The following is a 288,358-nucleotide window of genomic DNA, read 5'->3' on the forward strand; positions in this document are numbered from 1 at the left end:
GCCGCGGTCCGCGAGACCCACAGGAAGTGAGTCACGACACCTCCTACTACAGGCACCGAGCTCGCAGACAGAGGTGCGGACCGACCCTCCTGCCTCGCACACGCGCGCACGCCACCGTGGGCGCCTTGGCCCCGGAGGTGTGGGACAACCTGCCCTCGGCGCGCTAGCCTGGTGCCCGCTGCCCCGGCAGGTGTGGGACCTACGAGGTGTGCAGCACCCTCTTCCTACGCCAAGCTGCCGGCCCGCCGTCTACTCCGCCCTCAGCTCCACACGCCTCAGCCTAAACGCAAGGAGCGCACAGAACTGCTCTACAATTGCTCATTTCGCGCTGTGTGTGACACCTGCTCATCACCTCTGTGCCCAGAGATGTACCAGACAGATCGGTTACAGCCCGAAGTCACTGCTGCACTGTGGAAGTGCCTAACACCCAGCTGCAACAGCCAAAGAACACGGAGGGAGTGGGGCGGCTTAATAACACCTTAAAACTCGTTAAAACTAGCGGTCAGCCCACCAGGCACACACAAGCATCTCGCACTACATGGCACGACAGAGCTGAGACTGCTGTGCCCTCATTACTTAACACTGTATAGAACTTACTAGGAGCCCACATCGACACCAGGTGCTTAGTTCCTCTTAAGAACCCTATGAAATGGGTGCTATTACCTTTATTGTTGATGGATAAAGAAATTGAGACCCAGAGAAATTAAAGAATCTGCTCGCCATTAGATAAAGTCTAGAGAAGCCCAGACTCATCACAGGCAGTCTGGCTCCAGACTTCATACATTTAATGCCTTTTCTACCTCACTAAGCAATTCCAGAACAATACGTGGTAATAAGTAACATTTAGAGCATGCCTAGTTAGCCCTATGTGGCAGCCCCAAATAATGTCTATACAGTGGTTTTTTTTTTTTTTTTAACCTGCAGTTAATTGCTACGTAGTCCAAAGATGTGCTCTAAGAAATGAACCCTTGTCACTGCTGATGGGATTGTATAGGTGTGGTCACTATACACAATACAAAGAGGCTTCAAAGATAGAAATACCCATATGATCCATCAATGACACTTTTGGGTATATATCCAAAAATTTGAAGGCAGGGTTTGAAGACATGTTAGCACCCCACTATGCACTGCCACACTACCCACGATATCGAGAGATGAAAGCAGCCCATATGTCACTGACAGATGTATGGATAAAGAAAATATGGTATGTACTTAAAATGGAATATAAGCATTTAAAAATTAGGAAACTGTGTCATATGCTACAATATGGATGAAAGTTGACATTATCCTAGGTGAAACAAGTCAGTTAAGTACAAAAGAACAAACACTAAATGATTCCACTTGTGAAAAATGTAGCACAGTCAAAATCATGGGAACAATACTGGTTGCTAGGGAGCTAGAGGAAAAGATGGGGAGTTGATATTCAATGCATATAGTTTTATTTTTATAATAGGAAGAAGTTCTAGAGATCTGTAGTACACAATTTAAATAGTTAACATTACTGAACTGCACTTTTTAAATTTTTTTTTTTTTTTTTTTTTGGTACCAGGGATCGAACTCATCACCTTCCACTTGCCAGGGCAGGCGCTTACACCGCTAAGCTAAACTCTGTACTTTAAAAGTAATTAAAAGTAAATATATTATGTAGGGGTTTTTAACCATAATCAACTTTTTATTAAAAATCACACAGTTGCCTTTATTTCTATTTTGGGGGGTATGATATGGATTAAACACAAGGCCTCATGCACACCAGGTAAGCACTCTGCCACTGAGCTATATTTTCAGGTCTTTTAAAAATTATTTATTTATTTATTTGGAGATAGTCTTATTGTGTGGTTCAAGCAGGCTGGCCTTGAACTATAGTGATTCTTATGCCTAAGCCTCTCAAGTGCTGGGGTTATAGGTGCTTGCCACCATACCAGGCTGTTACAAATTTTTTAAATGATGCAGGTCTCCAGCTATCATGGGTTAGGGTACCTTGTACAATTTAACTCTCCCACTTTGTTCAATTGTATTATAACTAATGATATAGGCAATTCTAATAGAGATAGCGGGAGGCATTATGGTAACCATTGTTGATCACCTTGTATTATGTTTTTACATTATTTTGTCCACCCTTTTGACTTGACCGATTCTGTTCTGTTATGTCACATTTGGTTTTACTCTCTTCCAAAAAAGCAATAAGAACTGTGGGAGCAATGAAACCCAAAATGTGTAATAGTCATTGTACAAAAGAGAGGAAAAGAAAGTGCTCTAAACTATATAACTGCATGTATATTTAAGTGTATAAGATATAAAATGATATCACAGAGTTTTATTGGATCATTGAACAGAACTGTTTGCAGTATCATTGTAGGAATATCCACTCTACAAGCTTTAATTTTGTGACTTGAACAATTAATTCTAAGATGGCAATATGTAATCCATTAACTAGTGATTTCCTACTGTTCATTTTTTTTCCTCTGTAAATCTATATAACTTGTACCCTTTCACTGTTTTTTTTTTCTTCTTTTCTCCTTAAATAAAATAAAATTTAAAAAAAAAAAGCTATTTAGGGCCAGGGATTTAGCTCAGCAGCATATGTGCCTGCCTTGCAAGTGTGAGGTCATGGTACCAGGTTTGGTCCCTGTTACCAAGAAAAAAAAAAGCTGTTTATAACTATTGTAGGGCAATTTAATCTGCCTTCATAATTTTTCATACCTAACATTCTATCCACAATGATCTAATTTGCAAAAAAACAAAACTGAACAAAAGCCAAGAGGGAGCAAAGAACAATAGAAAAACGCACACATGAAGCAGACATCATAATATTACATAACAGCCTTTAGTTATGATTAGTAATATTCAAGAATATGAATAGAATTGAGAATTTCACTAGAAAACTGATCTTCAAAAAAAGAAACTGAGCCATTAGGGGAATACAAATAAAAATTGTAAACAGAAACCACTCTAAACCACTCTATAACCACTAAGATACTTATAATCAAAAAGGCAGTAAAAAGCATTGGTGAAGATGTAAACAATCAGAACCCACATTTAGTGCCAGTGGGATACTTTGGAAAATAGACTGATTGTAATGGATTAAAAACTAGTGTTCAACCTAACACTAGCTGAATTACATCAGCATAGTTCTGAGCGCAGATGGTCTACCTGAGGAAAATTGCCGGCATAAATAGTCACGGAGAACCAGAGCTAGGCAGTGTGGGTTTCTCTGAGTATTGGTATGTTGAGCCATTGGTTCTCCTGAAGGAGCTCGACATGACTAGCTTCCCCAGTGTGAGTTCAACGAGTCATCGGAGGAGCTTGGACCTTGTTGCTGAGAGTGGCTATAGTTCACTTTGGGGTAGCTCTGATCCCTCATTGACCATCACTTCCTGGCTCCCAAAGGGAAGATGTGTGCTGTTTAATCTTTAGAAGAAACTCATCACACTGGCTTTCTAAGAAGGCATGTATTCGTCTGTTGTTATCATTGGAGGAGCTCAGGACCTCCACGTTGCTGAGGATGGCTGTAGTGCTTTTCAGGGCAGCCTAGGTCCTGGTTTTGAGTGTGACTTCTTAGCTCCAGTGTGGAACCCTCAACCTACTAGCACAGCTCCTTCACCCTACTGGGCATAGACTTTCTAGCTCTCTCTGCTGACCTTTGGGGCCCTCCCAGTATGGATCCATAAAACAGACTGGCGTGAGTCCTTCTTGTAGGTTCTAGACTTCCAGCTGGACTCCTGGGAGGCATTGTCATGGGTTCAGGGTTTTCATCTGGACTCTTGCAGAACACTGCTGTGGCATCCAGGCCCTTGGGTGAATATTCTAGGTCTTCAGTATTGTGGACAGATTTCCTGCAACTTTCTTACTCTGGGTGACCATCATAAAATAATATTATAAGTTCTGTGTCCTGATTCTAATTATCTCCTCACAACCCCTGACTACAACACTGATAGTTCCTGAAAGTTTTAAACAAAATTACCTTATAACCTAGCAAATGTATCTCCACATTTATAACCAAGAGAAATGAACACATTAGCACAAAAAGTTATACATTAGTGTCACAAGAGCATGATTCATAATAGCCAAAAAGTGAAAACAACCCAAAATGTCTACCAACTTATGAATGGGTAAAATGTGATATATACAAATGATGGAATATTAGTTGACAATAAAAAGGAATAACAGGGATTATTGTGATTTTTATTATTGACTTTCTCCTTATAGTTTTTTTTTCTGCTATGTTCCTATGCTGGCGTTGAATTCTTGGATTCAAGTGATCCTCCTGCCTCAGTCTCTTGAGTACCTGGGGACAACATATGTCCCCACATGCCAGACTACTGTTACATCGTTTTGGTGTTAGAGCTTGTATCCAGGGCCTTGAAAATGCTAATCAAGTGCTCGACCAGTGAGTTATATACAAACCCAAAAGTTTCTTATTTGTTCTTGCATCCTCTTTCTAAAAAGCTACTTTCAAGGAGAGTTCAAAAGGAGAAAAATTTGGAGTGTCCATCAGGTGAGTCATTTATAATGAGGTGCAATCAAAACACATAAAACACAAGATTCTTGTTTCTTCCTAGGAAGACACAGAGATGCTGACAGCAAATCAGGAGGTGGCAGGGAAATCAAGCAATGGTGGGAGTGGGGGGAACAGAGGGAGAGAGAGAAGGAGAGAAGGAAAATTTGTAGGACTCTGCATTTATTAAACTCCATGGTTATTATCTCTTGGCTTTCTTGAGGGAGTTATAAGCTGGCTAATTTAAATAAAACATTTGCAAAGGGAGTGGACTTATTCACAGGACTCACACTGGTGCTGACCGTCAAGTTTTATCAGCAACTGTGAGATGCACTGGGTTTTGGGTCACAGGCAGAAGAACAAGTGGACTATATTGTTGCAAACAACCACATAAGGAAAGAAAGTTTGAACTAGGGTACAATGGGGCATCACATAATGTGTCAGGCCCACAAATGGATTGAGGCAGCAACTATAATAAATTAATTACACTGGCACAATGCACAACATGGATGAACCTTGAAAACATTAAATGAAGAAGGCAGACACAAAAGCTCATATGTGATTCCATTTATATGAAATGGTCAGAATAGGCAAATCAATAGCAAGACAATGTTCTTTTATACACTTGTAAATAGGATGCATACTGCAATTAGTTGAAGCACATTATGATGTTGCTATGGATAACGTATCTGGAAAGCTGGCTAACAAAATGAGACTTTGTTTCACTTAGTATCTGTTAGGCAGTTTATTAGATGATTTCTTTAAAATGTGCATGGATTTTAAAGTATATAAAAATTCAAATTATCATTACAATTTTCATTAGTATACAATCCAGAACTAAAAAATTGTAAACAAATTGACCTTATTTTACTGGAGAAGCGGTTTTGTAAAGAACCACTAATTTTACTGCTTGACCGTAATTTGTTGTGTGTAATGCATAATTTTCCTGAAAGGAGGCAGGATGAGATATAAGGCCAAGAGGGCAAAGCCCTCAAACTACAGAAACAAAATGTCTTAGAATTCCACTTAATGAAGCCTATGTTTGGCTAGTTATTTTAATTATAATTTCAAGTCTTATAGATACAGAAAATCTATTTTTTTAGAACCAACATTCATATCCTTATCATACAATAGGGAAGACAAAAAATGTTAAGATTTTTAATTGTTGAGCTTTTTTACTTTTAATACCACAGCAGTCCGCCTTTTTGTTTTTTCTTCACAGTCTGGGATGCATCTGACTCATTAACTTCTCCAATTTGATTGCTAGAGCCATGTTTCCTTTAATCTTCAATTTTCCTGACATAAATGCCATTGTTGGTTTTAGTTTCCCTACAATGAGAAAATGAGAGAACAGAATGTAACTATTACTGGCCTAAAGGATGTCCAACTTCAAGAACTGCACTGTAAAAATAATCTCCCTGAGTTACATAAATCTCAAGGATAGAAATTTCAAGCATTTTATATCAGCCTAAGAATTCCAATTCCTAGACTTAGATGTTAACAAAGCAGTTACAATACAATAAAATAAATGTGGCCTTCAAATGAGTTCTCATGAACTATTTTTCAGTTAATTTCCAATCTATTATAGTTCATTTAGCAAAAAACCACTTCAAGTTTAAATTCAAGAAATTAAATACTGTAAATGTATAAGATATTTTTAAATTCAAAATATACAATACATTCAAAGTATACAATTCATTCAACATATACAATATAGACATAAAAGATGTTAGCATTATGTATATTTAAGTGTGTAAAATAGAAAACCATACTACTAAGTTTTTGTTGGATCACTGAACAGAACTGTTTGCAATCTCACTGTTTGAATGTCCACTTTGTATGCTTTAATTTTGTAACTTGAACAACTATATCTAAGATGATAACATGTAATCTATTAACTAGTGATTTCTTACTGTTTATTTTTTTGAACTTCTGAATTACTTGTACCCTTTTACTGTTTTTTTCTCTTTTAATAAAAAAATTTTTAAAAAGATGTTAGCATTATTTCAACCACAGATATGTTGCAATGTAAAAAATACAAGCATGAAAATAGAACCCTAGTAATGAAATAATTAAAAACATTAGATCCAGGGGAAAAGGGATCTACAGCTCTTATTTAACCCAGGATCTGTTCAGAGTCTGGCATATAGTAGAATTCATGGGAAGGCTGAAGCTCATGGAGGTTTCTTCTTCCCAGGATCACATAGTTGTATATGGTGGTGCTTCTGTTCAGAGCCAGCTGTGCCTGGCTCTCAAAACTCTCTGTCTTATACCAATATACGTGTGTGTGTGTGTGTGTGTGTGTGTGTGTGTGTGTGTAGAGAAAGGGAGAGAGAGACAGGGAGACAGAGACAGAGAGAGCGCAAAGTAAATGAAAAAGAAATTAAAAATTTCAGGGCCAGGGATATAGCTCAGTGGCAGATGCCTGCCTGGCAAATGTGAGGTCATGAGTTCAATTTCCAGTAACAAAAAAAAATGTTTTTTCAAAATCCATGTCTTCAGAGATAAAGGAAGATCAAGAAGAGACTGCAGGAGGAGAAAGGGATAGGAGAAGCACAAAGAAGGACAGTCAGAGGAGGGGGTAAAGAAGAGAAGAGGAAAAGGGGAAAGTGGAGAAGCAGTAAGAGAGAACTACTGGGGGCTGGGGATTTAGCTCAGCGGCATAAGCGCCTGCCTTGCAAGCAGGCAGTTGTGAGTTCGATCCCTGGTATTGATAAGAAGGAAAAAGACAAAAAAAAAAAAAAAAAAGAGAGAGAACTACTGGAGTAGAGTGAGGAAGAAAAAGGAGGAAGTGACAGAAGAAAACAATCAGAAAATAAGAATAAGCTCTTGGAAATTAAAATTTTGGTTCACAAGATCAAAGTTCAATAGTAAGTCAATCTCCCAGAAAGCAAACAAAGTTATACGAAGAGATATGTGGTAGGAGAAATATCAATTAAATCAGATCTCAATTTTTCATCAGAAAGTGAGGGAAAAAACTTGAGAGGTCTATCAAACAAATAACATTTCTAGGACCCATCAAGTACCCAGGAAAACCCTATTAACTACTGATTTCTTACTGTATATTTTTTTCTTGAAATTCTGTATTACTTGTACCCTTTTACTGCTTTGTTTATGTCCTTTCTTTTTTCTCTTTAAATTAAAAAAAAACATGTGCGCACACACACACACACACACACACACACACACACAACCATACCACCTGTAGCATTGTAAAATTTCAAAACACCACAGACAAAGAGGATTCTGATTCCAAAGGATTTTGAAAAGACCAGGCTTAGATACAAAAGAAGCATGGGATCAAATTCTCAATTGTAATGTTTTCTCCTTCTCAGTTGTAACCTAAAGATGAAGCAATGGCTTCAAAACTGATGGAAAGTGAACTTCAACTGAGTAATCTCTAGTGAGTCAAATAATCACAAGTGTTGATACAGGCTGAGCCTGGTAGTGCAGGCCTGTAATCCCAACACTCTAGGAGGCTGAAGCAAGAGGATGCCAAGTTTGAGCTCAGCTTGCACAATTTAGCAAGACCCAATCTGTTGCAAAATGAAAAATAAAAAGGGCTGGAGATACAGCCTTGTGCAAGGACCTTGTGTCCAATACCCAATACCAAAAAAACAAAATAAAACAAAAGTTCATAGAATAAAATATAGCTTCAAAGACAAATTGTCCCCAATATATCCTTTCTCGTGCAACTACTGGAGAATGGATACCAACAAAATGAAATGTAAACCACACAAGAAGACAAAAGAGCCAGGAAAAAGATTCAACATGAATAGAGTCCAGGTATTCCCAGGATCACAGCTGCATACTCCACTGGAGGAACAACCAGTTTAGGTTATAACTCAAAGGCAAAGGGTTCTAGGAAAAAAGTGAACAACACTGATACATTTGACAAAAGGCAAAACTGCATCAAGAACCTGTGAGATTACAGGAAGACTCTGCTAAGCATTATGGGCCAAGTGTTTGTGGGTCCCCCCCAACTCATCTCCACGCCCTAACCCCACAGTGTGATATCAGAGTTGCAGCCTTTGGGGAGTACTTAGGTTCTGATGAACACATGAGGATAGGCTCTCCAAGATGGGATTAGTGTCCTTACAGAAAGAGACAGTAACAGTTTGATGCCACTTTAATACAGTCACAATGCTGTGTACAACCACTACCTTTAAACACTGCCTATAAAAAAATCCATACAGTATGTGATCTTTTGTGTCTGGCTTCTTTCAAAAGAATGCCAGGCCACATGGTAATTCTGTATTTAGCTTTACCCATACATTTACAGGTATGACTGAACTTGTACCAAAGGTCAACAGATCTTCAACAAGGGTGCCAGGTGCCAGGACCACTCAATGAGGGAAAGAACAATGTATTCAACAAAAAGCACTGCCACTACTGGGTCTTTTGCACAGAAAGAAATTGGACCTCCTACTCATACTATATACAGAAATGAGCTCAAAATAGGTCACAAATCTAAATGTAAAAGCTAAAACTAGTCTTTTACAGGAAAATATGGGGCAAACTTTATAATCTTGAGTTTGGCAAAGATTCTCAGATATAACACTAAAAGCAACAACAGAAAAAATAGTAAATTAGACTCCAACAAAATAAAAAATGTATTTGCTTCAAAATGTTCAAAATGGGCCTGGGGTGCTTGCTAGGTAAGCACAAAGTCCTCAGTTTAATTCCCAGTACCAAGGAAAAAAAAAAAAATCATCAGTGAACTGAAAAGAGAACCCATAAAAATTAAAGTATTTGCAAGTCATTTTATCTGGAAATACAAAAGAATTCTTAAAACTCATTAACAGACAACCTTGTTAAAAATGAGAAAAAGATTGGATCTCCAAGGAAATTATATATGTGACCAATAAGCACATAAAAAAATCCAGAATCATTAACTGTTAGGGAAACGCAAATCAGAGCTACAGGATATCATTTCATATCCATCACAATGGCAGTTAACTTTAAAAAATCACAAAATGGAAAGTTGATAATTGCTGGTGATGGCAAGAATATGGAAAAACATCGACACCCTAGTAAACAGTTTGGCAATTCTCCTAACTTAAAAAGAGAATTATGGAGCTGGGCATGGTGGCAATGTATGCATGTAGGAGGCTGAGACAGGGGGACCACTGTGAGTTCAAAGCCAGTCTGAGGGCCAGGGACTTAGCTCAGCAGCTCAAGCGCTTGCCTCATAAGTGCAAGGTCATGAGTTTGATCCCTGGTACTGGGAGAAAAAAAAAAAACAGCCAGTCTGAGCAACATAGTGAGTTCAAGGCCAGTTTGAACTACATAACAAGACCCTCTCTCAAAAACAAAAATAAAAATAAAAATGCTTAAATTGAAGTAGGATAAAAGAAATAAAAACTAGATAAGCAGGAAACAAAGATAATTAAGATTAAAAAAAAAAAAAGAGGGAGAGAGAATTACCATATCACCTAGCAATTCTACTGCTAGGTAGAAATCTAAATAAAAACAAATGTCCATACAGAAACTTACATATAAATGTCTGCAGGAGCATTATTCATAACAGGAAATCAGAAGAAACAAACTAAACAGTTCATCCACAGACAAATGGATAAAAGTATGGTATATGCAAGCATGGAATTTTATTCAGCCATAAAAAGCAGGGAAATGCAAACCAAAACTACACTGAGATTTCATCTCACCCCAGTCAGAATGGCTGTTAAGAACAGAAAAAACAGGGCCAGGGATTTAGCTTAGTGGCTCAAGTGCTTGCCTGATAAGTTTGCGGTAGTGAGTTTGATCCCTGGTACCCCCCCAAAAAAATACATATATATATATACAAAAAAAACAGTAAATGCTGGTGAGGTTGTGAGGAAAAAGGAACCAGTCTACACTGCTGATAGGAATGTAAATTAGTACAGCCACTATGGAAATCAGTATGGTGGTTCCTCAAAAAACTAAAATCCAGCTACACCTCCCCTTGGTATATACCCGAGCAATTAAAGTCAGCATATTTAAGGATACCTGCATATCCATGGTTACTGCAGCACAATTCACAATAGTCACAATATGGAACCAGTTAAAAGGTCCATCAATAAATAAATGGATATAGAAAATTACACACACACACACACACACACACACACACACACACACACACACACAATGGAGTATTGTTCAGCAACAAGGAAGAATGAAAGTCTGTCATTTGCAAGAAAGTAGATGGATCTCAAGACCATGATGTTTACCAAAATAAGCCAGATTCAGAAAGACAAATATTCTCCCTAATCCATGGATTCTAAAAAAGATGACAAGAAAGTCCAAGAAAGTCTATTGTTAGACAAGAGGAAAACAGCAAGAGGGAGAGCAGGTTAAGGATGGGTAACAGGAAGAACAGGAATGAGCAAATCTATTAGACACACCAAAACCTCTCCCAAATCAGGGAACCAGGGGGAGGATGGGGCAAGAAGTGATGGAGGGCAGGTGAAAATTGTGAATGTAAATTATACCCTGATAAAACTATTAGAAACAAAGCTACTGATATATAACAAGATACTTAATTAGTAATTTAAAATCTTCCCACAAAATAATCCCACCTCACCAGGTATGGTGACCCATGTCTGAAGCCCTTGTACTCTAAAAGGCTGAGCAGAAAAATCACAAATGCAAGCCCAAACAGGGCAATTTAGTGAAACTATTTTTCAGAAAATAAACAAAAAAGGGAAGATACCTCAATATGAAGGCCTTGGGTTCAACCTCAGTTCCACCGAAAGCAAAAAAACAAAAACAAAAACAAAAAACCCACCCTCCAGCTCCAAATGGCTTCATTGCCTAATTCATAAGATCCTAAATCAATATCAAAAATTAACTGTATGCATGTACAGCAGGAACAAGTAATTCAAAAATGAAGACAATAATTTCATTTATAATAGCACAAAAAAGAATGAATTACTTAGGGAAAGGTATCAACTATAACATGAAAAAATGACAAATCAGGGTTTACAAAAACAAAAAGCTTTTAAACAGGAAGCAGTGTTCTCCTGTGCACCAGCAGCAGTCAAGGCAGCAGGGAGAGAACCTGGTAGCAGTGCACGGGCAGGGAGAGAAGGTCCCCCTACCCCCACCCCAAACCACTAGCCGATTTGGAGGAACACAGGCTGAGATGATAGCAACTGAAGTAAAGAAAGTAATGCTTGTACTGTTTGATTGACTTTACAGACCTAAAGTCATAAGTCTGAGCATCTATTTAGAGGATAACAATATACAGTGTAATAACTTATGGATTTCCTACTGTCTTGTTTTTGAAGTCCAATATCGTTCTCATTGTTTTGTTTCATTCCCTTTAAAAATAAAAAATAATTTAAAAAACCATTCATGTAGAAAAATGTTTATAATACAAAACATACCACTAAGAAATGAAAAAAGCAAGCCAAGGACTGGGAGGAAAATTCTAAGTCACATATCTAATAAAGAACATGCATTCATTCAGAATTTATAAAGAATCTTACCACACAGTAATAGTAAGATCATCTTAATCTCTTTTATAACACCATAATAAAAACAACTCAATTTAAAATCAGCAAAAGCTTTGAACAAACATTTCACCAAATGTAAACAGATACCAACATGAAACACCACTCTGTACCCAGTAGAATGGTGTAATAAAAGACAATCGTAGTAATGGGGAGGCTGCAGAGAAACCAGGAACCCTCCCATATTGCTACTGGAACTGTTAAAGTGGTCCAGCCACATTAGCAAAGTTTGATAGTTTCTTTTTAAAAAATCAGCTTTTGGGGCTGAGGATTTAGCTCAGTGGCATAAGCACCTGCCTGGCAAGCATGAGGTCATGAGTTCGATGTCTGGTACCACAAAAAAAAAAAAAAAAAAAAAATCAGCTTTTGGCTGATTAGGGATAGGGTGACATAGGATGGAAAGAGGGATCTACTGCCAAAAGCGTTTTTTGGTGTAATGAAAACATTCTCAAACTGACTGTAGAAATGGTCAGCCAACTCTAAAAATCTATTAAACATCACAATTATAATGATGTATTTCATGGTATATAAATTATGATTCAATAATACTGCTTTTAAAAAACTCCAAACATAGCTCTGTAGATGTATACAGATATACATTCCTCAGATAAAGTATCTTGTACAACTTACTTTCTTTTAGGGGGGATATAAGGAAGGATGGGGTGTTTTGTTTTTTTTTTAGAAATGGACTGGCTTTCACTATGTAGTCCATGGTGGTCTTGAACTACTGGACTCAAGTGGTCCTCTTCCTGCTGAGTGGCTGGGAATACAAGCACATGTCACTACACCCAGCTACAACTGATTTCTGTCTCACTGCTTAACCACACAGTGGCCTCTACTGGCCAAAATGAGATTATTAACATTTGATTACTAGTTGTTTTATGTAAGTATTTATAATGTAACACTATAGAAATAAAAATAAAATGGCTCCATTTTATGAAAAGAGAATTCTTAGGTTATAAGGTTTAATAATTACCCACGTAAAAGAAAGCAGAAAAGATAAATAGCAAGAATGAAAGGATGTAAAAAACAAACTTGTTCCCAACCTAAATTGTTGGTGCAACGTAACACCTTATAATAATATGTTTGTTTTTTATTGTTGTTTTGTTTTTGTTTTTGGTACCAGGGATCAAACTCATAACCTTGTGCTTGCCAGGCAAGCACTTGTGCCACTGAGCTATACCCCTAGCCCTTGATAACATGTGTTTTAAAAAAATTCATAGCTGGCTAACCTCTCCTATCACATTCACAGAAAGATGTAGGGGCTGGGGATTTAGCTCAGCAGCATAAGCGCCTGCCTTGCAAGCAGGCAGTTGTGAGTTCAATCCCTGGTACCAATAAAAAGGAAAAAGACAGAAAAAAAAAAAAAAAAAAAGATGTAAGGGGAAAGCTCATTATTTCAAGGTTATACTATGTAAGTAAGAAGCCATTGAAGCCAATATGGTTATGTACCCCTTCCTGTATTCACAGTCTCAGAAAGCTCAGGCAGGAGGATTGTGAGTTCAAGGCCAGCCTAGGCAGAGTACATAGTAGTTTGAGATCAGGCAGGAGGACATAATAAGAATCTGTCTCTAATAAAACAAAAAAAGCTGGGCACGGTGACACATGCCTTCAACCCCAGCAGTTTGGGAGACTAAGCCCAGGAGGATTAGGAATTCGAGCCCAGTCCGAGCAAATTTAGTGACTTAGAAAACTCGATCTCACAAACATTTAAAGGAGGTGGGGAGGGAATGTAGGCTGGTATGAAGGCCCTGGCACCATCCAAAAAAAAAGTCATGATTCACCTTTAGACATCAAAAAAGCATGACAAAATCATTAGTTTTGAAGTTGGCTTGGATTCAAATCTTTGCTCCCAAATTTACTATTCACTATCAGATTTTGGGTTTATTGTTTAATTAATCAAAGTCAGTCTCTACTTCTATGGAAAAAATATCGCAAAGAAATTCTACATGTACTGTTTAACCCACAGCCATCATACATAAATATTAGAAACAACTGCTATCATATCAGTTAGAAGTTGACAATAATTTTAACATGCCTTTTTTTTTTTTTTTTTTGTCTTTTTGAGACAAGGTGTTGCTATGCAGTTCAGGCTGGGCTTGAGCTTACTTTGTACCCCAGGCTGGTCTTGAACTTGCAAGGATCCTCCTGCCTCAGCCTGCTATGGTGCTGGGATTACAGGCACGTGCCACCACACCTGGCTTAACATGACCTTTAAATTTAAAAAGTATAGGATTCATATTCACTAAGCATTTGTTGAACATTTTTGTGTCTGAAGTAGTCTAACTCTATGAATAGTTTTTGAAACACTAAACAAACTACTAAAAATGATTTAAAAGGTTACTATTAATATTGAAAAATGTTGTAATATATGATGTGAAAAAAACTGTCAAACACTAGGAATAGTATGGTCTTATTTTTATAAGCACACATGCATATTTATATACATGCATACACACAAATACATGAATATGTTAAAATTAATTGATGATCATCGATTAGTCATCTTTCAGTGTTACAAAAAATTTTTTTTCTTTTTTCTTAAGTACGATTCCCAATTCCTGTACAATAACTATTTAACATTACTGCAAAAAGTGGAAAATTAAACTTTGATCATTATGGGTATCACATAAAATTGATTGTGAAAGAATGTAGGTTACTAGCATCCTTCATTAGAATTGGAAAGCAAGGCTCGGCACAGAATACACTGTGGTCTTATCTGGCAAGATTAAAACAACATATGAATAATATTTATGACTCACTACATAAGAGATTCTTTAGATCATAATATAATATGTAAGTTTCGAGTACTGCTGCTGATTTTTCAGAATTTATCTTAATTAACTTACCAAATGTAGTAGTGCCCTAAAAGTAGAAAATAAGGCAAATTGTCCTTAAAATTTTTCTGGCATTGTTAGGGGAAAATGGAAAGAGGAGAATGTTAAGCAAAAGGTTCTCTGGGTCAGGGTTCCACAGAAGGCAGAGATGCTGGGCCACGGCACAGAGCTGAGAGCTCCAGCATTTCCTATGACAACAGCCAGCAAGGCTGAAGTACGACTTTATTCTCAATAAGGTAGCTACTTCTGACTCCTGTGCCTCTGGTGTTACTGGAAAAAAGGTTTCTCTAGCCTCTAGGATGAAGGAATCTTTTTTTTTTTTGTACCAGGAATCAAACTCAGGACCTCGCGCTTGCCAGGCAGGAGCCATGCTACTGAGCTACATCCCCAGTCCCCCCTTTTTTTTAAGCAGAGTCTTATTATATAGCCCACGCTGGTCTTGAACTCACAGCAATTCTCCTGCTTCAGCCTCCCAGGTGCTGGGATCATGGGCATGTGTCACCATGCCCGCTTAGGAGTCCTTTGAATTATCTGTTTCCAAAATTTTATTATTAGCATCTCAGTTATGAAAAAAATTTTTGACATCTACTTTCCACTGGTTGGATGAGGAAGAAGTGGCAGAAGAGGCACAATAAGAACACTTATCCCAAGACTATAGGCTCTTCAACATAAAGAGCTGCTAAGATGCATTAGGGAAAGGAGGAAGCAAAATATCAGAACTAAATTTTCCCTGAACAACAAGCGAACTAATAAAACTGCAAACTTACCTGAAAACATTTTGACAAAATCATCAGTAGACATACTCATCACCACATCTGCCTGGTCAGAGGGCTTCCCATGTCCAACATTCCCACCCTTGCTTTTCAAGTCAAGAAACCATGTGCCACCATCTTTACCTGCGGGAGACAGAGAAGCACGTGTAACAATTACTACAGCTAAGATTATCTTCGAAAACGCTGTCTCCCAGGTTAAAACCCTCAGGCTTCCATCCATCAAAGTCCGCAAGTATTTACTAAGCACATATTCCCGGGACTGTGCTAGATTCTGATCCCTCCATAATAAGAGAAATGTAGTTTTTCTCACAAAACAGGAGATGGAAGGTAAAGCAAGAGCATACTAATAAAAGGTCAGGTGCCTAGAATAGTGAAATTCATAAAGACAGAAAGAAAAACAGTAGTTACTAAGGTCTGGGGGCAGGAGGGGTGGGGATACAACTTCAGTTTGGGGTGATGAAAAATTCTAGAGATGGATAGTGGTGATGACCACACAATAATGTAAATGCACTTAATGCTACTGAGCTGTATTATTAGAAATAGTTAGAATAGCAATTTTATGCACGTTTTATCATAATAAATTAAGTTACCTGGGATGTAGCTCAGTGGTAGCTCAGCCACCACTTGCTAGAGCACTTGCCTAGCATGTGCAAAGCCTGCGATTCGATCCTCATACCATAAAAAAATGAAGCTGGAAAAAAAAGTCAAGCAGAACATGATGGTACACACCTGTAATCCCAGCACTCTGGGAGGCCGTGGCAGGAGGAGTGCCCAGGTAAACCTCAGCCCAGGCAATTTAGCAACTTAAATGAGAGCCTGTCTCAAAAAATAAATAAATAAATAAATAAAAAGCCCAGGGATGTAGCTAAGTGGAAAGGCCCTGGGTTCAATGCCCATTCCATAGTGACAGATGGGTAGAAAGATCGATATATAAAGCGAGAAACACAGACAGACAGACAAGCTGAAAGTGCAGCTCAGTAGCAGCTGCCCAATCACTTGCTAAAGCACACATTTATGTGCAGTAGAGCACCTACCTAACACTTGCAAGGCCTAAATTTGATCCCTGAATTATGAAAACTTAACTAAATAAGTTAAAAAAAAACTGGGCCTAGAAAAGCCCAGTCAAAGCTGTGCTTTCAAAGTTAAGTAAGAATTAGCTAGATGAACTAGGAAGAGGGCAAATATTCCAGGCAATGGGAACTCAGGATATTCAAAATAAAAAGCAAAATCAAGAGTGCATGCAGCATGTGTGAGGAACTGAGAAAAGTACTGTAAGACTGAGGTCAAAAGGGAGCAGGCAGTGACATCAGAGGAGCTCAGGAGGCATCTAGGCGCAGAGCACAGTGAGCCCGGGAATGGACTTACTGACTGCATCCTGTAGGAGGCACCATGGACCGAGAGTGATGGAATACAGTTTGCATTTTAAATAAATTATCTTACCTGGAACGTAGATAATATACTGGGGAGTGCAGTATATGCCAATTTCATGGAGTTAAGAAATGCCTAGCAGATTAGTAAGCATACTCCTGGGTGGGTCTGGGTTGGCCCTAAGTTAGGAACTTGGGACTCTCCATGGCCCCTTACTCATTCCTTTGTGGCATGGCTCTCTTGTTCTGCTTCCCAACCACCGTGGACTAAACATCTTGGCTATGCTATCCTTGACCACCATGAGGTTTCTGCCTTGGAGCCTGCTGACCATGACTGAATCTCCTGAAACTATGACCTAAATTAAACCTTTAAGCTGTTGGTGTCAGCAACAGGGAAGCTGACTAACAGGGAGAGGGATCAAGAGGATGTGCAAGGCTAGAAAGGGTGGTGATGGGGTAAACTAGGAGCTTGAGAATGTATGTGTGTGGATCAGGGAGAAGAAAAATGGGCACATTTGAGAGAGAATTTCAAAACAGAATCACAAGCCCGGGTGACTGATTTGAATATGCAGAAGAAAGGTAGGAAGGGTGCATAGCAATGATCTGCTATTTTTCAGCTTAGAAAACTGGGTAAGTATGGGCAGTTTCTTTACTGAGAGAGGACTTCTGAAGAACAGCAGATTTAACAGGTAGGGAATGGTGAGTTGTTCTAGAGATTTTTCAGCTGGAAGCTTTAGGACAGCCAAGTAAAAATGTCAAATGAAGTCTAAACTACATATATGGTTACATAATTAATCAGTTCAGATGGTCACTGAAGCTACACAAATGGTTGTGGACTCCTAAAGAAAGTCTGAGCAGTGTAGAGTGCTAAGACATCAACCTGAAGACACCATGGAGGAGAAGGATCATGCAAAGGAGACCAAGAAAGCACAGCCAAGGGCCAAGAAGGACACGGGGAGGCTACCAACAAAGAAGCCAAAACAAGGGGGCATTTCCAGAAGGAAGGAGTGGTCAACAGGCTCAGACACTGCAGAGTGGTCACCGCAGAAATGACAAATACCCATTAGTGTCATATAAGACACTGGAGAAAGCACAATTTATTTATTTAATTTAATTAATTTTTTTTTTTTTTGAGTACTATGGATTGAACTCAGGGTCTTTTACCAAGCCACATCCCCAGTCCTGGGTTTTTTTTTTTTTTCAATTATTATAAAATTTTCAAACAGTCTTGTCACTAAGTTGCCCAGGTTGAGCTCAAACTTGTGAATTTTCTGCCTGACTGAGCAACAGGAAAGCTGACTGATCAGTGCCCAGGAGTGATAAATTATCCTTTTACACTACTTATCAGGATACATATCATGATGCACCGTGCCTTTCTATATATTCTCTCTCCATTACACACAAGTATGCTGAAGAGTGCAGAATTTTTGTTTGTTTGTTTGTCTTTGTAGTATGGAGAACTGAACCCAAGGTCTTCATACTGAGCTGCATCCCCAACCTTTCTCTTTTAAAAAACTTTTAAATTTTTCAGTCAGGATCTCATTAAGTTGCCCTGGCCAAACTCAAACTTGTGATCCTTCTGCGTTAGCCTTCCAGAGTGTTAGGATGACAGGTATGCACCACCATACCTGGCTCTAAGAAGTCATTTAACACCGGGAATACTATACGCCTGTTTATAGGCACCAGCCTGAACTTCACATCAGTACTTATTTGCCATTCTCAAATGTCTCCTTCCTGGACTCCTGGATATAGCCAGTTATCCAAGTGATTACTACCAGAGACTGATTTTCTTCAAAAAGCCACATCCCACTTTGTTTCTTTTTCTTTTTTCTTTTTTTGTCTTTCTCATTTTTATCGGTACCAGGGATCAAACTCATGACTGCCTGCTTGCAAGGCAGGCACTTATGCCACTGAGCTAAATCCCCACCCCCCCACACTTTGTTTCTTAAAAGCCCATATTATCAGACACAATCCGTACCTGACAGTTCAAACTGATAGATGGCTTGCGTGGCTTGAACAACATCATCATTGAGAGCATTCTTAACAATTCTAAATGTTTCTTCCACAGCTCCAGAATGTGGCTTTGCTTGTGGCTGTGATTTCTCTTCTTTTGATTCTGGAATAGCACCTGTGAAATATTACTCACGTAAGTAGCTTAAGACCATAGCAGTGTAAAGACACAGAATTAATTAATTAGCAAACAAATAGGCCATTAAATAGACTGTAAACATGAAAGACTAAATACTTTAAATGCATTAAGTGGCACCTAAAAGTACAGATCAAACTGATAGAACAATGGCCAAACATACCAGTTATGACTATAAAGGTAAATGGCTTGTAAAAAGCTAACTTTCAGATTAGGTTACAAAAAAGAATCAAAATAAAACCACTGCTAAACAATACAATGCTTGCAATAACCAGACCTAAACAAAACTACTGGCATCATCCTTTTAAATCCTTTCTAAATTCTGAAAACAAGTCAGAAAGCGAGGAGGCTGAGGCAGGGAGATCACTGAAGTTCAAAGCCAGCCTGGGGTACATACTGAGTTGAAGGCCAGCATGACCTGTATAGCAAGATCTTATCTTTAAAAACTAAAAGCAGACAAACAAACAAAAACCAAAAACATAGGGGCTAGGAATTTAGCTCAGCAGCATAAGCGCCTGCCTTACAAGTGCATGGTTGTGAGTTCAATCCCCGGTACTGGGAGAAAAAAAAAAAAAAACATAAACAAGTGAGAAAATAAGACCTTGAAATCAGAAAAGATGGAGCTCCAAATATCAACTTGGAATCAGTAGAGGTAAAGTGGAGATGGAGACTGAATCAACAGCCAAGTGAATTTTGCAATCACTTTGCCTCCAAATTAAATTCATTTGCCTAATGCCTTAACCGATATATTGACCTGTACCCTCTCATCAGAGGTGAGAAATGTTTTCCAAGTGTAGCTCATGCGAACACCAAAGACAGCTGCTCAGAAAGAGATGTGTAGAAGAGTCTGAACCTCACAAGCTCAGTTTCCTCTCCCCTTCTTACTTCAATAGTGCTTCCCAGTGGATAAAGAGAGACGCCAAACTGTCGTGTCCACAAGCTTCTCCATCTGAAAACCCCAGGCCAGAGGAATGCAAGGTACCTAATAACATTTTTAACTTGAATCAATTTAACTCACTGGTTATAACAAGTCTGCATATGGTTAGCCAAGGGACAGGATAGCAATTCATAGGACTCTTCTCCCCTATCATGCTACTGTTTCCTTATGTAGTCTCTGTTCCTTTATTTCTTCGCCTAGAATTGCATAGGGAATTCTTTGGAGTTGTTCCCAGAAATGGATAAGAACAAATTCACTAATCAAATTAATGCAAGGCCAATCTTTCCCTCTAGATTAAAAGTTATCACTCCATCTATTTCCCAACTCAAATTAGACCCTGCCATCCTGTCCAATACAACTAATCCAATGTTAATTTATGAATCTAACTGATGACATAAGATACCCCGTAAGCATAATGAATAGAAACTTGCCAAGTATGATGGCACAGTCCTGTAATTCCAGCTACTTAAGAGGCTGAGACAGGAGGATCAGAAGTTTGAGGCTGGCCTGGGCAACTTAGACCCTCTCTCAAAATAAAGAGCTGCAGATGTAGATTAGTGATAGAGTGCCTGTCTAGCATGCACATAGACCAGGATTCAATCTCTAGCACTTCAAAAATAAACAAATGAATATAAACTGCTTTCCATTATGATGTTTATGGAGACAAAAACAATCCCTGTCTTCTTGACTCCAACTAGATATTACTGATGAAATCTTTAAGACATAATGAAACAAAGAAGATATACCATTTTGAAGCTTTTGGCTGACTTTACTTTTTAACTTAGGAAAATGTACTTTTATTAGCTACAGCCAGGTCAAACCACTTCTGCATCACCCAAGGCATGCACTGATTTTTACTGATATACAACATACTCATGGAGACAGAGATCATAAGTGTACAACTCAGTAATTTATCAGAAGGCAAGAACACTGTATCACCACCACCTATGTCAAGAAGGAAAGCCGTATAGGTCCTTAAAAGTCCACTCCATGCACTGACCTATTTTCTGACACTATATATTCATTCTGTCTCATTTTTACTTTCAAATAAATTAAAGCAAAGGCATAGTTTTTACTCATTTTATGCCTGACAAGCCTTTGCAAACTCTTCCCAAAAAATTCAAGAAAAGGGAACAACACCTCCTAATTCATTATGAGGCCAGGATCACCAAGAGACCAAACTGACAAAGACAACACAAGAAAACTGTCTAGTGTAGACAGACCATTCAGAAATGATATGTAAAATTAAATCAAGAAATGGTAGGTACTATTACAAAAGAGAGCAGGAACTGGGATAGGAGACTATTGCAGATAAGGTGGTCATCTGGAACAGACAATGATTAAACTATATAAGGCTCAGTACGTAGATACATGCATGTAAAGACACATTTATCCTATGATTTGAAAACATTTTGTTAATAGCTTCCCATACATTTGAAAAGGTTTCCCCTGTACCTCAATGAAACAGCTAAAACTGTATACTTTTGTAGGTAAAACTCTTTCCATGTATCCTTGAAAATAAACAACTTTGCAAATGTACTGAAGGGTCTGTGACTGAGGGACACTGATGCAATCTACTTTTTGTTTTTTATTTTTTGAGGTAAGGTCTCACTATGTATCCCAGGCTGGCCTCAAACTATCAATACCCCTGCACTGGGATCCAAAATATTGAGATTATAGGTGTTACAGGTGTATATCACCATGCACAACTGATCTTGTTATTTAGAAACCAAAGACATTTGCCAAGAGATAAACTGTATAATTTTAAAAATTGAGATATTTATCTTTGTATGTTTGTATGTATAAATGTTGAGGATGGAACCCAGAGCCTTGTGCATGCTAGGCAAGCATTCTACTATTAAACTACATCTTAAACTGTGTATTTCAATAGTAAAAGGGCAGTGAACAAGGTAATCAGTATTGTTAGAAGCATATAAATCTAGATGGAAATTTACTACTATGGATTAGAAGCCTTAAAATGTCTTTCCCTTTGGCCAGGCATGGTGGTACATACCTGTAATCCCAGCATTTGGGAGGCAGAGGCATGAGTATCCCCAGGGGTTTGAGGTCAGCCTGGGTTACATAGTGAGTTCAAGGCCAGTCTGACCTACATAGCAAGACCTTCTCTTGAAAAACAAAAAAGTCTTTCTCATTGCGTAATTATCTACTTATTATGCTTCACAGTAAGAAAATCATGTAAGAGCAAAAACTAATGCATTTATAAAACAAAACAATTAAAAATCACTAAATAAATATATTCAGGAGATTAAGTTATCTTTTCACCAGGTCGTTTTTGAAGACACGGAAAATACTCAAAATATTATTAAAAGCAAAAAGGCAGTCTATGCAATTAAATGCAATATGTATGCTAGCAAAATACTTACTTGTAGTTGTGAATTTTAAGTTATATTTGCAGGGCTGGGGGTTTAGCTCAGCGGCGTAAGTGCCTACTTGACAAATGCGAGGTTGTGAGTTCAATCCCCGGCACCAAAAAAAAAACCACAAAAAAAGTTATATTTGCAAAGAAAAAAGTGATTAGACAGAAATACATCCAAATATAAAACAGTGTTTTTAGATTTTTTTAGATAGTGACTACTCTTTTTCTGTTAAAAATTATTGAAGCCAGGCATGGTAGCACATGCCTGTAACACCAACTAATTCAGTGGCTGAGGCAAAAAGATCACAATTCAACTTTAGTATGAGTAATTACCAAGACTTTATTTCAGAAAAAAAAAAAATGAAAAGGGCCAGGGGTGTAGCTAAGTGCAAGGCGCTGGACTCAAAGCCTACTACTGCAAAAAAACAAACCAAAACAAGAAAAATTTTTTAAAACACTCACAAAGGTAACAAATACAAAATATATAGAAATTGGTTTCCCCCTTTTTATTTATAACTTGTCTTGTTCCAGAAAGCATTTGTAAATTTTGTTTAATTAAACACAATTTGAGAATTAATTAAAAGGCCGGGCATGGTAACACTTGGGAGGCTGAGGCAGAAGGACTGCTAGGAGTTTGAGATCAGCCTGGACTACATAGTGAGACCAATGTCAGCCTGGCATTTTGAGACATAGTAAGAACCATCTCAAAAAATAAAATAAAATAAAAAAGAATGAATTAAAATAAAAAGGACTGAGATGTAGCTCAATGGCACAGTGCTTGCCTAGCATGTGCAAAAGCCTACATTCAATGCCCAATACACTAAAAAAGAAAGAAAGAGACAGGTTTTTTAAATGGCAACTGGAATGCTCAGCAATTCACCCAAGGTCAACGCTGCAGAAATTTAAATCCATGGGACCTGGGGATTTAGCTCAGCAGCTTAAGCACTTGCCTTGCAAGTGTGTGGTCGTGAGTTCAATCCCTGGTACCAATAAAAAAGAAAAAGACAAAAAAAAAAAAAAAAAGAAAGAAAGAAATTTAAATCCAGGCAGTCTGACTGCAAAGTCTGTGATTTTATCCACTCAGTAATGGCTCCTCCACATTCTTTCTGTATCTTGTTGTTTAATTCTTATATAGTCAACATAAAGGTAGGACACAGAACCAAGATCTGAACTCACATAATGTCCCAAGGAAGGGTAGCAAAGACACAGCCTTCCTCTGTGTTTTTGTGAGGAAGGAATGTGTTCAAATTTAGTGGTTACACTTAAGATAAAACTACATTTGTCATATAAGTAAATGCTGCCATCCCTCCTTTAATGGTAGGTGACAACTCTAGGTGACTTGTATATTAAACAAGATATATCATCTCTATTGTTTGGAGTGTCAAAAAAATTGCAGCAAAAACATGAGTTTAGCCCTGAAAGACATTTGCCAAGAGATAAACTGCATTATTTATCAGATGGAGTGTTTAGAGATATGCATAAAGATTTGGTATAAGGGAATGAAGCTTCAAGAGACACAAACCAATCTGTAATACATTTGAAAGGTGTAGTACGCTACAGACACGTAAGCCTGAATGAGAAAGAGACACTTATAGTATTTCAATAATCTAAAAAGGAAAAGATATATGACTAACAGCCCCTAACAGTGTCTCTCCTTAACTTCACTCTAAATAAATATGAAAATGTACTAGAAAAGAGCTGGGGGTGTAGCTCAGTGGTAGACCACTTGTCTAGCATATACAAGGCCTTGGGTCAGATTCAACACTGAAAAGAAAAAAACCTACTTAACAGAAACACAAACATCAAACATTATCTAGACTGATATATAATCTATTGCTCAAACCTAGGAAGACATTAGCAACTAAGATACACAGACTCAACCCTAAACATACAGGCCTGCTTATGCTTTGCCTCATGAAAGATCTCAAGAGGAGGAATAGTTCTGCCCACCTAAACCAACTGGAAAGGACTCACAGTTTTAATCACTGGCCAAGCATCTGGGCTGTACCATCTGCAGGACTATGCACTGCCCCTCTTCTGGTTTATAGGTGCTGCCTTTCAAGAAAGACTCTGTATTCATCTTTATTTTCATATTTCAAATCCCAGGTTCAAAGCTTGAAGCTTTCAAGTAAGAGCAGGGTCAGACAGTTGAGCCCCTTGCTAGAGCCTTCTAGGAAGCACATGTTCCAGAGCACAGCTGATACAAGACGCGCGAGGAGGAGCCTGCGCAGCAGGGATACTGGAGCGAGGAGTCTGGGCAGAGGAGGGAAAGCAGTCCCCATGTCATGCCAGCCTTGTATACTGGCACTGGCTACATGCCTACCAGGTACCACGTTAGCTCAGAGAAAGCATTTCCAACAGGTGGACAGGGAGCAGAGCCTGAAGCAACCTTAATATCCCTGGCATTTCACCACCCTGGCTTTAGAGGTCGCCTAGTAAGAGCATGGATTAATAGGGAGGAAACATAATCCAGCGGGGAAAATAATATAGCACAAGGGTAACAGAAGAAAAGTCGATCTCTAAAAATAATTTACTGTGAAAACTTTAAGGCCTCCTCCACATAAAAGCTAGATGATTACAGTGTGTGGCTTTTGACTGTAACAAATATACCCTGCCGGTGGAGGATGCTGACGTGAGGCTGCGCATTGTATGCGGAGTTATCTGGGTACCTTCCTTTCAATTTGTTGTGAACCTAAAGCTGCTCTAGAAAATCAAGCCTTCAGAAAACACTACACAAAACAGCTGCAGAAAGTCATACAACTGGCCGAGATGGGATGGGGAGATAACAAGATAAAGTGAAAAGGAAAGGTGAGTTGAGAAACAAAAGCACAATAGTGAAATTAAAAATTAAAAGACTATGGAACAGAAAGTGAAGTGTAGAAAATCTTGTCAGATTGTTCTCTGCTGAGCACAAACTTGACAAGGTTTTCCAGGACAAAAAAAAATCATGGCAGAATAAGAGGTGGTACTAACTGCCGGGGAAGGAAGAAAGGCCGCCAAGTGAAGAAGTATTTCTGAGGATAACACAGGACCGATGGAACAGAGACACTAAAACTACCACAAAAGAAGGAAGGCAAGACAGTGAGATGGCAAGAAAGCAAGGAAGAGGAAGGGAAGAGAGCAGAAGGGCAGGGCAGGAGAAAAGGAGGGGAGAGAAGGGAAGACTCCACAGTGTGTTTCAGTGCTGCGTGGAGATGGAGGAAATACTGAAGGAAATGAAAATATTGTTACTTCCCTTCTAAGTATCTTCCTGAAAGAGTTAAAGACATTATATTACAGTTACACGTGCACAACCATGTTTAGAGCAGCATAGTTCTTAACAGCTAAATCTTGGATGTAGCCTGTATATCCATCAACAGATGAATGGATAAAGAAAATGTGACATTTCTATGCAATGCAGTGCTATTCTGCCATAGAAAAGGATAAATGTGTGTTATTTCTAGCAAAATGAATTGAGGCCATAAGGTGAAATCAATCAGACACACAAGCTTAAATATCACATAGTTGAGAGAGCCAACAGATCCACCTCTGCCTGCCAGCCACCACCACCAAAAGGCTTCTTCCTGCAGACAGCCAGCGGAGCAGGGACACGCAGCCAGGCAAGCCCTACCACCTGTAGGCCACCACTGGTGGCTCTTGCTTCCATAGGGCATCCATCACCCACCAGGAGTATCAGACAAACACACCCCTGTGTGCTTGCCACCATCACGCGAGTCCTAGTGTAAACACACAGACTGAGAGAAGCAGCCCCACCTTTTTGCACCCCTGGTGATTAGGGAAGCCCCAGTGTAGTTGCACAGGTCTGGAGAAGTCCTCCCCATCCCCTGCTATAAATCTGGGATCAGAGGAACTCAGGTGCCTGCCCCATCCCCTACACTGCTGAGGGGCTGCCAAAGTGGGAAGTGCTCACAACCAACTTGTTAGGAGGAACCCAGGAGAATGTCAAGATGAAGGAGCAAAGGCAATCTCAGACCTTCAGCCCACACAGAACAAGTCTGGGAGACACAGTCATGGAAGTTACACATCTGAAATCTCTGGGAGGGCAGGAACTGAAGCAAAGAAGCAACTTCATGAGATTGTAAAAGCAACCAAATCAGAAATAATGTTTCAGGTAAAAGAAGAAATCACAAACATAATGAGAGAACTGCTCAGCATATCTAAAGAAGACATAAATAGAAAAGAGGAGCACAGGAAAATGATGGAAAGCTTGAATGAATATAGAAAGGAATTACAATGCATGAAAACAGGTTCAAAGAGATATCCAGGAAATTAAAAAATCAATTGAAAGCTGGCAAAACCACTTGAGGACACTGAAGACAGACATTCAAACTTTGAAAATAGGATTGCAGCTAGCAACCATGAAAGGAAAGATCTCTTTAAAATAACAAGGAATCAAAAATTAACAATTCAACAGCTGTAAGATGATGCAAAGAAGCATAACATAAGAGTGAAGAAGCAGGGGTCAACACAAATGAATTAGAAGGTCATTTACAGAAGTAATAGCAGAAAACCTCCCAGACATGGGAAAAGGAGCTGGCATGCATATAAATGAGGCATATAGGACTCCAACTAGCTATAAACGAAGTAAATCTACACCCAGACATAGAATAATCAAGATCCCAGAAATTCAACACAAGAACAGAATATTAAAAAAGCTGTTAGAGAAAAGAAACAGATCACCTATAAAGGAAAACCAATCAGAATCATGGCAAACTTGTCAACACAAATCAAGAAGAGTTTGGAGTGAAGTGTTTCAAATCCTGAAAGAAGAAAATTTCCAACCCAGATTGATGTACCCTCTAAAACTATCTCTCAAAATTGATGGAAAAATGAGATACTTTCATGATAAAGAACAACAGAAGGAATTCATGACCACCAAACCAACCCTACAGAAAGTGCTGAAGGATATTCTAGAGAGAGATAAAGATGACCATGGTTCCAGGAACAGCAGCAGAGGAGGAAGCCAAACAAGACAGGCAGTTGAATGAAGGGGAAAAGTGGAGGGCCGATAGCATGGCAGAGACAAACCAATGTATGCTGGTTATACCATTAATGTAGATGGCCTCAATTCAGCAATAAAAAGAAACAGGAAGAATGGATCAAGAAACAAGATCCATTGGTATACTGTATATACGAAACACATTTAACTGGAAAGGAAATTCATAGACTGAAAAATCAAAGGAGAGAAAACAACTGTTCTATGTAACAGGAAACCAGAAAAAAAGCAAGGGTAACTTGCCTATCAACCGCAGAATGCATAAGAAAGATGTGGTATTTCCATGCAGTGGAAAACTATCCAGCTATAAAGTACAATAATCTTGAGGCTCTTATAGGTAAATGGATGCCACTGGAGATCATGTTCATGGGTGAAACAGTTTGAACTCATACACATGAACCCTCGTATAAACAACAGAAAGAATTAATGGGATCCAAAAAGCATTAACAAACATTGTAAAAGTGATAGGGGAGGATACACCTAGGAGTGGAAGGTAGTAACTACTATTAATTTCTTATTGTCTTGTCTTGAACTCTTGTATTCTTTTCACAATTTTGTTAGGTTTGGCCTTGTTCTGCCTTATTTTGTTAGATTTTACTTTGACGGTATGGACAGCTATTTTGAACATAATGGTATGGTAATCATGGTTGGTTTCCTATTATCTTGTTTGGAAGTCTTATGCTCTCATTTGTTTGTTTAATTAGTTTTATTCTGTTTTGGTTTGTTTGATTTTATTACATTTGATGGTATGAACAGCAGTTTTGAAAAAAATGAGACATTATGGCAGCCATTGCTGATTTCCTATCATCTTGTTTTAAAGTCCTATAATGCTTTTATTCTTTTGTTTTGATGGGTTCTATTGTGTTTCATTTCATTTTATTATGTGATAGTATGGACAATTATTTTGAAGAAAATGTGGTATTATGGTAGCTATTGTTCATTTCCTGTTATCTGGTTTTGAAGTTCTGTAATGCTTTCATTATTTTCATTGGTTTTATATTGTTTTGTTATGTTTGATATTCTTGTGTGTGAAAGTATAGGCAACTATTTCAAAGAAAATAAGAGACATTATGGTAGCCACTGTTGATATCCTGTTGTCTTGTTTTGAATTCCTGTGTTGCTTGCATTGTTTTGTTCTGACTTACTTTATTCTGTTTTTTTCTTTAAAATTAAAAAAAACTTTTAAAAAAATCATATAGTTTCTCTTGTATGAGATACCCAAAATACAAAAAGCAAAATAAAAGACAGGTAACAAGAAATAGAGAGATTTTTTTGCAAAAGGGAAGGAGTTCAAGAAACAGAAGGGAAGAGGCAAGGAGGGGAAGGGAAAGGGATGGAAATAATTGAAATGTGTTATGTATGTGCCAAATCCTCATGAGGAATGTAGTCATTATTTACTGCAAACATATACTAATAAAAACAAATAAGTAAATATAGAAAATAATCATTAAGCTAAAACCATGTACATAGTTTACAATAATTATATATATCCACTATGAATTAACCTACACAGAACAAATTCCAGAAAAGGTACAATCTAATGTTAACAGGGATTACTATAAGTAACGAGTGCAACAGAAAGGTGAATTCTCCCATTTTAGAAATGAAGGCTACACAATAACCTCTGAGAGGTAAACTCTAAAGTGAACATTATGGATCCGTATATGGACACAAAAAGTCACCTGAAAGACACATGGTAAAAAGACCTAAGTTAATAATACCGATAAAAATGAAAAAGACAAAAAAAAAAAAAGACCTAAGTTAGATCCCAGGCCAGCTATAATGGACTACAGCCTGTGTGTATAATCAACTACATCTATAAAAGATTACTACTAATGTTGCTGAACCCAGAAAGAACAGAACAAAACAAAGCTAGAAAGATACAGTGAAGATTAGCATGGCCCTTGTACAAGGATGACATACAAATTCATGAAGCATGCCACATTTTTATACTTAAAAAAAAGAATTAAATGCTTTCTCCAGCATTATGTGAGGAAGTCAGGAAAAGAATTTGAGGGTTTTGACCTTAAAGGTTAGAGGAAAGAGCATTCTTTGTGCGGCAGTGGCTAAGGGCAAAATCATTTCTGTCAGAGCCTTGCACCAGCAAATACTTACCTCACATTTTACTTATTCAAGTCCTCTTATTTTGATTCCTTGGTCATGAAATAACCTCCTGATTGTGATTGTGTCCCCTGTGTAATTATGCCCAAAGGGAAACAATGCGCTGATTATAGCAACTACAGACTCTGTTCATAAGATGGCAACTCCTTGTTATGAATTAATAAGTGGGGTTACTAGACAAAATAATAATGCTAGGTCAAAGGCTTTTCAGTTTTGGGGTGTTAGAGAATCTCTTTAAGCATACCAGTTGGAATCAGAGAAAGAAGTTTAAATCTTGGTTCTGTATTGTCGGACCTCAAGTATTAAAAATAGCGTATGCGTCAAATCAGCACAGTATTTGACAGAGTAGGTACCCAATAAGTATTTGTTGAATAAACAAAATGAAGACACATAATCAACAAGTGGTTCTTATTTAAATCTTGGATTTTTTTTTTTTTTTTTTTGTATTTTTACCGGTACCAGGGATCGAACTCACGACCACAGGCTTGCAAGGCAGGCGCTTATGCTGCTGAGTTACATCCCCAGCCCCGGAAGTCTTGGAATTTAAATGAGCTCATTTCATGTATGTCTTTCTCCAAAAGATAGACCTTATCTTAGACTACTAAGCAAAAATCATGATTCAGGGCTCATCAACCTTAAAGATCATACCCTTAAAGACTTTATAAGATCTCTAGGTAATCTCTAGGTAATAAGAAGCTTTTGGAAAAAAAAAAAAAAAAAAAAAAAGACTGGCAAGCTTGTTTGTATTTTTCTGGTTTTCATACTCTGATATATCCAAATGGGAACTGAGTCAAAGATCTAATTTTTAAAGAGGTATCTCTGAATGGCGGGATTGGGAGTTACTATTTTCCTTCTATGGTTTTCAAAATTTTGTAAAATGCTATTACACAAAAGAAAAGTTGCTCTTTTGATTAATTTTTTTAAAAAAACCACCACAAAAAATTGAGCAAAAAAAAAAAAAAACAGACACAGAAAAGAAAAGGGGCCAGAGACTTAGCTCAGTGGCATAGCACCTGCCTGGCAAGCACAAGGTCTTGAGTTTGATTCCTGGTACCAACAGAAAAAGAAAAAGAAAAAGAAAAAAAGATATGACTAAACAGGAAATAAGCAATGGCACTAAAGTGCCTTTTGATCAGGTGCTGTAGATTTGCTAAAAATATAAAGGAATTTGTTCTTACATTCTCTATCAGCCTTCTTTAAAAAAATCTACATTCACGTATGAGGTTCATAGACTCTTTAAGATAAAAAAACAAAGTAAAGGTCCTGAAGAAAGCCATTCTTGTTAGTGACCATGAGAGCAATTCTTCCCATCAATGTTCAGTTCTTTGAACATCTTTCGGGAAGCCCCTGGCATGAGGCCAGAACAAAAGGACTAAAATGCATACTCCAGACCAATTCAAGAGGCTGTTGTTTCTGAGTTACAGAAACTAAAGAAAGTAAAAGCCTCCTTAAAGTTAATTCCTCTATGAAGTAGTCACACAGCACAGTGAAAACTGTTAGGTGTACTTAGATGCGATGTACTTTTCCTCAAAATAAAATGACCTATCAATGTGAAATGCCTAAAGACAGTGTGTTAAGAAAAATAAAACTTGAATCGACAATTATTTTTTTAAAAAACCAAAATATCAGTTAAGTATTATGGTGCATATTAGTAATTTTAGCACTTGGAAGACTGAGGCAAAAGGGCTGAAAATTCAAGGCCAGCCCAGGCTACAAAACAAGAACCTAAGCCACGACTACATTAAGAACTTTTTACTGGTAGACAAATAATCTTTGTTTTTTGTTCTTGTTTTGTTTTGTTTTTGCTAGAACTGAGAAGTCACATAACTTGTGACTCTGTAATTTAGTTAAATTACAAAATGGTTTAGAAGCAGAAGTAGAAATGTGACTGTCATGTGATCAACTTTATGTTTTGGGAGAAATATATAAGTTATGATCTGTATTTTCTTACATAAAATATGGCTTACTACCTGGCATGCCTATAATCTCAGCACTCATGAGGCTGAGGCAGAAGGATCACTACCAGTTCGAGGGCAGCCTGGGCTACAAGGTGAGTTCAAGGCAAACTTGAGCTGCACAGAGAAGCCCTGTCTCAAAACAAAGAAAAAAAAGTGTGTGCATATGTGTGTGTGTGTGTATTTTACATCTTACCCTGTGATTCCCTTTTCTTCATCTCTGCATCTGGATGTTCATCTAAGAAGAAATCTGGTATCAAAGGATGGCCTGAAAAATTGACCCCAAAATAATCAGGTTAACAAAAAAGCAGTAATACACTAAGATTTTAATATCTGTTAAATAAACACTATGTGTGTTCTTAAAAACATAGTGTTTATTTAACAGATATTAAAATCTTAGAACAATGGAAAAGGTCCCCAGAACTGTCAAGCTGCTTATTAAATTAATTTCCCTGTGACTCAGTTAACCTCTTCTCCTATGACAAACTTCATCTTCAAAATTTAATTTTTAAAAATCATCTGTTATAAACTAGCTGAGAAGCACACACCTATAATCCCAGCACTCTGGCAATCTGTGGAAAGAGGACTGCAAATCGGAGCCCAGCCTTGGCTTCCTTTCGGCTAACAGCTATGGCTAAAAAAACTAATTACCTTTCACAAGATAAGCCAGCCTCTTGCCACTGAGTTACATTTCCAGCATTTTTTTTTTTTAAAACACAAGATCTTGCTAAATTGCCCAAGGTGATCTCAAATTTATAATTTTTATACTTCAGGCTCCCAAGTGGTGGGATTACAGACCCTGCGTGATGCTACTTAATTAATTAACCAGCTAGTTAATTACCTTACCATGACACTGATACCTTTAAGACACACGTATGTTGGGAGATCTGAAGGCCACAAAACCTCCAAAACTGGCATAAAATCTCTTTAAAGGTTAAACAAACTTCTGGAGGGCAGCAATAAATCGATACTTGTTATAGCCTTGTATCACAGTACTTGGATCATATTAAGTCTTCCATACTAAGAATGACTGTTAAATACATCACATTTTAAATTTTCTGTATAATGATTTAGTGGCCCCAAAACCTAAAGCAATGATTACAGTGTACCAAGGCCCCAGAAGAACTGAGTCTGGTTTTGGTTCTGCCATTTATTAGCCATCTGCTCTTAGACAAAGGCTTTTATCTCGCTGGACCTATTTTTCCACTTGCAATGTTAACTGATAAATATTGTGTGCACACTGTGTGTTTGAGTACCATCCAAACACATTGTATAGGTTTTCACACACGGTTCTAACAGAAATCCTATGTGGAAATTAACGTTCCCTTAATTTTACAATTAGGAAATTGGGGCTCATAGTCACAGGCATGAGCAACAGAGCTGAAATTGAACCTGACTTGTTTTCTACCCCATTCCATGTTCTTAATCACTTAAGACGGTATTACTTACCTTATAGGACTGCTACAAAGATTAAATAATCTTTAGTACAACAATGTAATTGCCATTTGTGGCTATAATACCTGTTGTTTAGGATGCACTGTATTTTACTTATTAATTCATTTATTTACTCTTAATTTTTATTTTTAGGGACAAGGTCTCACTATACAGTCCAGGCAGGGCCCCGATTTCCTGGGCTCAAGCTATCTTTCTTACTTAGCCTTCTGAGTGCCATGACTAGGGTTACAAGCTACTTGGCTAATACCTAGCTAAGAATACATGATACTTTTTATATGAAGTACAAATCTATATCATCATCATCCTCTGCAATTTCAGAGGAAGTTATTTTGACCAGGGGCATTTTCTAGAAACTTCTCAAGTCATACTACAGAAGACAGGTCTTGCTCATGCATTTTAATCATGTCATCAAACTAAGAGACTACACTCAAGGATGAACAACTGGAATGAAGCTATAATCTTAAAGTTTTTTGTAAATAGCCTACTATTGTATCATTATATCTAAATAAATAAAATCATTGCTTTGATTTTTAAAAGCTCAATTTTAAAAACCAATTTTCATTTCTGGCTCCAAAATTTGGAAATGGCTAATGACAGATGATCTCCAACTGTATACCACTTCAAAAGCTCTCAGCTTGGGGCTGAGGATTTAGCTCAGTGGCATAAGCACCTGCCAATTCCCGGTACCAATTTAAAAAAAAAAAAAAGCACTCAACTTTTGTTTGTTCTTTCTCTCTTAAATAGTGTTGATATGGAGCCAGGGATGGTGGCACATGCCTGTAATCCCAGCACCACGGGGGCTGAGCCAAAACTATCACCACAAGTTAGAGGCCAGCCTGAGCTACATAGTGAATTCAAGGCCAGGCTGAATTGCACAGCAAGACTCTGTCCAAAAAAAAAAGTTAATCTGAACTCTATAGCAAGACCCTGTCTCAAAAAACAAAGCTAGTGTTGGTGTATGGTTTTCCCTTCAATGGAAAGATGGTTTTTACTTTTTTTTTTTGTACCAGGGATCGAACTCATGTTCATGTGCTTTCTAGGCAGGTGCTTATACCATTGAGCTAAATCCCCAGCCATGGAAAGATGGTTTTTAAAGAACATATTCCTTTTATAATCATACAAACACACAGACATAGTCAATGAAGAAAATGTAGGAAAATACATCACTACTTTCAAACACAGTAAGCTTTACCTGGTTTAACTGCATAGACATCAAAATTTTTTATTCCTTCTTCTTTTAAGATAATTTCATCAATAACAAAGTTGCCAGTAAAGCTTTTGGGCTTTTTAAAAATGGAATATGCAGCATCTGCAATTATCTCCGCTTTTCTACATTGGCTTTCAACACCTGATCCTCCCAGCATGTCCATAGCAGCAGTGTGTATGGCTGTAGAGAAAACACACACACACACAACCCCAAATTAAACAAGATGACTATAGAGGTAACAAGCAAGTCTTACTCTTCAATTTCCAGATGATGAAAACAAAGTCCACAAAGCTTACAGGGTTTACTAAATGTTCTACAGGGAGAATTCCCTTACTCTATGTAATGCTGCCTTATACATAATTCCTTCATGAGAATCCCAGCAAAACTAAGACTTCTGATTTAGAATGTTCAAGAGTACAGACAGTGTTCTTAAGAGTCAAGAAAGCCAGTATGGTATAATGAAAAAGGCAGTGAATTAAAAAGCAATAGAGTGGGATTTTTGTATCAGCCATACCATGACTTCTAGTAAGCCACTTTAACATCTTCAGACCTCAGTTTCCTATCTTTAAAATGTAGGGCTTCCTTTCTCAAGTTTATTGTACCTTGTTCCCCTGTATTAGAAAACAGAGACCATTTTTCTTGTTCATCACTGTATTCCCAGCATCTAAAACGAACAAGGCATCATAATCATGCAATAAATAAGGAAAGGGCATTTTTAAATTCAGTAACACTGGTTTGTAGAAAGTACTAGAAAATATGAATTAAAGGAAAAATTTAGCTGATTTTTGTACCAGGAATTGAACCCTCAGTCCAAAAGGGAAAATTTTTAAATTATTATTCTTTGATCCAGAGATAAAACAATGCAAATATTTGCAAACAATTCTCATCATTTTAGGTGCACTTTTTTGAGGTGGGTTCTTGCAGTGTTGCCCAGGCTGGCTCCATACCTTCTGGGCTCAAGCAGTCTTCTTGTCTCAGACGCCTTAGTAGCTGGGCTTTTAGGCTCATGCCACTGGCAAGGTATAGACACATTTTAAATTGTTTCTCATATGAAATAACTTGAAACTGCATGATCAATGGAACATTAATTATACACTGTCAAACTAATATCTCAATTTATTAATAAAGCATCAAAATCCTTTTATTACAATGCACTTTAGGTTTCAGTTTCTAGTAATTGCAATAAAATTACTCTTTATCCCATTTTTAACAAATCATTTAAAATTGGTACAGCCTAGAATATTTGTAGCTTTCAAAAAACATTTGTAGCTTTTAAGACCTATTGGCCCTTTTTTATCCTACAAAATTACTGAGCACTTACCATAAGCCAGGCACTAGAACACATATTGGGGGCAAAGCAGTAGACAAAACAGACCTAAATCCTTTACCTTCATGGAATTTACATCTATTTCAAGGAATGCCCAACTAACTTCAGGAATTTCTTAAAAGCACTCAGTTATTTTATCATACAACTAAAATTCCTTACTAATAATTAATCTTTTTACTTAACCAACAGTCTAAGAAGTAATCATTCTTGAAGTGATACCTTATTAATAAAAAAGAGGGGCTAACATTCATTAAGTGTACTTTGTGCAGGGCAGGTTGTTACACCCTTCACATGCATTATCTGAATTAATTCTGAAAACCCATGAAGTAGGTACTGTTATTTTCATTTTGCAGACAGAAGTATTCAGGCACAGAAATAAGTGTTAGATACTTGTCCAAGACCACACGTGCTGGAATTCAGATACCCAGCAGTCTGATAGATTCAGGTTTTCATCTACCATGCAATAATGGTTCACACATCATTTACCAACATTCTTGGAGTTCAGTTATTGTATCACTGCCATAAACTATACCACTTTTTCTGTAAATATTTCAAGACAGTCCACTTTGAGATGATATGCGTAAGTGTATACACTCTTAGTCTAACTGTGGTGTGGTGATCCTTAACAACTCTAAATTAGAGGTCTAAAGAGTATAATGTCACAAGGCATACAGTGGTGGATACCTGTAATCTCTGTTACCTGGGAGGCTGAGACAGGAAGACTCCAAGTTTGAGGACAGTCTTAGCAACTCAGTGAGATGTTCTCTCAAAATAAAATTTTTCAAAAGGGCTGGATGTATCTTGATGGTAGAGCATTTGCCTAGCATATCTGAGGCCCTTCATTTAATCCCCATCACAGGAAAGAGGGAGAGAAGGAGGGATTCACATACACATAAATACATGCTGCATGTGTGTGTATGTGTAGAATATTAGAACAAAAAAATGGTTCCTCAGACAATCTATTATTACTTTTAGAGTCTTTCTAAGTAAGACACAAAGAATATACAAATAGATGTTCAAAATTAAGAGATGAGCCATAGAGATATGCTCAAAACCTCAAGATTTTGCAATGCCAACAGGCTAGTCAGATTATAAAAACTGCTATATTTTTCTAGGGAAAAAAATGCATAAGATTTGTCATGAACAGAACACAGAAGGCTTGGACCATAAGTATCACAAAAGTGATCTTAAATTTGGGTCTTAGTAAGGAATAATTGGGAAGACATCTAAGAGTTTGCAACCTTCCTGATTAGAAGTTACTCAAAACATTTTTTTTTTTTCCTTTTTGAGACAGGGTCTTGCTCTGTAGACCTTTAACTCACTATGTTGCCCAGGCTGATCCTGAATTCACAGCGATCCTCCTGTCTCAGCTCCTCAACTCTTGGGATTATAGGGGTATGCTACCACACTCAGCCAATAAGAGTCTTAAAACCAATCAAAGATTTCCTTCTATTAGCACAGGATGTGCACTTCAGGCTTAAGACATCAGCCTGACTTCAACACCTCCCAGCCCCTACTAAGCACTCACTGAACCAGTAACAGTCCTGATTATAAAGTATATTGTTACTTAATGTACCACCACGGAAACAAGAGCTGCCAGCTAAACTACAACACATCATTAACCAGGAGATGCACAGTGACATTAGAGATGTAAAGCATTTAAATGTAAGAGTTGTAAAAATGTAAAACATGGGCATCTCACAATCAATGAAATAAGGTATACACTGCTGTTTAACCTAAACAGTGACTGCGTCCCTTGAAAAACAAGGCACTTTGTTTTGATTTTCGGCCCAAGAGAGGAGGGAGGCCAGCTGCCATCCTGCCTCCTCATTTTTCTAGGTAAACCTAGTTCTCACATTTATTTCTAATGTAGCCCAGGTGTCCAAAGATGGCAGAGAACTGTGATACTCTCATGACTTTTCCCTCTGCTGCCATTACCAAATCAGCAGCTGCCCTTCCCAAATTCCACACCTCAGCCCACATAAACTCCACCCTCAAGTGGTCCTTCCTGTTTCTGCCACACACTTTACTTCCAGGCCAGTGAAGAGAGACGAAAGGGGCAGCCAATGTTCTGAGTGACAGCCATCATTTCTACCCTGCCCTGAACTGCAGCGGAAATGATGAAATGGGTCTTATGGTAGAAAACATATATTACATGGCATCTATTCTGTTAAATTCAGTGACTCTCCTTTTCCTTGAAAGGCACTCATATTGGGAGATTAGTTCTAGCTCCAGCTAACATAGTCTTCTATACAGTCCAGGAGGAGGAAATGCTTGTTTTCAAAAATAGAAACCTCACCAACAGCCCAGTGCTTGGATACGCCCTCAAATCCATTTTCACTCTTCCATTTTCACTGTCTCCCTCATGAATAATGAAATAAGTTAGCTAGCTTCTCTGTCTCTCCTCTCTCCAATCTTATAGACCATCTAACAGTCAACGCCAGATTAAATATCCTAAACCTCATCAACAATCATATCACTTTATTGGTCCTATTTGTTCCTCTGTTTGATATTACTCTTTAGCTTTTAAAATTCTTTAAGGGGTTCTTCCCTAACTATAGGTTAAAATTCAGCCCCCTAGAGCAAGGATGCAGCTTCGCGGTAGAATGCCTAAATTCCATCCCAGCATACCAGAAGAAACTCAACAGCTGAAAGTTAGAAAACAAGACCTGAGGCCTAGCTGAGTGTGACAGTGCATGCCTGGAAGCCCATCCCTGTAGCAGAGTCAGGCGGAAGGATCACAAATCTGAGCTCTGCCTGGGCAACTCAGCAAGACCCTGTCACAAAACAAAATAATAAAAAGAGACAGGAGACGTAGCTTAATGCAAAAGCCCTGGTTTCAATTCTCACATAACAAGAAAAGAGAAAAAAAGAAGAAAAACAAAAAAAGAAGAACATAAAGTGTAGCTCCTTCATCTCCTCCTGTCCACCCAACATTCCAGTAAACCTGAACTACTAGACTTGCTTAAATTCAACGCAAAACAACAGCACCGCCATCATATCATATCTAAATGTCGTCAAACTCAGGAATTTCAACAAATGCACATATAGGAGTGTCTGTGCTGCACCCTTTTGTGTATTGTCCCCTCTGCCAAGGAATGTTCCAGATTTTCTTCTTGATAACTCCAAAACTCCCTTGAGATCTTATTTCATTTGCATGCCTTCTTTTGAAAATCTCCTTTGCTAAGCCTGAAACCTGAGCTACCTGGCCCTCTTGCTATGTTTCAAAAGCATCCTGTATGTAATTTACCATCTTATGCACCACAAGGAATATGACTGTAAATTCAATTTATTTTGTCATAAGTTTAGGACTAAATCATATCACTGGTTCCAAGATATCTAGTAAACCTTCCAAAGTGAACCTCTCAAAGCTAAAGCAAAGACCTACACAGTAAGTTGATTTCTCCTGACAATCTTGATGGCATCTTCTGTATTCCTTGCCACATAGTGTTCCCCTTAATATAAGCTTTGTTCAGAATACTCATTTCAGAGTTGGACAGAAGATAATCCTACAGCACACTCATTCACTCATTCTCCCATTCCTTTATTCATTCATCAAATCTGAATTGAGTATTTACAATGACAATAATAAAATGAACAAAGAAGACATTGCCCCTATCCTCAAGAAGTTTTTGTTCTATCAAGGAGTAATAAACATCCATAACTATAAATTAATACTTTAACCACATAGTGAAACCCTGTCTCAAAAAAAAAGTATACAAAATAAAAATAAAATGTTAAGTGATGTATATGAGGTGTAGGACTATTAAACCATTGCCAAACCCCTATCTTATAAGAACTATTAGCATTTGACACATTCGATTACTCCTCTTCCTCCTTGAAACACTTTCTTCAAGTGGCTTTCAAGACATCACCTCTTGAGACCCAAGCCTTTCCCCATGAGTCAGCGCCAGTCATAGACTGCAGGGCAAGAAAATAAGGATTCAATAGGAAGCAAGCCCTCCCTACAAACCAGCACCATGCCTGGGCCACTGCAGGTGAGGAGGCAGCCAGATCCAGCCCCTTCCAGTGCTCAGGTTGGCAAACAAGAGCCAATCCTCCATCCCCTTCCCCGCCCCCATAAGTGATGAGCTGATTCAGAGAAACACAGGCTGCAATGATAGCTATTGAGGTGAAGTATAATTTGAGGTTTGTGGTGTTTTGGTATTTCACTGACCTTGCAGGTTTAGGGACAGTGGTCTGATCATCTATTCAGAGGATAGCAGTACACTGTGTGGCATCTATGGGGGATTTCTTTCTGAAGGTAGCAGCCATTGTTAATTCCCTATTATTTTGTTTTGAAGCCCCATATCATTTTCATTGTTTTGTTGCATTGGGTTTTGTTCTGTTTTGTTTTGTTATATCCAATGGCATGAGCAGCTATTTCAAAGATAGCAAGACATATTATGGTAGCCATTTTGCATTTACTATTGTCTTGTTTTGAAGTCCTTTATTGCATTCATTGGTTTTCTAATTGGTTATATTCTGTTCTGTTCTGTCTGATTTTTACTATATCTGAAGGTATCTGAAACTATTTTGAAGACAACAAGAGGCATTATGGTAACTATTGTTGATTTGGTATTGTTTTGAAGTCCTGTATCAGTTCACTGGTTTGTTTTGATTGGTTTTATTCTGTTTTATTTTCCTTGGTTTTATCCTCTTTAAAAAAAAAAAAAAAAGACATCACACTCTTTGGGTTCTTTCCATCTTACTTGCCTATTCAGTTTACCTTCTCTTCCAAACTTTTTAATGTTACAATGGCCAATGGCCTTTCCTCTTCTGTGTACTCCTTGGATAGTACTGTCTAGCCCACGGTTTCATACGCCATCTATCTGCTGTAAACCCACAACTATTTATCTCTGACCCCAGATTCATAAGCCCAGCTGCCTGTCTCCCTGCATGCCCAAACACAATACCCCAAACTGTAGTCTTATTCTCCCCATCTGCCTTATCTACAGTTTTCCCTACCTCAGTTCCTACAAGCCCACTGTTGTAGTCACTCAAACAAAATCTTGGAGTCCCCTTTGTTTCTGTCTCTCACAACCCAAATCCAACCTATCAGCAGATCCTGATTCAGCACGTGACTACTTTCCACCACCTTTACTGCCAACATCCCAGCCACAGCCACCAACATCTGTGCTAGGTTACTGCAGCAGCCTCCAAATGCTTTTTCTTTTGCCCCCAAAAATATAGGCTCAGCACAGCAGCCAGAGAGACCCTTCTCAATATCTGTGCTTGATCAAGTCCCCTATCTACTCAAAATTCACCAATAATTCCTCATTTCACTCAGAATAAGTGGCAAAGACCAAGTCCTGACAAGGATCTACACCATTTCCTCATAGACATTCTCCTCTTTTCCTGCTACTCTCCCCTTGCTCCAGCAACAATGGCTTCTCTCTGCTCTTTGATTCTGCCAGATATGATCATCTACAGAACCTTGACACTGGCTACTTCCTCTGCCTTTTATGCTTTTCTCTCAAATAACCTGTGACTAACAGGCACCTAACACATTTTGTTGAATGAATAACATCTAAAATTCTTATGGCTAGGCTTTTTCTAACTTTGTTACCCCAGGATCCCAAAAACTTACAGGTTAGGGGAGCAGATGCAAGTGGAAAAGACAAACTACAAACAAAGGTAACAAACTCTCACATTGCTCATGCTAAATGGGAAACTTGGTGAGGGTAAGGATGGCATCACCTTCATCACAATACCTCCATCAAGCACACTATTATTTATTTGCTGAAGGAACAGGAATTGAATGCAGAGACACAATGCAGGGGACTATGTCTGACACGACAGTCTCAATTCATGTTTGGAAAATCAATGACCAGAAAGGGGCAAGTAACAAAAAAGAGGGAAGGCACTGTGCTGGAACTTAAGCTTCCTCAGCAGCCTCCTTTTCTAACTCTCTCAACAGTAATAAGAGTGGCAGCTGGGGTGGGGAAAGGAGACTGACAAAGTCTAAGGAAGAGAGAAAAAAGAAAGGAGGAGGTACAGTGAAGTGTGAGCTACCAAAGTTTTTGACTGTGACTCACATAATAAGCAACATTTTTTGCCAACATGATTAAAAATACATAAATATACACAACTTACAAACACAAATGTCACTTATATAACATATATAAAACTAAAGTTTATGGAACAATACTGATAAGTATGATGTACTGCAGTATTTTCCCTTTTCTTTTTGGGAGCACTTGAGATTGAATCCAGATCCTTTGCACTGAGCTACATTTCCAGGCTATTTTTAAATTATCTTTTGTTTTGTAACAGAGTCTAAGTCAATATGTTGCCTAAGATAGGCTCAAACTTATGATCCTCCTGCCTCCTAGAGTGCTGGGAAGTAATATTTTCAATTCTATTTCATTGGCACACATCTGCAATCCCAGCTACCCAGGAAGCTGAGGCAGGAGGATCATAAAATTTAAGGCCAATCTGAGCAATAGTGCTAAAATTTAAAAAAAAAAATTTTTTTAAAGATTACAAATTTAGCTCAGTAGTAGAGGACTCGCCCAGTATGTACAAGGTGCTGAGTTCAATCTCCAGTACATCTGGGCATGATGATACATGCCGGTAATACCAGCACTCAGGAGGCTGAGGCAGGAAGATGCATGTTTGAAGCCAACCTGGGCTATAAAAGGAGTTCAAGACTTGAGCTTCATGGTGAAACCCTCTCTCCAAAAGACAAGACAAACAAAAAATTCTCCAAGACAGGTTTTTTGCCTTGGTTATTTTTATCTCATTGCTAGAACAAAATACCTGTCACTCAAATTTTTTTCTAGGGATCACACTCATGACCGCACATGGCAGGCAGGCACTTACTCTGCTGAGTTCCTGTGACCCAAATTTAAAAGAGGAAAAGGTGGGGCTGGGGATTTAGCTCAGCGGCATAAGCGCCTGCCTTGCAAGCAGGCAGTCGTGAGTTCAATCCCTGGTACCGATAAAAACGAAAAAGACAAAAAAATAAAAAAAATAAAAGAGGAAAAGGTTATTCAGCTTACAGTTTGTGGAAGTTTCAGGCTGTAATCAGCTGGCTCCAAGGCAGGGTGGCACATGGCACAAGGTCAACACTCCAAGCAGCAGAAGACAGCAAAAGCAACAAGAGCAGAAAGACTCTGTCCCTTATAAGGTATGTGGACTACCTGCCCCAGAGAGGGTGCAGCACTCATACACATAATCACAGTGCTGGACCATGAATCAATCACAAACTCTAGAAGCCCATCTCTGAAAAGTGCTTCCATGACTGCACAAGGCTTTGGGGGCATCCAGACACAAACCATAACAGGAAGGAAGAGAATGGGAGAACGAACTCTGTCTGCCACCTATAAAAGCAATTTCACAATACACCAAATTGATATCATAACTCTCTGAATTGACTTTATAATTCATCAGTGAGTCCTCACACAAAGTCTGAAAACTATTAGAGAAGCACCTTTTCACTCTCATTTTTTTTTTTTTTTTACCATTACAAAGAATAGCATTCCTCAGAAAATCTTTGAAGAATTATGCCTGTTACAGAAATAGGGAAACAATCAACAAAGCATGGTTCTGGGTCCACAGTGGGACAGGGAAGGAAGGAGTCTTGGTCAAACTGTAGGAGGAAGGAATTAAGCAAATTGACTCCTAGCATCCTTAGAAGAAAAGAAAAGATAATTCTGGAGGACTGGTCACAACCACGAAATATTCCTACGGATCACTGCAGCAACACACCTTGGTGCTCTGTAAATTCCCGTCCCCAGCTTTTGCTTCCCCAGCTTCTACAGAATAGGTGGTAGATCTTCCTGTACAGCTTGTAGCTGAGAAAATCCTTCCACCCAATACAGAAAAATGGGAAGCAAACATGAAAAGATATCCTTTACTTCTTCCCAAACCAGAACTCTGGGTATTCACACTACTCTATGCAGCAGTTCAGTTTAAGGGTACCCTCAAGTAGGGTGGGGAGTGTGGCTCAGTGACAAGGCATATGCTCAGCATGTCTCAGGCCCAGGGTTCAATTCTTAGTCCTCAACCCTCAAAATAATCTACACAAAGAGAAAACAAAAATAGAAAAAATAAGCAAAAAAGGAAAAAGCAGAGTAACCCCAAGAATATAATACTCTGCATAAATCCTCAATTAAGTGTGCTCTTAAAGGTGGGCATGGGGGCACATGCCTGAAATTCCTGTGCACAGGGACAGGAGGATTGCCACCAAGTTCAAGGCCATTCTGAACTACATAGAGACTTGTCTCCAAAACACAAAACAACAACATGCTTTTTAAAGGCTCATTTCTACCAAACCAGTTGAACACTAGATGAAAAAGTCAAACATGTATCCCTGGTACCCTGCACAATGTCTGACACATGGTAATTGCCTGTTGGGTGGATTGAAAACTGATGGTCATCTTAAACACCAGCTGAACTGAATCAGCATAGTGTTGAGTGTATGGCCCACCTCAGGAGTGTTACCAGCATAAAAAGGAGGCCTGCAGAGGAAAAGTAGTGCTAGTGTTGTTGTTTGGAGCTGTTGGCTCTTTTGGAGTTACTGGTTCTTCTGGAGGAGCCTGTCACGCTGGTTCCCAATACAAACTGGGTTGTTTTCATTATCAGAGGAGCTCAGGACCTTGTCGTTGCTGAGAATGGCTGTGGTTCTCTTTGAAGAAGCTCTGGTCCTTACTTTGAGCATTGCTTCCTGGCTCCAGAGGGTAAGATGTGTGATGCCCAGTCTCACGAGAAGCTTGTCACTCTGGATTCTTGATATGAACTCGGTTGTTATGATCACTGGAGGAACTTGGGACTTCACTCTTGCTGAGGATGGTGGTGGTACTTTTCAGGGGAGCTCTGGTCCTTACTTTGAGTGTTGCTTCCTGGCTCTTGTGCAGAACTCTCAGCCTTCTAGCACAGATCCTTCATCCCACTGGCGCAGACTTTCTAGCTCCCACTGTGGACCTTTGGGCCTTTTGAGTATTGATCCATGAAACAGACTTCATGAGTCATTGTTGTGGGCTTCAGGCCTCCAGTTGAACTAGTGGGAGGCTTTGTTGTGGGCTCTAGGTCTTTAGCTGAACTCATGCAGGATACTGCCATGGGATCCAGGCCCTTGGCTAGATTCTCTAGGTCTTTAGTGTGTGGAGAGATTTCCTGCACTTTTTTGTATTTGACTCTTTGAGTGGTTATTATAAAATATGTATCCTGTATGTAACTGTTTTCCTTGCAATCCCTGACTATAACACCACCCAACAAACATCTATTACATGATGAATAAATAAGTTAAATAGTGCCAAAAGGAAGAAAAATGAGAATAAGTAATACACTAATAAAAAGAGTCCTCAGAGGACACAGAAAAATGTTATGTGACATGGCTGGGAGATAAGCAAAACCCTGAGTGACAGAAATCTCATGACAGATGAGCTGGTTTTTCAAGGAAATAAGTGGCAGAGAGAAAAATATTGAGTATTAACTACTTTAGATTAAAAACACTTAAGAGACGTAGTGAACCAATTCAATGTGAAGAATTTGTTTAGATCCCAATCTGAATAAACCAACTCTGAAGAAACAACCTTTGAGAAAATCTGAACACTGATTATATATTTGGGGATGTTAAGGAACTAATATTAATTTTTTTGATATGATAATGATTTTATGGTTTACTTTTTAAACAGTCCTTACCATTTAAAGACATATTAAAATATACACAAATGAAATGATAGTATGACTGACATTTGCTTTAATATAATCCTGTAGAGGAAGAGAGGGCTGGAAACACAGGCTAGGTGGGTACTCTCTACTTGTATACATGTTCGTGTTTTATGTTTGAAATGTTTCTGCTGGGGATTTAGCTCAGCGGCACAAGCACCTGCCTGGCAAGCGGGAGGTCATGAGTTCGATCCCTGGTACCATTAAAAAAAAGAAGAAATGTTTCATAATTAAAAGTTTAAAACTGTAGCTAGGTGTATGGTTTTAATTCCAGCACTCTGGAGGCTAAGGCAGAATCACTGAGTTTGAGGCCAGCCTGTGTTTCATAATGAGTTGAAGGCCGGCCTGGAATACACAGTGAGATCCTGTCTGAGAAAACAAAACAAAACAAAACAAATTTAAAAATATGTAATAAAGGCCTTAACTTCCAACTCTGTATAAGGAGAAACTAGGCCCAGAGTAGTATTAGCGACACACAACTGAGAACACTATGAATAATAAAGAAGCTTTTAAAGACTAGCAACATTTGGACATTAAAAAAAAAAATCTGTTCTATCACTTCTTTACCCTAACTAAATTACATCGACATGTGAGAATCAAGAGGACAGTCAACTGGGTTCATAAGAAAATTAAAACAAAATGTAATTCTTGGAGCACAAAAGCCTAAAGGCTGTCACAGAAGACAGAAACTGAGTTAATTATTAGAATCAAATAGATTTTAAATTTTACAATCAAACATCTTAATAGGTAATACTGATTTAGTATCATCTTGTTTTGAAGTCTCATCTAGCTTTTGTTCTTCTGTCTCCAATGGTCTAAATAGGTTGTATCTTATTGGATTTTATTATGTACGATAGTATAAGCAAAAACCTTTTGAAGACAAGGAGATTATACAGAAACCATTGTTCATTTTCTGTTAGTCGATTCTAAATACTCTGTAATGCTGTCATTCTCTTAAATGGTTTTACATTGTTTTGATATACTTAATGCTACAGTATACGAAGTTGTACTCAAGGATTTCAAGGAAAGAGACAATATGGTGACTACTTTTAGGTCAGGATTATCTGGTGGTGAAAGACTATTCTGCTTAAATGGTTATGTTTTGATCTGCATTGTTTCGCTGTTATGCCCTCTTTTATCTCAATCTCCACTCCATTATTTACTTTTTTATTTTTTATCCTTTTAATTAAAGGAAAAAAAATAGCAGGTTATATTATAGTATACTTTGACTTTCCATTATCTCGATTTAAAGCCCTGTATTACTCTCATTTTGACTGATGTTCCCCTATTCTGTTTTGCTGGATAGTATCAGGTTCGAAAGTTTAGGCATCAGCTGTGAAGATAATGAGATTCATTATAACACCCATTCTCGTTGACTTTTATCTACTTTTGAAGACCTACAATGTCTCCAATGTTTTGGTTTTGTCGGTTTTATTCTTTACTGTTTTGTTCAATTGTATTATAACTAATGATATAGGCAATTCTATTAGAGATAGCGGGAGGCATTATGGTAACCATTGTTGATCACCTTGTATTATGTTTTTATATTATCTATTATGTCCACCCTTTTGACTTGACCGATTCTGTTCTGTTATGTCACATTTGGTTTTACTCTCTTCCAAAAAAGCAATAAGAACCGTGGGAGCAATGAAACCCAAAATGTGTAATAGTCATTGTACAAAAGAGAGGAAAAGAAAGTGCTCTAAACTATATAACTGCATGTATATTTAAGTGTATAAGATAGAAAATGATATCACAGAGTTTTATTGGATCATTGAACAGAACTGTTTGCAGTATCATTGTTGGAATGTCCACTTTACAAGCAATTATTTCTAAGATGACAATATGTAATCCATTAACTAGTGATTTCCTACTGTTTATTTTTTTTTCTGTAAATCTGTATAACTTGTACCCTTTCTCTGCTTTTTTTTTCTTTTCTCCTTAAATAAAATTAAAAAAAAAAAGAAAAAAAAATTTACAATCAAGACTCACGCACTTGAAGAGCACCTAGGTAGACTATTTCTCTGATTGTATCATAATCATGGTTTACTTGTCCTACTAAAATGTTAAATCACTAAGGGTAGAAACAATGTGTTTTTTTTTTTTTTTAACTCTTCAATGGTTCTAGGTGTGAGCTATAACCTCAAAGCAAGTATTTTTAACTTTAATAACCATAAAAAACTCACATGTAGGCTATATGGTGGTTCAGAATGAAAGCTACCAACTTATTAAGCTTACTTGTAGATATTACATTAAAAATGTCAGCCAATCAAGTAAGATCTTTATGCTATAATTATTACAGTAATCCTAATGCAACATCATATAATAGAGAGGAAGCAAGAACTGAAGTAAAAACAAAACAGCAAAGAAAGTGCACCAATGTAAAGATGAAACAAAAGCATTTCCATTGCAGCCAAAAACACATAACAAACATGCCTGTTATTACTGTTACTATTCAACACCACTCCAAAAGTATGCTAAGTTAGTAAGAAACAGGAAAAGATTTCAATATGTATGGAAAGGGCAGAGGTACACTATGTTTTTGTTCTTGAGATTGGGGCTCACCATGCTGCCCAGGCTTGCCTCAAACTCCTGGACTCAAATGATCCTCCTGCTTCAGCCTCCCACATAGCTAGAACTAGAGCCAAGTACTAAACCACCTCTCCCAGCTACAACCTTCACTTTTTGTAATAAACTTTCAACTTGAAAAGAGACTGAGACCCTTTTAAAAACTGTCAAATACTAATGAAAGATTTTTGCTGGTATAGTTGTAAAGATACATAGTTTTATATATACCTTAATAACAAATTTGAAAATATATTGAAAACAATAAAAATATATAATGCCTAGTAATACATTTAATAGCAAATACAGGAGTTTAGCAAAGATGGAGGATAGATAAGAGCACAATACAGAAGCTCTCTGCGACAGACAACTCAGATGTCAAAATTAAACATTATGGGGAGGCCCGGACACAGGAGATGGATCCTCTCAACCCAGGAAGAAACTAATCGGGGAAAAAAACCTGGTCAAACTTGCAGTCCCAGGGCTACTATTGGAACAGCTAAGATTCGGTGCTTTCGCTGCAGTGCCTAAACTCCCACGGCTGCCACTCATTGAGCCACCTGAATTCCTGCCTCTTCGACTCGCTGGAACTGCAGTCGCACTGAAGTTGGGGTCGGCAAGCCCAACAGAGAACAGAGCCAGCAAGGTACCTGCATCGACCTGCAGTGAGTGCTGGAAATAACACCCTTCCACTGGAAAGGGGTGACCAACTAGACAACATATTGAAACTGGGCAGGATGGGCAGGAACAAGGAACAGCAGTGACTTCAGTCAGTTGTTCCCTTCCCAGGCGAGACTGGTGGCATATGCTTGGCCTGGGTCATGTCCCTGGCTGAGACAAATAAGTTATCCCAAACCAATTCCCTACACACAGCACACACTAACACAGTGAAGGCCATCGCAGGTTGACTGACCTGGAGGGGAGGGGACAGCATACGCTGCCCCTGTTTGCACCTCAATAGCACACTGAAGTGGGCAAAAATCCCTAGCCAGCCACTTCGGAAGAACCATAACCAACAAGGAAAGGGACTGGGACTTCTTCTATACGCCTGTATGGAAGAAACCAAAACCATGACAAAAAGAAAAAACAAGAAAAAGTTCCCAGGTCCCAGCCCTGAGAACCTTGATCTAGGAGAGGTAATACAAAAGAGACTGAGGGCAGCAAACATGCAATACCAGACACGGCATCAATGGACATAAAGAGATATCTTCGGGACTTCATAGACAAGCTCAAAACTGAAATATTTACTCAAGGAAAGCAAGATATAACTAGATTCATAAAAGAAATGCTAAGCGCCTCTCAAGAAGACACCGATGGAAGAAGGGAGGAACGCAAAAAAGAGAGAAACATTTGATGAAGAATTTAAAGAAAACATAGAATACATGAAGCAGGTTCAAAGAGATTACCAGGAAATAAAAAACTCCATTAAAAGCTAGCAAAACTGCTTGAAAGAAACTAAGGATAGACTATCAAAACTTGAAGACAGGTTTGCAATGTGTGATCATGAAAGGAAAAATTTCTTAATAACAAGGAAACAGGCAGTAACAATTCAAAGGCTAGAAGATGACAAGAGGATCTATAACAAGAATAAAGAATGTGAATGAAGAAGCAGGGGTACAAACTACAAAGGCTATTCACAAAAATAATTAAAGAAAACTTCCCAAGCATAGGAAAAGGAAATGATATTCAGATGTATGAGGCATATAGAACTCCAGCCACCTACAAACTAAAACAGAGCCACACCCAGACATATAATAATCAATAATCAGAAATTCAATATAAGAACAGAATATTAAAAACCATCAGAGAAAAGAAACAGATCACCTATAAAGAAAAACCCATCAAAATCACAGCAGACTTCTCAACACAGACCATCAAATCAAGAAGATCTTGGAGCAAGGTATTCCAAGACTTGAAAGAAAATACACTCCATCCCAGATTGATGTACCCTGCAAAACTGTCTCTAAAATTAATGGAGAAACAAGATGCTTCCAAGACAAAGAGGAACAGGGGGAATTCGCAACCACCAATCCAACCCTACAGAGAATACTGAAGGACATTTTAGAGAGAGAGAAAAGTACCAGAATTCCAGGAACAGTGGCAGAGAGGCCTCACTGAATGGAGCAGAAAGTGGAATGAAGGAGAAAAGCAGACAACTAATGGCAGAAAAAGAGCACAACAGAAATGAGGCAGAGAAGTTTGGATATAATCTCTAATACAGATGGCCTTGATACACTAAAAACAAAAGAGAGAGAGAGAGAGAGAGAGAGAGAGAGAGAGAGAGAGAGAGAAACACAGGCAGAGTAGATCAGGAGGTAGGGTCCACCAAGATGCTCCTTATAGGAAATATAATTAACCTGAAATGGGTTTACGGACCGAAAATCAAATATGACAAAACAATGCTCTAGTGACAGAGAACCAAAGAGTAATAGCGGCAACTCGACCAGCACCTGAAGACAGGTTGGAAAGACAGGCTTTAATAGGTAAAGGAATATAACTTGAGATCAAGTCCAGGAGGGAGAAGGTTGGCAAACACTTAGGAGGTAAATAGCAGGTTGCCCCCCCCCCCAATCTAAAAACTGAGGGAGGTGGTGAGACCCAAAAATGCACAGTACACCTTGGAGGAGTGAAAGGGGAGAAATAGTTTTAAAAAAGAAGACAGAGGATATTGTTAATAGTGTACCAGGATTTAAAACCCACATTACTTATACCTGTCTGCTTAGATCGATTATGTTCTGTCCCAGTTTGTCTACTTGCTCTAGATCTGAGGGCACAGAGAGGTATGCCAAAAATAATAGATATAGCACAGTAATCATCCTTTAATTTCCTATTAACTTAATCTGGAGCCCTGTATAATTTATACTGTTTTACCACAACTGATCATAGTTAAATCTGGTTTGTTTGATTGCTGTTTGGTATCGACAGATTTTATTCAAAACTGTTATGATTGATAGTATCAAGTCTGAGAGTATAGGCAACTATACTGAAGATGACAAGATTCACTATGATACCCATTCTGGTGTGATTATTACCTTTTTTGAAGTTTTACACTATCTACAAAGTTTTGTTTTTATTAATATTGTTATGTACTGCTGTATTCAATTACACTATGTCTGATGATACAGACAAATCTATTGAAGATAACAAGAGACAACACAGTAACCATTGTAGAACACCTTGTGCAGTGGTTTTATCTGACTTTTTCATTTCATGTGTTTATAGGAATATGTTTTGTTTTGTCTTGCTTTGTTTTGTTTCTCTCTCTAATATAGGAAGGATAGAAATACATGTTGAGACTCATGCATGTGTAGAACTATAAACAGTTTATGAGAACTGATCTTATAACGCTTGATGCAATGAATAACTACTTTGAAGAAAAAGAGACACTACAGTACTCAGTGCTGATCCCGCAGTGTCATGATGTGAAATCCAGCAATACTATTATTCTTTGTTCAGAGTGATTTTAGCCTGCTTTTGTTTGTTTAATCTTAACATAAATGAAGATATGGATAACTGCATGTATGTTTAAGTGTATAGGATTGATAACCATATTACTAAGTTTTTGTTGGATAGTTGAACAGAACTGTTTGCAGTCTCGCTGTTTGAATCCCCACTTTGTACGCTTCACTTTTATAACCTGAGCAACTATTTGTAAGAGGACAATATGTAATCATCAACTAGTGATTTCTTACTGTTTATTTTTTCTTTGAAAGTATGTATTATTTCTACCCTTTTCTGTTTTGTTTAATCTTTCTTTAAATAAAATTAAAAAAATAACAAATACACAGGATCACTCTTCTGCTTTTAAAAATACAATGAATTAGGTACCCCTAAAGGGATACATTATTACAGCCAAACTATAAATAAACAAGAAACATTTTTTAAAGCCTTCCTGGACTCTCAAAAACTCTGGGGAAATCTACTGCTGGAAGGTAGAACAGAAGAGATGAAAGAGACAGCACATTAAAGCAAGGAAAAAAAGAAACCAAGGGTGGACGTTTCAGAAAGACAGAAATACCAGCATAGATGATATAACTACCTATACAGAAAACCCAAAAGGATCTACAGATAAACTATTACATCAATTAAAAGGTTTATAAAAGTAGTTGTATATTATTTTAAAACCCAAAAGCATTTCTATAACCAAACCCAAACAGAAATGTAATATTTTTACCAATGAGCATGGTGGCTGCTCCAAGGTGAGACTGTTCAATTGCCCATACTAGCCCTTAAAAATTCAGTGACTTCTCATCTCTTTCTCCCCAGTTTCAAGATTATATAAAAAGGGTTTATTGTGTTTGGCTAGAGATTAATAGTAAAGCTTTCTCTTTATCTTTTCTGTGTCAAGAGTTTATGCTGGATATGGTTTGTATGGTTACAGTCCCGGAGCTCTGAGAGGCTGAGGTAGAAGGATCAAAAATTCAAGTCCACTCTGGGTAATTTAACAACTTAAGTTACTTTGTAAGATTCTGCTTCAAAACAAAAATAAAAATAAAAAAGAGGTGAGGATGTAGCCCAGTCCGAAGGCCCTGAGTTCAATCCCCAGTACCACTGAGGGGTTCTTACTTGGAATCTGTGGTGGACTGACAACTGGTGGGCAACTTGTAACACCCAGCTGGACTGATCATTGTGGTGCTGGATGTGAAGGGCCCACCTGAGGACTGTTGCCAACACAAAAAGGAGAACTGGAGAGGAAGAAGTGTTATTCTCCTGTTGTCACTGGTTCTCCTGAAGAAGCTGATAGAGCTTCTTTCCTGATGTGAACTGGGCTGTTCTCTCCTCAGAAAAGCCTGGGTCATGATGTCACTGAGAATGGCTTGTGGTTCACTTTAGGGGAGCTCTGGTCCTTACGTTGAACATTGCTTCCTGGTTCCAGAGGGGAAGATGTATGATGCTCAATCTCCAGGAAATACTTGTCACGCTTGCTTCCTGATATGAACTCAGCTGTTATCATCGGAGGAGCTCAGGACCTTCTTGACGCTGAGGATGGCTGTGGTACTTTACAGGGGAGCTCTGGTCCATATTTTGAGTGTCACTTCCTGGTGCTTCAGTGCAGAACCCCCTCTGCCTACTGGTACAGATCCTTCATCCCACTGGCAGAGACTTTCTAGCTTCCACTGCTGAATTTGGGGCCTTCCCAGTGCAGATCCGTGAAACAGACTTACATGTCTCTGGGCCTGGGCTCTGGGCCTCCAGTTGGACTCTAGATCTTCAGCTGAACTCATGCAGGATATTCCCATGGGATCCAGGCCCTCGGCTGGAATCTCTAGGTCTTTAGTATATAGACAGATTTCCTACACTTTTTTGTACTTGACTCTTTGGGTGACTATTATAAAATAATTCTATAAATTATGTGTCCTTAGGGCCGGGGATTTAGCTCAGTGGCACAATTGCCTGCCTGGCAAGTGTGAGGTCGTGAGTTCGATTCCCACTATGCCAGAAAAAAAAAATTATGTGTCCTTATTAAACTGTTTTCCTTGCAAACCCTAAGACAGTATCTATGCTTCATGTTCTCAGTTATACTAGCATAATTCATTTACATGCAAGCATACCTTTTGCAAGGTTATTCCACATATCACTATGTCCTCTCCTCTTCATCTCTAAGCCCTATTTTGAAATGACTGTTCTGATAGGGTATATCACTAATCAAGTGAGATAGCGTACCCTTCTGTCTTCCTTCAGTAAACATTATCTTGGCAGAGTTGCTTCCAATCAGTAATACAGTGATGTTATTCCCTGCTTCCAGTTCCTGGCCCTGGAGATAAAAGTGCTGGTCCTTTTTTTTGTAAGAGATATCCTGCTTGAACAGCTGGTTTTGTAAGAGATATCCTGCTTGGCAGCTTTTCTTTTCATCCTTGAAATTCTGAGATTCTCACCCCTCCCCATAAATTTAGCCTCAAATTTTGTAAATCTTTCAATTCCCTTTTCAGTCCAAGGAAACTGTTTTCAATTTTAATTTTCTATCATTATTCCTTCTGCATCATGCTGTTTTTCCAGTCTTCTTCCTGGGGTTCCTGAAATTTGCATGCAAATTTTCCTGGACATGTCCTCTAAGTCTCTCCTTTTTCTTCAGCAAGCTTCTGCTCTTGAGATATTTCTTACACTTGAATTTCCCAGCTGTTTATTCAGGCATTAATAATAAACAATCAGTCCTTCAACTCCACACATTTATTTTTTAAATCTAGTTTTAGTTCCAAAAAGCATTTTTCATATTATAATTCAATCTCTTATGTAATTATTGGCTTGAAAAAAGGTGTTTTCTGTTTCTTTCCAGTTTTATTTTACTTTTGTTTGTTTAGTTTTTGTTCTTTTGAGACAGTGTTACAGGCAGCTGAGCCAGTTAGAAATATTATAGACAGACATGGCTAGGCCCTTGAGGGAGCAGCCACAGAGGACCAGGTATCTGATGACCTTGGAGGGGACACAGACCTCTTGCTGTGGGCCACATCTCAAAACAGAAGGCAAAACAAATGCAAACACATTCTTAAGTATAAACCTTAGGGATTAAATCTGGATCACCGTGAGAAGCCAAGAGTTACCATCCCAGTCTCCTATAGGAGGGGTCACTGATCTCTAAGAATGCCCACTTCCTACATGACTTGATTTCCCATTTGTCCCCAACTTAATCAATTTTACCTAAACTATTAATCTTATTGGCTAACTATAGTTATATCCCACCTTATGCCCATCTGCCTTGTGAGTTCCCAGTCTTCCCCCACCTTGAACCCATGGTTTTATTCTATAAAAGTCCCTGGAAAAGACAGACTCTTGGGCAACCCGCTCGGGACCCCCTTTTGTCTCTCTTCAAACAGAAGCTTTCTCTCAACAAATATGCTCTACTCTTCCCCTCCGTTGTTCCTAAAATTCATTCTTTGATTTTAGAGAATACAAGCTCGAGGACATAGTAAGTTGGGAATCAACAGGGTCTTGCTATGTAGTCCAGGCGGGCCTTGAACTCACCATGCAGCTTAAACTGGCCTTGAACTTGGTAACAATTCTCCTGCCTCAGTCTCCTGAGTGCTGGGATTACAGGTATGAGCCACCACACCTAGCGAGAATTTTGTTTTACTGAAGGCTACAATTCTGAGGATTTTTTATTCTTTCTGTATTTTACATAGGTCCTCTTACATGCCCTGCAGTATTTCTTTGACTGAGTAAGGTTCTGTTCATCCATGAGCACTTTAGATGATGCCAGCCCTGCCAAAGTAGTAAAGGCAACTCTCTGCTCCATGGACACTTAATGTGTCAACTCTCCCATCATGGAATCCTTTTGGGGACATATCTCCTTACTCTCCTCACTGTCTAAGGGAGAAGACATACTCATCTTATCTACTGAGCCACGCTACTTAGGTCCTCTGATCTCCAAGGTCCAAATCCTTCCAAGGAACTTCCAAGAACCTATCCTCCTCAACTGATGATGGATTACAGTTATTCAAAAGTGCACTGGAGATGGGCGTGGTGGTGCACATCTGTAATCCAGCACTTGGGAGGATGAAACACAAGAATTGCCACAAGTTTAAGGTCAGGTAGGGCCACATAGTGAGTTCAAGACTAGCAGGAACTACACAGTGAGAGCCTGTCTCAAGAAAATGAGAAAACAAACAAAATGCATTTGATACATTTAACCTGCCAATCACCATAGCTTTGCCTAGCCGATTTTAAATGTGCTCAGAAAATAAGACATTAGGCTCTGGTTGGGCAAAATCATCTAATACAAAACCTATTTTATGACAAAATGTACAGACCCAGATGGCATTTTATAAACACGCTGACATGCAAAACCACAAAACACAATATCCAAAAGGCGCAGACAACACAGTACACTGTGGAGCATTGGTCATTACTCTTTGATTCCATGGCTGGCTGGAAGCTGTGGCTCGCTGCCAACCTCCAGCATCATGAGAGAATGTGCTATGTAACTGCTAGCCTACGAGAAGAGCAAAGTTCCAGGGCTTCACTGTTCCTATCACGGTTACTGGCACAAGTGTTACCTGTGTTCTTTAAATCAGAGCTGGAAGATGACTGACAAGGCTCTTATGCCACAGGGTAAAATATCTTGAGTGTTTTACAACAGAAAGACTGAAGTTACTGCCGACAGTCTACTCATGCCTGCCCTACACCACACTCAAGGGACCGGTTAGGAGTATCAAAGACAGGGCTGGAAGTGTAGCTCAGGGCAAGTGCACTTGCCTCGCATGGTGAAGGCCCTCAACTGCATCCTCAGCCTTGGTACAGAAGAAGCCAAAGAAAACAAATGCAAACCAAATAAATCAGATTTTTAGAAGAACATACCTGTTTTAGGCCATAAGGCATTGACTGCAATTTCACCTTTAAATTCTTCTGCCATTCCTAGCACACACATAGACATACCATACTTGGCAATAGTATAAGCTGAAAGAAACCATAAAGAATAATAATTTGAGAAACAAATTAATTTGTGAATAGAAATAACCAACTTCTTTCCTTTATGATCTTCTCCTGGACATATTTTTGAGAATTCACTTTAATAACATAAAAAGCACAAAATGTTAATTTTTAAAAGTGTTAAGAAGTTTTTATGGAAGTAATTGGATAGGCATGAGCCAGTTTTTCATAATCTGATATTTGATTAAAAGAAAAAGTAATAAACTTTCATTTTCTTAATACTATGGTAATAAATTATACTATTGTTTCCTCATCTGTTTTTTTCTTTATATTTTAAAGAATGAAAGCTGATTCCCAACACCACAGAATAAAATAGAATGAAACTGATTATTTAAAGAAACTACTTTAAATAAAATCCTGTAGCTCAGTAAAATCTTTAGCTCACTAGTAGTGTATGTGTTTGGTAAGCACAAAGGTCCTAAGTTTAATCCCCAGTACCACATATATAAGTAAAGAAGTAAATATATAAACAGCAACACAACAACAAATCAGGCATGGTAGTGCGTTCTTGTAATCCTGGCTGAGGTAGAAAGATTGCAAATTTGAAGCCAGTCTAGGCACTTAGTGAGACATGTCTAAAAATGGAATAAAAAAGGGCTCCAATTCTTGAAGAGCGCTTGCCTAGCAAATGCAAGGGCCAAGTACCACTGAAACTTCTTTCAGTGTTGTTTAGTAGGTTCCCATTGCGAGCACCTTTCCAAATGGCTGGTGAATTATACTGAAATAAGAAGTATTTGATACAAAGATTTTAAAGGAAGTACCTATACATTAATCTTATTACTTAACCATATTTGCCTTACTTAAATCGTTAGTTTGCAGTGAAAAATAAAATATTTCATGGATAATTTTTAACCAACTTCATTAAAGACTAAATTACATGTCATAAAACCCACCCACTAGGACATTAAAGAGCTTTCTGAAATGATGAAAATCCCTATCTTAATTTGCATAATAGTTACACAAGTATTGTACATATTTATAAAAATTCATTACACTGAACCATTAACATCTGTGCATTATATTGAAAGTAAGTTATACCTTAATTTTTAATTACTAGAAAATGATTGTTTTCAATTTCCAAATTTTACTTACAGAAAATTCAATACTGTCCACTGTGTGTAGACTGTGATTATATAAAGATATACTGATTTAATTCAAAACAAATTAAAAGGACAAAGCATCTCCTCATCCTACTACCTACCACAGTGCTGTTTGAACCACACTGGATTTAAATTCAGTGGTGGGCTGAGATTAAGGATATGAGCAATTTTACTCTTTTTCAAAAAAGGAACACATGCTTTAGATCTGAAAGTAAAAGCAAACATAAGTCAAGTTAATACCTTTCTAAGAATATCTTCCCATTTCTAAATCATAGTTTAAATTACCCCTCCAGAGTAAAAAACTTCCTCTGGTAATCAAGAGTACATATTGTTTACTTTTGTTTGTACAGGACCTTTTTTTTTTTGTGGTACCGGAAATCAAACTCAGGACCTTGCGCTTTCCAGGCAAGCGCTTACGCCACTGAGCTAAATCCCCAGCCCAGGACTTTTGTTTTTTTAGAATGAAGATAGGAAAAGCAACTAACGTAAACACTTTGAAACTCTACTCAATGGCCTGACTGTAAAAAATCAAATCCTTGATAGATCAGCATTATGCCCAACCAAGGTCATCCTCAACTGTAACAGTTCCCAATTCTCCCTCCCCCGCACTCCCAGAACTTTAAGGAATAGTTAAGGTACCAGTCGGTTAGTGCTGTGCTAAAGAACATGAGTGTTCAAGACAGAAATGGGTTCAAATCTTGCTTCTGCTCCTTCATGTGACCTTGGGCAAATTTTATAACATTTTTATTCTCAGTTTTCTCCACTATAAATGTTGGTAATACCCACTACCATCGAGAGTTGGCCAAAGGACTAACATGGAACAATACAGATGAGATACTTAGGACAGTGCATATACTAAACATGAAATCAACTATTGCTGCCATAGTACCACATCTGCTGATTTATTTCACCTCCTTAGACACAGTACTCACAGAACTCCAGAACTGCAATTTAGTAACGTAACTCTCCATACATTCCCAAATTTAATTTTCACCAATACAAAATCCAGTACACCTTTAGGAACAATATATAATTTTATTTCTTTAAAACTGCTCATAAAGATTGGTAATGTATTTTATAAAAGATTTGTGTCCAACATTTTTAAAAATTGTAAGTATTAAATAATACCTTATAACAAAATAACACACTATCCCTTAAACACTTCATACCTATATTTCACTCTCAACTAGGACAACTAGAACTTTAGTCTCTTCCTCCTTCAAGTCAGTTTTATTTCTAAATGTACACCATTTAGATTAACAATTCCAACATCTTTTCATGCTTACAAACAAAATACAATCAATATAGGTTTTTGTACTTATTTTTTTTTATCTCCAAACATGCCTCACCTCTACCAGAGTGGACAGCAGAGGGGCAAGCAACGCTACAGTTGATTTTTATTAAAACAGTGAACTTGCACACTCAAAGCATCAACAGGAAATAAAATGAATGTGTTCCAAACACTGAGACCATATTTTATACTCCAAGGGAAGAACTTATTTCAGTTACAATATAAACATGAGCTTTCCCTGGATGTACAGGCAAAAGCTTCCTATTTGCACTTAAGCCAGTCTGGCCCTCAGCTTCCCTCATATCAAGTGTGTTTTTCAAAGCAACAAGCAAGTCTTTTTCTATTTTATTGAAAACCTTTAGCACCTCACTTAGACACAAATACCTTCAGCTGAGTTAGCTGAGTTTCCTGAATAGACCTTTAAACTGTACTGCTGATTTGACTCACATTTGCTTACAAGCAGGTTAGTTCTCTAAGAATACACTGTGCCATTCTCCCCCACAACTCTTCTTCATGACTCACGTAAGGTAGGTGCCTCTGGTGTTCACATTCATCATCAAATCCACCTTCTTCGTAGGTGTATCCATTGTGTTGGTCAAACTAATAGCACTGGCATTGTTCACCAAAATGTCAATTCCTGTTACCAAAGTAATCAATTTGATTTTAAATATGTGAGACTTTTTTCACACATATTCACAAGCAAAAGCATTCACTCTATTTCATGGAAATTTCAGTGGATTCATAAATAATTCTTTTATACATGACTGACCAATACACCAACACAAGCCTTAGTAGCTGTCTCTAAATAGTACCTACAGCTGGGTATGTTTGCACATGCCTACACCAGTACTCAGGAGGCTGAGGTAGAAGGATCACTGAGAGTGAGTTCAAGGCCAGCCAGGGCAATTTAGCAATTTAGGAAGATCCTGTCTCAAAATATATACAATATATATATATATATATATATATATATATATATTTCAAAATATATATTATATATATTTATTTGGTACTAGGAATCAAACTCAGGACCTTACGCTTGGTAGGCAAGCACTGTGCGGCTGAGCTATATCACTGGTCCTAAAAAATTCTTAAAAAGGGCTGAGAATGTACCTCAGATCTTGTATGTTTTCTAGCACAGTGGAGATGTAGACAATCAACACAGTGCCACAGGAAACTCCAGAGAGCCAGCTTCCACCCTGTCTCTTACTCCTGTCTTCCCTCCCTATCTTCACAAACCTTAAGTCAAATTCCTCCCAGTATGTCTCCAAGGCCCAGAGCCCTCCCATATACACACTACTGGTCTCATGTTCCCTCAAGGCCCATCTCTTAACAGAAGTGGTCCTTTTTGATCTCGGGGAACTGGAAAAGGAGAATGATCTTGAGTTTTAATAACAGATAAATGATCAAAATAAACGGATTCTGTTTTAGTGACTCACAGACACACACAAAGTAAGTCTACAATAATTACAATTTCTGTATATTCTATCCAATTCCTACCTCTATGCAATTTATCTTGTTTATATTTATATGTGTAGTGAGACAATATTAAGTGAAAATGATTGTGGGGAAAGGAAATGGATTTATAAATCCCAGATAGAGGTTCTGCCTACCCAAAACACTGCTGTGCGGAGGCTCCTAGGTGAAACCATCCTGACAGGGGGTAACACTTTCACCTGAGGACTTAAGACTGAGAAGGAAGGCGACTGCATCAAACTCGAAACCACTGGGCAAGATAGCAGTGAGATCCCAGCCCTTGGGAGGCTGAGGCAAGAGGATTGCTGCAAGTTTCAGGCCAGCCTGGGCTTCATGGTGAGTTCAAGGCCTGAACTACATAGCAAGACACTGTCTCAAAACACCGTAAAAAGAAAAACAAAAAGATAGCAGTGAGATTCACCTCAAAGTGAAAATAACACATCTCTAGAAATTCAAAGAACCATACCGTCAAAGATAGGGAGTTCCGATGAATTTGTTGAGGTTTCCCTGCAAAGATCAGGGAATTACTGATCATCATACTGGGAAGAAAGGAAGATGTGACTGAAGTTTATCAGAAACAAATGGCACACTGAACAGTTTATAGACATTCTTTTTATTATTTTTCTTTTCCTTCAATTCTTGTTTTTTTTAAAAAATACTTCTTTTGTAATGTGGCATCCAAAATGAAAATAAAAACTTGTACCCCCTCTTTTTAAAACACTGCATAATTTATGTGTTCAAACCTCAGTTCCCTTATGTTGCCCTCCTCTTTTTGGGTTGGTGGTTTTTTTTGTGTGTCTTTTTTGAGATGGGGTCTCGCTATGCAGTTCAGGCTGGCCTTGAGCTCACTTTGTAGCCCAGGCTGGTTTCAGACTCCCAACAATCCTCCCACCTCAGCCTCCCAAGTGTTGGAATTACAGGCATGAGCGCCACATCTGGCTTGCCCTTCCCTTTTAAAAAATCACAGGCGCACAGACAGGCCACAGTTTCCCGGGGCAGGGGTGAGGCCTATGTGACAACGGTCACATTTTCCAATCATGGTAAGTCACCTTCAGTTAGCAGGCAGCACTGGGCAAAAGAAAGAACTAAACTATGTCGACTACGAGGAATGACAAATTCTCCTCTTAATTCCTCCCTGAAAATGAACAGGGAAACTGATTAAGTAAAATCCTAATTGGCACCAACTGACCACTTTTCTAGTAGGTGAAGTCATTTCCAATAAAAGGCCCTGAACTTGAGTACAATTTCTGCTTTGTCTCCCATATTTATGGTCTTCTCAGTAGAAAATAAACAAACAAACAAACAAACAAAAACAATGTTGCAGCTTCTCTCCTTTTCTCACAAGGGAAAAATTACAGGGTAAGAGTAGGGATTTAAAGGAGGGGGTCCCCCTTGTGGCAAAAATCTGTATTTACCACCGCATTCTGCAGTGGGATCACACATGACCTTATTTTCCACTGGTCAGTGTCCCTCACATCAGACATGTGCATAGACCCCTGGAACATTATGGAGGGACAGTGCTGATGGTTGGGGCACACTGGACACACCTGGGTGCCTTCTTATAATACCAGCAAACTTAGCTCAAACTCAACACTTCCCTTCTAGAAGCTTATGAACTAATGAGAGGAGAAAAGAGAAAGACTACGATCTAAAGTAGCACAAGACAAAGATCAAAGAAATGATTTGGAAATTCAGAGGGAGACTACGCTGCTGATTATTTGGCACAGTAAGGGAGAAGGCTCTGTGGAGATGAGCTGTCAAGAGAAAGGATTTTAACTGCAGAGAAAGGAGAATTTCAGACAAAGAGGAAACGAAAAAGTTAAAGAGAAATTTTTGAGGTACGCAGACAGAAGAAAACTATTTTAGCAGCAGCAAGGAGGTAATGTAAGCGTACAGAACAACGAACTAAAAAAAGCCCTTTGATAACAGTGTGAAGTATTTGCATGCTAATAAAGTATCTGCATGTCACCCAATACAATATCAAAAGTCACCAGCTAGTGTTTACATTAATTAAAAAGATGCAAGCAAACCACTAGATGTATGTTATTATTAAGATCCTAGCTTTATTTTAAGTGGTAGGATAGATTATCCAAATTATTTTTAACAATTAAAAAAAGGCTATCACATGGATTTAAACCATGCATCTAAAAGAGCAAATATTTCTTTCTGACCATATTCCAAAATACCAAAATACTATTATATTATATAAATAATATTTAATAAATAACTATTATATAAATCCATTATATCAAAATATAGATATAAAAATTACTGCCCAGGGGACCACAAAAATATTAAAAGTTGTCAGTAATGCCTACTTTTTCATGATTTTTACTTTCCACAGTTTTAATTATTTGCTGTCCACATCCACCTGAAAACATTAAATAGAAAATTCCAGAAATAAACAATTCATGCTTAGAGCTGCCTGTCATTCTGAGTGACAAGATGAAATCTCCACCCATCCACAACCTGAACCATCCCTTTGTGTAATGTATACACATGTTACAGTTTAGATCTAAAATGCCCCCAAGCCTCCCATGTGCAGAGGTGGGGCTTTGCAGAAGGTGACTGAATTATGAGGGTCTAAACTCCATAAGTGGATAAACCAGTGATAAGATCATAATTTCACAGCATTATTAGCTGATAAGCTGGGCGCAGTGGCACACACGTATAATTTTGGCGCTCGAGAGGCTGAGGCAGGAGGATCGCTGTGAGTTGGAGGCCAGCCTGGGCTACATGGTGTGTTCAAGGCCAGCCTGAACTACATAGTGAGACTCTTTCTCAAAATAAAACAATAACAACAAAAAACGAGGTGATGGCAGTGATACCAACTCAGGAGTTGGGACCTAGTTGCAGGGAGTAGGCCATAAGGACTGAAGATTCTGGTCCCTGGCCCCTTCCTCTCAGGTCTTTCCCTCTCTGCTCCCTGGCCTCCATGTGGTGAGCAGCACTCCTGGGTTGGGATCTTCTGCCATGATACTTCTGCTTTGCCACAGACCTAAGAGCAACCAGCCAACCAGGGACTGAAATCTTTAAGACGGTTGAGTCAAAACAAATCTTTCCTCCTTTAAATTGTTTGTCTTGGGTATTTGGTCACAGTAATGAAAACCAAACATAACTTTATTCCCCTGTGAGTCAGTCTGGGTCATCAGGCCGTTACGTATCATAGCACTTGTGTTCAAGTAACCCTTACTGTACTTACTAAATGTAAGTAAAACATTTACACACTAAGTGTAAATAAAATAAAAGTAGTGATGCTGGCATTTAGATATGCCACAAAGAACTTGCTATAAGTAATTCTGGGGGCAGGGTAGGGGATAGGGTCTCCTTATGTAGCTCAGGCTGGCCTCAAACTTGCAGTTATCCTCGTGCCTCAGCCTCCCAAGTGCTGGGATTACAGGTGTGCCTCACTACACCTGGCAGCTTCCTGTAAGTAAAAACGTAAAGGTTTTCAGCCTAAGAAAAGAAAAATACTGTTCTGCTGAACCTGCCACGGTCTATAGTAAGAGTGAATCTTCTATAAATGAACCTGTGGAAAACGAAACGCAGGCTACATGGATGTGTGTCATGACAGAGTTCTAACCACATCACCCAGCTAGCTGAATAAAACTTGCTTGTTTCTTGAATCTCAAAAAAAAAAAAAAAAAAAAAAAAAACCCAGAAAGTAAGAAAGTCAGACATGTATGCTGGCATCAGTTATTTACCTTCAACTTCAGGTTACAAGAGAGATGGGCAGCTATTTCAAAGATAATAAGATATATTACGGTAGCCATTGTTGATTTTCTATTATCCTGTTTTGAGGTCCTGTATCAATCACTTTCATCATTTTGTCTTGACTGGCTTTATTCTGTTTTATTTTGTTTGATTTTATCCTCTTTAAAATACAATACATTTAGCCAGGCATAGTGGCTCATGCCTATAATCCCAGCACTCGGGAGGCTGAGGCAGAAGGATCATTGGGAGCTCGAGACCAGCCTGGGCTACAAAGTGAGCTCAAGGCCAGCATAGTGAGACCCTGTCTCAAAAAAAAAAGTAAATAAATAAATAAAATTTTAAAATTTTTTAAAAAAGAGAGGGAGTGACAACAGTCATCTAAGTCACATATCACTACTGAATATTACTGCTCTATTTTATGATATGTTATTAGTGTTAGTCTTTTATTGTGTCTGATTTATAAATTGAACTTTATCACAAGTATGTTTGTATAGGAAAAGACATATTGTGTACACTGGCACCTCACTTTACAAATTTAATTCTTTATACAATTCTCTGAAACTAAAATCATGGCAAGAATTAAATTTGTCAACCAAAATACCCCTGCATATTGTTATGGTTCACATCTAAGATGTCCTCCCCAAAAGTCCCATGTGTTCAGAGACAGAACTTCTGCTACCTCCAAATTTCTCGACTGCTTTCTGCACTGCACTGGTGATTTGCTGTTCATCTCGCACATCCACAATGCATGGCAAGGCTTTTCCTCCAGCTGCTTCAACTACAAAAGGTAAACAAACAAAAAGCATTAAAGCATTCAGATATTATACCTTCCATCCTGATATAACAGGCATTTTCAGAAAATCAATATAAATGGCTTATAATTACTAGTGATTTCAACACACAGGACAGATTGGCTACATACAGCTTTCCACTAGTTATGTCAACTCTATTTTTTAAAAAAGGGGGGCGGGTGGAGCCAGGCATGGTGGCTCATGCCTATAATCTCAGCACCTGGGAGGCTGAGGGAGGAGGACAGCTATGAGTTCAAAGACAGTCAAGGCTACATAGTGAGTTCAAGGCCAGTCTGAACTACATGGTGAGAGCCTGTCTCAAAAAACCAAAAAATAAAAAAGCAGAGTACTGCAAAAAAATTCTATTAAAAAAGCTATAAAAAGACAATTAAAAGTGTTTTATTACAGAAAAAATTGTAAAGTACATGAAAATACAAAGAATAGTTTAAAAACGATCCCTAATCTATATTTGGTGACTCTTTCTGGTTTGGTTTTGTTTGTTTTATTTTGTTGTAGTACCAGAGATTGGGCCCAAGGCCTTCACACTGATCTACCTCCCAGTCCTGTTTATTTGGAGACAATCTCACTTAGTCACTGAGTTACCCAAACTGGAGTTGAACTTTTGGTGTTTCTGCCTCAGCCTGCCAGAGTTCTAGGATTATAACTGTGTACTGCTGCACCCAGCTAACTGTTACAGTTCTAGGGATTTATCTTCTCCTTGCATTTTATTTTTTGTATTTTGTGTATTTTGTGTTTGCATTTTAAAATAACCCTCAACATCATTTCACTCATAAACATTTCATGTACATTTCTCTAATATAGCCACAATGTTACTAACATGACTAATAAAGCTAGCAATATTAACTAATGTTGATTTTTTTTTTTTTTTTTTGGTACTGGGGATCGAACTCATGACCTCACATTTGCCAGGCAGGTGCTTATGCCACTGAGCTAAATCCCCAGCCCTTCCTGTTGAAATTTTAAGCCCTTTCTCCTGGTCTAGTGTAATGCCTTAAATATAAAATAATTACTCATCGATTGAAAATATTAAAATAATGACTTGTGAAGTGTGTATATTAAATATGCTTTTCCAAAACGTTCATGCACACCCAAAACTGTCTCCTCTCCACTTCCACTCATCTCCCTCCTACCCCAGAAGCAACACCCTCCTGAGCATCACTTTCAACTAGTGTCCCTCCTATCACTTAAAAGTGTCAGAAAAGCAACTCCTACACTTATGTAACAAAATGAACACTTTTTAAAACAAGATGAATACTTCTTTAATAGTAGCTTTCAAATAAGCATTTTGGTGCAAATAAGACCAAACTGGAAAATAAACTTCAGCAGTAATTATTAGCTGGTCATTATTATGGTGATGGCCAGGATCATGCAAAAAATTGTACCTCATTGTTCTCTAGTCAATGGCTACTCAGTAATGACAAGGAAGGCAAGGATAGGTTGATCAGGAACAGCAATTTTGATCTGTAGTTAGGTCTTATTTTCACGGAAACACAGGTAGTCCAAATTCAACTCTCAGCAAGTTATGTATCGAAGCCACTGTAAGGACATTTTATGAAATGGAGATGGTTACACTCACTCTCTTCAGCAGCAGTGTAGATGGTGCCTGCAAGTTTGGGGTGTGTCTGAGCTGTCTTGGCAGCAATGACAATATTTGCTCCATCCTTTGCAGCTTTCAGTGCAATTGCTTTGCCAATGCCACGGCTCGCACCAGTGATGAAAATCGTACATCCTGCTAGTCTCCTACAACAGAGCAGAAAAGTATTAGAGACCTCAATGCTTCCTTTACTCATCAGTGTCAGGACATTATGCACGCTTTCATAATATCCATGGTTGCTCTTCTGTGAGATTTTCTTCCCCACACATAATCACTACTTTCCTACTACACAAGGACTTATAAATTATTCATGACAATTGCAGTTGGCCAGTATTTTTTTGTCTTTTTCTTTTTTATTGGTACCAGGGATTGAACTCACGACCACACACTTGCAAAGCAGGCGCTTATGCCACTGAGCTAAATCCCCAGCGCCAGTTGGCCAATATTTTTGAGCTCTGGCAAATCAAATCTGCTTAAAAACAAAGCAAAAATTTTTTCTGCTGGGTGGTACTGGGGATTGAATCCAAGGCCTTCACATGCACCCACAACCTCAGTACTTTTTTTTTTTTTGAACTTGGATCCTCTGAGTGCTGCCTTCTAGAGTACTGGAATTACCACCAGACCAAATAACAAGGCTTAATCTTTGGTAAAATTATGTATGAATTTATCATATTCTTTAATACTTTTCAAGTTTTCTACAATAAATACGTAAGATTCAAATCATTTAAAAATTAAGTAAGTGCTCAGTAGATGCTCACAAGCCAGATATGGCGGTGCATGTCTGTAACCTCAGCACTTACTTGGGAAGCTGAAGCAGGAGGATCACTGTAAGTTCAAGGCTATCCTGAACTACAGAGGGAGATCCTGCCTAAAAACAAACAAACAAACAAACAAAAACAAAACAAAACAAAAAAACACCCCAGATAGACAGATGACCCCACAGTAGCAAGGATGGAAATCCAAGTGTCCATCAACTAATAAGTCAACATAACACAGTATACTTTTACACTGGAAGACTGTTCAGCAGTACAAGGAAAAAAACCAGATACATGGTACAACATGGATGAACCAAACATGTCTCACTAAATGAAAAAAAGCAGCCACAAAGAACCACATGTTACAGAGCCACATGATCAGTAGTTGCCTAGAGCTGGGAATGGGAGGCGATGGGAGTCAGCAGCTGAGGGGTGGGGGCTTCTTTCTGCAATGTTGAAAATGTTTTAAAGTTGGTTGTGGCTAGACACAGTAGTGCATGACTGTAATCCCAACTACAAAGAAGGCTAAGACAAGAGTACCACAAGTTCAAGGCCAGCCTAGGCACTTTAAGAGAGACCCTGAATCCCCACCAATAAAAATAAAATAAAATAGACTAGGAATGTGGCTCAGTGGTAGAGCTTTTGCCCATCACGTGTGAGATCCTAGATTCAATCCCCAATACTGCCCCCCTCCACACACACACAGTGGTAACAGTGGTAACAATTTTAGTGATTTTTTTTTTCTTTTTTTAGACAGGGTCTCATCTCAAACTTACTATGTAGCCCAGGCTGGCCAAGGTGATCCTCTTGCCTCCGCCTCCCAAAATGCTGGGATTATAGGTGTGTACTACCATGCCCAGCTTGGTGAATGATAGAGTTATTTCCAAAAGATGAAAAATATTAACAAAAGATGAGAAATATAAAATAAAAAGCGGCCTTTATTCTGAGAACACGGAGAGAGATGACCGGCAACCCCACCGCTGGCGTCCGGCAATCTCTCCCCCGGACACGTGGCGTGGGGGCCTGTAAATAGCCTCGGTTTGGGGTGGAACCTAAGGCGGGCATTAGGGATACACAGGTAGCCCATTGGTCCTAGGTTTGGCGCCATATGTAAATTCCCAGGGGCGGGAAGATGGCATCACAGGTAACTTCCTAGGGGCAGGGCAAGATGGGGCTTCCTGCTTCCGGTTGTGGCTTTCCTGGCTACAGTGTCCTGTCTGGGCCAAACCTTTCAGTGAATATATTAAAAGCCAATATAACATTGTCTGTTTTCAGTAAGTGAATTGGTTGGTGTATAAATGGTATCTCAGTAAAGTCGTTAACCCACAAACCTAGAAGGCTCAACAAAGATCTGAGGGTTGATCAGACATATTCTTTGACTCAAATACACAGGAAACTCGTGCAATACCCTGTAACCACTTCATCCTTTATATTCATCTTAACTTCAAACTGTCTGCTTAGCTGTTAAGTGAGAAGGAAATCAGGGAGGGGAGCACACTTTTGTGTTCACTTTCCAAGGGCAAATATTTTTATATATTTATATTTGCTTAAGGAGAAGGATGAGAAAATGACAACAACAAAGAGAAAAAAAGCAATCAACAGTCAACTTTGCTAACAAAAGAACAGAAGGCTCTTGGCAAGACCTGGAGGATTATACTCCTGAGGCAGGATATCAGAAGCAAAGGGAGAAGCAGTTTTAAAACAAGGAATAATAACCACTTTGGGAAGAAGAAAGAAAAATTAAGATGGGGGAAGGGACAGAGAGGTAGGGACTATTTACGGTGAAATAGCAAACTTACAAAAAGCATGTAAAATGAATGTGTAAACAATAAAGCTTACGAAACAAAATCAAAATGAGCAGTGAGGCCAGGAAACCACTACTCCAGAAGTCATTCACCTTTTCCTCTCCAGCTCTATACACCCTCCTGCTTCCAGTCCACAAAGTAAAAACTAACTTAAACAGCACTGTTTATTCCCTTGTTTTATATTATTACTAATACTTGTGTTTTTATGCCTAAACTAAGGTCAGCAAACTAGGGCCTGGATGCCAAGTCTGACCCTGCCCAGGATTTCAGAAGAAGCACAGACCTTCTGAAAATCTAACTTCAGATTTCTAGTTTCCAGAACTATGGAAGAGAATAAATCTGTTATAGGATGCTCAGTTTGCAGTACAGTAGTTTGTTACAGCAGCCTAGGAAACTATTACACAATTCCTTTACCTCCAAAATAGATTTCCATTCTTCTCAGTTCAAGTAGACCTTGTATTACAAAAAGTATCCTATTAATTTTTTTCTTTCGATCTTTTTGAGACAGAGTCTTGCTATGCAGTTCAGGATGGCCTTGAGCTCTCTTTGTAGTCCAGGTTGGTCTTGAACTCAGAACAATCCTTCTGCCTCAGCTTCTGGAGCGCTAAGATTACAGGCATGTGCTGCCATAGCCAGCTAGTAGCCTATTATTTTGAATATCAACAACACAGAATTATGGGCACTGGTTTTCCTCTCTTCTTATATAAGTACTTGTATCTCCAATTTTGCTTCTTGGCTCACAGAGCCAAATATTTACTACATGGCCCTTTATAGAAGAATGCTATAGCCATGTTCTAAACAGTATATTGTTTAGGTTTTACCTAACTTTTTAATATCTTCTTCCCCTTATCTGATAATTCTGAACAAGACAAAATTGATATTATTGGGCTGACATAAATATAAGGTAATTTTGCTAAAAATAGAAAGCTGTTAAGCTCTGAAGAGAAATAAATTCTCAAGTGTATGGAGTTCTAGTTGCTGGTCTACAAATCAGTCCATGAAATATAGCAGAAACAGTTCAAAAGATCAGGCATTAATTTCATCAGGATTTATAACTCCCTGGAAGAATTCTAAAAGGGAAATTACTTTGACATTTTGTGGATCACAATGGAAATGTTCTATGTAATTATTAATATACGTCACATCCCTAAATGCTTAGTTCTACACACTGTGGCCTAAGGGATATGCATATACCATTGGATTATTACAAATCCAATTTAGAAAGCTCTTAGACAGTTCACATTTAACTAGAATAATGGCCTTTTTTTTTCTTTTGGGTCTTTTTTCCTTTTATCAGTACCGGGGATCAAACTCACAACTGCCTGCTTGCAAGGCAGGCACTTATGCCTGCTGAGCTAAATCCCCAGGCCTGAACAATGGCCTTTTATAGGTCTTTAGAGTTGTCTTCTCTGAAAAGCCCAACCAACCTCTGCCTTTTTCTGTTTGTTCTGGATTTGTTGTAGAGTTTTTTTTATTTGTTTTATATCTTTTTTATTACTGCATTCTAATTATACAGGTTAATGGGTCTCATTTTAGTTTTGCCTAATTTTGAGCTTTATATATATGATCATTCAGTACACATTATTCTAGGATTTGCTTCTTTTCAAACAACTCTGTTGGTTCAAGTAAGTATACTTATTTTATTTTTATTATTATATTATATGAGATTTCACCTATGAACATGCTATATTCTACATGTATGAATTTGGGGATGGTTTCCAGATGTGTGTTCTGTTATGTATGACACTGCTATAAATATTGCTATACCCATCTTCCAGGCACATAAGCAGGAGTTTCTAGTGTACAACACATATCAACTAGTCAAACTTAAAGCTTATCATACATTTGAGTCACAGATAATCATAAATTATTTGATATTTCTTCTATCAAGAGGAGGAGTATGTTTTTCCTTCCTTCCGAGTCTGGAGTAGCTTTACAGTTTTCTTTTTTCTTTTTTGTCTTTTTATTTTTTTTGCGGTCCCAGGGATTGAACTGATGACCTTCCACTTGCCGGGCAGGCACTTATGCCGCTGAGCTAAATCCCCAGCCCCAGTTTTCTATTTTCTGAAACAACGTGATAAAAGAGGCATTCTTGGACTTGAAAACCATAAAATAGCTGGCAGTCCCCACCTGCCCTCTCTCCGAAGCCTGATGCTATGCTGCACAGAAGTGGATCCACTACTAAATGATGAGTGACCATATGGAGAGAAACCCTAGAGGGTTGAGAAGAGCTATTCAGACACTTTAGCCAAGCTCCTAACTAAATGCAGCCACACTATCTGACCTCATAGTACGCAGAGCAAAAAACTCGGGCAACTCAAAGAATTGTGGATAATTACCGTCATTTTGCTTTAAGTATTAGTCTTTTTTTTCCTGGTACTGAGGATTCAACCAGCAGCCAAACACTATCACTGAGCTACAACTCCACCCCTTTTATTTTTGAGACAGTCTTACCAAATTTCCCAGGCTGGCCTGGAAAACTTCTAATCCTTCCTCAGCCTCAGCTGCCTAAGCAGCAAGGATTGTAAGTGTGCACCATATCCTACTTGGGAGAGCTAGTCCTGGTAAGTGACAGAGTAAATAATTTCAATTTGTTCTTCTTCAAGAGGTTTTTGAATATACTTGAACCTCTACTTTTTCATATATAATCAATTTATCTAGCTGTATGAACAAAATTAGTTAAGATTTTGATAGAAATTATATTGAATCTATAATTCAATTTAGGAAGAACTGGCATCTTTATGACATGGTCTAACCCATGAACATGATACTACCTCTATTTGGGTCTTTACCACCTTTTCAATACAATTGTGTAATTTCCTTTGGAAGGGTATTGTACATCTTTTGTTAGCTTTATTCCTGAATACTTGATTGTTTTTGATGTGCTTCAACTTTTGATCTGTAAATAAATTCAAACTTAATGAATAAGAATAGGACAAAGAATACTTGTACACATCCTTTACTTAGATGCACATGGGGTCAATATTAACTCAGCAGCACAACACCTGCCTGGCAAGCACAAGGTCATGAGGTCAATTCTTGGTACAAAAAAAAAAAAAAAAAAAAAAAAGATGAGCAGTGCATGGTAGCACTTGCCTATAATCTCAGCACCAATGAGGCTGAGACAGAAAGCTACCTAGTGAGCTCAAAATTTAAAAAAAAAAAAAAAAAAAAAGAGTAAGCTGAATGTATCATGGTCCATCACAGAGTTACAACATTGAAACAGTAATTATTTGTATCTAATAATTCATCAGCATTTTGTTAAATAACCCAATAATGCTCTTTAGAGCAATTTTTGCTTTCCAGTACAGTACAGGATCCACATTAGGATCAGAAATGCATTTGTTTCGCATATCTCTTTAGTCTCCTTTATCATTTTTACAGCATCTCTTGTCTCTTAGAATGTTGACTTTTGAAAACTACGGTCCCCCCTTTCATGTGATACTGTGTCTTCCTTAGTGTATCACCTCAGGCCTGCCTGCACTCACTGAGTAATTACTATTCTTTCCCTTGCAACAAATAAATAATTGGTATAAATAGAATCCTATTACTTTAAATTAATTGTGAAACTGTCAAGTATACTTAAAAATAATATAGTAAATTCTGTTTATTCAACAATTATCAAATTTTTGGAAGCAAATCCCAAATGTCATACAGTTTCACCTATGAATATTCCAGTATTTACAGGCTTAATAGATAAATTTTTAACACAATGTCATTATACCTAAAAAAAAGTATAATTCTTTAGTAGCATCCAATGCATGTCCATATTTAAATTTTCATAACATTTTCAGTAATGTTTTACTGATCTAATCTCGATCCAATAAGGATCTTGCATTGCACTTGTTAAACCTTGTAAATTACTTTAATCTGCATCAAATCTCCTTCTATTCTTTATGCCACTTACTTGCTGAAAGTTATAGATCATTTGCCCTGTAGCAGAGTCCACATTTAGGATTTTGAACTCACTTTTATTGCTATGTACTATATTTCTACACATTTCTGTATTTGTTGCAGATTTTTGCAAGAAATTATTTGTAGAAACCTAAATTACTTTCCTTCATGACTTTTTTGGGGGAGAGTTACCAGGAACCAAACTCAGGACCTTGTGCTTGCCAGGTGGGCATTGCACCACTGAGCTAAATCCCCAGCCCTGCTTCTCTATTAAGAATTTAGGTATACACTATCTTCATTTTCCATGTAGGATAATGAGACCTAAAAATAATGATACAATCTTATTCCATTAAAATCTATATTTTTATGTATAATTTACTTCAATCAGAAGAGAAGTATTGCCAGATAGAAAGCCTAAAATGCAGTAAGATATGAAAACCAAAGAGACTGGTAAATACAGAATCTAAAAAAAGGTACAATAATAGTAAAATAATGCTTGTGGAGTCAAAAGCATTAAAATTAAAAATATATTGTTACAATATATTTTAACTCCAGTGTTTAAGTAGTTTAACTTTTTAAATCCTTGACTTGTTTGGAAGAATGGCAAATTATATTTATTTTAGATAATGGTAAATTATGCACATGTAATAGAATGTCTAAATTAAAAGGCTAGCATTTTAGGTTGGTGGGAGATTATGGTGCTTAGTATGCAAGAGAATCTGGGTTTAATAACACCACAGTAATAATTTTTTTAAAAATTCTAGGTTAAACAATTGATAAGTAGAAATCCCAGACCTGGACAGTTTTGCTAACAAGGATAGGATCCGGACAGTGATAATGACATTTTGAAAAAGAAGGGCTCGGGGCTGGGGATTTAGCTCAGTGGCATAAGCGCCTGCCTTCCAAGTGTGGTCGTGAGTTTGATCCCTGGTACTGATGGGGGGGGGGAGAGGGGGAGAAGGGCTCTGTAAAGCCAGGTTAGAGAATTTTTTAAAAATTTTTTTAAATTTTAAAAAATAATCTCCTGGATCTCTCACCAATCAGTCAAATCCCTCTGAAGAGGTACAGACAGATCACATGATTAAAATTACTACAAAATGGGTGTTAGAGGCACACACGTGTAATCCCAGCATTCTTGGGAGGCTGAGGAAGGATAATACAAATTCAAACCCTGACTGGGCAATTTAGGGAGATCCTGCTTCAAAAGAAAACAACATAAAAAAGCTCAATGTAAAGGCCCTGAATTCAACCCATAGTAGTAACCAACCCCCAACCACAAATTACTTAAACTATTTCTAGGTCACCGGTTTAGTATGTAGTTGAATTTATTTTGTTACCATTCAATTTTAGTTTTTCTATCCCCTCATCTTTGGTAAAGGAAATTATAAAATATACATAGTTTAAAATTCAAAACCTTGTAATGATGTATACTCAGAGAACTTATTACGTGGCCTAAGCAGGTTTTGAACTTGCAGCAATCCTTCTGCCTCAGCCTCCTGAGTGCTGAGATTATAGGCATAAACCACCACACTTGCTGAGGAGTCCCTTCTTGGGGATAGTGAATCCTTTGCTTACTGTTAGAAATCCTATTATATGCTAAACTCTTTTTACGTATAGGATTCTATTTCTGGGCTTTGCTCTGTTACTTCAATTTATTCATGCACCAGATACTAAACTAATTTTAATTACTCTGGTTTTTAAAAATATTTTAATACTGTATCAGAGAAAAGTAGCTCCTGCCCCATTTGTATTATTTTTTGAATTTTTTTCTGTTTATTTTGGGTATTTATTTTTTCACATGAACTTTAGCATAGTTTGTGTAGTTTTTTTAAAAAACTGTTTTTCTTTTCAAAAATGGTTAAAAATTTTATCACATTTTCTCTGATTTTCAAGTGCTAGAGAAGTTGAGTAAATTAGACTTTAGGTTTTCATTACATTTGCAAGCACCCATCATCTTGAGGGGGAGAGAACTCTGGATGCCTTCTCTGAAGTGCCCTTGTCACGGACATCCTGCTCTGCTGCTTGTAGCACGTCTGGCTGCCTTTGCCATTCTTGCGCCAGTGACCGAGCCTTTGGCCCACTGGGAATCAGTCCAGCTATGTCACAAGTAAAGGATTACGACCTCTTAAAACAATAATTGGGACATTTTCATGTGAGCACTTTCATTAAAAATCACTTTAATATTTCTATATACTGCTTTTTAAATACTGAAAAGAGAAAATCACACACATAGAATGCATTTTACATATAATATATGTCTGCATACTTTTGAGAAAACAGATACAAAAGGGCAAACTAAAATTTAATGAAGCCAGGCCAGGTGTGGTGATGCAGAGCTATAATCCCAGCACTCGGGAGGCTGAGGCAGGAGGATTGCTGCGAGTTTGAGGCCAACCTGGGCTACAATGTAAGGCCAGCCTGAAATACAAACAGAGACCCTGTCTCAAAAAAAAAAGGCAGAGGGGTGGAATATTCAATGTTTCTGAGACAACAGGACAGTCAATTGAACCAACATGAACTGGACTCCCTAACTCACTTCCTATACAAATGATAAAATCATATATAATATATATATACCTATATATGTATATATATATATATATACCCATTTGCATACACACAGAATATATATATATTTATATATATGAAGTATATACATGTATGTGTATATATGGTGGCCCATATGTATACATATGTGTGTGTATGGCCATATATATACTGTGTAGCCCAATTTGGCCTCAAACTCTGTGAGCTCAAGGCCAGCCTGAAATATATATGTGGTGAGACTATCTCAAAAAAAACCAAATAAATAAATAATAAAAATAAATATAGGGGTTGGGGTTTAGCTCAGTGGTAGACCACTTACACAGTATGTGTGAATTCCAGGGTTCAATCTCTAGCACCACGAAAATTAATTAATAATAAATTTAGTGTAAAACCATAAAAGTACTAGAAAATCAATTTTAAAATGTCATGCTTTAACATGATCATCCTGGGTTGTCCCAAAAACACAAAAGCCTTAAAAGAACAGTAATTCTAACTTCATAAAAATACATGTCTTTATGTTAAACAAATAGTGGCATCAAAATCAATATGTGATTTTTAAAACTGAGATAACACGAGAAAATATTAGTAACACCTATGATAAAGAACACATTTTTTTAAATATACAAGTTCTCAGAGAGTCATCATAAATCCCACTGGTTAAACCAAGCAAATAAAAAGATATACAGACAGCCTTAAGCCACGTTTTCTCAACCTCTGGACTGCTGACATTTGGACTATACAACAGGAATGCCTGCGTATGCTAAGATATTTACCTCTGTTTGAGACTCCACTCTCCAGGTGCCATTAGCAACTCCCCTCAGTTATTGATAATCAAAACCCTTATCAGATACAGGTATTGCCATATGTCCTCTAGGCATCAAGAATGGTTTATAAAGAAATCTCTGTCCTCACTGTGATGAAACAAATGCAAACTTTATAACAAAGAATTATTTATTCTTTAAGTGGAATTTTTTGTTACCAATATTTTGCTGTTTGCCAACTTTTTAGCTTAGATAATCTTATTCATCCTTTTGGGTGTCCAATCTTTTAAAGGCAAATATCTATGTTAGAGCTATCAAAATTTAAAGTGCATATTCTGTTTGATTCAACAATTTCAACTGCAGGAATTTAGCTTAAAGATATACTCACATATATGCAAACAATTGAATACAAGAATAATCAGTGAACCAAAAATCTGGCAATAGGGGCTGGAGATTTACCTCAGCGGCATAAGCACCTGCCTTGCAAGCAGGCAGTCGTGGGTTTGATCCCCAGTACCGATAAAAAGGAAAAAGACAAAAAAAAAAATCTGGCAGAGCTGGTATTCCACAAAAGGAACAGGTTAAGTAAATAAGATTATATCCCTGTAGTCAGAGATTATGAAACAATTAAAAATAAGATGTCTGAGCATAATGACACTTGCCTGTAATCCCAGCAGCACTCTAGCAGTGCAAGTTCCAACTTTAACTGGGCAATTCAATGATTTTGCAAGACTCTGTCTCGAAATTAAAAATTTTACAAAGGGCTGGGGGATGTAACTCGATGTGAAAGCCTTGGGTTCAATTCCCAGCACTTGGAAAAGAAACAAAACAGAGAGGAATATTTACATGTACTGAAAATGTATATAGTGTACATCCCAAGACATATATGTGACATACATGTATAGCCTAAGTAAAAAGGTCAAAATGGAATCTGCTACTGTTTTTAAAATGTGTCTCTGGTTGGTGTACAAAATACTCTTATGATTACATAGAATAAGAACACACCAGCAAGTAATTGGGGATGTGGATTTTAAGAGTGAGGAAACTCACTTTTTGTTTTGCAAATGTCTTTTAGCTAAGACATTAGACATGGTTCAAGCTAATTAAGGCCTGGCCATATGACCTAGCTCAAGAGACCCAAACTTACCCACTTTCTACTAGGGGTTGAACCAAAAGCCTCTCTCTGGCACTGAACTGTATCCCCAGCCCATTATTTAGTTTTTGTTTTTTGAGACAACGTCTAGCTAAGTCCCAACGTTTCCCAGGCTGAAGCCAAACTTGCAATCCACCTGCCTCAGCTTCTCAGAGTGCAAAGGTTACAGGCAGGAGCCACCAGGTCCAGCTTGGACGGAAAACTTTACATAGAGACAAAAAGTGGAAAGGCAGTTGCCAGGGTCTGGAGATTGGCGGAAATTGGGAGACTTCGTTTCATGGGTACAGTTGCAGTTTTACAAGATGTAAAGTCAAGTAGTGGTTGGCTGCACAACAATGTGAATATACCTGGCACTCCTAAACTGTACGTTTAAACATGGTTAAGACAACAAATTTTACTTTACGTGTACTTTGCCACACTTAAAAATTTTTAAGTGGAAAAATATCCGCCCATAAAGATACCCGCATTTTCCCACATTTCAAGAACTGTCTGATTTGTTACTAGTTTGAAAATCACTTTTAAGAGATATTATTTCATTCCTCTATAACCAAGCGTTCAGACCTAGCGGAATCCCTGCGGTTCCCAGCTGCCCCACCGACCTTTCTCCCCTAGAATTCGCCCTCCTGGCGCCAGAGCAGCAGCTGCAGGCAGGGCCAAGATCAGGCTGCCAAAAGGAGCGTGGGGGGAGGGAGGATCCATTCTTGACGCGTTACCTGTGGACGAAGATTTTACGCTGCTGCCCTCCTGACTACAGTAGTAACACAACTTCGAGTTACTTTCCACGCGACGCTGCAGATCCACAGTACACAAGAAGTCCAGCACAGACCCGGGTTCCAAGAGCGCCGCGCCCGCCTCCGAGACCCTCCCTCCGCCGAGCCGTACCCATTGCTATCCCACTGAGTCTCGTCCCTATCCCCTTACCCGGTGTTGGGCAGCATGACTTCCCCAGATGGCTGGACCTAGCGACAACTGCGGTGGTGACTGCGGCGCCGATTAAGGCAAGAGCAGAGCGCGTACTCACGCTTCCTCCCGTGGCTCCGCCCCTTTCCCCGCCTCCTTCCCCGCCCTCTAAGGCCTTCAAGAAAAGTAGGATCTAAGAGAAGCCAGAGATTGATAAGTGCGCCTGCGCGCACAGTGGGCCCCTGGCGGTAGGCTTGTTTCCCTCACAGTCTCTTCCGGAGCCCTGGAAACCCGCTCTCTGCGCAAGCGCTGTGAAAGACAACTCGGCCCCGCCCCTCTCCCGGAGCCCTACGGGGACAATCGGTCTCCTAACACCTGGGGAGCGTCAGTGGCTACCTTTTCCTGGCCCTCAGGTTTGGTTGCAGCGCCAAGCCTAGGGTGAGAGGGTGACTGAGTATTACACTGCAGACCTTGATCAACCAGGGACTGACCTGGATTCTTTGGCTGTGTTCGCCGTCCACAGCCCACCTCGGTCCTGGGCTCCTGCAGGTGCCCTCTCGCAGCCGTCGTGCGGTGGGAGCAGTTCAGCTTGCGGTGAAGGAGCAGCTTGTGGAACAAAGATCTTTGCAAACTAACGAATTCATAGTAAATTTCCACAGGAAGAACCAGTGCTGGAAAAGAAAATGTTTACTCTTGGAATAAATGCTGTTATACGACGAATTCTAGCGTTCGCTATCACTTTGGGGAGTATAACTTGCACATAACAGCTAAACGAACTAAAAACTGACAGATTTGAAATGAAGAAGTTGGTTTTTGCATTTTGTAGAGGTATGGTAAAGAGATTATTTTTACAAAGCTAGTTAAGGAAAGTACTCTTGAGGTGGGATTTATACTGTTCTGTTCATTATGAGCCCTAACTGGCTTATTTACATATATATGTGCTCATATAGGAATTTGAGGTTTACGAGGTTCTTTCTTTCTTTCTTTCTTTCTTTTTTTTCTTTTTTTTTTTTTTTTTTTTCTTTTTTGGTACCAGGGATCCAACTCATTACTCGCATTGCCAGACTGGCGCTTACACCGCTGAGCTAAATCCCCACCTTCTCACGTTATAATTCTTAAAGGCTCCAAAGGAATTTACTTATTCAACAAATACTAGCATGCTTTGGTCACTTGAGACACAGAACAAAAAGGACAAGATTGTTGTGCTTATGAAAGTATGTTGACTGGCCCGTGTAATTTTTAGACTACATAAATTCTGCTTTAGAAAATGTTGAGAAAAACTTAATTAGAAAAGAAAGCAAAGCATTACTCTCCACTCACCCTTGGGAGTTTTTTTTTTTTTTTTTTTTTTTTTTTTAGTGGTCTTCATAGAAAGTAAATTTATTCCTAAATTATTTAAAGTCATTATAGTAGGCCAATTTAAACCTATTAAATTCAATATTGGCTAAAATTTGATTTGGAGTTATCTTGACCAGATTCTACACCATTACCTTGATTACTCTAGCATTAAATTAATATGAGATGGGAAAGGAGAAGATTTGGGAACGTAATTAGATCTATTTTAGAAGATAAGCAATTTTAGCGTAGAACACTTTAGGAAGAATACTTCTGGCTTTTCCTGCGTGTAGATGGAGACACAGAAGTCTACAATAATGTAAAGAAAAGTAGTAAATAACCTGATCTAGAAGGAATAGTAGGAATTTAAAGAGAACCCATCAGTTTTACAATGATCTGGTGTGGAGGGAGAGTAGGAGGACGGTGTCAGGGATGATTGCCAGGTTTCTGGTGTAAATTCCTGGGAGGGTGGTGTTCCCAAAGATAAGGTAAGAGCAGGACTCCTGTGACAGACCACTGTTGTCCCCCTAAACCCACTTATGCCTTCATCCATAGTAACACATTTAGCTGTGTTACTCTTGCATTAAAGTGTGATCATGAGATTAACTTTCTGCCAATGAAAAAGCAGCAGTGAGTTTGGCAAATTCTGTGTCACCTAAAAGAGCACTGCTTGCTTCCACTTTCTTTTCCTTCATCCTTCCTGCGATCTCAGTCATACATATGGATCTCAGCCAGTCTTCACGCACTGGTCTAGCACGTGGAAAGCCCTGGTTTCAATTCCCAGCACAAGAAAAAAAAGAGAGAGTCTAGATATAAACCTATGGCCAATTTATTTTCTACAGGCATGCCAAGATCATTGTTTGAACAAGTATAGTCTAGTAACTGTATATGCACAGGTGAGGTGAAATATGTCTCATACTTTATTCTTTTATAAAAAGCTCTTAAAAGAAAATATCAAGCTGGGGGTTTAGCTGAGCAGCATAGTGCCTGCCTGGCAAGTGCAAGGTTGTGAGTTCAATCCCCGGTACAAAAAAAAAAAGCAAAGAAAATAACAAGATAAACCTTCATTAAGAGTTCAAGGCCAGGGCCTGGGGTTTAGCTCAGCAGGCATAAGTGCCTGCTTGGCAAATGCAAGGTCCTGAGTTCATTCCCTGGTACCAAAAAAAAAAAAAAAAAAAAGAAAGAAAAAGAGTTCAAGCCCAACTCAGGCAATTTAATGATTTAAAGAGACCCTATCTCATCATAAAGAAAAAAATGAGCAAGTGATATAGCTCAGCAAGAAAACTTTGAATTCAGTCCTTATTGCCTAAATAAATAAATAAGTAAATCTTCATGATCTTGGATTTGGCAATGGATTCCTATATGTTGCCAAAAGCACAAAAACCAAAGAAAAGACAAAAATAATGGACTTTGTCAGATTAAAACTTTTTGAGCATCACAGGACAGCATCCAGAAAATAAAATGACAATCCATACAATGGGAGAAAAGATTCACAAGTCTGATACAGGTCAAGTATGCAGTATATATAGAGTTCTTACAAAATAGCAATAGAAAGATAACCCAATTCAAACATGGGCAAGGAGCGTATTCTCCTAGCTACTTGAGAGGAAGAGGCAGGAGTCCAAGAGTAGAGGACCACCCTGGGCAACCCAATGAAGACTCTTGTCTCAAAAAAAAAAAAGGATCTGAATAGACAAGTCACAAACAAGACATATAAAGGGCCAAAGATCATGTGCAAAAGTACTCACCAACATTACTTATAAAGGAAATGCACATCAAGACCACAAGGACCCTACAGGAGGGTGAGGGAATAAGACCGTAAATTAAAGCCAAGCATAGGCAACTTAGCTACTTAGCCAGACACAATAAAAAATACAAAAAGGTTGGGTATGTAGCTTAGTGCAAAGCTTCTGGTTTTAATTCCCAATGCTACAAAAACCACCACAATGTGATTCTACCTTACATCCAGTAGCATGGTTACAAAAAGCTGATAAAAAAGTGTTGGCCAGGATATGGAGAAGTTGGTTAACATTGCTGGAGGAAATGTAAAATTATGCAGCAGCTTTAGAATACAGTTTGGCCCTTTCTCAAGTTACACATAAGTACCTTCCTTCTACTGGCATCTAGCTGTACTCTAAGGAAATTTTTAAAATATGCTCAAAATAACCACCAGATGGCACTGTAACTTTAAAATTCAAATTTCATAATATAGCCAGACAATTTATGAACAATGATATAAAAGGTAAATAAGAAAATATATACATTTAAAATTCCTTTATTACTAAATTATTCTGGATAATGTAATCATTTCTTTAAGTGGACTGTGGTCAACAAATCCGAATATTACTGAATTATACAGTTTAGAAAATTTGTTGCCTGCAATTTACACACTTACATAATTTTGTTAAGCAGACTCAACATGCACATAGTTTTCGATTCTATTTGAATCTGTGTCTTTAAAAAGCTAATCATAATCTACTACAGTACACACAGTAAATTGATTCATTGATCAATAAAATGGTAACTACCATTTGAAAAACACTGCTTTTGTGGTATCACTACTTGCCACTATGATTTTTCAACTTACTTTTTAATATATTTTAGGTTGCTTCAGCCAAATGTAATGATTAGTCAGAAGCCAACAATAGAGTGCAACCAAGAACGCACATTTTCAATGAGTTTGGGAGGTTTGAGGATCTCCTAAAAACATCCATTTCCTTTACCCACAAGGCATTTCATGCCTCAGACTCACCTGAGAAATCCCTGAAGTTTTGATGGTGTGGCAGTTATTTCTGATAATGTACCAAACCTTTCTTACAGGACTCCTGGCTATCTTTTCTTGCTTTAATATCACCAGTCATTATCTAGTTGGTAACTGTTGAATATTAACTATATATTTTAATCTGTATCTTTCTGATGATGCATAGTTCCAATAATCAAAAGAAAATGAAAGTTCTCCTTTAATACCAACCTTTGGAGATGATCATTTTACACTCACTAGGATGATTACAAATTAAAAAGATGGAATGTAACAAATACTGGAGCCAGGAGTAATGGAACACGCCTACAATTCCAGCATTCTGCTGAGGCTGAGTCAGGAGGCTCAAAACCTCAAGCCCAGACTGGGCAATTATGCCAGTTAGTAAGATCCTGTCTCAAAAACAAAAAATAAAAAATAATTTAAAAGATCAAGAACGTAGCTCAGTACATGGGCTGAGTTCAAACCCTAGTTCCTCCAACCCCGCAAGTTTACACACAAATTTACACAAGAATTTCTCAACCTTGGCACTACTGAGTGTTTATGTTGAGTAATCCTTTGTTGTAGGAGGCTCCAATGCATTAACTGTTTTTTGTTTTGTTTTTGGTTTGGTTTTTTGTTGTTGTTTTTTTGTCTTTTTCTTTTTTTATCGGTACCAGGGATCGAACTCACGACTGCCTGCTTGCAAGGCAGGCGCTTATGCCACTGAGCTAAATCCCCAGCCCCCAGTGTATTAACTGTAATGCAGTTAAGCAGGGCTCCCTGCCTGTATTCTGTACATACCAAAATTAAACCTTAGTTTTTCAGCTATTGTGGTAAAATGTACCTAATGTAAATTATATTAACTATAGTTAAGTGTAAAGCTCAGTAGTATTACATACATTCATATGCTTGTAAACCACCACCCCATCCACATCTAGGCCTTTGAGTGTTACCAGCCAAAAATGTCTCCAGACACTGCCACTTGCCCCCCAAAAGGTGGACTGCCCCAGTTGTTTACACAGTCACAGAGAATTTTAATGAGAATTTTAAATTTTTTTTTTTTGAGAATTTTAAATTTTCAATGTTGTAAAAAATAACAAAAGGCTGCAGAGTAGCTTAGTTTAATAGATAAAAGAAGAAATGATGAGCAAGATATGACCTGAAGTGGGTTGTGTATAAAAAGTTAATTGCTGCAAAGAATACTACTAGTACAATTAATCACCTGGGATATGGTTTACTACAGATTAAACTATTCAATTGATAATTCATTGATTTGACAACTGAAATGGGTTATATAAGAAAATGTCTGTTTTCCTACTGTGAAATATTAAGTGGTAGAGGGAAACAAATGTCTTCTCTCACAAGATTGAGGACAAAATGGCTGTGTGTGTGTGCACACGTGATTAGGTGTGTGTATGAATCTCAATTTACTTACTGAGGATGCTAAAACAGATGTAGGAAAAAACTGTCATCTGGGGTAAAGGTGTATGAAAATTCCTTATATTACACTTGCAACTTTTCTGTAAGGTTTTTTTTTTTTGCCACCCCTCCTCCTGCCAACTTTTCTGTAAGTTTAAAATAAATTCTAACTAAAATTTTGTCATTTGTTATTTTAAAATATATTTTTAGTTAATACATATATATGCATATATACATGTTAATACATATATATGTATATATAATACATATGTATGTAAATACATATATGTATATTTTTAGGGTACAAGATCACATTTCAATATATGTACACAATATATTTCAATATATATGTACACATATATTTCAATATATGTACACAATGTGTAATGGTCTGATAAGTATGATTGGTGTATTTATCACCTCAGACACATCATTTCTTTGTGTTGAAAACATTTTAAATGTTCTCTACTAGCTAGTTTGAAATAGTCAATTAATTTTTGTCAATCATAATTATCCTACTGTGCTATATATAAAACAATAGAGGTTAATCCTCCTATCCAACTGTACCCCTGCACCCATTAACTGTCCTGTCTCCGTTTCTCTTTTCCCAATGCCCTTCCCACACTCTGTAACCAACATTCTGTATTTCTTTGAGATTGAGATTTTAGCTTCCGCAAATTAGTTAGAACATGCAGCCTCATGAAACATGTCTTTCTGTACTAATCTTATTTTACTTAAAATTATGTCCCCCACTTCCACCCACAATATGAAAAACCCCAAGGGTCCATTCTTTTATAAGTCTGAATAATATCCTATTATGTGTATGGATCACATGTTCCTCATTCATGCATCCAGTCACCAACACCGCAGTTGATTCCAGATCTTGGTTGTTGTGAATAGTGTGTGAATGCATATGTCTCTTCAACATGCTGATTTCAGTTCCTTAGAAAGGTACCCAGTAGTGGGCCTGCCGGATCATGTTGCGCCTCTGGTGTCTGAGAAGAGTGCATATTTCACTAATTTACATCCCTGACAACAGCAGATGAGGACTACCCTTTCTCTTTAGCTCACTGGCATTGGAGGGCAGGGGCACTAGAGACTGAATCCTGGGCCATCACCCTGAGTCATATCCCCAGTCCTATTTATTTATTTAAGTTTTTATTTTTATTGATAGGGTCGTGTTAAGTTGTCCAGGCTGGGTTCAACCTTACATTTCTGCCTCAGTCTCCCAGAGTGTTGCCACCATGCCCAGCTGCATTTGTTATGGTTTGTGGTGATAATCATTCTAACAGGGTGAGGTAATGTTCCCATCCCCTGATAATGTTGAGCACTTTTCACATACTTGTCAATCATTTTCATGTCTTCTTTTGAGAAATGTTCATCCAGTTTATTTGTCCTTTGTAAAATCAGATTATTTTTGCTGTTGAATTCCCTATATAAGTTCTAGAAATTAATCCCTTGTCAGATGAATAGTTTGAAAATATTTTCTCCCAGTCTGCAGGTTGTCTTTTTACTCTGTGGGTTTCATTTGCTATACCAAAGCTTTTTAGTTTGATGTGATCCCACTGGTCAACTTCTGCTTTTGTTTCCAGGGCTTTGGTGTCCTATACAATACACTGTTGCTCTAAAATATTTCCTCTGTGTTTTCTTCAAGATACTTCATAATTTTAGGTTTTAAGTATTTGATACAATTTGAATTGATTGGGGCTGGGGATTTAGCTCAGCGGCATAAGCACCTGCCTTGCAAGCAGGCGGTCGTGAGTTCAATCCCTGGTACTGATAAAAAGATATTAAAAAAAAAAACAATTTGAATTGATTTTCATTTATGATAAGATAGAGGTCTAGTTTCTTCTACATATAGCTATCCTGTTTTCTCAGAACTATTTTGTGGAAGGACTTTCCTTTCCCAATATATGCACATGCTGCCTTTTATTGAAAATCATTTGTCAATAAATTTGTGGATTTATTCCTGGGTCTACTGTGTTCCACTGATCTCTGTATCTATTTTTCCACCACTGCTATCCTACTCTGCTATCACTTTGTAATTTTTTTTTTTTTGGTTGGGTTTTGGTTTGGTTTGGTTTTTTGGGATAGAGTCTCACTATGTAGTTACAGGTAGCCTTGAACTCACGCTGTAGTCCAGGCTGGCCCCGAATTTGTGGCAATCCTCCTATCTCAACCTCTCAGCAGTTGGCACTAAAGGCATGCACTGTAGCACATTTTGAAGTCAAGTATTATATGCCTCTAGTTTCATTCTTTCTGCTCAGCAATCCTTTGGTTATTTTGGGTGTTTTGTGGTTTCATATAAAATTCTTTCATATAAATTTTAGAGGTTTGTCTTTTTTTGTATTTCTGTGAAAAATGTTATTGGCATTTTGACAGGAATTGTATTGAATCCGTGGATTGTTTTGGGTAGTGTTAACATTTTAGTAATACTGATTCTTCCAATCCATGAACATGGGTGCCTTTTCATTGTATACATTGTGTGTTTATCTTCAATTTCCTGCATTAGTATTTTTAATTTTTGTTGTAGAAACCATTCACTTTTAGATTACTTTTATTCCTATTTCATTTACTTATTGATTTTTTGCTAGTGTTGATGAGATTGCTTTCTTGATTCCTTTCTTAGCAATTTCATTATTAGTGTATAAACAAAGCCAGTGATTTTTTTCATGTTGATTTTGTACCTTGAAACCTTACTGAATTCATTCATCGATTTAAGAGATTTTGGTGGAATCTATACAAAATGACACCATCTGTGAACAGGAATAATTTGATCTTTTCCATTCCTATTTGGATGGTCTCTCTTTCTCTCTCTCTCTCTCTCTCTCTCTCTCTCTCTCTCTCTCTCTCTCTCTGTCTTCCTCTCTCTCAATTTGTGTGTTTTTTCTTTTGTTTCTTTTTGCTATTCTTGTTCCGATTAAGACTCCCAATACTGTAGACGATAATAGATGTATGTAAGAACATGCTTCAGTGATCGTGTAAATAAAACAGCACAATTTTGCAGCAAAAGCTTAAGTTGAGAAAAGGAAACAAAAATGGGGAAGAGATTTCTGCTTGGGAAGAGCTGAAGGGGCACCACTCTGATGGTCCTTTAATGAGGTAAGAGACAAGCTTTCAAGGTGTTGCTGAGCAGGTTGGGGCCTGGTTATTCTCCCACTGACTTATGAATGTAGAATTCCTTAACTCTCCATGTTTTAGCAGATTGCTTCCTGGTGTAATTCTCACCCTTGGAGATATCCAAGCATCTCCCCTGCTCTTATAACACAGCAGGTCCTGGCAGTACAGGGGAGGGCACATTCTCTGGGTTGTTGGCAAGGGAAGACAGGGAGACAGTCATGCCTTGACCTTCAGTGAGTAACAAGTAGGGATTAAGGCGCCAATCACTCTGTCTCTTGTCCCCATGAGGATTTCTCACCACTTCACGTTGAATAAATGTTGTGAAAGTAAACATACTCGGTTTTTTTCCTGACCTAAGAGGAAACAATTTTGTTTTCTTCATTCAATATAATGTAAGTTGTGGGTCTGTCATATGTTTTAAACTACACTCCTCTTTTTTTTTTTTTTTTTTGGAACCAGGGATAGAACTCATGACCTTGCACTTGCCAGGCAGGCGCTTACATCCTGAGCTAAATCCCTAGCAAAACTACATTCCTTTTGCAACTAATTTTAGAAAATTTTTATCATGAAGAGATGTTGAATTTTATTTTTTACTGTATTGAGATGAACATATAATTTTTATCACATCCTTGCTGTGATGTATTACATTTACTGATATGTTTATCCTGCATCTATGGTATATAATCATTTTTTTGTGTACAGTTGAATTCAATTTGCTAACACTTTGGCTAAGAACTTTTGTTCATCAGATATTGGTCTACAGCTTTCTTTTTATGTTCTTGTCTGGTGTTGGTATCAGTGTAATGCTGGTTTTATAGAATAAGTTTGAAACTTTTAAATGTTTAGGATAGTTTAACAAGAACTGGCATTAGTTCTTCAAAAGTTTGTGAAAACTCAACAGTGATGCTATCTGGTCCTATATAATAAATATTGTAAAATAGGGAGAAAATATTCAAATGGGGAGGGGAACAAGGAGTAGGGAAGGGAGAGGAAAGAAGGGAAAGGTAAAAAATGAGAAAAGAAGGAAAACATGGAGACAATATTGTAAACAGGGAGGGCTGGAGGGGTTGAAGGAGCGTGAGGGAATGGGGGAAAACACAAGTTCTATCACATACAGGTACAAATCACCTATGATTAGTGTGCTCATTATTATGTCTAAAATCTACTAATAAAATGTGATTGGAGGGGAAAGAAAGATATCTGGTCCTGGGCTTTTGTAAAGGGACTTTCTAATATTGACTCAATCTTGTTATTTCTTATTGGTCTTTTCAAGTTTTTATGTCCTCACCATTTATTTCTGGTATATATGTCCAGAAGTTTTCCATTTCTTCTAGGTTTTCCAATTTGTTGTCATATAGTTGTCTCTAATGAATCTTTATATTTCTGTCGTGTCAGCTGTTTGTTTTTGTCTATTTGTATTTTTAGAGACAAGTTCTCAATATATAGTTCAGGCTGACCTTGAACTCACTATGCAGCCACAGTGCACTTAAACTTACTGCAGTCCTCCTGTCTCAGCCTCCTGCGAGCTAGGATTACAGCCTTGTACTTCCACACTCAGTTTCTGTGATGTCAGCTGTAATGTCTTCTTTTCCGCTTCTGACTTCATTCATTTGGGTTTTCTCTTTTTTTTCTTAGTCTAGCTAAAGCTTTGTCAATTTTGTTATCTTTTCAAAAAGACTCTGTTTTATTGATCTTTGTATTAATTTCAGTTTTATTTCATTTATTCTCTTTATGTTTGTTATTTCTTTTTTTCTTCTATTATTTTTTGACACAGTTCTATCATTACAGGCTGTGCCACCATGCCTGGTCTTTTTTTTTGGTACTGGGGGTTGAATTCATGAGCTCGTGCTTACTAGGCCAGTGATCATGCTGCTGAACTAAATCCCCGGCCCATGCCTGACCCTTCTACTAATTCTATTTTTGTTTTGTTTTTCTAGTTCTTTAGGAGTTTAGGTTATTTATTTGAAATCTTTCTATTTTGTTGGTGTAGGCACTTATTGCTATAAACTTCCTTTTTAATACTGCTTTCACTATATATCATAACTCTTAGCGTGTTTTGCTTTCAGTTTCCTTTTTCCTCTCACACAGATTTATTCCCCCAGGGGAATGCACCATTCCTGGAGGGACTGCAATACCAGGTCAGTGCATGCAGTACATGAAGCAACCACCATTTTCTACGTGCAAAAATCCATTTAATATATTGTTCTCAGATATTAAACTTATAAGAACAGATACTACACTTGATCTTAGCCAAAAGGCCAAAAAGTGATTTCATTTTCTTTCTTTCAAGTAATTTTTTTTAATTTCCCTTTTTATTTTTCCAACAACTTGTTCATTCAAGAGAATGTTAATTTACATGTATTTATACCATTTGTAAAGTTTCTTTTGGTGACTCAATTCTTATCCTATTGTAGTCAGGGAAGATACATGCTATGAATTTTTAAAATTTGTTGAGATTTATATTGTGGCTTTGCACATGGTCTATTTTGGAGAATGATCCTTGTGCTGATGAGAATTCATATTCTGCCACTACTGGATGACATGTTATGTAAATGTCCTTTCCATACATTTGTTCTATAATATGTATCATCTAACTCCAATCTTTCTTTATTGACTTTTAGTATGGATGATCTATCCATTGATGAAAGTAAGGTGTTAAAGTTCCCACCTAGTGTTGATTATAGTGTGTCTCATCAAGTTTGTTTTATACAACTGGATGCTGACGCATTGAGTTACAAATTTATAATTATTTCTCTGGTTTAGATCCCTAGCACTGGGGGGAAATGCCTTTAATATCTGTACATCCTTCTAGGAGATCCCATCACCCACACGTAAGGTTTGATGATCTAGCCTCTTTTCCCATATCAAACTTTTCCTCAAGTCTCAATTAATTATTTATTCTATTTAGATTTACAGTATAATTTTAGCAAGAGAGGATAAGATGGGTGTATGCAGTTTAAGTGCAGTTCCTTTGAAGATATTTCCATCTAATTTTTCCTGGTGTCCACTAAGTAACTATTACATTAAACACACCCCCATCTCTCAAAGGCTGGCATTAATTCTGCGAAACAGCACTGTATTGGGGATATGTATTCTTTTCATGCTGGGAAAGAGAAACATTTTATTCTTCTATAATCAGTGTAGCTTTGTGTCTCCTCACTTATAATGGTAGAACAATCAGTTCTTTTTATCGTCTAGCTTTCAGATTGTGCCTAACGGGCATTTTTAAAAAGATCTTTGAAATTACCTTAAGAACCAGGCTACATAATTGAGCCATCTACTTCTTAATGTCCTCTGCTTTGCTACATAAAAATCAAGCTTTGGAAATACCCCTTATCTTTACTCCGTGCCAAATTAAATTCTTGTAGGTGTCATTCTCCTACTGCCCTCTACAAAATTACATTTTTCATTAAGGCTCATGCTCCCACTGCTTGGGTAGAAGAGAGACAATATGAAGACTTATCATCCTCTCATACAAGTAATCTTCCACCCCCAGAGATAGAGCTAGCATGGGAAGGAGGTATGCTTTTCCACTAACATAAATAACCTATTCGCATACAGAAGATTTCCAGATTGTTTTTTCTAGACTGACCTTTTGCTTGTTTGCTTGTTCAAGGTTGAACATTCCCTGGTGCCCTGTGGGCTCAACAGCAGTTAAACATTTTTCAGGCCCGTACTGGGAAGAGAGAACGACTCTATTCAGTGGTCTGGCATCCCAGGAACTTCCCATTGACCTTGTAGTCTGTGGTCTGCTTTTTGCACAAGGCAATTATTTCAACAAAGGGCAAATCAGGAAATAGAAAATAGATATACTCTAACTAATTCACATGGCTTTCTGTTAAATGGTTACGTCAAAAAAAGGACATGTTTGAATTGTGACCACAGTGAATGCTTTGTTCTAGTTAAAAAACAAAATTTATATTTCCTATTGGAGATACGGTCTCACATGCCTGAAAAGAAACTACTTTGTATCACAGACAAACAATGAAAATATTATAGGCATCTATAATATTTATTGACTTCATATCTCTATAAACAAATGGAATGCCAACCCAGGAAAAATAAATCAATTCTTTTAACACAATAGGATAACTTGAGTTATATATAACATAACTCAAATTTGAAAGGAAAGGAAAAGAGAAACAAAGGCAAAGAAAGGGGGTTGTCCTGTTTTCTTTGGTAATTTATGACTGTTGCTTCCATCTCCTCTTCTTTGAAAAGATTGGAACAAATCACAAGTAATTTAACTGATTAGGGCTAGATAAGCAAGGAGGGAACCATATTAAGGGCTGGAAAAAGAACAATATCTATGGCTGCAGGAGAAAAATATAAATATTTCAATTAAATCATTAAAGGTTATATAACTTCTAAGAAAGCATGCACTCTAGGAAAATGAACAAAGGTGAATCACAACCAAAGAAGAAATTTTAGCTATAATGATGACATGGAACTGATATAAACCATGTGACAAACTATGAAGACTACCTTTCAATTTATACCAAAACTAAGGAACATAGTGTATGACAAGAATGTTTCCAAATGGTAACTCAGTGTTTTGTTTTTTCAAGTCAGTCAGACACTGTATTCCTGAAGACTCAGTAGCAACCTAAAATGTGACTAGGGCCATAGTGGGCCATGGAAAAATTAAACACTGCTTTGTATCCCATTCCTAGATGACAGGAAAGGTAGTACTGAAAAAGAGACAATGTGGCACACTTTTTTTTTTTTTTTTTTTTTTTTTTTTTTGTCTTTTTGAGACAGGGTCTCACTAATGCAGTTCAGGCTGGCCTTGGGCTCACTTTGTAGCCCAGGCTGATCTTGAACTTGCAAACGATTCTCCTGCCTCAGTCTCTCAAGTGCTGAGATTACAGGGATGTGCCACCATGCCTGGTTTGTGGCACACATTTTTATATTCCAGGATTCTGTTTCCTGACCTGCGACTAGAATCAAAGGGAAGCTGAAGGGTTAATGATGATCTGCAAAGTATGATAGATATACAATCATTGATCAAAATATACTGAACAGTGTAAGTACTGACTATAAGGTAAAAGCTGTAAGGCACAAGGATAGTGCTAAAAGAAAGAAGAAAAAGATTAGAATGGATATTCCCTGGTGGGCCGGAGTGGGATATTCCACAACATGTAAATAAATGGAAGAGAAAATGACAAACACTTCAGCAGAAGAATTACAAATAATTTCTATGAATACTACCCCCCCCCAAGGATGCAGAGTATATTTTCCATTTCTTCCATGTGAGCTGCATGTAAAGACTTCTTTCTGAAGATACAGCGTGGAAAGGGAAAACACTGAAATGATTTTACAATGATGAATCCTAACAAACACTACTATCTCAATCAGGTATTGAAGGTTCATATTGTTACAGAAAAACCAGTATCAAACCAAATGGAAGACTCTTTGTACTACAGGATTAGAATATAACAGTTTATTATACTAGCAGGCTACTGGAAACTAGCCCAGATCAAACAAGCAAAGAGCCAGTTTTGAGTCCAGTTTAAATATTGTTACAAGCAGGAAATACAAGACATTACAGATTGATTATATGAATTGAATTAAGTCATATATTGTTAGGAAAACTAACTCTAAATATATTTGTTTAAAAGAAATTGAATGTCATAACATAAGAACATCCTGGGGATGAGGAAAGGGGGTTCAAACAGAGCAAGCAGAGTTAAAAAGTATCCTTGACTGGGTTACTTAGCTCCAATCAAAGTCCATGAAGCCATTTAGAAGCAGTATATTTTCTTAGTGAAGGAACATAAACTGAGAAGAGTCAAATTGGCCCATCACATTATCAGAAGAAAGACACCTGGACCCAGACAGTCAAAGGCTGATCAAATCAGCAGGGTGTTTATGTGACAGGCAGCAGGAGCATAGACAGAGGCTACTATGTGAATTTGACTTATTATTGACAAATCCATATGTTTATTATTTTATAACTGTCTTTATTAATCATATAATTATGCCCTTACAACATCAGCTATAAAGAGTAATGTCAACAATGTGTAGTTGTTTGTCATTGTTTGTTTGTTCTTTAAAACAGGGTTTTGCTATGTAGCTCAGACTGGCCTTGAACTTGCTATTTAGCCCAGGCTGACCTCAAACTCACAGCGATCCTCCTGCCTCCGCCTACCAAGTGCTGGTATTACAGGCATGCACCACCATGCTTGGCTAATAATAATGTAGTTTTTTTGTTTTTTGTTTTGGTACCAGGGATCAAACTCATGACCACACACTTGTAAGGTAGGTGCTTATATTTTTTATCTAAATCCCCAGGCCCCATAATATGTAGTTTTGATATCTTTATGGACCCAAAAAACCCAGACACATTTCAGCTGAAGAACATTCTACAAAATACATAATATTGTTCAAAACCATCAAAGTCAAAGAAATTATTACAGCCAAGAAGATCCTAAAAGGGCATGATGATTTAATGCACTGGGATATCTTGAATGGGATCTGGGGAGTAGAAAAACACTATTAGGCAAAAATGAAAGAAATCTTAATAAAGTGTTGTTATGACATATCTAGATATGCTCCCCTCCCCAGTCTCATGTGGTCCTAAGTGGGGCTTTGAGGAGGTGACTAGACTACAGGTGTGTGATACTGAGTTAACCCACTGACTGGGTTTGTAGCTGGGCGTGATGTTGGTATGTGAAACCTGGTGAGAAAAGGCAAGTGTGCACTGGAAGGGTATATATATATATATATATATCCCTTCTATTCTCTTGATTCCCACATGCTGCCTCCTGCCTGCCATGCCATGGACTGTTTCTCTCCTGCCATGACCCTCGGCTATGCTGCCTTGGAACCAGTCAGTTACAGATTCAAACCTCTCAAACCTGTGAGTTAAAAGAAACATTTTCTCCTTTAACTTTTGGATATTGATATTTTGTCCCAGGAATGAAGGTAACTAGGATGAATTTAGGTATCAGAGAAGTGGCGTCGTTTCTAGGATGCTACCTGGACATGTGGGTCAAAAGCCTTTGGAATTGGCTTGCAGGAAGAATTTGGAAAGGTTTGGAGATATCATTCGCTAAGAAGCAGCCTTGGAATGCTGTAAACCAGGCTTGGTGAGAGATTCTCATTGGCTCTCAGAAGAGCAGAATGCTGATAGAAATGCAGCCTGTAAGACTCAGATTTTAGTTAAGAACAAGGATTACATAGGCAATTGGACTCCAGGCCATGTGTGCTATGTTTTGGTAGAAAATTTCTCTTTATTTTCTTCATGTACAGAAACACTGCAGATTAAAGGCAGTAGAATAATTATTATGATGGAAGAAATTTTAAGGCAGACTAATGCTGAGGCAGTGGCATGGCTCCTGTTGAGGGCTTTTAGCCAACTGTACCTTAAGAATTAAGGGCAAACAGTCCAGGGCAGGGCATTTAGCTCACTGGCTTAAGTGCTTGTCTAGTAAGTATGAGGTCTTGAGTTTGATGTTCGATAAAAAAAAAAAAAAAATCAGTCTAGCAGAATGATTCAAAAAGTTTTGAATTTGGCCAGAAAGTAAGCTCAGATAAAGTCCTGGCCTGCAAAGGTAGAGCAGAGGAGAACTAGGCTGCTGAAAAGAGTAGCATTAAAAAGCCAAGTACTTTGGAACACAATAATGGAATAGATGGCATCACAAGAAAGCAGGGCTCTGTCTTTTAGATTTTTAAGGTTGTAAGGGTGAAACGAAGAGTGGCAGGGCACCATGTTCCAGAAAGACAAAGCCCTAGAGAATTTGTTGCTCTGGATTGTGTTCATAGTAATCAACCGTCCAGGTATTGGACTCTTCTGCCATGCACCTCTGTATGCTGCCCAGGAGAGGAAGAGTCCTGGTTACCACTCCAGCAGCTGCAGACCATGTGGTGCTGGTTTTAGGTGTATACAGAATGTAAGAAATTCAGAATCAGGAAAGCTTTCACCTAGATTTTAGAAGGTGGCCTGGGAACCCAGGCAGTGTCCCCCTGAGAGGCAATATATAAAACTGTGAGTGTAAAGCAGAAATTCCAATGGAGACCCCAGAAAGTCAGAGAAGTTAGAGACATAGATTGTCTGAAGAAAACCACATGGAGTGAGCAAAATCTACCCAAGCAAGAAGCCATGAGGGCTATAGCCACTGGCAGTACCATGGGGGCAGGACCACCCAAGCCGTTTGAAGTTCACATCTTGCCACAGATTGCCCTGAATGCTGGGCATGGATGTATGAGATTTAATGTTTAAGTTTTGGCCTTGCTTTGGTCCCAATTCTTTCTATACCCCTATGTCTACCTTTTGGAATGACATTTTTCTTGTGCCACTGTGTGCTGGAAGTGTTAATTTTCTTTTAATTTTTGCAGGACTTCTTTGCTAAGAATTTGCCTGAAACCTCAAAGGAGAATTTGGACTTGGACTTCTCAGCAATGCTGAAATTCTTAGTATTTCTCTAAGGCAACTTTTAGGAACTAAATGCATTTTATATAAAGTAATGTACATAAGTCTGTCAGGGGCCAGGGACAGAATGTTATATCTTATGTCTAGATATTCCCCCATATCTTCATGTACTCATAGGTAGGGCTTTTGGAATGTGACTGTAGTAGAAAAAAAAGGAGAAAAAACAGAGGTACAAGCTCAACAGCACAGGTTTCAGGACTAACCTGAGAAGACCATTCTGGCACTAGAGAACAGACCATCCACTGTTATACAGGAAATAAGGGCAATAGGAGGGGTTAGTTCAGTGAAAGAGGGTTGTAGCTACCTGCCAAGATCAAGGCTTGAGAGAGCACAAGCTATAATGGTTGCCCAAGGACAAGATTTGGGAAAGCACATGGAGCAGTGGTTGCTATCAGTAGCAGGGTTGATAATGTTATGAGCCCTCAGGTGGTAGTTTAGAGGAGTTTCTGCTCAGGATGGTATCAGTGGGATTCTTTCAGACTTGATTATGGATCTGTGGTCCTGGATCATGGGTATGTGATACTGGAGTAGCCCAATAATCAGCTTAGCAAAGTTTTGGGTGTGGAGGATAGGTTTACTAAAGAAGACCCACCCTGGATTTGGGTGACACCAAACAATATGCTTGTGGCCTGGATAGAATAAAAAGAGGAAGAAGAAGAAAGTCTAGCTGCCTCCTGCCTACCAATGCCATGAACTGTTTCTCCTCTACCACGCCCCTCTGCCTTGCTGCCCTGCCTTAGAACCAGACAACTATGGACTGAAATTTCTACAAACTATGAGTACCTCTGAGCTTCATCTCTAGGGCAGTGTTGATTCTTTAAATGTACCAAATGTATTTTCCTAATGTAAGGTGGTAATAATGACAAAAAAGTGGGTAAAGGGCACATAAGAACCCTATAATATTTAAATGTTTTCTGTAAATTTATAATTGCTCTAAAATGTTTATTTAAAACTGTAAAATTCTTTTAAATACTACATACATTTAAAAACAAACATGAAGATGTGCTATGTACAGATTCCACCTCGCCACAATTAATGTAATCATTGTGGATTCCAAGCAGTTATTAATAAAAAATAACACAAGCAAGCTGACACAGGTAATTCCAGGATTCTGGGGGCCTGTAGCTCAATAAGAAGGCCCTGGATTTGATTCCAACTGCTGCAATAACAACTATAACAAAAAACAAATTAAAAAAAAACACTTAAGGAAGTACTAGGGATGTAGCCCAAAGGTAATGGGTGTGCTTAGACCTGGGTTTGATCTGTAGCACTGCCAAACACTTGAGGAAAACAGTTTCTCAATCCTCTAACACAACACAGGACACATCTGTGACCTGCTGTGTAGAGAACCCTTTTCTCCCCACCAAACAATTCTTCAGCAGACACTGATTGGGAACTGCATGTCTTGTAATTCAATTAAATTCTGACCCTGTCTACCTAGTTTAGAATTTTGCTTCTGAGCACTGACTATACACTGGAAGATCCCACAAAACCCTCCTTTGGTTCAGTAATTTTCTGGAATTTTTTGCAGAACTCAACATACTTTTACTTCTCAGGGTTTGTTATATAAATGTATAGGATACACCTTAGAACAACCAGATGGAAGAGATGCCTAGGGCAAGGTATGAGCGTGGTGCCTTCCTTGGGCACAACTCCCAAGAACCACCATGTGTTCAGCAATCTGGAAGTTTGTCAAACCTGGTTGTTCAAGAGTTTTGTTTCTTTGGTTTCTGGGGATTGAACCTGGGGTCTTAGCTACAGCACCTGCCGTAAGAGGTTTTATAGTTTAATCTCTACCCTCCCATGTGCCCTATTTCAGATCATTTTCTTTCTTAATAGGTTTATAGTACATAATGTTCACACTCCTTGTGTGGAATGGAGTTCCAACTCTCCTTTCCTGGTGGTTCATAGGTGGGCTGAAAGTTCAAACTCTCTAATCCTCTAATGGCTTGGGTTGATGACTGACCCCAGAGACATCTACTTTAAGAATTCATCCTCAAGGTAGAGGATAGGGGTCCCCATTTTAAGAATAAGAGATTGCCACTAGGATGAATGATAATCTTAAAGTACTGTAGTATTTTCTTAGGTTGTTCTTTGGCTCACAACCATGAATTCATACCTAGATTCTAAAAGAGGCCTTTCTCTGAATAAAAATAAAAAGCTCCATTTTTTTTGTTTTGTTTTATTTTTTGTGGTACTGGGGGTTGAACTCAGTCCTTTACATTCCCAGTTCTTGGTTTATTTGTATTTATAGAAACAGAGTGTTGCAAAATTGCCTGGATTGTGCCTGAGCTTGTGATCCTCCTGCTTTAGTGTCCCAGAGTGCTAGAATTATGGACATCACTCACTCTGCCCAGTTTAGGAAAAAACCTCTGCACATTTTTATTTTTTTCTATTTTATTAGTACTTGTTTGCAATACATGAAGTTTACATTCACCTTAGAGGCCAGGTATGTATACATAATACAACATGATTCTTTTTAAAAACCCTTTCCCAACGATTTCCCTTTCTTTCCTCAATCCCTTTGCCCCATAAATCTTTGGGAGACAGTCAGGCACAGTGGCAAATGCTTGTAATCCTCAGCTGTTTGGGAGGCTAGAGAAGTAGGACCATGAGTTTGAGACCAGCTTGGAAAACAGAGATCTTGTCTCAAAAAACAACTCTGCAAGACATTGGGACTTGGGTGATTTACTATGACAAAAAGAGAAGGAAAAGGAATTATTTTCAGAAAAAGTTCTCCAGAAAGTCCAATGCAACTTTGGCATGGGCTAGAAACCTGAATTATAGGTCAATGAGAGCAAACAGCACTTTGTGTATGGACTCATGAGTCTTGGGCATGTGAGGAGCTTCAATGTGGAGATGCTTACAAGAGGGCCATGATGGGATGAGAAAAGTTGGTATGAGTCATGGAAGCTGAGAGGTCAGTGAGCCTACAAGAGACACTTTTATGCCACCTTCTCAAGTAGCTGGGAAGGACTTGGAAGAAAGGCTCATAATTCACCCGAATAGGCAGCCTGTTAGACTTGGTGTGTGTCAGCTATCATAACCCTGTCTCACTACCCACGTGATGTAGCCTGGAAAATATGAATTAAAATCCTACATTTTTTTAGGCCTCTGAATATTGTTATTGCTCATGTATTGAATAGATAACAAACAGTAAGGAAATGCTCAGACAAGATTTGTTTTTTATCAATTTTGAAAAAATTGTAGATTCATGTGAAGTTTTAAAAAATAGCACAAAGAGGTCCTGTGTACCCTCTGGTCACTTTCCTCCAACAACACTTTCCTAGTAATAACTACAATATACTATCAAAACCAGGACAATAACATGGGTGGTCACAAGTCTGAGGAGTTCCTCCAAAGAGGAGATAAGGCCCTCAACTCATCTGCCAAGTAGGTTTCTAATTTTTTAAAATCTTGAGACAGGCTCTCCCCAAATCACTAAATTAACCGCCCCCTCCAATTTGCCATCCTCCTGACTCAGCCTCCCCAAGGGCTGGGATTATAGGAGTACACTACCACACCTGGCTCAAATAGGCACTTGACTTTTATCACAGAAAAACAATTTTAAGATGTATCAGTGAGAGGCATACTTATATTATACTAGGAAGAGTTAAAGAAGTACACATTCAGAGACAATGGAATGTGAGCCCTCAAGAAAGAGCTGCATTATGAGCTGAGATTGAGGGTTTATATGTGTTCTTGGAGGTATCCCTTAAGATATGTGATACAGATATTTTGCCTGAAAACATTCTTTGAACATTTTGAATCTGTTTCTTCATTCTAAAGTCGAATTTCTGCTGTTTACTTTATCAGGTAGGTTAATTTATGGGTTTTGAGTGTGATGAGGCTGGAAGAAAAAAGCTTTGAGAGCACAAACATGCCTAAAGTAGATATGAAGTACAGATATGGATAACATTGGGTAACTCTGTGTCCTGCAGTTGCAGTTTTCTTAAAAGTACAATTTTAAAATTAGGACTTTCCTCATTTTCTTTCCATCCATTTATTTCTTCTACCCTCAGTGCAACCCATGAATCTTCAGATCTTGCCATTTTACATGCACTTTGTCTAAAGATTCATGCAATTTTATCATGTACAGATTTGCATAATCAGCCTCATAGTTGTTAGATTCAGAATGGTTTTATTACAAACATCTCCCTTGACGTGCTAGTCCTTTATAAATGCAGCCATTCACGTCCCCTACACTCCTTCCCACCCTGTTCTTAATCTCTTGCAACCACTCACCTTTTCCCCTTCTTTATAATTTTGTCAAATTGAGGACGTTATGGAATTATACAGCATGTAACCTTTTTATATTGCCCCCCCCCCCCGACTTTAGAGGTTTCTATCTTAGGGAACCCATGTTAGTGACTATGATTTTGTATCTGTTGTGGGATAAAATGGTATTAAAATGTTGACATTCTCAGATTCTCCTAGTGGCTGGAGTTATTTTTGATTATGTCTTGGCATGTTGTTATTACTTTGTGTTAAGAAGCCTCACCTGTAAACGTGAATAGGGTAAATGTTGATTAAATATTAACCACTACATACTGGAATAGTTTAAGGCACATGTGCAAAGGTTACATTTTGTTCAAACAGTACTAAATGTGGTGTATCTTTTATCAGATAAAGGTATTTCAGGAAAATTTCTTAGGCAAATCAGGAAAAAAAAACACAAGAAAGATAAAAAATATTAAGTTTATAAACAATTACTTAGAACTTTCTTTTCAAAGTATAAAGCCTCTTTAACATAAAGTAGCCAGTATACCAAACACAAAGTTTACATGCCAAGATCACATGGATAATACCTGACTATCCCAGAAATTCATAAACTTCTGCTGAAGTGACATTAAGCCAACCCTCATCCATATTATTATGCAGGTTATTGGAATAACTAGGCAATTCTAAATTTCAGCCTTGAAGAAACACTGTTTCAATCACAAACTCAAGAGTCAATCCATAAATTCTTTGAATTTAGGGCCTAGAGAACGTATTGTTTTTTTGTTGTAAACTTTTATCTAGGGCTGTACTATAAAGTAGGCCCTGAATGTTTTGTACATTTGTAGTTTTGTTAATTTTATTTATTCAGGTACATTGTCTTTACACTGCAGACATTCGAGGATGACTGTCAGTATGGAAAATGAGTTTCAAACATATTTCATTGTTTTAAAAAAATGATATTTGTTATATTAATTAAGGAATAGGGCTGAGACATAACTTTTTCTTTTTTCTTTCCTTAGTAGGGATTAAACCCAAGGTCTTTGCACTCAGCTATACCCCCAGCCTTCTTCTAATTTTGAATTTTGAGGCAAAGGCTCACTAAATTGCCTAGAATGAGCTTGAACTTGTGACTCTCCTATCTCAGTCTCTCAGAGTGCTGGGACTACAAGTGTGCTTTTTTTTTTTAAAATAAGTAAATTGATATGGTCTATTTTGAATCATTTTGGGAACACAGTGTTTATAAAATCTGAGGAGCCTGTTATACCCTTTGTTCTACAGCTCTACTTCTAGTAATCTATTCCTCATACATAATCAGGTGGTGCACATAGGTGTTCAAATATACATGCTTTCTGCAACACTGTTACACTGAATAGGAATAATGCAAATTTCCACAATTTCGGAAAAGGTGGCATATAAATTGTGAAATATTATGCAGTATTTAAAAGAATAGACTGAAAGAACCATACTGAAAAAATAAAGAAGACAGGTCTAAAAAGGCTGCACACCAAATTGTTAGTGGTTATCATGGTTTGGGAAGAAAAATAAAAACTTTGGAGGGGAACTTTAAAAATGTTTTATTTTAGGGTCTTGGTAAGTTATTAAACTGCCCAGGCTCAAACATTCGATGTGATCTTTCTTCCTCTGCCTTCCAGAGTGAAAAACTTAACATTAATGTTGTTTACATTTTCAACATGAGCATTTATATACTAATTGCACATCTAAAAACAAGAAATTTCATCAACAGAATTATCTCACCTGCAGCAACGAAAAGACTGCATCAGCTACTTATCTTGTTATTTTAAAATTCCATTTGGCAATGAAGGGAGGCAGTGTTTACAAATGTAACTGAAATTTGAACTTAACACCCAAGACATTTTGGAAGGAGGGAGTGAGCTTAGATACATAGTACTACAAAAAGCCCTCACTGAATTAGATACCCTAGCTACTGTATTTGAAAATTGTCTTTGGTTAAAAAAAAAGACACAAACTGACTGAGGAATCCATTCAACCATGAAGACCAGAACCTGATTTTGTTATGTATCTCTACAGTGCCTGGCATACAGTAAATAATAAAGAGTAACAGGAGCCTTTAAGTTAAACGTTTTTAGTAGCACCTACTTAATGAATTAATTTATTGTCTTTTTGAGACAGTTTCATTTTGCAGTTCAAGCTGGCCTCCCACTCACAGGGATCCTCTTACCTCAGCCTCCCAAGTACTGGGACTATAGGCATTAACCACTAGATGTGGCTTGCACCCACTTATTTAAAAGCAGGAAACCAGCAAGGGCAGATAGTTGTAGTTGCAACTTGTTTTTCCAATTGTGGGGTTAAAATTTTTGCGAGCAGGTTACAATTTTCGTTGAGGATAGGCTCTCATGTTGGCGATCTGCGAACTGTAAAACATTTCAACTTCAGCCAACTAGTCTGACTAGAAAAGCGGGGGAAAAAAACCCTGCGTGCTGTCACGTTACACTCTATATATAGATAAATATTTTATATAGAAAATCATAGCTACTTTACATATATAGTAAATATATATATTTTTGCTTACACCAAAGGATTTTGTTGCAAACGTTTCCTGGCTGTGACACAGGATAAATCACTCTACTCGTGTACGTTTATCTGAGAACCGATAATAATCCTTTCCTAGAAGTCGTGTCTCTCTGTACCAGCCAACCCCCGCCCCCGGAAGGATGAGTAAATTATAAACTGCTGGCATACAATGGCCATTACCATATTTATGCAATGAAAGTTTCATGTGAATTCAATCTCAGATCGTTGAGCAGAAAAGCCTTGAGACTCAAACTGAATAAAAACGACAATGTCTCCAGTTCAGGGCAGTCTCTGCCAGCTCTTTCTCTTTCCAACCACACGTATCAGCCTAGTGCGGGGCCCAGCGGTCGAACTCCACTGGAGGGTCCGGTTCGGCGCACGCGAGGGGTCGCCCCCACCACGGCCTTGAATCTGAGTCGCTCGACTGCGGGGCCCAAAGCTCCGGAGACCACTGCCAGCGCCCGACTCCTGCATGCCGCCGACAACGCCGTCCACCCAGGGACCCGGGGCTTCGGCGGGACACTCCTACCTACTCCCCGGAGTCGAGTCCCAAAGCTCTTCCCGCCAGCAGGGGGAAGTGTTGAAGTCTGGCCGCCCCTGGACGCGAAGCCGGAAGGCCCGCGGGGCCGCGAGAGGGCGGGCACCCGAGCGCGAAACACAAGGCGCGCGCTCCCGCGAACGCCGGCGCGAGGGTGGGGGCGCGCACGCGCGCAGAGAGGTGGGCTAGAAGGCGGGGCGCGGCGCAGCCGGCGGGAAGAGGGCGCCTTGGAGCCGAGCCGAGGGTGGGCAGGAGCGCAGGGGCGGGACCCGAGGGAGGGCGTCGACGCTGAGGGGGTGGAGCCAGGCGAGGCGGGGACGCGCTCGCGGGCTGGGAAGGCGGGGGCGCGGTGGTGGCGGGAGCGTGCTCGGTCCCCGCCCCTGTTTCCCACTCTTCCTTCCACCTCCGACCGGCCGGGGCTCCGGAGAGGCGCCGCTCGCCGGTGCCCGAAGCCACCCAGCTGCCGCCGCCTGCTTCCTGCGCTGGCGGCGAGCCCGTCAGTTGTGCTCTTCGATCTGGGCCATGGATGGGTAAGTGCAAGGCGGCCGCAGTGGGCTGCGCCGGCCCCGCTTCCTCTCTGCTCGCGGCCGGACTCGCCGAGGCCGGGGAGCCGTTGGCTTTCGGAGCAGCCCCGGTCGAGCCCGACGGCGGGGCTTCCGGGCGCTTGGTGGGGATCCCCGCATCACGGAGGCGCCGTCGGCTGGAGCCGCTTCTTCCTGCACGCTGCACCCCCGTCATGTCCGCCCCTTCACACCCTCACGGCACACACCGGGAAGCGGAGGGAAGCTCTGTCCGGCCGTTGGCGCAGGGGTCCGCCCTGCGCGCCCGACTCCAGTAGCCGGGCGGTCTCTCGACACTTCCTCTCAGAAAATGGTGCGCGGCGCTGGGGGAGGCGGGGGCGGCGCGCGTGCTCCGGCTTGGGAGGTGCTGTTTACCGGCGGGGTGGGGCGGGCGGCGCGGCGCTCCCCGCGGCCGGGCGAGTGAGTGGCCGCCGCCGAGTGGGGACGCTCATTGCGCGCGGCGCTGCAGGTCTGGGCGGAGACCGGGTCCCGAACTGCGTCCCCGCGCGTCCTCGGGGGACCGTCGAGGTCTCTGGACTGGGGCTAAGAGATGTCTTAGTCCTGCGCACCAGGCTTCTGCACTTGGAGACCGTGAACCTTTCCTTCCTCCGCCTACTCCCACCCCCGAGAAACTTCGTGAATTCTCTGCCGGGCTTATAAAATGTAGTGTAAGTGTAATTTCCCGGGAGGTTTCAGGTACTCAGAAATTAAACGGGGGTCTGTGTCCAAAATAAAAAGATTTAAAATCCTCGCTAGAGCATAAACATTTTTCTGGGCTATGTGAAGGTGAGACTTGATATGTTTTAATGATGAATGCGTTTATGGGGTGGTACTTAATGTATTTTTATGATTAAAGCAGTTATTGAAGAGGCTTGGTGAATTAAGAGGTCTTGTGTTCATGAAGGTCTTTAAAAGTCTACAGTTCTATTAGATATTACAGATCCACTTCTTTATTCCCACTATGCTTTGAGTTTTTATTTGGCCTGCTAGTAGTTTCCATGACAAGATTCTGTAAATCTCCTTTGTGGAATATATAGAAGTTGGTTTAAAAGTAAAAGCCAGTTAATGTGTTGCCACATAGTGGATGATTGTTACAGGGTGTGTGGACACACTGTCTTCCAACAGTTTTTGCCTTCACTGCATTTATTTTCGTTTCACAATATTAAGTATAAGTGAATTAACACATTTGACTGCAGATTGCAGAGGTACAGACATCAAAGAACAGTTTTAGGTTTTGTTTATGGTTGTGGTTCTTAAAGTACTTTGTAAAAAGCTGTTTTTTGTTGACTTGAAGCTCCTCTGGGAGCATTGTTGAAGACTTAATTCACATTACCTTATTCAGTTATAGTTGGTATGTGTGCACGGTTTTGCTATTTTAATGATTTATGTTATGCCATTATTTAAGTTCAGGAAGTCTGTGAAGTTAGTACAGTATTTCAGTGTATTTAGTGACTTGTGTTTAGGAAGTTGGATTTTAGGTATGGAAGCAGACTAGCTTTTTGTGTCAAAATTTGTGCTTACAATCAAGGGAACGCTTAGGTTTTGTGACTTGGACATCTTTGAAGTGCAAACTTCATTGACGTGTTTAAGAAGTTAACTTTCCCTTTGCCTTATTTGTGTTTTTTAAAGCTAAGATTGAGATAACTGGTTTAAATATGGAGGGTGGTGATATAGGAGCTGGAAGGTAAGTTTTATTTGGGAGTTCAAGTGGGAGCGTGACTTACTCTTTATATCAGGGCCCATAATGATACTGCCTACACATTTTTGTTTTTTACGCAGAAAAGTTTTCTAAAATCATGCTTAAATTTTGGAAACATGAGTTTCAAGATTTAGAATTCTACAAAGGGAAATAAACAATTAAATTTGTCACTTAATCCAGAGTCATATATTTGTCTTTTATGAAATAGTAGAGATTATAAATGTGTAGAATTTTTGTAATTTTCTTTTCGAATATATGGAGAAAAACTTTCGTTTGTGTTGCTACTGGGCATTGAACCCGGAGCCTTCGTACAAATCTACATCCCTAGCCATTTAAAAAATTTTTTTTATTTTGCAACAGAGTCTCTTTAGATTGCTAAATTATCCAGATGAGACTCAAACTTGCAGTCCTCCTGCTTTCACCTCCTGGATTGCTAGAATTACAGGCATGCACCACCATGCCTGGCTAGGATTTTTAAAAATTTTTTCATTTTTTCCTCCAGCCTAACGAAGGACCTTTTCCTTTATTTTGGTTAGAAAAACAAGCCACAGGTCAACATACCAGTATAGTTACTCCTCAAATCCCAACTGTTTTTTGTGGGTGTGACTGTTCATGTTTTTCCTCAGAAGAATAATTTTCTACTTAGTTTTGACATGGTAGAAATTTTTTTTAAGCAAATCTTTTTGAAAAAATTGATGTCTGAAATTTGATGTTTATTTTAGTTTAGGGGAAATGTTTTAACTTCATTTTGGTAAGCAGTTTGGGATGGTAAATTTAGATACGCAAAAGGCTTTGTATTTCTATAAAACCTGAGCACTGGTTTTGTTTCATTTAGAATTTTAGATGTGATCATACCAGTGATTTGAAAGATCAAATGTTGAGGAGGGAGAGGAGAGGAAGGGAAAAAGTGTTAAGGTGCAATGTATCTGTGTACCGTTTTCCCAAGATGAAATTATTTATTATATATTGCAAACATATATTAATAAAAAACGAAATTTAGTGATTTGTCTTGCATTCGTTAAACTGAGGTAAATGAACAATATTTATCTAAAACTTGAAAAACAATTTATTGTTTCTTACATTACTATTGAGGCTTTGCTTTTATACTGCTGTTACTAGACTGTTCCATCATTTTTCTTTGTATTAACATTTCACAGCTACATTTTTGTTTTCATTATTTGTTGTTACAATGCTTTTCTGTTTTTTCTTTGATCTTACTGTCTCTGTCTTTTAAAACTTGTTCTCTAACTTTGTTTTCCATTTCTCTTTTTACTTTTTCCATACAGTGTTGTTACAGATCTTATAGCAGTCGGTATAAAGGTAGGAATCTTTTACTATCCTTTCATAATCATTTTTGTATCTTAGTTTTGTCATTTTTCAGTGGTGAAGACATCTCACCTATTCATAATATGGTCTGTTGCACTATATGGTAGTAATTTTTCATTTTTACTAAATTCTCATGTAAGTATAGGATAGCTAATTTTGAATTTTATGTACTTGAAGGAGGAGCTGTAGTATTATCTCCTACACAGATTGTAAAAAATAAATTGAGCTTGAGATTTGATTTGTACTATCAAGGTGTCTCTTTTTTCCTTTTTGACAAATAAGTATGACATAGGCTATGATTTATCTTTGTACCATGTCCTTTCTTGTTTGTTTTTTACAGTACTGGGGATGAAACCCAGGGGCCTCACATTGAGCTACATCTCTACCCTTTGGAAAAAAAATTTTTTTTTTTTGAGAACAGGTTCTCACCAAGTTGGTAAATTGCCAAGGCTAGCCTTAAACTTGCAGTACTCCTGCCTCAGTCTCCCAGAGTGGTGGAATTACAGGCAAATACCACTGTGTCCAGTATATATTTTTCATATATATATATATATATATATATATATGCATGTATTTTGTATTTCTATAAAACCTATGCACTGGCTTTGTTTCATTTAGAATCCTAGATGTAATCATGCCAGTCAGTAATTTGAAAAATATTGAGGAGGGAGAGGAGATACATAAATGGGAGATATTTATATGAAAAATTGAGCTCAAAATTTGACTTGAACTGTCAGGGTTTTTTGCTTGTTTTTGTTTTTTTTACTGTCGGGGTATTTTAACAGTTAAATGTAATCCTGATTTATCTCTGTATCTTTTTTTATACCTTCTTTTGTGTATATACTTATGAATAATAAAATAATCAGTATTTCCTCAGCTCCTACTATGTGCCATATATATATATATATATATATATATATTTTTTTTTTTTTTTTTTTTTTTGAGACAGGGTCTTGTTATGTAGTTCAGACTAGCTTGAACTTGCTGTGTAGTTCATGCTGGCCTTGACCTTGCAGCAGTCATCCTGGCTCTGCCTCTGAGTGCTGGGATTATAGGCATGCACTGCCATGCCTGGTTTTTGCCATATGTTTTATGTGTATCTTTACTAGTTGTAACACTCCCTCAAAGTAGGTAGTTAAAAATTCCCTTTTAGAGATGAAAAAATAACTTTTGAAAGTTTGTGTACATGTTATGGCACACTAGTGTTCAAATTCATGTCTTCCTGGTTCCAAAGTTTTACCTTTTTTTTTCCCTTCATTACACCTAGTTGATAGCTGGTTCAAAAGATGAACAGATGGAGAGCTGAATAATTAGTAATTTATACTAATGATTTATCTAAGCTATGGACCATTTTATTTTATCAAGTCTTCTCATTTAATGGATTAAAAAATATAAACTAAATAGTATTTATCAGAATGAGGCTTTTAATGTATAACTGGGTGCTCTGAGCTGGGGATTTAGCTCAGCGGCATAAGTGCCTGCTTTGCAAGCGCATGGTCGTGAGTTTGATCCCCGGTACTGAAAAAAAAATTAAAAAAATATAACTGGGTGCTTTAACATTTCCTTTAGTAATTGTTTATCTAATAGTTGAGTTAAATGTTGTTCAAGGACATGAAACAGTGGGATACTGTACAAAATAGAAATTCATCATGTTTATGTTGTATAAATTTAAAATATAGATTCATCTAAAGTTGTTCTGCTTTAGTTCACTTTTTTTTTTAGTTCACTTTTTAGTTCATGTGCTGCAAGAGCAAATATATCCTATCACTCACCATCTCTGTACATTATCTTGCTGAGTATATCCATGCTTCTGCTTCATTTGAATTTATCGACTTCATGATGGTGGTTATATTTTTGAGGTACCACAAAAATAAGCATAAATATAACAGGCAGCATTTAAGACTGGCCTAGGATGCCAAAGATTAGTATAAAGGGAAACTATAGTGGAATTGACTTGCTTTGGCAAACTTTGAATATATTTATGAATTGGAAATAAATGGAGCAGTTCCATACACATTAATTTTTGGTCAATCAGTTTTTCATTTTAGAATGATACCTAGAGATGAGAAACTACAGGATCAGCTATTCCTGTGATTACTTTTAGTGTCTCTAGGTGCCTGTGAAAGAAGGGACATTCAGTGCTGTTTTGGTCTTAGTTTTAATTTGTAAAAACAAATATGTGAGACATTTTAAAAGATTACCATTTAAGAGTTAGGCAGTTAATACTGAAAACACCTGCCAATCTTAATTTCTTATGGGGAAGATAAATCCATTACAAAGTGAAAGAAAATTGAAATGTTAGGAACAGGAACCATGTTTGGCTTTCTGACTACATGTTTTCTAGCAAGCACTTTGGAAATATAACTACTCTACGGAGAAGATAAACTCATTGGTTGATTTAGTAGGTAATCTATGTTTTTGTAGACTTAATACTGGAAATGTGCTACAGAGTTATTCCATTATGAGGTGTTTCTCATACAATTGTTTTTTCTTGGATTCCATTCAAGGAAGTTGTAACCAAATAAGAAACCAATAAAGCTCATATTTCATCTTGATTGTGTGAAAGATAAACCAGTAGTTACTTCCTGTTTTTTTTTCCCTTCTATTTGCTTGGTTGATACATTGATGATACATTGAATGGCAAGAATGAATTTCAGGTTATACTCCATAAATTTATTTCCTAGATTCAGGAGAGTAATACAGCATTTCGTTTACGTATAAAATCCATTATTTTAGCTAAGGAAGAAAATCAAGTTGTTTTTAGAGATTAAGTGATCGGGAATTATGTTAAGCAGACTTTTAAAAAGTGGTATTGGGGATTGAATCCAGGGCTTCATACATGCTAGACAGTTACTCTGCCATAAAGGTATATTTCCAGCCTTTTAGAATTTATTTTGAGATGTGGTTTTGCTAAATTGTCAGGCTGATACTGAACTAGCGATACTCCAAAGATAAGGATTTAGTTAGTTAGTTTTAGTTTCTTGAGATAGGGTTTCACTGCTCAGTTGAGGCTGGCCTCAGACTTTGAGAGCCTCCTGGCCTCAGCCTCCTAGGAGCTGTAATTACAGGTATGTGCCATCAATGCCCAGCTTGATATTTTTTTCACCACTATGTGTCCAATATCTGATATGTTGTAATCTCTTAAAAATGATGAATTAGTGTCAGATTGTTATACAGCTGGATGTGCGGTAGATTTATACCAGAATCCAAGCCTTCTGATTTTGCTAGTGTTTTTTCTGTTCTTCTATTTTCTATATATCATTCAGTTTAGGACATACTATGTTACATTTAGGTGTACACCCTGGCTGTTCTTGTGGTATAAACTTTGAAGCCTACCCAAATTAAGAAAATCAGCTTTTGGTAGTTGTCATTAAATATGTTCATATTGTTGGCCAGTCCCCCACCTTTTTTTTTCTTTTTCGGTACCAGGGATCGAACTCATGACTGCCTGCTTGCAAGGCAGGCACTTATGCCGCTGAGCTAAATCCCCAGCCTCTTTTTTCCTTTTTTAAGATGAGGTGTTTTTTGGTAGGATTAAGACAGTCTCACTACATAATTCAGGCTGGCCTTGAACGCACTATGTAGCCGAGGCAGGCCTGGAACTCATGGCAGTCATCCTACCTGAGCCTCCTGAATGCTGGGCCGTAGTCCAGACTGGCTTCAAATTAGCTAAGTTGTCCAGGTGGGCCTCTGTGTATTTTGAAGTACTTATTAGAAAACAGAAGTAATTGGTACCCTTAATTTTGAATTCTTTTATTTACTTACTTTTTGGCACTGGAAATTGAAATCAGGACCTTGCAGTTTCCTGAGAAGTGCTGTGTCGCTAAACTGTACCCCCCCCCCACACCAAATTCTTCTAAATGAAGAAACAATCAGGTGATTGATACTATACATGTTTCTGAAACTTTATTATATTAGATAAAACAAAGTATCGGCATTTCATGTGGCAGCTTTTTGTTCTGTGCCAAGATGAGTTAATTAATTAATTACTATTGCGGTGCTCCAGAACAAATCCAGAGCCTCAGGAGTGTGAGGCCAGTGGCAGTGAACCTATGACATATATGCCTCAGTGGCTGTTTGTTATTATTGAAAACTAAAAGGCGCCCATCACTGTACTAAGCAAACACTTTACCATTGAGCCACTGCCCTGGGCCCAAAGTATTTTTGAATTTCCAGCTTATACTTGTGATTGCTTGGTTTATCTTAAATTCAGGTATTTCCTGGTTATTTTGGTCTTCCAGATTAAGTTTTCGTTTTCACTAGGTTATCCTATTTTAAATGACTGGTTGATTATAGACATACTCGTGTAATATTTAGGAAGACTATACTTGACTTTTATCATGCCTGCCACAATAGCAAAGAACAGTTCAGCGTTATAGTATATTTAAGGTAATTTAGAAGATTAGTTTTCTGTTTGTTTTCTGTTTGTTTGTTAGCGGCACCAGGACTTAGCAAACTACAGTGCATGGGCCACATGCAACTTGCAACCTATTTTGATAAGTAGGTTTTTTCTTTGTTTTTTTGGTAGGATTGAACCTCAAGGGTGCTATACCACCAATGCCCCCTTCCCCTCTTTTGGAGACAAGGTCTCACTAAACTGGCCAGGTGGCACTTGAATTTGTGATCTTCTGCTCAGCCTCCCTGAGTTCTGGGATTACAGTTTTTGTAAATAGTTTTTTTTTTTTTTTAAGAACACAGCCATACTTGTTTCTATGTTGTCTATGGTTACTTTCATATTGTAATAGCAGAGCTGAGTAGTTGTAGCAGAGACTGCAAAACCTAAAATGTTCTTTGGTCCCTTACAGAAAAGGTTTGCACTGCTGTGCTTGTACTATAGGAAATGTATAACACTTGCTGCAAGTTCTTTTCCTTTTAAACTGAACTGTAATTTACATAGAGTGAAACAACAGGTGTTAAGGGTATAGTTCAGTAAATTTTGACAAATGTATTCCAACACCCTAGTCCAACATGATTCCAGAAAGTTCCCAGTTGGCTCTTTTATTTATTTACTTATTTTTCTTAGGTTCTAGGTGATGGAATCTAGAGCTAAACTATCACTGTGCTCACCCCTAACTCCTTCTTTATTTAGTTTTTAAGAACAGGGTCTTGCTAAATTGTCCAAGTGAGACTTGAATTTGCAGTTTACTTGCCTCAGTCTTCCCTTAGTGTTAGGATTATGGTCCTTCACTGTTGTGCCTATAACCTTGTCTCTTTTCATACACAGTTTGGGCAGCTATTCTAATTTTTATCACCATAGATTAGTTTGACCTATATTTGAACCTCAAAAGAATTTAAAGCATAAGCTTTTTGATATCTGGCTTCTTTTACTTATTTTTTTAATTGCTTTTTTGTTTGTTTGAGGCAAGTCTCGTTATGTAATTCAGACTGTTCTTAAACTCACTGTGTAGCCCTGGGTACCTGCTGAACTCTAAATGGTCGGAGTGCTAGAATTACAGGTGTGTGCCTGGTGGGCTTCTTTTACTTAGAATGATTTTAAGATTCATCTGTGTTGTTTTATATGTCATTAGTTCATTTTTTATATCTATTAAGTATGCCATTATACTAATACATCATTATAATTTAAAATCCATTCTCATGTCTTTTTAACTTTTTTAAAAAATTGGTACATGTTTGCCATACATAATGATCACATTCATCATAGGAAATTTGTATCTGTAGGATAACACAGTTTTAATTCTTATTTTTTCCCGTACTCCCCTTCGCTCCTTCCAACTTCCCCCCTCCCCATTTATGAAAGCTTTGTTTCTATTTTCAAATTCTTCTTGTTTTGAAATTTTATTTAATTTAAACATTATTTATTCCTTTAAATCCATTTTCATGTTCTTTTCAGTTTGTGGGTATTATGAATAAAGCTCCTTGTAATATTTGTATATGTCTTTGGGTATATTGCATGTGTACTTCATTCTGTGTCATGCCTAGGAATAGAATTGCTGAGTGATAGGATATGTATATTTTTAATTTTATCAGAAACTTTGCTATAGTTTGGATCTTCAGTATGCCCTAAAGGCCCATATGTTAAGATTTGGTCCCCAGTGCAACAGTTTTGGGAGGTAGAACTTTTAAGCAGTTAGGTCTTATGGTAGAGTTTTATTTATTTATTTATTTGTGGCACAATCTCACTAGCCAGGGCTGGTCTCAAACTCCTGGAGATCTTTCTTCCTCAGCCTTCTGATTATAGACATGTGCCACCACCTGGCATTGTGGGAGATATTTAGGTCCCTTGAGTTGTTCCATGGAAAGGGTCTTGTAGGATCCTAGCCATGTCTTTTCTTGTTTTTTTCCTGCCTTGGGGTGCGATTTGTTCTGCCACATGCTTTCTTGAAATTTGTATCTAGCAATCCCACCTGTGACTTAAAGCAATATGTGTGACTGACCTTCTGTTGGAGCCTCCAAAACTGTTAAAAAGGAAAAAAGTCAACCTACAGTTCTCTATATAAAGAAAGTACCATTCAAAAGTGAACAAAATAAAGATTTTGTTAGGACCTGGGGCATAAATAAGTGATAGCCTACCTAGCATTCATGAGGCCCTGGGTTTGATACTTGCACAAAAATAAAAAACATAAAAAGTGAAATAAAACTATAGTTATTTCATGTTTCTTTTTGCTTACTTGGTTTCTTGCTGTGTCCAGTGCTGCAAGTTGTTCCCCTTAAAGTTGGAAGGAGGGGACAATGGGAAGATGGAGAGATAAAGAATCAGAATTCAGAAAGTTGAAGTTATATGGAGCCCTCTCTCCAGATGGAAGGAAAGTAACTGCTCAGCTATTGAAGTGAAGTTTATTTATACACTTTGTGGTTGATGTCACATGACATGCCTCTGCCTAGCAACCTGTTAGCTGGGATTGCCTCCAGCTCTCAATGTTCTAGGAGCTGGAGTAGCTTGTTCACATGGGTGCGTCTGGCACTGCTTGTTCTCTAAATGAGCACTGCTCCATCCAGCCCCACATATGTGATAGATCTCCAGCTTAAGCCACTCCCCACAGTTTCTGTTGGAACCTAATTATTAGTCTTTGGTTCTCTGTAGTTTGACCAGTATACTGAAGAGGGTGTGTATGTGTGTATTTTACCTTGCTTGGTGATTTCTAAGCATCCTGAACATGTGGTTTGGTGACAGTCACTTACTTATGGAAGATTATTAGCTAATATTACTTAACTTTTTTTCTTTGCCCTACTAGGGAGTGAACCTAAGGTCTTTGCACTGATGTAGGTCCCCAGCCTTCCTTTTTATTTGGAGAGAGGGTCTTGCTAAGTTGCTCAGGTATCCTTCAACTTAAGTGCTTCCTGCCTCACCCTCCCAGATAGCTGATATTATAGAGTGTGGCATCATGCCCAGCTTTTCTTTTCCTTTTTTGACAGTGTTAAACTTCACCAAGATATCTGATCACTTTAATTTTTTGTATCTTTTCCACTTGTTTTTTTTTTTTTTTTCCCCTTTTTCTCTTTTTATTAGTACTGGGGATCGAACTCACGACCGCCTGCTTGCAAGGCAGGTGCTTATGCTGCTAAGCTAAATCCCCAGCCCCAATTTTTTGTATCTTTTACATCATCTCTTTCTCAGCTTTGTCTTTCTACGGATTTTAGTACTTTTTCTAAAAGGTTGATGTGTATATGTGGCAGATATACTGAGGCTTTGTATTTGCAAGTACATTTTTATGCATGAATGAAATTTCTTCTTAAAGCTTGGAAAGTTGTCCTTTTATTGAAACTTTTGATTATTCAACTCCAGTTGCCACTTCTGTGAACCCTGCATACCAGGTGTAGTTAATCTTCAGTTTTCTCTGAAGGGCTTTTCTGTTATCATTTTGATTGGTTTCTGAGAGCCACACATCCTTGTAACTTCCTCAGTTTCTCTTTAGTTGAATTTGGAGATGGGAGTTAGCAACTGGTACTAATTTCAGCCATCAGACCAAAAGACTCACCAGTTAGTGCAGTGAATACAAAGGCTCATCTTCTAGATATGTTATTTTATTCTGAAGTATCAGATTTCATGGATGAAGAGATGATTCTGAAAGCTGACAAGGAAAAACAAGTTTTGTCATCTTCAAAGAAATAAATATCAGACCGGCATCTTATCAGTCATACTGTGCTAAGTGAAAGTGGGATACTTTATTATTTTCTTAAAAAAACAGATTTCTAATCTAGAATTCTTTACAAGTCAAATTATCAGTTGTGAGGATAGAATTCTCATACATGCATGGATCTCAAAAACTTATTTACTGTCTTTAGGTAGTTCTTTAGGGACACACTGAAGTAAAATTGTGGACCAAGAGCAAGGAAGATAGATTTAAGAAATGATGGGTGCAGAAGAGAGGAGAAAAGAAGAGTTAGGCTGACAAGTTCAGGAGGCCTAACATGTTGTCATTCTGGATTGGAGCAGGACAGGGTTCTAGAATGAGAACTTGGGTGGAAAGTAGGAGCTCAATAGAATGAATATTATGGACAGCTTAGAAAGGAGTTGATGCTCTGATAAAGGACAGTACTATTGGAAAAAAATTAAAAGGCAGTTAAATATGTCATAGAAAGCTAAACAAACTGCATGAGAAAATCATGGCTACATGAGCCAGATTAGAATAATATGACATGATGGAAATACAGTAAAGAATCTACATGGGAGTGGTGGACAATGCCTATAATTCCAGCACTATGAGAGACTGAGGTAGGAGGATCACAAGTTTGAGTTCAACCTGGGAAACTTAGCGAGACCTTTTCTGAAAATTTAAAAATAAAAATAGGATTGGGATGTAGCTCTGTGGGAAGGTCCTGGGTTCAATCCCCAATGCTGGGGGTGGGCGTGGGTAATGCATTTGACTTTGAATATATGAACAGGTTTTTTTCCACATAAACCTGAAGGTATGTTAGATGATGGAGTAGAAAGTGAAGTGTGCTAGGGTTATATTTCCTTAATTAATATTTATGTGTAGTAGTTACAAATATTATTTCTTGATTTTCAACTTGGAGTCAGCCATTCACTACATGAGTAGTCAGAGCCCAGCATGCTGTTGTTGCAGGACAGAATTGAACAACCATAAGAATGAAAAGGGCAGGTGGTAGAAGAAAGGAGATAAGAAATTACTAACAATAATAGTTTTGTGTTTCAGAATGGAGAATCAAGAGATAATTTTGAATTGACAAGCATTGAAAATATAAATGTGATTAGAGTTCAAATGTACTTACAGAATTAATGTTACTAGCATATATTTCATCCATTGGGAGGACAGGAAAAGGAGGAAGCATAAGAGAAATTAAAAATTTTCATATTATAGATCAGATGATTTTCTTTTACTGTTGACAGTTTTATACAGTGGGATAGTATACTTTCTGGAATTAGTAGGACAGCTATTAGAACAGATGTCAACTGCTGCAATTAGGGTAGAGAGGTTTACTTTTATAATATTTCGTTTGTTAAGTGCATGCTTTCGATAAAAGTAAAATTTGTAAATAAAGACAAAACAAGTAATTTAACAAAAACTAAATTCAACCATATGTATATAGATAACTTATTCTCAGTCTTGTTTCCATTCTTCCTTTATCCCTTAAAGGTAGTTGTTTTGTTTTTTTTCTTTGCCCTCCCAGCATCTTTTTATGCAAATAAAGGCAAATGACACTTTTTTTTTTTTTTTTTTACTTTTCATATATAACAGGAAGCAGACAGGTGCCTTGCCTGCTCACCCATGACCCTAATAAGCACTTAGCAACTTTTTCTGTGCAACTGTGTGCACTGAGGATCCTGGATCAGCCAGATGGCTCATTCTATAGCCCCAAGAAGCAAGGGAGTGACCTCCTCTTAGGTCAGCCTGGTTAGGTCAGAGGAACAGGCAGTCCATCCCTTTCAACCACCCATGGCCTCAGAAAGCAGCTGGTCAGGAGCAGCCTGGCCTGTGTAGATTTGTATCCTGAATACAGTGGTGGTCAGAGGCCCTGTAAAGTCACCTGCATGGGCCTCAGACACTGACAGGTGTCCCATCTGACTGTCAAGCATGCTGTGCTACACTGACCTTGATGACCCACTATGGTGGTCCTACTTCTGTTCTTCCCTTGGGAATGGTTGGGTGCCGTGTTTCTGCTGCTATACAAACTCATGTCACCTGCACATACTCCCTAGAGAAGTTCTACTCCTGCACTATTCATGGAACTTGATGGGTGACTGGGTGGCCTTACACCCATAGGCATTGAGCGCAGAGCAGACAGCGAACTCAACCTACCTAACACAGCTGCATCCCAACTAGTACAATCACGTAATCTCTGCAGCCTAAACAAGTGAGACACTGGCTGACGTCAGTGACCTTATTGGTAGCTGAAGAAGCTACATGAACATTACCCTAAAACAGTGGTCCCCAACCTTTTTGAGGCCAGGGACTGGTTTCATGGAAGACAGATTTTCTAGAGGTGGTGTGGGATTAAGGGCAAGTTTCTAAATGATTCAAGTATATCATAGTTATTGTGTCTTTTATTTCTGTTACTACATTGTAATAATGATGTAATTATACACCTCAACTATAGTGCAGAATCATTGGGTGCCCTGAGCTTGTTTTCCTGCAACTAAATGGTTCCACCACCTGGAAGTTTTGGGAGATAGTGACATCTGAAGTGTCTCACTGAGGTCCAGCCTACTCTGTAATCTTGTTTGGGTTGCTGTCACAAATCCTGCTTCATGTCTGGCAAGCATGAGGTCATGCATTTGATCCTCAGTACAAAAACAAACAAATGAACAAACAGAAAAAAACCCTGCTTCACAAAGGTAGAAGGTTGGAGTGGATATGAAGCAGTCCTCAGGGCTTTGTAGTACTCTCAGGATAGTCTACCTTTCCTTTAGGACATGCGGAGGTTCGGAATGGTCTCATACACTTTTAAGGCTGTCATTTGTGATTTTTTTATTTCAAAGAGGTAAAACAATAAAACCAATCAAAACAAACCAGTGTAAAAGATACAGGACTTCAAAACATTACAAAATCAACAATAGTTACCATAATGGCTCTTGATGTCTTCAAAATAGCTGTAGATAACTTTGGACATAGTAAAAATCAAACAGAATAAAATAGAAACAATAAAAGCAATAATGAATGCAATAAAAGACTTCAAAATAAGCCTATAGTAAATCCAAAATTGCTATCATATTTTGCTATCTTTGAAGTAGCTATTCCTGCCATCCAATTTGACATAACCAGATAAAACAAAAGAAAAACCCAACCCAACAGAACAATGGAAGTGATATAGGACTTCTGAAACAAAACCATAGGGAATCAACAATAGCTGCAACCCTCAGACAGATACCCACTGGATGTCACACTGTGTACTACTATCCTCTGAACTTACAATTAGACCTGGCCGTAGATCTGCAATGTTAGTGAAACACCAGAGAACCACAGATGTCTAATTGCATTTTACCTCTATAGCTATCATCACAGCCTGTGTTTCTCCAGATAAGTCTGTTGCTTACAATGAGGGAGTTTGGTGGTGGTGGTACTTCCTGTTTGTCAGCCCGCATGCCAGAAGAGGCTGAAGTCTGTTTGTTCCAGTTTGGTGGCAGCCTGCACTTAGCATTGGTTCCCAGATTGGGCTTACTTGCTGATGTGGCTTGTTCTCTATCCCTGATGAGCAGCTGGCAGAGGCTGGAGTCTGTCTGTTCCAGTCCAGTGGCAGCCTACCCATGGTGCTGGTTCCCAGACTGGGCTTGCTTGCTAGTGTGGCTTTGTTCTCTCTGCCCCCCAGTCTGTGAATGGCACTGACTTACAGGGAGAGGCTGAAGTCGGTATGTTCCAGTCCAGTGGCAGCTCACACATGGCACTGGTTCCCAGACTGCGCTTGCTTGCTGGTCATCATTTGTGATCTTAAGCAGTTGACTGTCTTTCTAGCATGGACAAAGTCTAATCACTTGGCTTATGCACAAATGGGTCATGGGTGGGGTCCTAGTTTGGTGATCTTTTGTGGTTGAGAAGTAGTACACTTTTTTGAAAGCTGAGATAGTGGGAGAAAAGAAGGTTCTGGCTCAGTCTCTTGAAATATCTGCTAATGTTTGAAGCATGTCAAAAATCAGTGTTTACTTGTCAATCCAGTCGTTCCAATTTTTTTGTACTGGGAATCGAACATAGGACCTTGCACTTGCCAAGCAGGTGCTTATGCTGCTGAGTTGTATCCCTGGCCTACTCAAGTCATTTCAAGTTGCCTAATTTCCAGTTAGTCATTTTAACAGCTGATTTGAATGGTTTTTTTCTTTGCTGCAGTGACAGAATTGATCAAGTAGGTTGAATATGCCACATGAGTAAGTTTTGTGACCTGTGTCACTGAAATGGTTGCTGGGGTTGACTTTTTTTAAAAGGGAAATTGCAGGAGTGGTGCTCTCAGAAAGCCATTTCACTTTTGTGTATAAGAGAAGATGTATGCTCTTCATCTCTCTACATAGTTTTGTAAACAGACATGAATTAAGGGCATATGCTTTCATGCGGTTGATAAGTTTTTAGGAGGGTATGCTGGGAATCAAATGCACGACTTTGTACTTACCAAGCAGGCATTTGTGCCACTGAACTGTATCCCTGGCCCATGGTTGATAAATTTAATCACATCCTGGAAAATGCATTTAAGTTTAAGGGATATTTTTCAGCTACCCAGCATTTCTTTATGGGTGTTACAGTGCACAGACTTACATTCAGAAGTGATCACTTTGACCCAAGTAATGAAACCAGAAAGTTGTCCAGTCAGGGCAGCTGCTCTGTTCACATACAAATACAAAATAACCAATTCAGTTTTCCTGATATGTAATCAAAGACTTGAATAGTTCTGCAGCTGTAGAGTTTGGTTAGGAACAGAAGTGCACATAACACATTCCCATATATCCTGGAAAATAGATTGAACAAAAATAGGTATTGTTGCTTTGCTGTCATCATTGGTAGACTCATTTATTCTGACAATTGTGCCTCAGTATCCTCTGCTGATTCTTCAGTTTGTCGAGTTATGGTGCTAACTGAAAGAGAAATGTGTCACCTTTTGAACTGCTGCCTCTCCTAAAAGTTCACAACAGATGCCCTTAGCAGCAGACAGGATCAACTCTTCACCAATAGTTCTTAGCTTTAGCAATGGGAACTTGTAATTTAAATAGAACTGTTGGTATTTTCTTTTACATGCAACTTTCTTTTTGTTGGTAATTTTAAAAGAGTCTTGTGCTGTCTTATCATTGGGTCTTTTCTCCCCTTTAAAAAAGCCCTCCAATGATGTTTTACTCATTTTGACTGAAATAGAATTTTGTTTTTTAAAAAGTATGTTTGGGTTCCAGCCTTGGAGACATCTGAGTAAAATCAAGACTTGGTTGGCTGTACAGGCTTGGCAGATGTGCAGCAAACAGGTAATACAGCAAGATGAAGGCTGCCATCCTTACAAAGGCTGCTCATAAGGTTGGCTCTTGATAAGTGCTTTGGAACTTGGCTGGTAAAGAGTATCCTACATTGATAAGGGCCTTTACTTAAATAATAATGACTCCTTGTTCCTACACTGTGTAAACTATATAATTTATACTTTTTTCTGACAGTCTGGAATTTGGTACATGTTAGTTAGTGGATGACTCTGTTAGTCTGTTAATAAAAACCTTAGGTATTGATTGTAGAGAGCTTCCCTAATAAACAGTATTTCACTTTTTTTCTTCCTTTTGCTTGGTACCAGGGATTGAACTCATGACCTTTTGCTTGCTAGGCAAGCACTTGTGTTGCTGAGCTAAATCCCTGGTCCAGTTTCACATTTTGTTACAACTTGTTGCTTGAGGAATTAAGTGTATCCTGTGTGACATTACCAAGAAAGATTTCTTGAAAGCTTGTATATGGTTTTCTACAGACTTGATCCTTTTCAATATTTTTCTTACTGGTTTTGTTTTATATCTTGTCTGCAATGAATTTTAGCTGTGAAGTCTCCTCATCCTAGAAAAACCTGAGGGTGATTGTGGGCTGGGCACAGATATTAGGATAAATACTGTGATCTGGGCCTTAAGAGAGACTGTGTGTGTGTATGTGTGAGTGTGTGAATGCACATGTGTGTGTATGAAAAAATGTATGAATGAATGTATGTAGAATTGGAAAGCTCTGAAATTTTGGGTAGTTAGGAACAGTAGTGACTGAGAGTAACAGGAAAGTTTATTTCCATATATTCTGGCAAGCGCAAGATCCCGAGTTCAGTATCTGAAAACAGATATCAATATGTGTTTACTTCTATGGTATTAAATAATTAATTGGTACAGTTAGCTCAAGCTATACATCTGTGTTACCTTTACAGGACGTGGATATGATTTCTGATATGTAGATGACTGTAATACTTCTTGTTAGAAATAGCATTTATAAACAAGGTTTTATGATTAGAATTGTACCAGATTTTCTGTAGCTATGAAAAGAAAATGTTTTTTCTTTATTTTATAGAGATTTAAACTCATGAAAAAAACAGCTGAGAGAGGCTCAGAATTTAAAATGAAGGAAAAATGCAGAACTAATATTTTTAACAAGTGAGCTATAAGATACAATATTGTATGACCTGTGTTGGTCAAGATAGTTCTACTTGGAGTTTTCCAAGGATCTGATACATTGATTCTAAAGCATTTTTAAAATACCAACATTTTCTTTTTTTTTTTTATTTTTATTTTTATTTAAGGAGAAAAGAAAAGAAAGAAAAAAAAACAGTGAAGGGGTACAAGTTATACAGATTTACAGAAGAAAAAAATGCGCAGTAGGAAATCACTAGTTAATGGATTACATATTGCCATCTTAGAAATAATTGTTCAAGTCACAAAATTAAAGCTTGTAGAGTGGACATTCCAACAATGATACTGCAAACAGTTCTGTTCAATGATCCAATAAAACTCTGTGATATCATTTTCTATCTTATACATTTAAATATACATGCAGTTATATAGTTTAGAGCACTTTCTTTTCCTCTCTTTTGTACCGTGACTATTACACATTTTGGGTTTCATTGCTCCCACGGTTCTTATTGCTTTTTTGGAAGAGAGTAAAACCAAATGTGACATAACAGAACAGAATCGGTCAAGTCAAAAGGGTGGACACAATAGATAATATAAAAACATAATACAAGGTGATCAACAATGGTTACCATAATGCCTCCCACTATTTCTAATAGAATTGCCTATATCATTAGTTGTAATACAATTGAACAAAACCGTAAAGAATAAAACCGACAAAACCAAAACATTGGAGATATTGTAGGTCTTCAAAAGTAGATAAAAGTCAACGAGAATGGGCGTTATAATGAATCTCATTATCTTCTCAGCTGATGCCTAAACTTTCGAACCTGATACTATCCAGCAAAACAGAATAGAGAAACCTCAGTCAAAAACAAGATGGTGAGAGTAATACAGGGCTTCAAATCGAGATAATAGAAAGTCAAAGTGGGTTACTATAATATATCCTGCTATATTTTTCCCTTTAATTAAATGGATAAAAATAAAAAAGTAAATAATGGAGTGGAGATTGAGAAAAAAGAGGGCATAACAGCGAAACAGGGCAGATCAAAACATAACCATTTAAGCAGAATAGGGTTTCACCACCAGATAATCCTGACCCAAAAATAGTTACCATATTGACTCCCTCCCTGAAGTCCTTGAGTACAACTTCATATACTGTAGCATTAAGTATATCAAAACAATGTAAAACCATTTAAGAGAATGACAGCATTATAGAGTATTTAGAATCGACTAACAGAAAATGAACAATGGTCTCTGTATAATCTCCTTGTCTTTAAAGGGTTTTTGCTTATACTATCGTACATAACAAAATCCAATAAGATACAACCTGTTTAGACCAGTGGAGACAGAAGAACAAAAGCTAGATGAGACTTCAAAACAAGATGGTACTAAATCAGCATTACCTATTAAGATGTCATTTTCTCCAAAAAAAAGCTGTTCCTATCATCCAATCTTCTCTGTCTCATTTCTGTTGAGCTCTTTTTCTGTCAGTAGCTGTCAGTTTGTCTTCTTCATTTTGTTCTCTGCTCCATTCGTTGTGGCCTCCCCACCACTATTTCTGGGTTCTTTGTATTTTTCTTTTTTTAGAATATCCTGCAATACTTTCTGTAGGGTTGAATTGGTGGTTGCAAATTCCCCCAGTTCCTCTTTATCCTGGAAGCACCTCGTTTTTCCATCAATTTCCAGGGACAGTTGTGCAGGATATCTCAATCTTGGCTGGAGATTATTATCTTTCAAAGCTTGAATTATTTCTCCCCATGCTCTTCGTGATTTGATGGTTTGTGAAGAGAAATCTACTGTAATTCTGATGGGTATTCCCTTGTAAGTGATCTGTTTCTTGTCTCTTACAGCTTTTAATATTCTGTTCTTGTATTGAATTTCTGGAATTTTTATTATTATATGCCTGGGTGTTTCTCTGTTAGGGTTGTAGGTAGCTGGGATCCTGTATGCCTCATACATCTGAGTATCTTTACCTTTTGCTAAATTAGGAAAATTCTCCTGGATTATTTCTGTGAGTAGCTTTTGTAGTTCACTTGTTTGTGTCCCTACTTCTTCTTTTATGTTCTTAATCCTTAAGTTATGGCTCCTCTTATCATCTTCTTGTCTTTGTATTATTGCTGCTTGTTTCTTTGTTATTTTTAAGAAGTTTTTCATTTCATTCTCCCATGTTTCAAGTCTGCCCTCCAATTCAGATAGTCTGTCCTTAGTTTCTTTCAAGCTGTTATGCCAGTCTTGGATAGACTTCTTAATTTCTTGATAGTCCCTTTGAACCTGCTTCACATACTCAATGCTTTCTCTGTTTTCTCCATCAATCAATTCTCCCCTCTTTTTCTGTTCTTCCATTCCACCATCTGCTTTTTCCTGGGTGGTGCTTAGCATTTCTCTAACTATTCGGCATACTTCTAGCTTCAGGTCATTGATAACTTCATTCCTGAATTGGTCTATGAGGCTCTCTAGATGGCGCTTAATGTATATTGGTGTGGTGTCCACTATTGCCTGATTCTCAGGATTGGGGACCGAGGAGCCTTTTTTGTTGCTTACCTTCCCCATATTTTCTGTTCCTTATAAAATGCAATCTTACATAGGAGGCCCGGCTTCCCTGCCTGTCAGCCACAGCCTGATCAAATTGCACTGGCTAGTTGTTCCCGCCCACCGCTGCGCCCCAAGGAGTTGCGGAGGAGGCAGCCTACGCGGGAGTCGGTCGCTCCTCCGGGCCACCGTCAGGCTCTGGGATCTGGGTTAGGCCAGCCTAGGGAGTCCGCCAGCAGCGTCACTCAGGCCAGGCACCTTTCACCAATCCCGTCCGAGAGGGGAATGTGCGGCTGGAGTTGCCACCGCGCCCTGCTCTTACAGGACTGCCCGAGCCCAGAAAAACCTCCGCTGGAGTCAAACTGTGGTAGGGAATCAGTTTCTCGCTCACCTCGCCACCAGTCAGTTTTCCTCCTTGTCCGTCCTGTTTCCGACTCCGTTCGCAGACTCCCGTTCCCAGAGCTCGGCGCGTCTCTCCTTGCCGAGCCGCTGTGGAGGCAGCCAGCCGCCGGGCGGCGGGAAACCCAAATCGCGGTTTCCAATGGCGCGCAGTCGAGCCTCCACACCGAGACTTCTCTGTTCCTATTTTAGCGCCAGGACCGCATTCTAAGTTGGATTCTCTCAGCCCAGTTCGTTCCTGAGTCAGCAGAGCACATCTCTACTGGTTCGTATCTCCTTAGTCCGCATCATTCCTGGCCTCTGAGCCGAGCCTTTCAGAGAGCTTTCAGTAGCTGCTGCTGTCTGTCCGCCATGTTCTCCGATCCCCCCAAAATACCAACATTTTCTAACATCAGGATGCCTACTGAAATTGATAGATATAGGCCAGGTTTGGTGGTCCATGCGTAGAATCCTCACGTATAATCCCAGCACTCAAGAGGCTGAGGTCATGAGTTCAAGGCCAGCCTGCCTTATTTCAGCCTATTTCAGCCAAACACACAAACTGACATATATAATAGTTTAATTGGCAGCATTTCTTTTTAGATTTTAAATAAAGTTATGAGGTCTTAAAGCCTTTTTAGATTACATGAAATATGAAAAGAAAGCATGTAGAACAGTATCTAGAAATCTGTATTAGCTATCATTATTTTATTTTCCTCTGAAAAAAGATAACTACATATATATGTATTTTTACATGAATTCCAATATAAGATGCTATCTAGATCCAGAATAAATGGATCAAAAAGTTGGCATCACATTGAGAGGAGATTTGTAAAATGGATGAGAAACAGCTTTTAGTGAAAAGTAAATCAGACCCAGATTCTGATTGCACCCCTTACCATCTCTGACCTATGATAAACAATATAACCTTTCTGATTTTCGGGTCCTTTGAGGGATAATAATACCTATTTTGCAGAGTTGTGAGAATTAAAGAATAGTCTTAAATGTCTGTGGATAGAGTGTTTTATGTTGAGGCCTTTTTTGGTTCAACCAGGACATCCATAACTTCTTCCTCTCAAATCCCGTTTGTAATTCATCAGCATGTTTTTTACGATATATTGAAAAATTGGCTATCCACAGTAGCTGCAACTTCCTGGCCTCTTATCCTGGATTATCATCATAACTTTCTAACTAGAATGGCTGCTTCCTTCCTTGTCTTATTAAAGACTTCTTAATATGGTGGCACAGTGAGCCTTTTATATTTATGAGATAAATATTAAGCATACTTTACAGGGCCTATACATAATGATATTTTCAGGAGACTGTTTAGGAAATAAAAGATTTTACTTCTTTATTAAAAGAAATGTTTAATAATGCACAAGTAATTCTTTTTGGTTTTCTCATGTTTTGCAAAGTAATAACTCATGAGATTTAAGCTTTCAAATATAAAATTCTTATTTCCTGTAATCTGAAAATTAGTTCTTGAGTTTTGAGGGAAGAAGTTCGGCCAGTAAATTGGGATTATGAGCATTTTAAAATAATATTTTCAAACTGAGCTTTTTTACTTATTATATTGTGAAATTACTAGGTTAAAATGTTACCAGTTTTTAAAAGTAACATATTTGAGAAATTTCATCTTTGATGAAAAACAGTTTTCAGACACGAAGCTTCAGGATTTTATGTTTTAATTGCTCTTCATTGTATAATACGACAAATTTAATTTTCTGATTTTTATACTTGAATATTTGATCATATTTTCACAGTAAAATTTTTTTACTTTTAGAAATCCAGTGATAAAGAGTGAGAATAAAATTTTAGAAGTTTTATCACACATTTACAGTTTCATTAATTTACTGATTTGTCATTTAGCCTGTGAAGAGTTTTATGAAATTGGGAGGCCTACAGTCTACATAAGGCTGTTTCTACTTCTGAAGTAAATTACAAGTCTAGGTTGTTCCCCCATACTACCCTCTTATCTGATAGTTTGCTAATCGGACATAGAACTCATGGAAAGATATATTATGGTTTACTGCAGGAAAGAATACAGATTAAAATCAGCTGATGGAAGAATCTTTAAAGCCAGAGCCTATGGAAATACCAAACATAGAGATTCTGGTGCTGTGCTGTTCCTCGCTATGAACACGTTACTTTCTCGATTTCCTGTGTGGCATTAGTCTTGGAATATTGTCAATCAGGAAAGCTCATTAGACTTTGGTATTCATTGTTTATTTTATGATTTCATTTTATAAGCATAACTGATCTTAGTCTAAAGGCTCTGTCCAGCCCCCTCAGGCATGACTTAATGCTTTCTACTTTAATTCATGTTGTTGGTCTTTCTGATATAGCCAGCCCTCATGACTCTTTAAGGACTGTTGGGTGAACCTCTAAGCGGGGGAAAAAAATAAACGAAGACAGTTCTCTCAGTCATGACATTCCAAGGGCTTAGAGCTCACCTCCCAGGAAAGGGCAAAAACTATAGTACACCTGTCTTTGGACAAGAAAATTTTAGCAATACAAATCCTGAGTAAAATGTTGTAATCCTATACTAATTATAATATTTGTCAGACCTATGTAAATAAAGTCACTCTTAATGCAGAATTAGCAACCTAAAGTTATTCTATATTTTTCTACAGGAATTTATAATCTCTTGCATTTTTACTTCTCATTCAAAAGTAGAAGTTGCTGGGTATGGTTGCATATACCTTATACTCCCGCACTGTGGATGGCTAAGGCAGGAGGATGGAAGGTTAAAGCCTGGACAGTTCAGCAACTTAGTGTGACCCTTGTCTCAATAAAAAGGACTGGGGATGTAGCTCAGTACAGAGGTTCTGAGTTCACACCCTCAATACCACTTCCCCCTTTCAAAAGAGCAAAAGTTGTCTGTTTCACTTTTATACATTTATTCTATGGGTAAAATACAAAATCTAGAAAAACCATATTGCAAAAGAATTATTACAGTAATAAATTGGAAGTAATGCTAGTATTTAATAAGGGACAGTGAAGGATGTCATTAAAAAATTTTAGTAATCTATTAAAAATAATTGTGATAAAGACCTTGTAACAACAACAGCAAAAAAGTGTATCAGTTAAATCCTCTGTTGGAGAAAGCTACTGTTACAGGCATGAGAATAGTTGTTCTGGCTTCTGCAGCCATGCAGAATTCCCTGTATAACATGGCATGGTAGTAACAGTACAGGACATACTTGAGAGTTTTCTACTCTAGAAAATATTCATTGGGTCAGTAGACCATCTGTTTTACCTTAGTTCAAGGTTTATATTTTAAACATTAATTTGTTTGTAGGATTCTGTAATTAAAAAGAATCTAGAATCCTGGAAAATTGCAAAGTGTTTCTTGTAGTAGCCTCTTTTAGGGTAATAGTATCTTGGTAGATAAAAGCAAATATCTTACTCTTGAATTTCACATGCATTTCAGGACAAGGATGTGTTGGTCTTTATCATGTGTTCTTGCTTCAGTACTAAGTAAAAGCAAAAGCAATACCCATCAAATTTGGTAATGAAATACTTTATTTGTGCTGCTCAATTACAATGTTGTTTGGCTGCCTTATTTGTGCTGCTCAATTACAATGTTGTTTGGCTGTATTGGCCTAGTGTATTTTTCAGCCTGAGAACTTCAATAATGGATACTTGTAGCAAGTTAAGCTGATGGGTGTTGACTTAACCAGAGAGCTAACAAGTCCACAGGAAACTGCTGGACTTGTAAATTTACTGTGTGTTTTAAGGAGACTGTTGATCCTGTGCTACCCCCACCTGTTCTTTGTCTGTTGTTAATTTGTTAACCTGTGATACAGAGTTTTTGTTTTCTTCTCCTTTCAAACTCCTTGTTCTCAGGGAACAGGTGGTACTAGTCTATAGGCTGGTCCCTACAGCAAGAAATGGGTGACTGGTGAGCCAAGCCCCCAGAGCTTCATCTGTGTTTACAACCTGTAACACACTTGAGTCATCTTAGGGAGCACTTCCCTATATTTACAGACCTTTTTGTTTTTTGGATACAAGGTCTCTTGCTAACTTGCTCTGGTTGGTGTGGAATTTGTGATTCTCCTGCTCCAGTCTCAAATAGCTGGCATTACAGGAGTCTGTCACTATGCCCTGATTCTTCATTAAAAATTTTTTTCCCATTCTTTTTTGCTCTTTCCATAATTTCTTATAGTAGTCAAATCTTAGGCGAGAGATAATTTTACTTAGGTTTGTGTTGTTTCCCTGTTGCTACTATGTACAATTGCTTCCAGGCATTTAGGATATAAATGTTAAGCATAATTTTAAGATTTTTAGGTTTTATGTTGAAATAAAATTATACGTAATTACTAATTATACATAATGATATTTTCAGGAGACTGTGTGTGTGTGTTCCCTAGTATACTGGAGATTGAACTGAGGGCTGTGCGCTGAGTTATATCCCAATCCTTTTTTTGATTTTATTTTGTATTTTAAGACAGTCTTGCTCAGTTGCCCAGGCTGGACTTAAAACTTGTGATCCTCCTGCCTCAACTTCCTTAGTCACTGGGATCACAGATGTGTGCCATTAAACCCATCTTCTTGTCACTAGTTTGATTTAGTTGTTTAGTAGGTGTATCATGTCATGATACTTTCTAGCAAGTTTATTCTTTTTTGATCTGATAGATTTTAAAGATGTTTATCAAGTTAGTTGCCATAGACACTAACAGCCTAATAGAAAAATATATGTATAACACATAAAACAATAATACAAAATCAAGGTGCACTTTTAGATACATTGCCCATATTGGATAACAATAACTTTTTTCTCTTATTTTCTATTGTGTGTCTTATATTTTGTACTTTATATACTGTGTTTCTCATAGGAGACAAACCATGCATTATTTAAGTGTGTCTGTTTGATTATATCATTTAACAGTATGACCTCAAGGTGCACCCATTTTCCTACAGATGACTCAAGTTTATCCATCTTTGTGGCACAGTCGTACTCCCTTGTGCAGAAATACCAATTTTCCTCATTCATCTGTTGATGAATATATAGGCTGCTTCTGATACTAGGTGTTATGAATTGTTCCACTCTGGAACAATTAAAAAATTAAAAAAATTTAAAAATTCCCTTTTTTATGCTAGCTCTGGATTTTGGGGGAGGGGGCAAGATCATAAGGTGGGCACCAGATTGATTGTGCTCACTCTTTTTGTGATGTGGGCATTCACTGTTACAGTCTTCCCTCTTAGGACTGCTTTTATTTTGTCCCATAGATTCCAGTATGTTATATTGGCGTTATTGTTTGATTGCAGAAATTGCTTGATTTTTTTTTCCCCCTTAATTTCATCTGTGACCCATTGATTAAAAGAGTGCTGTTTAGGCTAGTCCGAAGGTAGTGAGTTACCGCAATTGATTGTTCACAGTCAGTACAGATTGAACTCCTTGTTCTACTCTTTCCCCCGTCTTTAAAAAAAAAAAAAAGAAGAAGAGTACTGTTTAATTTCCACGTGTTTGCAAAATTTTTGTGGTTTCTTTTGCTATTGATTTCTAGTTTCATTACACTATGAACTGTTAATATGTACTGGATAATTTTGATTCTTTTGCATTTACTTAAGCATGATTTATGGGCTATGATTCACTTTGGAGAAAGTCCCATGTACTGCTGAGAAGAGTGTATATTCTGTTGTTGGATGGAATAGTCTGTAGACATTAAGTCCATCAGTTGAAAGGTTTGGTTCAATTCTGGTACTTCTTTGTTAATTTTTCTTTTGGGTGTGGTTGATCTATTTGTGACAGTGAGGTTTGAGATCCCCAATTATGTTTGTATTGGTGCTTATCTGATTTTTCCAACCTATTAGTGTTTGTTTTAGGAAGTTGGGTAAGCTGCTGTTTGGTACCGATGTACTTGTTACTGATACCTGTTCCAATTGAATTGTCCCTTTAACCCTTATGTGGTGACTTTTTGTTTCTTCTCATCAGTTTGGTTTGAAATCTGCATTATCTGAAATTAAGATTGGTACTGTACTCCTGCTTTTTTCCAGGTTCCTGTTGCATATTGTTTTCCATTCTTGATTTTCAGTATATGAATTAAGTATATTTCTTGTGTACTGCAAAAAAAAAATCGTTGGCTTTTGCTTCCTGACTCATTCTGCCAGTCTGTGTTTTTTGATTGGGGATGGAGACCACTCACATTGAGAGGTATTATTGAAAGATAGTGACTTATTCTTATTTATTACATTGTTTTTATTTTCCTGTTGCTTTCCCCCCCCCTTTAGCTGCTCACCCCTCCTGGTATATTTATTCTTTTTGACTTACTGGTGTTTTGTCTCTTTCTAGGGTATCTTTGAGAATTTTTTATAATGTTGATTTTTTAGCTATCAATTTCTTAAGGTGCTCCTTGTCATGGAAATACCTTATTCATCAATTTTGAAGGAAGTGTTTAAATATGTGTGTATATTAGTTCGGGTTGGAAGTTATCTTTTTAAGCTTGAAACACTGCAAGCCCACCTGGCCTTGAAGGTTTGTGTTGAGAATCTGCTGTAATTCTAATGGGTTTACCTTTGTGTGTAATTTGTTGCCTTTCTCTGACAGCTTTTGTCCTTGCGGTGGACTTCTGGTACTTTAATACAGTGCAACCTGGAGAGGTTTTTTGGTTTGGTCATTTTCGGTTCTGTATGCCTCATTTATCTGTGTGCTTATTTCATTTCCTGTATTTGGAAAATTTTCCACCATTATGTGAACAAGGTGTTCTTTATGCCATTTGTATTCTGATCTTTTAGTTACTCCAGTTACTCTTTAATTAGTCTGCTTTGCCTTAGCTAGCATTTTTTGGATCCATTTTTTGTGTTCTCTTGTTGCTTTTAAGGTGTCTTTGAGTAGTTGGTCTATTTCTTTCACCCCAGCCAGTTAACTAGTACATTTTAGGTATGCATGATGATCAGATTCATCATGTAGAGTTTGTACCTATACATAATATATTTGATTCTTTTTTCCCATTCCCTTACCCTACCTTCAATCCTGCCTCCCCTCCTCATTTACAAAAGCTTTGTTTCCATTTTTGTCCCTTTTTCTTTCTTTTTATTTTTCCCTTCTTTCCTTTCCTTTCCTTTCCTTTCTCTGTTCTCCCTCCTTTGTTCTCCCTGTTTGAACATTTTATTCCTGTTTCATAATACCTAATACACATTTTGGTCATTGTTGAAACTTTTATTTTCTCATACCAGAGAAGCAAAGCAAAATTTAAATATGTGTGTCTGTTTTATTTCATATAAGAGAATGAACGCTTATATTCCTGGTACTTACCCCCACAAAGGTGTGGATTCAAGGTAGGTGTGGATTTATCTAGAAATATCTCTAGCTTATCCTTCTTTTTGGCAGAATAGTACTCCACAGTATAAAAGAGCCACATCTTTACCCATTCTTCACCAGTTGATGAGCATTTGGGCTGTTGCTAAGATTTGGCTATTAAAAACTGTGCTGCTGTAAACATATATTGCTGAAGTTTGAAGCTTTTTAATTCTTTGGGGAAGAAACCCAGAAGGAGAATAGCTAGGTCAAATGAGACCCCTAAGTCTTAGTTTTTTGAGGATTTTGCATACTAATTTCCACAGTGATTATACCAGTCTGCACTCTTCTTTAACAGTGGAGAAGGGTTCATTTTTCCCTCCAGCCCCTCCAGCATCTGTTATTGTTGATTTCTTATTAATTACCATTCTTTCTGGAGTGAGATGGAATCTCGGCATTGTTTTAATTTGTGTCTTTCAAATGACAAGTAATGTTTTTTATATATTTATTTGCTGCTTGTACTTCTTCAGCTGAGACATGTGTATTCAATTCAGATGTCTTATTTTTGGATTGAGTCTTTAAATTTGGGGCATATGATTATTATTACTATTGTTTTTAGTTCTTTATAGGTTCTTGATAGTAATCTTTTGTCTGAGGAACAGCCAACAGTTTTTCCAACACAATGGGTTGTCTTTTTACTCTTTTGGTGGGTCCTCTGAGTAGTTGGTGTTTGGAAACATCATTGTCTTCTAGTTCTGAAATTCTGTCCTCAAATTTGTTGCTTCTAATGCCCATTTTTCAATATAATTTTTAAGCTGGATTTCTGATTGAAATCTTTTCATGAATTATAATGTCTTGCTAAATTGGTCATTTATGTTTTGTATCATTTATGTTTTGCTCTCTGGTCATTGGTGTTTTGTATCATAATGTTTAGGTCATATAACTATTTGAGTTTTTTCAAAGTTCCTGGATCATTTTGGTTATCACTTCCGTTATCTGTTTAGTATATGTTCTGTGATCTCTCTGACTACCTCTTTGATCTGGTTTCTAAACCTCCTGTGTTACCCTTTCAAATAATTCAGGTGTGTACTTATGCTGTCCTTTCTTTTAATGTCCCTTGGGTTGGTTTTGGGGGATTTGGGAGTTTTGGGAGGCATTCTGTTGTTTGGTCTACTCCTCCTACCCCCTGCCTTGTGTGTGTGCGTGTGTGTGTGTGTGCGCGCGCGCTGATATTTGTGGGCACTTACTTGTGTAAGATGTTCGTTGCTACTATACAGATCTTTTTAAATAGTTGTTTCTTGGTGACGTACTTTGGGTGTTGCTAACTATAGTTGTTTGCCTCAATCCCAACATCTAACCTCTTTCATTAATTTGAGAGGGGAGAATACAATGTATTTGATCCCAACACCAAGTCATCTAGGAATGTGTTCAAATCGTTAATGTCACAAAGGTATTCTGAGTGTTGGTTTGATATAGGGGAATGAAACTCCCAACCTACTATGTCCACAAGTTCATGTTCTCTAAAATCGAAGAATGAATTTTAAAAACAACAGAGGTTAAGAGTAGAGCATATTTATTGAGAGAAAGAAAGCTTCTATCAGAGAGAAACAGGAGGGGTAGCGAGCAGGTTACCAAGGACTGTCTTTTCCAGAGACTTTTATAAAGTAAAATCATGGGGTGAGGCGGGTTCAAGGTGGGGAAAACTGGAAACTCACAAGGCAAATGGGCATGAGGTGAGATAGAACTATGGTTTAGCCAATAAGATTAATAGTTCAGGTAAAATGGATTAAATTGGGGACAAATAGGGAAGGGACTTAATGTAGAAAGTGAGCATTCTTAAAGAGCTGTGACTCTTCGCTTAGGGAGTTGGAATGGCGACTCCTAACTTCCTCAGGGTGATAATGATAGGGAACCATTTAGAGTATCAGTCCTTAGGATATGGATGCATTTGTTTGATCTTTCTACTTGGAGGCCTGGCCCACAGTAGGAGGTGTCTGTCTCCCCCACAGTTGTAAGGTATCTGGGCTTCTGCACTTGCTCCTTTGAGGACCTAGCCCTGTCTCACTGCCTATAATATTTCTAACTAATAGCTCCCTGCAACAGATTTATAGAGAAATGGCAACAATTATGTGACCATGGTAATACCAAGCAAATCAGCTATAGTGGTATTGTCCAAGACAAACTGGGTGTTAACATACCATGAGAAATAGCCCTAGAGAAGAACTAGAGAAGAACTCCACAATTATTATGTAGACATTAGGACAAACCAGATACTGACTTACAGCTAATATATACTAAATGCAACAGCTATTAACTGTGCTAGTGGTAGGAAAGAATGCCACAGTAATTTTACAGATAACTGAAAGATTAACAAAGCTTTGAGGTTATACTGTTAAAAATACGGAGCTTGTGAATGGAGGAATGCAAGAGGAAAAATTGGAACCCTAAACTATACAAATGAGAAAGAACCTGTTGGGAAGAAGAAAGATGTTTATAGAATTAGGTAAAAGTAGGGAAAAAATGATGAGTAATAGAAGATAAAAGAGGGAGAATAAAAAATAAGTTATATGAAGAGTAAAAATAGAGAAAAAATTAAGGACAAGAAGAGGAATAAGAGAGGAGAAAAAAATAAGGAAAAGAGATAAGCCAAGGCAAAAATTGAAGAAAGTTCCCCAAACATAAAATAAACTGGTGAACAAGAAAGGAGTTTAGGAAAGAAAAAATTAAAATTTTTTTTCTGTGATTTTGAATGTTTGGTTTTCTTCTGGCATCTACAAGTTTTGGGCAGTGTCCAAGTCAAGACATGTCCCTGCTCAAGCTGGTAGATAAAGAAGCAGTCATCTGCTAGATCCATCTGCATGCAGGTAACAAGCAAGCAGTAGGATAAGGGTGAGGGTACCAATGCATAATTTTGAAATCCAGAGCATCTCAGGCTGACCTTGGCCTCTGGCCATACGGGCCTTCAGGCTCTTTGGTGTGGAGAAAGGGTCTTTTGTTCTTTAGCTCAAAGACCTCAGGGCATCTTTTTCAAGTCCAGTTCTTGACTGAGGCTGTTCACTGTGGGAACAACTCTGGGAACACTGAAGTGAGGCCTTCCTGGGACTGCTCTTGAGTCCTGAGTTTGAACAGTCAGCCTTTCCCTGGGTGGCATCTGCTCAAGCACTGTCTCTAGGGATATGGTGGGGATTTGGGCTGGAATCACTCATCATCAGCTTATGCCTTTTAAAGGAATCACTTGGGAGCTGATCACAGCACCCGCCAGTTCCACCACCATTTCTCTCTGAAGCCTGCTGGAGTTCCCAGCTTTAACTTCGTGGGTTTTCACTTGTGGGGTTTCTTTTTCTTATAAACCGTGAACTGGGAGCCACAAAGAAAGTGCAGTGTCCCTTCCCTTCTCCATGTTGTATCTTGTCTTTTCAGCTTCTCTGTAGGTTTTAATTTCCCTGTCAGAACCTTCCTGCTTCTTGGGGATCTGCTTTTTTATTTCCCAAGTAGTTATTTTCCAGTGTCTGGATTCCTAATCTTGGAGCGACTGAGTCGTTGTTGCTTACTATTTTTCTGTTTTCCTGAAAGTTTCACTTACCATGGTATTAATTTCTATGTGGCATGGTTTTAGGTTTACATTTCTTTCCTCATTAATTATGTGGAACATCTTATTGTATTTATTGGTCATATGTGTGTTTTCTAGGATTAATATCTATTCATATCCTTCACTTACTTTTTAGTTAGGCTCTCTTTTCATGGTTGAATTTTAACAGGTTTTATGGGGTATGTGTGTGTATCCTGAATACTGTTCCCTTGTCAAATACATTATTTACAAATATTTTCTCCTATTCTCTGAATTTTTTTCTTCTTTTTTTTTTTTTTTTGTGATGCTCTTTTGTAATTGGGTAATCTTCTAAAAATTGCTTGTCAAACAAATGTTACTGTGTTTTGGTTTGCTTACCTCTTAGTTTCCAGGTACTACTACTACTTCCTCTTTTTTTTTTCCTTGGAGACAGGTTCTTGCTATTAGTTTAGGCTGGCCTTGAATTTGCTGTGTAACCCATGCTGGCCTTGAATTTGTGGCATTCCTCATTGCTGGAATTATAGGTGTGTACCACTCTGCCTGACTCTAGGTTCTTTTTGTCTCAAACAAAAATTGATTGAAACAAGCAAAGAAAAAGAAAGCCTGGTAACAAAGTTTTTTTTAAAAAAAATAAAATTGAAGAGTGAGAAATAAACTAGCTCTGCAAAGTGAGTTTGGGAGAGTAAAAGAGGAAAAAGCAAGGTGAAAGTACAGCCTAGACGACACAGGGTAGGCTATTATAAAGAAAGCCAGGACAGTGCGCTCTTCATGGTGGCTGTGTCCTGTTGTGCTATCCCAAATGTTGAGGGAATCCACAAAATCTTCTACATATGGCTCCTGAGAGGTGGTGCTAGACTCCTGTGTCTCTCTTCTCAGCCGATCTAAGCCATGCCTTATCTCCTGTCTCACTTTGTCCTTGGATGTTGTCCAAAGAAAGAAATGAGAACTTTGACTTGGGGCTGGGAATGTTCTTAATGTTGTCACAGAAAACCATTTCAGAGCAAGGTCAGTACTAGGGATAGGCTAGTTGATTAGAAAGCAAGAGAAAATAGGAAAGGGACTTTGGGGTTTGTTTGTTTGTTTGTTTTTGTTTTGATCTTACTGGAAATTGAATGCAGGGCCTTTGCACTGAGCTATACTTCCAGTCCTTGTTTCATTTTTTATTTTGAAATAAGGTCTCTCTTAAATTGTTCAGGCTGTGTTTGAACTTAGCATCCACTGTGTTAGCCTTTGAAAGTTCTGGAGTTATAGGTGGTGACACCCTGTGGAGAGTTGTTTAAAGGAGCCTAAGGGCGTAGCTGTTTTGAAGTCAGGGGTATTTCAACCAAGGAGAAAGCAGTAGCTTTTCAGGAGTTATGGCTGTGGTGGTGGTGGTGGTGGGGTCTGGTTGCTCATTATATCAGTTTGAGTTTACAAATGGCTCTGGTGAAGTTCTTATCACTTAATGCCTTCTCTATAATTGTTTCTGCTTGGGGACAGTGTTGATTGTATAAAGCCTTGGCAGTGATCTCAGATATCGGAGGTTTAGGGAAATGGCTGGAGATTTCTGGGCACTTACTGGTAGTTGGATGGCCATGAGGACACCTTTGTGTCCTCTGTCTTGAAGGGGTATGAAATAGGTTATGTGAATTTAGCAACGTTTTATTGCTAGCTTTTAGACAGACACTGCCTGAATACTTAATATGCTTATATACAGATCTGAGCACAGATTTGGCCAACTGGTTTTTTTATTTTTGGGGTGTGTTTTTTTTTTGTTGTTGTTTTTTTTTTTTGTAGTACCAGGGATGGCATTTAGAATCTTGCGCTTGCCAGGCAGGCGCTTACACCGCTGAGCTAAATCCCTGGCCTTTGGCCAACTGTTTTAAGGAAACAAAAGAGATATAAAATGAAGACCAAACATTACCGTGATTTAGCTACCTATTGGGCATCTGCAGTTGCAAATGAAATTCTTTAGAAGAAGCAGTTTTCAAGTCTCAGACGTCTCAGAAGAAAACACAATTCTTAATTTTCAAAGGAATACACTGGAGATTGAACCCAGAGCCATACACTAAGCTCTTATCTCCATCCTTTGTTTTTATTTTTATTTAATTTTGAGAGAGGTTCTTGCTAACTTGTCTAGGCTGGGCTTGAAGTGATGAATTGCCTCAGCCTCCAGTGCTAGGGTTGCAAGGTAAGAGTGCTAGAGTTTGTCTTCGGTTCTCATGGTCCTATGTCACTTTGAAGTTTAAAAGTTTTTTATTTTGAGCATATACAGTTAATCTGCTTTCATCCTTCGTCCTTTTTTTATATCATGAAATACTTTTTCAGATCATTTTATTAGTACATGTTTGTAGTTCATAATGTTTACATTCCTTGTAGGGAATTGGTACATATACATCTGAATTTCTTTTTTTATCCCCTTTCCTTCCCCTCCTTCCATCTATGTCTTGGTTCACTTTTCCTTTTTTTTGAGTTAGCACGTGTACAGAATGCATTTTATTTCTTTTTCATCCTCTTTCCCTTTCTTCCCCACCATTCTCCTTCCATCTCTTGATCCCATTCCCCATTTAAGAAGTCATGAAAGTTTACTTCTGTGTCTTAATAATTTCTGTTAGTATTATACTTTTTAGAATTAATTTTTAAATATACTGTGAAGAAGTTTCCATCTTTTGTATGCAGCTTATCTTTGACTATCTTTTTATATAATATTAAATCTAATAAATAATATAATGTATATTTTTGTGACTGACATCTTAATATTTGTGAGAGTCACCTAATTTGTGGAGCAGATTCATTCTCATTGCTATGTAATCATTGCATGCATTTACAAAAATTAAGCTTCTTTTCTATATTTTATGGTGGTTGTTTCCAGTTTGACTAGTACAAATAATTCTGCTGAGAACATTCTTATGTCTACATGTACATAATTAGGCAATTACGAATTTATATTGCTTCATATTCATAGCGAATGCTGGTATTACCACTCTTGTATCAGTCTTTTAGTATGATGGCATTTAATTGTGGTTTTTACTTACAATTTCCTGATAACCAATAAGATTAGAAGTATGTTTCCCTATGCTTATTGGGTTTATATTGGATTTGGTTTTATACGTGGCTTAAAAAACATTTCTTGTTTCCTTATGATGTTGACAGCTGCTGCAGAGATACATTTGATGTGAAACATAGTCTTCTAATATTGCAGAGCAAAATAACAAAAAGTAGAACAACTGGCAGAAATGATGGCTCTTTGAAGCTTTTCTTGGGTTAAGTGTAGGCCTTATTTATTCATATTTCATAGACCAAAACATACCACAGAACTACTGTAGGTCTATGTGATAGGAAGTTGTCTTTTCAGTGACATTGAAAGTCACATGAACATGAATGGGGCCAAATAATCCTTTTTAGGAAAGGAGAAGTACGTGTCTGAAACAGTATTAGACTTTTCCACCTTATTTGTGAGGTGCCTTTTTTAGTTTATTTCCTATTATTTTGACTTTTTATAACTAATTCCTAGTGGGTTGTTTTGTTTTTTTGTACCAGGAATTGAACTCAGCATCTTGCACTTGCCAGGGAGATTACTAGTGTTTTGTTTTGTTTTTTTCCTTTTCCTTTTTCTTAGTAATCAGGGTATAATCCCTTGTTGGTTATACATTATAACAAATATTTGCTCCTGTTCTATCTAAATAGTGTCTTATGTTAAATAAAATCTTAATGTCTTTTTTATCTGCATCTTTCTTTTATAGTTCTACTTCTTGTTTTATTATTGTTTCTACTACAAGAATACTTATTCTTTTAGAATCCTCATTGTTTTGCTTTTGCATTTCAGTGTATGGTCAATCTAGAATCAATTATTTTTGACATTTTAGCATACTCGTGCAAGTCTAAAAAGAACTAAAATGGTCTCTGATCAAAATAGCTTCATTATCAGAGAAACATTTGTATTAAACTTGACAAAAAGTAGAAAATACACATTTTATAGTTATTTTACCAGATTACTCATATATAAAACCATGGTACAGTTAAATTTTTACTGAATTTAAAATTACAAAAATTCCTAGGTGTGGTGGTGCACTCCTGTAATCTTAGCACTTGTGAGGCTGAGGCAGGTGCATTTCCATGACTGCGCTGCGTAAGTGAGCTAAGGCCTGCCTGCAATGCATAGTGAAGACACTGTTTCCAAACAACAACAAAATTACAAAAATTTATCTTTCTATAGCTGCAGGTAGAAAAGTGAGCTACAAAGGTTGGACTTGAATTATCAAGTTACAAAACCTGATAATTCCTGCGTTTCAGAAATTAACAGAAAGACATATGCTTTATGTAATACCTTAATCCTGGTCTTTTGGGGAGTTTAGATTCGTTTTACAGTCTTACTCAATTCTCTTTTCCTTTTGTGCCAAAGTATCTGTAATACATTTCTGGTGAGTACCCATGGGAAAGTAGTTTCTGGATGCTTAATTAATTACTTAAATAATTATAATTCTACTATACAAACACATTGGTGGTTTGCCTTTCTTTAGCAGTCTAAAATAGTTCCCTACAGAATGTTTACTTATACCTAAGTACTAAGTATCTGTTACAGCAGTATTGCCTTTCTAGTGTTTGTAGTAGAGGTTGAATATAAAGTTTTACTATCTAGCCATGTGGGGGTGGTGCACACTTGTAATCTTAGCACTCTGGAGGCTGAGACAGGAGGAACGCCATGAGTTTGGCAACCGGGGCTACATAGTGAGTTTAAGGCCAGCCTATACTGCATGATGAAATCCTGCCTCAAAAACACAAAACAAAGCAAAGCAAAAAGGATTTTATTATCCAGTGGACCAAAATACTTGTTCTTAAAAAGTGATCATGCTGAACAAATAGTGCCGTTAGAAATAGGTTTGTTTTGATTTTGTATTCCCTGTTTATTATTCTTTTTAAGTCTTGATAGTTACTGTTTAATGAACAACAGCCTTGTCTGATGTCTCTTATTATTGGCAGTTCCGACTTGGAGTTAGGTCAAATTTCCTACCTGAAAGAGTAAATTATTTGAATTGTAGTTGAGAATGGTATACATTAAAGATTAATAATAAAAATACTATAAGATTAATGGATGAAAACAATGGTTATAAATAATTTGATCAATATAGAAATAGGCCAGGGGCCAGGGTTACAGCTCAGTGGCATAGCACCTGCCCAGCAAGCGCAAGGTCCTAAGTTCAATTCCTGGTTCTGAAAAAAATAAGAATTGTAAACCAGGCCTAGTAACACAGACTTATAATTCCAGCACTCCAGTGTTTTTGAAATAGGGGTTCACTATGCAGTTCAGGTTGACCTTGAACTCACTGCCTCAGCCTCCAGAATGCTAGGATTACAAGCATATGCCACTGAACCCAGCAATTGTAGCACTCTGGGAAGCTGAGACAAGGAAATCTCATGGTTGAGCCTAACTAGAACAATAATTTAGCAAGACTTTGTCTCAGAATAAAAAAAAGAGGGCTGGAGAACTAGCTCAGTGTGAAGGCCCTGATAATCCCTTAGTACTAGAGGGAAACATTTTTGGGTTCTATGGTAAGAAGTACCTATGTAATGAAAAGTTAAGATTCTTAGAGCTAAACAAATACTTTGTATGTAAATATATTATAAAAGCAATGTCTAAATGCAGGTTAGTGTTTCAAATATAACACCTTGGAGTACTGGCTTGGGTCAAAGTTATTGTTAAGGTCCGTCTCCTTTATCTGTTATGATCTTTTTTTTTTTAGATAGTTGAATCATGTGGATATGCTGTAAATTTTCTCACTGCTACCTTTTAGATTTTGTTGTTCTCAATGACTTCCACTTAAGTATCTTTATACTACAATAAAGTAAAATAGTTTTAGTGTTCAGTATGTTTAGCAGTAACTGTAAGCCATTATCTTAAACTTTTATTAATTGGACATTGGTTTTCTTTTCAGCGGGGACTCGATGAGCTTCTTCCTTGTGGTGTCACTAACGGACCTTCTACCATGAACAGTTCTACTCCTGCAGGTGTGTATGGTGAGTTAATTTTTCCAATTTTTTTCATGTGTTTTCAGCATTTTTATTTATTCGTTTCAGGATTTTTAGAAAGTGTTCTTTTGTTCGTGTTAGAAACATGTTGAAGTGTCCATGTTCGTAATAAAAACTAAGATTTGTTGTGGGAAGATAGATACTATAATGATTATGTAGATGAAATCACTTGTTATAATTTTCTTTTACGTTTTAAGGATTTATTTGGATCTAATCTGATGATTCCTATTTAATTGATGTTCTTTTTGTTAAATAGTTGTAATAAAACTAGTATCAATAAATTTGTGACCTAGAGCTATTGAATAAAAGAGCTAGATTTAAAATCTGTGTTGAATAATGATGGAATTGTTAAAAACATGACCACATTAATTTGGGAGGTTGATTTGTATGTTTTTATGGTGCTAGAGATCAAACCCAGGGTGAGCTCTATGACTGAACTATGTCCCCAGCCTCCATATGATTTTTAAAAGGTGAAAGAGAATCTATTAACCATAAGGTACTACATCATTAAAAAATAAAGACTCTTGAAGAGCCGTATTTCACTAGGTGTGGTGGCAGCCCCGCCCTGTAATTCCAGCATTCTGGAGGCTGAGGCAAGGGGATCACCATGTGCAGCCTGGGCTGCATAGTGAATTCAAGCCCAGTCTGCCCAATACAGTGAGACTTTGTCTTTGGAAAAAAAAAAGTTAAGAGGAGTTCTAGGAATGCAATACTGGAAGGAGAGTCAGGAATTAAAAGGTTATTGCAGTCTTAAGGGATGATTACCTTGCACTGTAGAAGTGACAATTCTGATGAAGAGACTTATAAATGTATTATGTGAACTATAGTAATTGGTGATCAACTGAATGTTTGAATAAGATCCTGTCAATGATTTCCAGGATTTGGACTAAGATAATTGGGTAGATGAATAGTGCCATTGATTTCTGTCAGAAAATATAGGAAGAACAGGTTGGACAAGGCAGCTGGTTCAGATTGGTATGTATTGATCTTGAGGTTCTTTTAGAACATCCAGATGGAAATGTATCAGAGGTAGAGGGTTCCTGTCTCAATGTTGTGAGAGAAATTTGGTAGTCAAAAGTCATATTCACTTGCTAACTAAAGTTATGGAAATGAGATATTCAGAAAAGGGAATTTTTTTGTCTAGATATTTTTGAAGATAAGGATGTAGTAATTGAGTGCACTTTCCTATTACTGAGCTTACATGTGGATTGGGAGAATGAGAATAAATAGTCTGTATGTGACAACTTTATAAGAGAAATGAACAAGGTTAAGTCAGTTAAGGTAAAAAGATGAAAAGAAATTTCATTGAAGACCTTAAAAATGCATGGGAATTGGTTGACTATGACACACTCTTTTAAAGGACTAAACAGAAAGATTTTATAAGGCAGAGCAACAGCAAGATATTTGTTCATGTGAAATTGTGAATAGTAATGTAGGCATTGAGATGACAAAATAGACTTGTCAAAGTTGAGCTCATGTTAGAATCTGGGAGAGAAGGTAGCTTGTTAAAACACAGTTGCCAGGGTTGGGGATGTAGCTCAGTGTAAGAGCACTTCCCTAGCATACATCAGGCCATAGGCTCTGTCCCCAGTATGGGCATAAGTTTGGGGAACCACAGTTGCTGAGTCCCCTGGGAGTATTTCTAATTTAGTAGATCTAGATGGATCCTGAGAATTTATATTTCTATAAGTTTCTATATGGCTGATGCTGCCATTTGAGGAACTACATTTTAAGAACTACCAGCTACAAGGCTGGACCACTGAAGTTCCTAAACCTGATTATCCTCTTCTTTGGTGAGTGCTTAAAGAATTTCTGCTCTTGTTCCCCAGAGCTATAGTATATCCAGGGTGAAGTGATTTATCTGTTCTCACTTAAAAACTTCCTGTCATTTTGTTTAGCTAGTGTTGTTGATGAACTGCTGGGCTAGATGACCAGTTCATTCTTTTTTTTTTTGTACCAGGGATGGAACTCGTGACTTGAGCTTGCCAGGCAGGTGCTTATGCTACTGAGCGAAATCCCCTACATGACCAGTTTAGAATCCAGATTGACAGTTAAAATTTTCCATATGACTTTGAAGTAGTGTTCCATTTTTCTTTCGCCTTCTGTTGTAGTTGAACTATCTGCTGTCAGTCTGGGTCCTAGGTTGTTACTTTGTAGATAGTATGTTACTTCTCTCTAATTATATTTAACATTTTTCTCCCTTTGATTCTGCCAGTTTCACTGGCTACCTGTGTACCTGTGGATTACTGGTTCTCAACTAGGAATGCTGCTAAGAAAAACTTGGGAAAAAAACGTTAAAAAACTACAATTGCCTTGACTTACTTCACACCAATTCCAAAATCTCAGTGTAAGGACCTAAGCATTGATTTTTGTTTTTAAAGCTTGTTTGGTGATACATGTAAGGTGCAGCTAGCATTGAGAATCCTTAGTGGAGTGTGCATTCGTCCTACACAGAAATGATTCAGTTCTCCCCAGAGATGCCTCATCCTAAAACTACAGTTAAAGCTGTGTAGGTCCACCTCATTTTGTCCTGATTTGTCTTAGACTGTCTTACCTATCTTGTCATCTCTTTCTCTTAAATGTCCTGTGTTTGGGATAATTTCCTTAAAATAATTTTTTAACTCATTATGTGTTCATCTTTCTCTAATTTGCTGTTTATTTCTTCCACTGAGTAGTTGATTTTAGGGCTTATATTTTTCATTTCTCTGGAAAGATGATTAAAGGTGTATGGTTTCTTGGTTTTGTTGGGAACCAGACTTTTTCTCTTCTTTTATCCTTAACGTGATAGTGGTGGTGAACCTGCAGAATGTGGCTGCAGCAGACTGTTGTTACATTGAAGGAAAGTTCTGAAAGTTTTGCCATCAGTGACATATGACTATCTTCTCAATGTCTAAAATAATGCTCTATCTCTACCATGCCTTTTGGAAGAAGAATAATTTTATTCACAAAAAACTTTTTGGTAGAATTGGGAATTGAGTCCAAGGCCTTCGCATTTAGCAACCCCCCAAGTTCTTTTTAATTTTGAGATCAAGGTCTTACTAAGTTTAGGCTAGGCTAAAACTTGTGATCCTCCTGTGTCAGCCATTCAGAGTGCTGAGTTTTCAGATATGCACCACCAGGCTATGTTGGTCAGGATTTTTCCATTTGTGACTAACTGATTTAGCATAGTACCCTCAAGGTTCCATTTGTGTTCTAGCATATGATAGGATGCCTTTTTTTTAATCTTTTCTTTTTTTATTTTGAAGAGGATAAAACCAAGGAAAATGAAGCAGAATAAAACCAATAAAAAATAAACCAGAATAAGTAATACAGGACATCAAAACCTTCTGAAACCAGCAATAGTTATCATAATGCCTTTTGTTGTCTTAAGAATAGCTGCAGATACTTTTGGACATAGTAAAAATCGAACAGAACAGAATAGAATAAAAACAATAAAGCCAAAACAGTGAGTGCAATGAAGGACTTCAAAACAAGTAAATCCAAAATAGCTACCATAATATGTCTTGTTGCCTTTCAAATAGCTGCTCATGCCATTAGATTTAACGTAATTAAACAAAAAAAAAAAAAAAAAAAAAAGAACGAGAGAATAAAACCCAACCCAACAAAGCAATGAAAATGATATGGTTTCCTGGTGAGGCCTAGATCTCTACTGGACTGCAATCCAGATTGCAGATGGCGCTGACCCCCTGAGAGAGGTTTGGGTGTGGCTATCCCCACCCCAGCAGCAGCTGGTACAGTGCGCTGCTCTCTAGGCAGGGATCATCTCCCGGTCCCTTTTTATCTTTTGAGGCTGAATTAAGTTCTACTATACATGTATACCACATTTTCTACCTAATTTCATGTTTAGTTTTCTGTATTCATTCATCAGTCAGTTTGGTTTTGTGCACTTTTTTTGTAAGAAATATGACAGCATAGTGTTTAGATATCTCTTTAAACTCTTCTCTGTTGAGTTGAAATGAAGTGGAAGGGCTGGGAATTTAGCTCAGTGGCATAAGCGCCTGCCTTGCAAGCACGTAGTTGTGAGTTCGATCCCCGGTACCAATTAAAAAAAAAAGAAACGAAGTGGAATTGTTGGATTGTATAGTAATTTTTAAGACTAGTTTTTAGGTTAATTTTTTTTGAGAGAGAAGGTCTCACTATGTAGTTCAGGATGGCCTTGAACTCACAGGGAACCTCCTGCCTCAGTGTTAGGATTACAGATATATGCCACCATGCCTGGAGAAATTTTTTGAAGGAACCGTTGTACTTTGTTCCATGGGGACTACTTTATGTCACATTGCCACCAGCTGTGCACGAAGATTTCTTTTTCCACATCCTTGCCAACACTTATTTAATTTTGTAGTTAGTATAAAGGCTTTCCTAATCAGTGTAGTTTTGAAAATGAATCAGTGTGACATACCATATTAACAACTTACAAAAGAAAAACTTGATGGCCATCTTAATGGACACAAAAGGCATTAAAAAGAGCAAACCTCCTAATCATAATTAACAAAACTGTCAGCCAACTGGAAATATAAGGAAATCCTTCTTAGCTTGATAAAAAATATGAAACTATAATTAGCATTATACGTAGGGTATCAGACAAGGCTTTTCCTCTAAAATCAGCAGTGAAGCAAAGATGATCAACCTTACTACTTTTCATTCAACATTATCTAGAAGATCCTACCCTAGAACCATAAAGTTAGAAAAAAAATAAAAGCTAGAAATGGAAGTTTCTTCTCAGAAAGTAAGATAGAACTTGGGAAAAGAAAGAATTTGGCGTGGTTACAGTAAGGTCAGCATATCAATATTAATTACTTTCGTATATGATAATCAAGATAGTGTGATTAGCTAGAGCATAAACTTTTAAGTGTTACATAAGTTTGTTTTAAAAAGTTAGGAATTTCCAAAGCCTTGAGACTGGCATAAACTATAATTTCAGTTTGTTGGGTGGGTGGTCACTCAGGCCCAGGAGTTCAAAACCAAGTCAGCAGTAGAGCAAAACTCCATGTCAGGAAAATTAAAAATTGTCAAATATTTAAGGATCAGTGTATCAGAACAGTATACAGAATTATTACATTGAAAACCGCAGAACATTGGTAAGTGAAATTAAAGGGCTAAATAAATGTAGGGGCAATGAGGCATGATGGTGCACAATTGTAACTTGGGAGGTGGAGGCGTGAGAATCTCTCTGAGTTTAGGGCCAGACTGCAGAGTGAATTCAAGACCAGCCTGAACTCAAAAACCTAAAGTAATAATAATAATAATAATAATAATAATAATAATACAGCAACTGTTAAAGTAATAATAACAAATGCAGAGATTACATGATATTTGTGGTTTGGTTAAAAATTTTCCAGGTGTGAGTTCTCCCCCAAATACGTACCTGATCATCATTAAACTGTAGTAATCAAGACAATATGGTAGAAGCAAATAGAGTAATCAAACAGAATACAGTCCAGATTGCCTGGGTCTGGGAATTTGGAAGGACTAATGTTATAGAGGCACTGGAAAACTGTTGGAATAATGGTAAAAGTTCTATATCTTAATCACTTAGCAATTTACCTCAAGTGTCATTCTGGCAGTGTCTTTGTTTGCATACTATGCCGGGCAGGTGTCATTTCAACCAGTTGATTCTTGTAACATGAGATACACTTACACATTGGTTCGTTTTATATTGACTACTTTTGCATACTTTTTTATTTAGAATGCTTATATTCACTTTTGATGTTTGTTTCTAGTGAAATTTAATAATAGATTCTGGTTAATTTATTTTACTAGTTCATATTTTTTGTGAAAAATAACCTGTGCTACAGCCTGTAAAAAAGTTTTTATATTTTTTCAGAACTCAGTGGTATTCTTTGACAATACAAAATGAACACTTTTGGGAAACTGAGATTGAATAGGAATGAATTGCCAAAAGATCTTCAAAAGAAAAAAATGAAAAAAAGAAAATGTTAGAATATCAGAGAGGTAAAGTCTGTGTTACAAAATGGAAAGACAAAAAAGATGTCTCGTTATTGTTAACTTCATAATACAGAAATGATAGAACTTGGAAGAAGAAACAAAACTGAAGAATTTCAGTTGTGGTTGGTGATTATAATAATTCTGTGGGTGGTGTTGACAGACTTAACCAATATCTAACAAATTATCCAATAATCAAAAAGTGATGAAAAAATTACTATAAAATATCCGTATGCTTTCTGGACCAAACAGTGTGGAACTTGTCTGTTATTTTTTCAAAATAAGGGGATTCAAAAATCATTTACAACTTAGATTAGGTCTAGTAGACCAAATAATTGAAAAAAGATAGGATAGAGGAATCCAACCAGAATATCCATCAACGGCATTTTTACCATTATGTTTAATGAGTAGACATTTTATTGAAATTATACCACTTTTAGGGGGGAAAAAAAGGCCAACATGACAGTATAAAGTGTGCTGTGCAAAGGAAGAATAATGCAAAGAGAATTCAGAAAGAAATTAGACACTATGGTTCAGATTGTAATGTTGCATCGAGTATGGACTGTGTCAAGATACGCTGTACAGAAAAGTCATTGAATACATTTGATAAAAATTACCTTTTTATATTTCCTGTTATAAAAATTAATGAAGTATTTTTGGTTATCTTGTTTTAAAATTTTTATATTTAGTGTTTTGGTCATCTTGTATTTAAATAACTTCTCTATGGATAATTGATTAAATTAAGTGGTTAATTTTTGAAGTCATATGGATGAATAAAATTGTCAAGAGCTGCATTTAATTCACGTAGATGCATTGAATCAAAGATATACCTTTATAAAGATCATTTTTTTAAAAAGTACCATTTTTCTACAGTAGTATCTCTGGTGGATTCCTCCAGTTTTGAAGTAGAAAATAAACTTTCAAAAACTTGTCTGTGTACCTCTTAGAAACATGTAGTAGATATCTGACGATAGTAAAATATAATAAAATGATTAGAATGCTTATTTTCATATTATACATCCTGAAAAACTCCATAATCTATTCTTCTGTGTAGAAAATAATTCTTTAAATGTATGTATTTAGTGTATTAGAATTTTTTTGTTTCACGTTGGCTTTTGTTAAATTATGCCACACATGGGGGGAAAACCATACATTTCCATTTGTGGAGTAAGTCTTTAAAAGCAACTTTTTCCCCCCTAGCTATCTAGATGATTTAGACTTTTTTCAGTCAATATTGAACAATGTCTTAATTTTGCCAAATAAAAACATGGAGAGAAAAAATTAGCCAGACGTGATTGGTTATAATCCCATCACTCTGAAAAGCTGATACAGGAGAATCACGAGTTTTGGCCCAGCCAGGGCAAGTCAGCAAGACTATGTCTCAAAATAAAGAGGGCTCAAGATGTAGGTCAATGCAAAGACCTTAGGTTCTGTCTTCTACAGTATCACAGGGCAGAGGTCTAGGATGATTGTTATCCCTTAAAAATTATCATTTTGATATCATAAAGTAGAATTTTATTTCTAAGTTAAACAGTTCTTCATAATCAACATACTGTTGGTCATTTTGTATTGGACATTATGCCAAGTATTTAAAACATAGAAAGTTACACTAATTTTGATAGCATCCCTTCTCTAGTATACTCACTTTACCAGAGAAGAGTCTTGAGGCACAGACACTCCCTCCCTTAGTGACCAAGTTACAGTTCTGGAACTATGTTGTTAAATGAATGGGTCTCTAAATGAGAAACTTTATATAGTATGTACATTACAATACTCAGAACAAAGAAATAGTCAAAGGAAACTCTTGAGTGACTTTGCTTTTATTTGCATAACTCTTACATGCAGTACCATAATGTATAACAGAACAGAAAACTACAGCATTGTCCAGCACTATTAGAAAAATTATGGTACTGTATAAGTAAGGTGTACTGTACAAAAAAAGACATTGAGGCTCTATAAACAAGATGTTCAAGCTGTATTAAAAAAAAAAGAAGAAGAAAGCTGAGAATATAGCTCAGAGGCATAGCACCTGCCTGGCAAGTATGAGGTCATGAGTTTGATTCCCAATACAAAGGGAAAGAGAAGAAAAAAGAAAAACATGAGATGTAAGTCTCAACAGTGCATCTCAGTTGTAAGTCTGAACAGTCAGGAAATAGGTCATTAAGCAAGGAGTATCTATAATGTCAAATAACTATTTAGGACAGGATGTCTGATTTCATATCCCATTTGCCCTTTCGTCTACCCGTCTCTGTCTTTTGTATGTTTCTCAACATAGCTTAGGCACCTTAACGTACTGAACAACCCAAAATGGTGATTTGGGAATCGAGTACACAACCTAGCACTCTCCAGGCAGATTCTGGGCCACTGAGCTGTACCCCCAACCCCGTGATTTGTAATTGTACATTTCTTGGTAAGTTTGTCATCCTAGATTTTTATTTGATAGTGCCACAGAAAAGGGAGTGCAAAAAAATTTCTTTTGTTCTTATTTTTTCAAACATAAAATAACCTCTGTTAAAGAAATAACCATCTTGATGTTCTTTTATTGTTTTGGAGTATTTCAGGTAAGCTGATAGGAACCTCATCCTGTAGGACTGTGGTGGTGAACCTATGGCACATGTACCACAGCAAGGTGTTTGTATTTGCCATCACTGTAGTAGGATTTTTCTTTAATATTTAATGTGTCAGTGGTATTAGCATGATTTGGCCCTATAGGCCAACATGGAGGTGGTGAAAAAGTGCTCCTTTCTTAACTCCTGATTGGCTGATGTTTGAAGTTACAGTCTAGTAAGAGAGTGAACATTTGTTATTATTATTCTGTGGATGTCTAGTCATACTTTGAAAATTTACAATGTTGTTGTCAAGTTGCTTATCCTTTTCTGGATGTGTTAAGTCACACTTCGATTTGTGTGGGGGCAGGAGAATTATAAATTTGAGCCCAGCCTGTGCAGTTTAACAACTTAGCAAGAGCCTATCTCAAAATAAAGGGATGGGGGTGTAACTCAGTGTGAAAGCCCTGGGTTCAAGCCCCATCACTGCAAATATAATACAATAAAAACCTTTAGGTGGTGACTTGGATATTTATAGTACCCAAATGTAGCAATTTAAGTGGAAATAGTTTGAAAACTAGAAATGACCAAGTACCTAGAAGTCTGTTGTGGTGTTTAGAATAATGACATGATGAACTCTGGAGAACAAAAGGGACAAGATCAAAGGTGAGGTTGGTGATACTGAAAGTAGAAATTATTTGTTTTAATCAAGTAGTCATTTTGGAGGAGAAAAGTCATGTTTCTTGGTGACTGATAAAATATAGGAAAAGAAATCTCTGGCCTCCCAAATCAATTTATCCAATAAATATTTGGGTGCCTGTTATTAATAAGCTGACCACGAGATTTACTGTATGAAGGCCCAGAACTGTGTGGATTCTTAGCAGTCAGTAGCGTTCTAGGCAGGATCTTTTCTTTGCATAGAGAATTTGGGAATGCGTGCAATTAAATCAACCTATTCAGCTATAAACAAGTTGTGAGTTCTGTCACACAGAGGGTACAAAATAGTACTACTTTAATTTTTGTGTGGTGCTCATGAAATTTGTTTATTTTGGATCACAGACATTTGAATGTGAAGTTTCACTAACAATACATACTTTCAGATGTTTAGAAGAATTATATTTTTCTCTAAGGGCAAATATGCTAGCTAGCTGTTTTATCTTTAAATATGCAATTTAAAAGCTTTGTAATGAAATTTTGGCTTTTAACTAATTTATAGTCAGCTTTACAATTAGTATTTCTGGAAGAAAGATATTTCTGACTCATTAATCTATATAAATTTGAGTGTTTGTTGCAAGCTTGTTAATTCTAGTTATTGTTAGTGTTAAAATAATAGGATCTAAATGAAATCAAGTTGTGTGCTAGCCTAAGTTTATTTTATAGCAGCAGTTGATATAATTCAGACTAAGTCAGAAATACCTTGAGGTCCTGTTATGCTGCAGAGTGTTAAACTGTACCACTCATAGTGTCTCTGATTTAAATCAATGTGAGGTAGGGTTAAAAATTTGCATTTTCAACAAGGTAATACTCATATTCAGACATCTATTATGTAATGAATAGTATTGTCATACTGTATTACAGCTTGGCTTTTAATAGACTAAAAAGTCTAGTGTGTAAAGAAAATTAATTTTCATAAGCATATGGCTTAAATTCAGATCTTAGATGTGATGAAATCTAGTCTCTCCTTCAATTTATTATTTTAATTATATTAGCAATAGAACAAAGTAGAAAACATTCTGAAAATATATCAAAACATTATAAATATTGTTCTCTATTCATGACAAATTAAGTATTCAGCAGCACTTAACAGCCATACTTAGGTTAATGATGGGGATACTTTCTGAGAAGTGCATTATAGGCTGTTTCATCATTGTTTATGGAACATTATTGTATTTACTTACACAAAACTAGATTGTATAATGTACTTACTAAGTATCTATTCTATATAGTGTAAGCAATTGCCCTATGCTATAAACCTGTGTCGTGTAATCCTGCACACTGCACTGGATAGGCATTTGCAATGATATGTGTATCTAACGATAAAGACACACTTGAATGGAGCGCTTACTAGGGATGTGGGACCAGAAAAGTGCTGTGGCTGAGCCAGGTGAGTCGTGAGTAAATGTGAAAGCCTAAGGTATTTTTGCATACCACTATAGACTATAAATACTATGCACATAATACTACATTTGTAAAATTTTTCTTCGATAATAAATAAATCTTAGCTTATTGTGTACTACAAATGCTTTCTTGTTGTTGGACTACAATACCTGATACTCACAACTTAAAAAGAAGTTTAATTTGGCTCATCGTTTTCAAGGATTCAGTCTGTAGTTGGTTGTCTCCTATGTTTGATGAAGCAAACTACTTAGTTCATGGCAGGGCAGGGGAATAGCACCAGAGAGGAAGGAGTGAGGTGAAGGACCAGATTCAGTAACCAAGGTTGCACCTCCATGACCAACACAGACACACCCTGAATTGTGTTCCCTGGGTGGTTCCCAAGTCTGTCAAGATGACACAATGATGTTTAATCATCACATACTGTAATTTTATTTGTCTTTATGAACTTAAAAAAAAAGATTTTAACTTTCTATAGTAACACTTTAACATAGTTTAAAATGCAGATTATAAACTACATGAAGGTATTTTTATATCCTTATTCTATGAGTTTTTTTGTTTTATTTTGAGAACTCTTACTTTACTTTTTAAATGTAAGAGTTAGAGTCAGCTGTTTCATTGCCTTCCACCTCCACATCTTATCCCACTGAAAGTTCTTCAGGGGTAAGACCACCTTGGTGTTGCCTTCGCCTATAATAATGCCTCCTTCTAGACTCTCTCCTGAAGGCACTGCCTAATAATACTGTTTTACAGTTAACTATTTGTTTTATAAGTGGGAACGCACTCTAAAATAATGACTAAAAAGTATAGCTTATGAAATGCATAAACCACTAACATAGCTATTTATCAAGTATTGTGTATTATTACATAATTGTATGTGCTATAGTTCTATACAGCTGGTGCCACAGTAGGTTAACTTATGCCACCGTAACCACAAACATATGAGTAATGCATTCTGGTACAAGAGGAATATTCTTTGGCCAATGGAAATTTTTCAGCTCCTTTATAATCTTATGGGACCGTTGACTGACACTTGGTCAGCTTCTGGGTCTCATTGTGCCGTACATGACTGTATTTGAAACTGTGATTTATTACCTTAACACTTCTTTTTGAAGTTAATCAGGGCTCAATTTTTTACAGATTAGCAACTCAAAAAAAAACTTCATTCAAAAAGTGGTTGCTTTTGTTTCCCACTTTCCTTCCTCTTCCCCATTAAAAACAGTTCTCAGTTTGCTGTGTTTCAAATGTGAAACCCTGAAGATTAAATGTGACAATGTAGTTAAAGTGGCATGTCAACCAAATCAGTTTCAGTAATTAAGAAAACAAATTTTATGTTTTTTAGCTAATGGGAATGACAGCAAGAAATTTAAAGGAGATAGACCTCCCTGTTCGCCTTCCCGTGTTCTCCATCTTCGCAAAATTCCATGTGATGTCACTGAAGCGGAGGTCATATCATTAGGTCTCCCGTTTGGCAAAGTAACTAATCTTTTGATGTTGAAAGGAAAAAGCCAGGTATGTAATATGTAAATAGATTGATGCAGAGTAAATAGATTGATGCATATCTCCATAGTATTATAGCCGATTTCTGTTTCCTTGAACTGATCTTCTAAATTTCATTCTGGTATCAAAATTAAGTTTTTAAAGTAAATATAGCAAACAAAAATATTAACAGAGGAATCAGGATTAATTTTTACTTAGTAATTTTCTTAGCAAGAGAAATTTCCTATTTTGTTTATTTTATATTATAGGATGGTCTATGACAATATCCTGATTGCTAGAAGACCATGATAGGATATAAATTATACCTCTTGTAACAAAATAAACTTTTCCAAAACCTGGGTTGAAATATATGGCATTGTCATAAGATAAAATTACTTAAGAGATCTCACTAGTTTCTCTGTGGGATTCCAGAAATGAGTAACACCCCATTCTGTAAAGTAGAACAGTGTTCAGCTGGATATGACAGAGTGGATAGTGTTTTTGGTACAAACAACAAGTTCTAAAGAACAGTTTGATTAACATAAGGTTCCTACAGGCCACTTTTCTTGTAAGGCTTTCCTTGTAAGGAGAGTGTAGTTTATTGAGTATATTCAAGAAGACTGGACTTTTTCTGATTGATTTCTGTTACTCTCCTGTTTTTAGAAAAAACATGTCTTTTGGGGGATTTACCTTTTAGCTTGAGTAACTACCATTTTGGTTTAGTCTGGTCTGCTGCAGCCAAGTGCAGGAAACTAATCCAAAACAATGGCCTCCCAAAAAGTTGTCCAACAATATGTATATTTTAGTTGTAGAATTAATAGGTGGCCAATGCAACTTTTAAAAATTAATTTTTAATTGATACGTGAAAGTAAGAGTTATACATTTGTAGGATTCCTAGTGATGTTTTGATACATGTAACATGTTGTATAATATTTGAATCAATTATATATATTCTCATTTATTATTTTTTCTTCGTGTGTGTTTGTGTGAAAGAGAGAGGGAGGGAGAGAGAGGCTGGGGATTGTACCCAGGACTTTTGTACTGAACTATGTCCTCAGCCCCTTTTTTGAGACAGGAGCTCATTAAGTAGATAAATTGCCTAGGCTGGGCTTGAATTGTAGTTCTCCTGCCTCAGCCTCCCAGAGTACTAGTATTACGTATAACCTGTGCTACCATGGTTAGCTATTTATTACTCCTTTTTGGTGAAAACAATTGAAATACTTTTTTTAGCTTTTTGAAGTATACACTATATTATCATTATCTGGAGTCACTACTGTACAGTAGCACATCAGAGCTTTGTACTCTTGCTTGTATAACTTGATACCCATAGATCATTGTTTCCCCATTCCTGTCTGCTGCTTTTCCCAGGCACTGGTAGCTACCATTCTGCTCTCAACTTGTATGAGATCAACTAGATATCATATATGACTGAGATCATGCAGTATTTGTCTTTCTATGCCTAGCATATTTCACATGAAATGATCTCCATTTTCATTGATACTGTCACAAAAGATAAAATTTCATTTTCTTTTTTCTTTTATTCATTCATCATTCATTCAACATTCACTGTGTTGTTCAGGCTGGTTTCAAACTCAATATATAGCCCAAGGTGGCCTCAAATTCACAGTGATCCTCCTGCTTCAGCCTTCCTAGTGCTGGGATTATAGATGTGTACTACTACACCCAGAGATTCAACTCTTCCTTAAGAGTTGAATGTTGTTCCATTGTGTATATATATACCACATTTTCCTTATTGACTTATCAGTTGATAGACTCTTTTTTGTTTCTTGGCTATTGTGAACAGTGCAGCAATTACATGGAAATATAGAAGTCTGTGACATACTGATTTTATTTTCTTTGGATACATGGTGGTGGGATTGCTGGATTGTATGTTATTAGTTCTGGTTTTCTTCCCCTGCCTCCCCTGCGCTGGAACTTAGGAGCTTGTGTTTGCCAGGCAGGCACTGTGCCGCTACACCACACTCCAGCTTCTTATTTTTCACTTAACTTGAAACAACATACTGATTCCATAATGGCGTATTAATTTATGGTTCTACCAGCAGGATACAGGGATTCTCTTTTTACATTCTTGTCCAGCACTGTAGGGTTTGTTTGTTTTGAGGCATGCTCTTGCTGTGTAGCTCAGGCTGGCCTTAAATTCACTCTGTAGTACAGGCTGGCCTGGTACTTGTGGTAATCCTCCTGCCTCAGCCTCGCAATCACCAGGACTATAGGAATGTGTTACCATGCCTGGCTAGCACTATAGTCATTTTGATAATAAACTTTCTTACTGAAGTCAGGTGACATCTCATTGTGGTTTTGATTTGTATTTCCCTCAGTTTCATAATACTGAATGCATTTTCATATACCTGTTGACCATTTGTAGGTTTTCTTTTACAAAATGTCTGTTTATGTCTATTGCCAATTTTTAAGTTGGGTTTTTTGCTGTTGAGTATTTGGAGCTATGTATTTAGTTATACATGTTGTGGATATTGACCTATTGTCAAATAGATAGTTTGAAGGTATTTTCTTGCATAGATCATCTCTTAACTCTATTGTCCTTCGTTCAGAAGGTTTTTAGCTCACTAAAACTCCGTTTGGCCCTTTTCATATTTGTTTGCTGTATTTTCTTGGACATATTCAAAAAGTCTTTGCCTTGTCAATGTCTAGGAAAAGGAGTGTTTCTTACAATGACTTAGGAAGCTTGATTCTCTGGTGACTGTGACAAAAACAATACTTGTCATATTTTTTGTTTGTTTATTGAGACAAGGTCTCTGTAGTTCAGCCATGCCTTGAGCTCATTATGTAGCCCAGGCTGACCTCAAAATCACATTGAGCTCCTACCTCAGCCTTCTGAATGCTGGCTTTACAGGCATGTGCCATCATGTCCAGCTCCTCCTCCTTTCTTTTTGTTCAATAATTAGCTAATAATTACTAGCAGTTTCATACATATATACTATTTTTTGTCCTTCATCTAGAGCAACAAAGGCTATAGATACCAAGAGGACAGACTAATACATAAAGGAAAGTACTGGGATTATGGACATGAGCCACCACACCTTGAGATATTTATTGTATTGATTTGAATAATTGTGTGCTTTCTTGTTCCAGTTTAGACTCCACTGCTATGAATTCTTTAGTTCTTTCCCAGGTTTTGGTTGTCCTAAAACCCTTACGCACTGAACATTATTGTTCAAAATAATGAATAAAGAAAGTAGGATTGAGGGTTTAGCTCAGCGACAAGAGCCTGCAAGCATGAGGTCATGAGTTTGATCCCTGGTACAAAAAAAGAATAAAGAAAGGTTATCAAATCTAGGTCTTAGAAAGTTACAGTACATTGTGATATGTCATTATGTTTCTAATACTTTTTGTAAATAGCACCCAGAAACAAATTATAAATACATTTATAAGTAGACTAATAATGTGTGCATGAAAGGAATTGGATAATGTCAGACTCAGTCCCCCTTTTAAGTAAACTTTTTAATTAGTATCCCTGTTTAATTCAGATGAGGTTTTAAGATCCAGAAAAGTTAATTAAATAACATGCTGGGTGCAGTCTTTGTTCTTACATATCTATGGGAAATGATACATGGTTTAGATCTTGGTTGCTACTGAGAAGAATAGTATAGTCTGTGTAATCCGAGGAGAGCCAGCACACCCATATCTAATGAATGGTCAGTTGTCTATGAGAGAGAATAGGCAAGGTCACTTCTTTTTGCCTAGACTATTCTGGGTTTATTTATAAGCTAACTGTAACTGTTATGTTAATTGCTTATCTTTTTATTATAAATCCTGTTTACCAAATATATCTTTATATACTTCAATAAAAAATTTCTGATTTAAGTCACTAGAACTTCTTGTCAACCAGGGTATTTGAAAGTGGAATGTTGTGGGCAGAGTTGGGTTATTTTCATGGTCTTCTGTGTAGTGATTTTTGGTTGTTTCTCCTTTCCATGTTACGAAAATTGAACTTTTTGACTAATTGACTTTGACTTTGGAAAAACTAATTTAAATAGTTTATTTGTTACATTCATGTGGAAAATTACTCAGGATTTTACTCTTGGGAACAGCTTAATATGACTAGACTAATGTATTCTGAAAACATTGTTTAGCTTTTCCTTTTAGTGACTAATGTTAAGATATATTAGTTTTTAACACTTATCATGGAATGAGCAGAAATAAGCTCTGTCATACAGAGAATGGTAGCATTATGGATATATATACATCTTTTAAATGTATAAGTGACCTAAAGCCAGTTTTGTTCCTTTAATATAATCAAATATTATTTATTATGGACTGATTGATTGGTTTTGTGGCATGATTCACGATCATGGGCTAACATCGAATATTAACTACTTCATTGAATATTGTTGCATTGAATCATTTCATTGATTCAGCCATGACATGGTTAATATACATTATAGTTAACATTTTTCAAGTTAGTGTTCCCTTACTGGATTTCATTTGGAAACATCTGACAGTTAAGGAATAACTACAAACAAAAAGATTTACAGATATTTGCCATATTCCTTGTTAAATAAAACTTATATATTTTATAAATAAAGTTTAAATGTTTTATACTTAATGTGGTTGCTTTATGCTTGCTAATGAAATATTTTGTAATGATTAAAAAAGATTATCTAATAAATATTTTGTAATGATTAAAAAAGATTATCTAACTAGAAGTTTGTGTTAATTTTGACCAGGGGCTATTTCTGTGTTTTACATTTTGAGACATTCTTATAGGCAGTTCTGAGTGCTTAAAATGGTTAGTATATGTATATGTTATCTTCCTTATCAGGCATTAAAATAGACAGAATACCTATACTTTGGGGCTCTGTAAGTATCTTATTCCTATCACAAAAATCATAGGAGTTCTCACAGCTATTACAAGTATTGCATAAGACATAAGGTGGTATTGAGTAAGTCATGAGTATCAAGGATCTTCTTCCATTTCAGCTTTTCCTATGTTATTTTTCAGATAGGTAATATTAACATAGGTAATATTAACAATTGTTATCTGATTCAGATCAATATTGAATTAATTCAAGAAGTTCCTCTATTTTTGTAATTTGAATAGTTGATTTTTTGCACCTACTTTTTAAGAATATTCTCTATTTCGAAGATTAGAATCCATTTTATTTTCTAGTATCTCCAGATCATACGTGAACTAGAAAGCCTCCATACTTAGAAATGAATTCAAGCCCTAGGAGCACTAGATAAAACAGTGTGATTTTGTGATTTGGAGTAGGTGTTGATAAGGGTGGTAGGTAATGTAGTAAGGAGATCCAGACAGAAGAATTTTCTTCACAGATCTTTTTGGTGAGAATAAGGGAATAGAGAGGATTTAAAATCAAGTGAGCCCTTGGTACCTTAAGATACTACTGTCAACAGTACATGTGAGATTTCTCATTGTTTTATAGTAGAATTTTTGTACCACTTTAAAGAATGCTTAATATAGTTCTTACTTTTGGAAATCTTTTAAAAATTAAAAATATTTTACATGTCCACTGGAAAATCCCAGTGCTGGGATTAAAGGCATGTGCCACCACACCTGGCCTCAACCTTCATTTCTTTTCCTTCTTACTTCTGTCTTTCCCTTCCTTCTTTCTTCTCTTTTCTCCCCTAAAGAAGGTTTTTTGAATTCTTTCAATGCTCCATGACATTTTACTGTTACATGCTATAGCCCTTTAGCCCCAAGATTTTTAACAAAAAATTACTCAATCCCTATCCCTGAAAGCATTCATTGTAATGATGATATGCACGCACACACGGGGACACGCGCGCGCAGTTTTGGCCTTTTAATTAGCTTCTTCCTCCCTGATGCTGTGCTGATGGTGGAACCCAGGTCCTCAGTCAAGCTATACAAACATTCTACTCTGAGCTGTATCTACACCCTTGTCCTTTAAGTTGTTTTTGTACTTTAGAAGAAACAGAAATAAGAGGAAAACCAGAAGCTAAGTCTTTTAATCAGCTGGCAATTTTCTAAGTCCACATCCTTTATTGAACCCAATCCAATTTTTCAAATGTATTTCTAAGTCATATCCATAATATGCTTTGAAGCATAAGATTTTTCATTCTGTTGGGATAGTGCCAATATCTGTTGAGAATGCATGAGTTTTGAATAAGCTAGAATGGGAAATAATTTTTAACTGTCTTTCAAAAAAGCACTAACTTTCCTTTCTTGTATTTGTTACAGGCTTTCTTAGAAATGGCTTCTGAGGAAGCTGCTGTTACTATGGTAAATTATTACACTCCCGTTACTCCTCATCTTCGAAGCCAGCCTGTTTATATTCAGTATTCCAATCACAGAGAGCTTAAGACTGACAATCTCCCTAATCAAGCTGTAAGTATTAGAAACATCTTTATAAATAGCATGAAAATATATCTTACCTTAATTTAAAATTAATTTTCTGTACATTAGAGAGAAGAACCATGTCCTTTTCTTCATTTTAGGATACATTATTACTCGTTTGTGTGTATAATTTTTCCTAAGGCTTAAGAGTAAAGGGTAGAGGGGCTGGGGATTTAGCTCAGCGGCATAAGCACCTGCCTTGCAAGCAGGCGGTCGTGAGTTCGATCCCCGGTACCGATAAAAATGAAAAAGACCAAAAAAAAAAAAGTAAAGGGCAGTGAGTACCATTTAGAAATACTTGAAGTTATAGTATTAGAAATGATAGATGCTTTTGTTTTTCCTTTGAAACTTTCTATAATGAAAAGATACTAAAGCTGGATTTGGAATGCATGCCTATAATTCTTGCATTCAGGTGGGCTGAGGTAGAAAGATTGCAACCTCAAGCAACCTCAAGCTCAGCCTGGGTAACTTAGTTGCTTCGCAAGATCCTGGCTCAAAAAATTTATAAAATTGGGGATGTAGTTCAGTGCAAAGGCCCTAGGTGTAAGCCTCAGTACCAGGAAACAAGCAAACAAACAAACAAATGACAAGAACTCTTAATGCTTTTAATCTTTTAATGTTATGGAATGTTTCCTTAACATACAGTCACTTTGTGATTGTAGTATTCAGTGACTACCCAGTGTTCCCTTCTGTAGGACAGTCCTAGGTTATCCGTTTTCTTTTTGGTTGACATTAAAGTTTGTTTTCTATTTTTGCTTTTACAAATAGTACTACAGTAGCATATTGTTATACATTTGCAGCATTGTTAGTTACATTTCTGGAAGTGAAATTGCTAGGTCAAAGCATGTGCATATATTGTATTTGATATACGCATAGGAAGTATATTATAGATACTGCGTTATTACTTTTTGTAAAGATCATTTGTTTGTCACCTTTGACTGCTACTGATAATGTATGAGCAAGTGATTTTCTCTTATATCTTTGTTAATATGCCACAAGAAATTTTAACTTCTGTTTGATAATTAGTAATATACTTACTTTTCTGTTAATGCAATTTCCTGCCCCCTTTTAAATTGCAAAATATACGTATTGTAGAATTTATCATTTCAGCCATTTTAAGTGTACCTATCTATAGGATTCAGTGCGTTCAAATGGTTGTACAGCCAACATCTTTAGAACCAAATAGTTGTACACCATCCATCTTTAGAACTTTTTCATCACCCCAAACTAAAATTACCAATAAATAGTAGCTTCCCATGTTCTACTCTCCTTAGTCTCTGACAATATCATTCTACTTTCATTCTTGATAGAGTTTGCTCCTTATGTACCTAAAAGAATGTGTTTAAACATTTAATAAACTCTTTAAGATTGTCACAATACAATCTTTAAGATTTAAATGAACTATATTCTGCTAGTTGTGTATTTTGGTTGTTTTTTGTTTGTTTGTTTGTTTGTTTGTTTTTGAGATAGGATCTTGCAGGTAGTCCAAGCTGGCCTTGAACTTGAGGTGATTCTTCTGCCTCAGCCTTCTGATTGCTGGGATTCCAGACATGTGCCACCATGCCTGGCTGGTTGCTTTCATTTGATGTTTAAATTTTTATCATCACAATACAGCAGATGCATACTCAATGTTTATAGCAGTATAACTCATAATGGCTAGAGTTTAGAAGCACCCTAATGTGTTCGTCAACAGATGAATGGATAAAGAAAATTTACACACAGTGAAGTACTACTCTGCCATAAAGAAAGACAAACTTGAGCATTTGTAGGAAAATGAATGTACCTTCAGATCATAAATAAAATAAATCAGCCATACAGGCCTAAGTATTGCATGATTCTTATATAAAAAACCCAAATTATAAATAAAGAGCAAAAAAAAAAGGATAATAAGAAATAAAAAGATTTTTCTCAAATGGGAAAGGGGATCAAGAGATGGAGAAAGTGGGAGAGAGTAGAGGAAAAGGAGATGAACACAGGAATTAAGATGTGTTATATACACGTACTGATTACAAGGAATGCAGACATTACATACTATAAACATTAAAAAACCATTGTTATATTAGCAATATTTTGAATGTAGAGAATGTGTTTAGTTTTTTTTCTCCAGGACATTAGCATACAATTTTCTGAAATCCATTTATTATCTACTCATTTGAAACTTGTCTTTTTAGTTTTTCATCCACATGCTTATAGTAGGCACAGGTGCGTTCTGCTTGTGTGGCTCTGTTCGCTGTTGGGTGTACTGCTCAAATGTATGCATACCCTCCATTTCTGCTTCAGTGCATGCTATAGCAAATACATTCTAGGGCAAAGTATTAGCCAATATTTCTTCTTTGTTTCTCTTGATAAATTTTAAGTGTTACTTTGGTAATTCTTGTTCCCTAAAAAACATTTGGAATAGCATAGATTTTATAAATTAATTTGGAAATAATTAACATACTACACTCTGATCCTTTCAAAGGGAAAGTTATATTTTATTTTCCTTCATATCTTTCAATAGAGTTTTAAATTTTCCTTCATTTATGTCTTTCATTTTTCTCATTAGTGTATTCCTAAGTATATCAGTACAAATCTTGAAGAAAGAAATAATTTAATAAAACTCTTAGGGATTGGATTATTCCAAAGCAAAACAGTGAGAAATCCCAGTTGCTTGGCAACTAGAGATACCCAAATGACCTAGTTTATCTTTAGATAGCCTTGATTTCTTCCCAATACCATTTCCATTTATTTATTTTTATGCAATTTTTGACTATTTATGTTTGATAAAATGTTTAAAAATCCTGTACCAAACATGAATAAAAAATTGAAAGTGCCTGTCTCCATATTTAAGAAGTATGATTTTTCTTTTTATTTGGACAGCCCCAGAAAACTAATAGATGAGTTTCTTTTCTTTTCCTTCTCTGAACAGAAGGATACTCCAACACACATGCATAACGTCTTTCTAACCCATGGACATACTTGTTAGAGGTACAAGTAAATACCAAATAATTTTGTTTCTCTATCTCTGTCTCTTTCTGGGGTACCTTCCTCTACTGGGAATTTATACTGAGTTATGTGACCATCTCTTTGTGTTTCTTATTTTGATACAGGACTCACTTAAGTTGTCCATACTGGCCTTGATCCTCCTGTCTCAGCCTCCCAGAGTGCTGGAATGATAGGCTTGTGCCACTATGCCCACCTTGTCTCCTTCATTTAAACTAAAATCATAATTACAAAACTTAGATCATGTTCTGAAGTGCAACATTTGAGAAGTGATTATGTTAATTGCAGTTACTATATATATGGTTTTCTTGAACTTGTGGGCAGAAGTTTACAAATTTGCAAAGAGTTGAACTTTAGGAAGATTTCTCCTTAAAAAGGCTCCTAAAAAATTTAAACTGATGAGTTGTTTAAGATCTATACATTTACTGTGTTTATTTCCCATCTTCTTGACTCTAGCCTTTAGTTTTCTTAGTGTCCTGGCATGTTTAGATTTTACATGAAATATATCGCTGTTTCCTGACTTAAAAATCTTTGTTACTGTTGAAAATTGTAGACAATTTTTTTTTTTTTTTTTTTTTTTTTGTCTTTTTCATTTTTATCGGTACCGGGGATCGAACTCACGACCGCCTGCTTGCAAGGCAGGTGCTTATGCCGCTGAGCTAAACCCCCAGCCCCTGACAATTTATTTTCTAAAATAGCTTTCAATTTGCATTTGTCTCATGTTTCTTCATGATTCAATTCAGGGTATGTGTCTTTGACAGTTACATAATGGAAGTAGTATAGTACTCTTCTTTTTGCATAGTAAGAAGTTGCATAACATTTCAGTTTGTTCCTTTACTGATGCATTTTAGTTTCTTGATTAGACTGGTGTTTGCTGAGTTTATGTATTGTAAAGTACACATGGGTGAGTGCAGTTCCAGAACCCTTTCCTCATACCAAACTCCAAGGATGCTCAAGACGATTCAGAAAGTCCTTGTCTGCGCCAGTGACTCAAGAGTTTTAACTATTTTATCTTTCAGCAACTATTTCTTTTTAAACATTTAGTTCTTGATCTATTTTAATTTTAGTTTAGTGCCTGATGAGAGATTTCAGTCTTGTTCGGGTAGGGAGGCAGTTTTCTCAGCATTACTAACACGGCTTTCTTTCCTCTAGTGCTTGATTTTGGCCACTCTGTCAGATATCAAATTGTTGAATGTATTTGGGGTTGTTTTTGCACCCTCTATTTTGTTACATTGATCCTCTTGTCTGTTTTATTTTTTGTTTGTTTTTGTTTTGGTACTAGGGACTGAACTCACGACCTTGCACTTGGTAGGTAGGCACTCAAACCGCTGAGCTAAACCCTCGGGCCTGGTGTCTGTTTTTGTGTTAGTACCCTGCTATTTTTATCATTGTAGCTCCACAATCCAACTCAAGTCTGGGATTAAGAAGCTCCCCACTTTCCTCTTGTTATCCATGATTCCTTTTACTATTTTGAGTCTCTTCTGGTCTGTATGAGTTTTAGGATTTTTTTCTCCAGTTTTGTGAATACTGTTGGAATTACATTAAATCCACGTATCAGTTGTGGAAGTATGACCATTTTGACTATATTGGTTTTGCCTGTTCAGGAACAGGAGCTATCTTACCATTTTTCCCATGATCTCCTGGATTTCCCTTTTTCAGCATACTGTAGTTTTTATCATAGAGATCCCTTAGTTCAGTTAATTCCTATATATTTAATGGTTCTTCATGCTATTATAAAAAGTATTGTTCCTCATTTCTTTGTTTAGGTTCATATTAGTGTATAGGAACCCTATTGACTTTATATCCTACTACATTACTGAATTTGGTTATTCAGAGAGTCCTTTGGTGTGTTGAGTATTCTAAGTCTTCAATAATGGAAATTTTTCTTCTTTTTCTATCCACATTCCTTTTCTTTTTCTTGCCTAATTGCTCTTGCTAATTTTTCCAAGTACTGTGTTGAACAGGGATGGTAATAGTGGGCATTCTTGTCTTGTTCCTGATTTTAGAGGAAAAGCTTTCAGTCATTTAATATGGTATTAATTAATAGTAGTCATAAATGGATTTTATCAGATTGAGATAAGGTCCATCCTTACCTATTTTCTTGAGTTTGTTTTTTTTTTTTTTTTTTTTTCAGGAAACTGTTGGATTTTATCAGAAGCCTTTTTTGCATCTATTGAGATGATCATGTCATTTTTTTAAAAGATCTTGGATTCTGTTAGTTATTTATTACATTTATTGATGTGCATATGCTGAGCCATTCTTGCATCTGCAGGATAAAGCCAATTTGTTCGTTATGCATGATCTTTTTGATGATTCATTATACTCTGTTTGCCAGTCAGTACCTTATTAAGGATTTTTGCGTCTATATTCATTAAAGAGATTGGCCTGTAGTTCACTTTGTTGGTTGGATCCTTGTCTAGTTGTGGAATCAGGGTAGTGCTAGCTTCTAGGATTTGGGGGATATTCTTTCTTTTTCATTTTCATTAAAGAGCTTGAGGAACACTGGTGTTAGATCTTCCCCTGAAGTTTTTGTACAATCCAGCAGTGAAAAGACCTGGGCTTTTCTCAGTTGGTAGGTTTTTTTTTATGATCGCTTCCCTGGATTATTTAGAGTTTTTAAATCTTCTTGGTTCAGTTTTAATAATTCATATATATCTAGGAATCTCATTTCTTCTGGATTCCTTGCAACATAATAATCTTTTTGAGTTCCACAGTGTCTTGTTTTGTTTTTTTGTTATTTGAGACAGGGTCTCATTTGTAGCTCAGGTTGGCCTTGAGTAAGGGAAACCTCTTACCTCAACTTCCTGAGTGCTGGGATTACAGACATGCGCTGTCACGCCTGACTCAGTGGTATCCATTTTGATTTCACCGTTTTTATTTCTAATTGTGTTGATTTGGGTCTTTTTTTTCTGCTTTACATTGATGAGCTTGGCAAAGGGTTTGTCTGTTTTGTTTATTCTTTTGAAGAATTAACTCGGTTCATTGAATTTTTTTTTTTTTTTTTTTTTTTGGTCTCAATTTCATTGATTTCTGATCTAACCCTTATGTTTTCCTCCCTTTTGATGACTTTTGAGTTTGAATTGTTCTTGTTTTTCTAGGAGCTTGAAGAGCATTGTTAGGTTATTTATTTGGGCTTGCTCTGCTTTTCTCATGTGGGCATTTACAGCTATAAGCTTCCCACTTAGAACTGCTTTTGTTGTGTCCCTTAAATTCTGATTATGTTTACTGCAATCATCATTTAGTTCTAGAAACTGTCTTAACATCTTCTTTGATTTCTTCTTCTCTAATCCCTTGAAGAAGAGCTTATTGTTTAGTTTTCATGCATTGGATAATTTTTGTGTTTTCTTTTGTAATTGATTTCTAACTTTATTGCTGTAGGATATAAAAATATACATGGTATAATTTCAATTCTTTTACATCTTCTTAAGCTTGTTTTATTGACCTACTCTTGTTCTGGAACCAGCCATGTTTTAGTATGCCCTGATTTGTTTTAGTGAAGGATGATATTTAGAAATTTGTTTGCCTGTCCTTGCTTGGATACTAGCAACCCTTGCCAGATTTATGCCTGCGTCGAGTGATCTTCGTAACCTACTCACTCTTGCCTCTGTATCATCCTACTCCCTCTCTAGGTATCTTTTCTTTCCCTACTTAAGCTGTCTTCACCACACTGGCATTTTATACCATGTGGACCTCCTCCTCACTGTCCTTGGGCTCTTGATACTTTGCGAAGCTGTCCTTTGCCTGGTTGCACTTGCTCTTCTCATGCTCCTTAGGTTCTTATATAGAACATCTAGCCTACACTTGGATATCTTCTTCTGCTGCTGCTTCTTTTTTTTGGTACCGGGGATCGAACTCACAACCTCACACTTCTTAGGTAGGCGCTTATGCAACTGAGCTAAATTTACCTTGTTTCGGCTTGGGTTCCTCTTGCCAGGCAGCTCTGCCATGTGGATGCTTTCCTCACCTTGTTGAGGCTATGATGCTTCATTTCAGGAAGCCCAGCTCTATGACCTCCTTTTTCCACCTGAACCACCACTGCACCTTGCATCCTCTTTCTTCTCCTCCCCATCCTGCACCTCCTCCACTTTCACCTCATGTGTGCTTACCTTATACTACTGAAAGGCTTTAGAACTGAGTTGTACAAGCAGGGAAATGAAACAAAGCGTGAAAAAGAAGAGGAACTTTGTCTTAGGAAATAAAAATTTTATCCAAAAAATTTTCCCCATATTTTTTCATCTTTTCAAATTAACTTAAGCAATGTATGTGTTGTGTTTTGACACAGGGTCTTACTGTGAGGTTCAGGTGTTTATGTGTGTATGTTTTGACACAGAGTCTTACTATGAGAGTCAGTCTGGCCCTTAACTCACTGTGTAGGAAAGGCTGGTTTCAAACTTGTGGTGATCCTGCTGCCTTGGCTTCCCCAGTGCTAGAATTACAGATGTGTACCATCTTTCTCAGATAATTGTGTATAGGCGTGTATGTTATTTTTTACATTTTAAAAAATGGCTTCTCATTAATGTTTTACACCAACTGATTTTTTTTTTAGGGTACATATATTCCCTTTATATAATCAGAAGCTGATGTTTGGATTGTTTTGTAGAGGGCCCAAGCTGCACTGCAGGCTGTCAGTGCTATCCAGTCAGGAAACCTGACCCTTCATGGAGCTCCTTCAAATGAAGTCACAATCCTACCTGGGCAGAGTCCTGTACTCCGAATAATCATTGAAAATCTCTTTTATCCTGTTACGCTGGAAGTTCTTCATCAGGTAAGAAGGAATACTCTTTCTTATGAAAGCAGAGTGAATAAAAGGTGGATTTTGCAACTTTTGATGTTTTAATATTAGACCTGTAGGGTGTTGCTTTTGGTTGATGTATTTATTTAAATAATGAATAAGTCTTTACTATCCTGTTTCATATAAGAACTTGTATCAGTTAGAGATAATTTTTCTAACTGAATACTTAAAAGATAATTAAGTGGGTTTGGTCGTGTACCTCAGTGGTAGAGTGTGTGTTAAATATGGGTCACTAGGTTCAATTCTCAACATGATGATGATACTGAAGAAAGGATTGGTAAAATTTGGGGTTATTTTTATAGCTAAGTATGAAAATGAATAAAGTATACAAATTCTCTGTAAAGCCTAGATAGTGGTTGTTCCTTAGAAAATAATATCACTACAGAATGTGACTTATGTTGGCTCTTTATGTTTGAATATTTTCAGTTGAAAAATTCTGAAGGAAAGGTGTGTGATAAATCTTCATTTGTATTGTATGTATCATGTTAAATACTGACTGAGATTCAATATAACCTGTATAGACCATCGAGTTTAATACATTTAAACAGTCTTGATAAAAGATAGTTTTGCCAAATCCTAACTAATAATAGTAAGAATTTAAAAACTGGTAGGTCACCTAGTTAAATAATACTTTAGTCAATAAAATTGGGAAATTGGGTAACTAGTGAATATTAACTATTATAGAAAATAGGAAACCATTTGAAACTCATGTCTCCTTTTATAAAGTCCAGTATTTTATCTTTGAATGCTTGTTATATTTTTAATAATATTCTTTATTTGGATATCCTCAGACTATGCAATTGAAATTGTATATTTGACATCTAGCTCTAAAACCTTAGTTTTTGTCTCATTAAACTGTTAATTCTATTTCATTGTGCTTACTGAGCCATATACAGACACTCCTCATTTAATGACTGCAATCCAGTCTTTTTCTTTTTTTTTGTCTTTTTCCTTTTTATCAGTACTGGGGATGGAACTCACGACTGCCTGCTTGCAAGGCAGGTGCTTATGCCGCTGAGCTAAACCTCCAGCCCCTTGCAATCCAGTCTTGTGACTAGGTCTTTAGCCAAATTGGTTGCTAAATGAGGAGTTGTATGTAGTATGTACATTACAATATGTGTTCAGATCAAGGAAATGGTCAAAAAAACCCTCAACTTGATGATTTTGCTTTTATTTGTATAACTCTTCCATGCAATACTGTAATACATAACAATATGAAATTATAGTACTATATTATACAGTGGAATCAGCAAAAATTACAGTACTATCTAAATGGTGTACTGTATGAAAAAAGACTTTGGAGTTTTGTATACAAGATGTACAGAGCTATACCAAAAAAAGGTAGCTTGTAACTCTGTAGAGTCATTAACCAGGTAGGTCACTAAACAAGGAATATCTGTGTTAAAACATGATTTGTGCTTATTTTGTTTTACTCTTTTATTTTTGGATTTGTTCCAAATGTTGTAGGAGATGTGTGTGCATATATGTTTAGGTATTGAACATTTTATCTTATTTTCCCACATTTTATATGTAAGGACATTGGAGCTCTTACAAGTTCATCTACTTTCTCATAGCCATTACACCAATGTAGTATTCACATACTTACCAGTGCAGTATGGTCCTGTGCCCATATATAAAAATTGAATATACCAGCTATTGGGCCTGCTGTTCACTTTGCCCTTCTTCTGAGTGCTGGTTTCATAGTAGATACATTTGTAAAACTTCTCCTAAGAAGGACTTTGACAATATTCACAGCCACTGTTGTTCCCGAGAAGAGTTCAGCAGTTGCTTAAATGATTGGTTTAACTGTTCTGGTGGATTTTCTTTTTTCTGTTTACCCTAAAAGTGGATTGAATGCTGTGTCATCCATCAGTATTGTGTTTTTACACTTGCTACTGTTCCAATGTACCTTGCTTTTTTTTTTTTTTTTGATTACTGGGAATTGAACCCAGAACCTTTGCACTGAACTACATCTCCAGCCCTTTTTTAAAATGGTTTATTTTGAGACAGTGTCTCAGTAAGCCGCTAAATTGACCTGGCTGGAGTTGAACTTGCAATCCTCTTGCCTCAGGCTCCCATAACTTACATATTAAAATAAAAGATGTTCATATACTCATGGCTCACCACTACAGTCATCTAGCAGTGAACTTATTCAGTGTCATATGGTCTTGTCTAATTCATTTATTATTTCTCCCAAAGCAGTAACACATCTTATTTCACCCCCTACAAGATTATGAGACCCTTTGAGTGAAGAGGACTAATTCTGAGAATGCTCAATAGCAGCTGTCAGAGTAACAGTTACTGCAATCTGTTGTTAGCTGTTGTATTGGTTACTTTCTGTCATTGCTGAGACAAAATTCCTGACATCCAAATGAAGGAAGGAAAGGTATATTTAGCTCCCAGTTGGTAGTGGTTTCATTCCTTACTCGGCTCACTCTAAGGCACGGAGGCACATGATAGAGAGCAACAGTTCATGGTAGCAGAAAACAGCAAAAGCAGAAAGGGAGAAGCACAAGAGAAATTCCTTTCTGTCTTTTATATTGTATGTAGATTACCCACCCTAGGTGGGTGTAGCATTCACAACCATAAGCCCACCATTGGACTATAAATCAATCACAAATTCTGCAAGCCTGCCCCATGACTGCATGAGGCTTTGGGGAGACATCCAGACACAAACCATAACAGTTATCTTTTCCGGACTAGTGGTATAAAACTAGCTCCTCATCTGAGCTCTTAAGGTTCCTACATCCCGATGTCTTGCCTATTTCTTTATCCTCAGTGCCTATTACTCTTCTGCATATTTAACATGTTGCTTCCTGGCTCCCTCCCTCTTCCTATTTTCTGTCCTTCCCGCTGCTTTTCTGTATTTCTTAGACTTAAGATACTCTGCTTAGTCAGCTTGACTAGATCTATATCACTTGGTTCTCATCACATATCTTACCTCCTCAGGGAATCTTTGTCTAAATAATCCCCCTCTCTAGCACTTTATCCCATTAGCCAACCAAAAAGCAGTATTGCATAATGGTTAAGAATAGGGTCTAGAGTTGGTTTGAATCCTGGCTTTACTACTAACAGCTACCTCTATAATCTTGGGTAATTAACTCACCTATCCACCTATCTATGTCTGTTTTCTTGATATAATAAAGATGAAAGTGACACCATTTTTGTAAATCTTCATTGTGAGAATTACATAAATTATGTTTTTTACGTAGAATTGTGCCTGGTACATATTATGTGTCTAAGGAATGTTGGCTCTGATTATCATATGCTAGTAAATTGTGGTATAAGATACTATCCTTTGCTCTTACAGTTTTATAACTAAGAATAATTTCACAAATAATAGAATAAAATGTAATAAATATTGTTATAGGGGAATTTATCAAAGTATAGAGTTAGATATGCCGGTTATGTAATTAAATAGCTTATTGCTTTAATGTCATTTGCCAAAAAGTTGACTTTAGCTAAATTGCTAATACTGTAGAAAATGTAATGGATTGAGAGTGACTAAGATGAGAGGGTTGCTGTTTTATTTTATTTTATTTTTTAATTTAAAGAGAATAAAACCAAATAAAATAAAACAGAATAAAGCCAATCAAAACAGAACAGTGGAATTGGTCATGCTGTACTTTTTCTGTTTGTGTTTTGTTTTAGATACAGAGACTCAAACTCAGGACCTTGCACTTGGTAGGCAGGAGCTTGTGCCACTGAGCTATATCCCTGGCCCGTAAAACAGTGGAAGTGATACAGGACAACAAGACAGAAGAAAATTCCCCATAGTTGCTATATTGCATATTGTTGTCCTCTAAAGAAATGCTCCAGGCCAGGGATTTGGCTCAGTGGCATAAGTGCCTGCTGACAAGCACCAAGGTCATGAGTTTGATCCCTGGAACACTCCCCCGAAAAAAATCCATGCTCAGACCACAGGCTTTAGGCCTGCAAAGTCAACCAAACAATAAAAGAATTAGGTTTTTTTCTACCTTAGTTGGTATCAATTTGGTCTATGTTGAAGGGATGGGAGGGAGCCTCAGCTCTTATTGTGTCCCAGCCTGTGCACTGGCTGGCTCACAAGAAGGGCAAGGTGGCTTCTTGTTTCTCCTTCTGGCCCACAGTTACTGCTAGCTTACAGAGAGTGAGCTTCTTGTTTTCATGGGTTGCTGTGTTAGATGAGCAAATTTAGGGAAGGTCTTGCAAATATGATGACATTTGCATAAAGCGTTGAAGGATCTGAGCATGTGAATTATATATCCAGTCATAAAGAACAGCATGTATGAGATCCGTAAGATGGAAGTATGTTTGATGTGTTCAAGTATCCAAAAAAAAGTTAATATCACTGGAATAGGAAAACAGGACATGTTAGAAGTGAAGTGGCAGGCTTGGAGTACCAGGTAAATCAAAAGATGGAAAACCATTGGGAGATTTTGAATAGAACAGTGAGATTATATGATTTAATATGTTAGCAGAATTACTCTTGTTGCTGTGTTATGCATAAACAATCATAGAAAGACTGTTTTCACAATCCATATGAGCGATGGTGGTGTCCTTGGTTAAGGTGTGGCACTGAAAGTGGTGATTATGGATATATTTGGAAGGACATACTGATGCATTAATTAAATGTGGGTTATGTTGAGAACAGGGTAATCAAGAAAGCTTTTTGGCTTTTGGATCTGGGCCTGTGATAAAATAGAGGTACCCTACTGACATGGAGTGAGGAAAGACATTTGAGTCAGACATTGGAAGTGGGGCAAGACTCAAGATTTTGTTTTAGACATGTTAAGTTTGAGATAACTTGTTAGACATCCAACTAGGGGATATTGAGTAGACAGGAGAAAAGTCTGAATTTGGCTGAGGAATTCCAGGGTGTAGATTTGGTAACCATCAGTTGGCATGTATGTAGGTAATTAAAGCCATTAAACTAGATGGCATTACCTAGAAAATACTTACAGGTAGAAAACTCAACTGAAAACTCAGACCTGGTTACAGAAGTAGCTCATGTAATCCATCACTTCTAAGTAAGTAAAAAGGTTAAATATTCCCTGTGCTGGTAAGATTTTGCTGTTATTAAGCATTCTTTGATCAGTGTTCTGAATAAGCAGTTAGTCTTGCTTTTTAATTATCAGAAAGAATGCTCAGTAGAAACCATCCTAAAGCATAGGTAATAAAATAGATAAACTGGACTACCTCAACAATTTTGCTCATCAACTGGGTGTAGTGGTGTATGCATGTAATCCCAGCACCCTAGTGGGTTGAGACTCAGGGGATTACAAAATCAATCCCAGCCTGAGCAATTTATCAAGATTACATTTCAAAAATTAAAAAAGAAATAAAAAGAATTAGGGCTGTTGGTTGGTGGGAAGGCACTGGGTTCAGTGCCCATACCAACAACAAATTGTGCGTCAAAGAACACTAGCAGTGGAACGTAAAGCAACAGAAATATCTAAAATCTATAAAGAACTAAACAGCAAAAGTAATCCAATTTTTAAAAAGGCAAAGGACTTAAATAGACATTTCTCTAATAAAATAACTTAAAATCCAATGAGCATATAAAAAATGATTATTTGTAAGGAAAAGTACATCTTTTTCCATAAAGCTAAATACTTTTGTGTATGTTGTTCACTGGTGAGTTCACAGTGCTTAGAAGAAAAGCCCTATGAGTATCTGTTGAATTAATAGAACAGCCTCTGGTTGAACCTTATTCTAGTTTCTTTATACAGAATTCTTCAGAAATAGATGCTGATTCATAGGGGAAAATAGTTGATCTTTTTGACACTCCTAATTCCATTTATATGCTTTGTAATACATTCATCTCATGCAATCAGTTAATTCTTATTGTAGCTGCCTGTTTAGTATTGCATCATTTATACATGCTACGAAATAGGTAACACGTTTGAGTGTTCAGTTTGCATGAGTATTGAAACATGAATATTTTAGACTTTTAAATGTTTAACCTACTGTGAACTTTTTTCCAGATATTTTCTAAATTTGGCACGGTCTTGAAGATTATCACCTTTACAAAGAATAATCAGTTTCAAGCACTGCTTCAGTATGCTGACCCAGTGAATGCACATTATGCCAAAATGGTAATTAATATTTTTTAGTCTTCAGGATTCACTTGTAATATACCTAGATGAAGCCATCGTATTTAAATATACCTTCTTTAATTGTGGTAAAATGTACACAACACCATATTTATCATTTTAAACTGTATAGTTCTATATGTTCTTTTTTTTTAAGCTAAAAGTTAGTGCTTTCTTTATAGGAAATGATTTCAAATTGCCACCTCTGGGATCTGAGACTTATCCTTTTGTCATGTTTAGAATTTAGAGTTGAGCACTATATTCCTTATGTAATCTAGTAGGTTTTTAATTTTCATTTACTTCAATTAAGTCGCCAACTATTGATTTCATTTCTTTTGGTGAAGACATTAAGTCTTTAAAAATTTGTTGTCAATTCATGTCTTTTTTCCTCCTTTTTCGTATGATACATGAATACTTGACACATCTATTGAGATCTGTATCAGTTTCTGAATTGTTTCTAGTTTGTGCTCAAAGATACAGATTAAAGTTTATCATACTATGGTGTGCTCTACCATATTAGCACTTAATTAGAAACACAGCCTTTATGTTTACTATAGCTTCTACATGCATATGTTATTGTGTATCATTATAATAGCATATTTGTTAGTGACTATTATAAATCATTTTCTCTTTTATTTGCCTTATTTATATGTGGTTTGGTTTCCTGTATCTGTTTATATTGTGGCGCTGACAAGTAGCATTTACATAGGCTTTGTTTTATCCTAACCTGTTTAAATTATACTAAAGTGAATTAAGACAAAATGTAAACGTATCTTTAAACATTTGCTGCAGGCAAAATGACCTTCATAGCTTAGTATTTCTATAATACTATATAATAGTTATATAACCTTTTACATTTCTTCACTTATTTGATGCTACCATAGATAAGATAGATACTATTATTCCTATTTTACAGATGAAAACTGAGAGCTTTTCTTTTTCTCCTCAGACTCCTCAGTTAGTGATTGAAGTAAAACCCCTAGGTCTTTAAGTTCTGTGCTGTCTGCTTTATACCTGATTGTCATTCTGTGTCAAAGTAAAGGCTGTTTGATTATCATTGTTGTCTTGCCAAAACATCAGTCCCTTTCTCACATGCTTTAGGCTCTGGATGGCCAGAATATCTATAATGCATGCTGCACTCTGCGTATTGACTTCTCCAAGCTCACCAGCCTTAATGTGAAATATAATAATGACAAAAGCAGAGACTTCACTCGCTTAGACCTTCCTTCTGGTGATGGCCAGCCATCTCTTGAACCCCCTATGGCTGCTGCTTTTGGTGAGTAGTTAGTTCCCTTTCGGGTGAGAGAACAAGTTTTCTGAACTGGTAAGTTTCATTTATTAATCTGTGAAAGCCAATCCCCCCACCTTTAGATTCTCTTAAGATTTCTAAAGGATATCAAGAATCATGAAATAAAATGTATCCATTAATTAAATTTTAATATTAGGGAATGCTGTTAGTTGACAGAACAAGTAAATACTGGAAATAGATTTATACATTTATTTTCTAATGTTAATGTTGGAAAATAAGCCATACTCATAAGCTACACAACTATTTGCTTCAAATGTTAACTATTTGCTTAAATGTTAACATTGATGTAAATGTTGACTTATTGTCAACAGGATTTTGACATTAGTGCTCTTAAGAAAAAAAATTTTCCCTTTTTATTTTTTTTAATTTATATATATTTTTTTGTCTTTTTCATTTTTATGGGTACCGGGGATCTAACTCACGACCGCCTGCTTGCAAGGCAGGTGCTTATGCCGCTGAGCTAAATCCCCAGCCCCTATTTTTTCCCTTTTTAAATAGTGAGTTTTAGATACATAGCCCAAATTAGTTGTATATTATTCTTTTGTTCAGTGGCAGGTTTTCTTTTCATCTTGCTTTGCTTTTAAGCATTAGAACATCATCTTTATTTCATTTATGTGAAGTTGCATCTTGCATTAATAAAAATGCAGCCTCTTAAATAACTGCTACAAATGTAGCCTTAAAGAGCTTTCCTCTTTTATGTAAAGTAAACTTTTTAAGAGGCTGAGGATATATGTATAATTCAGTGGTAGAGGACTTGGCCTAGCATGTGTGATGCCTTGGGTTTGATCCCTAACAGCAGCAGCAGCAGCAGCAGCATGATATAAACTTTTATAGATATATAAAAAAGCAATGCATGATGGACCAGTTTGGATATATCATTGTTAATATATTCTAATTTTGGTTTTAGAACTCTCAGAAGTATGTTGTTATTTAGATGAACTATTAAACTTGAATACTTTGTGATTTATTTTCCTTTCTCCAATTTTATCTTTACCAAATAACAATATTGCTAATTGACACTTTAAGTAGTTTTTAATCCATCTTCTTTTATAGGCCAGACAGAGTTAAGACCTGCAAGTGGTTATCCAAGACTTTATAAAAAATAGTTTGTAACTATTTTAAAGTAAAAGCTTTTTTTTTTTTTTTGTCTTTTTCCTTTTTATTGGTACCGGGGATCGAACTCACGACTGCCTGCTTGCAAGGCAGGCACTTATGCCGCTGAGCTAAATCCCCAGCCTTTAAAGTAAAAGCTTTTAAGTATTTATATTCCTGATGTGGCAGGACCAAATGTTTTTGTCATTACCATTTCAGTGACAAATGATAGAAATGGAGGCAAATTCAAGTTTGCCAAAATTTGGCTATCAAATATAGAGCTGCAGTTACCCTAATTTGAATATATACCCTTGGAGTAATTAATGTTCTGTAGAATGGAAAGAGGACATTTGAAATATATGGCTAAGAATTTTGATTTCTGCACATAAAAACCAGAATGTTCAATTCCTTTTGTTGGGTTATTAATAGTTCCTTAGTCACTGCAAAATATCATCATCCTAGAATTAGTGATTCATCAGAAAAACATACTTTTTATGTATTATATGAAAGTTTACCTACCTTAGTTCTAATATTTGATGCAGTTCATTATTGCCTTCCTTTTTAAGTCTTTAGGGGTCAATCGTAAGCATTCTATTTCTGATTGTAATGATTTATGTTATACTTGTTGTATAGTTTATAAAAGTTAAATGTATTTTTAAAGACATATGGCACTACCACTCAGGTTGAGAAGTAAACTACTTATACATACTGAAGGAGCACCTTTTGTACCCCTTCTCCTGGATTATTTTCCTACTCTCCATGCCCTAAGATAAACAGGCCCCCAAACTTGATTATTGTTCTTCTACTTTGATTTTTTCTTGTTTTATTTTTGTTCTTTTAAACTATATATTATGTAGTCCTAAGTGCTAGTTTAAATTTTTTACATTTATATTCAGAAATTCGTGTAAATGGAATTCATGTTACTTTTCTCTTGCAATTTAATTTCTTTCACATTAGGCTTTTGTGATTCATTTATACCCATACATGGATATATGGATATATCTATGGCCCATTCATTCTCAATGAAACCAAGCCTATATTATCTCACTGGATAAATATACAACAGGGTTTTTTTTTTTTTTTTGTTTTTGTTTTTTTGTCTTTTTTGCCTTTTTATTGGTACTGGGGATCGAACTCACGACTGCCTGCTTGCAAGGCAGGCGCTTATGCTGCTGAGCTAAATCCCCAGCCCCACAACAATTTTTTTATTAATGGAAATTGAAGTCATACTTGAGGCAATTCTGAACAGTGCTGCTATGAACATACTTAATTTTTTCTAAGGAACATACATAGGAAAGAAATTGTTGAGTTATAAAGTATGTATTCCTTCAGTTTTATCACATAACCTCATGTTTTAAAAGGATTTAGCTGGGTCTATGTGAGGTATTCTAATTCTTGGCAATCTCATGTGTTTGTAACAGTAACATCAATAACAATTTTTGCCTGTATTCTGATTATTACTAATGTTGACCTGTTTATTAGCAATCTTCATGTATAGATAAAGTTCCACTATTTGAAAGGTTTTGTTTGTTTGAGACTGTCTTGCTATGTAGTTCAAACTAGCTTTGAACTCATGATGTAGCTCAGGTTGGCCTTCAATTTGCAGTGATCCTCCTGCCTCATCCTCCCCAGTGCTGGGATTACTGGTATGCACCATCATATCCAGCTGTTCTTTTTTTTTCTTGAGATAGGATCTCATGTAGTTAAGGCTGGTCTTACACTCTCTATGCAGTGCACGCTAGCCTCAAACTCATGGTGATCTTCATGCCTCAGTCTCCTGAGTGCTGGAATTAGAGGTGTGCCCCATCAATGCCAGGCTTCTGAAAGACATTATCAAGAAAAGCAAAGGGCAGGCCCTAGATTTTAAAAAGTATTTATGCCTGGCACAGTGGCACATGCCTATGATTCCAGCTATTCTAGAGGCTGAGGAAGGAGATTCAGAAGTTCAAGGCTGGCCTGGGCAATTTAGCAGTATCCTGTTTTAAAGTAAAAAAAGGACAAGGGTGTGGCTTATCCACTCTGGGCGTAATAATAAAGAAAGAGAACAGTTCCTTTATCAGAGAGATTATATCAAGAATATATGAAGAGTCTACGGCCATACCACCCTGAACGCGCCCGATCTCGTCTGATCTCGGAAGCTAAGCAGGGTCGGGCCTGGTTAGTACTTGGATGGGAGACCGCCTGGGAATACCGGGTGCTGTAGGCTTAAAAAAAAAAAAATAAATAAATAAAATAAAATAAAAAAAGAATATATGAAGAATTTACAGTTTAAAGTAGCAAAGTACTAAATACATATGGGCAAAAAAATTTTGAATACATTGCAAAACAGTTTGTGTATGAATTATAATAAGTACATGAAAAATGCTCAACGTCACTTGTCTCATGTACTCATGATAATATTATTTGTATTGTCATTATGTATCTATTAGAATAGCTCATATTAAAAAAAAACCCTACCCAGGGGCTGGGGATTTAGCTCAGCGGCATAAGCGCCTGCCTTGCAAGCAGGCAGTTGTGAGTTCGATCCCTGGTACCGATAAAAACAAAAAAGACAAAAAAAAAAAAAACACCCTACCCAAGGATATGGATTGCCTATATTGGATGCAGTGTAAAATGGTATAACCATTTTGGAAAAGGATTTGGTATTTTCTTAAAAAGTTAAATGTGTAACCTACAATGTGACCCAACCCTTCCTCAAGCCCCAACCTCAGAAAAATTAAAATATATGAGTTCACACACATGCTTCTATGTAAATATTGAATGCAAGTTTTCTTGTAATAGCTAAAATCTAGAAATATTCAGTTAACAAGTGAATGAAAATACGGGCTATCTGCAATTAAATGCTGTTCAGCCATAAAAAGAAATAAATTAATGATACGGGAAAAGGAATTATGCTGCATGAATGAATACAGGCAGAAAAGAATGCGTTTCATATGTATATGGTTAAATTAACTATGTCAACTTGATTGGCTTGAGAGCTGTCAGGGATTAGTAAAGCATACTTCTGAGTACTTCCTCGAGGGAGGGTCATGGAGGTGTGATCCGTCCTCTCTGGTGCTGTTTGCCTGCCCTGCTTCCTGGCTGCTGTGAGCTAAGCATCTTTTTTCTATCTGCTCTTCCACCATGATATTTCTGTCTAGAAGCCAGCCAACTGTGGACTGAATCCCCTAAAACCATGAGCCAAATTAAGCATTTGTTTTATATAAAGTTGGGATGTTAATAAGTATTTGTGCTATCTTTTCCTGTTGAATTGTTTCTGTAACTGCGTTGTCTGTTCAATTAGGGACTGAAGTCAACTTTGTCTGAAAATAGTTTAGCTATTCTTGTTTGTTTCTAGCTCCCACTGCATGGGATGTTGTTTTCCATACTTTGATTTTTAGTCTACTAATTTATTTTTGGATGAGATATGTTTTTTTTTTTTTTAATTTTGGTTCCAGGAATCAAACTCATAACCATATGCTTGCTAGACAGGTGCTGTGCTGCTATATCCCCAACCAGGATGGTTTTTTTTTAATACAGTGTACTGTTGATTTTTGCTTCAATCTAATCTGCCAATCTGTGTATTTTGATCAGGGGCTGAAAAGTGTTGATTTATTATGGGATTGTATTATTTTGTGGTCATTAACTTTTTTATTTCCATCTGTTTAACTGCTCACTCTACTTGTGTATTCTATTGTGAACGTTTTTTGGATGTTAATTTGGTCTTTTTTGTTGTTGTTCTTTATGTATTCTTGATGTTAGTTCTTTGAGAAATAGCTGGCAAAATTTTTTCCCATTCAGTAGGTTGTCAATTAACTTTATTGGTTGTTTCTTTTGTTGTGCAGAAACTTTTCAATTTGATTTGAATCTTCCTTGATTCTCATTATTTCTTGTGCCACTGGGGTTCTGTTCAGAAAGTTCTTGCCTATGTCTGTGTCTCTTCCAATAGATTGTTTCTGTTTAATCATTTAGATTTTTGATACATTGTGATTTTAGCTTAGTAAGTAGATGGTGATACATGGGTCTATACTCCATCTTCTGCATGTGAACATACAATTTGCCGAGCACCATTTATTAAAGAGGCTGTTTTTCCATTGATGTATGTTTTTGACTCCTTTCAAAAATATTTTGTGTTCTGGTTTTCTGTTTGATACCTTTTCATGAACTCTGGATTCTTTACTAAACTTTTCATTCATTTTTTTAAATTGTTTTGTTGAGCTCAGCTAGCTTTTTATTAGTGTCTCTTTAAGCTCACGTCATTTTATTACATGTTGAACACTTTAGTAAACATTGTTTTTGTTTCCTCTTGCCACTGCATATAATTTAAGTTTGGCCTTTGATTTCTACCCCATTATGTCCATGGATCAGCTTTTTGTGAGTTGGAAGTATATGAAGGCCTTGTTGTTGTTATTATGTGCCAATTGTAATAGACTTCATTGCTAGAATTAAGATCTCTGTTGTTAATGCCTACTTTCCAGTGAAGCATTCAAGCATTCTGGGCATGACCATCTACACAGACCTTTTGTCTTACTTTTCTCTCCTTGTTGAGACAAAATACCTAACACCCAAAGTGAAGCAAAGGAAGGTTTATTTCTTATAGTTTTTTTTTGGGGGGGAGGTTTCAGGCCTTATTCAGCCAGCTCCAAGGCAGTATGGCATGGTGGGGCAGCCATTCATGGCCACTGCAAACAGTAAGAGTGAACAGAACAAAAGAGCAATGACTTGTCTTCTCACCCTTACACTGCATGTCGGCTCTGCCCCTGGCCAGGTACAGCACTCAAAATACCAATCCCAGTGCTAGACAACAACTGTTCACAAATGCTGGGTTCAGTTGCGTCCATGATTTCGTGAGACTGGGGGTGGGGGGAACCACATCCAAACATAAACCTTTTTTTTTTAGTTTATTTGTGGTTTTTTTGTTGTTTGTTGTTTGGGTTTTTGGGTTTTTTTGGTGGTACTGGAGATCAAACTCATGACCTTGTGCTTGCCAGGCAGGCACTTAAGCCACTGAGCTAAATCCCCAGCCCAAACCATAACACTTTGCTACTGTCCCAAGATCCAGTCAGCTCTGTTAATTTGGGGAATAGATGGTCAGAGTAATTGGCCATGCATTTAATTCTTTGAAAATGAACTGCGGTATTGTTGATGACAAAAAAATATTCCAAATATTGGCATGCTAAACCTTTATCAAAAACCAATTGCTAACTGTGCAACTCTTTTATTAGCAGTGAAATCACCAATAACAGAGTGAAAGACAAACCAGATATTCATATACCATAAGAGCAAATAAAAGTTAGCACTGTACCACCTTTACAATAGAAAAGAGACCTATAATATTGATGCAAAGACAAACCAAATATTGGCATAAAAATTACTAAATATAACAGCTATACCACCGTTAACAATAGAACTCAACTATACCAATCAATTTTAAAAGATGTTTCCGCTTTATAGAGTTCTCTATTGACAGATTTTTTTCAGTATATTAAAGATACCATTCCATGATATTCTTGTTACCACTGTTGCTTTAAAAAGTCAGCTGTCCAGTATTATAAGCGCATGCCTTGCAAGTACGCAGTTGTGAGTTTGATCCCTGGTTCTGACAAAAAAAAAAAAAGACAGCTGTCAACCTGTTTGTTTTTTCTGACCATTCTTTGTGTAGTTCTCTTATTTTCTATGTCCTATAGTTTCTTTATGATATGTTTATTTTTGTTTATTTAGCATTTGTGGTCTTTGGACTTTTTGATTTGGTGGAATATTATCTTTAGTTCTAGAAATTATCCCTTCGTATATTTCTTTTTTTTTTTTTAATTTTATTTAAGGAGAAAAAGAAAAAAAGGTACAAGTTATACAGAATTTCAGAAAAAATAAACAGTAGGAAATCACTAGTTAATAGATTACATATTGTCATCTTAGAAATAGTTGTTCAAGTTACAAAATTAAAGCATATAAAGTGGACTTTCAAACAGTGAGACTGCAAACAGTTCTGTTCAATGATCCAACAAAACTCAGTAATATGGTTATCTATCTTATACACTTAAATATACATACAGTTATATCCTTTAGAGCACTTTCTTTTTTTTCTCTTTTGTACAATGACAATTCCCTTCGTATATTTCATTTCCTACGATTTCTCTTCTTTCTGGAACTTTGACCTGAACACTTAACTCTCTCTCTCTCTCTCTCTGTCTCTCTCTGTCTCTCTCTCTCTCTCCCTCTTCTTACTGTCCCTGATTTCCTTTGTATTTCCTGTTTATCTTTTTGAGCTATATTCTGAATAATTTCTTAAGGACTTTCAGTTCATTAATAGTCCCTTCAACTTCATGTTATTAATTCTCCCTAGTGATTGTGATTTTTATTTCTAAAAGTTTTATTATGTTGGCTTTCACAAAATGTGTCTCCTACAGATATTTTTGGACTTTCCTTTAATTTTGAAACATACTATATAAACATGTATGTGCTAAATCCAGAAACTAAAATCTTTTCAGTTGTCTTTCTGTTTTAGTCTTGTTATGTTGCCCAGGCTGGCCTCAAACTCTTGGCTCAAGCACTCCTACCTTACCTTAATGAGTAGCTGAAACTGTAGCTGACACTATCATTCCCAACTTGTCTTTCTGTTTAGATGTTTCTGCCCCTGTTGGGGGCAAGTTTTTCATTTTATAATTAATTAGGAGAATTCTTGGAGGCTTAGGATCGAAGTGGTATGTTCTTGTAGAAACTGCTTATCTTCAAAATTAATGGCTTTCTGGAATCATTTCAGCATAAATTCATGGATTAATTGGTTTGCTTTGGATCCTCAAAAAAAGTAAATTTGGGCTGGAAATTTGCATAAGAACTTCCATTTATTTAGAAATTTTTAGAGAATTATATCCCTTCTCTGCTGAACACAAAGAACATAGTCTAAGAGTAGAGATAAGGTAGGTAGCATTAGGCTTATACTGATAGTGTACTGAGGATGTCCTGTTGACTGCCCACCTTGGACTAACCTATAGATTTGCCTCTTGCCTGCTACCACATGAGGCTAAATAAAACAAAGTCCAGATTTACAGGGTTTGGTTTGTGGCTTGCTTACTGTTGTGGTAGGATTTGTGGGTGGTATTTTTTGGGGGGTGGTAGTGTTGTTTTTGCTTCTTAGTGGTAGCAGAGTTGTTGTTTTTTATTTTTTTTGGCAGTCTTGGCTTTGCCACTACCTTACATTCCCAGTCCTATAGTTTTTTTTTTTTTAGACATCATCTCACCAAGTTACCCAGGGGGGACTTGAACTTAAAATACTCCTGCCTTAGTTTCCCTCAGTAATAGATTTACTGGAATGACTGCTTATTTATTATCTTGTTCACTCCCAGTTTTTTAAAGAAAAATTTAAAAATACCATTCACCTGGCATTTTTTGTAATAAATTTGGTCTGTGTTACTTAGTCTGCTAAAATATCTGAGAATTATTTTCCCAAGAATGGGAAGCTCTTTAATGCTATTTTATTATTTAGTTAACATTAAAAATTGTACATTTTTATGGAATTTAATATGCATTAAAATATAATGATCAAAATATTTGGCAAAATGTTTTTACTTAATTTTAATTGTTTGTAACAGTACGTACTCTTGGAGTATTTTAACACAGTATTTTGTATTTTGTCTAGTAAGTCACCATAATCTCTAGTTCGGACTGCTTTCCTTGGAATTTTGCTGTTGTATGCAGTGAGCTGATTTCATGAGTAAAATGTTAATGTTAATTTGCCTTTTCCTTACTGTTACCATTTTACAAATGTAAAATATCTGTTCTTAATCATTGATATAATAAACCATTTTTTAAAGGTTTATGCAATCTCTTTATAAAATAGAGAAACTAGGCTATTATCTTAACTATAGATTTATAAATGAATCTTTTGTCATATGTCAGCAAACGTTCTTAGTAATCACATCATACTTGATAGCAGTTACTTAGAATTTAGCTTTGATATTTGTTTGCTAGTTCTTTTTTATTTGTCTCTAGTAAGTGTTTTGTGGTGATTATCTCAAAAAATTTTCTTATTTCTCTAAACTCTACTCCTGCTATTCTGTCTCACCCCTTTCCATATCTGTCTGTGTTTGCCACTTCATCATGTTTGAAAACTAAATCCCATAAATCAGTGGTTTATGACAATTAGTGTTTGTTTTTCTCACCTGCCTTGCTTGAGCTGAGAAGCAACTATTGCAGCCCTCTTCTACATGTTTTTTGTTTGTTTTTGTTTTTTGATGTAGGGCCCAGACTGAAGGTGGCATTCTTGGTGACAGAAAGAATAATAAGCACTGCTGTAAATCTATAATGCACTGTAAAGCTTCTGTGGCTTATATCATTGCTGTAGTTATACCTTCCAGAGACACGGCATAATCCAACCCAGAGTGTCTTAATAGAAATGTGTGCCACTTCCTCCAGAAGGTGCTGATGGTCACATAGCTGACCACAGCTATATGGAAGGGACAAATGAATGCTTGGCAACAGTAATACAATCTACTGATTTCTCTGCGAGTTTAACACTTTAAATCCACCTTTAATGTCTTAAATACAGTTCTGTTATAAAAGTGTGAATCATTTTACCAGTGGTCTGTATATGCTTAGAAAGGACAGAGATTCGTGTTTATTCAGTGATTCGTCAGTACTAGAAAATGCTTAGCTGATAATACCTTTTTTTTCCATAATGTGCTTCGAATAGATTGTTCTCTCCCTTATTTCATTAGTTATTCTGTAACCCTTAGGATATGAATCTTATTTTGTTACCTTTCAAAAACGACAAGACTTGTATCTCATATTTGTTTTTATCAGCACAGTACCCAGTAGGTACTATATGATTTAATAAGATTTAATGAATAGTTGGTAACTTTTCATTTAGTGAAGTACTCTTTAGGGTTATGATCTCAGCCTAGTACAAATATAGTTTATATCTAAGTTACACTCTTACTCCTTGAACTGAGTTAAAAGGAGTCAGCCTCTGGCAGTGGCAGAGGCTTTTATTCAGTAAGGAGCAAGTGTTGAACAAGTATTCATGCTTTACCAATTCTGTTCTCTTTATATATAATGTACTTTCATGTAACCATTTTCTTATGTCTTTGGTAAGCATATTTGTAGAGGGTAGTACTTATTTTAGCTCTTTTTCTCTTCCTTACCCACTAGGTGCACCAGGTATAATATCTTCACCATATGCAGGGGCTGCTGGATTTGCCCCAGCCATTGGATTTCCTCAAGCCACAGGTGAACCTTATTTTCTAGGAACTTACTAAGTTGAAAAATAAAAAATTCTAAGTATTTACAATAGAAACATTTAGGCATCTCAACTTGTGTGGTATATAGCTTCCTTATATTAATGAATAATTATCTCTGGCACCAGTTTGAACTCCCAATAATTGCACTGTATGCTCTGCATCATTTGCTTGCCATTGGCACACATGACCTTATGTAGAGTTAAATAAATAGGAAAGATTGGTATGAAGAGAGTAAAAGTCTTAGTTTTTTTGTGTGTAAGGTGATTAATACATTTTATATCTGTAAGTCACTATTCAATGTGGTCAGTTAGAAGCATAGTATTAATTTTTTAAATTTTATTTAAAAGGAAAAAGAGAAAAAACAAAACAAAGCGATGTAAGGGTACAAGTAATACAGAACTACAAAAAAAAAAAAAAACAGTAAGAAATCACCAGTTAATAGATTACACATTATAATCTTAGAGATAGTTGCTCAAGTCACAGTATCAAAGCATACAAAGTGAACATTCAAACAGAGAGACTGCAAACAGTTGTGTTCAATGATCCAACCAAAAACATTAATATGGTCAGCTATTTAACACTCCTAAACACACTTGCAGTTGTATCCTTTAGAGCACTTTTTTTCCCTCTCTTTTTTACAACAAAATTTACACATTTTGGGTTTTATTACTCCTTAGTTCTTATTATTTTTTTTTTTGGAAGAGAATAAAGTCAAATATGGCAAAACAAAGCTGTCAGTCAAAACCAAGGATAGACATAGTACATGATGTAAGAACAGAGTACAAGGGGCTGGGGATTTAGCTCAGCGGCATAAGCACCTGCCTTGCAAGCAGGCGGTCGTGAGTTCGATCATCAGTACCGATAAAAATGAAAAAGACAAAAAAAAAAAGAACAGGAGTACAAGGTTTTCAACAATGGTTACTGTAATGCCTCCTGTTTCCTTAAAAAGAATTGTCTATCTCATTAGGTATTATAAAGTAAGCATAGTATTAATTTGAAACTCCTCAAAATTGAATTAATAAGCATGTACAAGCAGTAATGTTTTCCCTCACTTTAAGTGTCTCTTTTAATACACTGTATTAAACACAATAATAGATATTTAGGAAGATTAAAAAATGTGAGTAAAGAGGCTCCTGACTTGGTAAGACCTTAAGGCATAGAAGGTTCCTAGCTGTGATACATAGCTGCCCTACAGGCAGTAACAGCAGTTGCAGGGTTGGGTTGGAAGGGCATGGGAAAAAGGGTCATGTAAAAAGGGCTACTGGATATGGATTTCATGGAAAAAGTGTTCTGCCTGAGAATGTGATCTACACAGTTTTTTAAAGTGCAACAATCCAAATGATGGTAATGTCTTTCTGAAATTGTCAGGTAGAATAGAATTTGAAACATTACAGTTTAATGATGTGATACATAAGAAAGTGGTCAGACATAAAAATGTTGAATTTAAAAAATTGATAAATTAAGGACCGTAAACCAGAACATGAAACTTTATTTTACATAAACTAGAGATTTTACCTTAGGTAGTATTAAAGCTGAGACACAAACAGTAGGACTTTGGGGTAAGTGTGCTTTTAATATAGTGTCACTACTTCAGTATTATAGAAATTTCATTAATTACATTAGATCTATAGGAGACCTCTGAAAAATTTTTGCTATAAAAGAATATTGAATTCTGTAAATCTTGTTGGTCATAATAGTATTGACATAGCACTTACAGAGTTATAAAATCTTTTTCCCATATAGGCTGTTATGTAGCATTACCCCGTACACATGTTTGTGACTGTTAAAAACACATTATCTCATTTTATGATAGAAGGCAGTATGGAAATTACATCCACTTAATAAAAAGATGCTAAAGTATATCAGTTCAGAATAGAGAGTATGCTTGTAGTTACTAGACTCTCTGAGAAACCTGATAGCTTTTTTGAAAAACACTCTGGAAAGTATGGCATGAACAGTAAGAATGTGTATGAATGAGGGCTGAGGATTTAACACCTGCCTGGTAAACGCGAGGTTGTGAGTTCTATGCCTGGTACCCCCCCCCCAAAAGAGTATGTGTAAATGATAATGTTAACAGATAAGGAAATCTGCTTCACCTGACTCCGTGAGACAGGAACTGGCTCTCTCTGTCCTTTTGTAGCCTTGACACATTTTCTTCTGTATGTTTACTCTGTTCATTTTTTTGGCTTTAATATATCAAGTGTTAAAATCCTCTAGATAACTAGAATGTGAAATGCTTTTGATGTTTTTAAAAGGTCTGTCAGTCCCAGCTGTTCCTGGAGCCCTTGGTCCGCTTGCACTCACCTCTTCTGCTATCACTGGAAGAATGGCCATTCCTGGGGCAAGTGGTATCCCAGGAAATTCTGTTCTCCTGGTCACCAATCTCAATCCTGATGTGAGTCAAGTATTACATGTAGTCTTTGAGAAGATATAGTGATTTCTGATGTAGGGTTGTATTCAAATTAAAAGTTCTGAAGCTTGTTTTAAGGATTTTTATTAAAATTCATTGCTACTACTTATAGAAGCATATTAAAGATGTTTTAAACACAGTCTGTTATTGCATTATAGATACATCTATTTAAAAAATTTACTCATTTTTTTAACATTTCTATTTTGTATTATCCTTTTTCAAACAGCTTATCACACCACATGGACTTTTTATCCTATTTGGTAAGTTCATTTTTGTTACTTTCAGTGTTATCTGTATATATGAATTAAGCACATTGATTCAGTTAGTGATACTTAGTGATTACCTGTGTATACCAAGTTGTGTGTTTGACACTGAGGATAGACAGGGAATAAAATGTAGTAGGTAGAGCCAGAGGTACAGCTTAGCTGCACTGCACCTGACTGGCAAGTGTGAGGTTGTGAATTCAATTCCCAGTACTAAAAAGAAATTTAGTAAATAATTACATTACAGTTTTATAACAGGAGACCTAGATGTTGTAATGGGATCAAAAAGTAGGGAGTGCTAACCTGAGGGAACCAGTAGAAATGTTAAGCTGACTTGTAAAAAATGAGGAAGAGTCTGGCAGGCAGAAATGTGGTTGGTTTTTTTGTTTTTATTTTTAACAGATATTAGCAGACAGAGGGCAAGGAGAAATGGGTGGGGTGGAGAGACTGATTTCCTAGTACACGGAAGCCCAATGGAACAGTCTCCCTAGCTCCTTTTAATTTTATTTTGAGACAGGGTCTTACTTACTAAATTGCTCAGGCTTGGCCTCAGCCTCCTAAATAGCTGGGATTATAGGGAAACATCAACCTCACCCAACTGGTGATAGGTTTTTTTTTTTTTTTTTTTAAGTGTTTTTGAAGTATAGTTTACAACCATGTAATTCTCTGTGCAATACCACACCATCACCACAGTATAATTTAGACCTTTTCCATCACCCCATAGAAATCCTTCATTATTACTAAGAAAACCCTAATCCTCATAGAGTCATTGTAAAAGTTTTAAATGATGATGCATTTAAGTAATTCTCAATAATAAAATCTTATGTTAATATATTTTTGTATCACTCCTATCCAAAGCATGTCTTTCTAAAAATAAATTTGTTTTTTAATAAATAAATTTGTTTCTCATTTAAAAACCATATTGGGGCTGAGGATATAGCTGAACGGTAAAGTACCTGCTTGACAAATGAAGGTCTTGAGTTTAGTTCCCTAAACCAAAAGCAACAAATATGTAGGTCTTAGTTTTTAAAAAAATGTCTACTTCAACCAGGCATGGTGACATATGCTATAATCTCAGCACTTTAGTGGAGTCCTGGGGGGATGGGCAGGAAAATCACAAATTCAAGCCAAGTCTTGGCAGTTTTAGTGAGTTCCTGCCTCCATACACAAAAAAGGGCTGAGGTGGTAGTTCAGTACAAAGGCACTGTGTTTTAATATTCTCTACCAAAAGGGGAAAAAAGATAAGAAAAAAAACAGAATGCTTACTCCAGGAACTTGTCCTTTCTGAGAAGAGCAGCAAATTTGAAATAGTTGTCTTTTTGTTTTAAATTTTAAACGTGCTGTTCATCTTTAGATTCATTCTATTAGATGCTTGCCCACAAGATAAGCACCTCTTCTTTGTATGCCTTGAAAGGTCCCCCTCTTTTTAAATCTTAAAAAGTAGCTCACATAAGCTAAATATTTCTGCTTTTTAAAGAAAAAAGGAAAAAAAAAAGAAAATGGAGGAGGTTGGCATATTTATGCCTACAATTGTTTTCCTACAGTTATTGCTTCTGTTTTAATATTTAGACCTTTGATCCATTTTGATTTTAATTTAGTATGTGGTGAGAAAATGGGTTTGAACTCCCATCCTCTGCATGTGAATGGTCAGTTTCCCCATCACCATTTATTAAAGAAGCTCTTTCCTCTACAGTGGTATGTTTTGGGCTCCTTTGTCAAAGATTAAGTGGTTGAATATACTTTGAGCTGTTTCTGTAGCTCTTATGTATAATATGGCTTGGCTTGGCTTGGCTTGGTTTGGTTTGGTTTGGTTTGGTTTGGTTTGGTTTGGTTTAATTTGTTTATTTATTTTTGGTGCCAGGAATCTGTTTTGTTTTTGAGACCAGCTTTCACTACATAATTCAGATTGTCCTCAAGCCTACTATGTAGCCCAGGCTGATCTCAGACTCAAAGAAATCCTTCTGCCTCAGCTAAGTCTGGGACTATCGGTGTGTACCACCACACTGGGATCTGTATTTCACTTTTAAAAATTATTATAAAGCTTATTGGTACCATTTGCTATATATAGTGATCACATTCATCATAGAGAATTTGAACCTATACATAATACATCTTAGTTCCTCTTTTTTCCATTTCCTTCCCCTCTCTTGAACCCTCCTCCACCCCCTCCTTAGTTATAAAGCTTTGTTTCCATTTTATACTTTTTTTCTCATTTTTCCCTTCCTTGCTTTCCCTTCTGCCTTTCTAGGTCTCCTTTCTTTTTGAACAATTTCTTGTTACTATATAATGTCTGTTATACATTTTGATTCTTATTTGTACTTTTTCATGCCAGAGAGACAATGCAAAATTTACACATTTGTCTGATTTATTTCACCAGAAAGTATCATGTTAAGGTCATCCATTCAGCTATAAATGTCTTAAGTTTATCCTTTATGAAGGAGTAGTACTCTACTGTATAAAAAGACCATATCCTTTTTAATTCATTCCTCGGTTGGTAGGCATTGAGTTGTTTCCAAGATTTAGTTATTACAAATTGTGCTGCTATAAACATAGCTGTGGTAGGATGTTTTTAATTCTTTTGGGAAGATGCCCAGGAAGGAGAAGATCTGGGTCAAACGGGACCTCTAATCTCCACACTGGTTTCCACAGTGGTGGTACCAGTCTATACCTCCACCAACAATGGACAAGAGTTTCTTTTTCCCCACAACCCCTCCAGCATTGCTTGATTTCTTGGTGATAACCATTCTTTCCAGGGTACGATGGAATCTCAGTGTTGTTTTAGTTTACACCTCTTAAAATGATGTAAACATTTTTTCTTGTTTATTTGCCATTTGTGTTTTTTCATCTAAGAAGCATATGTTCATCTCAGATGCCCATTTTTGGATTGGTTCTTTAAATTTGGAGGTGTAATATTTTTGAGTTATTTATATGTTCCTGATAGTTTGTCTGAGGAACAGCATCAAACAATTTTTCCCACATTGTGGGTTGTCTTTTCACTCTGTTGGTGGCTTCTCTTGCTGTGCACATGTTTTAATGAGAGCCCAGTTGTTGATTCTTTGTGACAGGTCCTGTGTAATTGGAGTTTTATTCATCTTTGCCTACACCAATGTCTTCAAGAGTTTTATCTATTCTATCTTCCAGCAGATTTAATGTTTCTGTCTTAATATTTAGATCTTTGATCCTTTTTGACTTTAGCTTAGTGCATGGTGATAGACATGGGTCTAGCCTTTGGCATGTAGCAAGCCAATCTTTCCAGCACCTTTTGTTAATGAAGGTATCTTCCAGTGAATCAGCTTGGCCCTGCTATCAAAGATAAATTGTCTGAGTGTGTTTGGAGTTGTTCCTTTATCTTCTAATCTGTTCCATTGATCCTCAGATCTGGTTTGTTTGTATGTTTTGCCAGAACTATGATTTTTTTAAAAATTACAATAGCTCTATAGATAATTTCAAGTCAGGGATTGTGATGTTCGCTGCCTTGCCTTGTTGCCTAGAATTAGTTTGCTGTTCTAGGTCTCTTCTGGTTCCAAATGAATTTTAGGGTTGCTTGCTCTACTCCTGTGAGGAATGCTGTTGGTATTTTGATTGGGATTGCATTAAATCTGCCTAGCAGTTTTGGGAGTATGACCATTATCATTATGTTATTTTTTTTCCTACCCAAGAAAAAGGGGTATCTTTACATTTTCTGATATCCTTTTCAATCTCTTTTTCAGAGTACTATAGTTTTCAACACAAGGTCTTTTACTTCCTTCATTAGAATGATTCCTAATTGCCTTGGTTACTTTTTTCTAGTTGCAAGACAAAATACCCAACATCCAAAATTTAAAAAAGAAAGGTTTATTTAATTAACAGTTTGTGGAGGTTTCGGTCTATAATCAGTTGACTCCAAGGCAAGGTGGCATGGCACACGGGCAATACTTCATGGTAGCCAGAAACAGCAAAGCAACAAGAGCAAGAAGGGTTGGAGAACAAGGCTCTCTTCTACCCTTAAATTGAACACAGATCACCTCTTCTCCAGGGCTGCTGTAGCACTCACAAAATCTCCTTGTCCTCCTATTGCACAGGATGAGGATATTTACAAAGTAAGAACCCTGCTCCTTGCTGAGTGTTAGTTAAACTCCTAAACTTCTCAAGTTAACACAATATATCTACCATAACGCTGAGAACATGTATTCTGATGTAGTTGGAACATTCTGTAGACATCTACTAAGTCCATTTGTTCACAGGTTTTTGTTCAGTTTTGATATTTCTTTTTTTACTTTTTTTTTTTTTTTGTCTTTTTCTTTCTTATCAGTACCAGGGATCGAACTCACGACTGCCTGCTTGCAAGGCAGGCGCTTATGCCGCTGAGCTAAATCCCCAGCCCCAGTTTTGATATTTCTTTGTTGACTTTTTTATCTAGTTGATCTGTTACAATTGTGTTACTGGCAGATTTTTCATGTCTGTTAATATTTGTTGTATATAGTTGGGTCCACTATTATGTGGTGCTTATATATTTGATTGTTACCGCTTTGTCTTAGAATGTTCCCATTGTAGGACATCCTGCCTATAACTCCGTCTATAGATTTAAAATTAAAATGTAATTTGTAAAATGTAATTTTTTCATGCTGGTTATGTAAACAGATCAGTATTGGATAAGGGCTTTATATTCTTTGCATATCCCAGTGACTCATTTTGCTTATATGCTAGGATGGGAGACACACTTCAGAGAGCACTGATACAGAAAAACTGAATATAAATGAGAAATTTAGGAGGCCGTTTTGATAATCTTTACTTGAAATGGTTGCATTTACTATTGTGAGGATAGAGAAAAGTGGAGAAATGTGAGATACATGTATATTATGGAATCGATGGGTGCTAGTGATTGAGTTGAGGTAAAACAGAAATTCAAAGATGACTTGCAGGGGTCTAAGTAGAGTAACTGGATGATAGTGTCATTTATGCACAGAATTAGTTACACTTGAAATGGAGAAGACTAGGGGGTAAATCACTTTGGGACATACTAACATTAAAGTGTTTATGGGAAATTGAAGTGAAAAATTGAGTAGATCTGGAACTTGGAGGCATATGTATTGAAATTGCCATGGTATAATATATAATGAGAAAAGAAACTTTCAGGTATGTAGTAAAATTGATTAAACACTATAAAATCAGGCATTAAATACAATTTTTTTTGTTTTAATTAGGAGTGTATGGTGATGTACATCGAGTGAAGATAATGTTTAATAAAAAGGAAAATGCCTTGGTTCAGATGGCAGATGCAAATCAAGCCCAGCTAGGTACTAATGAGTAGTGGTGATGATGCAAATCTGTTCCTTTTGTATGTGAACTTTCCTTCAAAATGAACACACATGTTTTTAGAAGCAATATCATTTTCTCAGAGTACTACTTGTGGTAAAGTCTTCATTATTTGCATTTGCTTATACTTTAAGATTTAAAAATATTCATTACTCTTTTGTCTGAAGTTCATTTATCTATTTGAGCAATATTGTTAATATTTATAGGTTTCACTCTGAGGTTTTCTTTATTTAAATTTTAACTAATAGATATAACTTACTTTGTTTCATTTGTTAGGTTCATTAACTTCTAAGCCACTCAACAATTCTAGAAAATTAAAAGTTTGAGCAAATGTACTAATGGTGGTACAAGAAGATATAGTTCCACAGCCTTCACTTTTTTTTTTTTTTTTTTTTTTTGTCTTTTTGAGACGAGGTCTCACTATGCAGTTCAGGCTGGCCTTGAGCTCACTTTGTAGCCCGGGCGGGTCTCGAACTCACAACAATCCTCCCACCTCAGCCTCTCAAGTGCTGGGATTACAGACATGAGTTACCACGCCCGACTAACACAGCCTTCACTTTTAAAGTGGCTATTAAAATATTATTATTCAGATTTCTTGAAAAAAAATGCTAGAGTAAGGTAAAGCTAATATATATTCAAAAATGATTTCACGAGTGCTTGTTATGTTCTGGGTATTCTGGCACTTCCTAGCACTCTTGCTTGGAGAGTAGTTATTTTTTGTTTAGTTGTTTTTGTTTTTTGATTATTTCATACAATAAAATGAAGTAACTGAATGCATTCCCTTAAGAGAATATGAATTTAAAACCCTGAAGCTGACTCAATTTTAAAGAATTCAGTGAAAATAATTTCTGGTAAGTTAATCTAATATTACTGAGAAGCCATCTTGATACTTATTTTCTTCCTGTAGCTATGAACCATCTGAGTGGTCAGAGGCTTTATGGAAAAGTGCTCCGTGCTACACTGTCCAAACACCAAACTGTTCAGCTTCCTCGAGAGGGACAGGAAGACCAAGGTCTGACTAAGGATTTCAGCAATAGTCCTTTGCATCGCTTTAAAAAACCTGGCTCTAAAAACTTCCAGAATATTTTTCCACCATCAGCCACGCTGCATCTTTCCAACATTCCGTATGTACCTAATAAGTTATTGATTGAGGTGACTAGTAATCAATAATTCATGGTTTGGGAGACGTAAATACTCTAAAATTATTCTAACTTGGCAGTTGTTTTGGTTACAAATTTCTTACAAGATGGCTTATTTGCCATTGTATCTTAAGGAGATTCTATCTATAGACTAAGTAAAAAATCAGTGTTTTCAAATTTTCTAAAATAACTAGCTGCCTCTCAGTTATGAAAGTGCACAAAGGTAAGTGTTTGCAGAAATATTGCATTGGTATGTAAATGTTCATTACTTGGTAGCAGTAATGACTCTTATGTGACCAACAGTAAAAATCAAATAATTTGAGCCAGGTGTGGTGGCTCACGCCTGTAAAACCAGCACGTGGGAGGCTGAGGTGGGAGGATCATTGCGAGTTGGAGACCAGCCTGGGCTACAAAGTGAGCTCAAGGCCAGTCTGAACTGCATAGCGAGACCCTGTCTTACAAAAAAAAAAAATCAAATAATTTAAATGTAAGAATTTGGTGCTGGATGTGGTAGCACAGAGTTGTAATTCAGGTACTCTGAACTATCTGTAATAATCTTTGAGGTAAAATCATGAATTTCATTTTATTGATGGGACAGAAACTCAGAGTATGTAATTTCTCAAAGTGATGTACCGGCTCAGCAAAGAGTACAGTGTGGGCTCAAGGGCACTGACCCAGCTCTTCTTCTGGGCCATGTACAATGAACAGCTTTGCTCCACCAATCCCTTCTGTCATGGATCTGTCTTGCAACCAGCCGACCTGGATTAAAACCTCTGAAGCCATGAACTAAATTCAACATCTCATCTTTTTAAAAAAAAAAAAAAAAAAAAAGTTTGGAATGGTGGCACAAGCCTGTAATCCAGACTCTGGGGAGGCTGAGACAGGAGGACCACCATGAATTTGTTAGCCTGAGGCTACTCACCAAGACCATGTCTCAAAAACAAAGCAAGAATGTGGCCTCTGATCTTTCTGTTAGCCAGTGACCATTCACCACTATCCTTGCTAGTCAGTTTTGAGAAGATGAGTTTTTTATCAGTTGACTCTCCTCTTTATAGACCCCTGTATTAGTCTTCTGCTGCCACATAACAAATCACTCCAAAATATATCAGTGTAACACAGATAGTAAGTATTCATTATTTAATACTGTTAATGCAAATCAGAAATCCAGAGATGGCTTAGCTTGGTGGGTTTGGCTGAGATCTCTCAAATGGTTACAGTCAAAATGCTGGATAAGGAGGTCTGGTGATGATGATATAGTTCAGTGGTAGATCATGTTCATAACCTGCACAAGTACCTGGGTTCATTTATCAGCACAGTGCCCCAAAATAAAGAAGCTCTAGGCAAGAGTAGAGTCATCTGAGGAAGAATACCATCATTTCTTTGCTGTCCTAAGGGTTAGGAAGTATGTACACTGTTTCTGTATTCACTTTTGGAGACATAAGTTAATTGGGACCATCTTAGAACCTGACTACCACGTATCCACATAAAGTATCACCCTGAAAATAATTAAAAATGTAGAACTGTAGAATATAACAAAGTCAGAGCTAGGGATGTAACTTTGGAAATACTAGTTAATTACTGAGCCAGTTCTATAGTAAACACTTTAAAAGAGCATATACAGAAATTTTTTTTTTTACCTTTTTACACTTGTCACTGTCTAGCCAAAATTGAGACAGGCCCAGTATAGCAGCAGACACTTTAAATCCCAGCTGCTTAGGAGGCTGAGATAAGAGAATCACAAGTTCAAGAGAAGTCTGGGAAATTTAGCAAGGCACTGTACCAAAATAAAAATGGCTGGGGGCTGGGGATTTAGCTCAGCGGCGTAAGTGCCTGCCTTGCAAGCAGGCAGTCGTGAGTTCGATCCCCGGTACCGATAAAAAGGAAAAAGACAAAAAAAAAAAAAAAAAAAGTGGCTGACAATACAGCTTAGTGGTAGAGCAGCACCCCTTTAAGAAAAAAAAGGCAAAATTCTATTGTTTGAAGTAATTTGTCTGTCCTAAGACTCTTTCTAGCCATTTTCAAATCATGTCTTTATTACATGACTCAGTAATTCTGTTCAACTACAAAATAATCTAGAGGTGACTCAAATTAATCTTTGCTTCATTTGAGAATTAAGGCTAATGTAATTAATGTTCTGATGTTTTCACAGCCCTTCTGTTACAATGGATGATCTGAAGAACCTTTTCACAGAGGCTGGGTGTTCAGTGAAGGCTTTTAAATTCTTTCAGTAAGTCTTTGCTTGCAAGAGGCACATTAACATTGTTTGAAATGTTTTGTAAATGAAGTCTTCTGGTGGAAGGAGGAAATACGGAAACAAAATTAATTCTAAATACTTTTTATGCTATTTTCAGGAAAGATCGCAAAATGGCACTCATTCAGTTAGGATCTGTGGAAGAAGCAATCCAGGCCCTCATTGAACTTCATAATCATGATCTTGGAGAAAATCACCACCTCAGAGTTTCCTTCTCAAAATCTACTATCTGACTTTTCTGTGAATTTTTCTCCTAAAACTGGACCATAATTTCAGTTACACCTTCAGACACAGACTGAAGCAGCTCAAGACCAACTCTGCCTCTTTCACAAAAATAACTTGGAGTTTAATATTCAAGTGTATTAAAAACATGGGATATTCTTTTTCTTTTCTTTTTCCCCCTGCCATTTTCTAATCAGAAGTTTGTTTCCCTTTCTACTGTGGTTTCTATGAAAGTATAACTGCAGGATAAAAGTGTTTTTGGTAATTTAATTCCCCACATTAAATTAGATTTTAAGAGGACAGACTATTTTAGTTTGAGTTCAAATCAGCCTTACATAACATTTCTAAACTCCTTTGTACTTCACATATGGACTTTTAAAAAATTACTTGATGTAAGTAATTTAAATCACTTAAAACCAAGTTTTTAACTTTAAGATTCAAAAGTTTGACCCCAGTGGGAAATTATGTTCACTTTTAAATTATGTCAAATATTTGCCGTACATTGATGATTGTTAGACATAAAGAAAAGTTTATTACAAGCAGATTTATAAACATTGCATGTTTTCTTTCTATAATTTCCTTTTTAACTGTATGACACTCCTTCAAATAATGCATTATCTTTTTAGGACTATTTGGTACAATGAAGTGTCTCAACTGTGCCCAGGGAAATTAAGTTAAATCGAACTAGGATATATTAAGATATCAGAATAATAATTTTATTAGAAAAATCATGTCTTAAATCTCAAAATGACACTTTTTGTTGAGTAATATAAATGTGGTATTGGAAAATTTGAAAAAAGTAATCCTACTTATAAACTACTTTTTTATAATTGTTTTCAGAAAAAAGTTTACAGTCTTATGGAAAATATTCAGGTCTATCATATGGTTTGACAGATTTTTTAAAAGTTATTTTTGGTAAGGTCTTCTTTTAGAAAAAAATTAATCTCAAGGGTTTTTTGTACCACTATAATCTCTAATACTTATTCAGAATTACTGTGTATTTACTTAATTTCTTATTATGTGCCTTATTATGTGCTTAAGATACAATAGGTTAGAATTTTATCTAAATATCTTGAAAGCTATATTGTGGGCTTGGTGAGCATTTTGTTTTCTCTTTCACTGTTTTGGTAAGGATTTTTAAAGTTTTTTTCATTGCAGTTTCAAGTGGTTTTCAATAAGTAATAGTTTTTATTCCAATTTTTGGTGCTTTGGTGCAGAGATGGGGAAGGGAAGGGTGAATAGTTTGGGGAATACTCAATGCACACTTGTAGGCCTCTGCATTGTGACTGGTAATGATTGTTGCCAGTTATCACACACCAATTTGGGGCTGTGGAATGCAATCTCAGTTTCTGAATCTTGTCTAATCATTATTGCCCATCAGAATTTGTCTCAGGATTACTTGGTTCTTCTCAGTACTCAAGTGAGAACTTGCTTTTCTTTGTTAAAGTAACTTACTGAATGCTCACATACTTAGGAGTATGAGAAGGTGGGTTATTTTTTATACTATGTTCCTTTTTCTATTTTGGGTTGAATGTAAGAGTGCATTTTAATGTTGCTTCAGTGATTGTATAATGTAAAATTATTTCTTTTTAACAAACCATTTCTGTTAATTACTCCTTCAGTGCTTGATCAGATTTTTTAAGATGAATTTATCAAAGGGATCAACTTTATCCACCCCTTTTACACTTTTTGTATTTTTTTAAGTGGTTCATCTCAACTTTAAAAAGAGTATCTCAGTCTTTCTGCTGTATTCCAGTCATTAATTTGAACATAGGGAGGTTTTTAATAATAGAAATTTTACAAAAAATTAAAAGACTTACAAAAAATTAAAAGAAAGAATTATAAACAGTCAACACTGAGCAACAGTTAATTGGTAAAATAGGAAAGATGACACTGACTTTTCAAGTGGATCAGTTTACTATTGGTTGAATAGATAAGCATGATCATTTACACAGCTGAGATTTTTACCCCTCCACTTTTGAAATATATTTTTAGCTGCACAATGACTAGAGAAAGAGGAAGGAAAAATTGAGAAACCTCCCCAAATCTGTTTTTTATTTCCTTCTACACAGGCATTGTTATAATTTTCAGTGGCATGTTAAATTTGGATTACTTCATTTTCTTTGATTTGGGAATTACTGTGTAATTTATTAATTCATGATTCTCATAACATCCAGCATAAGTGTAGCAAAAGTTACTGATAGCAGAAGGTAAATCATAATAGTGTTTGAATGTAATTTTGAAGCAGGAGATGGCCTTTAAATAAATCTGAGAGAGAACATTTGAATCCTTTTCAGGGATTTGTGTAGATATGTGTGTGTGCGCGTGTGTGTTTGCGCTTGTGTGTGTATATAAATAAGTGTATATACATACATGCGTCCTTCTAATGTTGTATATACATATGCACATTACATACATTTTAATTTATTGACAAAGAATAACCAAATTAAGATTTGGAAAAGTGGAATAGTCTTGTTTTTAAAAGAGCATGTTTGAAGCCATCAGATTGTGTCTGAAATTAGCTATAGCACATGGATGTTGTCCATATTGAGCTCTTCGCTGTTTGAATTGTAGAGGTCTACAGTATTTGTGTTGGCATAGTTTTTGTAAAAAGATTTAAACATATCAGGGTGGTGGAAAAACTTTGGCATGCATTTACTCAATATCTGCTAGGCAGTGGTTTATTTTTGCTGTTGATTTGCCATAGTATCCTAATTTTATTTACTTTATTTTAAGGAATATTGGTGTAGCACTTTTTGAAGTATTTTGACTTCTACACAAAGTATATATATTCAGAACTTTAAAAAATAGCAGTACACATTTAATAGTAGCAATCTATGCCAAAATGTTTTAAGATTTGAATAACTGGGATGGTAGTAAAATGTTTTATATAAGATATAAGTAGCAAAATGACCTAATTGATAATTTACTGGAGAATATCAGGATTACCTTGTAGCACCTACAGAATGCCATAAATTATTTAAGTCTAAATATTAGCATCTGTTAATTGTAGCAATGTTTGAACTTATTTTTTACAGCCAAATTTCCGCCTGCCCGACTCCTCAAGAGAGCAGGGTTTCTTTAGGCCCACCTGCTATGTTGATCCTAGGTTCTGCTCCAGTTGAAGAATTAGCTGTCATTATCTCTTTGTTCAGTTTTGTAGAAACTTTTCAAATACTCCTTGTCATAAGATCACTGTCTATATTTGAATATATTGTTATGAAGTTTCTTTTCTATTTTCATTAAATATTTTTTGGACAAAAATGTGACGAACTTGACAGTATGTGTCTTTTTTTCCCCACTTTGGCCCAGATGAGTCACTATTCACCAAACTATCAACATTTTAGAAAACCTAATGTGTACTGCTATTTTTAAACCAAAAAGAGAGAGCAACTATGGATAAAGCATTTTTCTTAGCCTTTCCTTTGTCTTAGTATGTTGCTAATGAGAATAAAACTGCCAGATCTAAATATTCTACTTTTGTGCTATAACAAATACAATTTAGATTTACAAAATTTTGAAGTATAGCTCAGCTGTCTTTGAAAGGAATTGTGTTGTTTTCTATAAGACTACTCATGGTCTTTTTTCAGAGCAAATTCTGACAGTTGTGAATGGTTTAAAAAGTAAGAAATTACTAAAATCCTAATTTGGGGGGTTTTATAAAAGAGAAAAACGAAACAGGACCAAAGTCTGTGTGCCTTCTTCAATAGTCTTAATTGACCTTTTCTTCCTATTTGAGACTGGGGTAGTCAGTATTCTGGTTTTCAGGAGATTTATGTACTGCGTAGTTTTAAGAGAATGTTACCCCACAAACTAGTTATACAAGCAAATAATTGTAACTATAAATGCATTCTCAGTTACACTTTTGCCTTTTATCACATAATATTCATTATAGAGCTTGTGCTGGTTCAGGAACAGAACTGCTCCAAATCTTTGTGATAGTCACCTTCGTTTTTGCAACCTGAGGTATATGTTCCAGAGAACAGGGACATTTGTCTGGTTCAGTGACCTTGGTGTCATAAATTGAAAGCTGCTTAAGGCAAGCTTAACAATGTCAATGGATTTTTTTGTTGTTTTTCACTTGTTGGATTTATAAAGTAGTTGTAATAACATTTAATTAGCTATTTTTTGGTGTCATTAAAAAAATCATACTGTGGCCCTTCTTCTTTTTTTTTTTTTTTTTTTTTCTTTCATTTCCATTGTTACTCGGGTCTTTCACAAGTTCATCCCACATCTGGAAATTACTAGTTACAAAGATTGTTGACCAGGCAAGATTTTATATCAAAATGTCACCTCATTGCTCTGACCAAAGACTGACTCTTCTGGTTTTAACTCCTCTACTAAGCATTTTCCCCAAGCTCCTTTCTGAAAGACCCAGTGCAAAGCGGCCTTTACTTTCTATTTCCTATTGGTGAATAGACTACTTAGAGAAAATGGGAGTTTAAACATGAACAGAATGGATTAGGATGACAAGAGTTCGATGGGCATTTTCAGTACTGTATTCAGAAAAAAAAAAAATAGCACAGCTAGGAGCCTGTGACATTGTCTTGTGTTTTACGTGGTCTGTTCATAAAATTCCCTTTTTCAGTTTGTCAGAATGTTCATCTAACAAAGAAAATGCTGTAAATATTTGTAACAACTTTTTTTTAACAAGGCCAAAAAAAGAAAAAAAAAGGTTTTTGGGAACAAGTTAACATATAGTGGTTTTATATAAAACATCAATTGTCTTGTATATTTTGATAAGCAGCAGTACCAGCTTTCATTTGTAATACGGTTTGTGGAATTGGGGAAAAAAGGATTCCGTGATCGTTGAAGTGAATTATGTTATAAATGCAAAGAGAAGATAAAATATTAAAAACATATTTTCTAAATGCGTAGTGCATGGTTAATTCAAGCTTCTGTACACTACAGTATATTCCATTTTCCTTAAGTTTGTATATTTGCTATTACTTGATATCTCTAATCTCTTTTCCTAACAGTGTAGCATTGTAGCATGCCTTTTAATAAATGTCATAGCATCTGTACTCTCTTAAATTTTTTGTGTTCTCGTATGTACTTTGGGTTTCCCTTGTCTTATCTGTAATTCCAATGGTGTCGTATTTTCTTCTTCTTTCTATAGTAATCTTTCTCAGCTTGTTAGAATATAAACACATATTCAAGCAACTTTAAAAACAAAACATTAACTGTTGCTCTTTTAATTTAGAGGTAATTCTTATTCTGAGGAGCAGAGTGCTTTTCTAATCTTTTTATAATGCACTTTTTGGTTGATTCTCCCTTTGGTTATAAATACATGTTAGTATGTGTCCTTCCTCTTCTACTCTTCCCTTCCCCTCCAGGACCTTCCCCCTTACCCCCTCTTTTCGCCCCTTCAGCCACTGTCTCCTGTATGTACCAGGCCAAATTAGAATTGCAGTGCTATTTCCAATTTGGTTCAACTTTTGGCTTCCCTATAGCATTAGTATACCCACACTTTAAGACATAAAGTGTGGTCTCAAACTGAGTTTCATTCTTTTTAGTTAAAAGTTGATATAGTTACCAACTGTCTACCTATTGTGTTTGCTCAGAGAAATATTTCACATCTTGTTTAAAGAATTGCTGGATTAGGGGCTGGGGATTTACCTCAGTGGCGCAAGCGCACGGTGGTGAGTTCAATCCCTGTACCGATAAAAAAAAAAAAAAAAAAGAATTGCTGGATTACAGGAGTCTTAAGTGGCTTGTGTGCCCTTTTCTCCTTTCTTTTCCTTTTTTCTTTCCCTTTCCATCTTTCATTCTTTTTCACCCTCATATTCCCCTTCTTTCCTCACCAACCACTCTCCTGATTCCTGTCTCCTGTGTCTTGTCTTGTCTTTCTTGTTGCTGGCTAGATAGCCAGGACTGGACTTGAGCTCAAGATCATCCTGCCCCACTCAACTCCCCAAGTGTTAGGGTTGCAGGCATGTGCCATCATGTCCATTCTAGGCATATTTAGGTGTTTTATTCCAAGATCTCTTAAAGTAGAAGTTTATTTTTAATAGAACAAAAATGTTAGGTAATCATTACTGGTTACTAGATGTAAAATTTCCTAACTCCTAAATGTCACTAGGTAGGTAACTAGTACTTTTTTTTTTTTTTTTAAATAGGCTCTAAGTTTCTCAGACTTGAGTTTTAGTCTACAACCCTCTTTTCCCAGTGTCCCAGAGTATTGGGATAACAGGTATGCAACACCACACCCAGCTTTAGCATAAGAGATGTTCTTACTGGAAAAAGGTAAATAACCATCTGGCCAAGTGAAGCTTTTATATGTAATTTGATTAATTGATTGAGAAGTGTTTATATAGCAGAGGATTTATAATCATCACCAAGTCCTTATGCATAAAAGATCCCAAGAAATCATCCCATTAAATTTTAAAGTGATTGTGGAGTCTACACCAGAATCCAAATCCCTGTGACTTTATCTGGTGCTCTGTGTCACATTCAGCTGTCACTGTTCTGTACTGCCAAGTGCTTCCAGCGTTTTGATTTGAAGGTCTACAAGATTAAATAAGGTACGTAGGTACTCTGAAAACTACCAAAATCATCATAAAGACATTAAGTACATGGTGGGAGTACTTCTACTGAAAGAAAAACTGCCTATCTACTGCAGAATTTGAATTAATTGACATCATAAATCTATGATGGCGGTCCTATCATAAATTTAAGAAAATCGGAATTTTTAAAATATGTTTTAAAACATAGTTCTAGAGGCTAGAAATCCAAGATGGAGTAAGTAGTGTTGATTTCTTCCAGTGCCCCTCTCCTTGGTTTGTAGATCTCTGTTATATTTTCCTTATACTTTCTCATGGTTTTTGCTCCGTTTGTGTCTGTGTCCCAATCTCATAACAGTCACAGTGGGCTTAGGGACCACTCATATGAGCAGTTTTTCACTTTAATTACTTCTTTAAATACCTTGTCTCCAGTACAGGCAAAATCAGAGTTATTGGAAGAGAGACTAAACATGAATTGGGATGGGAAGAGCACACCATTCACCCCATTCCCCTGTTTTAACAGAAGTTACTCAGCTTACCAGATACTGATTGTGCCAACACTTGAGTTAGGTGCCAGGAAAATGAGAGTAAGGACAGGGTGACTTACTGTTTAGGAATATAGTGACCTTCAATTGTACTAGAAATGTCAGCCCATGTCCATAAATCAAATAACTGAATTCCTATCTTAAGTAGGAGGCTCCAAAAATGGATCACAAAATCTTAGTCTTAATTCAAGTAACTGAAACGATCCTACAACTAGTTATATAGGAATACATTGTTACAATAGACGCTTTTTTTTTTTTTTAATTGGTACCAGGGATCGAGCTCAAGACTGCTTGCTTGCAAGGCAGGCGCTTATGCCGCTGAGCTAAATCCCCAGCCCCCAGGAAGAGTTACCTTTGAACAAAAGAAAGCTGATACTGTCTAAAAATGTTAAAGTAGATGTTCAGGCAAAAGACATTACTAGAGATGAGATAGAGTAATGGAATACTTTGTAATGTTGCAGATTAAAAAAAAATCTCAAAACTACATGGAAGGAGGGAGGGGATTTAGCTCAGCAGCATAAGCGCCTGACTGGCAAGTACAAAGTCAAGAGTTCGATCCCTGGAACCAGAAAAAAAAAAATACATGGAAGAATTTGGGATATGTGATCTTGAACAAAGGTAGCCATACCCCAAAAAATGTGTAATATATAATTTTATTTAAATGAAGTTCAAAAACAGGGCAATAAGATGTTTGTAAAAGGATATGAGGGAAATTTCTGGTATCTGGTTACTTGTTAGCTTTTATGTCAGTTACCCAAGAATGTGTATTTTTTGATGATAAATTGAATGTTTATTACATTTGAGGTTTGTGTATTTGTATGATACATTCAAGTAACAGGATTTAATTATTGTATTAAGGGGCTGTAAACCAGTCCCCCGATTCAGTACCGTATCCTACCCAGTAATACCACATTTAAAAAAAGGGGTGGGGTGGGGATTTAGCTCAGCGGCATAAGCGCCTGCCTTGCAAGTGTGTGGTCGTAAGTTCAATCCCCGGTACCAATAAAAAAGAAAAAGAAAAAAAAAACACAAAAGAACTGAGTTTTATGATGAAAGTCCCCTTGTATGTGTAGATACCCGTATTGCATTTCTCTTAATTATGGAATGCCTACAAGGAAAATAGTTCACTGACAAAACATGAACCATGTCCTCAAATACCACCTTCGAAACAGTTTTCTACTTAACTATATTCAGGCAAGATGTGACTAATACATTTCAGTTGGTTTTGCTACCATAAGCCTGACCTGGAATATTTGCTTAATTTCTAACAAGAGAAACCAGAAAGTCCTACATAACTATAGCGTTACAAGAGGAGACTGTGGAAACCTTAAACTTACCACAAGATTTTTTTAATAGTATACAGTTTTACAAGATACTCCCTTTTTACAAGTGTGTTTTCACACATGGCTATAACATTTTGGTCATATCCATCCTCCCATCGCTGTCCCTCACACCTCTTCCCTTTATTCCCTTATTTCTTGCCTTTTGTCCAAGTCTCCCTTTTTTTTTTTTTTTCTTTTAATCGGAACGGGGGATCGAACTCACTACCATGCGCTTGCAAAACAGGCACTTATGCCACTGAGCTAAATCCCCAGCCCCAAGTCTTCCTTCTATCGCCATAGTTGTTTTTTGTTTTTTTGAACATTCATGTATTAGGGGAAACACATCTTTACATTTCTGAGTCTGGATCATTTAACATGATTCCCAGTTCCATCCACTTGCTTGGAGTGACATGTTTTTCTCTTAAATACCTCCTATCTTTAAGAAATTATAAATACATGTATTATATCCATATGATGCTATGTCTATATGTCATACTTATACCCATATCAGCTCTTGGAACCTGTGTCCCTATAGTGTGCTATCTGAATTTCTCTGAGATACATACCAAGAAGTGGTATAGTAAGATTATATGATAGTTCTAGTTTAGATCATCCTTACTGATTTACCTAGTGGCCCTACTAATTTACATTCCCACCAGCAATATAGAAAGGTTGTCTCCCCCAGCATCATCTTTAGCATTTATTGTTTATAGCCTTTATGACTGGTATGAGGTGATATTTTGATTTACATTTCCTAGTGGCTGAAGACATTGCCACTTTCTCATATGCTTATTGACCATTTGCAGCTCTTTTGAGAAGTGATTGCAATTTCTTTTCTCATTTATTGAATGAGCTATTTGGGGTTTTGTTTTCCTTTATATATTCTAGATGTTGCTCCTTTGTTGGAAGAGTAGCTGGCAAAGATTTCCTCGGTTCTGTGTGGGCTGTGTCCACTGCTGGTGGTTTCCTTTGCTGTGTGGAAACATTTTAATGTAACATAGTCCCATTTGTTGATTCTTGCTGTTATTTCTTGTTCTATTGAAGTTCTATTCAGGAAATCTTTGTGGCTATGATTTTTAAGTGTTGCCCCTGTGTTTTAGCAGTTTCAGAGTTTTAGGTCTTACGCTGAGGTCTTTGATTATTTTTAATTGACTTTTTTGTACAGGGTGAAATGTAGGAATCTGTTTCCTGGATGTGGGTATCCAGTTTTCCAGCACCATTTGCTAAAGAGGCTGTCTGTCCCCAGCATTTCGTTTTTGCTTGTTAGTAATTAGACAGTAGTTATTTAGATAGCTGTTGTGTCAATGTTTGTGTGTTCTCTGTACCAGTCTATGTGTCTGTTTTTGTGCCTATATGATGTTAGTTTTCTCGCTGTTATTTTTGTAGTATGGATACTTTTTTTTTTTTTTTTTTGGTCTTTTTCATTTTTGTCAATATGTTTTGTTTTTTTCTTTTTTTGTCTTTTTCATTTTTACCAGTACCAGGGATCGAATTCATGACCGCCTGCTTACAAGGCAGGTGCTTATGCCGCTGAGCTAAATCCCCAGCCCCCATCGATACATATTTTTAACAGTGGCAAAATTTTACATTATTAAAGATAGGAAAAAATCAGGCTCTACAGGGCAAGTTTGGGCCAAGTAAAACTTGGGAAAAAAATTTTAAGTATACCCTACAGCGTGAGGTAGTTACCATGAAGAGACACATTAGCCTATTTTTGTCGTATATTTTGAAATCAGGTATTGTGAATCTTGAGTTGCTCCATATTCTTGAGACAGGTACTTGATCTATAGTCCAGGCTGGCCTTGAATTCACTATGTGGCCCAGGCTGGCCTAAATCTCGTGGTCTCCTGCCTTAGCTTCCTAAATGCTGGGATTACAAGTGCAAGCCACCATTCCCTCCTGTTCTGCCCCTCCCTGACTTTAGCATCTGCCTCATCCCCTCATTATTAGAGATGGCTTCCCTGGGTCCTGATATTGCAGGTACATTGAGGAAAGAGGAAGACGGACACGGCCAGTTATGTCTGCTGGTATCCACAGGAAGTCATGAGGTCCTCCTTACTGCTGTAGATTAGTCAGCTCTCTGTTATATAACAAATGCCTGAGAGAAACAACCTTTTTAAAAAGAAGTTTGTTTTGACTCACAGTTTTGGAGATTTCTGCCCATGTTCAGATGGCCCCATCACTTTGGGGCAGCTCATCATGACCTCAGGCTTTATAATAAAAGGAGAGCACTCCCCACAGAGTTCTTCCACCTCCTGTAGAGTCACTCTGGGACCATGAACACATGGGCCTTTGGGCGATATTCTAGATCCAAACCAGAACGAGCTCATTGGCTAAAACAGTGTTCTGTGGTCATCTAGCTACAAGAGACCAGGAACACAGTTTTCCATCTTTGATGTTAGACATAGGAAGAGAAAAGGAGATTTGGAAGGAATGCGGGGGAGGTCAGCCCCAAGTGATTGCCACAAAGTAAAGATGGTGCTGCTGGCACAGAGGAGCCTGTGCAGACAGCTAGATTCCTTATGCTGCTAGCCTCTTTTTTCTCAGCACTTTTTTGCACTTAAAATTTGCTTTCCAACTCCCTGCATTCCTCCAGCCTCAGCCTCCCAAGTGCTGGGATTACAGGTGTGCCACCACAACTGGCTCAACTCTTTTGTAAAATTTAAGAAAGCAAAGCAAAAAAGGATAGAAATGATACAGAATTTCAAAAAATAGGAAATTAATATATTGCATAGTGTTAACTTAGAAGTAGTTATTCAGGTTACAAAGTTTAGGAATGAGCCGGGTGTCGTGGCTGTAATCCCAGCACTCAGGAGGCTGAGGCAGGAGAATCGGTGGGAGTTCGAGACCAGCCTTGGCTATTAAGTGAGCTCAAGGCCAACCTGAACTGCATAGAGAGACCCTGCCTCAAAAAGAAAAAAAAAAAATTAGGCATGAAAAAAGGATTAAACAAGCAAATGAAAGCACAAACTTCTTTTGGATGAACAGATTAGCAGTCTAGCTAGCTATCTTGTATATATATACATACATACATAAATATGTATACCTATAATCTTTTCCATCTTCTTTCTTCCTCAGCTCTTTTAGCCTTGATAAACACACTAATCTCATACCTTCCTTTGGGTCGTTAGAAGTTTCAAATAATGCATGCATTGAGACTGAACAAGACAACAGTGATTTTCCAGAATGGATATATTTTGGATTTTAGAAGTGCATGTTTTTCAGCCTTCCTACTGGTGTGTTAACTAATGTAAACACTGAGGGTAGTGGCTTGTTGGGAGGCTTGCAGTGTGGAGGCAGAGCATTTCAAACCACACCTGCCATCTCGTTTACACACCTGGGATGCAGACAAATCAGCTTAGCAAAATTTGCTTGATGGAAGTGATAAAATGACAAACAGGCGCTTCTCTGCCTTCTCCCTAAGTCCCCAGCGCTTTTCTAAACATTTTCTTATGCAGTTGACTCAAATTTGTATCCCTTTAAACCTCTCTTGAAGCTTTTTCTGGCATAGAGTATAAGAGAGAAAGAGTTTCCCACTGGAGTCTTGCGGAGGAAATGTGGGTCTTCCCTAGACACAGAAAGTTCCAGTTCCCGTGTGGGCTGGATGAGATTGGGACTTGTTTTTCTTGGTCATTAATGTCAAAATCTTTAGAACATCATTAAAATGAGGAAATGAAAAGACATTTTCAAATTAATTTGAATTCAAAAGTGGCTTTGTGTTATAAATGTTGAAAGGAACCAGATTGGTATTTTGAGTCTCCGTATTTGAGATTCTGAAGTCTTCAGAGTCAACCCTGTTCCAAACAAAACAACGTCAATTGCAAATTAACCTTTTTGATAAGTTTGAAAACATTATCGTCATCCCAAAGCAGGGCAAATTTAGCCAAGTGACTTTGACCATCCACATATTTAGTATGAGATTGAAGAAATTTGTACATATTTAGCCTTGGCATTCAAGCATTCACAGAAACAGGCAGATAAATGTATCTCCCTGTCTTGCTTGCCTTCAGCAACCTACTGGGAAGTCTAAAACTTAGCCTCATTTCCTTGTCTTTTTTCTTTTTCTTTTTCTTTTTTTTTTTTTTTTTTCCTTGTCTTTTTTCTGTTTCCCTCTTGGGTTCGTTCCCTGCTTGTTCCTTATTCCTTCCTTCCTTCAACTCCATTACTCTGTAGGAATTGTCAGCTTGATAGCATTAAAAGGTCGGGCCTTTTCTTTCCCTTGTTTCTGTCTCTGTCTGTGTCTGTCTGTCTGTCTCTCTCTGCCCTTCTCACCCATTTTCTTTTTGGAAATCACAGAGTTATAGTCCTTTTTAATTCCATTTATTTATTTTTGGTTTTTTGAGACAAAGTCTTAACTGTGTATCCCAGGCTGACCTCAGACTCTCAGCACTGCCATGGCCTCCCAGTGCTGGAATTACAGGCATGGGCCACTCCCTCAGGACTCTGCCCTGTAATGGGATCAAAGTTCCAGTAAGGAGACTTCATGCAGCACTCCTGAGCTTATTCTTTCAGTCTCTGCTCTGCCCTCCTGCCATGTGAGGACATAGAAATAAGACCCTCGCCAGATACCTGAGGCTTGACCTCTAATACTATAGCTCCAGAACTGTGATAAAAATACTTTTTTGTTTATTTCAAAACAGGATCTTGCTGTGTAGCCCAGGCTGGCCTTGCAGTCATGATTCTTTTGCCTTGAGCCTCCTTACTTCTGAGATTATGAGCATGTGCGACCTCTGCACCCAGCTCTAAAATGAGTCACTGTCCATTTCCAGGTATTTTGCTGCAGCAGCACGAAACAAGCCAGTCACCTCTCTATTACCCATTCCCGCTTACTCTTCCATCTCCTGTGTTCTGTTGCCTCCCAACCCTTTGAATGTGCTCAAGCTTTTCTCATTTCGAAACAGAAATAGGCGACCCATGTCTGTAACCCCAGCACTCTGGGAGGCTGAGGCAGAAGGACTGCAGCAAGTTCAAGCCCAGCCTGGGCAATTTAGTGACCTAACAAGACTCTTGTCTCAAAGTAAAAACTAAAAAATATTGGGGGTATAACTGAGTGTGGGGTTTTGAGTTCAACCCTCAGTTCAGAGAGGGGGGAAAAAAACAAAAATAAAATCTCTGGTCCTCCCTGGTCTACTTCTCTTTTTCATCTCCTTTATATAGTCAGGCTTCCAAAGAGGTGATTGCGCATCTTCTTGCATTCATCAAAGTCCTCAACTTTTTTTTTTTTTTTTTTTTTGGTATGTTAGAGAAGCACAAAATCAGAATTTGCTTTAAAACAAAAGCCTACAGTTCCCTTAAAACAACACAGTTGCTTTGTACTTGCAGTAGAAATCATAGCACAGATCACAAATGCTCAAGGGCGGCAACCCTTGGCTGACAAATATGCGCTGATGAGTGCCACCCTGGTTCTACAACTTGTTCTGAACCCTTTCTCCCCCCACGTGCCGCACAAGCTGATAAGCCTTGCATGCCACATTTCAAATCGCTGTATTTTATCATAGGGAAAAAAAATTTTAAATATTTTCCATACTGTTCCCACTCTGAAAATCAGATCTGTGCCCTTGCCCACATCCTGATTGAGAATCACTGAGCTAAATAGTAAACATTCAGAGAAATATACTCCTCCTTTCACCTCAGTAGACCATCAGTGCAGCTAGCCTTTTCTGATCAGCAATAATGACATCCCCAGGAAGTACAGACAGAACACAAACACAGCCTTGCAATTAGGGCCTCTGAATGCCGGGTGACCTTTTTTTTTTTTCCTTAGTGAAAATGTCACTGCCATGTTTCCCTTTTAATTTGTGACTAAGGATGAATGTCATCACCCACAGTCTCTTGTGATTAGCAAGCACCATATAAACGATGCAGCTACATGTAATTGAATTTCCAAAGACTGCAGACCTATTTTAAGGAAGGTCCTCTGAGAAATAGGGAACACTCATATTACTAAATTTCTGTTAGATCATTGAACAGAAGGGTTTGCACTGCCAATGTTTGAGCATCTAGCCACTTTTTATGCTTTGATTTTGTAACTTTAACAACTATTAAGATGACAATCTGTAATGTATCAACTAGTGATTTTATGATGTTAATCTTTTTAATTCTGTATCCTTTTTTCTTGGTTTTTTTCTATTTTTTTTTCTTTAACTTTTCTTTCTTTAAATAAAATTTTTTAAAAAAGAAATAGGGAACTCCTAGGGAAATAATAGCCTTGATGTGACCAAGACATTTAGATAGCTTTACATTGAAAAGAAATTTGAAGGTAACTTCTACCTCTAAACAGGAACTTATTGACCATTCAGCACACTGGAAAGCAGTTAAGGTACTGTGTAAGTTCCTGTGGTCTCAAAGTCAAGTAAGACATCTATGCCCTAGTTAATGGGAGAAAGGTAACTAAGAAGTGTTTTAAGAGGAGTGCAGTGGAAGGGAAGGAACCAGAGAACAGTTGGGGTGGGGTCTTGAAGACCAGCTTAGACAGATGAAGGTGATGCTGCAGTAATGTAACTGCAACACCCACCACTTACTGGCAGTGAAAGTCCATTGCGGCCGATTGAGCCACCATTGTCCACCTTGAAACTTCTAACACATGGCCCCCAAAGCCTGTCAGCAGGGCAGAGAGCAGTGGCTCTTTACCCCCATTTTAAAATACCTTGTCTGGGAGGTGACTGATGTCACTTCCACCCAAGGTCCACTAGCTAGAATTATAGGGACACAAGTAGATATTTGGTAAGCGTCTCTTAGCAGATACAAGTTGGAATCCACCTGGAAGAGGAGTAGGCAAGTGACCAAATATGTCAAGTAAGAAAAATAAGGACCCATGGGAAGTCTAGGAAACAGCAATGAATAGATGCTATTACAGTGATGGAACTTGAAGTGGAAACAGGTGCAGTTAAAGTGGCCAGTGCAATACCAAGCTGAGGAATTAGAACTTTGCCATAGTTTGGATCTTGAAAGACCCCCCACCCAAAGATCCATGTATGGAAGACTTGGTCTCCAGTGCCATTATTAGGAGCTTGAGCCTGGTGTAGAAATAGTCACTGGGGACATGCCCTGAAATCAGGTATTGGGACCTGGATTTCCCATGCTGCTCTCTGCTTGGCTACCATGATGTAAGTATCGTGGCTCTATAATGGATTCCTGCCATGATGTCCTGCTTCTCCACAGGCCCAAAGCAACAAAGCCAGCTGACCCTGGACTGAAACCTCTGAGATACTGAATCAAAACAAACCTCTCCTCTTTATAAGGGGTTTGTCTCCAGTATTTCATTACCTAAGGCTGGCTAACTCAGACTCAGCTTCTGGAGCTGGGGCACCAGTACTAAGCAGTGATGTAGTTCTCATCTGGGCCTTTTTATTAGCTCCATTCCTGACACAATGCCCCTAGAGACATCCAGCAGACTCAATGGGGCTATCTCTGGTCTCTAGATCCAACTCTCACTGCCTCTGAGAACTGTCAGAGCAGGGTAGCCAAAAGCATCTAGATGTTCGGGGCTTGGGCTCCCTGGGTTTGTTTCCTTGCCATTCAGTTTTTTCATCTGAAATAGGTTAATAGTAGCTAATAAGAAGTGGTCATACGGATTAAATGAGTTGAATAATGTGTAAGGTGAGCCAGGTATGGTGGCACATGCCTGTAATCTCAGTACCCAAGAGGATGAGACAGGAGAGTCACAAATTTGAGACCAGCCTGAGATACATAGAGAAAGTGGTCTTCTAGTGGTCTATTATTTTGGCATATGCCAGTTTTCTCTGTCCCAAATCACACCTGATGACAACACAAAAAGCTCCATTCTCCTTTAATAAGATTTTTTTTTCTTTTTTATCGGTACCGGGATCAAACTCGGGACCGCCTGCTTGTAAGGCAGGTACTTATGCCGCTGAGCTAAATCCCCAGCCCCAAGATTTTAACCCCTTATATTGGCAGCTGTGAGATGTATTTAGAATGATCCAGTAAGAGGTGAGAAGGGAGCTTACCTTTTCCATATTCTTGAATCTGTAGCATAGATAAGGCTCATCTTGGCATGACCAGTGGATCTAAAATGACTATTGCCAGATCAAATACAGGAAGCTGTATTTTGCTCTGTTAAATTTGAACTTCAGATATACAGTACTTGCTTTATTGAAATAATAAATGCTCCTTAGGCTACAACTGCCAGGGGAAATCCAAAGCTGCTGGTGTGATTGGGATTGCAGTTTCTGCAGTGACAATCCCTCAGGACGCCTCCCCAGGGCCAAAGCCACCATGCCCCTGGCTTGGAAAACGACCTGGGCTTGCAGGGCCACAGCTGATCCAACCTGGTCAGGGAGGGGAGGTTCAGGTAGGGTATCTGTGTGTGGTCCTGGGTGTCACCAATCCGACGGAGTGGGGCCTGGTACTGCTCTGGAACTGTGTCCTCCCCACAGACTGCTACGATGGTATAGGGACAGTCGCCCCTGCTCTAGCTCTGTGGCCCCACGTTCCACACAGGTACACAGTGCCCACTGGCAGACCCACCAGGGGTAAGAAGGGTAAATCAAACACATCTCACCTCTACAAAATTCAAAATAAGTGAGTTCTCTTGATGTTTCAATGATTGAGAGTTGGCAGACTATTAAAGGTGATGGAATTTAATCATCACTGCACATGTCTGGGTGTTTTGTAGAAGAGCCAGGCATGTTTGGATGGGTGAAAATATAAGCTATAAAATATGATCCCTGTGTTACATAAAATGTGTTTTTCTTATAATCCTTTCAAGAAAATTTTGTTCACACACTAACAATTGTCACATAACTTGCATTCTGTTGGCCATAGTCATCTAAAAGCATGGGTTGGCAAACTTTTTCTATAAAAGTACAAGATAGGGCTGGGGATTTAGCTCAGCGGCATAAGCACCTGCCTTGCAAGCAGGCGGTTGTGAGTTCAATCCCCGGTACCGATAAAAATGAAAAAGACCCCAAAAAAAAAAAAAAAAAAAAAAAAGTACAAGATAGTAAAATGCTTAAGTTGTGTGAACCATATGCTTTCTGTGAAAGCTATTCAACTCTGCAACTATGACAGAAAAACATACTTAGACAATATGTAAATTAATGATCTGTGTAGCTGTTTTCCACTAATGTTTTATTTACAAAAAAATGCAAGCAAGCAGAAAAAGCAAAAACAAGCCGGGTGTGATGGCACACACCTGTAATCTCAGCACTTAGGAGGCTGAGGCAGGAGAATCATAGCAAATTTGAGACCAGCCTGGGCTACAAAATGAGCTCAAGGCCAGCCTGAACTGCATAGCAAGACTGTTCAGAAAGATCCCAAACGCCACAAAAAAGCAAAAATAAAACAAGTGACCAGATTTGGCCCGAGGATTAAAGATGAAATGTGATTATATCTGCAGGGTACAAAAATTGAAAATACTTTATGGAAAATAGAGGATCCCAAAAACCCCACCAAAAATCTTCTAAATTTAGTAACCAAATTCAGTCATGTAACTCAGTACAAAGTCAACAACCAGTAGCAGTCCTGTGAACAAATAACAAACAGAGAAATTAGGAAAAAAAACTTTCACAGTAATATTTGAAAAAATTACTTAGGAATCAATCTAACAAAGAATGTAAAAGATCTCTATTCTGAAAACTACAGTACTCTGAAAAAAGAGACTGAAGGAGATACCAGAAAATGGAAAGGTACCCCTTTGCTCTTGGATAAGAAGAACCAATGTAGTGAAAATGGCCATACCTCCAAAATTGTTAGAAAGATTTAATACAATCTCAGTCAAAATGCCAACAGCATACCTCATAGAACTAGAGAAAATAACCCTAATGTTTATTGGGAACCAGAAGTGACCTAGATTAGCAAACTTAATTCTAGGCAATGAAGGCAAGGCAGGGAACATCACAATCTTTTTTTTTTTTTTTTTTTTTTTTTTTTTTTTTTTTTTTTTGAGACAGGGTCTAGCTATGCAGTTCAGGCTGGCCTTGAGCTCGCTTGAGCTATAGCCCAGGCTGGTCTTGAACTTGCAATAATCCTCCTGCCTCAGCCTCCCGAGTGCTGGGCGTACAAGCGTGAGCCACCACGCCCAGCTTACCATCTTATCTTTGATAGAAGGATCAAGCATGTCTACTGGAAAAAAAGATAACTTCTTTAACAAAGGTGCTGGAAAAACTGGCTTGCCATATACCAGAGATTAAGGTTGGACCCATATCTTTTACCATGCACTAAACTAAAGTCAAAATGGATCAAAGATCTACATATTAAGATAGAAACATTAAATCTGTTGGAAGATAGAATAGGTAAAACTCTTGAAGACATTGGTGTAGGCAATGACAAATTCCAATTACCAAAAAAAACTCCTCCAATTACACAGGAACTGTCACAAAGAGTCAACAATTGGGATCTCATTAAAACACTTTTGCACAGTGGGAGAAACCACCAACAAAGTGAAGAGACAATCCAGAATGTGGGAAAAATTGACAGCTGTTTCTCAAAGAATTACTACTGAGAACATAAAAGAACTCTCTGGGATACACACTGGAATACACACTTCTCAGATGAAGAACTACAAATGGCAAATAAATATAAGAAAACAATGTTCAACATCACTGATCATTTGAGACATACCAATTGAAACACTAAGATTCTGTCTCACCCCAGAAAGAATGGCTATTATCAAGAAATCAACTAATAACAAAATAAATCAATAACAAAAGGAACCCTTGTCCATGGTTGGTGGAAGTGTAGACTGGCTCAACTACTGTGGAAATCAGTGTGGAGATTAGAGGTCCCATTTGACCCTGCTCTTCCCACTTCTGGGTATCTTCCCTGAAGAATTAAAAACATTCTACCACAGCGATATATGTGCACCTATGTTTATAGCAGCACAATTCATAACAGCTAACTCTTGGAAACAACCCAAATGCCCTCTAACCGCAGAATGGATAACAAAAAAAAGATGTGGTCTTTTTATATAGTGGAGTACACTCAGCCATAAAGAAAGCTACATGGTGGGGCTGGGGATTTAGCTCAGCGGCATAAGCGCCTGCCTTGCAAGCAGGCGGTCGTGAGTTCGATCCCTGGTACCGATAAAAAACGAAAAAGACCAAAAAAAAAAAAGAAAGCTACATGGGGAGTTTTATAGGTAAATGAATGCATCAGAAAATCATACTTAGAAGTGAAATAAACCAGACTCACTTGTGCAAACACTGTATTGTCTCCCTGGCGTGAGAAGCTGAAAGAGTAATTAAGGTCCAAAATGACATTGGATATTATAAAATGGGAAGAAACTGTTCAAAAAGAAAGAAAAACTGGGATGAGGGAAAGGAGAAATGAAGGAAGTGTTTAAGATAGTTATAGTAGTAATTTATCTTAGTTCATTGAAAATAAAAATTGGAGGTTTAGCCTGATCTAAACCTGGTACCTGCCTGGGAAGTGTGAGGTCGTGAATTCAATCTCTGGTTAAAAAAAAAGAAAGAAAGAAAGAGAAAGGTTTGTGCTAATATTGTTTGGACAATTAAATGCCTATATCTTGGATTCTGCGTAACTAATTTAAAGATAACAATATGCAATATATTAACCATGGTTATCCTCCTTTTTTGTTTTGAAATTTTTTCTCTTTAAAATAAAAAAGAGTGATGTGAATTATTAATGTTGCAAAATGTTCTTGAACATGTTCATGAGCAATAGTTGTAAATGCTCTGCCAATTTATGAGTCCCTGGGGAGCCATGAGTTAGATATAACATGAAATATAAAAGCATATACTTAGTACAACTCGGAAATGGACGCTTCTCATGCTGGACCTTTCTCATCTTAGCGGCATCAGGGGAGGGATGGATTCACTTGCATTATTTCGTTTATGTACTTTCACTTCTCCACCTACCCCGTACTTGGAGGCATCTCTTCCTGATGTTGGCAGAGATCCAGTAAGAAACTTTCCAGGCAAGCTCTCACCTTTTGTTTCGAAAGTGGAGCAGGAGATGTGGAGTGACACTTCCCAGGTTGGCGGTGGCATGTCTTGGGAGGCTGAGGCAGGAGGAAGTTCAAGGCCAACCTGAGCAATTTATCAACACCCAGTCTCAAAATAAAAAATAAGAGCCAAGCATGGTGGCTCACGCCTACAATCCCAGCACGGGGGAGGGAGGGTCCTGAGGGAGGAGGATTGTGAGTTCGAGACTAGCCTGGGCTACAAAGTAAGCTCAAGGTGAGCCTGAACTGCATAGTGAGACCCTGTCTCAAAAAGCCACAACAAACAAGTAAATAAAAAGGACCAAGGATGTAGCTCAGTAGTAATCTCAGTATAGTACTGCAAAATGACAGAACAGCTGGGCATGGCGATACATGCCTGTAATTCCAGCACTCAGGAGGACTGCTGCAAGTTCGAGGCCAGCCTGGGCTACACAGTAAGTTCAAGGCCAGCCTGAACTGCGTAGCGAGACCGTCTCAAGACATCAGAAACTGTCGGTGTCGCTCCCGGCCGGCAGGAAGGACACACGACAAAGTCTGGCAGTGGACAACCTTTTCTTTTATTTTCTCTCCGTACAGCCTGCCCTGGGATCGCTCCCAGCCGAAGCCTCCTCTGGTCCGCTCTCCGCGGCTCCTTCCGTGCTTCTCTCCTCTCGCGGAAGAGGCACTAGTATATATGCAGATACAGCGCCCAATCATGTTAAAGCCGGCGATGCAAGCTGATTGGCTAACGTCATTAGTTACTAGGTAAACTACATTGTTGAGCGGGTTGTTTCAACCAGGAAGCAGGAAACTAACGTGCTCGATGGGAGGGGTAATCTAACTCAGGCTTTACTCTTTACCACAGGCCGCATGATTGCTATATGCGGCGGCTCGGCAATGTGGTGGCTCCCAACAAGAAACAAAACAAAAACCACTCCAATATGTTATTGTTTGTGAAAATGCATGTTGGCTAAGTTGGGAAAGGAAAGATTCTGAAGAGCCAGCAGCTCAGCAGCAGTAGTTATGCCTGCTGGTTTGCTGCTCAGCACCCTATCACCCTTCAGATTAAACATTGCCTGGAGTTTCCATGGGAAGCCATTGTGACATTTTAGTCCTGGGCACCTGGAGGAGACTGAGCCAGACACGGGGAACTGTGGTAGGTGTTTGCTAGCATCAGTCCTGGTATCCAGTCCAGTAGTATGGCACTTGTCCTAAGACAGCTGAGTTCAAGACTTTTGTGCCACCATTGGGCAGGAGCAGTTTTCCTGTTCATTGGTCTTGAAGCAGACAGGATATAAGAACTACTGTCATGACCATGTTATGATCCTGAAAAGAAAATCTGAAAATGGAGTGAGCAGAGCTGAAAGGAGAAACTGGATTGCAGTGGCATGACTTAAAACCAATCTGTTGTTCAAACTTTAACTTTTGGGTATGGTCACCAATAAATTCCAGCCTGTCTTGGTTTCTTTTCTATCACTGATGAGACAAAATACCCAGCATCTGAAATTCAGGGAGAAAAGGTTTAGCTAACGGTTTGTGGAAGTTTCAGTTCATAGTTAGCTGGCTTCAAGACAGGGTGGCATGGCACAGGAGCAACAGTTCAAAGTGACAGAAGACAACAAAGCAAAAAGAGCAAAAAGAGCAAAAAGCAAAGGGGGAAAAAGCCTCTTATCTTCCCTTATACTGTAAGCAGGCTACCTCAGGGTAGGTGTAGCCCTCACACCACCTCTGTGCCCTCCTCTTACACAGGCTGAGGACATTTACAAAGTGAAGACCCTGGCTCCCTGCTGAGTCACTTAGACTTCTCAACTTCTCAAGTTGACAAAATGTATCAACCATTACAATCCATTCCTTATTGACTTGGCAACCAGACACATTTTTTAAAATAAGTCTCCAGATACAAAGGCATGCTTATTTTAATCATTTTATATTTTGAACATTATAACACAGGTTTAACAATCCTTAAGAATAAGTATCAAGTCTACGAACATTATACAACATTAGAACCATAACTTTCTACCCTTTCCCCCCACCAAAGACTCATGTACATCCCTTTATGCAAAAGACATTTAGTTCAAGAGTTGTCAAAGGCCAGGGATTTAGCTCAGTGGCATAAGCGCCTGACTGGCAAGTGCAAGGTCATGAATTCGATCCCCGTACAAAAAAAAAAAAAAAAAAAAAGAAAAAGAGTTGTCAAAATCTTGGAGTTTTAGCAATGCTGAAGGATCCAAATCCCAAGGCTTCTGTGAGATTTAAGACAAACTCTTAGCTGTGAGCCCCTGTACAAATGAAAATAAAATTAAACACGGGGTAGCATTTAATGGCATCAGATAAACATTCCCATTTCAAAAGTTACAAATCAGAAAACAAAAGAATGAAATCAAAGCAAGTCCAAAATCCAGAAAGGCAAACATTAAGTGCCGCAGTTCCATATGCAGCATCTGAGGCCATCTGTTGCAAATTGTGAGCTCCAAAGGACTTGAGTGACTCTATCCAATGGCACTTTTGGTGGTTATGGCTCCCACAGCTGCTCTCTTGGGTTGGCTTTGCTCCTTCCTTGCAACTTTCCTTAGATGACCCATGTTCCTGGCTTTTGCACATTTTTGGGTTCTCCACAGCACCTTTGGCTTCACACTTACAGCTTATGCACTGCCCTGTCAGGGGCACACTGTTTGTCTTCCCAGGCTTCTGAAATTGAGGTGGAAACCTTAAGCCCACAAGTCTTGCATTCTGTATGCACCTAAAAGCAGTGTAATGCGGATGCTGCCAAGATCTACTGCCACCTGGAGCAGTAGCTGGACTTTCTTCTCTTGACTGTAGGGGTTCAGTGCCTGGATCACTGGACAGTCTGAGTCCAACTGTGAGGAACAAATTTCCTTTCTGTCTGTCTTTCTTTCTTTCTTTCTTTTTAATTTTTGGAACAAATTTTCTATGTTGCTGTCACTCTGGAACATAGTACCCTGTAGCTTTCTCCTCACAGCAAAGTCTTTTATTTTTGCAGTCTTGAGGCTGCAAAGGGAAGAGACTTGCTGCTTCTTGTGATGTCTTCAGACCATCTTTCATACTTTCTTGTTTCTTCCCTGCAATTGAGATCTCCTCAGTTCTATCTTTGTAGTCCACAGCTTTACTTGAGCTTCTTTTTTGGCCAAACTCACATTTTAAATCATCTTGCTGGATTCTTTGCTCTTGATTCGCAATGTAGATCTGGTTAAAAGCCCCCAACAATAGCCATGCCATAGCCTCAACATTCAAATGCCTTCAAATTTCTTTTGCCAGATAAATTAGTGTGCTGCCCTTAATCTTAGTCTCATGCAAAGTCTCTAGACATAAGCAAAATGCAGACAAACTTTCTGCCAAGCCATAACACACATCATCTGCAGTCCAGCACCCAATGCAGTCCTTCCCAACAGAAACCTCCTGAGCCTGATCTTTACCAGCAGGATTTCTATCCACCTTCTGGTCACTGGAACTCTGACCAGAGTCTCCCATACAGAACAGCCTAATATGTTCCAGCTCTACTCTTACAGGTAGCATCTCTGAACCTTTTCAAATTCTTTCCACAAGCTAATTCTCCAAAGGCTCTTTTGTGTGTGTGTGTGTGTGTGTGTGTGTGTGTGTGTGTGTGTATACCGGGGATTGAACTTATGACCTCAGGCTTGCCAGGCAGGTGCTTACACCACTGAGCTAAATCCCCAGCCCTGTCCAAAGGCTCTTTACCCACATAGTCAGGTACAGTCACAGCAATGACCCCACTCCATTGGCACCAAATACTATATTTGGTTACTTTTCTCTATTCCTGAAACAAAATGCCTGACACCCAAAATTAAGGGAGGAAAAGTTTATTTAGCTCACGGTTCATAGAGGTTTCAGACCATAATCAGAGATTTCAGTCCATAATTGGCTGGCTCCACAGTGGGATTGCATGGCACAGGGACAACAGTTCAAGGCATCAGTACATAACAAAGTTAACAAGAACAAAAAGCCAGGTGGGAGGAGAACAAGCCTCTTCTCCCTTATATTGTAAGCAGACTACTGTCCCCCAGGGCGAGTGCAGCACTCACACCTGTGCCTTACTCTTGCACAGGCTAGAGATGTTTGCAAAGTGAGGACCCTGGCTCCCTGCTGAGTCACTTAAGAATCTAAACTTCTCAAGTTTACACAATGTATCAATCATTATACAGCCTTTTGTTGAACATTTGGATCATATTTGATGTCACTTGAGCCAAATTTCTCCTAAGCAACATGCAACAGTGTGATGACAGAGATGGATCCAGGAAAGAGGACTTGTTTGACAGCAGCTGTTTGGACAGGTGCAGATTGCCTGAGTTAAATAAAGTGTGACAACCTGTGTTTTATGTGAGGCCCTAAGGTTTGTAGCTTGCCATCCTCATATTGTGACTGATATTAGCAAATTATATTTACAAAGTAGCTACCATGATGTAAAAGAATAATTTGATTTTAAAATTATCTGTGAGTGCTTAGGGTTTATTCCAAAAACCTGCCAGAAAAAAAAAAAAAATCAAAGCATAAGAAACCTTTTGAACTGGTTAGTACGTGCTTCCTTTTCCATCACCCACTTTGGCCCAGATTCAAAGGTCGTCACTCAAAAAAAAAAAAAGTCGTCACTCATATGCATTTTAAAACGAGGCTGAGCAAGTCAGTATAATATGGAGCCAATCAAAGTCCTAGAGACAGTCTTGTGGGAGACAGTCACCTGAGGATATATCATCAGGGATCTGCTGAGCCTTTGAATGAACAGGAAATGATACATGTAAGGAGATGACTAATCTCAAGCTATTCTACCCTGGCTTACCCCAGGGATACATGGCTGAGCTGAATATTAACACCTACTGGCAACCTAGAACTGACAGTAACAGACTCTAATCCTTCCTCTTCAAACATGTAGAACACTTACTAGGTGCCAGAAATTTCACCAGAACCAGGAGTAGCTAGTTAACATGGTACATTCCATGCCCCTGCAAAGCTTAGAGTCTAATAAGAAAGACAGACAAATAAGAGAAAATACAGTACATGTCACGAATGCTAAACATGAGTGGCAGGGGACTTTGGAGGTAGAAATGTATACGAAGAGCTAGGAAGAAACTAGTTACAAAAGGTCTAAACTATATGCTAGAAGCTTTCCACTTAGATGGTGGGTAAATGGAGTCTTGGAAAGGGTTTTAATGAAGATGTAATGGACAGGATCTTTACCAGTCAGTTTACCCTGGTTTCTAGGAGAGTCCTTCCTGCTCATCTCAATTATGAGTGGAGTGAGTCTTTATCAATCATTCTGTACCATGAGAACGTACTTCTGTAAGCCAAACTGACTGGGAATCTTCACTGGCCAGGCATAGGTTAAGTAAGGTGAGATGGTTGGGAAAAACCTGTTGCTTCTAGGTAGTTGGGCCTGTAACAACAGCATCTCATGGGCTGTTGGTGATCTTATTTTTCAGTCAGGTTCAGTGGTAAAACAGAGGAAATCTGAGAGCCTACACGGAGGAAGGAATGAAGCAGATGTGATGGAAAAAGTGACAGAAGACAGCTCCAAGCATGTCCTGATCCCAGATTGTAATCTATCCCTGAGTCCTAGATATTTCCTTTGGGTTTCGTGAAAAACCTTATAATGAATTTTTTTTTCCTTAAGCTCATTTAAATGGAATTCTTTTACTTGCAATGAAAAGAATATTTACAGGTTCATGTTTTAGAAAGATCACTTTAAGTACTTGTGGCTTAAGAAGGGTGACTGGACATATGTGGCTACTCTCTCCTCTTTTCTAAATTCTTACTGCAATGACAGAAAAATAAGACTTGATTGTGCAACACATGAAAAGTGAAAATAAAAAATACTATTTACACAAAAACTTGTGCATGGATATTCATAGTGCGGGGTCAGGGGTCTGTAGACAAAATAGAATAGGGGGCTCATGAGGTCTTCCGGGGAATTCTGAGTAGGAATAAAAAACTAACTTTACTAGAAAAATTTTCCCTGGAAAATAGGGCAAGGACAGGATAGAGAAAGAGAGAAAAACCAGATAAAGAAAGGCACCAAATGGCCTTGGGAATTATACCAAGAAACCAGTGAGAGAAACAGGCAGGACATGGAGAGAAAGTCGCCTGTGCCTCCAGTGGAGTACAAGGAAAGCAAGGGGGCCTGGCTACCTCCAAGGCAGCAGGCACTCACACCTAAGCACAACACATTCAGACACGTGTCTGTGCATCCACTCTAGAATCACTGTATTATTCACTCTAAGGTTACTATAGACCAGCACAGGCATCTACATGGCCCCTTACTAACTCTAAACTAAACATGAATAAGACACACCCTTGCTGATCTGCCACCTGCTCCAAAGATAAAGCCTTGAAAAGTAGGCTAAGGACAAGCAAACAGACAGAAAGAAGCTGTGCACAGACCCCGGAAAAAAATGTTAGGTGCAGGAGCCTGGAAGCCGATCCAGTTATGGCAAGTTCCGATGGGGGAGAGTCTTTGACGACACCCTCCCCCCTCCCAATAAAAGCATCAGGAAATGGAAATGAAGGTCCACAGTTCCTCCATCCTTCTGGCGCCCATATCCTGATTCTTGCTTCTCAGTGTAATATCTTCTCCTTTTCCTCTATACAAATAAAGTGTCTTCCTTTCATTAAACTTTCACCCTCTAGTTTTTCACTGGGGCTGAGCATATGATTTTTCTGAGTTCTCAGACAATAGAGTCACAGTCCTTCTACCTCAGAGGGATATCTTTGGTTCCCTGACCAGGAATCAGATGTGACAAGAGCAGGATTAACTATTAGAACCCAAATGTTGGGGAAAAAAATCAAGAGTTCACCAACATATGGTTAGATAACAATATGTGATGTAAGCATGAAGGAGAAGAATTTGGCCTTGTTCAGGAAGTGCTGGCCTTTCCCGTTGGTTTCTGGAAGGTCATTTCTATACTCTTGGAATGTTTTGCCTGATAGGAAAATCTTTGTTTTGGGCCTAGTCTTAACCACATGCGTTAGGGTGAGGCCTAATCACAGCCTTACAGTCTCAGAGCTCATACCAGAAATTAACAGTGTGACTGTAGGTGGGGATTTAGGTCAGATTTAGCCATCTGATCTAGGCCTAAAGGCTGAGATCAACTACATGAGCAATCAATCAGTCATGCTTACATAATGGAGCCTGCGTTAGGCAAGTCTTCATGGCTAGGATGAAATACTTAATTGACACAATGTAAAGGAGGAAGATTTATTTTAGCTCACAGTTTCAGAGGTTTCAGTCCATGGATAGCTGGCTCCAAAGCAGAAACATTATGGCAGAAAGATAGAAGAGAGAGCTACATCCTTCATGACAGCCAGGAAGCAGAAAGCAGAGGAAGAGTCAAAAGGAAAAATATATCCTTCAAGGGTTGTCCAGTAACCCTCCTCCAGCTGCACCCTATTTCTGGATACTCCAGTCAGCTGTAAGCTCATTAATGTATTAATGCATTGACGAACTTGGTGCCTTCATGGTCCAATCACCTTTTAAAAGCCCTCCTCCCAACATGAGACATTTCAGATTCAGTGATAACAGAGACCTAATAAAAACTCTGGGCTTTTCCTGCTTGACAACATTTCCTACATATTGTCACATATCAAGGGAAGGAAAATAATGTACCCTCCTTGGGAAGAGGGTAAGGCAAGTTTTATGTTTGGAACTTCCTGAACTCTGCCCTGTGCATCCTTTTTTTTAGCTGATGTTTGTGTGCATCCTTCACCTGTAATAAAATATATCAATGGTGTTAACAGCTTTCAGTAAAGCCTGGGGGTCTTTCTACTGAATTATCAAACTTAATGGTAGTTTAGGGAAGCCTGTGTTCCACAGTTGGTGTATGAAGTCAGTCTTGTGTGGAAACTGTCCTCTAGCCTTGTAGTTGGCTCAAACTCCTCAGAAAATATTGTTCAGCAATGCAAATGAATGACACCACATGGATGAATCCTGAAAACATTATGCTAAGTGAAAGAAGCCAGACACAAAAGGCCACACTGTATTCCAGTTACATGAAATGTCCAAATTAGACAAATTCAAAGAAATACAAAATAGATTAGTGGTTGAGAGAAATAAGAAGTGATATCGTAATTATAGGGGATTCAGAGTTATTGAAAAATCTGGAGTGTGATAGTGGTGATTATTGTCCATATCTATGAATATACTGAAAACTGCTGAATTGTTTATATACATGAATTATGTCTCCTTGAAGCTGATATTTAAAAAATAACATAATATCCAGCATATTAAATAATTGAGCATAAACCTAATGAAAAATGAATAAACCTAGCCCCTACATTAAATATAACACATACTTAGGAGAAATTATAGCAAATCCAAATAAATGGAGAGACGCCCATAATAGATCTGAATACTCAATATTGTCAGTGTGTCCGTTTTTCTCAAGCTGATCCATAGGTTCAGTTGTCCTAATTGAAACTCTCATAATTTTTATTTCCCTTTGACAGTACTGGGGATTGTGCACGTGAGCCAAGTTCTCTGCTACTGAGCTGTACAAGCCCCAAAGTCTCACGTGACCATAGTGTGTGTGTGTGTGCACATGAATATGTGTGTGGAAACTGACAGGGTCTAAAATAGTATTTAGACGGGGGATATCACTCAGCGGCATGGCACTTGCCTGGCAAATGTGAGGTCCTGAGTTGGATTCCTGGTACCAAATAAATAAATAAAATAGTATGTAAAAATGCAAAACAGCAAAACTCAAGCCTAAAACAACAAAACCAAACCAAAACCAAACAAAACATAATACTGCCAGGACAATACTGACAAAAACTAGAAATTTTATGTTACTGGATATTGAGACCTACTATAAAGCCACTATACCTAAGACAGTGGTGTGAAGGTATTACTATAAAGCAACAGTAATTTAGATAGTATTAAGGTAGGGGTAGACAAATCAGCCAATGGAAATGAATAGAGAGACCAACAACATACTTACAATGAAGGTTCTTCTATAATTGAGGAACGGAAGATTGTTCTTTTGGATAAATGATATTGAAACAATTATCTGTCCACACAGAAAGTAATGAGCCTCATACAATCCACAAAAATTAAATTCAGTTGGATTTTAAATCCAAATGATTAAATTCACTAAATGTGTGGTTTTTTTGTTTTTTGTTTTTTGGTGTATGTTTTGTTTCTCAGATAAGGTCTCACTATGTAACTCAGGCTGGCCTTGAACTCACTGTAATCCTCTTGTGTCAGCCTCCCAACTGCTGGAATTACAGGCATGTACCTCCATGCTGGCCTAAAATGTGGAAAGTAAAATAATCAAACAGAAGTTCCAGAGGTTTCTTCTAAGAAGAAAGCACAGTGGAATAACTTCATGATCTTTGACTACACAAGGATTTCTTTGTGTGTGTCTCTGTGTGTTATTTCATTAGTACATTTTAGATATACATAATAAATGCATTCATCACAGAGAATTTGAACCTGTACACAATATATCTTAATTCTTTTTTTCTCATTCCCCTCCCTTTCAACCTCTCTTCCTCTCATTTACAAAAGTTTCATTTCCAGTTTTTCCTTTTTTTTCTTTTTTATTCTGTTCTCCCTTCCTCCTTGTTCCCCTTCTCTATGAACATTTTCTTTCCATTTGCCAATATCTATTATATATTTTGGTTCCTTTTATACTTTCAATTTCTCACATCAGAGAAACAATGTGGTATTGAAATACGTGTGTCTGATTTATTTCAGAGTATGATCTCTGGATACATCCATTTACTAGAAATGTCTCAAGCTTACCCTTCTTTATGGAAGAGTAGCATTGCATTATATAAAAACACCACATTTCTTTATCCATTCACCCAGTGATGGGCATTTGGGCTGTTCCCAAGATTTATCCATTACAAACTGTGTGGCTATAAACATGGGTGTGCCTATATCATCGTGGTATGATGCTTTTAATTTTTTCAGGAGGATACAAAGAAGGGGAATAGGGGGGTTGAATGGGGCCTCCAGTTTTGTTTTTTATTTTGTTTTAGTTTTAGTTTTTTGAGGATTCTCCATACTGATTTCCACAGTGGTTGTACCAGTCTATACCAATAGTGGAGAAGGGTTGCTTTTTCTCCCCAACCTGTCAGCATTTGTTATTGGTTGATTTCTTGATAATAACCATTCATTTTGGAGTGAGATGAAATCTCACCATTGTTTTAATTTGCATCTGTCAAATTACCAGCAATATTGAACATCTTTTCATATATTTATTTGTCATTTCTACTTCATTTGAGAAATGTCTATTGATTTTAGATGCCCATTTTTGGATTGGGTCTTTAATTTAGAAGGTCTGATTTTTTGAGTTCTTTATATATTCTAAATATTAGTCCTTTGTCTTAGGAACAATTGGAAAAATTTTTTCCATTTTTTTGGGTTGTCTCTTCACTCTGTTGGTTTCTCTTGCTGTGCAAGAGTGTTTTAATAAGATCCCAATTGTTGATTCTTTGTGATATTTCCTGTGCAATTGGGGTTTTGCTCACAAAGACTTTGCCTATACCCATGTCTTTAAGAGTTCTACTAATTCTATCTTGCAGCAGATTTAGTGTTTCTGATTTAATAGTTAGATATTTGGTCCATTTAGATTTTAGTCTAGTGCATGATGAAAGATACGGGTCTAATTTTAATCTTGGCATTTGGAAAGCCAGTCTTTCCAGCACCGTTCATTAAAGAGGCTATTTATCTTGCAGTGAATGTATTTGGCCCCTTTGTCAAAGATAAGAATAGCTGAGCATGTACGGAGTTGTTTCTGCATCTTCTAATCTGTTTCATTGATCCTTCGCTGTTTTTGTTTTTTTTTTTTTTTTTTTTTTTTTTTTTTTTTTTGCCAGTACCACACTTTCTTTTTTCTTTTTTTTTAATCACAGTAGCTCTGTAGTATAATTTCAAGTCAGGGATTGTGATGCCCCCTTCCTCGCCTTAGTTTTCCAGAATTGTTTTTGCTATTCTAGGTCTTTTCTGGTTCCAAATGAATATTTTCTCTAATTTTGTGAGGTATACTATTGCTGTGTTGACTGGGATTCCATTACATGTATATAACAACTTTGGAAGTGTGGCCATTTACATTATATTGGTTCTTCTTACCCAAGAACAAGGGATATTTTCCCATTTTCTGATATCCTCTTGGATCTTCTTTTTTAGAGTACTGTAGTTTTCAAAGTAGAGATATTTTATTTCCTTTGTTAGATTTATTACTAAGCACTTAATATTTTTGCTCTTGTGACAGCTGCTGTTTCCCTAATTTCTCACTCAGTGAGTTTGTTATTTGTAGGCTATTGATTTCGGAGAGTTGGCTTTGTATCCAGCTACGCTATTAAATTCACACAAAGATTTCTAGTGTAAGTGTATGTGTGTATATTTGTCTTTTTTGAGACAGGATTTCACTCTGTAGTTCACGCTGGCCTTGACTCACTTTGTAGCCCAGGCTGGCCTCAAACTCATAGTGATCCTCCTGCCTCAGCCTCCCGAGTGCTGGGGTTACAGACGTGCACCACCATGCCCGTGTCACACAAGGATTTCTTAAACAGAACACAAGAGCTCCCACCATAAAAGAAAATATTGATAAGCTAGCTTCACTAAAGTTAAGAACTCTGTTCATCCTGAGGCAGGACACAGGAACTAGAGCTTCTCTTCTTGAAGCTGGGTCAAAGAAATTTCCTGATTTTCCTCCACCTTTAGCTGGCCATGAAAAATGCCATCCAGTAATAGGTCATAGAACCTTCCTCATTCCACATGGCTCTACTCCATAATCATGAGGAAGGAATGCTAAAGAATCTGAACAGACAGGCTTTGCTGGGGTTTCCCGCCCAGTCTATCAGCAGTCACACCTATACAGTGAAATTTCCATAAAATTCTCCAAAGGACCAGATTCAAAGAGTTTCTGTTCACCTGAACACATGGAAGCTCACAGCAAGGTGAAGAAGATTCACTCATACACCTTCTAGACCTTGCCCGGAGTACCCTCTTACCTGACTTCTTATATATGTCCTTTAAAATACCCCTTACAGCCAGGTGTGGTGGCACACACCTGTGACCCCAGCACTATGTGAGACTGTGGCAGGAGGATCACAAGTTTGAGCCCAGCCCAGGCAACTTAAGGACATGGTGAGAATTTGTCTTAAAATAATTGCTAGGGATACAGCTCAGTGTGAAGGCAGGGGTTCAATCTCCAGCCACAAATCCTTTACAGTGAGCCACTGTGGGCTACTCCAGCAAATCAACCAAATCTGTGAGAACACCAGTTTAAAGCCAGCTGGCCAGAAGCTCCAGAGGCCTAGATTTTTGAGTGGGTCTGAAACAGGAGCAGACCTGGGCACCAAATCCTCAGTCCAGGGCTTTGACACCATCTCCAGGTGGAACCCCAGTGGTGTCAGAGCTGAGTGAGGCTGGAGAACACCCGACTCGAATCTGCGGCAGACCTGCTTGCTGGCTTGCTGGTGGGGAGAAATCCCACACTTTTCAGGCTCACAGAAGTGGTATATTATAGGAGAAACTGAATTGGAGCATATTTTTCTACTTTGTAAGCTACACCTCAATTTTTAAAAAATAAGAGAAATGATTCACTTGAAAGTTGCACTATGCCTTGCAAGCAGGCAGTCGTGAGTTCGATCCCTGGTACCGATAAAAACGAAAAAAAAAAGAAAAAAAGACAAAAAAAAAAAAAAAAAAAAAAAAAAAAGAAAGTTGCACTGGAAATCCAGATGAGGTATTATTACCTCGAGCACCAAAATAGGACCGATTTATATTTTTAAAAGATGACTGATTTATGATACAGATACAGAGCACATTAACAAAACACACAGAGCTAAGATGCTTACACAACCTTATAAAGGTGGAAAGAGAGTCCTCGGGGAAGTGAACTTTCTCTTACAGCTCCGGAGAGGGCAGTGAGACGAAACAGATGAATGTGAGCAAGAGCCACAAATGTCTTCCCCTGTCTGCATCATTCTTAGCTGTAGCTGCAGCTAAAAGCTGGGCTGAGGGGTTGTGGTCCAGTGGTAGAGCACAGGCTTAGCAACACCGGGCACTAGACAAAGAAACAAAAAGTAGCTGATTTCTGTTTTTGTCCCTGAAGTGAAACTACAAAGTGAAGTTTACTACTTAGCAAGCAAAGATGACAGTCATGAAACAGGAGGCTCCCAGAGAAGCCACTGGAGCCACAGAAAGTGGCCACTGGCCTCAGCCGACTGGGAGGCTCCAGGCAGCACTTCCCTTACTCCCCACCTCTGCCTCCTGCTCTGCAGAGGCCTGGAGCTGCATCCTCTGTAACAAAAGCTTCATGTATTCCTACCACAGCAGGATTCTCACCGGGGCTGAAACGCTTGTCCTAACTCTTAACGCCAAATGGCCAAGACTCTGCAGCAGAAATGAGAACAGTCAAAAATCATGTCTTTGTGCTGGATGTGGTGGCACATGCCTATACTGTCAGCCCTTAGGAGGCTGAGGCAGGAGAATCACCTTGAAATCGAGGCCAGCTTGGACTACGTGGTGAGACTCTGTCCCAAGAAACAAAAACCAACCAAACAAAACAAAACCATGCAACTGGAAAAAGTCAAATGCAACAAGTAAGTAAACAACCTCCTGATGACACTGAAGTTATCACCACTAGAGAAATAAACCCACCCTATAAAAAGAAGTAGGGTTTTTGGAAATTTAAAGCATGACTGCTGATATTTAAAAAATACCTTGCAACAGATGACTGAAGAAGAGTAGAATGGGCATGGATGGAGGTCAAATTCACAAGCAGGAAGTTCACAAAATTGGATTAGAGCAATCTCCTGTATCCTGTGAATAAAGTTAAGAAAAGGAAGCAAATAACAAAAATACCGAGTCAGGAGGCTAGAGGCAAGTTGGTTTTTGTTTATTAAAAATTTTAACCAAAAATTCCAGAAAGGATACATAGAAAAAATTAAGGAACAAAATAATAAAAATGTTTTAATTTAATTTTTTTTTAAGTCTCTGCTGAAGAGAGGCTGAAGTCTACAAACTGAAAGGGCCCTATAAGTGCTGGGAAGGAATAATGAAACACTGTGTCCTCAGGAAACCTGAGTTCCTGGGATATCCCAAAAGGTGTGGGAGTGGGGAGAGAAGATCCAGGGCAACAGAAGCCTTTTTTTTTTTTTTTTTTTTTTTTTGCCAGTGGTGTGGCTCAAATTCAGGGCCTCACAAATATCGGGGGAAATGTTTTACCACAGACTACACCTCCAGCTCCCAGAGGACAAAATTCTGAGGGAAAATTATTTTGAATTCAGAATTTATACTTCATCAAGTGACACTTAAATATTCTGAATTCAAGATTCTATACTGGGTTCATCCACGAGAAAATGAGAGCAAAATTGGCGTGTACTCACATGTGCAAAGATTCACAAAGTTGTCATGTAGGGACGCTTTTTGCAAGAGCTACATGGAAATCCACCACCAGGGCTAAAAGCAGGAAGAAGAGAAAGAGGAAGCCATAGGCCACAAACAACACTGGTTAGCAAAGAAACCAATAAAACCTGTAGCTAAATTCCACTGCAAAATAACTGAAGAAAGTATGTTTTGAAGATTGTGTGTTAGCTGAGGTTGCTGATAATGAGCCCTCGCTGTCACCCTGCCTTTATCAGTGCATCTGGAGCGCTCAGCCCTCACAGCTGCTGGGCCTCTCCACTGTGGTGCTGGCCCTGTGGCTCTGCTTTTGAGGCCTAGCTCATTGTAGGGTGGTGGTTGGCTGCCAGGGTCCTCAGCTGATCCTGAGTCCGGAAGTGGGCTCCAGTGGACTTCCTGTCAGGGTTTGCGGAACAAACAGACCAAGAGCTGAGGCTTCCTCCAATGAGGCAGATAACTTTGTGTGTGAGAGACAGGCAGAGAGACAGAGAGACAGAAAGAGGTAGAGAGACAGAGAGAGAGAAAGAGAGGCAGAAACACAGAGATATAGACACAGACACCAACAAAGAGAGAACCTAAACCCTGTGTCACTTGGTATCATCCTCACTCCATCATCTAAGGTCAGGGAGGATGCATGTTATTTCTGCCAGCTCCTGCCTTATCCTGTCTGGTGGAGTCTGAATTTTGCCCCAAATCTAAATCCAAATCCTCCTGCTGCCCTAGGAGCTTTTGGGAGCACAGGGTATCTTGAGTTCCTTTTGGGTGTGCTTGCCAATGTGAAGTGAGGAGGAGGCCCCCATCGTAAAAGAAGAAGGAGCTGAGGATCTCTGCCTACTATGCTGAGCTGTTCCTTCCTGCCGTGCTTGTTTTGGTTTTCTGAGGACACTGGTGTTTTGGATGGGTGCTATGCTTTGAATATGACTTGTGTCAGTCGCATAGTCGTGGACGCCTATAATTCCAGCACTCATGACACTGAGGCAAGAGGAGGCTGGCTGAGTTCAAGGCCAGCCTGGCTACATAATGAGTCCCTGGCCAGCCTAGACTCTGGACTATGTAGCAATACCCTGTTTCAAGAAAAAAAAAAAAGAGAAAAGATTCGGCCCTTGTGAAACTCAGAGTTTAATCCCTACCATAAGGTATTAAGAGATTAAGAGTGGAAATATAATTAGAATATGATATTTTGAGGCCTTTGGGAAGTGATTAGAATTACATAGGATCATGGGGTAGAGCCTATCTATGATTGAATAGTGCTGCTTTTATGGGGAGCGGAAAAGAGACCAGAGGCCACACACACACACACACACATGTGCGTTCGCACACATGCTACCAAATCACCTGTGCTACTTCAGGGTGCTGCCAGAAAGGAGGCCTTCACCACATGTGCCCCTCAATCTTGGGCTGAAACTGTGAGCCAAGTCAGACCTCTCTTCTTTGTAAAATTGGAAAGAAAATTCTACCTTGTCAACAGAAGTGTGTCAGTAACCACAGAAAAGGGAAAAAGGCTGTGGGCTTCAAGTCAAGTTAATGGATTCTAGCAGAGCCCAGTGCTATAGCCAGCACCACAGTTGTGGCCCCAGGTCCACAGACTAAATCCAGGTAAGGTGTTTTTTTTTTTTTGTTTTTGTTTTGTTTTGTTTTGTTTTTTGTCTTTTTTTCCTTTTTACTGGTACCGGGGATCGGTACCAGTAAAGCGCCTTGCAAGGCAGGTGCTTATGCCACTGAGCTAAATCCCAGCCCCCAAGGTATTTGTTTTGAGCATGTGTTTTGAGGAGGCTGGGTGTGGAGAAGGCAGAGTAGTTCTATGTTCCTCAGAAGGCGATAGGGTCTAAAAATCATTGAGCTTCCATTGAGCTGTCTTTAATCCCAGCCCTAGGGAGACTGAGGTGGCACGATTGTCATGAGTTTGAGGCCAGCCTGAACTGCATAACAAGAGCCTGTCTAAATAAATAAATAAATAAATATATGAAAAGTCCATGTTTATTACATAGATATGGAAGCAGGGATAGTTCTCCAGGATGACAGGTCCCAAATCTGCTTGACATGATGGTTCCAGTCTGGGAGGAGTGCTGGGTCTCCTCTCATGGTGGCCTTCAAGTGTTCTCAGATGTTGTCAGCTCAGGGTAGGTGTGTGCGGGTGGAGGAGGCTATAAACAGAGAGACTGTTCCTTTCATCAGTTTCAAAATCGCAGGTTTTAAGCTGATACCGTTCACAAACTCCAAACATGTAAACCATTCCTGTTCATGCAGACTTCAAGCAGTCAGTCCAACACCAGAGTACATGAGGCTCTTGACAATGAGATAGTCAAGTCCTTCCTGAAAACAACCACATATAAACTGTCTGTGTATAATTTGCAGCCCTGCTGGTGGTCTTCCCAAACCAACTTCTAGGAAAAGCAAATAGTTTCTGGCCAGGAGTGTGGTCACCAGGCAATGGATTTTTCCAGGAGACACCTAGGATATTTGATGTCCATCCTGCCTGCCTCCTTCTCCTCTGGCCTTGTACCCAGATTGGAATCTACCAGGGAAACCCAAACTTTCTATCAGAAGCAGGCACTGTGAAAGGCAGCCTGGGGGAAGGTCCTGGGAAGAGCAAAGCAGTGTTCAGACTGAAAGCCTCCTATAGTATTTACCTCCCTGGCCCTCCACATTCCCAGGCTCCCGCAGCCCTCTCCAGGCTCTTCTAGGATTCCTTACATTTGTGTTGTAGATGGTGAGTGGAGGCAGGTATGGCAGTGTATCCCTGTCATCGCAGGCCTCTGGGAGGCATAGCCAGGAGACTCAGACGCAGGAGAATCCAAAGTTCAAGCACAGGCCAGGCAATTTAGCAACTTTGTAAAATCCTGTCCCAAAATAATTTTTTTTTTAAGAAAAAGACTTGGAGCTATAATTCAGTAAAAAGGCTCTGAGTTCAGTCCCAAGAACAGGAAAAAAAAAAAAAAAAAAAAAAAAAGCGTGGAGTGAGACTGAGGCTTCCAAGGGACTTTCTCTATAAATCGTATCCTATATGTGACGGGAGCCACAGTTGCTTTGGAAAGTCCTATATATTTGTGTGTCTGATAAAAGTTAGCATGTTTTTTTGGTGGGGTCTTTTTTATTTTACTATTTTAACCATTTTTAAATGCACAGTTGAGTATTATGTAATTTATACTGTGGTGTAACTATTGCCACTAACCACCCACAAAGCCTTTTTTTTCGTTTTGAAGAACTAAAATTCTATATCTGTTATGCATGACACCATCCCCCATCCTCTGGCACCCTGCATTCTACTGCCTGTCTCTATATTTTGACTTCTCTAAATATCTCATGTGAGTGAAATTATACAGTACCGTTCTTTTGTGAGTGGTCTCTTTAATTTAGCATAATTCTGCAAGCCTGCAGCATGTGTCAGAACTTCCTTTCTACGGCTGAATAATATTGAACCATATTTATCCATTCATTTGTCAGTGGACTTAGGTTTGCACTTACCCTTTGGCTATGGTAAATAATGTTTCTATTAATATGGGTGTACAAAATTTTTGTTATTACTGAATACTTTAGCAAGATACATTTAGACACAAGTCAATATTTTGTAACCTTTGATTGTGGGAAACTGGAGCAAACTTTCATTCTAAAGCTATCAGAAACTTCCTTCCTGGGCCTCCAAGGTAAGAACAATTTTGTTCTGGAAGGACTCTTTTTTTCTTTTTGTCTTTTTCCTTTTCATCGGTACCGGGGATTGAACTCACGACTGCCTGCTTGCAAGGCAGGTGCCTTATGCCGCTGAACTAAATCCCCAACCCCTGGAAGGACTCTTTTTAGGAGGTGGTCTGGATCATGTGAAACTGTTCCAGGCTATTCAGGATCACATTAAGTACTGGTCAGCAGTCTCAGTAATTTAGGTGGAACTGAACACCACAGGAAGTAAGAGAGTAAATTGGTATAAAAAAGCTTTTAAAACATGAAGTTAAAATGATCTTTAACAGTGTGGAAATTAATAATTTTTCTTATGAGGCCAGGAAACTGATACTTGTGTGGCTGACAAAGGAGAAAATATGATTAACAATATGTAGAAAGGAACAAAACAGAATGTTTTGAATTGCTAAGAAGTGTACTTTGCATTTTCTTCCATGATTCTTACATAGTGGTTCTGAATTAATTTAAACTACTGTGAAATTTGCATATTACATTAATATGTACAATAGTAACTTAAAGTGTACATATTTTAGTGACATATATTTTTTTTCCACTCTAACTTCCTTCTCCCATGGTAGAAATTTTGGTGAAGGACACGTGGCAAAGCCAATCCAATGTAATTCTTCAAAGCTACCTGGCTCATTGAGGGTGTGCCTGCCTGTTTAAAAGCACTGTTGCATATACAATTTGGCATGGGGATGTGTCTGAAAAGGGGAGAAGAAAACAAATTGTTTTTTCCTTTTGTAATTTTACACTCAAAACAGAACACTGGTGATCAGATGTCAGGGAGTTTCCCTCCACACATTGTTAAAAGAAAAACTTAGACAAATTAAATTTGCAGTGTTTTATTGTTTTATTGAGCAAAGAATCATGAATTGGGCAGCCCTCATAACCAGAAGAGCTTCAGTGGGACTCTAGGGCTGTCATGTGCCTGGGTAACTTAGAGAGGAAAAGAGAAGTGAGCTACTGAAAAACGGAAGTAAGGTACAGAGCCGGCTGGATTGGCTCCAGGGTAGCAATTGTCTTTTATAAACATAGTTTGAACACTTGGCCATCTGCAATTGACTGAGACTCAGTTGCTGGGATTGGCTGAGACTCAGTTACAAAGGCGCATTAAGTTGGTTTTCAGTTTGTTTACACACTAAATTAAGCTACAGTTTGGTACATAGGACTGGCCCAAATTTAGTTAGATTTAACGCCATCAAGCAGTTTTCCAGCAGACACCAGCTGGCTGTCCTGTAATTCAGTTCAGTTCTGACACCTATCTACCCTGTGCCATAAACCTACGCCCCCACTTCAGATGACAGTGTCAAGTGCCAGCTTGTGACCTGCGTTTCTGACTAGCTGAACCCCATTCTGGAGTTTAGTAGATTGCTAAGATGTTTTACAAAGCTCAGAAAAACACTTATGTCTATTACAATGGAGATTATAAAAGATACAGGTGAACAGCCAGGTAAAGAGATGCAAGGTATGGTGGTGGAGTGGAACTTCCTTTCCCTCTCTGGGCCTATTACCCTTCTAATGTCTCTACATTTTAGTGATCCATTCACAGCATATCAAACCTCATGGTGGGTACACGCATGCGTGTAATCCCAGTGTTTAGGAGGCTGAGGCAGAAGGATGACCTCAAGTTCATAGCCAGCCCGGGCTACACAGTGAGTTCAAGGCCAGTTTGAAAAAAGTATCAAATCTCATTGTTCAGGAGTTTTTACAGAGCTTTACCTTCAGTCCCTCTTTCCTAGAGTTTGGTGAGTGGGGTTGAAAGTTCCAACCCTCTGATCACTTGGTCTTTCCGGGGATGAGTTCCATCCTCAGCCTTTTTGAAGGGACCATGTAAGTCAACTTATTAGCATAAACTCAGGTATTATAACAGGGGCTCATTATGAATTACCAAAGATACTACTACATTCAAGAGATTTCCAGGGCTTTAGTAGCTCAGTGATAGGAGTCTGGGCCAAAACCAAACACTGTGTCTTTTATACCAAAGTGTAGCTTTGACTGTTACCTCAGTATCTGGGAAGGGCAGAGAGAGGTTCAGGACTCGGGGTGATGGTGGTGCCATTTTGAAATCAGGAGTCAAAATTCTTTGATGAAGGGGTTAAAATATAAATGCCATTGAAGAAAGCATGCTTTCCAAACTCTCTTTTAGAAGTTGTTGGTATTTTTGCCAAGAACAGTTTTTTTTTTTTTTTTTTTTTTGTCTTTTTCACTTTTATTGGTACCGGGGATTGAACTCACAACTGCCTGCTTGCAAGGCAGGTGCTTATGCCACTGAGCTAAATCCCCAGCCCTGCCAAGAACAGTTTTAATCCTGTTTTCTCATCAGTAATCTCACTGCTCTAAATTTAAAACTACTTTCATACTCTGTTTTAACTCTCATGACAAATACTGATAAAGAGATGATCTTTCATGTTGTCATCCAATAAACTGGACCCTGGATGAATAATAAGTACATTTAAAACATTTTTTGAATGAGTAAATAAGGTCTTGACTTTTGGGCCGGGGATTTAGTTCAGTGATGTAAGTGCCTGCCTGGCAAGCACTAGGTCATGAATTCAATCCTGATAATACCAAAAAAAAGTGGGGGGCTGGGAATTTAGCTTAGTGGCAGAAGGAAGCGCCTACCTTGCAAGCCTGAAGTTGTGAGTTTGATCCCTGGGACCAAAAAAAATAAAAAGATCTTGACTTCTGTTTTTGGTGGTCCCAGGGATCAAACTCACCACTGCGCTTGTCAGGCAAGTGCTTACGCCACTGAGCTAAATCCCAAGTCCTTAAAACATTTTTTGAAAGCAAAAGAAATGAGCCCATAAAAAGAGATATTTTCCTGCAGTAACAGGGATTGAACCCAGGACCTCACACTTGCTAGGTAAGTGCTGTGCCACTAAGCTACATCTCCAGTCCTTATTTTTATTGTATTTTGAGATGTCTCACCAGATTGCCTTGGCTGGCCTTGAATTTTCACCCTTCTTGCCTTATCTCAGTTATAGTCATGCATCACCATTCCCAGCAAAAATAATTTTTGAAAGTCACTCAGTATGATGTAGAACGCACAGTAACATGGATTGTGTTAAAGTACAATTCTTTGGGATGGGGATGTAGCTCAGCAGCACAAGCACCTGCCTGGCTCAGTACCAAGAGTCCTGAGCTTGACTCTTGGTACAAAAACAAAAGTATCATTCTTCAAAATACAACTCAAGCTGGGGATTTAGCTCAGTGGCTCAAGCGCTTGCCTGGTAAGTGCGAGTTCATGAGTTTGATCTTTGGTACAAAAACAAAAACAAAAGCAAAAACAAAAAACTGTAACTCATGCAAAAATAAAATCTATCTGATGGGCACGATGTACAGATGTAATTCCAGTACTCTAGGAGGCTGATTCAGAAGAACTGCAATTTGAGTACAACCTGGGCAATTTAGTGAGACACTATCTCAAAAATAAATCAATAAGTGAGTAAAAATAAAAAAGGGCCGGGGATGTAGATTAGGGCAAAAGCCTGGAGTTCAATCCACTATCGAACAAACAATCTAAGATCCTGTCCAATTAATGATTCAGTAAGATACTGATTTCAGGGGCTGGAGGTTTAGCTCAGCGGCATAAGCACCTGCCTTGCAAGCAGGCACTCGTGACGATAAAAAGGAAAAAGACAAAAAAAAAAAAAAAAAAAAAGATACTGATTTCAAAGGAAAACTGGTAAATATATTAAGGTTCAAAGGAAATTTGAAATTAGGGTGATGATAAAAATTTTTTTGAACTCGGAATTGAATCGAGGACCTTTACACAGAGCTACACCCTCAGATCTTTCCATTTTTATTTTGAGAGAAGACCTTGCTAAATTACAAAGTTGCCCAAGCTGGGCTCAAACCTGGAATTCTCTTGCCTGAGCCTCCTAGAGAGCTGGAATCACAGGCAGGAGCCCATGAAATGTGTTTGCTGATAGAAGCCAAACTGGTTAACTACTTAGTATCACTAAGGCCAAAGTAATTACTGAGTTTCTTATATTTTACCTGGTGTAAGTCACTTTTATTTCTACTAGGAAACATGTGTTTTCTTTGCTATAGGCAAGCCACTGTTGTGTTATCATGTCTCTATAAGTTAACTTCTACCCATGGAGATGGAAAATAGTCCAGTCAGAGGGCATCTTTGAGGATACAGACACTTTAGAATCAGAGAATCTCATGAGGTTCTACTAAACAGCACCCAACCCAGCACCAAACTGAAAGGACACCCAGGCATCTCTCACTCATTTCCATGTTTTGGACACTTTTCCTGACCTCATCAATGAAAACCAAATGTATGTACAGTAAGTCCTTGACTTAGGAAGGAGTTCCTTTCAGGGAGAACGTGATTGTAAGTTGGATTCTTTCCTAAGTACGATGAAGTGAATCCTATACACCTTTCACACAAATATACAATGTAAAGGATAGAAACCGGACACACAGATACTGTAAATAAACTATTTTTACTTCACAGTTGCCTTAAAATGGTGGCACACTATAACCGGTGTGGAGAGGGCTGCATGGAGTGAATTGGTAAGAAGAGAGGGACTAACAGGAGGAGGGAGGTGAGGTGGGAGATGGTGGAGTTGAAGGATCATTTTCAATAACAGATGCAGGTAAAATGGAATTTCACTCACACAGGGTGTTTGTTTGCTTGCTTGCTTTCTGAGACAGGGTCTTGCTTTGTAGTTTAGGCTGGCCTCAAACTCGCAGCGATCCACGTGACTCAGGCTCTGGAGTGCCACTGCATCTGGCTGACCCAAGATTTTGGAGAAATTCCATTGTTGACAGTCTTAAAAAAAACGATCGAGGGCTGTCTGAGTAGTGTTACACTATCACACTGTGCAGCGAGCACCCAGCAGCGCAACTGTGACTACACCGAACAGACGCATGAGCTACTTCTGCAATTTGTTCCCATCTGTGCAAGTTCGCAGGGGAGGTCCTTTGGTGTCTGTGAAAGTTCCCAACTCTAAAGTTCATAAGTTGGGGACTTACTGCATACATTCATATATGTTTACATTTAATTATTTTGGAAGGGATGTGGAGGATGGAGGTATAGGTTGGTTAAAACGAGTCTTAAGTGAATGGTTTATTTGTTGAAACCATTACACGATATCAAAGTTCATGGAGAACTGACCTCACCAATAAATTATTTAAAAAGTAAACTGCCACATCCGCACTATCCATCTACTTTCTAAAGCAGGCTCCTATCTGCTGCATAAAAATAATTTGCTGCATAAAAATAATTTTGCAAAAAGCCTGCTACAAAAGTCTAGGAGGTTTATTTTTAATGATTCCTTTGTAAGGCTGCACAAGTTCCGCCCTTACATGGGTGTGTGTGGCTGTGGTTAGATTTTGGGCAAGCTCATGGTAGAGAAAGCAGCTAAGATGTGGGGTGAAGGGTGGGTGTCCTGCACTGGATGAAGGGACAGACATCCTGAGCTCAAAGCCTTCACTCTGGATACTCCCTCTCCGGTTACCCCAGCGTGCAAGTCCCTGTATACAGACCTCTATCTCAGTAGTTCCCATCACCGACTCAGTTATCCAAATCAGAAACCTAAGTAATGTCTGTCATTTTTCTTTCCTCCTTTTTTCCATAAATCCAGTGGCTTCTATTTCTGAAGAGCCTCATTTTCCACTTCTCTGCAAACTCCCTTGCCAGCACCCAGCGCCCCCTCAACATCTCCTCTGTCTGGGCTCCAGCAGCAGCAGCAGCCCTCAGAGGCTTCCTCGAGGAGGCGACAACCACGCCCGATCACTTCTCAGCAGCCTCCCTCGCCTGGTTTACGAGGATTTATTTACCTCTCCAGTAAACTTGTTTCTCTTCAATCATCCATGTCCACCCTAAGAGGGTCTGCACCCCACTTTTAGTTCACACTCCCTGGGCTTGGTCTCTGCGCCGCCTTTCTCGCCCCCTAGGTTTCTCCTCGACGTCCTTCTTGTCTTTTTGGCCTCTGACTTCCACCCCGACGCCGCGAGGTGGGGTCTCCTGGGGGCTGCCAGCTGCTCGCCAGCACACGCAGTTCCCCGGGCCAAGGGTCTCGGCCTGAGAGGTCCAGGCCAACGCTTCCCGAACTCCCACCTCTCCCAACTCCAAGAGCTGCTCTTCTTGCGCCCTGCACCCCGCTTCCTCGTCCTCCCCGGGGCTCCTTCTGGAGCTGTCAGAGGTCTGGGGTCCCACACCCCACGCGCGCGCGGAAGCCGCCTGCTCCCCAGCATAAGGCCGCGCTTTCCTTGGGTCACGGGGGCGCAGCGACCTCCTTCGGACGGCGACGGCGGTCCCGACCCACGTGGCGCCCGGGGCAGCGTGGGGCAGCGGGCGCGGCTCCAGGCGCCAGGTCGGGCGGGTGCGCGCCCCGGACCCCGCCGCGCCGTCGCCCCCCTGCGCGGCGCCGGAAGCGGCAGGGCCGGCCCCCTCTTATCTCGCGCCTCGGGGGCCGGGTCGGGAGAGGCGGAGGACGACGGCGACGGCATGGCCCGGGGCTCCCGGGGTGCGCGCCGCCTGCTGCAGCTCCAGCTGCTGCTCTGCCTGACGCTTGGCGGGACCGCGGCGCCCAGAGCCGACGGTGAGTGACAGGGGTGCGGCCCGCCTGCGGGGTCCCTGGCGGGGTCCTCGGGGACTCGGGGTGCGCTCAGGACGCTTCCCCGCCCCAAGGCCGCGCCAGCGCGGAGCCCGGGGAGTGCAGGTGGGGCGGGCTCTGGCTGTTTGGGACCGCGAAGGCGGAGCTCATGGAAGCAGGAGGGGCTCCCCGCCCCGCCCCGCCCGGAGCCGCAGAGCTCTGGATTTGCGGGGTGCGCGACACGCGCCCCCTTGGGGCTGGCTGCAGCCGGAGCGTGTGGAGCGGTGGGGGCTGGGCGAGCCCGCGCGCTGTGGGCAGGGACTCGCTGCATTGTCACGCTTCCGGCTCTGCTCTATGTGACCAGCTCGTGACCTGAAGCAGTTTTCTTTTTACTTACAGTTTTTCACTTCGATGAATAATTGGGTGTTATGTTGAGAAAAGTGTAAGGAAGTTTTCAGGCATAGACAGCATTATTCATTCCTTCATTCATTGACTAGACGGCCGTCGAGTAGCTTCTTTGGGCAGAATGTGAGCAGCATGGCGCTGGCCCTCGCTGAGCTGATGATCTGGAGGAAGACAGACAAGCAAAGGTTCCATTTCTAGGCATTTGGTAGTTGTAGGTGTCTTTTTTCCTCTTCTGCAAAATACAGTGTTGACCGTGGTTGGAGCTGAATCCTTACAGAGAGGGTTCAGAAAGTAGGGGAGGTGACGTTCGCCCACATAACCGAAGAGGAGGCCGAAATGACAGACGAGCTCAGGGAAGGCGAGGGTGATCCAAAGAGGGAAAGCTGACATCTGGCTGAGGGTTGGCATCCAGGATGACGTGACCCTTCGGCTGGACCATCAGGGATTTGGGAAAAGAGAAAGATAGCAGAGGACAGACAGCCATATGGAAATGTGTGAAGAATGAGTGACTTCTACACATGGAAGCATTGGGACCTGTAGCTCAGTTTGGTTTGGAAGAGATGGATGAGAAATGAGGATAATTTCATCAGAAGCAGAAAAAGGCCGTGGACTTTACCGCTCCTGGGTGATGGGAAGCCGTTGCACGTTTTTTTTTTTTTTTGTAAGAAGTGATAATAAAAAACATAAGTAAAGACACCACCTCCCCTGGCCACAATTTCCTTACTAAAACTAAACATGGATCCAGATGTGGAAGAGGATTTCCACGCTCAGGTTCCCATACCCTCACATTCTCTCTGTGACTTAGCATTTATGATTGGTGGGCATTTCTGTTGATGGCTCAGCCTTCTGGAATCACCCTTTTTGAAACATCCTGGTAGGCTTTTATTCTTCCCTACTTTGATATCCCATGGTGATATGCATAAAAGCTTGTTGACGCTAGAGGCCTATTTCTAGATCTTCGTGTGGAGATTGTCTTGCCGAGCAAACTGTCCATAGCGATTCCGTGAAGTTGTTGGGCTAACACAGCATCACACAAGCTCATTTCCCTCTTCTCTGCCCCTCTTTCTTTGGTGCTGGGGATCCATCCTAGGGCCTCTACATTTCTTCTAGCACTGAGCCCCGCCCCTGCCCATGAATTTGGGGAAAGGGAAGGCAGGGTGCCTGGTTGCTCTCCTCTCCTTGGGCAGACATTGTCTCTTCATTTACAACCTTGGAGAACCTGGTTTTATGAAAGGCTGGATCCTGACTGTGGACAACGTGGGGGAAACCCTGGAGGCTTAGAGCCTTTTGAGGCAGCTGTTGGAAAAGCTGGTTTAGCAGGTTCAAGGAGGGGCCTCCCAGTGGGAGAAGAGGGCTAGATGTGGATGATGAGGTGGGAATGGCACTGGAAGCAAGGGTTTAATCTTGGATGTAAAGGTGTAATGGGGCAGTACAGGAAAGGTACACTAAGGTTTTGGGACTGGGTTACGTGGATCCTTGGTTCTGAGACAGGACAAACTGCTAAACCTTGTGTTTTCTTCTAAAGCAGTCAGAGACTTCAAAGCTGCTTTAGCTAAAAACAGTGACTCTTGGGGCTGGGAATTTAGCTCAGCGGCATAAGCGCCTGCCTTGGAAGCAGGGAGTCGTGAGTTCTATCCCTGGTACAAATAAAAAACAAAACAAAACAAAACAGTAACTCTTCACTTGGGCCAACAGGTACCTTATAGGTAACTAAAATAGAGCAAAGCTTGACCTTCATTCTGTAGCTGTTTCTTATATTCCTTTAAAATTTTGGGTCAGATCGCCACTCAGATCTGCATGTAGGCATGTTAATCATTTGGGAGTGGGGCTGGAGGTTTAGCTCAGCGGCATAAGCGCCTGCCTTGCAAGCAGGCAGTCGTGAGTTCGATCCCCCGGTACCGATAAAAAAAATGAAAAAGACAAAAAAAAAAAAAAAAAAAAAAACCCAAAGGAAGAAATCATTTAGGAGTATCTGTCTAACAGCTGGCAATGCAGTTGATTAGTTTAAACTTACAACTTACATGACCTGTCTCATCCCTCTTGAAGAGTGAGGACATCAAGACATTTATGGGGACATTCAACGACCAGTGAGTGTCCAGAAATCACCAGTCATTTCCCTATACCTAAAGTAATCTTAGATTCCAACAGAGACTTCACAAAGCTGAGACTTCCCCAAGCAGAAATAATCATTCCATGGAGAAGAGGTTAAGTAATAAGGATTTCTTTAGAGCCATTTGTGATAGGGATTTTCGGCGTGGTTAGAGAGATGGGAAATGTAAAGTAAAAGTGACTTTTATTTTAAGGATGTGGAGAGAAACTCCATGACTGCCAAGGCCTGGTTTTCTCTGAGCGACACATGGTGTGGGGGGCATACATATAGCTTTGGTTTGGGGTCGGTGCCTAAAGTGGCATTGCTGACGCCCAAGCAGCCCATTAGAATTCATTTCGTGCCACAGATAAATTGCCTAGAGGCGGGGAAAATGACCTCAAGGTAAACGTCCCTTGGTCCCACCCCTCACTGCTGTAGTGTCCATCTAGGGCAAAATCCTTTCTTTTTTTTTTTGTTTGTCTTTTTCTTTTTTTATCGGTACCAGGGATCGAATTCACGACCACACACTTGTAAGTCAGGTGCATATGCCTCTGAGCTAAATCCCCAGCCCCACCTTTCAGTTTGTGTAAAGTCAGAACTGAGATCATGATCAACCAGACCTTAGCTTACCTCAGTCCCACTTTATTTCCTCAGCTCCTTTAAAAAAAAAAAAAAAAAGAAATCTGGCCTATTTCTTTGTTAATGAGCCAGTCTGATCCTCTAAAAGAGCTAAGTTCCATTCAACTCTTCAAGTCCCATTCAACTCCTTCCATTTTTCTCTTACTTTGTAACTTGACCTAATAAATCTGCCTATGCCACTTCTGATGTGTCCTGAAATGTTTTTCTGTGGTAAGCATCAACCTGCTCCAGCTGTGTGAGGTCTTCATCACTTCATTTGAGGGGTTTTGCTCAGGGACCTATCTGGTGACCGATCTATGGAGCAGAAAAAAGATTTGGAAAGAAAGGTGATGAGCTGTTTTGGATGTCTTGAATTTGGAGTACTGTTGTGACTTTTGGACAGGTGAAAATAGGAGTTAAGGGGGATGGGTTGTGCAAGTGACATAGACTTGAGGGTCACTTGAAGCCGTGCAGTTGACAGGTTAACATCAACAACAGGTTTTTGGGGAAGACCAACTGTAGATAGATGGTAGCTGCAGAGAGGAGAAGGAAGTAGCTAGCTAGCTAGTTTGGAATTTGGGTGTTGAGGAAGCCATAGAAAGGTCAAAGGTTTTGGACTTGGTGACTGGCCAGGGGTACCAGCAGGAAAGCAGTGAGGCCAGCAGCCAGAAGTAGGGACATGAGAGAAAGAGACTTTGGCTCCAGAGCCACCCCCCCTTATTTATTTATTTAGTCATACTGGGGATTGAACACAGGGGCTTTGCACTGAGCTATATTTTTATTTTGAGACAGGATCTTGCTAATTTACAAAATTGCCCAGACGGGGCTTGAATTTGTGATCCTTCTGCCTCAGCCTCCTAGAGTACTGAGATTACAGGTGTGCTCTACCAAATTTGGCTAGAATCAGAGAAGTTGGAAGAAGAAGAGGGCAAGGTGCCATTCATTTGGGTTGGCCAGATCACTACAAGAGGTTTTTGGGGTTAAAAGCTGTTATTCAGTAGAGAGGGAGGGAAATTGAAAATAAAAAAATAAGTGGCCACTCCTGGAACCCACATAAAGTTGGGCTATAAATAGGAGAAGTTCACCTCTAGAAAGGGTGTGGAGGGGAACTGCTCTTTGCTTCCTCCCCAACTGTCTACTTGGAGAATGCTGTTCATATTTCAAAACCGGCCTGCTGCTCTCACTTCTGGGAAGCCCGTTAGAGCTCTGCCCTTCTCTTGGCAGCACCAGTGGCACTGCTGGGGCCTCTGTTGTACACTTACCCTGTACTGTGAGCTCGTTGTTTATTTTTAAGTTATTTTGGTTTTTCCAGACAGGGTCTCACCAAATAGTCCAGGTTGGCCTTGAACTCTCTAGGTGGCACAGGCTGGCCCTAAAGTCAACATCTTCCTGCCTCAGCCTCCTGTTGGCTAGACAGAGCGCCTTATGGGAGGAGTTGTTGCTTGAATTAGGAATGTAATGTGGAAGTAAACAAGGATCCCCCAAATGAGAATCAGCCAAAGGTATTAATTCAGAGTTGGTTGCAGCAAGAGAGTCAGCCACCATCACTGGCCCAGGTAGAGACTCTTAGGCAGGCAGGGGTGGGAAGGCTTTCTAGAATATCCAGAAGAGGGCTTCGGATGTGCCCAGATGGCAGAAATTGGGCTTCACATGCATCCCATGTCCTTGAGGGGAGCATAAGTTGCTCTGTCTGCTTGATCCTAATTTGGAAGTGAAGGGAAAAGTTAGGGAAGCTGGCCATTACTAAGTCCTGACCATTGGGGCTGCTCCAGTCAGAGGCTGTGGTTCGCATTCCTGGGCTGAGGGCTGCAGATTGTGGGTCAGATTCTATTTTTATCTATGGTTTGGCCAGCGACTGTTTGTACATCTAGTCCTTCCCTGGTAGTAAGCAGTGCTGAGTTACACTTAATTGGTATGGAAGATGTGGGGTTTTTTGGCAATGGGTGGGGGAGGTGAGGGTGCCAGGCCCCAGGGGGATCCAGAGGTTAGGAATGGGTGAGGAGGGGCGGAACCAGTCTGTCCTGTTTCTTCACTTCCTCTGGCTTTGCTGAGGCTGGGAGAGGCTGTGGAACTTGCTGGCTCCGGCCTAGTTAGGGTTGTTCAAGAAAGGACAGGCAGAGGAGCTGAGAACATGGGGTGCGAGGTGGAGGGAGTTGGGGCGAGGAAGAGGGGAGAAAGGGAGAGAGTGGATGGTGTTAGAGCTGCTTAAAGTGAGAGAGCAAGGTCAGAATCCGTGAAGAGCTCCTTCAGCCTGTGCTCTGCCTGCGGGGACTTGGCCCTGGGCGCATCCTCATCTTTCCGCTGCAATCCCAAACTGAGCCCTTTGGTGTCGGCTGTCTCTTGGCCTCATCCCGTGGAGGAGAGAGTGAGGAATGAGTTGCAGAAGAGTGCACTCTGTGCATTCAAAGAGTGCACAGAATCATCAGGAATGAGACAGCATTTGAAAAGACCCAGTGGGTGTGATGTGGGTGACAGCCCTATAGCAATTTAGGATGGGGCCTAAATTAACAGCCCTGTAGCCCAAGACTTAGCCCCAAGGTTGGGTGTCCTGTGTGTGCTGGTTTCTGGTCTGGAGGCCAGACGTGGGGCCCATGGCAGGGTGATCTAGGTCAAACAGTATGGTGACCAGAAAAAGGCATAAGGAAGCCACAGTGAACACAGACAGTTAAGGGTTCTGCGAGGCAGCATCAGTCCTGGGCGTGGCAGGCTTGGGGGAAACGGCTGATGGTTTGAATGCCCTGCAGGGGGAGGCCAGGGATGACTAGAAACTGTCCACTCTGCTCTCCTCCTCCGTGTGTGTGTGTGTGTGTGTGTGTGTGTGTGTGCTGTGTGATTTTGAACACGAGAGAATATGAGATTTCTTAGGTCCATACATTTCTAGAATTTGATGTAGTAACTTAAGAGCAATGTCATGTTACGTTGCATCATAGGGGACAAAAGTGCTTTTTTCTTCTTGAGTTTTGGGCCCCTTTCCTTTGGCTTTTCCTGGCTTTTACTTAATCTGTCTCCCACTACCTCCATCAGCTTGAGGGACTGAAATTCAGGCAGGTTGTGCTGTGGGTTAATGTGGTGCCACTGAGAATGGCTGGGGATTAGATTTAAATTAGAGTAGATTTAAATTCAAGGGCTGCATCATGCTTTTTTTTTTTTTTTTTTGGTCTTTTTCCTTTTTATCGGTACCAGGGATCGAACTCACGACTGCCTGCTTTCAAGGCAGGCGCTTATGCCGCTGAGCTAAATCCCCAGCCCCTGCATCATGTTTTTAAAAGGCATTGGTTCCATTGACTGGATGGCATCTCCTTGTCTCATGCTTGAAGTCTGTCAGCTCTTATCTCCAAAGTGTTTCTGCTATTGAAGTGGAGTGAGGGTCACTTGTGGGGCCGGCAGCCCCCATCTCACCGAGTTATCTCGGTTGCTGTGGAGAGGAGAGGGAGGTGAACAGGGCTGAAAGACACACAGCTGAACTTTTCCCCTGGAGTCAGGTATTACCCAGAGGCTAGGAGGACATGAGGAAGGGAAGGCTTGATTATGTCAACTCAGGTATTGTGGTTTCTAGAGTCTCAGCCCATGGACAGATAAGCATCTGTCCACATGAAGATACTGCTTTGGATTTCTGTGTCAGGCATTCACTGTATTCTGTTGCTGTCACTGGGAGTTGGCTAGATAGCCATCAGTGTTAGTACTTTCTTAACAAAGAGCTCTGATTGTTGTAACAGGGTGCAACATATTCTAATTGTCTTGCATGCACTCCTTTACTTTTTAATCCTTACAGAAGCCATGGGGAGTAGGTTTGATGTTATACTCATTTTACAGATATAAAGGAAATGGAAGTGCAGAGATTGTCAAGGATTACACAGCTAATAAATGGCAGGGCTGGGATTATAACCCAAATTCTCCCAATCACTGTGTCAAATACTGGACTCTTGCCCAATTATTTCTAACAACAGTAGCAGAATCTTTGGAAATGGGAAGAAACATTCCTGTACGGTATCGCACATTTGCATAGTGCTTTAGAGTTCATTGAGCATTTCTGCTTCTCTCTTCTTTCTTGTGGTATCGAGTATTGAACCCAGGACCTTCACACTGAGCTACATCTCCAGCCAGCTTTTTAAATTATATTTTGAGACAGCGTCTCACCAGATTGCCCAGGCTGCACTCGAATTTGCGGTGCTCCTGCCTGGGATTATGACATGTGCTACTACTATTCCTGGCTACCATTTCTATTGTTTACGGTGTGATCTCCACCCCCTGGATTAAAACTGGAGCGCTGACAGTTTCACTTACCTGAGATTGCATAACCAGGGAGCAAGAGAGAACACTTGCACCTTGGGCAAAACATCAAAACCTGCCTCACCCTTTCAGTGTTGGATGTGGCTTTGGCTTGGCTGGCTCAGTTGCTGCAGAATGGAGAACAGAAAGGAACCTGGGGCGGCAGCCTAGATGACGGATATAGTAGTAGTGACAAAATATATTGGGCTTTTCCTCCGTGTAGATTTTGGAATCTCTAGCTCCCCGTGGCCTCTGTAATAGTCCCTCATTTACTTTGTGTCAGCCACCTCTCTGCTTCTGGTCACTAAGTCTGCTGACAGTGGAGCTAAAGGCATCCTCCATCTGGCTGCAAACTTACTCCCTGATGCCACTCCTCTGCTGGCACAGGCACAGGTACCCTGCTGTTGCCATGGAGAATTCCTTTTCTGTGGGTTACTCTCCCAGCCACATTGGTCCCGTGGCTGTGCCTCTTATCAGTCCAGATTCCAGTCTCGGGGTTCCCTTCTCTTCCTCCCAGGATTCTGGCCAAGTCCTTGCAGCTGAGCTGGACTTGCAGTGCTGCCCAGGTGTGCTCCAGCTGGGCCTTTGTTAAACACGTGAGCCCCAGGCCTCGCCCACAGCACCTGCATCAGAGGCTCTGTGAACTGTGCTATAATAAGCCTTCCTGGCGGGTGGCTCCGCTTGTCCTGAATGGAGGGTTTCCTGGGATGAGTTGGTCATTGTGCCTCCAGGCGGATTCTTAACTGCTCCTCAAAATGTGGTCCTCATGGGAGCTCAGGAGAGACACCCAGCACAGGCTCTCATTCCAGACTGAATCAGAGTCTGTGCCCTGACAACAGGTGATTTGAGTGCACTCTGGGACTTGAAAAGCCCTACAGCCTGTGTTTTATGGATGCAAAAACTGAGACTCAGAACGATTAAGTGATTTGTTGAAGGTCACACAACCAAGGAGACTTAGCTAAATTTAGGATCTGATTCTGATTTTCGGGTTCAGGGCTTTCCCCATACAGCATGGTCGCTTTCCTACAATACCATAGGTTATTTGTCCAGATCTATTTATTTATTTATTTATTTATTTAAAGAGAAAAAAAGAAAAGACATGAAAAAACAAAGCAGTAAAAGGGTACAAGTAATAAAGAGTTTCAAGAAAAAAAAATATACAGTTAAGAAATCACCAGTTAATAGGTTACATATTATCTTCCCAGAAACAGTTGTCCAAATTACAAAATTAAAGCGTATAAAGTGGACATTCATACAGTGACACTGTAGACAGTTCCGTTCAATGATCCAACAAAAGCTCACTAATATGGTTTTCCATCCTACACACTCGAACATACCTGTGGTTATATCCCTTAGTCCACCTTCCTTTCCTCTCTTTTTTACAATAACAATTAGACTTTTTGGGTTTTATTATTCCCACAGTTCTTATTACTTTTTTTGAAGAGAAAAAAACCAAATATGACTAAGCAAAACAGAGTCAGAACAGAAGGGTGGGCATAGTACATGATGCAAAAATAGAATACCAGGTGATCAAAAGTGGTTACCATTGTGCCTCTTGCTGTTTTTAAATTGAGTTGCCCATATCATCAGGTATAATAGAATTGATCAAAACAGTACAGAACAAGACCAATAAAACCTACACTGGAGACCTTACAGGACTTCAAAAAAAGGATAATATTCAAACCATAATGGGCATCATAGTATATCTTATTGCCTTTAAAGTGGTTGCCTATACCCTCAAACTTGATACTATCAAACAAAATAGAATATAGACTAATCAGGGGGTTGGGGGTTTAGCTCAGCGGCATAAGCACTTGCCTTGCAAGCAGGTGGTCGTGAGTTCGATCCCTGGTACCAATAAAAATGAAAAAGACAAAAAAAAAAAAAGAATATAGAATAATCAGATAGAACAAGATGGGGAGAGCAATATTGGGGTTCAAATCAGGTTAATAGGAAAACCAAGAAAGTTACTATAATATGTCCGCTATTTTTTAATTTAGTTTTCCCCTAATTAAAAAAATGAGAGAAAATAGATTAATTTAAAAAAAAAGAGGAGAGATTGAGATAAGAGGACATTGTAACAGAACAACGCAGGTCAGAACCGAACAATTCAAGCGTCATTGTGTTTTACCACCAGATAATCTATCATAATAGTAGTCGCCATAGTGCCTCTTTCCTTGAATTATTTGAGTGTAACTTCGTATGCTATAACATCAAGCATATCAAGACAGTGTGAAGCCATTCAAGAGAATGCAAGAATTACAGGGTATTTAGAACCAGCTAATAGAAAACGAACAATGGTTTCTATATTATCTCTTTGCCTATAAAGAATTTTGTTTATACTATAGCATATAGTGAAATATAGTAAGATACATCATGTTAAAACCAGTGGAAACAGATGTACCACAGCTTGATGGGACTTCAAAACAAGATGATATTAAATCAGCACTAGCTTTTATGTTGTGTTGTTTTCTTCAAAATAGCTATTCATACTATCATAGATACTAAAATTGAACAACCCAGGTTAAAACCATTGCAATTAATGAGTGATGAGTGAAAACATTATATGGCTTCAAACCAATATCATGATTGGGAATCATGATTACCACATACTTTATGTTTTCTTATCATTTCTTACACTAGGGAAACTATTCGGTATTCATACATGTGAGTTTGACTTATTTCATTTATGAGTATGGTCTCAAGCTGCGTCCATTTATTTATAAATGTCTCAATGTGATGATTCTTTATAGCTGAGTAGTACTCCATTGTATAAAAATACCACAACTTTTTAATCTATTCTTCAGTTGATGGACACTTAGGTTGTTTCCAAGATCTGGCTATTACAAATTGTGCTGCTATAAACATGGGTGCACATCAGATCTATTTATTGAAGGAACTTGATCTTAATTTGTTTTAAAATACTTTCTATTATATTCTTCATTCATTCAGATTGGACCTAATTTGTCTGAGTGAGTCATATCTCTTTGGTTCTTAATTTTTGTATGTTTATTAGATTTAGTGAACACGACATGAAGTAGTCATTTTCCATGTGATATAAGTTTCTACATCTTTATAAAGACAAGTATTCCATAAGAAAAGATCCAGATGCAGTGGTATATGCCTGTAATCCCAGCTACTCAGGAGGCTGAGGCAGGAGAACCACAAGTTTGAGGCCAGCCTGGACAACTGAGCAACAACAAATTCAAAAGTTTGTCAACCAGATGAATCAAGTGGCTGAGGTAGGAAGGTTGCTGTGGGTTCAAGGACAGCGTGAACTATATTGAGACCCTGTCTCAAGAAAAAAAAATGGATAAACCAAATTGTACACTCACATGATTTGTATCTTGATTGAGGTGTGTATATTTTTAACACTGAGCTGTACACTTAAACCTTTGGGATTTTGATTGTATATGTATTGTCTCAACAAAATTGATCTTAAAAAGTATAATTCTCTGTGTGTTTTTTTGTTTCTCTAATAAAGCAGAGATCAAGCTTTGCCATTTTAACCATTTTGGCTGTGCACCTCTTACCATCCGCATAACTTCTTCATTATCCCAGACTTAATCTGTGTACCCAATATTTAACCAAAATGGTTTTTATTTTTTATTCATTTTTTTCAGTACTGCAACTGGATCCAAGGGTTCTCTGTTACTGAGGTATATTCCCAGCTCTCTTTATTTTTTATTTAAGGTAAGATCTTGCTAAGTTGCTCAGGTTGTCTTTGAACTTGATGATCATCCTGCTTCAGCATTACAGGCATGAGCCACCCTGTGCAGTGTGATAAAGGTTTTTGTAAATAGGGTTGCTTTCTGTCTGCATAAATATTGGGGAGAATGTGTATCATTATGTGATTGATCATAGCTGGACTTTTGTGTATTAGTTTGTTTTCAGTTGCCGTTACAAACCCAAGCCTGGGAACTTCGTAAAGAAAAGAGATTTATTTAGCTCATAGTTTTGGAGGCTGAAGTCTAAAATGGAATTGCCTCAGTGGTCGGCCTTTGGTGAGGGCTTAATGGTAGGCAGAATCATGAGGTAAGCACTGTGAGAGGGGAGATCGCATGGCAGAGACAGGAAACCACAGAGTCCTGTTTGTGTTGTTTTGCTCTAATTCCTGTCCCTATCTCAACTCTTATGTAACCCAGGCTGACCTTGAACTCAAAGCAGACCTCTTACCTGAGCCTTCCTAGTGCTGGGATTACAGGCAGGCTCTCTCTTATTTCATTTGAGACAGGGTCTTGCTGGGTAGTTTGGGCTGGCCTTTAACTTGTGAACTTCCCGCCTGAATATCCGGAGTGCTGTGATCACAGGTGTATGTTACTGTGACCGAAGGCCTCATGTCTTAAAGGGTCAGCTATCTCTCATCTTCCTGTTGACACTGGGGAGCAGACTTCCCCTACACCAACCTTTGGGGGATGAGCTCAAACCGTATCTAAGCCTTAGCAGCCAGGATCCATTTTTAAAAAGCATCTCCAGGATTTCGGTTACATTGTATAACTATGAAAAGAGTGTCTTGATGGCCTTGTTTTATTTATTTTTTTCATTTCCCTCCTTTTTCTTTTTTTCAAATCAGATGAGCAATGTGCCAGTGACATAGGGCAGGGGATACATCTCACCTGGTGGGGTGAAAACCTATTCACCATATTAGGAACCACAGTGTTTTAGAATGTGATAAGCAGGGCATGGTGGTACATGCCTGTTACCCCAGCACTCTGGGAGACTGAGGCAGAAGGGTTGCATGTTGGGAACTTCCCTGTGCAACTTAGGAAGATCCTGTCTCAAAATAAAAAATTAAAAAAAGGTCTAGGATGTAACAGTGCAGAGTCCCTGGATTCGTTCCCCAGTATCTTGTACACACATGCTTACACATATGCACACACAGGGGATGTGGCTCAGTACTCTGTGGGTTCAATCCATGGTACCAAAACGTTAAAAAGCATATTAACATGGTTAAATATTCTTACCTTATACCATGGACATCATGGTATGGAGGCTCACCCTTCTTCCCATCTGCCGGAATACCCTTCACCTGGAGTCTCTCTAACTCATGTTTAGCAGCCATTGTCAGGGAGGAGATCTGAGCACCAGACTGCTCCTTGTACATGTGTCAGCCAGGCAGAGAGTGCAGCTCGGAGAGAGCGTGTGCTTAGCATTCAGGGGGTCCTGGTTTGATCCCCAGCACCACCAAAAAGACAACTGCTGCCCCTAGCTACCTTTTTTGCTTGTTTTTTAAAATCTAAAAACACATCAAACGCAGATTTTCTGCAATAGCTAAGTTGTTTTTGTACCGGTATTAAACATTTCAATTTTGATAGCTTGTTTTGTCCCAAGAATGTTTTGTTTCCCTCTTTGCCTGGCTTCCTTCCATCCCTCCCTCTTTTTTTCCTCTTTTCTGTCTTTCTCCTTTCTTTTCTCTTCCCTCCCTCCATTCCCTTCCCTTCCCTCTCTTCTCCTCTCCTCTCCTTTCTTTCCTTCCAAGACAGAGTCTCACTAAGTACTACAGGTTAGCTCTAAACTCATTTTGTAGCCCAAGCTGACTGGCCTCAAACTCATGATCCTCCTGCTTCAGCCTCCAGAGTGCTGAGATTACAGACATGAGTCACCATGCCTTACTACAAGGAGATTTCTTTTGAGGCTCCTAGACTTAGGTTTGACTTTATAGTCATTTTACTTTATTACATGATGACCAGAAGATATGGCTTCCAACATTTTTATGGTTTGAAATTTGTTATATTTTTTTATGGCTGAGTATTTAGAAATCTCCAGTCTTGGTTTCATGCCTGGAGCAGCCCGAGGGTGAGGCTGTGTCACCCTCGCAGTATGGGGCCAAGCCTGCGATGAAATCTCATGCCGAATGTTCTCTTTATTAGGCTGGTCCTGCGGGCAAGCACAGAACACAAAATCCCACACAGCCTTGGGTGGAAATTCCTGTTTGGTCTTGGGCCATATATCACCATCTGGTGAATTTGGATGTTTTAGGAGTTTTAGCCTCAAACATTTCTGCTATTTATCTAAATAGCTGGGATCCGATCATCCTGCTGGGACTTGGCTATTATCTCTCCCACCATCATTTTCACCCTAAAAGGAAAGTAGACAGAGGACCAGGCAGTATGATTCTCTACCTCTGTTTGCTTTTTGAGGTGCAGCAAATTGGATTTCAGTCAATAAATACAGTCTCTGTACTGTGCCACAACGTCATACAGGCAGATGTTCCAGTCCCTGTCATCAGATGGCTAATGGATAGCACCAGGCTGGGAATGAGAAATTCCCATGATGAGTGTAGGAATGTATCAGTCTTAGAGGTGCACAGAACGGAGGAAAGGGAGCCGGGCACGTTGCTGTATGCCTGTAATCCCAGCACTCTGGGAGGCCGAGGCAGGAGAATCACAAGTTCAAGCACAGCCCGGACAAGTTAGTGACAGTAAAATCCTGTAATCCCAGTACTTGGGAGATTGAGACAGGAGACCACTAAGGGTTCAAGGCCAGCCTGGGCTACAAAGTGAATTCAAGACCATCCTGAACCCCACAGTGAAATCCTGTCTCAGAAACAAAACAAAACAAAACAAAACAAAAATCAAAAAAACACTAGGCTGGGGATTTAGCCCAATGGCATAAGCATCTGCCTAGCAAGTGCTAGGTTGTGAGTTTGAGTTCAATTCCTGGTACCAAAAACAAAACAAAAAACCAAGAAAAATTTTTTTTCTGTTTTTCATTATGAATGTCTAACGAAATGTAGCTTACCTTGGGTTTTCCTTTTTCTGAAATCTACAACTTCTGGTTCGAGTTTAGATGTCTGTGCCACTTGCCATGAACATGCCACGTGCCAGCAGAGAGATGGCAGGAAGATCTGTATGTGCAACTATGGCTTCGTGGGCAACGGGAGGACCCAGTGCATCGGTGAGTCGGGAATTGTGGGTGAAGCCGAATCCAAAAACCGCGATTCTCTGGTGTCGCAGAGCTGACGTCCTGGGGTGGAAGACACAGAATTATTTCATTCACGTCTTACACTGTGGAAAGCTTTGTCAGTCTTAGTAAGTCCTGGTTTTAGCGTTTGCATGGATCCTTTTCTAGCATTTCCAAGGAAGTCTCCTTCATGTCAGAGGTCACTGAACTTGAATCTGGAAACTCTCTGTTCTAATACAAATGTGAAATCTGTTTTAAATTTTGAGTTTAACTCAGCAACTCTACTGATAATTGTATTTTTTTCATTTCTTTAGTTATTTTTATATAAAGCTATTTATATTAATACCATGGAAGAAAACAGGCCTTAATTTCCTATTGATCCTTTTTTTTTGTAGCCCAGGCTGGCTTCAGACTCATGTTCCTCCTCCTGCCTCAGCTTCCTGAGTGCTGGGATTACAGGTGTGAGCTACCATGTCTGGCTTTCTATTTAACTCTTGGCTTGATTTTTTTTTTTTTTTGTACCAGGAATCAAGCTCAGGATCATCACTCACACAGGTCCTTCACAATTCCATTTATGCCACCATAGTAGCCTGCTTTCCTGTGAGGCTGAGTGCTCCCTCTGGTGTGTTTCCCGGGAGATCACAAGTGACCCATTTCCTAGCTGGATCACTGCATGTAACATCCTCCTCCAGCTTTCATGAACAGTTCACACTGGAAAAAGGCAACCATTGCGTTTGTTTCCCTAGGCCTCTCTCATAAATTTTTAATTTAAAATTATTATTATTACTAGTGTTGTTTGGTGCTGGGGCTCAGACTCAGGGCCTTGTGGATGCTATGCTCATGTTCTACCACTGAATGACATGTCTAGGTACTGTTATTAGTAAAACGTGGAGAAGCTCACAATCTCTGTCCCCCAGTCTTTGAATAGGATGTGATGTTTCTCTGATGGTTTTGTATATGCCTGATACATAAATAAGACAGCCTCACATCCTCTAGTCTGGGAAATGTAGTGAAAGAAAAAGAGGCTGGGGAAATGGGTCAGTAAACTGTGGTCACAGAATCCTACCCCTGAGTCAGCATGGAAGACCCATCCGGTTTGCTGAGCACGGTAGAGATGGATAACCCTTTCTGTGTGTGGTTTCCTTCCATCAACAGATAAAAATGAGTGCCAGTTTGGAGCTGCCGTGGTCTGTGGGAACCACACATCTTGCCACAACACCCTTGGAGGCTTCTACTGTGTCTGCCTTGAAGGCTATCGAGCTACCAACAACAATAAAACATTCATTCCCAATGACGGCACCTTCTGCACAGGTACCAAATGGAGGCTGTGGCCTTGGCCACCTGGCAGTGGTGGAATAGTATCTGGTCTGAGGAGGGGGAGAGAACAGGGCTCTGACTCAGGGAGAGATTGTCCTTTAAAAATAACAGTGCACACCTATAATTCTTGCACTCTGGGAGGCTGAGGCAGGAGTATCACAAATTTGAGTCCTTCCTGGGTGCCTTAGGGACTTAGCAAGACCCTGTTTCAAAATGAAAAAGGGCTGGGGATGTAGCTCAGTGGAAAGGCCTTCATTCAGTTCAATCTCTAGTACTGCAAAAAACAAAACAAAAACTGTGAAGGATTTTGGATATAGATTTATTAGTCAATGACAGGGAATTAATGTTAATTTTGTTAGATGAATGCCTTGGTTACTTTTCTTGTTGCTGAGACAAAATACCAGACACCCAAAGTGCAAGGAAGAAAGGTTTATTTAGCTCACAGTTTGTAGTGGTTTCAGTCTATACTAGGCAGGGTGGTGTGGCAGAGGAGAAACAGTTTATTTCAGGCAGAAGGTAGCAAAGCAACGAGGCATGATCACAACTCTTTCTTCCCCTTAATCCTAGCACTGCACCATGAATCAATGCTAGCATGACACACTATAGATACAGCCACCTCGGTTAAAGCCTCACCTATGACCATGTGAAGCACTGGGGGAACAACTAGACACAAGCTATAACAAAGGAATAATGATATCTTGGTGTATAGGATAATAATCTTACTTTGGGAGATGCATGCTGAAGTTTCTGGGGGGTGTTATGGATAATCTAGTGTTACGATATCTGGAAGATACTTAATTTAATTAATTAATTTATTTTTTGGTCTTGCTGAGATGTGGTCTTGCTGTGTAGTTTAGGCTGGCCTTGAACTCACTTTGTAGCCCTGGCTGGTCTCAAACTTGGAACAAACCTCCTGCCTCTGCCTCCCAAGTTAGAAGATATTTGACGTGGAATAATGTGAAAAACTTTTTGGTGGTGGGGTCAGGGCAGTATCTGGGAGTGGTTGTAGTGTTATTTTTCTGATTCTGTCTTACGAATGAGGAGGGACTCTCCAGAGATAGTGGGTGAGGTGCAAGTTCCTGTAACCTTCACACCCTGGGGGTGTTTGGAGACCGCAGTAGGTTTGTAGGTCAGATTTCTGGGATTTGTTAGTTGGAATGTAAAGGGAGAGGCAGACCATTCTAAATTTTCAGTGGATTTTCTTTTATCTGGGCTATTTTGTTAGCATACGTTCAACTTTTTATTTTTTTCTGGTACTAAGGATTGATTCCAGTGTGTTGGCAGACAGCTATGTTCCCAGATCTTTTTAATTTTTTATTTTGAGACAGAGCCTCACTAAGTTGCCCAGGCTGAGCTTAAATTTAGATACTCCTGCCTCAACCTCCCAGAGTGCTGAATTACAGATGTGGTAAGGTCTGGCAGCTCTTTACCTTTCTAAGAAAATACTTGTAAACACATTCATGAAGAGGAGAGGCAGGAAAATGCTTCTAGTTCTAAGATGCTTATAGTAGACTTCATGACTCTTTAAAAGTGACTGAGGCAAATGGAATGCAAATTCAGTCCCAGCCTGGGAAATTAGTAAGACTTATCTGAAAATAAAAATAAATAAATAAATAAATAAAAGAGGGTTGGTGTACGGCTCAGAGCAAAGGCCCTTGAGTTCAGTTCGGCTGTCAGTAACACAGATGTAGGCATACGTATAGAAGTGTGTGTGTACACGTGCACATAAAGCTTTGTGACTTTTTTTTTTTTGAGACAGGGTCTTGCTCTGTTTTTCAGGCTGGGCTTGAACTCACTATGTAGCCCAGGCTGCTCTCAAACTCATGGTAATTATCTTGTCTCAGCTACCTGGGTGCTGGAATTATAGGTGTGTGCTATAATGCCCTGCTAAATGCCCAGCTATGCTTTGTGATATTTAAAAGTTTTCCTGGAAAATAAAGGGAGGGGAGTATCTTCCTACTGCCCAGAACCACTGTTTTTATACTGTGCTTTATTTTTCCTCTTGACCTGCACCAAGGTGAAATTTCTCAGGGGATATAGTTGATTTATTCTTGGCATGAATGAATAACATTCTCAGGGAAAACATCTGATACTATCTTGTTTTAGGTAGCAAATTAATGGCTACATGTTGAGGAAGTGTGATATGTTACATGCAGTATGTTAAAAAGATACACATTAAAAAATAAACCTCACAGATGATGACCTGGTGCCCACTTACTCAGTACACCTTTCTCACACACATCTCACCTGCAAGGCTGCACGTGTGGGAGACGGCAGGCAGACAGTTAAGTTAGTGGCCCTAGGTGTTAGTCAGAGGAAAGCAAAGGTGTTTATTATCGTACCTGAAATTGCTCACAAGGCTGTGGGAGTTTGGCAGGAAAACCTTTTATAGCTGTGTACTTAGCAGTATAGTTCCAAGGCACGCACTCAACTTTTAAAAGTTATGAACAAGAAGGAGGAGGAGGAAGAAGGTGGAAAGGGTGAGGAGAGGAAAACATGTGCAAGGGTCAAACAGGTGCGACTGAACAAGAGCCAGTCTTCCTGGAACTAAGTCTTGGTCTAGTCCTACTGCTTACTCTGCTTCCTGATACTATTTAGTGATCGCCTCCTTTAAAAAAATTGAGACAGCTGGATGTGGTGGCACATGCCTGTAATTCTAGCATTTGGGAGGTGGAGGCAGGAGGATCACTGGGATCCAGGCCAGCCTAGGCTATATAAGTTTAGGGCTAGCCTCAACTACATGTCTCAAATGACCTGACCCCTTGTAGTGTTTACGTCAGGGCTTTTTTTTTGTTTTGTTTTTTTGTCTTTTTCCTTTTTATCGTACCGGGGATTGAACTCACGACTGCCTGCTTGCAAGGCAGGCGCTTATGCTGCTGAGCTAAACCTCCAGCCCTTTTTGTAGGTTTTTTAAAGATGGAAATTATACAATTCAGGCTGGCTTTGAACTCTCCATGATCCTCCTGCTTCAGCCTCCCGATTAGGTTACAGGTGTGTGCCACACTTCAGTGGTTTTTACTGTACTCACGAACTTGTGCTGCTGTTACTGCTGTCTCATTTTACAGTGTTTCCATCATCCCAAAATTAAGTTCTGTATCTATTAGCATTCATTTCCATGGCCTTTCCCTCTGGCATCTCCAGTTAGCCCTTTGTAAGATCTGCTGGTAGTATGTTCCTTTCTATATCAGAGTTCCAGAGAAATGCCAGTGGGCTGGGTCCGAGCTCAGCATTATCCAGTGACTGTGAAGCCTGGTTCCTAGAGTTTAAGGAGTCCTGAATCCAGGTGCTTGCTGTATGAAGTATGATCTAAAAATATAGTGACTTTAAAGTTTTAAAATATTATCACAGTAAAGGACACTTTGCCACCAACCTCCCTCAAAACACTGTTCCTCATTGGAACTCATTAATGTCCTTGTTCATGCCAAGTTCTGGAAATCTTCTTTTGTGTCTTTAGTTGTGCTGTTATGGTTGCTTTAATGTTCTGCATCTATTCCTAGTGTTTCATGGTCACTTTGACTCCGCAAGAAGTGAAAGTCGCACAGTGCTTGCTCTGGTGAATGAGGTGGGAGAGGACCACTGTAATATTCTTACAAGCCTGTCTTTCTCTTGGATGGGACTTGGGAGCAGTATTCACCATATTTTTTGAGGGTCTAGAGTACCTTCATAAAAGAGGGCTTCTAGAACTGCTTCAGAGAGTGGCAAGAGTGAATGGGATGATAAGTATGTTCAAATTGAAGGTTATCAATGGCGGTAGTGCAGCTTTTACTGTAGTGAATCTGAACATTTAAACGTTCGCTGTGCATTGCCTTCACCCCTTGTGCTTTGCAGAGCTGTGTCAGGCTCAGGCGGCAGGTAAGGCTCTCTGGAGGCCACCAGCGACAGTTGAGGAAGGAGTTACAGGGGTTCTAGTGTGATGACTCCAGCCTGTTTGAGAGCTGCTGGGTGTTCTGGTCCCTGGACTGCCTCCTCAGTGACTGCTAAGGGTGTCCACGAGGCCCAGGTCAAGGGAAAGGGATGGGGGGCATGGGATGAGTTAAGTGGAGAGAAATGAGCCTGATGTGGAGGTGAACCCTACAGCTCTCACCGGCAGGCCAACAGGACTCCAAGGAGCCATGGGCCTCATGGAGTCTGCTGAAAACTCCTGCAATAGCTTCAGCTTCTTCTCTGTCCCTCTGAATTCCCCAACTCTTGAGGATCCAGCCCAATTCCAATGCAGCAGCAACCTTCTTTTTTTGTAAATTCATTTCCTGAAGTAGAACGTGATGCTGTGGCTTTTGGAGAAATGTAACAACCCCTCAGCCTTGGCTGAGATGGAGGACAAAGAAGAGTGTGGAGGGGTGCATGCTTTGACATCCATCAGTGCCAGGGACTGCCCTCCCACAACCTGTATCACCGTTCTTAGAGGGAACTCCTCGTCCCTGCCGAGACCAGGTGAGGTCTGTTGATTTCTCTCCAAAGTGGGAGCCTTGTTCCCCACCTGACCTCCTACCTCACATTTCTCTGAGCTGGATCCCTGGAGCAGCCTTTTGTGGCCACAGATGTGCCCTCCGTGGAGACTGCTTGCGCTGGGGCTGTGGTGTGGGGGATGCTTACCAGTCAGTTTGTAACTGTCCTGTGTTTCTCTCAGGATATTCTCCAATCCCTGAGAGAACCTCACATCCCCAATTCCAATTCTTTGTTTAGGTGAACTTTATTCTTAAAAAGTTCTTTTTTATTGCTCTGAAAAGGAAGTAAAAAGAATTAAGATGTGCTATATACGTGGACCAATGTTGCTCCAGGAATGTAACCATTATGTATTGCAAACACATACTGATAAAAAACCAAGAATTTAAAAATGTACACAATGAAATGTCCCATTTGTATAAAATATCATACAGGACAAACAAATTTATGAAGATAGGACTTTTAAAAAATGGTTGCTTCTGTCTTGGAGCATTCAGATCTAACTGAACAGACCATGTGGCTGCTCCTCAGACCATAAGGCAAATAATCGGGCCTCTGCTTAGAAGATGACAGGCGGGAATTATTGTTACTAATGATGCCTTCTCAATGACCCTCATCACCGCTATTGCTAGTCGGCTGTCGAGGGACTGCCTGAAGGAAGCTGACGGATGGCTGTCCTTTGTCCTGCTGTAGAGCCGTCAGCATCTGGAAGTTCTGAGTCTTCCTCCTACTGCTATTTAGTCATTTTTTCCCCAGATGCATTTACGCTATTTATTTTTAGAGGTCCCTGGAAAAATCTTAACGTTTATTACCACTCGGTATTTCTGAGATGTCTGGAGCAGATAGATATCAGTGGGCCTGGCCTGTTGAGTAACGGTCTGGACAGAGTTGCACAGAAGTTCGTCATTAAATTTACAGAAGACAGCTGGGGATACAGCGCAGTGGCATGAGCACCTGCCTGGCAAGCACAAGGTCCTGCTTTTGACTGCTGGTACCTGCCCCCCCGGACCCTGTTTACAGAAGACAGTGGAGTTAGAGCATTGATGGTTTCTTACCCGAGTAAAATAAAAATCTCCTTAGGCTCCAGCAAGTGAAACCAGGAATGGAATAGGCTACAGTGATAAAAATCATCTCTAAAATCTATACGAGACAGGTACTTACTTTAAGACTTGTCATAATAATCACTAAATATTTTATGGCTCTATTACTAAGAGTTTTTTATTTTTTACCTATTGATTAGTTTTGTTCCTCCTCAGTCTTTATGGCACCCTACCCCAGCCGCCTCCTCCCCTCTTTCTTTGCAGTGCTGAGAAGTGGACCCAAGGCCTCATGCCTGCTAAATATGCTCTCACTGTTCCACTGTGCTGCATCCCTGCTCTTCTCTTTTGTTCTCCTTTGTCTTTTTTCTTGGTGGTACTAGGATTGACCGTAGGGTCTTCGCACTGAGCTACATCTCCAGCCCATTTTTTATGTTAAGACAGGGTCCTCGTAAGTTGCCAAGGCTGGACTTGAATTTAGGATCATCCTGCCTCAGCCTCGTGGAGTGCTGGGATCACAGGTGGGTGCCACCATGCCTGGTCCTTCTTCTTTCTTAACAGTTATTGTGATCTGTTTCACTGGCTGAAATATTTTCTCAAAAAAAATTTTTTTTTTTAAGAAAAGAAATGTCAGCAGGGTAATTTCTGAGATCATTCATATTCTAAAATGTCATTTCTTGGCTTAAATACAGCACAGTATTTTGTTCTCCTTTTCTTAGAACTCTATAAATAGTACTCTATTGCTGTGTAGCATTTGGGGTTTCAGACAAGATGTCCTGGGTCTCATCCTCATAGATTACCATTCCTTCTTCTCAGTAGGTTTATTTCTCTTATTCCATGGAATTCAGAATGGCTCTCATTGTTCTTTGTAAAATTTAGATTTGTTTGTTTATTTTTGTAATGCTGGGTCTGGAACCCTGGCCTCACACAGGTCAGGCAAGCACTCTGCTATTTGAGCTATTTTCAGCCTCTAACCCCAGCTCTTAAAAAATTATAGCTTTGCTTGGGATTTAGCTCAGTGGCATAAGTGCCTGCCTTGCAAGCGCACGGTTGTGAGTTTGATCCCTGGTACTGATTAAAAAAAAAAAAAGCTATCTATAATTAGGGCTGGGGATTTTAGCTCAGTGGCATAAATGCCTGTCTTTTTTTTAAAATTTATTTTTTTTTATTTTAAAGAGATTAAGACAAAACAGGATATAACAAAGCAGATCGGAACAGAACAATGTAAGCAACACAGTATTTCACCAGAAGACAACCCATAATTAACAGTGACTACCATAATGATTCTTTCTTTGAAATAGTTGACCATAACTTCATATATAATAGTATCAAACATAATAAAATAGTATAAAACCATTAAAGAGAATGAAAGTATTACAGGGCATTCAGAACCAAATAACAGAAAATGAACAATGGCTACTATATTATCTCATTTTCCATAGAAAATTTGTTTATACTATCACACATTATACAATTGAATAAGATACAACATGATAGAACCAAAGGAAACAGAAGAGCAAAAGCATGGTAGGACTTCAGAGTAAGATGATATTAAATCAGCACTGGCTATTACAATGACTTGTTTTCTTCAAAATAACTGTTCATATCATCACAGATAATAAAATGAAACAAACCAGGATAAACCCATTCCAGCTAATGAATGCTATCATTATAAGGCCTCAAAGCAATGTAATGGGGAATCATGATTACCATAAACTCTTAAGTACTCTTACCATTTCTTACACTAGGGAGATTATGTGGCATTTATACATGTGAGTTTGATTTATTTCACTTATGAGTATGATCTCAAGTTGTGCCATTTATTTATAAATATCTCAATGTGATCATTCTTTATAGTTGAGTAGTACTCCATTGTATAAAAATACCACAACTTTTTTTATCCATTCCTCAGTTGATGGACACTTAGGTTGTTTCAAGATCTGGCTATTACAAATTGTGCTGCTATAAACATGGATGCACATATGTCACTGTGGTATGATGTTTTCAGTTCTTCTGGGAATATGCCTAGAAGTGGAATAGGTAGGTTGAAGGAGCCTTCCAATCCCAGCTTTTTAAGAAATCTCCAGACTGACCTCTACAGTGGTTGCACCAGTCTACACTCTCACCAACAGTGCAGGAGAGTTCCTTTTTCCCCACAGCCTCTTTAGCATTTGTTGTTGGTAGTTTTCTTGATCCTGGTCATTCTTTCTGGAGTGAGATGGAATCTCAGTGTTGTTTTTATTTGCATTTCTCTAATGAATAATGATGATGAACATTTTTTCATGTATTTATTTGCCATTTGTATTTCTTCATCTGAGAACTGTGTATTCATCTCAGATGTCCATTTTTGGATTGAGTCTTTAAATTTTGGGGGTCTGATTTTTTTTTTAAATTAAAAAAAAATTTTTTTTGTCTTTTTCCTTTTTATCGGTATCGGGGATCGAACTCACCACTGCCTGTTTACAAGGCAGGCGCTTATGCCGCGGAGCTAAGTCCCCAGCCCCTAGGGTCTGATTTTTTAAAATTCTTTACATGTTTTAGATAAAAGTCCTTTGAGAGACAGTTCACTAAGATTTTTTTTCCCAGTTTGTGGGTTTTCTTTTCACTATGCTGGAGATTTCTTTTGGCATGCAGAAACTTTTTAATAAGATGTGATCCCAGCTATTGATTCTGGAAAGTAGTTCCCACGAGATTTGATTCCTGTTCATGAATTCTCTACTTACCCCTATATCTTCAAGATTTTTACCTACTTTGTCTTCTGTTTTAATATTCAGATCTTTGATCCATTTAGATTTTAGTTTAGTATATGGTGATAGGCATGGGTCTAGTTTTAGTTTTTGGCATATGGAGAGCCAATTTTTCCAGCACCATTTATTTATTTATTTTTTAAATTTTATTTAAGGAGAAAAAGAAAAAAAAAACAGAAAAAGGGTACAAGTTATACAGAATTTCAGAAAAAATAAACAGTAGGAAATCACTAGTTAATAAATTATATTGTTATCTTAGAAATAGGTGTTCAAATTAGAAAATTAAAGCATATAAAGTGGACTTTCAAACAGTGAGACTGCAAACAGTTCTGTTCAGTGATCCAATAAAACTCAGTAATATGGTTATCTATCTTATACACTTAAATATATATGCAGTTATATCCTTTAGAGGACTTTCTTTTCCTTCTTTTTGTACAATGACAATTATACATTTTGGGTTTTTTACTCCCACAGTTCTTATTACTTTGTTTTGAAGAGAGTAAAACCAAATGTGACATAACAGAACAGAGTCAGTCAAATCAAAAGGATGGATATAATACATAATGTAAAAACAAAATACAAGGTGATCAACAATGGTTACCATACTGCCTCTCGCTATCTTAAAAAGAATTGCCTATATCATCAGTTATAATAAAATTGAACAAAACAGTAAAGAATAAAATGAAAACATTGGAGACATTACAGGACTTTAAAAGAAGATAATAGTCAACCAGAATGGGCGTCATAATGAATCTTATTGTCTTCACAGTTGTTGCCTATACTTTTGAACTTGGTACTATAAAGCAAAGCAGAATAGGGGAAAAATCAGTCAAAACAAGATGGTGAGGACAATACAGGGTTTCAAATCAAGTTAATAGGAAATTAAAGTGGATTACTATAATATATCCTGCTATTTTTTATTCATTTTTTCCTTAATTAAAAAGATAAAAATAAAAAAGTAAATAATTAAAAAAAAGGAGATTGAGATAAAAGAGGGCATAACAACAAAACAGCACAGGTCAAAGCATAACCATTTAAGCAAAATAGTGTTTCACCACAAGATACCCTGACATATAAGTAGTTACCATAGTGTCTCTTTCCTTGAAATCTTTGGGTATAACTTTGTATATCTAGCACCATTTATTAGAGACTATTGTTCTTTCAGTGAACATGTTTGGCCCCTTTATCAAAGATAAACACATGAGTGTGTTTGTAGTTGTGGTTGTATCTTCTAATGTATTCCACTGATCTTCAGATCTGTTTTTATTCCAGTACTATGTTGATTTTTTTTTTTTTTTTTGTCTTTTTCCTTTTTATCAGTACCAGGGATCGAACTCACGACTGCCTGCTTGCAAGGCAGGCACTTATGCCGCTGAGCTAAATCTCCAGCCCCTACCATGTTGATTTTACTACAGTTGCTTTGTAGTATAACTTCAAGTCAGGGGTTGTGATGCCTCCTGCCTTGCGTTTGCTGCTTAGAACTGTCTTTGCTATTCTAGGGTTTCAGATGAATTTTAGGAGTGATTTCTCTAAATCTATGAGGTATGTTGATGGTGTTTTCATTGGGATTGCACTGAATCTGAATTACGGTTTTGGGAGAATGGCCATTTTCACAATATTTATTCTTCTTATCTATGAGCAAGGGATGTCTTTCCATTTTCTGAGATCGTCTTTAATTTCTTTTTTCAGGGTATTATAATTTTCCCTGCATAGATCTTTTACTTCTTTTGTGAGATTAATTCCTAAGTATTTCATTTTTTTGGATGCTAGTGTGAAGGGTGTGGCTTCTCTTATTTCTCTCTCTGTGGTTTTGTTGTTAGTGTATAGAAATGCTATTGATTTTTGAGTATTGACTTTGTATCCAGCTACATTGCTGAATTTATTCATTATATCTAGAAGTCTTTCAATGGAGTTTTTGGGGGTCTTCTATGTAGAGTATCATGTCATCTGCAAATAATGATAATTTAACTTCTTCTTTTCCTATCTTTACCCCTTTTGTTTCTCTCTCTTGTCTAATGCTCTGGCTAGTATTTCCAGTACTATATTGGATAGGAGCAGTGATAAGGGACATCCTTGTCTTGTGCCTGATTTTAAGGTAAAGGCCTTCAGATTTTGGCCATTTGTATGATGCTGGCTTTTGGTTTGTCTTAGATGGCCTTTATCATATTGAGGTAAGAACAATCTATTCCAAGTTTCTGTAAGGTTCTTATCATGAATGAGTGTTGGACCTTATCAAAAGCTTTTTCTGCATCTATAGAAATGATCATGTGATTCTTACTTTTGGCTTTATTCATATGGTGGATTACATTTATTGATTTACATATGTTGAAGATCCCTGCATGCCTGGGATGAATCCCACTTGGTTGTGGTGTGTAATCTTCTTGATGATTTGCTGCATCCTGTTTGCCATTATTTTATTGAGGATTTTTGCATCTGTGTTCATTAGGGAGATTGGTCTATAGTTCTCTTTTTTAGTTGGGTCTTTCTCAGGTTTTGGTACTAGAGTAATATTTGCTTCCAAGAATGACTTAGGAAGGATTGCTTACCTTTTGATTTCATTGAAGAGTTTGAGGAGTGTCGGCATTAAGTCTTCTTTGTATTTCTTGGAGAATTCCGCAGTGAATCCATCTAGGCCTGGGCTCTTCTTTGTAGGTAAGGACTTAATTACATTTTCAATTTAATTAATGGAAATTGGGTTGTTCAGAAGTTTTACATCTTCTTGACCTAGCTTTGGTACTTCCTATGTTTCTAGGAATCTGTCCATTTCTTCTGTATTATCGAACCTATGAGAGTAGAGATTTTTGAAATAGAAGTTGATGATCTATATTTCCACAGAGTCTGTAGTGATTTCACCTTTTTCATTCCTTATTGCATGAATTTGAACTTTTCCTTTCCTTTTTTAATTAGGGACTTATTAATTTTTATTTATTCTTGCAAAGAATCAACTCTTTGATTCATTGATTTTTTTGGATTGTTTTCTTGATCTCTATTGCATTAATTTCTGCTCTGATTTTTATAATTTCTTCCCTTCTTTTGGCTTTGGGCTTGACTAGCTCTTCTTTTTCTAGGTGTTTGAGGTGTAGCATCAGGTTATTTGTATTTGTTCAGTTTTCCTTATATGGGAACTCAGTGCAATAAATTTTCCTCTGAGGACAGCTTTCATTGCATCCCACAGATTCCGGTAAGTTGTATTTGTATTTTTGTTTGCTTGTAGGTATTGTTTAATTTATTCTTTAATTTCCCCTGTGACCCACTGATTGCTCAAGAGTGTATTATTCAGTTTCCATGTTTGTGGGGTTTTTGCAGTTTCTTTTATAATTAACTTCTAGTTTCATGACGCTATGATCTGATAACATGCATGGGATTATTTCAATTCTTTTGCATTTATTTAAATATGTTCTGTGGGCTAGTATGTGGTCTATTTTAGAGAATGTCCCATGTACTACTGAGAAGAATGTATATTCCAATGTTGTTGGATGGAACACTCTGTATATGTCTATCAAGTCATTTGTTCACAGGTGTGATTCAGTTCTGTTATTTCTTTGCTGATTTTCTGTCTGGTTGATCTGTCCATTGGTGTCAATGGTGTGTTAAAATTGTATTATTGCTAATTTGGTTTTTAATTTCTGATATTACTTGTTTTATATAGCTGGGTGCTCTGGAATTTGGTGCATATATATTTAAGATAGTTATCTCTTCCTCTTGCAGTTTTCCCATAACCAGTATGTAGTGACCTTCTTTATCTCTTCTGATCATTATTGGTTTGAAGTTCACATTGTTTGTAAACAGAATAGTTACTCCCACTTTTTTTTTGGGTTCCCTTTGCATGTAGTATTGTTTTCCATCCTTTGACTTTCAGTCAGTGAGTTTTCTTTTGGGTTAGATGGGTTTCTTTCTTTTTTTTTTTTTTATCAATACTGGGGATTGAACTCATGACCACCTGCTTGCAACGCAAGTGCTTATGCCGCTGAGCTAAATCCCCAGCCCTAGATGGGTTTCTTGTAGATAGCATATGTTTGGATGTTGTTTCTTGATCCATTCTGCCAGTCTGTTTCTTTTAATTGGTGAATTGAGACCATTTACATTAATGGATATAACTGTTACATATTGGTTTATTGGTGACATGTTATTTTTTTGCTGTTGCATCTTTATCTTTCCATTATGTTTGTCTGCCTTGCTTAGTGGTTTTTTCCTATGTGTATCTAAACTGTCCTTCAGTATTCTTTGCAGGGTTTGCTTGGTGATCATGACGTTCTTCAGCTGTTCTTTGTCCTGGAAGTATCTTATTTCTCCATCCATTTTGAAGGACAGTTTTTCAAGGTATATCAGTCTAGGTTGAAAATCATTTTCCTTTAGGATCTGAAATACTTCACTCCATGTTCTTCTTGACTTCATTGTTTGTATTGAGAAGTCTGCTGTGATTCTGATAGGTTTTCCTTAATAGGTGATCTGTCTCTTCTCTCTAACAGCTTTTTATATTCTACTTTTATGTTGGGTTTCTGGGATGGTGATTATTATATGTCTGGGTGTAGTTTTATTTTGGTTATGGCTATTTGAAGTTCTATGTGCTTCATTAATCCTAATGTCAGTTTCCATTCTCATGTTTGGGAAATTTTTGGTTATTACTTCTGTAAATAGTCTCTTGATATCATTTGTGTTGTCCCCTTCTTTTTCCTTTATCCCTGTCAACCTTACATTGTTTTTCTTTGAATCATCTTGCAGCTGTTGAATTATTTCCTGATTCTTTGTTATTTTAAAGAGATCTTTCCTTTCCTGTTTACTAGCTGCAATCTCGAGATCTGAAATTCTATTTTTACTTTTGTTGAGGCGATTTTGACAACTTTCAATGGAAATTTTGATTTCTTGTATATCTCTTTGAATCTGCTTTATGTATTCTGTTTGTTTCTTATATTGTCCATCCAGGGATTCTATCTTTTTGTTTTGTTTCTCTAATTTTTTAACTGTGTCTTCTTTAGATGTGTTCAGTATCTCTTTCATTACTTTTATCATTTCTTCTTTACCTGGCAGATTATTTCTAGTTTGAATGTCTTTAAAGCTTCCCAGAGTTGCTTCTTTATTTTAGTTACTATTATTTCAGGTATTTCAGGTGTATGGCATATATTTTCTTCCATGTATATGGCTCCTAGGCTTTCTTGTGATGGGCTGGATGTTTGAGATTGCATTTTGGTCTTTTGTTTTATCATTTTCCTGTATTTCTGTGTTTCAAAGCTTCCCCTGGGCGTGCTGGAAATTGTCTCTTATGTCCTGGGCTCCTGGGACTCCTCTGGCAGCACTGCTCCCTCCTTGGACAGCGAAGCCCCCAGATTAAAAGAAGGTTACTGGACGTGGCCCAGACAGGCTCAAAGCCTCCTCCAGCAAGGTGGCTACCCTCTCCAGCAGCAAAGCTCCCCAGACCAAAAGAAGGCCACCAGGCAGTCCAGGCAGGCCCAAAACCCGCTGAGCCCAGTCCAGCGTGGGTGCAAGCCAGGCGGTCCCCGATCACCCATAGCAAGGATCTCAAACTCTCCTGGGGCTCAGATGGTGAGCAGAAACCCACCTCCTTGGGTAGTGAAACTCCCACGTCTGAAAGAGGGCCACAGGCCCGGCCCAGGCAGGCCCCAAAACTCCGCTGCAGCACAGCTCCCTCCTCTTCTGGTGATGGCAGTATAGGCAAAGCTCCCTGGACCCAGAGAAGGTCACCTGCGCAGTGCAGGGAGGCCCTGAACCTCCCCCACAGTGCAGCCCCTGCTCCACAGTGGTGGCGGCAGTGGTGGTGAAGCTCCCGGGACTCATAAATGCATGTCTTTTTTTTTTTTTTTTTTAAATTTTATTTAAGGAGAAAAAGAAAAAACAGAACAAAACAAAACAGAAAAAGAGTACAAGTTATACAGAATTTCAGAAAAAATAAATAGTGGGAAATCACTAGTTAATAGATTACATATTGTCATCTTAGAAATAGTTGTTCAAGTTAGAAAATTAAAGCATATAAAGTACACATTCAAACAGTGAGACTGCAAACAGTTCTGTTCAGTGATCCAACAAAACTCAGTAATATGGTTATCTATCTTATACACTTAAATATACATGCACTTATGTCCTTTAGAGCACTTTCTTTTCCTCTCTTTTGTACAATGACAATTATACATTTTGGGTTTTATTACTCCCCCAGTTCTTACTACTTTGTTTTGAAGAGAGTAATACCAAATATGACATAACAGAACAGGGTCAGTCAAATCAAAAGGATGGACATAATACATAATGTAAAAACAAAATACAAGGTGATCAACATTGGTTACCATACTGCCTCTTGCTATCTTAAAAAGAATTGCCTATATCATCAGTTATAATAAAATTGAACAAAACAGTAAAGAATAAAATGAAAACATTGGAGACATTACAGGACTTTAAAAGAAGATAATAGTCAACCAGAATGGGCATCATAATGAATCTTATTGTCTTCACAGTTGTTGCCTATACTTTCGAACTTGGTACTATCAAGTGAAACAGAATAGAGGAAAATCAGCCAAAACAAGATGGTGAGAGCAATACAGGGATAAACGCATGTCTTGCAAGCTCATGGTCATTAGTTCGTTCCCTGGTACCCCCCTTCCCCAAAATAACACCTTCCCTGAGATGTCAGACCTGTAAAATGTACCCATTTATAGCATACACTTCACAGAATTCCACAAATGTCACCTTCGAACTTAGAGCGTTTTCATCTCCCCTGAAGAAAGCAGATACCTATCATCTCCACCAGCCCCCCCTTCTCCCATTGACACAGGCAGTGAGGAATCCACTTCCTGTCCCTGTGGATCTGTCTATTCTGATTTTTTTTTTTTTTGTCTTTTTCCTTTTTATCGGTACCAGGGATCGAACTCACGACTGCCTGGTTGAAAGGCAGGCGCTTATGCCGCTGAGCTAAATCCCCAGCCCCGGATCTGTCTATTCTGGAGATTTCTAAATGAGATAGTGCAGTATGTCATCTTTGTGTTAGACTGAAGTTGTTAAGCGGCTCAGACATTTCTGCACAGACTGCCGTAGCAACTACATCTCTGCCCTGTCTACGTAGGGTGGGGAGAATGGGTAGGACCTCATACTTGGGACAGAAAGAATTAGGGGTGGGCCTAAGGGACCCTGGTGCCTGGAGGTAAGTGAGGCAGCTCCAGAGAGAGGCAGCAGGAGAAAGCAGGGTCAGTGCTCCTGCTACTTAAGTTGAAGCTTCATTTTGCAGCCAGAGCTGCGTGGTGTCGTCCTCAAGAGAATGGCTTTCTTATAGCATTCATGCCTGTCACCTGCAGACTGTTTGGATTTGGATGTATGAACTGAGGGGTATTTTTCTCCACTTTGAGACTAATTTGTGTAAGTACATTCCCTTCTCTTCTGCTGTTCCTCTTAAGTGGATATCCAATATTTTGGATCCATTTTCATAACATCTTGTTTTTGCCCCATTCTTTCTTTCTTTTGTTTTTTTAAATCAGTACCAGGGATCGAACTCACGACTGCTTACTTGCAGTTGCCCCATTATTTCTACCTCGCATCATTTTTTATAAATTCAGTTTGCTCGTTTGTGTTTTTTGAGATGGGTCTCACCCTGTAGTTTAGAATGGCCTTGAACTTTCTATGTAGACTAGGCTGGCCTTGAATTTATTTATTTATTTATTTATTTATTTATTTTTTGGTCTTTTTCCTTTTATCGGTACCAGGGATTGAACTCATGACTGCCTGCTTGCAAGGCAGGCGCTTATGCCACTGAGCTAAATCCCCAGCCCCCGGCCTTGAATTTATGTTGAGCCTTCTGCCCCAACTTCCTAAGTACTGGAATTAGAGGTGTGTGCCACCACACTTGGTTGATTTCATTGTTTTTGCAGTCTTTTTTAAAAAAACTAATGTGTTTGCCTCTTAATCTCACGTATTTGGACTTGTACATCTCTGTGTATATCAGTGGTGTCTTGGATTATTTATGCTGCATACTTCTGTAATAGTCTCCCCTAAATACAGTGGCTAAAAACAATGATTTATCGCTTCCCACCATCCTATGACTGGGCTGGTTGGGTGGCTGTGCTCCATCTGCTTAGACTGGGTCACTTATGTGGACACACTTGGCTGGTGGCAGGGCCCTCAGAGATGAGGACTTGTCTCCCAAGTCTCATGTCTTGACATCAACAAGAGCCCAGGATGCTTTTGTTCTCAACCATATGGCTCTCTCTGCATATGGTGTCTCATCTTTAGGGTTCCCCTGAGTGACCTTTCTCCCAGGCACAGTACCCTAGACCTCTCAACAGCATGGCCACTAAATTTCAACAGGATGAAGGAAGTTACCAGCCTCCTTTCAGGTGAAGCCCAACTTCTGCTGTGTTCTATTGACCAAACTAGTCAAGACAAGCCTAAGGGCAGTGGGCAGGGGAAGGGGAGTGGATTCCACTTCCTTTTTTGTTTCTTTTGGATGCTAAGGATCAAACCAGGTTCCTCTCTTGAGAAATAGTGTGCAGTGGATTGCCCACAAAGCATTGGTCACAATACTGGACTGAAGGTGTGGCCTATTCACAACTGTTGGCTTGTGTGGGCCCTGCTAGCAACAGAGTGAACTGCTAATTCCCAAATAGTGTCAACCGTTGTGACTTGCTAGGTGTTCTTTGGTCCAAGTCCAAAAGAAAAAGGAGATGATTGTGAATTTATTAAAAAAATTTTAGTTTAGAAGAAAACCAAGCAAAATAAAACAATAAAGCTAATCAAAACAAGATAGTGTAAGTGACACAGGATTTCAAAATAAGATAATAGGAAATCAACAATGGTCACCACAGTGCCTCTTGTCTTCAAAATAGCTAAGCAGACCTTCAGACACAGTAAAACCAAACAAAACAGAGACAGAATAGAACCAATAAAAACAAAACAATGAATGCAGTACAGGACTTCAAAACAAGATAATAGTAAATCCAATATCGCTATCATAATATATCTTGTTATCCTCAAAATAGCTGCCCATGCCATCAGAGACAATGAAATCAAGCAAGATAAAACAGAATAAAAACCCAACCAAGCAAAACAATGAGAATGATACAGGATTTCAAAACAAGATAATTAGGAATCAGCAATGGCCACCCCTTTCAGAAGAAGATTCCTATGTATGCTACATTGCGTATTGTTATCCTCTGAATAGATGGTCAGATAACCAGCTTTAGGCCTGCAAAGTCAGTGAAACACTAAACACTGCAAACATTAAGTTGTATTTTACCTCATTAGCTGGCATCACAGCCTGTGTTTCTCGAGATCAGCCATGGGTGAGGGTGGGCAGGGAGGTGCTTATGGGTGAGGGGGGCAGGGAGGGACGTCGGCTCTTCTTGTCTCCCTGCCCGTGCACCTGAAGGGGCTGGTATCTGGTTCTCCCTGTCAGCCCGCGCATGGTGCAGACTCAAAGGAGGCCTTAGCTTTTTGTTGACTTCTTGTTTTCCTCTGCAGTCCATGATGGCGCCGACTCAGATTGTGAACTTTCATAAGACCACACTAAACAAATTTAAAAAGCACTCTGAGGTTTTCTATTTTCTTTCTTATTTTGGGCACTAAAAGGTCCTTTCTTTTATGAAATTACAATGTTAATAGTTTATTTGACATTTTAAAAAAAAGATCTTTTCTGGCAAAATAGAATATTGGGTGTGTTGCTGGATGTGGTGGCACATGCCTGTCATTCCACCACTCTGGAAGGCTGAGGCAGGAGGATCTGAAGTTTCCAATCTGGGCATGTTAGCAGTTTAGCAAGACCTTGTCTCAAAAAAATAAATAAAAAAAAAAAAAATAAAAAAAGTGTTTGGAATGTAGCCCAGTGCAAAGATTTTACGCCAATCCCCAGTACTGGGGGGTGGGAAAAGAGAATGTTGGCCATTTTATGTTAGTCCTCCTTAAAATTGCTTTGAAATCCCAGTCCAGGAGCAACTAAGGAACAACCTTCTCCTCCTGCCCTCCCATGGTCCTCGGGGATATCTAAGAAGAGTGCCTTGTTTATTTATTTGTGTCTTTTTCAGATAGAGTCTCACTATGTAGTTCAGGCTCGCCTTGAGCTCACTTTGTAGCCCTGGCTGATCTTCAAATTGCAACGATCCTCCTGCCTCAGCCTCCTGAGTGCTGGCATTACAGGTGTGCGTCACCACACCTGGCTAAGTGCCATTTTTAGCAGGGCTTTTTTTCTCTCAATGAAACCAATGTGTGTGGTTCTGATGGGTTTCTTCAGCTTCGCAAAGCAGTTCTGGGAATACATGAGCTCCCTGCAGAGAGATTTCTTCTTCAGTGTCTGACCTATTATACAGTTTTTGGCTGTATGTATACCATCTGTGGCAGTCTGTAGCAAGGGGAAAAGTCTCAAGTAGTGTGCCTTGTCCTTCCCGAAGCCTGTTTTATGCCTTCTAATCTTGGTAATGTTACTAAACCCTTTCACTTCTCCCTCACGACTTGACATACTATCGCATGCTCATGAGCTGGATATTCACTTGTCAATTGCTGGCATGTTTCATGCTAGTATAAATTGTTTTGTATTTTGAGCTCCATTTTTTTTTTTCGAAACAGGGTCTCACCATGAAGTGCGGGGTCTTGCTGTGTAGTCCAGGGTGTGTTTATTGAGCACCTCCTGTGTTTTCTCTGCCTATTGAGTGAAGGCTATATGAGATGAAACTTCAGGGAGTAAAATAAAATGCATGATACAGTTGCAAACAAATGGTCATTGATAAAAGTTGGCAAATGATATGAGAAAGATGGCTGTCATGATGTCCCTTCTTTCTTTTTCTTTCTGTTTTTTCCTCCTTGCCCTGTATTTGGGGCGGGTCTGAAGACGTAGATGAGTGTGAAGTTTCTGGACTGTGCAGGCCTGGAGGTCGGTGTGTCAACACTCATGGGAGCTTCGAGTGCTACTGCATGGATGGCTATTTGCCCAGGGGTGGGCCTGAGCCTTTCCACCCGAGCAGAGATGCCACGGTGTGCACAGGTGAGTGACAGTGACTGAGCCTCTTCCCACAGGGAATCCCGCGGTGTCACTTTCTTGTGCTCTGGTGTTTTTAGGTCTCTGTGGGGATAGATTCTTTTGCATATCTGTACAACCTAATCAGGATTGGAAGGGCTATGCAAGAGAAACTGAAATTACTAAATACTAAGTATTTTAGCTCTTAAACTTTTTTTTTCCTTATTGGTGATTGAATCCAAGACCTTCATTGTGACCTACATCCTCAGCCCATTTTTAAAAATAATTTTTAATTTTTCAGATGAGGTCTTGCTAAAGTGCTAAGTTACCCAAGTTGGACAGCACCATCCCTAAAAGGTTAATGTGTGTGTGTGTATTTTTTTTTTTTTTTTTTTGAGATAGGGTCTTGCTATGTAATTCAGGCTGACCTTGAATTCATTATGTAGCCTAGACTGGCTTCAAACTTTTTGTGATCCTCCTGCCTCAGCCTCCTGACTAATAGAATTACAGTCATGCACTACCATACGTGGCTTAATAGATATTTTGATATTAACCATTCTGTTAGATGGTAAACACAAGTTCTGTAGGAAAGCCACAGCGTTATAAAACTGACCCTGAAAATTATAAATGTTCATGGATCTTAATGTATTTTGCAATTTAAAATTTTTACTTTATTGAGAGGGGGTTTCTTTAGTTAGTATAAATTAGTGAGTGTCAGTTGCTAAGTTTTTTCAGTTTTGTTCATATGTAGATGCTATTTTCTGTGGAAGATAAAAGGAATGAATAAAACCACCATTGGAAATATGCTTAGAAATCAGGTGGAAATGAATGAGAGTACTTAGAATAGGCCCTGGATATGGATGTGAGGAGAGGGGAGGTGTAGAAAGATGTGAGTTTTGGAAATTTATGTTCACATACTAATACATTTGACACATACTGGTTTTCAGAAATAGACTGCGGCCCCCCTCCAGAGGTCCCGGGCGGCTATATCGTAGGAAATTACAGCTCGAGGCTCGGCAGCCAGGTCCGCTATAGTTGCAAAGAAGGATTTTTCAGGGTCCCAGAAGATACTGTGTCGAGTTGCACCCCGCTGGGCACCTGGGCACCTCCTGGGTTATATTGCCAAGGTGAGTTTTCCAAAGTCTCAGGCTCCCAGTTATGCCACCTTGACACTGTTTTCACATTTATCTGTATTTCACTTTGAGAGAGTAGGTAAATTAAATAAATCCAGTAAATCGCTAGGTTCTCAGGGGGTTCCGTTGGTATTTTCAGGAACAGTATCTTGTCATGTGCAAATAATGATAATTCTATCTTTTACTGTTCTGTATTTTTCTATAATCTAGTTAGGTTCTCTCTTGATGGGTTGCTTGGCTAGTGTTTTCACAATGAAAATTTAAGTAGTATTGACTTTGAGTGTTCCTATCTTATTCCTGACTTTCATGTAAATAGCTTTGGTGTTTCAACATTCGTGATTTTGCCTTTTGATTTTGTGCACTCGTAGAGCACTATATACTAAGTGTATTCTAAGCACTGTATATTTAACTGACTCATGTCTTTTAGCTGGATTTTCAGATTTATTTGTAAAATAAAGTGTAAAGCACTAGCACTTTTATTTTTCTTATTATATTTGTTTATAACTATTTATAGTAATGAGATTATTGGAAATAATCTCAGATATGTATCAATACATTGGTTTAATAAATCGTAGCATATTCATGAAACAAATTGTTTTATAACCAGCAAAAATTGTGTTAGAAAATATTATTTACTCACATACATATGTTAATGGTTTAAGTTACAAACTCTATGAAAAATAGTCTCCATTTTGAAAAAGTTTCTATGTAGAGATACTTAGGAAAAAGTTTAAAAGACTATTTGGCAAAATGTTCATGGTAATAATTTCCATTGAGGAGGATTCTGGATGATTTTTAAATTATATACCCCTTCTGTATGAGTGGGATTTGTTTTTTCATAGATAAAGTAATAAAGAGTTTTTCATTTTGGAAAAAATAAAAATTTTTTATTGGGTTTATTACATAACTTTATGATGTGCATGACTAAGTTAATCCTTTTGATGGGTTTTAAACACATTTCATTATTCTTAGGATTGAGAAATTACAAAGGTACTTCTGGGTGGGATGGCACATGCCTGTAATCCTAGCACTCAAGAAACTGAGGCAGGAGGGTCACCACAAGTTTGAGACTAGCCTGGGCTACATAAGTGAGTTCAAGGCCAGCCTGTACTGCATAGCAAGGCCCTGTTTCAAACAAACAAACGAACAACCCAAAAAACCCCCAGAAAACAAAAAAAGAAAAGATAAGAAAATTATAAAGGTACATTTTAATTGAGTTTATCTTTCAGTAGATTGATTATAATGCAGAAACTTGGATTAAAATGAACATATAATGAAAGAACCAATCAGTGGAGTGAAGAGGTAGCCTACAAAATGGGAGAAAATATTAGCAAAATATTCATTTGACAAATGATTAATATCCAGGAATATAAGGAATTCAAATCAATAGAAAGAATTGATTAAAGAATGGGCAAATGATCTGAATAGATCTTTCTTTGATCTCAAAAGAATATATACAGATGGCCAACAAGTATATGAAAAATATTCAGCATCACTAACTATCAGGAAATGTGAATCAAACCATAGTCAGACACTATGTTATCCTGTTAGAACGACTATTAACAGGAAAACAGAAAATAGCAATTACCAGCGAGGATGAGGAAGATAGCGCCTCATGGAAATGTAAATTAGCGTGTAACCATTAGTGAAAACAGTAAGAAGAATCCTCAAAAACCAAAGGTAAAAGTATGTAAGCTTCACCTGTCCCTCTAATTGGATTATGGGCAAAGGAAGCAATCAGCATATCAAAGTGATACCTGTGCTTCCCTGTTTATTGTGATGCTGTTTACAGTAGGCAAGACTGGGAATAACCAAGTTCCCAGTCAACTTATCAACAGGTGAATGGATAAAGGAATAGATAGAGATTTACGGAGGCAAGTCTTCAGCTGTAAGAAGAATGAAATTCTGTCATTTGAAATGACAGGGATCGATTGGAGGGCAATATGTTTAGTGAAACAAGCCAGACACAGAAAGACAAATGCTGTGTTCTCACTTATAAGTGGAATACAAAGAAGTCAGTTTCATAGAAGTTGAAAGTAGAATAGTGATCACCAGAGGATAGGAAGTGTGAGAGGGCGAGGGGACAGAAGCAGGTCAGATAGCAGCTACCAAAATGTAGTTAGACAAGGGAGAAGTTCTAGTCTGCATAGCACAACAGGGTGGCTGTAGTTGACAACAGTGTCTTTTATAAAGAACTAGAAGAGAGGAATTTGTAGGTTTCCAACACAAAGAACCCTTATGGATACAAATGCTAATTACCCTGATTTGATCTCTACACTGTATAGTATACGTGTGTCAAATATTACTCTATCTACCTCAATATGTACAATTCCTGTGAATTTAAGTAAAATATATCATATTGCATGTCCAGAAGTCGTAAGGATTTCTATGGGGAATTCTATATCAAAATAGTTTATTACTTTGAAAATTAGTAGCTATCTGGGTTAAGATTGCACAAAGTTAATTTAGGGGAGAGTGCTTGTTACATTCCTGGTAGAAAGCGCCTCTCTTTCCCTACTCTGATGACTGCCCCCCTGCATCTGACACCACCTCCTCCTCCTCCCCGAGTTGCCACACCGCCTCGCCTCAGCTTCTCTTTGCCTTCGCTGCTCTGCTTGGAACATGCACACCACTTCTTATGTACCCTTCAGCCTTTTTTGGGCTCTAGCAGGTAGGCCATGTGCCAGCAGGCGGCAGTATTTTGAGCTCAGTATCATGAAGCCGCAGGAACTGGGAATTCCACTGAAAACACTAGCAAATGGCGGTTGACTGTTGCCAGGAGCAGGTGCTTGGGAAGGGGCAGCTGAGTTACAGACCACTTTTGGGTTCTATGTTGGGCTTTTCCCATCAGCGAAAGTACAGTTGGTGGGTCTTGCTGTTTACCTTCACTGGTCACTGTGCCCTAGACACTCTGCTGTCTTGGTGGGGTGCCTGCCATTGGGCCCTCTTCTTCCCAGGCCTCAGACATGGGAGCTGGAGGTGAGGCCTGAAAGCTTCCAAGGCCAGGGTCCCCTGGGGCTCCTCCTGGCATTTAGGTAGGAATGCACTGAAATGCTTCAGTCACATTCCCATTAACTCTGGGAAAGATAAAATCTCTAACTTGAATTTCTTATTTTTCATTTTTTATTTATTATCTTTTCTTTAATTTTTAGAAAAGAAGCAAGTCAAAAGTGGTAATATAAAGAGTTTAAAATTTTGGATTTCAGCCAAACCAGGTACAAGGGGTGGGAATCACTTTAACTGTGTTATTGTTAATGACAAATGCAGAGTTCAGGTTGGAGGCTGTGTAGCTACGTAGTCCACGCCAGTCTTGATCTTACTGTGTAGCTCAAACTCGGGGCCATCCTCCGTCCTCAGCCTTCCAGCTGAGATTACAGACGTGTGCCACCATGCCTGGCTCCCCAGCCTTTTTTGTTTTGTTTTAGAATAGAATTGCAGAGTTGATGGCGTTGGTCTTGCTTCCGATCTCCAAGTAGCTGGTATTACAGGCATGTTCTACTGTGCCCCGCTTAAAAATTAGAACAAAATTGTGTTAAAATCTACCTAAACTTCATTATTTTAACCACTTAGAAGTGCACAATTTGGTGGCACAAAGTACATTCCCAGTGTTGTGCAACTGTGATCATTGTCTATTTCCAGAGCATTTTCATCCACATCATCATTCTGGATACTTCATATATACAGATACGTGATATATGTGTAGATAAATGCTTCAGATATCAGTATTTGCCTGTTATAAAGTCTCCTTTCACTTAGCATATTTCCAAGATTCATCCATGTTGTAGCATGTATCAACTTTATTCCTTTTTGAAGCTGAATGGATAATACACATTTTACCTACACATATTCAATAGAACCTTCTTGGATTTTGCATAGTAACTGTTGTCTTACCTTTCAAGTTTCAGCTGAAATATGATGTCTAACATTATTTTTTGCCTTAGAACTTAATATATTTGTGTATTATTTATGATAATTCTTGTGCTTTGTATTGGTTTCTCCTACTGGACTATAAATCTGGGAGCTCAGCAATGGGGTAGGCTTCTGCTACAGGATCTCTCCAGGTCCGTTGCAGGGGCTGGCATGTTGTGGCCTATGCTGGTCCTGGATCTCCCTCTGAAAGTGCCATAGGCAGTGGCAGGCTATATTCATTGTCCCCTGAGTCCATCCTGGCTCATCCTGTGGCCAAGCCTTACAGAGACTGTGGCCCTGGTTTGGTGTCACCTCTTTTTATTCTGTATCTCTTTGCTTTGTTTCCTGGGCCTTCTTGTTTGCTTCTCCCTTAGCATGTGATCTCTGCTTTGATAGCAAGAGCAGAAAGATGCCTTCAGACTGACTCGGCTTCCGCTTACCTGCACACATGGCCTTCACAGCCCTAGGGCTGTGAGTATAGGCAGAACTGCTGCCTTGATTGATCAACAAGCACAGACATGGTTTCTGAAGCCTACCCACAGCAGAGCCTGGTTCTGTAGAGGTGGCCAATGCTTACAGGTTTATAAGGTTAATAGATTATTTCCCGTTTCACAGAGGAGTTATATTAAGCCACTATCTTTTTTATATTAAAGAGGGTACAACAAAGCATAACAAAACAGAACAAAGCAGATCAGAAGAAAACAATGTAAGTGACACACACTTCAAATCAAGACAACAGGAGATCAATAGCCACTATCTAGGTGTTTTGTTTGTTTGTTTTTTTGACCAGGGATTGAACTCACAACCTTATGCTTGCCAGGCAGGCACCTATGCCACTGAGCTAAATCCCCAGCCCTGCTACTGCTCCAAAGCATGTTTCTAGAAGGCAGATGTCATGGGAAAGTATCCTCAGTGAGCCCAGAGGTTGAAGGCTGGGATGGGAGAGCTGGAAGGAAAGAGACACTGGAGTGAATACCCTTTTAAGTGCAGTGTGGTCTAGGACCCACCCCAAAGGGTTGCTGAATCTACTCTTCATCTTTGAGATTTTCTTAGTAGAGCCAAGTCTCATCTTCATAAAATTCAGAAGGATTTGTGCCAGGGACTGATCAGATCCCTATATACCAATAGGGGGAACAGTGGGACCTAAAGAAAGACAAAAGACAGTACTCAAGGTACGAGGGGTCTAGGAGGAACCTGCCTCTAGGAGACAGGCACAACAGTCTCCGCAGCTGACCCACTTTTATTGGTAAGTGAGAAGCCTGGGCAAAGGGTAGTACACTTTTCATGGGACAGTAGCTATAGTAAATGGGGACTGTTTAATGAAGAATAAGTCCTTCTCCATATCAGTGTATGCCTGCATTTTTCAGATTGTCCTCGGGAGGTGTTATCTTGCCTTAGGAATGCTGCAGTTAGTTACCAGTTGCCTTCCCTAGACTTCTCTGTACTTAAAGTGAGGTCACACAGATCTCAAGATCACAGGACCCCAGTCACGCAGCCAGGTCCTCAGCATAGTAAACTATTATTTCATATCCCCTGGTCCCCAACAGGTTTGAAAAGGTTCTTATGTAAATTGGAGCAGAAGTTAATAAATTTAAGTATGTAAGTTTTACTACATTTTGTTTTGTTTTGTGTTTTCTTGAGATGAGGTCTTTTTTTTTTTTCTTTTTTTGTCTTTTTCCTTTTTATCGGTACCGGGGATCGAACTCACGACTGCCTGCTTTCAAGGCAGGTGCTTATGCCGCTGAGCTAAACCCCAGCCCCGAGATGAGGTCTTATTATGTGGCTTGGGCTGGGCTTGAACTCCTGGGCTCAAATGATCCTCCTGCCTCACCCTCCTGAGTAGTTGGGCTCCGTGACTACCACTGCTCTAACATCTGGAAGCAATTTTGAGACCACATCTGGATGTGCCATAGGAGGCTGCCGTGACTATCTGTATGTCTGCCATGGGGAGGGAGATGGAGTAGTTACACACACATGTTGCGTTTATTACCTGTGTTCCAGTGATGGAATGTTTCATTCCTTCATACTTTTTCTGACTCCTCATTGCATGCTGATCTTTTAAAACATTTTAATACACTGTTTGACTTGCTTTTAAAACCATCTTTAAAACCGTATTGACTTATTTGCAGTAGAGTTTACAAAACTCCCTTGACTTAATTGCTGTATGCAAGTAAGTCACTTGGGTTACCTTTGTGCTAAGTGGATGCCACTGAAATATGTCTATAAATGGCTGGATTCAACAGAGTGTGCGAAATGCACGATAACTGTTGTACGACTGCCAAGTGGTGAAACAAGAGTTTTAGAGTCAGATAGCCTGGGGTGTTGGCTGAGCCATTCACTAACTGTGTAACCATTTATAAAATTTTCTGAACTCATTTCCTTCTGCAGAGGAGACAGTTTTCATCCCAGAGAGTTATGATGAAGATTTAATGAGAGAGTAATACAGAACTCTGGGTACTGGGTCTAGTGCAGAGCAGCTGCCGGTGACTGCTGCTATCATTCAGAGGCACGTTCTGCAGCGGGCAGTGGGGAGGTACATTTTTAACAAAAATGTAAGATCTTGAAACTTCTTATCATGGAGTGGGAAGGTCTAAAATTTTTTAACTTTGACATTTACTTCGTTTTCAGCTCCAATATTTTATTTACACATGGAAAATTAAAACGAAGAGTTCTCATATTATCTTTTGAAAAAAACAGTGATACTCAGTTCAAAGTGTCAAAAACTATGATCACCTCTTTGAATGAAAGATACTTACAAGAAAATAACCTCTTTTTTTATTCCTACCCACTCATACTTCATCTTGTGACTCTCTCTTCAGTTTCTGAGGTGCTCAAATTCTAGCTACTTCCACACCAGACACTATTGATGGTTATTGTCATTATGTAAAATGGAAAAATTCCTTTTCCTCCAAATGAGCTCTATGAATACAATTAGAAGAAAAGATACTACTAGTCAAGGCTAACATTTGTAGAAGGCTGCAGAGTTCAAAATACATCAAAAAGTAATTTTTACATTTTTTTAACTGCCTTTACAGCCTTCTTGGTACTGGTGAGCTTGTTAGTTTGCAGCAGTTAATTATCAGGCAGAGACAGTGAACCTCATGGCATACCATACCTTACATTTTCCGTTGGTGGTTGTCATAAGATTTTCTCAATTCAACTTGTCATATATCCAGATGTTGTATTCCAACCCCTAACATCAGCGTGTATGTGCATGTGTGTGTGTGTGTGTGTGTGTGTGTGTGTGTGTGCATGTACAGTATTACCTCAATTCATGAATGGTTTTTTTTTTTTTTGTCTTTTTGCTTTTTATCGACGACTGCCTGCTTGCAAGGTAGGCGCTTATGCCGCTGAGCTAAATCTCCAGTCCCAATTCATGAATGTTTAAAAACAAGTGTTTGGCAAAATTTTTTCTGTTCACAAACATGACCCTAGCCATCTTCCCCATACAAACACCAACGTAGCCATTTCTCCCAAAGTCATAAAATAAATTATACTCAAACTGAGGAACTACTGTGAGTATATGTTTATGTATGTGTGTATGTATGTATATTTCTTCTTAGTATCCAAGTGAGCCTGCAGTGAGGGTCTCATTATAGGTAACCAAATTCAGAACATGCTGTGAAATTCATGAAACTTCGTTATATATACATATATACATATATTTATTGGTACCGAGGATCAAACTCATGACCATGCGCTTGCAAGGTAGGCGCTTATGCTGCTGAGCTAAATCCCCAGCCCCTATAGATTATATTTTGTAGCCAGCTTAGACTGTTTACTTGCATGTGAACCTCACGAAGATTAATGTTCATAGTAATGTTTGTTAGTTCACACGACTGCAAGAAGTATTTAAAAATTATAGGGTATAGGCACAGACTACCAAGAGCTACCATTTAGTAGGGGAAAGGAATGTTTTCAGGAAAGAAGAAGGTGAAGGCAGGTATTGTGTTGAATTATCTGATTTAAAGGATGACTGGAGCACACATTCAGGCATTTATCTGCTTAGACCCTTCGAACCCCATGTTGCTCTGGTTTCTAGATGATGCATAAACTTGAAATTTGATTCAAAGGCATGATAGAGACTTCTTTTTATTATTGTTAGGTAAAAATAAAACCTGACTTTAATGTGATTTTTTTTTTTTTGGTTTTAGCACTTGTTTCTGCTCTTTGGTACAGCTTTACATCTAGTTCTTGTTTATTTTTCTGGGAAAATTTCTTTTTGGAGAATATGTGAAATAGCTCTGTTATTCATTTCCCTCACAACTGGTACAAGATCTGCCACAATTTATAGGCAGTGTTGGCCACTGTTTATCCTTTCTCAGACTGTGTTTTATTGATTTCTAAACAGTCCTAGATGAAGTTTTAGATTGCTGTGTTATTTCTGTCATCAATCCACAATATTGTTCTGATGTTGGGAATGAACAGCAGCCAGTGTGGGTGGTATTTGTGATATAGTCAGTTGTTGATTAAATGCCATAAATTGGCTCTACCTTTCATCAAACAGATTTCCTTCTGGAATATTTTCTTTGGTAGAATATTAAACCTAGCAGAGTACATAAACAGTTTTTGCCTTCAAGACATGAGATAAAGTTATATTATAAATTTGGTCCTAAAACTTTCATAACACGTTTCTGTAATTTGAAATTGATTGAGTAAAATCACAGACAGTTGGAGAGTAAGGAAAAAATTGTTATCCACATTCATAGTTGACTGTGTCCCAGATACAGATTGAAAGGGTGTTACTTAATAATGTAATTAGTGGGGCTGGGGATTTAACTCGGCGGCATAAGCACCTGCCTTGCAAGCAGGCGGTCGTGAGTTTGATCCCCGGTACTGATAGAAATGAAAAAAAGACAAAAAAAAAAATAATGTAATTAGCCAGAGAAACATGCTTTAATGGACACTGCTATGCATATACCATGCAAATTTGTGCTGTTTACTTTTTCTTTCCTTTGCATGTAACCTGTCTAAATGTTTCCTTGTGATAAAAGTTTTTGGAGCTTTCATGTAGGATTATATTTTTGTTATCTCCTATGACATCTGTTGGATTAATTATTGTCTCTTAACAAACTACCTAGTTTATGGGGTACCACTGGTCTGAGTAAAAGTGGCAGTGATCTGTTTTAAATATGATGGGGAGTGGGTATTGTGGCACACATGTGTAATCCTAGCACTCAGGAGGCTGAAGCAGGAGGATCACCTCGAGTTCAAGGCTAGTCTGGGACTACATAGTGAGTTTAAGACCAGCCTGAACTGCAAAGCAAGACCCTATTTCTAAAAAGAAATACTAAAACAAAAAATGAAGTAAACATTGTGGGAATATCTGTGACAGGGCCATATTCCAGGCAAGACCATGCCTGATCCTCATATGATAGGGTTAAACATCAGTACTAAGAAGGTTTCAGGGAAGTCACACATCTATGCAGAAGTCATTTCCTGCAGCTATCTTGTTCTGGGAATGTTCTAAGTGGACACTGGAGGAAGGAGTTGTTGAAACCTTCTAGACTGATTAGAATGCTCTTTCATGCAACCATTTCTCCTCTGGCATTAACTAACCTATGAGATCATTTTAACTCAGGGCTTAGCATGAACCTCTTCACTGTGAGGCTGCCCAGCTCTTATAGATGCAGATTTTGGCACCCCATTGACCACAGTTTGAGTTGGCGCTTTTACTAATAGTGCAACTTTTGGATGGGCATTTAAGCTCATGAGCCTTCATTTTTATATCTGTAGACTATTTAGGAAGAAAACATCTATTATGCATGATTTTCTGTGGAAAACAAATAAGGTAGTATATATCCTAGCATGCTACTTTGTGTTTAGCAAGATTTCAGTAACTATTATTGTTATTAAAATTATTGAGGTCTGCTCAAGTTTCCTAGAATTCCCTGGTATAAAGCTGATATTAGTTTTTGTGGGGCTTCTTTCTCAGCTCTACTTAGTGTTTGGTAGATGTGAGTTATTTCTATAATAAATATAGAAGTAATGTGTATTTTGTTATTATACTTATGATTAGTGATATGTTTCCTTTCTATCAGGGCTGTTGTATCAAAGTAGTATTCATTGCATCTTGATCAACACTGATATAAGTAGCAAGCTACCAATGAACAACCATACATTGAGTGTTCTGTGTGAAACAATTTGAGTAGGAAGTGTGGAGGGATAAGAAGTACAAGACAAAGATTCTTTTAGGAACTGGTCATATATTTGGAAAGATATTATGAAGCCATTAAATCCTCAAGACAGGAAATAAAGGGTCAAATGAATGACATAGCCAATACTTGTAAAGTATACATAATACTCTGTACTGTACTTACTCTATCTTTAAGTATAAATAATACTCATTATTGACTCCATCTCTTCCCTCACCTTCATATCTAATCCATCAGTTCTGCTTGTAGAACATACCTCAAATAATCTTCCTCTTTCTGTTTTCACCACCACCCTGCATATTCCTCTAAAACCTCATTATCTCACTGTTGGATGACTGCTAGAACCTTGACTGGTCTCTTTCTTTTTACTCCTGTTCTTTTCCCATCTACCCTCTGCCCACTTGTCAAAGTGGTCTTTTAAGAACCTAAATCAGATTATTTCATTGCTTTGCTTAAAACTTTCCTTGGGCAATCAGTTACTGAAAAAAAAAAAAGTTGTGTGCCTTTTCCCAAGGCATATATAGACCCTGTGTGATTTGGCTCAGCTTTTGCATCTCCTTTGTCTCATCCCATCCTTTTTTCTGACTAAATTCCAGGTACTTTTCCCTTTTTGGAAAACACCCAGAGCTCTCTCCCTCAGGGTCTTTGCATTGGCTGGTTCATTTCATTGGAATGTTCCACGTTCCTAAGCGTGGCTCATTTGCATCCTTAGGGTCCAGATTCAGATAGTACTTCTTCAGACAGATCAAACCATTCCTAAACACTGTATTAGAAAAGTCCTATCCTACCACATTATCTTACCTGAAATTATTTTGTTGATTTACTTTTTTGCCTATTGACTCTCTGAGTTCCATGAGGGTCCATTTTGGTCACTGTTGTAGTAGTAATTAACATGTACTAGATAATAAATATGTGAATAAGTGAACAAATTAGAATGAACCACAAAGGTTCAGAAGACCTTTACTAGTCATGACTCAGTCATGGACCAGATTTGGCACCGAGGAGGATTTCCTCTGAAGCTGGCAGAGAAAGAGAGTGAGCACCAGAGGAGGGGAGTAAGCTGAGATGGGAGTAGCAGTGACTGCAGGATTTCAGACATGGAGCAGCTCCTGGGCATCCATAACTACCCATGTGCCTTTGGGTGTCATGTAAATATTTGAGTGATCTTCATCTGTAAAATGGGAAACACAGTGCTTACTGTGAGGTTACTGTGAATAGTAATAGTTTAGACTTAGGACCCTATTAGAATACATGTGATGATAAGTCTACCATACCAGTATTTAATTCAGAATCTCAGCTGAGGCTATGCATTAAAATCAGATTTGGAAATTTTAGACATGTGGATGTGAAGACCTCAACTCAATACAATACTACTGAATGAGAAAAGTTATCTGTGGGAGGAGTATGTGTGGTGTGGGAGACCAGAGGAGAACTGGGACCTAGTTGACCTCCTCTCTGAATGCAAAGGAGAAAAGCAACACACAGAGATGACACCATGTTGCAGGTTCTAGGGAAAGTTGGTAAAGGAGATTTAGTTGCTTACCTGAGCATGTATGAGTGAATATTGGAAGGTAGATGAACCTTGAGTTCTTTTATTTGTACCCATGTCTGGGTGAATAAAGCAGGATGAGCCAGATGGGCTGTGCTGTGCTCCTCTGCCTAGATGAGGCGAGAGCTCCCTGGCTGTCCATATGCTAAACTGACTCTGTCCATTTGTCTTTCATCATCATTTGCCCTGGGTCAGGGTCACAAACAAGCAAGCTTAGGTCCCTACAAGTGGCGGTCTGGGTAGGGAAAGCTTGGAGGAATGGGCTGGTTCCCCACAGGTGGCATCTAGGCAGGCACCTGGGCACCAGTGGTGTAGGCTTGCTACAGTGTGGAACTTCAGCAGATATATTTTTCACAACCTCCCTAGGCAACTCAGATGTACACCAGCT

At 38.3% G+C, this 288,358-nt stretch overlaps 4 protein-coding genes, 1 long non-coding RNA gene, 2 other non-coding genes and 1 pseudogene across 19 annotated transcripts in view; 4 read left to right on the forward strand and 4 right to left on the reverse strand.

Annotated features, from left to right (window-relative positions):
- Nucleotides 1-5,047: 5,047 nt before the first annotated feature.
- Nucleotides 5,048-78,147, reverse strand: Hsdl2 (hydroxysteroid dehydrogenase like 2). Of its 2 annotated transcripts, XM_013145894.3 has the most exons (12): nt 77,977-78,147; nt 66,123-66,286; nt 64,414-64,512; nt 59,067-59,181; nt 57,355-57,458; nt 56,022-56,120; nt 34,148-34,342; nt 31,697-31,768; nt 22,436-22,498; nt 18,947-19,096; nt 15,596-15,724; nt 5,048-5,824 (listed from the first exon to the last, which is right to left on the reverse strand). In XM_013145894.3, exons 1-12 carry the CDS (start codon nt 77,991-77,993, stop codon nt 5,712-5,714), a joined length of 1,320 nt encoding a protein of 439 aa, XP_013001348.2. In that variant the 5' UTR covers nt 77,994-78,147; the 3' UTR covers nt 5,048-5,711. The 2 variants fall into 2 exon arrangements, with proteins under 2 accessions (XP_013001348.2, XP_003463865.3); XM_003463817.5 differs by lacking the exon at nt 22,436-22,498.
- Nucleotides 29,265-29,373, forward strand: LOC111755205 (U6 spliceosomal RNA). The gene has a single exon (XR_002789780.1). It is a non-coding gene; the product is annotated as a U6 spliceosomal RNA (small nuclear RNA).
- Nucleotides 78,148-78,495: 348 nt separating the features above from the next.
- Nucleotides 78,496-103,277, reverse strand: LOC134478691 (skin secretory protein xP2-like). Its single transcript, XM_063260802.1, has 2 exons — nt 102,307-103,277; nt 78,496-78,626 (listed from the first exon to the last, which is right to left on the reverse strand). Exon 1 carries the CDS (start codon nt 103,051-103,053, stop codon nt 102,307-102,309), a length of 747 nt encoding a protein of 248 aa, XP_063116872.1. The 5' UTR covers nt 103,054-103,277; the 3' UTR covers nt 78,496-78,626.
- Nucleotides 88,671-88,839, reverse strand: LOC111755200 (U2 spliceosomal RNA; annotated as a pseudogene).
- Nucleotides 102,698-200,607, forward strand: Ptbp3 (polypyrimidine tract binding protein 3). 9 transcript variants are annotated; one of them, XM_063260750.1, is made up of 15 exons: nt 102,711-102,845; nt 105,861-105,894; nt 139,998-140,079; nt 152,038-152,207; nt 158,374-158,520; nt 166,112-166,276; nt 172,270-172,380; nt 173,479-173,653; nt 183,905-183,982; nt 186,249-186,388; nt 186,630-186,663; nt 191,850-191,942; nt 192,869-193,085; nt 195,250-195,327; nt 195,452-200,607. In XM_063260750.1, the coding sequence occupies exons 1-15, from the start codon at nt 102,838-102,840 to the stop codon at nt 195,582-195,584; spliced, it is 1,665 nt and encodes a 554-aa protein (XP_063116820.1). In that variant the 5' UTR covers nt 102,711-102,837; the 3' UTR covers nt 195,585-200,607. The 9 variants fall into 9 exon arrangements, with proteins under 9 accessions (XP_063116815.1, XP_063116818.1, XP_063116820.1 ...); XM_063260753.1 differs by having other exon boundaries at nt 139,998-140,070; XM_063260745.1 differs by lacking the exon at nt 105,861-105,894 and having other exon boundaries at nt 102,698-102,845.
- LOC111755199 (5S ribosomal RNA) lies at nt 176,866-176,984 on the forward strand. Its single transcript, XR_002789777.1, has one exon. It is a non-coding gene; the product is annotated as a 5S ribosomal RNA (ribosomal RNA).
- A 27,963-nt stretch (nt 200,608-228,570) lies between the features above and the next one.
- On the reverse strand, nt 228,571-230,531 carry LOC134478694 (uncharacterized). Its single transcript, XR_010051478.1, has 3 exons — nt 230,213-230,531; nt 229,547-229,646; nt 228,571-228,888 (listed from the first exon to the last, which is right to left on the reverse strand). It is a non-coding gene; the product is annotated as an uncharacterized LOC134478694 (long non-coding RNA).
- A 9,218-nt stretch (nt 230,532-239,749) lies between these two features.
- The window catches only part of Susd1 (sushi domain containing 1), a 143,984-nt gene continuing 95,375 nt past the window's right edge, over nt 239,750-288,358 (forward strand). For 3 of the 4 annotated variants that reach the window (XM_013145888.3, XM_063260817.1, XM_063260825.1), the window contains exons 1-5: nt 239,750-240,460; nt 254,625-254,732; nt 255,894-256,049; nt 275,099-275,251; nt 276,172-276,351. In XM_013145888.3, the coding sequence (XP_013001342.2) occupies nt 240,367-240,460; nt 254,625-254,732; nt 255,894-256,049; nt 275,099-275,251; nt 276,172-276,351 (691 nt within the window). In that variant the 5' untranslated portion in view covers nt 239,750-240,366. Of the gene's footprint in view, nt 240,461-251,479; nt 251,529-254,624; nt 254,733-255,893; nt 256,050-275,098; nt 275,252-276,171; nt 276,352-288,358 lie in introns of those variants that run through there. The other variant, XM_063260821.1, reaches the window with a different exon arrangement.

The sequence above is a fragment of the Cavia porcellus genome, unplaced genomic scaffold (assembly GCF_034190915.1).
Source record: "Cavia porcellus strain 051 isolate PalLab524CR breed Dunkin Hartley unplaced genomic scaffold, mCavPor4.1 scaffold_1, whole genome shotgun sequence".
Lineage (NCBI taxonomy): Eukaryota > Metazoa > Chordata > Mammalia > Rodentia > Caviidae > Cavia > Cavia porcellus.

Excerpts from the sequence above, each read along its gene's own strand:
- Hsdl2 (XM_013145894.3), bottom strand. Across the intron at positions 56,121-57,354 it reads GTGGTTCAAACAGCACTGTG|CTTATACTATTGCCAAGTAT; the intron begins GTAGGTAGTAGG and ends GGTTTCTTTCAG. Across the intron at positions 15,725-18,946 it reads CTATCAGTTTGAACTGTCAG|GTAAAGATGGTGGCACATGG; the intron begins GTACGGATTGTG and ends TGTCTCCCGCAG.
- Ptbp3 (XM_063260750.1), top strand. Across the intron at positions 152,208-158,373 it reads TGTTGAAAGGAAAAAGCCAG|GCTTTCTTAGAAATGGCTTC; the intron begins GTATGTAATATG and ends TATTTGTTACAG. Across the intron at positions 186,664-191,849 it reads TGGACTTTTTATCCTATTTG|GAGTGTATGGTGATGTACAT; the intron begins GTAAGTTCATTT and ends TGTTTTAATTAG.
- LOC134478691 (XM_063260802.1), bottom strand. The coding sequence starts at position 103,053 with ATGACGGGGGTGCAGCGTGCAGGAAGAAGCGGCTCCAGCCGACGGCGC.